Here is a 238,284-nt window from a genome sequence, read left to right on the forward strand (position 1 = left end):
CATTTTAATGGCATTGAGGTACTCTGCTGTTGTGGAAAACTTTTTTGCAAACAGAATCAGCTTATTAATGTTTCAATAAGACAGCTTACTGGTGTCACACTTAAAGGAAGTGGCTCAAAAGACTTGGGAGGCAAACAATTTTTCTATTGAGGTAAGCACATCATATGGCTGTGACAGCACATTTTCTGTACAATACAAGTTATCATGCAAGATTCAGTGCCTAGCACTGCTTTACTCTGCACTCCCCAGGTCATCTATTGCTGACTGTACACTGTGATTTTATATTCTTTGGAGAACTGCAGCTCCTCTACATCTCTCATATTTGACTGTTGATACATGCATGTGATCTGCCATATAAAACCAGTTGTGTAGCACAATGATTCACCTGCAAAGAGGTGTGCAGCATCATATACATTAACTGTACATCTCAAAGGTGTATGGCATCAAGGTGAATCATGGAAGAACACTTTACCCATTAATCAAATATAATTATTTAATGGATATCGAAGGCTTTCCCCCGGCTAGTATTAGTTTGGCATGAGGGAAAATAAAAACCAGTTAAAACAGTGGAGCACAAGTATACATTTCTGTGCTCAAAATAAAACATTTCACTGAACTGTAATAATAGGAGTAAAGTTCAGCAAGATCTTAAGCACTCAGTGCAGAAAGTATGTGAAGACAGTAAGAAAGTCAAAAAGCAGGCACTGGTGACCCCCTTTTGCCTGCCTGACAGGTTCAGTATTGCCAGGACAAGCAGTGAAGGCAGTCAGCATGCTTTGGCTTCCCCTGGGTACTGCAGTTTCAGGCCCTTCTTTGTCTGACCTGAGAGCGCTTGTGCTTTCTTATGAACTGATACGCTGGTGAGCCTGGAGACATCTCCAGTCAAAAGTGCCACATTTTAAAGGAACACACAAATATCAAATACAAGTCACATGAAACTATGCTCTGTGCTCTGGAGGAGGAGAGGTGCCACATACTTAGTCTCTTAAATGCTGTAACTAAAGTGTTTATCCTTCCTGTCAGAGGCAGTTGCCAATTAGTCAAATGATTTAAAAATCTGTTTGAATGTTAAATCACCTGTTTCACAGGCATTTTCCTTTAGCACATGTATTCAGAGGTCTCTTGCCTAGTGTGCTTTGTCTGGGCATTTTTTCCATGGCTGTTTCTCTGCAGAGCTGGGATTTACCATATGTGACTTTAGGCCCTGGTTGCAGGGCCTAAATAAACGATTCCAATAGCACATGAGAAATGAGGGGGTGGTTAATATTTCCTGCTTCAAGAGTAGGAGTGCAGAGTCTGCACCAGGCAATGTGTTAATGTGCCACTTGTTTAAATCACGTAATTGCACCTGCTCTAGTAGAGGACAAGTGAGAGAAAGCAGAGAAGTCTGCCCAAGGACTGTCCAATCCCAGTGCTACACTGCTGTGAAGCTGAAACTATTACAACAAGGTTTTAAGTGTGCATTTTGGGGCTGGTACTCTTTCTGCCTTCTGGTTAGTGAGACTGGATATTTTCAAGCTGTTTTTCCGTTGTCATGAAATTTAAATCAAAAATAGCTAGAAAAGATCAGAAACCAGCATAATGGCAGTTTCTTAAATGGTCATACTACCATATAGAACACTGAGTCAACACATGGTGGTATGTTTTCCCTAATTTCTGAGGTAGCAAACTCAGAGAACTCAAAAGTTACATATGGAGAGCTTAATCCTAATCTCAGGCTTCTTCAATTGATATGGGACAGGCAGAAAAGCTTCTTTTTTTGTTGGCTATTTAAAAGCTAATGAAAGTTATTGTAAAGCCACAACAATTGGCAAAGGATAAAGGCAGCTCGATTTTAGAGTTGAAAGGATTCATATGAATTGTCTCTTTACATCTCATCACAGGTTGTGTAATGACGTCTCACCATGTTTCAACATGGAAAATACAGTGTCATCCATATGTCCAGATGGTTTAAATCATCCTGCCTGCCAAAAGCGTAAGGCACAGCCCTGCCCTGCCTGTTGAGCCCTGTTCCTGCTGCTGCACTGCCCACCTCACCTTCTGGTAGCCTGGTGTTTGCATGGCTACACAGGGAACTGGGCCGTGCGGGAGAAGCTGCTGCAGAGAAAATGAATCGGTTTTCACTCAGAGCAGAATGCATGTCACCAGGCAATTGCACAAAGACTCGTGCCAGCACAAAGGCAGGAAAGGAGCAAGGGCTGATAAAAGCAGCTGAGAGGGGATGGAGCCTGGAAGTGCTTTTTTAGCAGTAGTGGTGGTTTATGCCAGCTTAAACTGTATGTGAAACTCTAGACACAGATAATTTGTAGGTGGACACCTGCTCCGTATTTTTCAATTCTCCTTCAAGACTGGCCCAGAGTTCATAGGCCCAGGCTTAATACGGAGGTTTCTTTGAAGCACGGCTGTTTCTTTGGTTGCTACGGCCTGCTCCCATTTCTAGCTTAAAAAATTGGCCAGAATACATGGTGGAAGTCATGCCTGGGATGTACTGGGAAGGTCGTACACACTGCTGTAGAAGATGTAGCACTAGTGTATGCTAGTGTTAATCTAGCTAGTTTGAGCAATGTTAGCTGTAACAACACGGTGGCACTAGGTTTATGCCATTTGTTCCATCAGGTTTGTGATCTGGAAGAGGTGGACAAATGGCTCACCTGAAAGCCCTCTCTATGTTATTTTTGCTTGCTTTCCAGACTGAAATACATGCAGGTATGTCTACACATGCTGTGATCACACACCTCTGCAGCTACACCCCAAAGCATAACTAGCAGGATTGGTTTCATGACTAAAAGACAACTTGTGTGGTACTGCTAGCCAAAATAAGCTGCCTTTTCTCTTTCTGGGTGACGGCAAGTGGAAAATCTAAGGAATTGTCTTTGGAATTGGCTCAGAGGCAATCTTGCCATTCCTGCTGTACATGAGGGGGTGAGTCTGCACCCAAAACCACCAGCCTGACGCTACATGCAGTCCCCATGCTCGCACAGCTGAGACTGTGATTCCTGTTTGCTTCAGCAGCCCAGTCTTTGGTGTCCTGTGGGAATTGGCTTCTTGACTTTCATGAGGAATGAAAGGAGAGCTTGTACCAACCATTGTCCATCTATGAGACCCATCTTTGTTGTTGTTTTCTTGTCTTTTTTTTTTTTTTTATTTTAAATAAGGATTTTGTGAAAGTGCCTATATGTTATACTTAACATGAAATTATAAATATATTATTAAATATTAATTACTTATAAAATTATTAAGTACAAAATTATTTAATACAGACCACAATGATTAAATACAGACATGTGACAGAATATGCTTGTGTGCAATGGGTGTGGATCAAATACCTGCTTTGTGCACAATGGTTTTCAGAACTGGCAGGTTACAGCTTGTACACTGTCTTTTGATCAGGCATGTGTGCATTGTAAAAGCACATGTAACTTCTACAAAAATGTCAGTATAATTAACAATGAGATGGCCATGAGGTGGCAAAATATTAACAAGAAATCCAATTCTTGATCGTTTTACAAGAATGGTTTTCTTATCTTTTTCTGGCACCACAGTTTTCAGCTGATCATTATACTCAGCTGTAATCCACTCACTAGTACTCTGTTCAGCTACCATTTCATTACATACTTTTAATTGTATATATATAGCTCATACTCCTTCTTATATTAAATTTTGTGGTCCAATGGACTTAATTTGTTGTTCTAATTTTGGCAGATTTTTTCTCTAAAATGTAATACAGCTTAACACTGTTTTCTTTGTTTTAGAGCTGTGCTGAATTTATTGCAGCTATGCCCATTTGTGTTTTCTAATCCACATTACTCTGAGCTCCACTGAAGCAACAGTCCCTTCATTGCTCTCTAAATTTTTTTCCAATAGATTGCTCGGTCACAGAGAGTTTGGGGAGAGGCAGACACAATTCTACCACCTCTGAGGACCACCAAGGGAAGATAACAACACAGAACTTTCAACAAATGATTTAAAGCATAATATATTTTCTTTATTAAAACCAATTATTACCAAACTATTTAGTACATTTACCTTTCTTCTAAAGTAAATGCAGGTACTGGAATCATGAAAATTTTGGCCACGATTGGCAGGGAATTGGTTTGAATTACAAAGAAAATATTAATCCTTTAAATGATGTACTGTATTATGAGTAGCTTACATTTTTTGCTACTTCTTTAATCCAGTGTACATTAATTAGAAACAAATCTGTCTGTTGGAGATCACATATTTTTTTCTCTTTGTATGTAGAGATTAAATAAAACTAGAAAATGTCCATAATGTTAGACTGCCTCAGAAAAGCTATTACTCTAGATAAATTTGTTTAGCTATATCATCTCAGTCCCTTTTCCTGGGATTCCAAAAAGAGGTGATCGACTCCCCCAAAACATGAGCACAATATTAACAGTGTCTAGTTATGACAGGAAGGAAACAAAAATCCCTGCAAACCTCTTACTAGTTTCTGGCAACAGTGCTAACTGATCAGGAGCACCACAAAGGAGTTACATGCCAGACAAGAGGAACAGGAGAAACACTAGGGCAGGAATTACAAATGGAAGGAAATGCTGGATTTCAAACAGACACTAGACAGCAACCTGCCAGTACTGCAGCCCTCAAGGGTCAGTCCTACAGAGAATGAGGACATCTAAAGAAAACCCAAGGCAAAACTGTCTCTCTGTTATCTGAGAACATCCACAATGCTGCCGACAGTACTCCTGTGCAGAAATAATGTACACCTGTGAAAAAACACAAAGAGTCGGCAAATACAGATAGCAGGTTCACTTGCTGGCTCGGACAGCATCTGAAGAAAGAACTATTTAAAAACACAAGAGGTGGTGTTATAATGAGGAAACCATGGAGAGCAGAAAGCTTATGATTATTGACAGAAGTTGATTAAGAAATGGATTATTGTCTGTTAGGATGTTGGAATATCTACTGTCACCTCTATCCTACGTATCTTTATGTAAATTTCCTTTAATTGAGGTATTCATTTACAATCATTATTTTCATTGGTAATGTGCTGTATTTGCATTTGAAAGCAAAAAGAGGAAAAAAATTAAACATGACTGACTGACCCCTACCATGTGAGAAAGGGTTCGCTTTTTGTCACTCTGACCCAAATGGATTAGGGCCAGGAAATAAAGGTCAAGCTCTTACCAGTACCCCCATGTGTCACGTTTTTATTACATGGAGTTTCCAAGAAAAATATTCCAATTTGCGTCAGTAATTATTCATTCTTTATGCATTATCATGTCAGTTTCTGAGTTTATTTTGAATTCAGAAATTACCTTTGAGTGCCAGGCCTATTAAAACGCAACCCTTTGTGAAATACCCTTCAGCAGTTAGATGTAAGTGATAGATTCTGTAGCTGTACACACTCTTTTCCCTTTTAAGAATCTCCCCTTCTACAGCAGTCCCCCCATCACTTGAGTCATAAACTGCCAAGACCGTGGTTGGATTATGCTCCTTTGTGGATTTGCAAGTTGCTGCCTTAGTTAGATGTCTGAGGGCTGTAATTGCTAAAGCAGTGCACAGGGCAGATGGGGTTGGAGCCAGTCTGTCCATGCTGTTGGACAGCGCGAGGTAAAAGAGTGCGGTAACGTACCCTGCGTGCTCCTCTAACACACTGACCACAGCGAGAAGCTTGAGACCAGCGACATCAGAGTCCCCTGTCCTGTGGGAATTGGTTTGGGGCAGTGCTGCACCTTTCCAAGAGAGGCAGAAAGGTGACGGTCCCCTCCAGCCACTGAGGCCACACATGTCATCACCCCAGCCCAGGGCTGCCCAGCCCCACCACAATGCCATGGGAGACATCTGAGGGTGCCAGGTGTTCCATGAGCACAGCTACAGCCCTGGACACAGGGCTCCAAAGATAAGCTCCTGAAGAAGTTTCTGGTTTTACAATTTTAATGATAACTTTTTAATCTGGTCATTATTTTCTTTGATTGCTAATACCTTGACCTCTGGTGACAGCTGCTGCTTATGCCTGCTAAACTTTAATGCAGGGTACAGTAAAGAACGTTATGATTATTTGAAAAGGCAGAGTGTAATGCATTTCAGATTAACAGTGAAAGAAAAGCTATTCAAGTTAGAGGTTCACTTTGCCATATCACTCTATGCTGCTTTCCTTATTATCAGTACAAAAAATGAAATGAGAATAGCACATCTTTTAATTTCCTTCTACTATTACCTCTTGATTTGCATTCAGAGCTCCCAGAAGAAATACTGCTGAATTCAGAAGTAGTCTATTTAAGCTGCGTGGTGTTTAAAAATCGCTGGAAGAGGCTAAGGTGCTCTATATTATGCAGTTGACCTTACTAAGAAGCTGTGTTAACAATTTAGATTTATAATTTTGTTAGAAATTTTTTTTCTCCAAGCAAAATTCATTATCTTTTTTCGTACCGCTGAAGGTTAAATCTTCTTCTCTCTGACTTATTTTGTAAGATTTCTAAATTATATTTAAACTTCTTGTACTTAAAAGGTGTTTTGCCAGCGTCTTTGAAAAGAAGGATTTTTTTTTTCTGTCTCTCTTTGTACCTCGTCTGAAGAGACTGTGTGCCCTCACAGCGTTTTACCTAGGAAGAAAGAACCCAATCCCTACATCTGCAGAGTCCTGCAAATACATTTGAACTCTTTTATCTTGCACTATCATATCTTTGTGGCCACTGGGTTTGAACAAGATGTCCATGGAAAATATTTTGGATCCTGCCTTTACCAAACAGTTGTAGCCTCCTGGTGCGCAGGATTCAAGCCTCCCTGGATTTAACCAGTCAGCACTGGGCCTGGTCATTGAGAAAAAGAACAAACCCTAACAAGTCAACAGTAGTGAAATGTGCCAGGGTTGGGAGAGCTGTACCTTGAGACCCCTTAGACTCTGCAGCCCTAAACAGAGGTGTTTGTGCTCTCTGTTGATGCCTGAGCAAAAAAATGTCAGTGGTGGAACCCTGTAATGCAGAACAATTTCCAAAATGCTCAAGGTGTCACCATGCTGGCTTAGTGGTCCCCTGCAGTGGATATTTATTATGGACACTGCTTCCTGGTCATCTCTCATCTGAAAACTTGTACTACAGTTATGACTCTGCCAGTAAATAAAACAGGGTAAGGAGCTCTGGGCCCTGAGGCCAAGCAGCGTGGACCAGCCATATCAGCACTGTATGGCCTGTGACCATCAGGCATAATCATCATTTAGAACAGACATATTTTTTCAGCCTGCAGTGTTGCAATGAGGAGGGGGCTGTGCTGCAGGGCTTATGCTGTTTGTGCAAGTGGGTGTGATGGTGGTACAGAGCACCTTGGGTCCCACTGGAGGACTGTGGGGGTGGGACGGAAAGGACAGACAGCTCTGTAGTCTCCCCTGGAAATGGCCCTGCTGCATGATCCCCCACAAGTAATGGCTGGACACTCTCCTGCAGGGATAGCTGGCATAGGCCACAAGCAGGCCAAGTGCTGCAACTAAAGCAGGATAGACCATGAGCAGAGCGGTGCTGAGGATTGCCCAGCTCCCTGAAGCCAGGCCTGCAGACTGGCCTGAGAGTCAGCAGTAAGGGGGTGTCTTCAGTGAAGCAGGGACAAGTTGTGACTTGCAGCTGTGAGCACAGGGGCAAGTCAGGATGGATGTTTTGACATTTCAGTGTTTCTTGAGTTCCTATTCATTCTCCACTCTATTGCAACAGTCACTCAGACTTCCTACAGCAAGAGCAATATATTGACAGCTGCCTTCCTGTTGTAAAGTCAACACAGGGAGCAAGGGAAGCCCAGGACAGATTCTAGAGCCAGAAGGTAGTTCTATCAATCTAATCTCTAGATATGTAGACAGTGATCAGCACCATAGCAACTATCTGAGCCACTTGAGTGAGTTAGATACAGAGATAGCAACACTTGTCATTTATACAGCACCCTTTATTGGAAAATTAAAAATGTCAGATACCAGTTTCATTGAGTAGGTAAACTGCATTCATTTGTTGATATGGAGGTGCCATAAAACCTCTCTTTTTATCACTGGGATATAACTACACGATAGAGACTGTTAGCAACAAATAAGTAAAACAGTTAGAGGTTTTAAAGAAAAAAAGAATAAACCAAAGGGATAAAAACATACTAAACGCATGAAGAATTGGTCTATACGCAGAGCCAAGCCAAAACTTGGCAGCTTTATAAACCAGCTAACACAGAAATAAATGAAAGTCCAAACAATAGGAACAAACCTGGAACAAATAATCATGAACTCAGAGATGTTACCAATTGATTGCAAAGATAAAAATGCCTTTTGAATTAATTGTGTCCCTGTAGTTTATTCTACTGCATACTTTGCTTCTGGGAAGATTCTGCATCTGAAAAAGCCATATGAAGTATATTCGTTGAACAGTACAAATGGAAATAAATTTTTCTCACTTGAAATAATAAGACACGAATTTGTCTCTATGTTATTAGCTGGTTTTCCTCTGAATCATCTTGAACTTCCAGTCAGACAGCTAAGTTAAAATAAATTATTTCATCATGCTGCAGAATATTTCTTAACTGTGTAATTCTTTCCCTTTCAGAATGCAGGTACCAAGCAGATTGTGGTTCTATGTGTCAGCATTTCCTCGGTGACTCTCAACTCTTGCAGAATTTATGTTTTGACTAAAAGAATGTAATTACTTTTATAGATAAAAAAAAAAAATCTGTATGTGCATACTGACTCCACACAGTTCTGCTCAATGCCAAAAAAAATATACTCTGCGTCCAAAGCAAAATGTAGACTATATCAATGGAGTCATCTCTGAAGCTTATGAGACAATAGTTGCAACTTCTAATTTCAGGCTTAAACAGTTTTATGACATCCAGCTTCACAGCACAGAGCAAGTGTGAATGCAGTAGGAAAGACTTCGGCCATTTGAACATTCCGTTGGCATGCACTTGGCTGCCATCTGGGCTTGCCCAGCAGTAGTACAGCCATCCCCAGAAGGATTTGGGAGGGGAAAGGGCACTGCCAGAGCACCTCTCCCCTCTGGCTGCAGGCCCTGAGAGACCTCCCTGTGGTGACTGAACCCAGAGGTCTCTCAAGTTAGCCAAGGTCTCGAGTTTGCTAACCTGAAGTAAAATCCTGCCCAAGATAAGATAACTTGTAGTGCTCACATTAGTGACTGAGAAGGACAAATTAGCCAGGATAGCTAAAACTATCTCCCTTCTTTATTTAAACCCTTCCAATTTAAATGTTTTCTCCTTAGAAACAAACCAGCTAACAAGACCACGGTGTTGCACCACTGCCAGACTGTCATGCCCTGTGGCAGGGATGGATTTGACTGGCTTTAAACTCATCATCCATCTCACACTGCATGAAGGCCAACTGCGGGTTTGAGGCCCAGCAAATGAGCAGCCAAGTTTGATATATCAGCCAATTAGTAGCATTGGTATTTATGCAGGAATGAAGCTGAAAGTGCAAATAAGGCCAGTGACTAAACCTTTCCAGCAATTACATTTAATAAGGTACTGCATGTTATTTACAGAAAAGATAGATCACACAACTCCTACATGTAAATGCACAGAGTGTGAAGACAAAAGCTGCACTCTCATAACATGCTAAACAAAATAAATAAAACGGAATTATTTTGGCACAATAACTATTACATAAATAAATATTCTAGAACGTAATGAATCAACATTTATTTACAGTCTATTGAAAGTGCAAACAATTGGCTGAAAATTAAGATATTTATAAATGTGTAAGATCAGAAAATGTGTTAACCAGCCACGATTAATTATAGCTGAAGTTTAAGGTTTTAATGTCCAGGAGAATATTCTCTTGAAATCCATTTGTGCATATTGTGCTCTTTTTGAACCAGTTCTTTGCTACCTTTAATGCTATTGATTTTGACAACCTTACTTTTTAATAGAATATTGTAAAAACCTGACTGGTAGTTTAGAAAAAAAAGAAAGAAACACTGATTAATCTATTTATCATTCAAAATATTTTCAGTCCTGTCAGTTTTCTGAAATGGCCACACTGCTTGTAGTAGTGGGCAGTATGATTAAGATTAGGAATTTTTCTTAGTATCTGTTGTATTTAAAATGGAAATATTTGCAAGTCTTCTCTAAATGGAACTATACCTTGGACCGCTCTTGAACTTACATTATTTCATCAGATGCTTACATACATCTTCTATTGAGGTCAACAGTAGCTGAGCAAGCTAAACTGATGATCAGTTTTGGTCCTGACCTGAAGAGTAAATCATAAAATACAGATTCTTAATTAGGGAGAAGAACCCACTACCTACCTTAGAACTGTTACAAGCTTTTTGTGCATTTCCCACGAACTATTCTATTTTATCTTTTGCCTTTTTTAAATCCATATGAGATATCACTTACTACACTGTAAGATGAATTAACAGTTCACAACATGGTCACCCATACACCTACAGTGCATATATTCTTCCTCAGCCAAAGTTCTCCAGCAGGCTGGTACATTGTGCGTTGCCTAAGACCTTAGAATATGTTTTTGCTTATTTTTGTAGTGGCAGTGCAGTAGCAGAGAAAGTGAAGTTCTTAACAAGTGACCTTGAGAGGATAAAAGATCATTTCTCATCATTGCTTCAAATGTTTATGCTCGGCGCGGTTCCAGTCGGTGAGACATCTGTGATAAAGTTCTCTGGTTGTCAATCACATTTAATTGCCGCACATAGCTCCGAACATCCTGATGGTTTTTATTAGTTAGGGCTGCATCAGGATCTGGTGAAAGAGAAATGATGTAGGATTGATACACGTAAATGGACAAATGCCTGAACAAAATGCACAACTCCTTACAAGCTGTCACAGGAAAGACTAGATCCTAGTGAGTTAAAAAGGAAGTATTTAGAAATTGCTCTCTTTGAAACCTTTCCTCCATATCTGACAGTCTTTCTGGTTACTACCCCCACAAATTAACTTTTCTGTTGGACATCCTTGGCTACATTTACTAAAATTGATGGCCCTTGGTTACAGTTTTACACATCACCTTACCAGTCATTAGCTATAAATTATATAGCTAACAAGTAGGATTTAAAACTGCTCATTTGCTTTTGAACCAGCAAATTCCACAGATTCAAAATTATATAATTGATTTAATCCTCCTTTCATGCAATATTCTCATTTCTAGCTCAGTATTAAGTATTTGTAACAATGTAGTGCTTAGTGGATGCCCCATTCAAGCCTCAGAATTTACTACCTGTTTACATTACTTAACTTAATAACCACATTATACCTATTCCAGCAACAGTTATGGAAGACTACTGAGTTAATTTCTGACAATCTTCAGCCTCACAGGGAACAGCTTACAGTGTAATGTAATAAGTGTTAGGTAACTTAAATAGAACTAAAAAATGATACTGAGGCATCTACAATACATTACACATACACACATAAAGCATGGAATTTAGATCAAATAGATCTATATACTGGCATTTTGTTGTATCATTTATAATGAAAATTCCATTTCTAAATATGGGAAGGTCTCACTCATGCTTAACGCATTAAAATTAAAGACACAAAGCCAGAAAAATCTGGACTGTGGGAGAAAAAAAAAAATCTCTTAATTTCTACAGTTCTACAGAAATTTCTACAGATCTTCTACAGTTAAGCTTTGACCCATATGGAAAGAAACTGTTTTTATAAAAATATAGTTTTATATTATTTATTCTGTTGTTTGAGAAAGAGGAAGGGTGCTGTGAGTCAAAACAGATGAAGTGCTGAGGAAATGCCCATGTGACTGAGACTGACAGTGCACCTGGATGGGATGAGACCCACAGAGAAGCCTGCTTTACCATACAGCTCTGTCATCTTACATGGCCTCAAGCAAGTTCTGGTAATTACACTGACAAACAGGTTTTAAATTCACCACCTTATGCAGTTATGTAATTTATAAAGGTCATGTCTCCAGACTGGTTTCATATTAAAACAGCATTTATCCAAGCAAGTATCTGTGCTGCTGCCTGCTAGAGTTATTTGAACCACTTCTGAACCCAATGGCTAATTTCAGCTGGCTCTAATTTGACAGATGGGTAGAGACCTCATAGATATTTAGCTCTTTCACATGCAAGGAAAACAGATTGAGGAGATAGGGTTTATTAGAGCTTCCTGGAGGACATTTCACCCTGTGAAACATCACAGGATCCAAACACAGAAAAATCACTGGAAAGCAGGCTTTTCAGTTCTGGTACACACAGAATTAGTTGTAATTACTGTAGCTACTGATGATAATGCTGACTGTACAGATGCTGTAATACACTTACTGAAAGATTGGCTTCGGCAGAATTTCACTGTCCTGACAGTGTTGGCAATCATGCGCTGGAAGGAAAAGATGGGATGCAATCAGAGAACAAGCACTGTATTTCATCATCATTTAAACGAAGCACCTAACTGTGCCTGAGTGTGAAGATATATGCCAATAAAAGCAGTCATATGAATGAAAATATAATTTTAATGCTGATACTTTCATATGTAGGGTGTGATTTGCATTTACACAGGCTTTAAATAAGCATAAGTATAATTTACATGCGCTCAGAGAACTCTTTCCCTTGCCTGAATGCTGTAAAAGGCCCTAACTAAGAATGAAAATCAGCCCCTTCAATGTGCATTTCTTTGATAACATCTTACCATATTAAAAAGTAAAAGGAATACCATGGAGTATTTACACGTTAATTTAAAGACCATCAGCTACTAACAGCAAGGCCATTTCTAGAATACAGTCAGCAATTAAAGAGCTTTCACCTTTACATAAACTTGAGTTTAAAATGCAGTCCTCCTGGAAAATGACAGTGTAAATGAGCATGTGAGAGTGTGTGTTCACGGATTCCACTGGCAGAATGCTCAGTTCACAGGTGAGAAGGCCACTGTCAGTACTGTGGCCCTGCAGCCAAATTTCATAAACAGACCTGCTAGACAGTGTTACCTTGCACAAGTGTATCTAACTCAACGTGAAAAGTGGATTCACTTTTGGTGGACCCTTCTACTGACAATTCACTAAAAAAAACAGAAGTCGCTTTGTCCTTCTTGACTGTACTTCCTCTTCAAGAAAAAAGACATCATTTCACCCAATTCAGTTTAAATCAATACACTTGGCTCTGATAAATCAGATATTATTTTACAATAGTTTTTAAGAACAGAAATTAAGGTAAGTCATAAAGCAAAACATTTAAGATTTAGTTCTGGACTGTAGAATTTTAACTGGCTTCTGTGATTGGTGATTAGCACCACACATGTAATACACCCACCAGTGTGGGGGTAGGATTAGTTGTTCTACATAATGCCAAATAAACTGAAACTTCAGCAGTTAGCTAGATAGTTTGATTCAATCACTGTTATAAGCACAACATTTGTTTCAGTTTCTTTTGCTTAGGTTAAGAAAAAGTAGAGGAGGGAAATGCCCTTCCCTATCAGAATGTCTGTGTTCCAACACAACTACATCGTCTAACACAGCACACTCTCACCAGGCTGCTTCATATGTTATGGAAATTTTGTGTGAGATTAACAAGCTACTTAGTCATAAACTCTCACAAAATGGAATGATATACCTCTTATTAGTGAGCAGTAAAGCCTAGGGTATATGCTCCTCTAAATTAATACACAATTATAATGTTAAATGAAAATGTTACAAATGAAATAAGTTTGTGAAATCTGTCATTCCAGAAGTGGGAAGCACCAATGTAAAACATTCCTTACACACACACTCATAATCTCAGACATTTTAATGTACTGTCAAGTATACAAAAATGGGTTGGTGGCTGGTGTAAGAAACACTGTTGATATATCATGAACTAAATGTTTATGGATTTCACCTTGTATTATCAAATGAAACGCAGCTATTCTGAAACTGATCTAAAATATGTTAATTCTAAAACACACTTTCCCAAAAGATCTAGAGAATCTGGATATGGATCTGCTTATGTTGTTTCTAAAGTCTTATGTATCTACATGTATAATTCAAGTAAGAGTAAATTTTATCTTAAGGTAATTTTCATACCTCTTCAAGCCATTATTACTATGAAGATTTTCTAAGGCACTTACCTTGCAAACACTCTCACAGGTGCTTAGCATTAAGCATGTGAATAAAATCCATTGACTTCAATGGAACCTCTTAAATACTCAAGATAATTGGACTGAGACAGAACACACTGCATGTTCAGTGTCAGTTTTCCAGTCTAACCAAATCCAACATAAATCAAAACAACAGAAGCATATAAACATGACTGTTTCACACATCTATGGCTTCATATTTGGCTCTGTTATGTGATGCTGCTATTTTGATTTATACCAGTTTAAAAAATACTCATCTACAATAACTGTTTCAAGGAGAGATCATAAAGTTGAACTGAACCAGCCAACATGATGAAGTTTCAAGACTGTCTAGCTTCAAGAGCAGCTTTGGTAAGGATACTTCATTTTTAGGAAGGTAGCTAGTTTTGCTGGATGTGCTTTCTAGACAGATTGTTAATACACACCCTAATTTTTCATACCTGTAAGTGTTTAGGTTTTGAAGCCTCATTTAATAATAATCTTTAGATCTATTATTATTAAGCTTCATGTGTGAAAATTTAGATTTATAAAAAAAAAAGTGTTCTTTGGAATAATTTTACTAGTTTTTCTCTTGTGGGGATTTTGTTCTCAAAAAAAGCAGAATATTCAGAATAAACACTGTGATGCAGTACTGTACTGAAAGACAAATTAAGTGTGTGTAGTGAAGGTTTTTAAAAAGGATTTTGCTATTTCCAAATTTGCCATTATGTGGGCTCTTCTAGGCAAGGAAACTGGAAGTGTCAACAGACTTGTCTGACTTCTGGTTAAAGGCTGAACTGCCTGGCTTCCTTCAGCTGGCTGAAAGACTTCATTTTAAGGGGTTCCTTTGCCTTTTCCTAAGGATAATGTGATCCAATCTGTGCATTCAGAAGTATCCTGGCAATGATGAAATACAAACAAATGAGGAAGTGGGTGTTACGGCTGAATAAATGGAGAAACTGTGGCCCAAAGACAGCATCACAAGCCAGTGGGGAGATTCTGAAGCCTTATGTATCTTTGAAGAGCTCTTTTCACATTACTCTTTTTCCAAGTGCTGTTCTACTGCCTCATAATGCCTAAACTCCTAACAGTTCCTCTTTGTAAGGTGTGAAGTGAACAGAAAAACAGCATATGAAACAAAAGTGAATTTCCCTTCCTGAATCTCATAGATAAGTTGGATTGTCTTCTTTTGATGCAAGAAAACTAGAAACATGTACAGAAAAAACGTTCAGATGGAAGTTTAATTGCCTGCTCCTTACAGTTTTTCTTCAAGTAGAGGATTACCTCTAGTCAATGCCTGCAAAGATTAACTTCTGTTCACTTACAGTGCTAAGTAAGACCACTATCAAAAAGCCATACACACCTAAATTTGGATATTTCTGAAATAGAACCAACTGCATAATATAACAAGTAATGGCTACTAGCGGCATGCTATGTATACACAACAATACCCTTTCAAGTTTTACAGTCTGGAATTGTGGCAGCAGGCCAGCATATTATCTCCTAATCCATTCCAAACCCAGGTTGCTAAATATTATAAATATTCATACATGCCATTGAAAACTACTAAGGGCTTTAGTCACACACTTTTTGCATAATCTTTATGTTCCAAAAATTAAAGAATGTTTGCCCTTTTTTTTGCATATGGATAAGAGTGTGAGTTCCCTTTTGTTCATCTCCACAAAACCTGAAAACAAATATGCACAAATTCTCTAATCCTCTTTTCACACCTGAAGGTGATGCAAAAGAGGAAGAGGGTTGACAAAAGGAAAAGGGTTGACAAAAATAAGCATCAGTGGTCAGCACCACGGCACTATCTTGTGCTGCCATGGCAGGTCAGCACTTTCAGAGATTTTTCCTAACTTCTGCTCCCTCTACAGGTGTTATTTCTGAGATAATGCTGGATGTCATATGGAGAAGGTGCCACAAAAACTAATCTTTGTTCAGGCTCTCTGATGATTTGAGAAATGGCACTGATAAAGTTCCCAAATAATTCCATCTTCCCTTTGTCTATGAATACAAAATTCTGTACTGGCAGTCAGAGTGCAGAATTATGCAGCTGAGGTTTGAAAAAAGGAAATCAGTAAGTGGTCAAGAGTATGAAATACTGCCTGTCCCTAAGGAGAGTCATGCTCAGTACTTCCCTCACTTCCCTCTCTCATCTTTCCCTGCAAAGACATAATTCTAGGAAAGCGCTTTTAAATTTTTTCTAAATATATAGCTATAAAAGCAGTGTCACTTAAATGGTGTATATTGCCATGTGCAGCAGGCTGTAGGTCGTCCTGCATCTGCTAAATCATAGAGTTTACAGGAACTATTACTACTGACAGCTTTGGGTGCTTGCCTTCACCTGAGAAGAGGGTCATTCTAGATCACAAACTAATTCTGTTTGCTGCCTACTGCTATCTTTGTATCTTTCACATACTTACTTACAGTTCTCAAAATGTTCCCTACCTGACAAACTAAAACTACAGCATTTAAAGAGCTTTACAAGTTTTGTTCCTCTGTAACAAATACGTATTCAGTTATTACATAGATGAGTCTTCTGAAGGCACACTTACAACTAACATCTACTGTCAGCTCACCAGTGGAGAAGAGATGCAGGTGGTTTGGTGTCATGGCATACATGCCAAACTAGAATGTACATATGAGCAACACCATGGTGGGAACAGCTTGCAACCTCTCCCCATCTGCTTCTTGCAGTGAGATAAGTAAAACACCTTCAACACTTCTCTAAAACCATGTCTTGTTTGCTATTGAAGACAAAGCCTTTTACTAAAGACTTAAACTACTAAGACCAGTAATTTAATTATTTGTCTACTTATTGACGAAAGTACAGATAAAAAATTTCCAGGCTGGATTTTAAGGCTTCATGCAATAAATGGCAGAGTAAAGAGCACAAATACAGTGCAAATACAAAGAGTAAGACCATACCTATTTCTGACACGTTCAGTACTGTTTGCCTGTCGGGGTCTCCTGCCCCCTGCCATGTAGCCCTGGGAGAGGGGCCCTGAGGGAGGCACGGGGTTTCCCTGCCCCTGGTCAGCCTCGTTCCCCATGGGTTGGTTTGTGTTCCCCTGCGTGGGCAAGGACCCTCGGGTCCCGTGATGGAGCAGTTCCTCGGCAGAGCCCCGGCCATGCGGCTGGGGAAATAAACATCTCTGAAACATCTATCAAGAATCGGTCCATATATATTTCTTTTCCACAGGACTCCTTGTTTGATATGCGTGTTACAGTATCCCCGCTGCAACACAATGGTGGATAATACGAGCAGAACGATCTCCGATCCCCACAGCGACTGATTTGTGAATAAATTCTAGAAACTGTGGATTCCTCTTCTTGTTTTGTTTTGCTATTCCATATCTAACCTATGGAGGAACCGTGGGAAGACTCTTGGCTCTCCGAGCCGCATATGGAAATTTATCTTAAACTTAAAAAGATTCTTGAACAATGATTTGTAAATTTTAGCTTAATTCAAGCTCAAAAAGAACTGAAACACTTCCTGGCATGGTTGTTTAAGAACTTTTTCTATGCTTCTTGGGATTTAATTCTTACCAAAGACTTTTGGAAGACTGTTTGGACACAGTTAATTTTTGAGTCAAAATATATGCTGATGGAAGAATATTTCCGTGAATATTATTTAATTACCCAGACTGTTGAGCAATGTCAGCTGTGTCCTGGCGAAGGGAAGCCTGGCTCAGGGAACGTGCGGCCTCGCCCACGTGGACCAAGCTCTCTCCAAGCAGCAGCGAGGCAATTCCCGCACATGGGCGGAGCGACTCCAGCTGCAGTGTCGGCAGCAGAGCGAGGCGCGGCGGGAGCGGAGCGACCCGGCGGTGCCCGCCTGGCCCTGCACAGAGCGTGGTGGAGCGAGCCCTGTGAACGCCCGACTGAGAGGGGCGGCCCATGGGCGGCAGCTGGTGGCAGTGGCGGTGGAGCGGAGCTGCACCCAGCCGAAACGTGCGCTGGAGCAGAGTGCAGGGGAGTCATTCCTCAGGGACCCGGCCGAGACGTGGCTGCAGGGCCTGGCATCGGCAGCGAAGCTGCGACCAGAGGAGGCAACGCACGGAGAACTGAGCGGCGCTGCCCGGCCCGGCCCCAAATGTGACCCCGGGAAGAGCGCACAGGCACGAGCAGCTCCAGCGGCCCTGGCAGCACGAGCAGCCCCGACAATTCCAACACGGGAGCGACCGAAAGAGAAAGCAAGAACGCAGCAAGACAGAAAACAGCAGCCACTCGGAAAAAGAAAAATATCACCGTAGCTAAGGTTTTAGGAATAGTAAAATGGTATAATGCTAAACAAAATTATGGTTTTATAACGAGATGTGACAACCAGCAAGACACATTCGTTCACAGAACTGCTATTAAAAAAGAATAACCCTGAAAAATACATTCCAAGCTTGGGAGATGGAGAAGTAGCGGAGTTCAAAATTGTGCAAGGTAGAAAAGGGTTACAAGCAGCAGAGGTCACTGGGCCTGATGGTGTTTCTGTAAAAGGCAGTATATATGCTAAAAATCGTAGTCATGTTAGACAATATCCGCATTATAAACAGTCCCTACAGTCTCTCTTTCCTAATCCCACCTTTCCCTTTTACCCTATATCCTATTACCCCCAGTGTATTCCCAATCTGTTTTTTCATCCATGGTTTCCCTTACAAAACCATGCCTTTGCCAAATGTTTCCCCAAAAATCCCTTTCCAATGCCAAGTGGGGGATGAAAAGGGGGAGGGAAGAAATTAAGCCCTCTCCTGCATCAGTTTCCCCACAACGCATGCCCAGAGAATCCTGTCTCCCTTCTGTCAGCCTTAAGATGTTCCACAGAATCTGTTTGGACATTTAAAGACTCAGGAGGGTGGCTTATTTTCTTTAAAAACTGTTCTTGTTATGTTTATCCAGTTGTTTTCAATGTTAAGTTTTAAATCTCTTTTTGTTAAAAATAAATGGGTGAAATGTCAGGGTCCCTTCCCCCCCGCCATGTGGCCCTGGGAGAGGGGCCCTGGGGGGGAGGCACGGGGTTTCCCTGCCCCTGCTCAGCCTCGTTCCCCGTTGGTTGTTTTGTGTTCCCCTGCGCGGGCAAGGACCCTCGGGTCCCGTGATTGAGCAGCTCCTCGGCAGCGCCCCGGCCATGTGGCTGGAGAAATAAACATCTCTGAAACATCTATCAAGAATCAGTCCATATATATTTCTTTTCCACGGCCTCCTTGTTTGGTGCATCATGTTACAGCATCCCCACTGTAACATTTGCCCACATCTTGTGCAAACCAAATGGGTCTGTTTACAAACCTCCCTCTTTACCCATAGCTGTGGCTTTGCCATTCTCATCCCTGGCTTATCTTCCCTAGGCTTCCATGTCCTCCCACTCCTCCCAGCCTCCTCCAGATAAGAGTTCTGGGAGGATCAGGAAATGGGGAAGGGGAAGAAAGAGCACGCAGTCACAAAGGCAGCAGCAGGTAAAGCTCAGCAATGCTCTGCAGCGTGACGTCCCCCTACTACTGCCAATACCACTGTTCTGTCATTCCAGCACTGAAAAGATCAATATATAGGAAAGCATAGCAGGAAAAAATTGACTCAGTCTTTTTCCTTTTTAGCTTGAGTTGCTAAAAAAGACTAGGCTAATGTGGTTTAACACCATCTGTCTGTTTTTCCCTTCTTCTCTAGATAATTTTGTTCAATTTGAAAAAAGAATCCAGAGTTTCCAAACACAAGAAAGCTCCTACCAATATGCTATGAAAACAGATGGCTGTGGACAAGACAAAGATTGTGTAAGTGCCCTCCTGTCTCCTTCAGGAAAAAGGCTGTAGTGCAAGTTCCTATGTTATGACAAAAGCCTATTCACATAGAATTCCCCAGCCATGAAGAAACGACACATGCCCCAGCCACGAGGAGAAATCTGAGCAGAGCTCAAGCAGCCATGAAACACAAATGTTTAGGAAACCAGGCCTTGCTGTTTCTGGCACTCAGGGAGCTCCTGGCTCAGACACTGCCTGACAGCTCCTGCATGTTTTAAGATGCATCATTTAATATAAATAATAACAGAAACATCACAAAACAGAGAAGATTTAGAGGAAGCTGTTTCAGCTGAAGAGATGCCACTAGGTCAAACTTCTACTTTTGGCTGCCAGATACAGGAATAAAGTTGTCAGCAGCACATCAGCTGTCGGGATCAGAGCTCTGTGGTGAGAATGCAGACACGATGCCAGAGGCTGTTCTCAGTTTCATCACTGTGCTTACATGAGAGTCAGAGGGACCCACCTCCTCCAGTGGTGAGTGGCACCACCAGTGGCAATTACCCAGATATTTTTATTCATAAACTTCAGCAAACATAAAAGGAAACAATTTTCCAAAGAACCAAGATGTTTCAGAAACATCAGTAAGGGTGGCTCCCAGTAATACTCTAAGGAATCTCCATCTGCTTATGACACAACATCCTGCAGCACAACAAACAGACCAAAACAACAAATGGCAAGACATGATTCCTGTGAGGAAATCTGGTTTCTGCTTTTCTCCTGAAAATGGAAGAGTAACATCACAGATACTCCTTGGGCTTATACTTATTTAAAAGTGAGGGGAATTTATCTGAGAGTTATCTGGCTGAGTGGTCTTGTCTTCACAGTTTAATATCTGGCAATTACGTGTGGATATGACAGTTTTAAGCTTAACGCAAGTAGGCAGCAGCGACTGAGGTTTAACAGTAGGCTTTTCTTCTTTGCTTGACCTCATGACACATGCAAAAAGCTAAAAACTGCCAGGTCCACAGTAGGATTTGAATGAATTATGTGGGTGGAATTTGAATACAGGTTGCTCGGAACAGCTATGGGTTGAGAGAGGCAGTAAAAGCACCATAGAAACATGAGAAGAGTTAGTGAAGAACAATAAAAATACAAAAGATATACTTGTAGTAAGGCATGGAGAAAAAGCAGAATGAGCTTTTAGGTACACTAACTGAAGAAATGCTTAGAATACTAAAAAAGGAGAATGTTTCCCTTTCTGGTGACTTGAGGAACATGAGACACAATATTGATTCCTTAAAAAATATGCAGCATCAAAAATACACTAATTGCACATTCCTCTCCTAAAGAAAATGATCAAAACTCAGACTACTGGTACTACATTCTTGCAGTATAAAATATTATTTAAAACCTTTGGGTGCTACTAGTAAACTCTTGTTCTGGGGGTAACATTCTTATGAAAATAAGACAATGAGCAGACTAGGGTAAGGAGAGCAGACCTGCAGCAATGTAAATATAGATCAGTTTAAGCTGCTGTAAAATTCCTTCCTGGCTTTGGGAGTGCCAAAATGTGGTATAGAGTGGAGCAGAACTACTTTTAAATGACAAGCCTGCATTGAACTTCTGTCTACAAGAAGTGCTTACAGGAGAGCTGCTGCCTCCTGTAATGGCTTTTACACAAAATCAGGCATAAAAAGCCTGAGGCACAGAGCTCTGAGGCCAGTGGATGTACCGGCTCTTCTGGCTCAGGAGGTGTAAACAGGCCAAGTGAGGTGGAGATGTTGGAGCCAGCCACAGCTGCCATTCCTTCTGGTTTGGAGGTGTTCCAACCAAGTCTGAGATCCCTCTGTGTTCCCCAAAGTATTTACTATCTATACTATTGTATCTATATCTATATCTAATTAGAACAGTCAGTCGAGAAAAAAAAGTCCTTTTCTGGAGGTAGAAGGCTCAAGGCCTTTGGAAGGAGATGGCAACACCGTCTGCATATGCAATTAGAGAAAGCTATTATTGCAAAGTGAGGTCAGGCCCTTACTCAGGCATTAGCACTGCCATTTACTCACAAAATGTCTCATCTTAGTAAAGAGGTATTTTCACCCAAGGACAGAGGCTGTCCTGGAGCGACAGATTAAAATCTAAGAGAATTCACTCAAAGTGATGATCACTTTTCTGTGAAGATTTTTAAAGAGCTAAAAGTCCTCCTTTTTTCCCCTCTGCAATTTTCAGTGCTCAGGGGGTCAGACAAATGCCTCCACAGTGCAGTGGAAATAACTGCAGTTATGTAACTCCAGTGGAATGGAGTGGTTCTGGTTACTGTACTACTAAGAACAAGGACACATAGGTGACAGAGGAAATATGCTCTAGCATGGCTGCTGAATGGCTGAGAGGAAATGGCCTCAAGTTGTGCCAGGGGAGGTTTAGATTGGATGTGAGAAAAAATTTCTTCACTTCAAGGGTGGTCAGGCATTGGAATAGGCTGCCCAGGAAAGTGGTGGAATCACCATGCCTGGAAGTGTTCAAAGAGTGTGTAGATGTGGCACTTGGGGACATGGTTTACTGGGGAACACTGTGGTACTGGGCTAACAGTTGGACTCAGGGATCTTGGAGGTCTTTTCCAACCTTAGTGATTCTGTGATTCTACTGTTTACTGCCAGAGTAGTAAGTCAGGTTTGGTTTTACTAGGCAGATGCCATAGCTGGGTTTGGCTAACGCAGGTTCTCACATACAGGTGTCATTAACCACATTAATTAGGAACACAGCCTTAGCAACCAAGAAAATGTCTTCTCACTGCCGAGAAACTCGAGTTTCAGTTCAGATTTCTGCAATGCAAAGTTGCCTGCCTGCAGTTTTTGACAATGGTATTTGAAATGATGACAACTTAGGTGCAGGACTTAAATCAAATTTGAGCATGGTCTAGCCTTTTATCATTGATTCTCCTTTCCAGTAGGAAAGCAATCAAGCCAAAGACATCTCCTTTCATCTGTCAAAGGAAAAAAGAAAATAAGATGTTGTGCAAGTTCTTTTCAATGCTTCTTTCATTCTCCAAGGAGCAATGCAGAACTATCCCAGCCTGAGGCAGTTCAGATGTGTTTGAAGGAACAGCAGTTAAAATCACAGGTTGGTCCCAAACTGGCTGTTAAAAAGTGTCTTTAACAGCTCTGCTTCCTGTCCCTGATGCTGCCTCTCCTAAGAAATATTTTGGCTGTGCATGGTTCAGTGGACAGTTTATTCTCCACCTCTGTGAGGTTTTCCAGAAACCCAGAGGTCCTAGGCTCTGTGTACAACACAGACTATTTTTGCCAGCTCTTGGTCCTGCCTTCATTTTCTCTAGCCCTGGAATTCATTGTTGCAAAGTTCACTCTTGAAGAGGTGAATAGGGAGGTCTTTTTAAGTTTTCTTTCAAATATGTCATACGTACCATTTTTTCGAAGTTTACTAGATTGTCAGTGAATGTCTTGTTTCCCTCATGAGTAAATGTCATGTCTGTATAGAAATAAGACACATAAAAGCCCATTACTGAATCATGGCCATATAAGACAGCAGAATGTTTTATCTATCCCTTACAAAAATCATAGCAGCTGGAAAATAAAACATTTAGGTTTTAATTTGCAGCATTTCTGAGACTAATAAAATTGAGGTATGATATTCAGATGTACAAAAGCAGTTGTTCTTGTCTCTGAGTCGTGCTTTTTATAATGGAAAAAGATTGCACCTCACACTGAGATTGATTTTTGCTTTTTCTTGCTGCTACTCTTATCCTTCAAATAGTTGACAAATAGCTTTCAAGTTAATAATTCTGGTAACATCCAAGCTTACCTTTTATAAGTAGAGGCATGAAAGGAATTATTGGAGGGTCCAATTTAGCTACAGTTAGTCTGTAGGCCCTATGGTTTCTTGATGGATCCTGACAAAAAAAGAGAAATTAAATAATTACTAAAATGTATTATTATATGTATCAAAACACTATATGCATTCATTTAGATGTCATGGCATTTATTAAAAACATTATTTTTTCCTGTGACTTTAAAAGTGCATCTGCAAATTCAGACACCTTTTATCATTCTCCTGGACTGGTTACACAATGAGAATGCAGCCACTAAACACAAACATTTTTTCATGCCAAATAGCGAGGTAAGATATGATTACAAAAACATTCTTCATAAAAGAAACCACCTATTTTTCCTCCCTCCTTACAGCTGCACATCCAGTTTTGCATATTTTTTCCAGCTGTAACACTAAAATGTATTGCCTGGAAAAATCCAGGTTGAAAAATAGAATTTCCCATATGTACTATTGGAAAACATGTGATAAAGCTTTTCTGAGTTCCCAGATTAACTTTGAGTGGTACATAAGTTCTCTCAGAGTAGGTTCCTAAGAGTATAATTTATTAGTCATACATACTTGTTTTAGCAGCTCTAAAATGGGATCATAAACTTCTTAAAGTCAAACAAGGACACATAAAATGTTCTGAATCAAGGAATTCAAATCAGAAACTGAATTATCTCAGATTGTGCATAGAATAAGGGATCTATTGCTATTCACCATTAAGCTTTCAAACTCCGCATAGATCTTCTTGAACTTGCTTGGGAGTTTCTGTTAATAAAAACAAAAATAGCAAACGTTAATTAAATCAGATCAGTGCAGTAATTTTACTGTAAATGCTAGTTCCTTCCACAACGCCCTAAGTCAGGAAAGTGCTCTTTTTTTGCCAGATATTTCTAACAATGTGCTAATCTAAAATACAACATGTTTCCTAGCAACCAGATTAAAAATAGAGACGGGACCAGCCATGAAACCTGGATCCTGATTTAAACCCCGACTTGAATTTAGTCCTTTGGGATGTTTAGATTCAGATTTTTGTTTGGCTCACATAGCAATCACTGAATTCAGAATGTAAGTGGAAATTCATGTGAATGCTTTCAGGACATTGCTGATTATAGCCTATCTGAAAATATAATTTACACACAGCTTGAGTGGGGGCAGATCAGCTTAATTATTCACACCTATGATGAACTGCCCTTGCAAACATTCATATCCATGCCTGGGCACTTCCAGGAGGGTTTTTTGCTCATGCTGATGATGCATCTATTGCTTAAATTCTTGACATGCTCAGCTGCAAAGGTCCTCTATCACTTTCTGGGGTACAAATTAAGGAATATTTTTTCAGTCCACAATTCCTACACAAATAAATCATGGTCAGTTGATCATGCAATGATTGAGATGAGATGGGCTTTCCTAAATACTTTCTTTTCCCCTCATGCATATTATGTTATACAGATTAAATAACTTTACTATAAAGACTATAAGGTATGTTACAAATTGGTTTTAAAGATCGCTGTAATTTTTTATGTACACTTAAGATATGTCACCTTTCTATTTTTCTTAAGAAATTTCTCTGTATTTGCTGAATTTTTCAGACTACTATTGGCAGTGGGTAACATTAAATAGAGACTTTATAGTGCAGAAATGATTTTTTGCAGTACTTTCTGCATTTGGAGTGCATACCCTAGCAAGCTATTTACACTGTGCCACAGCAAGGGCCTAATTTTTAATGATGTGTGTCAACAACTGTGTGCCTAGTTTGCATATGCATGCAGATTAGGTATTTGTGAAGTAAGTGGTATAATTGGACATTTGCACCTGCAAATATCTAATTTCTGCATGCAACTAATGTAAATGCATGATAATATAGAACAAATCAGGTCTCGGTATGTTTGTCTTAAAGTATTTTCTGTATATATCTGGCTAAAAATCAAATTGCAGAAATTCTCTTGATAAACCAACTGCTCTACAGAACCAGAGTGTGATAACATTTCCTTGATCTCAAGTTAATCCCCCACATGTACAAATGATCTGTGCCCCGCCCCCAGCTCAGACCTGGTGCCCATTTCAGAGTGCTGTATGTAGTATATACATTCAGCTTCTTCTTCTCTAGTCCTGTACTGTCTCAGCTCTCCCACCTCCTCTCAGCAGCCACAAATGAAGGGTCATTATTCTGTGAAACTGAAAATCGTTGCCTGTAGCACTGATTGTATATGACACATGTATTTTTGAAAAAGGGGCTGGTGTACTCTCAGACATGTCAGTCTGATCTCCTGTTTCAGAGCACATTTTTAAAGCTGTTCAAATTTTGGTCTCAGCTGCATCAATAACCTCAGTCATGCTAATTATTTTGAATTTCTAATGAACAAATACATGCACATTTAAATCTGTTTTGCTTTTGATAACCAGTATATTCTCAGTGGTTACACCGTGCTGGACACTGCACCCTTTTTATACCCTCATATACAAAAGAGCAAAGCCACAGAAAAAGGTGGAAGCTCTGAGAATGAAGACCAAACTGACAGTAAGCATGGAAATGCATGTCAGAGAGAAAACCAGAACTGGTTAGGACAAACCCACATTTTAACAGGGCAACAGAGTCCCTGTTGAGATCAGAAAATAGTATGTACAAATAGAGGATGAATTTTAGAGAATTATCAATGGAGTGATCTCACCGAACCACCAGTAAAGGCACACAGAGGATGTGGGCTGATCTAAGAGGTTAGCTGGCTAACTTGCTCATCCTGTTGGGCAGTTGAGCTCAGCAACAGAAGCTGCTGTTGTCACTCTTGTTAACTCCTGTGAGTATTCAGCACATCCATGGGTGTAGTATACTGCCTTACTAACAAACATTGTCACCCTTAGCTAAGGCTTATGGTCAGGAGCTGAATTAGTAGATCTAGCTTTATCAATAATAAAGGCCCAATTCATGTTTTTGCTAACTGAAAGTACAAGTCCCCATCAAGCTTCCTGGAACTGGATTTTAGCAAAGACTTACCTCCCACGTCAATGACAGACGGCTCACAGCAACATTACTCAGTCCCATAATAATAGCAAAAAAGGAATTCAGATTTTTGTATTCTTTACAGCTGAAACACAAAGGGCCAGGTTTTAAGTTGTATGTATCAGTCAGAGCAGTACATATGAAAACCTTAAGAGAGCCGAACTCAGGCATCTAGCTTACAAGTGACTGAATTTGGGCAGTCTGGGCCAGCATGCCTGCAGACATCTCTTCACCCAAGTGCTAGCACTTCACCACACTCTGAAGGCTTCTTTCCCTTATGACCTCCCTTCTACTTCACTGGGTGCAAGCTTCTGCAAGAACTCCTAGTCTTTGAAGCAATTCCTCACCCAGAAGCACAGTCCTGAAACTGGGCTCAGTTCAGTCCCAAGGGATACCAGAAACAGTGTAAACAACTGTTTATAACCTCATTTGCTGCAGAACTTGCTGACAGCTTCTTAAAAGCTAATGAATGCTTGAAGCTCTTCTCAGGCAATCTTCATGGCAGTTTACAGGGCCATGAGTCTTTTCAGAGGGAGAAGATCAGCTGTCTAGAGATGCCCCATGCCAGTGACCTCTCCTGCAGTATAGGATTTTTATTACTTATAGATTCTGGGACTTCTAGTTCAGGAAAAGAACTGCCATTTGTTACCAGCATCATTAAAGAGGTGCGGGGCAAAAGGAGCTCCAGGGCACACTTCATCTCTAACAAAGAAGGATTTTGCTATCAATCAGGGAAAACTGGAACATGTAATCGAGTACTATGGAAGATCCAATGTGCCATATGAAGGAGTAGATACAATCTGATGGGAAGAGTCAATGCAATTGCTCAGCTGGGTCTGCAGCAGGTGGCTCACTGACTCAATAGGAAGGGAGGAGATAGAACAAAGCCTGTGAAAAAAAGCCTCACAAATCTGGATCTCACTAGGTTTTTGCAAATAATCTCCTGTTTTTCTCGGCTGATGTGCCAACATCCAATTTCAGCACCTCAGTCTCCGTTTCTTCAGCTGTGAGTGGCTTTCCTTAGGAGTTGGTATTGAGACTGCTGGGGTTTAACATCTCTGTCAGTACCACGGACGGTGGGCTTGAGTGCACCCTCAGCAGGTTTGCTGATGACACCAAGCTGTGAGGTGCAGTTGATGTGCTGGAGAGAAGGGATGCCATCCAGAGGGACTTTGACAGGCTTGAGAGGTGGGACTGTGTGAACCTTATGAAGTTCAATGAGGCCAAGGGCAAGGTCCTGCACTTGAGTTGGGGCAATCCCAACCACAAACACAGGCTGGGTGAAGAATGGATTAAGAACAGCCTTAGGGAGAAGGACTTGGGTGTGCTGGTTGGCAAGAATCTCAATGTGAACCAGTAATGTGTGCTTGCAGCCCCAAAAGTCAACCATGTCCTGAGCAGCATCAAAAGCATTGTGGCCAGCAGGTCAAGGGACGTGACTCTCCCCGTCTGTTCTTGTGAGACCCCACCTGGAGAGCTGTGGCCAGCAGGTCAAGGGACGTGACTCTCCCTGTCTGTTCTTGTGAGACCCCACCTGGAGAGCTGTGTCCAGCTCTGAGATCCCAACATATGAAGGACATGGACCTGCTGGAGTGAGTACAAAGCAGGGCCATGAAGATGATCAGAGGACTGGAGCACCTCTGCTATGAGAGACCTGGGATTGTTCAGCCTGGAGAAAGCTCCAAGGGAGATCTCAGAGCACCTTCCAGTACCTAAAGGGGCCTACAAGAAAGCTGGAGAGGAACTTTGGACAAGGGCATGGAGGGACAGGACAAGGGGGAATGGCTTCAAACTGAAAGAGGGTAGGTTTAGGTATTAGGAAGAAATTCTTTACTGTGATATGGTGAGCCACTGAACAGGCTGCCCAGAGAAACTGTGGATGCCCCATTCCTGGAATGGCTCAAGACCAGGTTGGATGGGGCTTTACACGACCCGGTCTAGTGGAATGTGTCCCTACCCATGGCAAGGGGGTTGGAACTTGATGATCTTTATGGTCCCATCCAACCCAAACTATTCTATGACTCTGTGATTTACCAAAAAAATGTAACAAGATTAAATCTATGATTCTCAGATTTTTTTACTCATCCTTGAAGCTCTTAGCTCCTCTGAGGTATCCTTAGCTTCAGACAAAATTAGTACAATCATCTCATCCTACTGTCTGAGTCCAAAATTGCCACATCATCCTATTCTCCATCATCCACACCATTCTATTCTTTCTGTACCTCCATTTCACCAGACTTGGGTGTGTTGAGTGGGTGAGTCCTTTAGATCTTAGCCTCACTTGTGTCTGCACTGTGTGAACACTGAGCATGTGAATAAATGATCTTTCCCATATGCTGGTCTGTCTGTTGGGAGATTGCTGCCCTCTCAGATCTTCTGGCAGAGCTGCTCATGCAAATTCTCCCACATCAGATTAGTGACAGCGAGCAAGGGTAGAAAGGATAAACTGAAATGCTAAAGCTACACCAACTTATTCTGACTAGTGCAGGTCAGGGAGTGCCTCATTAGTGGATCTGAGGGGAGATAAAGATGAAAAGCAGACAGGATAGGCTGTCAGTGAACCTCTTCCCTAGGCACAAGTAAATCCATAAAGGGATATCTGTCCACAGCACATGACAGGATTAGGAATAAATTATGGCAGGGTAAAATAATTAGTAACACACAGCACTAGTGCTCAAACAAAGTAGGCAGCTGCAACTGTATCTGCAATATTTAATTTGAATCTATCTTCATATTAAAAGGGAATGTTTTGCCAAGTACCCTGTTAAGCAATACAATTTGACAAAGTCTCAGTTAAAATCCATCTAGATGTACAGATATTCTGTAAATTCTACAGAGTCTACAATAAATAATTCGGTTCCAGACAGAGGACCACTGTAAGGCAGCAGGAGCGGTGCTGCATGGCTCTACTGCATATATACTGCATGTAAAATGTCAAAAAGTGGATCCTCTAAAGCACCACAATGCACCACCTCAGAGCAGAGGTCCCTCTGCCTCACATAATGCACTCTACCAGAAAAATCTTCCTGTTAGGATGAATAGCAAACACACACACATACACACACATACACTGGTCTCCAAAACAAACATATACGTGGTTAAAATCTCTTGGTACTTACACAAGCATATTCATCTTGGCATTTTCTCTATAAACACACACTTCAAAAATTTCTCACAGGCTTCTTGGGCTTATAACATATGCATATGTATGGAAAGAATGATTTTCAGAAACTGAATGAAAGTGTCTGAGTACAGTGATACACAAGAAGGCTTCTAAATACCTGTGGATGTATCTGCAAAGAGGAAATATACACAAACTGGGTTTGCAGATAACCATAAGAGTATGTGCAAGCACATCCCAGAAGGCCTTTCTAATACAATTAATATAGGAAGAACTCACTGTTGGAAATATAGTTCACTTCTCCCCTTTGTTTGAAAGTTTATTCCTACAATAGCTGGAGAAAAGAGATGAACCTGGTAACCTCTACATTCTCTTCCAGCAGATGCTAAAGAGACGGTGGCTCCTGGAACTGGAAACAGATGTGCACAGCACTTGGAGCCAGCACTTGCCCTTGTGCTTGCCTGCACAGACTGGGAGCACACATCAAGGGTGCATGGGGTGGCAGACACAAAATGATGTGCCTTCTGCAATGGCATCTGCACCTCAAGCCACAGAACTGAAACAAGCTTCTCAGTAGCAGTTACCTTTGAAAATGGGTATGTGCAAGGCATCTTGTTACCACCAGTCATGCCTAAGATTAATAGTGCAGCACTGAGCTGTTCTCCCTCAACACTTTTCTAATGAGTCTAGTACTTCTAGGCAGGGTAAAGTTCTCATTAGGTCTCAAGGATCTTCACAGGCAAAACTTCCTCAAAGATATTGCTTCAAGGTCTGGGCTTTTTCTCCCCTCTAACTTCAGTGCACTTTGTGTTTGTTTTAGTGCATGTGTAGCAGCTGTTACCATGGCAGCACTGCACAGAGGGCAGCAGCCTGGCAAAACTTCCCAGCGCCTTTCCAGCGGCTGCAATTAAACCTGCCCTCTTGGTTTGTACAGAGGAAAATCTTGTGCTTCAGATTTCTCTGCTTTTAGGAGACAAAGAGGACTCAGCAGAGCAGACCGCTTTTAGCAATTTATTTTTAGCATTGTAGTGATACCAGAAACATGGAAGTAAACAGGAGGTTGTCAGGCTGTTGTAAATAGCACAAGATTAAACCCATGACTCCGAGAAACTCACAGGCTAGGGCAGTTTATTGAGGAGATATTTAACTGCAATTTTTAGGATACTTGATTTCAAGTGTTTATGGAAATTACTATTGTCTCTTAATGACCACATTTCAACATTTTCCCATTTCACGCCTGCGATTAGGAAAGACCCCGACGTCTGTGTGGGTGCCACTGCCCTCTCCTGGGCACAGCCCGCCAGGCCGGCAGCTGCTTCCCACTCCTGTGCTGTGCAGTGGGATAATGGAATATGCGGTGCATGTATTTTCAGAAACTAAAGAGGTAAATTCTGTCCTCTGTTCGAAACATAAAACTGATCCTGCATGCCCGCCACTAGGTTTTTAAAATCTTCAGCTTCGACCAACTGTAATCCAACCTCAGGGCTCGAAGTAGCTCCCAGAAGGAAGCTGGTACTTGCAGCGCAGGGTGTCCTGGAGGAAGGAGCCATGCAGATCCCCAGTTTTGATGTGAACACAGACTTCAGCTATGTGCCATTACTAACTGAGAGGAGGGCAGCATCACAGTTGCAGTAGTAATCTCTTCCTATGCACAACTCCATTTAATGATGCAAAAAATTTAAAACCTATGGTTTAACTGCAAGTAACATCTCTGTTGGTAGAACTGCCTAAAGGCTTCTAGTTACAATGCCTAGAGCTGTAGACAAACACTACATACCTCAGCAAACTGTTTATTCAGACAGCAATGAATGCAATAAACACACCATGAACTGGAAAGCGAGGGAGAGTGTAACAATGGTAAAAATCTCTATGTATGCAGGGCATGGATATATCCCTGCTCCCTCTGAAGTCAGCCACTGCCTGCTCTTGACTTCAGGGAGTTAAGGCTGACATCTCTGGCATGAAGGTTCCAAACAGTTTAAATCTGGATAGGAATAGAGGAAGACAGCAAGAATGCCTGCTATCCAACCTCAGACCCAGAAGTTAGTAACAAAAGATGACATTTCATATTTTGCATTTTAAAACAAAAGTATTAGAAAAAACCCACAGAATCATAGAATCATTAGGGTTGGAGGGGACCTCTGGAGATCATCCAGTCCTATCCCCCTTCCAAGGCAGGGACACCTGGACAGGTGACACAGGAATGTGTCCAGGTGGGTTTTGAATGTCTCTGTGGATAGGGAGACTCCATGAACTCCCCGGTCAGCCTGTTCCAGTGCTCTGCCACCCTCAACATAAAGTTATTCCTCATGTTGAGGTGAAACTCATTGTGTTTTAGTTTAAGGCCCTTGCTCCTCATCCTGCTGCTGGGCACCACTGAAAAGGGTCTGGAACTATTCTCTTGGCACCACCCTTCAAGATATTTGAATGTGTGGATGAGATCTCCTCTCAGTCTACTCTTCCCTACACTAAACGGGCTCAGCTCTTGCAGTCTCTCCTCCCATGAGAGATGCTCCAGACCCCTCATCATCTCTGTGGCTTCCACTGGACCCTCTCCAGTAGCTCCTTGTCTCTCTTGTACTGAGGAGCTCAGAATTGGATGTGGAACTCCGGATGTGGCCTCACCAGGGCTGAATAGGCTGGGAGGAACACCTCTCTTGATCTGCTGGCCACATTCTTCCTGATGCACCCAGGATCCCACTGGCCCTCCTGGCCTCAGGGCCCACTTCCAGCTCATGGTCACCTTGTCATCTACAAACAGCCTCAGTCCCTCTCTGCAGAGCTGTTCCATAGTAGGTCAGCCCCCAACCTGTGCTGTTGCCTGGGGTTACTCCTCCCCAGGTGCAGGACCCTACACTTCATATCATCGGCAAACTTGCTGCAAATCCCAAACAGAATAGCAGTAATATGAGTGTCATCATCTCCATGCTACATCTCTTTACTCTCCCCTCTTGATTTTCCCACTAGGCACAATTCTGAGAACAGTTCTCCTGAGCAGCACCAGAAATATTTCTATTCTCAGGAAAATGAGGCTCAATTTTGCTAATATTTACTAATTCATATACTAATATTTGCCAATGTATGGAAGGGTAAATGAAGGATTCTCCCAATAAACTGACATATATTTACTCATAAATTTGATGTGTAAACATGGCCCTAAGAGATCACAGATCAAGGAGCAATGGAGAGCAGCACATGAAGAAGAATATATATTAACAAGGTTCTATACAGCCCTAAAAGAAAATGGACAGCATGACCAAATACAGAATGTTTTAACCTCTACTCTGTGTGGCTGTCTGAAAGTAGAAAATAAAAACATACTGACTATACTGAACCTCACTTCCAGCTCCCATATGATTGTATACTTACTGGGCTGCTATCTTAATGTATTTCTTTAATAGCTGAACACGCTTGCTGAGTTGAGAGCAAAGACAAATCTCGGTGACCACCCAGAACTGAATTTCATTGAATCTTCTTAAAAACAAGTCCAGATTTGCTGTGGTCTTTTTAAAATTGTGCCTTCCAAAAGTGTGATAGATCAATTCCAGCTAGGAAAGAGAAAACAGTTTGGAATTTTTTTTGAGGTTGCGTTTCTTGGACAGAGGAAAGAGGCTAAGAATGACCAGGTAAGTATCTAGCCTGAAACTTACTCTGCAGTTTGCATTTATTGCTGTATAGATGACAAAGATTCAGGCTTCAAATCCAGTAGACAATAGCTGAGGCATGGCAAAAGCATAACTACAGATTATATATAAATAGCTTAATACCTTAAAACAAACAAAAGTAGTTCAACGAGCAGCACATGTCCAGAATAAGTTTATATTCCTATTTTGCCTATAAAATTAAGAATGTCTTATACTTTCGAAACTTGTAGGTGGCTTTATTGTCGAATTTTTGAAAATCAAGCTTAGAGAAGGTTTTGGAAATAATGTAGAAACCTACAATGTACAATTAAACACTTTCTAACAGGTTCTAACCTGCTGAATAGATAGATCCTCATACCTCATGCACGCAGTTGAAGAGCTCCCAGTCATAAACTGTCATCTGATGTGCTAAGTCTTTGGAACTCATCAGTTCAAACGTTCCTACTGTACCAGTAGATGGTCCTTCCTGTTCTGGTAATGGTGCCTACAAACAGAAAAATATTATAAAATATTTTAGACATGCTAAATCGTATGGTTGGTGCTTTCCTTCCATAATATTTCTAATTTTTTTTTTCAGTGTGATCACTTTGCTAATTATGTTACTAACAGTAAAACTGACATTTGCAGTAAAACTGAAATTTGCTTTTTACCACAGACAGGTATTAGGAAATAAGAAGCCCCGTGCAAAATCAGTATCCAGTATGCACAGGATAGTCAGGAAAATTCTGAAAGCCCTTCAGAGACACTGTAAGGAAAGAAACCAGACTGTTCTCAGTGTGTTATTTTTAACATTTTTCTAAAAATTGAATCTATAATACACGTTGTGCTAACTAAAGCACGTGTGTTTGTTTGGGAGCAAAGGTCTTTCAAAAAAACTTCTACGTTTCCTTTTTCACATACACAAATAACTAGGCCACCAAGGACAAGCCAAATACTTTTACATATTCCTGATTCTAATGATGAGAACTATTACATCTAGCATGCTTCAGAAATCTGCAGTGATTGCAAGATCTTCTGATAATTTATAAAATAAACCTCATACCTTATCTTTGACAGTACAGTGATGCACAATTCGTGATTGCAAATATTGCTAAAATACTTCCAACCAACCCCCTTGCAAACTGGAGGGTGAAACACCCGCAGAGCTGCCCGTGAACGCGCGGGTCACTTGTTTTGTTCCCAGGAGAGGGCAGCAGAGTTCACACACAAGTTTCCCAACTCACCGCCTTTGTTAAACACATAAGGATGGAGCACGGAATTGTCAACAGGCTCCTTTCTGAGTACAAACTCAGTGGAGTCTGCCAGATTAACAGACCATACTTAGATACTGCAGTATAAAAAATGAGCCTACTAAATGAATCCTCTTTTATGTAAGAATAATATATTAGCAATAGAAATAGGTCTGAGAAATAGGTCACTTTCTCTGTAACACATAATATGTAGGAGCTTTATTTCTCTATGAATTCTTCCTTTCTACTCTAGGCAAAACTTTCCTTTCAATTATCATCATAACACAAACTAATTAAAAATTACTAAACTAAATAATGAACATTATCACCTTAAAAGCTTCACCTATAATTAAAAAAAATACTAGAAATGTATTCTCTAAAAAAATCCAGGGCAGCCATTAATCTTATTAAAAACTGCAGATTGCTTTGAATTGGGATTTGCTCAGACACAAAAGTTCTTTAGTTTATGACAACACATGAAATAAAGGTACACCAGCTTTGTGTAGAAAATTCTAACTTGTGGAAATCTGTGGAAAGAGAATTGCCTACAGATTGAAAGATGTCTTTTTTCCCCCCATTTGGAGATGAACACAACACAGCTGTTACCATAACAAACACATATTTTCCAAGGCTAGGAGAGAAGCACTTAGATGCAAACTCACAGCATATTTGAAAATTCATCTACCCAGAACAATTTTCACATGGGAATTGCCAAATGTCATGTGGGTAAATGTTCATGAAAGGGCAGCAGCCAGAAACTGGAATGTGAAAGGATTAAACTGGGAGGCAGCTAAGGTTGCAACATTTTTTGATTTGTTTACACCTCTTTGAAAAAATGCAGCTGATAAGGGGATGTAATTTGTTATGCAGTGCTGAGGGCCATTTTTAAGGTGCTGAATGTACCTCCCTAATTCTTACTGAATTCAGTCTAGTTGATGAAACTAGCACACTGCAGCCCTGTATCTTAGAGCTTCCCTGCATCATTTTGAGTACTTGATCCACGGTAAATAGCACAGGTAAAAGGCACAGAAAGCCATGACAATTTGCTGCCAAAGCTATGTGTACACAGACAATGCAGAGCCATATATAAGTACCCAGCACAGCTGTACTGATGCAACACCCCTGCTTTACAGTAGCATGCCCCATGAGGGTATCTACTTGGCAGGATTAATTAACCTTAAGGGAACACCAGAATTTAATAAGCTGAACAAGAGGTATCTCTGCATGGAACTACATATGCTGGATGTGCATTCCCTGGTTACTAAATTGAAAGCAGCAGAAAAGCATAGATTTTACCATATCCATAAAAGAAATCAGGCATACATACTAAGTGGCTTGTTAAAAGCATACAGGAGTCTGAAACAAGGCTAGGAGTAATAGAGTTCATGCTGACATGACTTGGCAATGACATTTGTTTTTAATGAAATAAAAGGAACAAAAAGTACAGTCAAATCAAACTCTATAAAAGCAGACCCCATGGAGATCACTAGAATGACTGTATAAACTGTAAGTACTTATGAGCAATTCTACCTAAGAAAAAAACAGACTTTCTACCAGGAATATTTTCTGTGATTCTACTTAGAATTACCTCAGATTTTGACACAGTATTTTGTGAGGATGAGAAATAAAAGATTTTAAGGAATTTACTGCTGGAATCAAATCTCCCAAATGCTTTAATTTATAACACCTGTCTTAGAAAATATATCTCTATGCCTTTGAGGAGATAATTCTATAATGAGGAATTACTGCAAGTCTTGGTGACAATACTCAGCTCTTCCTAAATGCTTGACAGAGAGAGTACTGCCATCAAGTTCTGTTATGTGGATCAGATGGATGGATTTCTGGTCTAGTTTAGGGAATTAGAACACTAGCTGGTTTATTTTCAGGGCTCATCCTACTGCAGTGTGACAAGCCCTTTGTTGTAATGTTTCCACTAGTGTTTACCTACAGTGTGGATAATGCAAAAAGGGCCAAGTGTTCAAACAAACTGGAGCCCTGACGCTCCTGAGCACTGCACACGTACATACCAGTGAATCGAACTGATCCCGTGGGCAAGCAAACAGCCGGCCATTAACACTGAGAGTGGTGAACACTGAAACATCGTGAGGCTTGAGCACAACCTTTTCTGTAAAAATGAAACAAATTATTACTTATTATATAGAGAGAGAATATATCAGCAGGACTGATCCACCAGCTGCACAGATCATCCTCCTGGGAACAAGTTTTGCTCAGTAACCCAATGTCCAGGATACAGAATAGAAGACAACAAGATCCTCTTTACTGAATAAATGTGATAATCTCAGCCCAAACCAGTCGCCTACAGAACTAGAATCCCGGTTCCAAACTGTACAGACAGGTCAAGAAGCCTGTGGTGCTATCACTAGAAACTACCTACAAAAATTAAGCCTAATTAGAGAGTCCATTCATTCATTGCTGAGCTGTGAGCATTTGGAGAGCTGTTTTTAATAGAAATTGCTCTGGAAGGCCGTAACTGCTTAAGGAGGGGATGGAATGCATTACAACATTTCTAAAAGAGCATCACATCACAGGTTAAGAAAAGATAATGAAGTAACTTACAAAGCAGTTTCTTCCAGCATATGCTGGTGGTCAGCAAATCTGACAACAAAAAATTGCTTCATCTGCAAAATGTAAAGCTGTCTGGTGTCAGTTCTCAGGAAGTGAGCCATTTTTGGCAGGCACTACTGTTTGCAAAATTGCCTTCCAACATAGCTCGCATTACCTCTATGTGTCTCCACACAGTCATACTCAACCAAAGCACTTGAAAAACACCAGTTGTCCAGCAGAATTCACTCTCCAGTTACTCTCACATTTCCACAGCCTATAGGGGGGGCTTGATCCCTGACCCTCTGCAAACACTAGGTCAGTGGGTTTGGCACTAAGTTGCTCTGTAGGGGTTTGTATAGGAGAAAGGTTCACAAAGGATGTCTGGACTTCAGGCGTCTCTCTTGAAAGCTGTTTATTGCATAGGCGAAGTTACAGCATTTCGGGGAGTGGGTATCCAAAGCCAGCCCTACAGCTGCCAGCTCCAGCTGTAGGCATACCTGAAGCCCCTTTCTGTTCAAGTTACAAAGCATTTTATACTTTTCTTTGCAGAGTATCTTAATACATAACAACCAATAAGCACCATACACAATACCTTTACATTTGCCTATAGCCTATCATAACTATTACCATCACCATATTATAGTCATTATTATCCAATGACAAGAGTAAGTAAGTTACAATTTAAGCTTACAGTGGAAAATTCTCAGACCTCTTCTTCTTGCTACATTGACATTTCTTGTTTGCTTGCAATAGCTCTTTTTGGTAAAAACATGTTTTCTATTTACTTATGCTCTTCTTGAGACTTATTTACTTGGTGAAAAACATGTCTTTGTTTTTGGTTACATACCTTTGCCCTAATCATAAAAATTTCCTTCCAACTCATCTCCAACTTTTGCCTTCTCAGTTATTCAGTGACCAGTGTTTCAGCAAAACATCTTTTACTCTATATCAAAACTTGCTTTCATTTCTATCTCATCTTCAGTTTCTACATTCAGAGATCTTTCTGCCAAGCCTACATATCTGTGAAACTTTCTTACCAAACTTTCATCCTCTCCAACAGGTTTGCATGGACAGAGCAGCCAAAATGGTAGTGACCACTGCCAGAATGTTTGCATTGCAGCGTTTTCTGATGTTACAGATCCCTTAGTCTAGTACACATACATTTTATAGCACACACAATTTATCCATGCTTGCCTTCTATTTCTGGCGTTAAAAAACTCTTACAAGTCTAACAGGGAAGGAAAATTTCTCTTTAACATGCCAACACATAAGCTTCTCCATTTGTCCTATCTCCCATGTGAGCTGCAGTCTGTACCTGCAGTAGAGGAAGGACTTGCCTCTAAATTAGGGATTGTGTACTAGCTGAACATGCACACAGCTATAAAAGCGTGACTGAACTAGTCAAGGTTTTAATCCCTCCAAAAACTCTGCTTCACCATAACTGAGTGTTTAAGATGATGCAAGTACAGTACCTCCTCCTGAACTCATCTTCACTATGATGAGGCCTTCTCCAGAGCCCAGCTTGTCTGCTACTGCACTGATCACTTCCTTCACAGAAGAAGACACTGGCACCCGGATAGTGGTGTAGGTTTGGTCTATGCAGTACACCTTAAACAGAACTAAAGAAAAAACATCGCAGGGTTTATTCCACATGTAAAAATCACAGATTTACTCTACAAATTACTTTCACTTCAGTAACCACTCCTCACAAATGAAACAAAACAACAATAAATCTCTCTGTAGCTCCCCATTCCTCAGATGCTCTACAATTTCTAGTATAGAAATCCCTGATTTCCTAGAGTTTTGGATTTTGGATTTTCAGTGTTCAGTGAGCTGCCTGTCCTATGAATGAGAAAGGTGCAGCCATACGAAAGGAGCCATTACTGCCTGTGCAGATAGACACAAGAGCTAGCATTTCCCTGGCAGCTGGAACTGTTTTCCTCTTTGTAGGCCTAGAAGAAACACTGCTATGGACAACAGAAGCTGCATGCCTGGCAGGATGTCTGCTGTTCATATGAAGTTAGTTCCAGCTTTTGACGTGGTTCTTCTGTTGGTCTGATTTATGCCACCAGCTTTCTCAGCTACATGAACTTGCATTTTGTTGCCTTGTTTTTACTGTTGTTCATTAGCAAGAGCTGTCTTTTAATATCAAACATGTTGAAGAAGCAGCTGTTTTAGCTGATGAAGTTCCACAAAACAACCATTACGAGTACCTTATCAGTAATCTGAAAATGACATTCTGATATGCTGCTGTAAATTTTACCTTAATCTCTTCAGAGACTCAAACAACAGCAATAGGGCAAACCAGCAGATTCTGGTTTTTAGGCTGTGTGCCTAGGCTCTTGGATTCTAGATCCATGATCCATGGCATGATTATCTGCTCCACTCCCACCTTGCAAAGGAACAGTTGTACATGGTAGCTCAAACTACCTAGGGGAGACAGAGGCTCAAACATGACCTACAGCTCCCACTCTTCATTGCACTGCCATTACCTGCAGTACACTGTCTTATTGGTTCTTGCCTGTTTTGTTCATTCCTTATTTTAAAGGTTTTCACATCTTCCTCTGAGGAAGCAGTGTTTGATAGCACAAGTAACTAACGGAAAAAACCAGGAGCACCTCAAATCAATGATGGAGAATACTGGGCTAGCAAAAGCAAAGACAGTTTGCTTCAGGCCAGGCTTCAAAATTCTAGGTAGGTACTTTCATTTATTTTTAGACCCTTTTTTTGAGAAAGACAAATTTATGCAGATGTCAGTGGCTCAAGAAAACTCTGCAGAGAAGGAACTCACCTTCATCGCTGCCCCTGATAGGCTGGCGTTTCTGTGCTCTGTCATCACTTGTGTTGAACAGCTGCAGAAGAACTTTGTGCTGAAAATGAATCATTGAGATTCACGTTAATGCAAGAAGAAACATTATGAGGTATACATGAACTACAACAGATCTCTCATCAATGGCAGGAAAAAGAGTAGCAATGCAAAATTTGACAATGTTAAAAGCTACCTCTCAGTGTGGGTATTTAGTATATCCATGACTACTAAGGACAAGATGCTTATGAATTTGCTGTGCTTAAAATTTTACATTAGAAAATGGACAAATAAATTTTCTTACCTTCTTTTGTGATGCTTTAGGTTCTTCAGAACTACAAAAAGATAAAGCATAGAATATGTAATTAAATATTACCTGGAAGATTTTGTGTACAAAGTCACCTATAGAACATGGACCACTTGTCAAACTAGAATATGAATATAATCATATTTATATGTGAAAAGACTAGATGATACCACAGTTAATCTATGACCAAGGCAGAAAAAATATTATACAAAGTTCATGTAAGCATGAAATAAGCTTCTGTCAACCTCTCAGTGAGGGTATGGTGTTTGCAAGAATGATGTGGAAAAGAGGGCCATCGACATTAATTCCAATAAGCCTGCATGCAAACTTTCAGTTTCACATAACTGAGTGTCATTCACAGAATGGCTTTTTAATAGATATAACCAGTAAATTTTCTTTATCAATTTACTGAGAAAAAGGGCAGGGAGAGTAAAGAAGCAAAAACTGTGCTTACATTTGCTTTACAATTTTCTCTAGCTCTGGAAGTTGCTCCTTTAGTGCTGCAATCATTCTAGTATCATCTGATACAGATACATAAAATTCCTGTAAGTGATACAGAATAGCCTTTAAATAACTATAGAGGTAAATGAGCAGTACTCAGGAGAGAGGATTATGAGATGACATCTGATAGCTTAATGATTATAAAGAATGATAATCTGCATAGAGGAACACATGCTGGGCCCAACCCTCTATTACTTCTACTTGTTTATCTCCAGCTGATTTTAAAGCAAGAGTTATACATGCAGAAGGGAAGCCTGATGAGGCTCCTTAGCTCACTCTGTAACCACTGACTGCTTGTGTAAAACCTGCATTTTCAGACTGTCAAGGATAAAGCCTAAAAAATTCACAAATAATCTAGCATAACAGGTTTTTTAATTCTTTGCTGTTGTAGTCTGCAGTGCTTCAATTGCTCCTGAGTCACTGACTCTCAGCTGCTCTAATCTGCTACAGTATCATCCACTTTTCAACCCTACTCAAACCTCTTCCAGATCTATTCATATAAAACCATCACAAAGAAGGATCGATGTGCTTGCAACAAATGATTGCTCTTTAACTTCTGGACAAATGAAAGACTATGTCATCTCCAAAGCTTGAAAAGCTTTCCCATGGGGGCTTGTGGGGTGTCTACCATTCTTAAAGACCCCTTCTATTCCCCTCTGCTAGATCTTAGATTCAGTTTTAAGCTCTTTGGGACAAGAACTTTCATTCAGCCAGCAATGTAGGGGATTCTGTTCCATAAACACAACATATCATAAGAATGGCATGATCACTTGACATTGGCAGCGCATCTTATCTTAGAAATCCAAGGATATGGCAGCTACCACAAAGATTACAAGGCTTCTGGAGACAAAGATCTTAAGTTCCAATAGCTGGAGTACAGCTCTCATTCAGATGGAAAGGACTTTTGGTTTGGTAGAGTGGCAGCCCTCCAGCTCCTTTCTGGCACACCTCAGGCAGGTATAAACAGTGATCCAGTTCAACCTGTAGAGCCCCTGAACTACAATACTAGAAAAAGCAAATTCTGCTACTGCTATAACGCAATCTACCCATGAAGTGCTTCAAAAGGGATCTGCAATACTATTTTCAGAGGTCCAGAGGCTGGCAATGGTTCAAGCTCTGTTGTGATGCCTTCACTGTCTGCAGCCAAACCTGAGAAAACAGAGTTATGACTTTGTACTTTGAAATGACCTATCTCACTTCAGTTTGTGACAGAGTTCTAAAGACTGGGAACAGGCTTTTAGCTTATCTTGCCTTGTAGCTACTTTTCAGTACAGTGATACAGTGATTCCTTTATACCTCCAAAAAGGCCATTGCTGCTTCATCTTCTTGCAGTAAATCTCCATATAAAGCAGCCCACTGCAGAACCAGTCGAATGACTCGCCTTTTGTTGTTGAGGGCATAATCCATTTTCTCCTGCTCTGTACCCTGAGAAGGCTGGGCATGATAGGTGCCACAGTGTCAAGGAAAACATTCAGTGATTGAAAATATCAAACCCAGTATGAATTCACAATCAACTGACTTCCAACAAATCACTTTCAGGGTGCTCAAACATAACTCTCTAATACATATTTCCAAATTCTGATATCCACTAGCATAATGATTTGCAAACTTTTCATGTTCATACTGAAAAGTAAAAAGACAATGAATTTTCTGAAGAGCACAGGAATGACCACAGTTCCACTACAGAGATGCTTGCTGTAGGGGAACAGAACAGAAATGACGCTTGGAACAACAAAGAGGATTAACCACGGAGACTGAAGAAGGATATTTCTCCTTGTTCCTCTTTGGAAACAGTTGAAGAAAAAGAAAAATGTCACTTTGTGCTTAACAATTCAGATTTTCCATTTGTGAGGAAGACTACCAGAGTGAACCACCAGTGCTATTCCTTTCAATTTTACAAGTTACTGTAACTCAAGATGAGCCTCAGTTCCATTATGGGAGGGGAACTTTGACATTTACAGCCTCAACTGACTATAAAAACACAGGATAAAATAAATTTTGTAGCAGCTTCATTGTCATGAGGAAATCAGACATTTCCACTATGTCAAATAAAGTGTATTTAGGACACAATCCTTTGTGAAAGTTATTTTGTGACAAACAATAAGAAAAAACGGGAAACATTTCATTGACCTTTTAAAAGACAAAATGTCAACATTACAAAAATAGACAAATAGCTAAAAGGCCAAAAGTAACACTTAGTGAAAGAAGAAAACAAGAAAAGATGTAAAGGCACAATGGGCAATAAATTGAGATAATCTGAGCCTTTAACCTGTGTGAAAATGAAGTATCCCCAGAAAAAACAGGATATGACAATTTGTGTGTCTACTTCTCACTGAAAAAAAGGTTGGAAATATATATTTAAACTCTTTCCAATAAATTGATAGATGAATGGGATGTAAGCATGTAATGAGTGCAGTTACATCTTCAACTTTGCTTCCCAATTACCAGAACTCTGATTCTGGATTGTCATGAGTAATACTATTCCCAATTACATAGTAACATGTAACATCAAAGTACTGACACTCTCACTCATGGCCAAGTCCAGCATCCTTGCATCCTTTCAAGATGCACTATCAGTTGCTCTAACAAAATATTTTAAAATACTAATTAGAAAATAAAAATATTAATGAGGAATATAAATTATGTAAGATATTTATTTTAAGCTTCTTATTTAGAAGAATTTCTCTAACAATACTATTAAGAAAATGCAATGGGGAAAAGTACCTATTAAATTACACTTCGAAATGATCCTGCTGCCCAAAGCCCCTGCAGAGATTTGACATTCTACCAGTGTTACTGGGGTGCTCATTTGACTGACAAACTTCCAGAAATCTGCATTTTAATTTCGTTTGGAAAGGTTTAAAATGAGTAGAGAACTGAACATGACAGTACAATTAAGGAAGAAAGTAAGGCAGAAGGTCATAAGAAGTAAATAATTCATTGTAAGTTATGTGCTCTAATGTCTTGGGGAGCAAGTTTAATATACTATTGAGTCATTTTTGTCATGCCATATTTACCTTTCAAACAGTATAATTATTTAATGCATTTTTCCTTCCTTTTTAACTGACCCACCACAGGCACTGGTAATTTTTCTGTATTTTTACTGCTCATTTATATTGATTTCTCTTTTATTAACATTATCACAGAGAAAGTCAATGAAGGGTTCTCACATTTTTATGTGATCTTCAAGATGCAGCTTCACTACAGACTGCAATCAGAAATAAACTATGAAGAGTCAGATAATTGCAAAATATTTATCAACACCAATATGGTTAGAGCTCAATATATACATATATTTCTAATTTTCTCTAGCATATGCTAAGAAATGGAAGCAAGTCCGAAGTCTGTTCTTCCCTGCATAGGAGCACTCAGCTATAGCAGGAGCTGTGCAAGATCATTGCTACAACAGAATGCAAACTTTTTTGCTGGCACAATGGTAAAGGAGCTTAGCAAGACACTCATAGAGAAACATACTGAAAGAACTATCATCTACAGAGAGCAAAAGAAGGAGTTTATACTTCGTAAGTGTTTAGACAGTCGTTCTTTAAAGACGCACCCCTGCACACATGTTCACACACTTGCACTAACCCAAGTGCATTTTTGGAGTTGCTGCTCTATTTTAGGTTTTCTTTTGGGCCTTCTCCTGCCTCCCTCTGACAAACTGTAGCTCTGAGAATTTGTCCATTTCCACTCCGTGAACAAGAGTGAAACAGGAGCCTTGGTCCAACACACAGGACTTATATCCTGATTCAGGGAGCATATCCTTTGCTTCCCTATAAAACACAAGTCTGTGGTTTTTTTAATATTGCAGAATCCATATACTTTAATGACTGCAGAAGACTTGGTGTGCCAAAGGACAGCACAGCATTAGCTTGGAATCCACAGCAAGCCATAATGTTACTTAGACAAAATGGTGCACCTGTCCATTCCTTTCAGGATTGCAATAACTTACAAATGACTGCTATAAAAGAAGTGAAAACCCAAATAATTTATACCCTGTACTATGCTTGAAAGCACTTCAGTGGTCTAGCTCTACTCATACTTTCATGCTGCCAGCTAAAATAGTATCCTAAGTGGGTGTAGGAAAATAGACTTGTTTTGATTCAAAATTGGGAGCTGAAGCAAAAAGTCGCTGACTGAATCACCTTTCTTCTTTCTCTTTTTCTGTTTTAATTTCCTCATTGAGCATAACTAATCTCTCCTTAGTCTCACAGCACTGGTGAACACTTTTGTAGTGATTTTGCTCCAAAAAGATGAGCTTTGTTAGGAACCTTTCAACTCTAACAATAAATTTCAATGGTACAATCAACAAAGCACAGTTAGCTTTTCCATATTCAGAATGGACCAAATAAATAATAATTCAGCTCCAGGAACAGCTAACACTAAAGCAGTAGGATACCAGTTACTTCCAGCTCCTCTCTGAAAAGAATTAGCATGATGCTTGCCATGACCCACTTAAGACCATGGTCTTAGCATCCTCTCCAGAACAGATTTCATCACAAGTGGATATTTATCCTTAAGTGTGATTATCCTTAACTTTGATTATCAGAAAAGCTTTTCCCCTATAAACAATAAGGTACATTTTTCTTACAGGTCTGATTTTTCCAGTTACTGGATATCAGAGCTACTCAATTATAATTGAGGATAGAGAAGCCTGAATCCCAAATGGGCTGACTGAATAATACGAGCTAAATAAATCAGGACAAAACCCCCCAAACATTAGAAGTGCTGCCTTTTCTTCCCCTCTCAATGCTGTCAGCAACAGCATTTCAAAATACTTTTGATATCCAAAACAATGTGATTTTGGAAAATGTGTTTGTTTCAGGTGTGCGAACAATCTTCTACAGACCAGTTTCATGGGTCCAAAGGTTTTCAAAACAATTACTCTCCTCACTAGGAGTAACACAAATGGATTCTCAAGCTTGCCAGACAAGGCCACAATGCTCTGTTTTGTGGTTTCAGGAGGTGAGCTTTCCCAGATGTCACTCGCCCCACTGAGCTTGAAGGAAAGCACTTTCACACCATTGTGATTCTAAACAAATAAATAGGGAACTGAAGTTATTACACCCCTGTCAGAATTCTATAAAACCGAAAACATTATATGTTTATTTAATGTTCCCAGTCACTTGATAGCTTCAAGTCACTGTGCACAAGGAAAACTCAGTGTCCAACAGCTCCCCATACTAAATAACCTGCCAGTAATTGACAGATCGACATTTCACAGACTCCTGTACAACACGCAGAGTATGAGAATCACCCCCAGCTCTCAATGCTCTCCACTATTAAGATTTCATCTCCTAGTATTCACATCCAATTGAAGTTTTTGCAGTTTTTAGCATTTGCTATAGGCTATTATTATAGATTATTACTATTTTTTCATAACTGTTAGGACAGCACCTAGGAACTACTTACCCATTAGTCTACAAGTTCAGGCAGCCTTTTGCTTGAGGCAGTTTGCAGCCTCAAAAGTGGACCATTGAAATTACCAAGACATAACTATCCTGGTTAAAATGTAGATGCTGTAGTTCAGCAAAACTCAAGAAAGAAAGGAAGGATCCAGGAAGGGTAACCCCAACTTTTATGTAATTTCACGTATCTGGTGGAGGGACAGTACATTTACTTCCCTTGGAACAGTAACCAGCACAGGAAAGATACAGATTTCATAGTCTGTACTGTATCTCATCATGGGTTACACACTAACCATCTCAGAGTTCTGAGCTATGGACAGCTGCTAGTCAGACACTGAGAATCTACCCACAAGGCACAGCCTCCATGGAGTGTGAGGTACTCCTTGAGAGACGGAAGCTTCAGTTTCATCACTGACAGGTACAGAGGCTAAAGAGACTTAACTTTTCTCTTACAAAAGGATATTGTGCCATCAAGGCTGGGCAGAGCTGACTATTTGGCATAAAAACACAGTGCATCATAATAAAATCATTTAAAACAGAATCTGTGAAAAGAGAAGAAAGAAAACAGTCAATTAAGCCACTGCAAACAGCTTGGGGATCTCAAGGATGAGTTTTCTTTCACCTGAAATATCTTATTAGCCCTCTGCAGATAATAAAGTGGTCTTTTTGCACTTTCTTTGTAGGGATTAGGTACAAAAAAGGGTAATGAACAAATATGAGCTAAAATATTAAGCTTTTAGTCTTGTCTGAATGAATTTTATTGAACTTATGTTAACAGGCATTTGCCAGTGTCAAAGAGAAATCTGGCATAGCAAAAAGCCCCACATCTGGGCTGAAGTGAAATATTTGGATATACTTCTCTGCAAGTGTGGAGTCCATACAGAGGAAGAATTAGGCCTTTCACACCTGGGTACCTAAAAAGAGCTGGAACATTTGGCTTTAGGAGTTACAACACCAGGCAGCACATTTAGTATATCCTACGCAGGAGAAGGCAAATAATTTCATTCTTTGCTGATTTCCTAGCTGTGAGTAGAATGCCTAAAAGAGGTAAATGGACAGTCAAATTTCTGGGTTTATTTTGATCTGAAAGTATCACAGCTGCTACATTTACATTAAAACGTATATGAACAATATGACTGACATTTTCTCTGGCAAAACCCAGCAAGTTATTTCTTCTGTTAAAATGACCTGTGGTAGTGCTGGTGTAAATCCCAGTTTGCCTTATCTTTCTATTTCTGACAACAAGAAGGATTTATAAAGCCTGGCTGCAGAGGCCAGAATGAGTTTGGCAGGCTTATATGGAATCACTGAGAAACAGTGAACACAATACCCCAGGGTATAATTTCTACAGTACAACTTTAGAGATACCAGAAACATTTAAAAACATTGTAAGGGATGGCAGAAGAAATATGAAGATAACTGTGCAATATAATATTACATCACTGCTTCCACTTCTATAATTCCTATATGCAAGTATCTCTCTTGACAAAACTCACCTCTGGAAGGGTGGCACGTTTTTTTAATGTAATACCCAGAGCAAACTGTTTTTTAAATACTCTTAAATTAAAGGAATACATAAATGAAAAATTCAGTTTTCCAGCATTCTGTAATCCTATATCCTAAAAATAACCTTATGAATTGTGACACATTGTATTGTATTGGGATATAAGTACAATCTTGTCACTAGATGTTTCGACAAAAAGTTTTAAAACATTTTGAAAATAATTTGTTTTTGAAAAATATCTAATACATGCATACTGTGAATGGCAAACTTGTGATTATAGAGCTGCAAGACTGAAGAACAATATTCTGCTTGCAACCCTAGTAAACAGGTATCTATGAAAAGAATCCCTTTTTTTGTCTTTAAAGTAGTGAAAACATACACGTTAAAAGGATTTCTATAATTTTTCAATTATTCTACCATTTATGAACCACTATATGGGTTTCTCCTCTTACTATGAGGTCAATAACAGATTAACTGGATTTAAGAACACCTTTGAATATATACTTATCAGACACCTGCAATGCAAAAAGAACTTGTAAAAGCAATGTTAAGTAGTTTAATGTATGTCTATGCATTACTTTATCAGAATATGAGGATTTTTTGTCTGACTCTTTCCAAAAATTAAAATACTACTAAAAGTAAGTCAGCAAATTTCTATATCCCTTGATGTAAATTCTCTGTTCTCTTTACACTAATGACAAGCAGCCTATTAGGTGCAGATTCAGCAATCTGCATTCTTGGGACTCGGCCCATGGTGTGCTGAGTTTTTCTCCTTTGAGTAACAATTCTTCTTTCCCTGCACATGGGAAAGTATCACAAATGGGAAACGTAAATTGTGATACTTTAAGTGTGATATGAAGATTTGAGAATACTTACACTAGCACAATGTAATGACTGGAGGTATCAAGCTATTTCACAGTATTAAAGTGACCTCCAGAACAAGGAGTACCATTACTAATAGGGGGCTCTGTTCAGGCCTTATAGCTGTGCCTAATTAAAGTCATAACTGGTGGTCTGGCATCTTGGAGGATTTTGCTGTTCTACTATGACGTGGAAGTACAAATACAATAGAGCAGGCTTGGAGGAACGGATTGCTATTTTTAGTTCTGGATTTCCTTGGTTCTCTCGGGGTTGTTTCAGAGCAGTAGATAGTTCTTGTTCTGGGAAAAACTACCAATAGGTGCTTTTCAAAGCATCAAATGCAGTGTTACCCCAGAAAGTCCATCTTATGGGGTAATAATAAAACAGCTTCTGCCATGTAGATACCTGTTGCTTCACTTAAAGTTGCTTCAAGGCGCATAGTTTCTAGAAAGTGCTCTAAAATTTTCTCTGGGGTTCCTGACATCACAATGTACCTGAGGGAGGGAAAGGAGCAGTTAGCATCTCATAGCCAAAAGAGCTAATCAAGAAATAATTGTGTACCAGCAAGAAGATCAGGACTGCTGTGCTGCTGTGTGCCAGAGTACAAACATGTACTCTGACCAGAATCTCTGTGTGCTTAGGACAAAACCACTCACAGTCTTTGCTGGCTTCCCCATGTAAACCTAGGAGCAGTAACATCCTCCACCCCACCCAGGGATAAGAGACAGCCTCCTCCTCACACAAGTACTTCAGTATAACACCACCACAGTCACACCACAATCAGCAGAGCTGCACTGGTCCAAACTTGGAGAAGAACAAGCAGAAATGCTCCTCCACTGAGAATAAATATCTCAGTAACAATAGCAACTTGCAGTCATTAAACGGTTTTAACAGGCTTACTATGAGCCCCAAAGGTGTGTCAGTGTCAGAGCAAGGAAACAATTTCCTTCAGCATCACTGACAGAGGTTGGTCTGAGAAGGTGGGGGCAGATAATGAAATAGCACACTGTATCTTCAAATTTGTGCAATGCCTCACATAACTGAAGTAAGTAAGTTTCAAGTTGATAAACTGAGCATTGTACCATTTTCTGGAGTTAATTTAGTGAGGTGAGAGAACCAGTGCAACAGCCAGGTTTTTCTGCTTCATGCAAAAACACTGGTAAGATTTTAAGTACCAGCAGAATATCATATGATATTGGAAAACTTGTCCTGTCATCTTTTTTTTTTCTCTTTTCTTGCAGATCAGATTTTTTATATTTCCCTCCATTCTTTCAATCTTTGCATCTTTTTTTCCTCCTTTTTTTTTGGGGGGGGGGGGGAATTCAACTGATAAAGTACAAAACTTAAAAAAAAAAAAAGAAAAAAAAAGAAAGAAAAAGCCCTGAGAAGTGAAGATACTCTGCTCCTGCTGAGAAATAAGTGGTGGAGCTGAGCTCCTGGGAGCTCCTCCTCACTTTGAGCACTGACCGTCACAGTTCTTTTACCTGCCAACCCCTTTGGAAGAACTGTATTGATGTCCCAAGAACACAAACACTTGTTAAGCCAGTGCACATTCTCACAGAGATACTAACCAAGTATCTAAGTGAGTGAAGCAGAGAAATCACAGGTTGCTGTACTCTGAATATGAAAGTGAAAATGAACAGTGAAGTGACTTGCAGGGCTGCTGAATTCATCCTGCATGAGTGTGATCACCCATAAAGAGTTAGATCTTGGGAGTGATAACTTCAGAGCCAGTCCTCCGAAGCGAAACTGTCACTGTTTGAAAGCACAGCTTGGGGAGCTATGTAGGAGCTCTGTCTCCTCCGTAGAGGAGGCAGTGGAATCCGAACTGTAACTGAGGTGATCTGCTCCCAAAGTGAAGTTTTCCCTAAGGCCAAGAGGAGAAAATTAGTTTCTTCCTGAGAAGAGGTGCCTGTTAAGCTTCTCTTTTAGGCAGTCATTTTCAAAAGTACTGAGGATTCAACTAATGCATTCCAGTAACACATTCCGGAAATCAGGAAATATTGGTAATTTTGTTTTGGACTCTCAAACATAAATGTAGCCACTGTATTTACTAAGAAAAGAAACATCATCCTCAAACCCAGTGAACTCACTTTGAAGCTTTAAACATAAAGACACCGCCAACACAGTATCAACAAAGTAATCCAACTAGTGAAAAGCAGTGAACTTTCAAGGTAACGTCCTATTTTGGGTAACTTATGTCTATTTGTCATTGTTATCAGCAAAAACTTCCTTGTTGGCACATTTCTAGGACCCAAAACCTGACCAAATTAGTAAAATATTTACAGAAATGAAATTCTGAGCTTTACCTGAAAAAATTCCTGGAATGCAAGACCTAAAATACAGCCTAACTTAACCATTTACCATATATATCTCTGGCTATTTTTACCAAATTCTGAAAAAAAAAGTTAAATAATACAATTAATGCTGGTGCAAAGAGTTTGCAAGGGAGGCAGTGCTTCAAAATGTTCAAATGAAACTTTCACTTCTGGAAGCATGAAAAATGTCTCAGACCAAGAAAATGGATTTAAATCTATGACCAAGTTGCTGCACATTGCAGTTGCTGATGCAAATCCACTGGCTACAGTCAAGTTCCCCTCATCTAGACAATGAAAAACTTGTGTGAGAGTACACATTTTCCTGGTAGCACAGATTGTTTCTCTAGATTTTTTAATAGATCAAGTTAAAGAAGAAATAGTAGTTTCTGAAAAATGGGAAATGTGTATATAAAATGCAAGGAATGGTTTATTCACTCTTCACAGATCTTTATAAATCTTTGCATTCAGTTATGCAGATAAAATAAGTATATGAAATCCCAGATGAGATAAAAACTGTACCCAAAATATTGCACGATAAATTAGCTCTTTTTTGAGAGAAAGTGAGGTTCAGGGTAAAGGATTCAAAACTTGTTGAAATTGTATGAATGCTTCTGAAGAAAATTGTGCATCCATTTGCAAATAACACATTTACAAAGTCTTTAGGGGTTTTACCAACATTTGGAATGATAAGAGCCTGACTCTACTCTTATCACAGTAGTATCCAAACAGAATTGTACTATTTCCCTTTCAGTAAGAAAGGAAAATATAGTTAATATTGTTATTACAGTGTAAAACTATTCTGTAAGATAAACTCTGCAACTTTCATTGCATGACATCTTTGTTTTGTATATAAATTGTGCATAGCAAACTCTTATTAGCATCTAGACCTCAAAATACAAAATAAAAATATCTGTACTTAACAATAAGAATGTATTTTCCTCATGTCTTTCACATAGTAACTCAGATTAATAGGTTTTCATCGATCTCCATGCTTAGTCTATCTGGAAGCTATTACTTGAGGTAAGTATTTACACTGAGATCTTTAGGGAATTATTGTGTAAAGACATAAAGCTGCTGTGCTGCTAGAAAGGGATATATTATTGAGCATGGGGCATGTGCTGATGTCTAAAAAAAGAAAACTTTATATGCACTGCAGTCTTCCACCAAAAGGGAATATGTTATTGTTTGGATAATAGTACCATTTAGAAAGGTTAATAATTGTCTGACACTTGCACTACTGAATGAAAACATACTTGTGCTGCGGCTGTGAATTTCCTTGATTAGAAATTCTGTTTCCTGCTGGGATCTTCTCCAACACCAAGACATCCTGGTCATGTTCTTTCAGTCTTACTGTATTTGCTTCCACATCCTGCAAGACAAGTTACTTTTAATAATATGACTGCACCTGATTTGGCTGATTAGTTTCTCTAACAAGCTGCATGACTTTCAAACACAAAAGACTGGGGTTGGTTCTTTCCCCCTGTATTTATCTGTCTTTATTCTGTTTTCCTCACTGGCAGATTCAAGAAGGAAGCACTGGAACTGAGGCAAGAAGCAGAGAATTGTGGGAGAGACTGGAGCAAGAACTATGTTAAAAATCTCCATTTTATGGAGATGTCAAATTAAAACAAAGTTTGCTGAAAATCAGTCTCTCCACAACTTCTCATATGTAATGTAATCTATATCCCCACTTATATACAAACACTATTTTCTACAATCTGACTTTTCTCTAAAATAAAATAAAGTAAAATTTAAGAATAGGACGTTTTAGCTCAGTAAACTTCATTTTCTACTACCACCCCATAGTAGAAAAAGAAAAAAAAAATTAAGTATAATGTGCATTCAAAAAACACAGGTAAAAATTAATAAGACCATGGACTTGGATCTTCTTTGAAGTATTGACCAAAGCTTAATCAGTTGTAAGTCTCCACAGCCAATCCAACCTTACTCCCAAAGGGATCCTCATTCCCTTTTGTACAGTAACCACAAGTAATTTTTCTAGCGGAGTACCCTTTCTGAACTGGTTTTATTGCTGCAATACTGGGTATATATAGGTTCAAATACAGGATGATAGTAGTTTTGACTTCCTCTACTATGAACAACCACAAAACAGCCTGAATTTACAGAGTTACAGTTGGTGAATCACATTTACCCCAAAGTCAGTAACTGTAAAATTAGTCTGGGAATATCCTTCTAGAGTTCTCTGATAAAGACATCTGTAACTTACTCCATTTGCCACTTCATTCTGCCTTGAAACTCTTCAGTTTAAGGTACCTGACACTGACCTATGTGGGAGAAGGGGTGATCTTGTTTTTTTCTATATTTAGACAGAATATCACCCAGAATCCTGGGCAGTACAAGGAAAAACTGAGCAGGGCAAATGCTAGATCATAGAATGTGAGAGACAAAAGATACCATTTGGTCACATTTTCATGTCTGAGCTAGGAACAGAGAGAGAAAAGGTGATGAACATATTCTTTACTTGACCTTCTAAACTGTCACATTTCTGTTCCACCTAGAAACACTTACAAATGAGGTTATTAATAGCAGTATATTCATAGAAATAAGACAGACTTTAGAAAAACTTGCAAGTTCTGATACCACACGGTGAGGGCAGACCTGCCCACTCTTACCCTTAGGATCCTGTTGAAGTCCTCCTTATCTACTCTCAGGAAGTGGCAATTGTCTTCCCGCAGAACAATGGATGCTGCTCTGGGAGCATCATTCACAAGTGCTAACTTGCCAAAATCATCTCCTTCGTGTAGAGTACATACCACACCCTGCACAGAGCAAAACATTTACATGCAGAAACCCATCATTACCCTGGAATCTATTGAAAGTCCTTGTACAAACACTGGACTTCACAATCAAATACCAAAACAAATCTATTTGGCAGGAAATCAACAGCCAAAATAATGACTAGGAAACAATACTTGATAGCTGGTTATTACTATTACTAAAGAGAGGCAAGAACAGAAAAGAATCAGCTTGTTCTCTGAAATTACATTCAGCTTGAAGGACTCTTCTCATCCTGCTGAAGACAGAATTGTCAACTATTTTTATTTATAGAAGCCCTAAAAAATAAAATCGAGTTTGCAGAAATGACATAGAACACAACTCCAGCTGTTGTGCATCAGCAGTGCTCTGTTTCCTCCACTTTACAGTAAAAGAGGATCTGGCCCACCCAGTGGTGTAACAAACATGGCTAAATATGTGTTACTTAGGAACAGATTTAGCACTAGGGCCCCTGTGCTAGATTTTGGTGAAATGCTTTGTGTTCAAATGGAGAATTCTCAGTCACTGAATGAGGAATCAATAGAGAAGGTTTTTAAAGGCTCAAGGGATTCCTGTGTATCAAAATCTACTTTTTTTTGCCTTGAAAAATCTCACTCATAAATAGGAAATTTAATAAAGATGCTTTCTGGTCTATGGCTTAACTAAGATGAAGAGATGGCATAAATTTGGAAGAGGTTCATCCAACCTGAGAACCACGAGTCACAAAACAGTACTTTTGTCAGATATGCATGAGAACAGTGAGTCATCCAAATGCATGACAACACAGTAGTAAAGGGACGGGGCAAAACCCCCATGAGACAAAAGCCTGGCAAGTCACCAAATTCCAGCAAATAACTTTGTCCTAAAGATACTGATGGAACTCTGATGGATTATATTCAGAAACTATGTAATATATCCCAAAATTATAGAGCAATCAACTGGAAGTATAATCAGTGAAACCACTGGATCATTTCTTAATAAAATTACATTTTATTTGTTTTGTCAGACAAAGCAATTTTGCTCTAAATTAAACTGTATCCCTTCAAAGTTTACTCTTACAATTTCAGTAATAGCAATCACATAAAATAGCTTCTGAAAAAAATACCTTTCCATAAATGACTACGTTTACTGATCCCTTTAGGATAATGTACCAAGAAGTACCTTCTTCTCCCTGATTAAATACTAGAAGAGAGAGAAAAGATTTTGCAGTTAGAATATAGTTATTCAAAATATAAATGGGCCAGATTCTGCACCCAATAAAATTTAAGGTAACTCTACAGTCACATAAATGTCTACCTTATAAAAGGGCACACTAAGATTTTAAAAGCAATTGCCTCCAGAATTTAGAAAAACAATTCATACCCATATAGGAGTTATTTTATTACACTGATGTGAAAGTTGCTTTTCTTTTCTATGACAGTTCCAACAACTACTTTATCAATACATGTCAGGTTATCAATTACTAATTAGCACACAGATTAGATCCCACCAGTAGCACCATGTTCTAACCTAGTTCTCTAGTGACTGTGAATTTAATATTCATTTGCTAGAACTTCTCAGTATTAACACGTCTGAGTAATCTACCATTTTAAATCCTTTATTTTGTGCAGGAAGATTTTTTTAAATACAGAATTATACTAAAATACATTTTAAATAGAGATTGGTCGAACCAAAAATTCTAGATAAAAACACACCCAAAATGTAGGTGACACATACATTCAACCAAGGATACAGAATTAATTTTAGTCCTGTCCCTGCACTTGGCAACAGACTAAGCCAACACTTATTACCCTAGGTTTTAAGCACTAAGTGACAATCAAGTTTGAAGAATGCATCCAAGTTTTGCTCTTGTCATTTAAACATCAGGAATTCAAATGTTCATGGCACAGGTGAGAAAGAAGATCTGACAGGACTCCATTTACTTACAGACTGTTCCTGCTTTGGGATGTGACTCAAAAATGAGGACACCCGCTAATTCTCGTTTTACCTTAAAATAGAGAGAAATTAGAGTTGTTATATGTATCTCATTCCTCCTGGTGATGAGGTCACATATTATAGCCCAGTTGTACTTTCCTTCCCTCTGCATCATTGATCAATCATTGGCCTGCTTCACTTGATCTCCTAATTCCTATTGATTTGCTTTACAGAGCTACATTTCCTGGCTCCAAATGGCTCAGACAAGGGCATCTTTAATATAAGGGCCTCCACGTCTTTCTTTGTACACATACATGTGAAATGATCATAAACAGGACAGAAAGTTTTAAATGGTCATAGTTAATCTGTTACAGAAGATAGCTAGTGATTGTCACTTACTCCATGGAAGTATTCCTGTTCTTTCCTGAGAAATCAGTACCTTCCCCTTACTGGCATAAGTCTGTCTGCCTCTGCTGTGTCAAGCTGTGAGGCACAGCCACCTGGACCTGTTGAGTCCCCTCTCTGCCTGACAGCTTCCCAGGCAAAGCATCCAGCTCACTACCTCTTCTAGAAACCGGAGAACGTGACACTGCCCTTGGTGTCAGCCTGCTCCTCACTGGGTTTGTTTTGCCCTGGTGTGATTAGCTCTGACTGGGTGGGCAGTTGTCTCTAGTGAGACACTGCTCACAACCACTTTTTGTCACTGTAAACACTGTTACTGCCACAAAATAGCAGTAGCACTGCGAATCTCATATGATCCTGAGTTCTTCTGTGTGCTTTACATCTCTCTTCATACAACCGCAAGTCTCCACGGACTTGGAGGCCAATTTCAGCAGCGGGATTCATGTATTTGGAGAATGTCAGCTGGTGACAAGTCATTTTTCAGAGGTACTACCGTGTAACTTAACCATGCCAAATACAGATCAAAAGCTGCCTCCAACATGTATTTACTAGTACCATTTTCATACCACTGTCTTGGTTGTTTAAATTAAAAAAAAAATTTAGGCCACGAAGAAAGACTTGGGAAGGAACTCTTAAATTCTGGACATAGTCCAGATGAGAATCTGATGGCTTCCACCCATCTCCTAAAATGGGTGGAAAAATTTGGGTACTGATGTACTTAAAGGCACCCACCCAACCTGGGTGTTCAGGCACCAAGTACAAACATACCCCATCAGCCACCTCTCCTAAAACTCTTTCCAGGCAGCCTGGGGAAATCACTCCCTGTTTGCAGCCTGGAGAAGAAGAAAGATAAATAGAGGTGTTTGCACAGGTTTTTTAAAGTATACTGACCTGTGAACACACTCACAGGCCTGGGACTTCTATAACACTTGGCTCACCAAACTCCTTTATAACTTCTGCTCAAAGGCAATGACACTTTCATAAGGACAGGAAATACAACCCCATTAACACTGTTCTGCACATAGCAGAGAGCATTCCTATCCATTTATGTCCTCAGATGTCTTCTCAGTTCATTCAGTCATTGGCCTTTGCAGTGAATGAATTAGCTTGATGAAGCCCAAAGTTTGATTTGTTTTTAACACTGTATTATATAATTGTTTTTCATTCCTAGATTAACTTCACAGGCTTCTCTAGCAGCGATTAGTTCACTACCATGCAACTTGAGTTTTATCCATTTTACTATATGCTGCTTGTGGCATATCTAGAAAACTTACTATTTTAGGAATTATGCCTTACTTAAAATAAATTAAACATTCCATTTCCTTTCAAGTCGATTGACCATTAATCTTCTGGTTCATAGAAGCAATGCTGTCTGTTGTTCCTCTGAAGATTTCCTCCAAGCTAGTTATGGTTTCTGTCTTCTGCTTTAGTTCATGATGCACATAATAAGCTGGCATTTCCAGACTCTTACTAAAACCATGGAATCATCTGTACTTCAAAATGCCGAGTATTCTTTGCAGTTTGTATCATTTGCCATACTTGTTCCATATACTACTTGCTGTGGATTCTGACCTCAAGTCTGTTTTTCTTCTGAGCTGAAAATATTTTGTGTTTCAATTTTTTTTTGTTCTGGGTTATGTCTGTAGTACCGAGAATTTTCTCCACTTCCTCTCAATAGCTATCTTGGGTAGTTCTTTTGTTTAACTTTTAAAGGGCCATTTCTGGGTCTTACAGTAGTCTTTCTTTAAATACTTTTTTCTCTACATTCCAGGGGTTTTTAAGGATTTTGGATGGCTGTTCCCATGTTGAAGAATACATCTGCTGCAGGTAGCTCTGCAGGTACCTTGGTTTGCAAGCTGCAGTTAGTCTGCAGATTGAGCTCTGTGTGGGAGCCCAGAGAGTCAAGAGGCCATGAACTGCCAACCCTTTTCATAGCAAATGGCACAAGTGGCACCAGCCAGGTGCATGGACACTAGGAGACACAGCAGGAGCAGAGGACACGGGAAGAGTGAGACTTGCGCGTGCGGGGACTGCGAGGGGATAAAAGCCCAGCAGTTCCTTCATGGGGGCTCCCTCCTCGGAGGCACCAGCTCGAGCTGTTTCTGTGTTACTACACTGTGAATAAATTGCTTTATGGACCAAGACATAAAAGGCTCTGCTATGGGAAACTCGGGGTGGAAGCAGTAAGGAAACCTGGTCTGGCTGTGAGAGTGTAGGATGTGCAGGAATCCAGCAGGACCTGCCAGGTCACTGGAGCTGCCCACTGTGAAGGGGCTCCAGTCCTAGCACTGACAGTCTCTGGTGTTTTTTAAGTATACTGACCTGTGAACACACTCACAGGCCTGGGACTTCTATAACACTTGGCTCACCAAACTCCTTTATAACTTCTGCTCAAAGGCAATGACACTTTCATAAGGACAGGAAATACAACCCCATTAACACTGTTCTGCACATAGCAGAGGGCTGTGACTGCCAGAGTCTCACAAATAGTCAAACTGGGAGGTTTCCTTAACACCCATGCAATTCAGATACCAACTCTAAATGCCTATTTTTTTTTTGAAAAATACTGTTCAGGTTTTTATATATTTGCATGGAGTATTATCTTTCTGTAATGCAGCTTCATAATTAGCTGCATCTGTCCAAGTTAACTGGGAATGACTGAAAGTAACAAGAGATTCCAAAGAAGGTATTGTCAAATATGGATCTGCTTTCTGACTGGTTTCCTTTTCCTGAAAGCATCCACATCTTATTGCTACCAAGTAAAGTCCTATTTAGCTTGTTTCAGTTGTCTACAGTGTATCAATGATGGTGAGACTTTAAACAGATGCATTTTCCTGTCCATTCAATTTATTCTGGGTTCTCTGCACTGTTCTTGACCACTTCAGGGCGAAAGTGTCTGATGAGCTTTCTTTCACTCAATGACCAAACTCCAACCAGCAAGCACTGCACAGTGTAATTCCTCCTCCTAACTGGTTCAAGCCAAGATTCCTTACAGAAATCAATTCTGCAAAATTCAGTAGTACCAGTACCTTCACTTACACATAGATAAGGACCCAGGCAGAGGCACCTGTGCCAAGTGAGGGAGACAGGGGCTGTGCAGAAATACTTGAAGAGAATTTTATCTGATATCTAACAGACATCCTACACCTGCACAGTGCTGGGATGATTCTCACAGATGGAATAAATTCTTTGCATGGAGAATATAAACAAAAATGGTTACAGGCTCTCCAGCTTTAATAAAGCACCAGAAGTAAAAATTGAGCCTCCCTTTGGTGATGAGCTAAAATTTTAAAAATTACTTACTGTAGTAGAAAGATGAGATAAGGCCTTAATGTGGAGAAGTTCTTCATATATAAATTCTAAGTCATCTACAGTTCTCTGGCCAGGGCTATAGAGAGAAGATAAAAGGGATAGCTAAATGCAACAAATGCCCAAAATAAATACTTCAGAGAAGGACAGAACAACACAAAATGCTGTGGTACTGTGTAGTGAAGGGTACATCCTCACTAAACAGGCACTGAATGATGTTTCTGGCTGGAGGACTGAAACACACAAAGGATGGAAGCTCTGTGAATGCTACCTGAATGACACGGAGCAGCAGCCATGGCAACCACCTTAGAGAGATCCTGATTAGGCAGCTTTTCTTATTAAATCAAGTGTTCTGTATATGTATAGAATGGTCCCACAAATCAGAAATGGTACATAAAGATTTGTTCCTTTCAAAAGGACTCCTGAGTGTGGGGCATGTACTATTTTTCACACACAGCACTAATTAGTTGTAGCAAACAGGCAGTAGTAGTGGTTTGTAAAGGAGTGTGTGAATTTCTGCTGAACAAATTGGAGATGCAGCAGTGCATCTTGGAGGACAGCAAACAACTGCTCTACAGTTAATGCTGAGTGCTGCTGTTTAGCCACAAAGGTAAATAAGAACCACTCAGTAGTTTCAGCTTCTCTCTCTGAAAATTGCAAGAAATTCCCATTACCAAAAAGCATGCACTGATGAAGGAATAACTCTTCTCCAGCACAAGGAGCAAGGAGGCCGGGACTGTGGCTGACATAATTGCATTTCTGTAACCTACACAAAATTTTCTGATTGCTAAAGAATTTTCTGATTGCTACAAATACTGTAGGGACTGCAGTGTGTCAGAGATGCTTTGGAGGATCTAATGAACAGCACACAGGAGGAGTTGTAGGAGCTTTTGAGTAACCCCCAATCTTTTTCCCACTCACAAGATTCTCTTCAGTTACAGTATCTAATACAACATTATTTTCTAAAAGGACAAATTCTCCTGTCATATAATTTCAGACAGCACTTTGGAGTGACATATGGAAACACACAGGAAAAAAAATTCCTTTAAAGCATTATTCGAAGCTACTTTTACAGGACTAAGTCCTTCCAAACAATATGGTTTAGATTTGTGAAAAGCAGATTACAAGTATTTAATTCAATGGGCCAGGAACAGAAGAAAAGAGCAACAAAGACATAAATTTGGAGAGCGAGAGGATAAATTTAAGATGTGAGGCAATGGGATACAGGAGTCCAGTCTGGGAGCAGGAGTTCCAAATGAGGTTTACACGCTCCACCTTTACAACAAGCACAGTTCTAAACCCTGCTGTCTGCAATGTGTGGTGTCAAAGGAATTAACAGCACAGTTGAATCTTTGGACAGCCCTAAAAGAAAAATTACAATGTACCTTTCTGACAGTTTTCCTCTTAAAATACCAGTATTACAAGGGACTAGAGGATTAGGAAACCTGTATGAGGAAATACTGTGCTCTACAGGTTTTCTGCCTAGTCACCTCCTGATTCAACAGTCTGTCTACATCATGTGTGAGGCACAGGGAGTACCCAGCTGTGTCACTCTGGAGTTATATTGCATCTTTTTACAAAAGTAGCTTGATGGAGACTTCTTTTAGATGAAAGAAGGACTGAAGAAGTCACAGAAAGCATAAGGACAACTGATATGTCTGCTAAGCAAGCTTTACTTTTCTTCTGTTCTTCACCTACCAAGGACATGCATTTATTGTTTAACCAGATTAAAGACAAATTTAGAAAAAAAACCATTCTGGATGAAATTACTCTTTTCTCATACAGAATTGCATAAACTGTTAAGGGAAAAACAGAAATTAGTTTGGTACTGCTATGCCCTCTAGTGACTCAAAATACTCTATTATATCTAAATCTGGCTTGAAATTACAAGGCTGACACTCCTGGTGATTTATGCAGGGCAGCTTAATTAAGTACAGCATAAAACTAAGCCAGTACTAGCAAGAAAACAAAAGGTAAGGATTTTAACAAATAATAGGGAAGTGGCAACTTTAATTTTATTACATGCCTGCAAAACCAGCATGTCTTGGAAAACACAGTGTAACAAATTATCAAATTTCTACATTAAATCAAAACATAAAAGGATGATGTCTTACTACATCAGATAGGATACACTCTTCTTTCAGCATGTCCATTTGCTTCCTATGTTAGCACATTGGAAGGACTGACAATCTGTAGTGGATATCTGTACCTAGTCTTTACTTCTGCTCCTGCAGATGTCACGTGGAGAGATATTAGGCATCACTGTGTCTTTAAAACCTGTGTGGTGACCCACTGATGTTGATTTGTAGGATCCTGCTGTGTAAAGACCTAGTTTCTGCAGGGGACACATTCTAACAGCAATAGCTGGTTATAGAGCGGATAATAAATGGAATAGGTAGGGAACGAGGGTACACATTAATGGACAGAACTCAGGTGATATTAAGTGATCAATAAAAACTGTTCAGTGTTTGGAGAATTTACCAAGGTCAGACATACTGAGCTTCTCTGTGACTTGGATGTTGACAATAACATAGTACTTTGCAATTGATAAGCCAAGTATGTCCAAGCAATATAATTGATTATTTTTATTATACATCTAACCAGAAAATTCTCAGATAATAAGAAAAAGGGAAAAGATCAGAGACCTCAAACATTGTGATTAAGTGTCAAATGCTCTCTACTGAGAAAAAATGTGCTAAGTGAAGTCACCAAGAATATGTAACACAGATTTATTATTTCAGTAGCACTGCTAACTTACTTTAGCTAGGGCATTAAAAAAGAATGTAATCCATAACACCATCTGAGCTAAATACTGTTGTCTGATGAATATAACTCTTCCTTTAAACACTCCTGTTATTATTGTGTTGAGCTTTGTATTACAGCATCCTATTCAATTAGGGTTTACTATCAGGACATATTTTCATACTGAAGGGTGGAAACACTTAAGGAGGAGCTGTGTTAATTCTACAGTAATTTTTCCAGGGACTTGTGCAAGGTCTGCACCTGTGCTCCAGCCATTATAAGGAGCAGAGAGCTGTGTTTGCTACTTCACAAAAAGCTATTTTCACATTCAGTATATGTTTTTCCAAAGGAAAAAAAAAAAACACAATAGCAACAAGAGCCTGCCAAAAATTTCCCTGAGCTCTATTCTGTTTTTTAAACTATAGAACATTCTTTCACAGTTTGACAGTTAAAATGCTGCAGTTAATGTAATAAACAGAGAATTTTTTAAGTTGGCTGTCAAAACAAGTGACACTTTTTGTTAGAGATTTTCAGATTTTGAACAATAGAAAGTACCTTTCAAAGCAACAGCTTCATTATACAATCAAATTCTCAAAGTAATCTTCTCATCAAAGAATATTGTCTTATTTCTTTCAGGGTAATTATCTGAGTTCTGCAACCTCTCTGGAAATGGTTACTGTTATAAAATGCAGCTGTGTTGGTTTGAAAATTGTGGGTCCTGCTCAGGTCAGCTAGAGTCAGCATCTCTGAAGCCTTGACAATTCCTTTGAACTTTTGGCAGCTGTAACAGTGTCTAGTCAAAACTAGCAGGGCTCTGCGGATTCATGGAGATTTTAACAGCTTTGCTGCAGCTCAGCCCAGGGAGGATTTTCAACTAACAAAATCATTATGTATGTAAACTGAATACTAGAACTAGTTAATATGGTCCCTGGCAGTACAAGCTTACTTCAATGAGCAAAGAGCTACAAAAATAAGCACTTTCAGAGATAAGGAAAGATGCCAGATGAATATCAGTCTTGAGAAAAACTCTTTCTCCTCACTATATTCCATGAAAAATCTCCTATTAGTATTCTTTCAGGTGATGCTCTGCAGGTGATGACACAGAGAAGAGCAGTACTTCCCACACCATCTCTCCAGCCTTTCAGCTCTCTGTAAGCAGTCCAGATGATAATCAACATTTATCCTGCCAGAGTAAACTTACACTTGCTGTTCTGAAAGCCAAGACAGAAAGCAAATGTAGTAGGCAGCCAAAATGCACGATAACCTAAGGGGAAATTCTCCAAGGAATGACCTGCTCAGTTGGCCTGAGGCAAAGGAGAGAGTGCAGAGAAGCAGGGTCACAGCCCACATAGCATTGCTCAGTCTCCTAACGACTGGTGTCTGCTCAGGGGTTTTGCTCCTCAATGGAAAAGGCACAGGACACGTCTGCAAGGAAACAAGACCTCAATTCCACGACACCCTAAGGGTATATGGAAACACCACGCTCTCAGTCTGCCTTGTCCATGTATTTTTTGTGACAGAGAGCAAATGCTCCTTTGGTTGTGTTGACTAGATCTCTAATAAGCAGAAGAAAGAGAATGTATACTTCAAAACTATTGCTGCATGGCAGTGTTGCCTGTTTTTATAAGCACAGGTGTCTGATGGCACATTTTGAAATTCAGTGCTTTTAGTAAGCTTTTGGGGAAGTGCTGTCGAAATGAGCTTATGATCTAAACATAACACAGGGACAAGAATGGAGAAGGGAAAGGATACAGATGGAAACAGAACAGGATCAAGAACTTGTGTTAGGTGATTCAAAAATCTTTTACTACGAAAAATGTTCTCACACTCTCACTCTCTCACACAGGCAGGGTCCACACCTATCCCATAGTAAAGACAAACTTTGCCAATGGCCTCAAAGTAGCAGGATCCAGCCCTGTGTACTTGCCCGTCTTGGATGGACCCTTACAAGTAAATCTTCAGTGAGAGAGAGAGATAAAGTAATTCCTTATTCTCAGTGCACTTAACTAGCAGTAAAATATGTCTGCAGTGGCCACTAAACACTACCTGCTTAATGCTTGCCTTCAATGGAGGGTCAAACAGAGTTTATACTGGTTGCTTTGAAGTCACTCTAAGGCTGGCTGTAAAAAAGGCCTTTAGCAGTTTTCAGTGTGACCAGGGTGTATTGCTGAAAGGATGGTTAGCCAGCCGAGGAGAGGATGTCATCTGGTAGCTATCAGGTTAGGCAGACATCCTCTGTGGCCTAGGTACAGAAAGCTTTTTTTTCTCCCCCAAGTATTGATTCTATAACAATAGGAACTGAGAAAGAAACCCGCAGCCACATTTCACACTTTGCTAACAAACTACAACAGGCCAAGTCCAGCTTATCTTGATTCAGTGAAGTTCTACCAAGGCTGAATCCAATTAATGGCTGCCACTGACAACTGAAAGTACCTGCTGTGCTGCCATGCTACCACTCCAGTCAAAATAACCGAAAGCAGCGTAGCTAATTGAATGACACTTCTAAACACAAAGTTGTAACAGAGCAGGATCCTGCTATTACTAGCAACTTACTTTAGGGAAGATTCAGTAATGAAAAAAAAACTCGTAACGCAGCATTTTCTTGCAGGTGAGTATGATGGCATTCATGAACTTTGATGGGTATTCTCAATACACAGTTCAACTTGAAAGCATTAATGAGGACTGGAAATCACATAATGAGAATGTAAAAACTTCAGAGGTTGGACAAACTGCCACTGAAGTGAAATAACTGCCCAAAGGGCACCTGATAATAAATGTATGTTTCTCTTGTTTCCATGTCATAAGGAAGACCCATAATACTAGCTCATTATTCTGCTTACGGTTTCCTGAGAATCATCCTCATATGAGCATCTGGCCCAATCTGAGAGAGAAGCAGCATGGTATCCTGTAGCTCCTCATCACACTCCTTTTTCTCTTCCTCAGTTGGCAAAGGGGCATCTTCACGTTCATCATCCAAAAATCGATAAAATAAGTACTTGTCTTGAAAGTGGTGTTCTTGGTCCACTGAAAACAACATAACACATCAAATTTTCTTATTGTTTCAAACAATTTCATTTAATCAAACAAATCACACTGGGGAAAATGGTTACATTACAAATCTCTAAGAGGTATTCTCTAGCATGAACACTTTTCTCTACATGTTTAGACAGGCTGACAAAAGGTAGCAAAAGCAACTAAATTCCTTGTAATGTAGCAGAAATGTGTATCATCAAGGTACAATCACAGGGGCAAGTTCATTGACCTGTGTCCTGGTGGAGTAACTTAATGGAAGGACTACCAAGAGAAGACCTCAAAAGTAACATTATGATACTGCAAAGGACAAACACTCGGTCTTCCAAGCAAGTCAGAGTGACGTGTTGAGTTGGATACTCTGATGCAGCTTGCAATAGCTTGCCCTGAGAGTTCAGGGGAATATATGGCAGGAATTAAAGCTACAGCCCTTAGGGTAAGGGAGCAGTGGAAATGATCTGTCTTTCCAGTATGGAAATTTCTCCCTGGGATATGGGAAGCACAACAGACGATAAATGGGAGTTTACTGTAATAGAGAATTCTGAATTTAATAAAAATGTACGTGCAAAGCTTCAAATATGAGTATTGCTTTAGAAACCTACCCTTTTGAGGGCTGTAATATCCTGTTACCAACTAAATCCTGCCAAATGGAAACTGAAAGTCAATGTGAAATGCAATCGGAAAGCTAACATAAAATCCCAGATCTCTGCACTGGAATGTCTGGTGTGCTGAATTTGGGAACCCCTCCAAAACCAATGGAAGTCATTCCAGAATGATGGATCTGAGCAAACAGAAATATTCACATTCAGTTCTAAATACTGCAAATCTTTGATGAAGGTTAGTTTTATGTAAGGTAATACATCCCTTGGTTTTGGCCTGAGTGCTATCCAGCTCCTCTTACAATATAAACACAAGCCAGTGTACTCCTAAGAGTTATCATTATAAATTGTTCATTTATGATCCAATATGTTCGTAAGTTAAAAAAGCATACTGGTAGCAAGATTCAAATAATACTGAGATTCAAATAATACTGCCTGTGTGTTGCACTTGCACTTAAGAATGAACAGGCTGCTCTGTGGCACTTCTTTTGGGCTCATAATCCCTTTCTTTTTCATGGAAAAGAACTATAGAGGAATTGATGTCACACACTGCCCATATTTTAGTCAAGATACTGATTATCTTACCATGGTTAAGAACACCTTCTTCCAGTAGTACTTGCCACATGCCAACAGCCTGGGTTCGTAAATGGACACAAGGACTTTGCTGCATCATCCAGTCAACTAGTTCTGTCCCCACACAGCATTGCCTGAAGGACAGATAAACAGACAGGAATGAAAAGGAAGCTAGCCAAGAGAGAGACTGCACACAGTAACTGCCAAAGAAAGTGGTATCTTGAACTCTGTATAAACTTAGTCAAATTTCCCTACAGAAAACGCCATGTCACTGTCTACATGTACATGCTTGAAATACCAGTGAAGGTGTTCAGCTTTGAGAGGATCACCTTAGCAAAACAAGTGTTCTGGGAAATGCAGAGTTCAGAGGATCAAATTGAGCCTGTGACATCTGATACAAAACCTATAGCACCAGTGCAACGACCTCCCATCCAGTTTTCAAAAGAAACCTCTGTATGCCATGGGATACCAAAAGCTTCATGCTTTTCAGAATCCTGCATGTAAACAATAATTTAATACTGTAGAAGTTATGCCAATACAGCCTCTACAGGAAGAGTGAGTGCTATGAGGGTGTTCCTGCATCTGTAACCAAACTTCTGTCACACTGTATTTGGAGACATTGGTTTTGGTCGAGTGTTCCTGAGGCTCTCTCATGCTCGGTCTTGGGTACCTTGCACCTCCTGACTGACCCAGAGACAGACAATAGCAGGCCTCAAGTTCTGGAGAACACCCAAAGAGGGGTAAAAAAGCAAAAAGCCAAATGGTCACTTAGTAAAATTCTTTATCATAACACTCCCGAGCTCAGACAAACAGTAAGAGTTTTCCCAGTTACGTGTAAGAGAAAATGGTGCAGCTGTTGGGACCAGCACTGCTCTTCATTTATCATATATGCTCTTTTGTTCTTCTAGATCAATCAGCAATGTTATATTGTGACATATTCTTGAATCAACTCACAAGCTCCAAATACCTTTGTATATTAAATACATTTTGGGCTGAAATATGGAAAATCAATGCATTTATTTCAAATGAAGATCAGCAACATATTGCTTTACTATTTAGAAAAAGACAGAGATTTAAAAATAATTTTTACTTAAATACACTTTGAATAATGCACTAGATATTTGATTTAAACATTAGACATTACAACAAATTGATTGCTTCTTAAGCCAATAGTAGACAGATCCTGACACCTTGCAGGCAGATTTCTATTCTACAAGTGCCATTGTTATCCCACTTCAGCAAGACTATGCTGCCACCAGCAGGAAGATAAGAGAGCCTGGCAATACACTAAAAAAAAATTAAATGGAGCAGCAAATCTGTATCAGGAATGTTTCTCACAAGGTGAATTTTCAGAACTCCATAGTGTAGCAATCACTACAGGAACATAATATATTAATGAACTTTTCTGTTATCTCTTACTCATATACAAAGAGAACAGAATCTACATTTTAACTTGATATTACACAGAATATTCCAGCTAACTATGCTATTAAGTTTGGATGAGTTTTTGTATGTGAATGCTCTGTTCACAATCACGGACTCAATTTCCAGTCAAATTACTTCAGAAAGGATTTACCAGGCCCATTAAAGACTGCATAACATCCAACTCAAATAGCATCACAGAATAATTTCAGACCTTTTGAGACCTGCAAGTATGGTGAGGCATAAATGACGAATCAGAGAACGGCAGGCATAAAAATTCAGAGGCCTCTATACAATCAGCTCACACACCTGTAAGTCTTCAGATGGTATTTACGGTCTCTTATCATGTGAGGAGCTCGGGACAAAATTGTATTCCGCAAAATCTTTCCAGCTCTGAGGATCTTTTCTGAAGGAACCTTGGTGATCATGGAGAAAGAAAAAGACCAAGACACACAGATTTGAAACTTTCTGAAATCTCTGTACTGCCTTCTTCAAAATAAAACACAAATGCTCTTTTCCCTGAACTGTAAATCCTCTTGCACAGAGGCTTACTTTTGCAGAGCAATGTAGTATATATTTGGGATTTTAAGTTTCACATACTTATCACATCTAACAAAAAGCATCACTTCAGCTGATTCATATCACTGTTGGAAATAGTTATTTCCATTTGTCTAATGGCCTGGCTCTACAGCACATCTGTGTTCTATTACCTGTGTAATGGTTTTAGTAGGATGATGTGGGATGTGAGGATCAATAAGAGGTGTCTGAAAAATAAAATGAAATAATTTTTTAAAGGTTGAGCAGAAAAAAATAAAATAAAGGCTAAAGTAAAAAAATTAACAAAACCGGTGTAATAACAAAGAATCATCTGGCCAGGAGATATGAATAGAAAAAGCTTCTGAAGATATCCTAAAGATGAACTTGCTTATTGAGGATCAGCAAATTAAACAGTGACATGACAGGTGAAGATGAATAACAAATCTGTGCTAAACTTTGTAAAGTACTAATGACATGTGCAATGGCCAAACATCACACCAGATCTGAGCCTACACAGGCATAGTTAGTTCTTCCTCCTGCACAGCAGCATTCCCCCACACGTGTCTGCTTTGCCATTCAGCCCCCCACCATGGAAATTCTCTCCTCCTTCAGCACCTTTTTCTGTTCAGGTCTTTTCTCCCTTACAGCATATCACAAGAAACAGGAATGGAGACAGAGATCTTCTTTCACTATCTGTGTTTTCTAACTCATCACCAGGCTGAGCTGGCAACCCTTTTATAGCCACTCTCTGAAATGCAGAGGCATGCAGGCCACTTGCAGGGACCCAGGTAAGGACCTTCACAAAGGGGCTGGTGAAGAAAAAAGAAAAGAACAAAGCAAGTGGCTTGGTTCTGCAAAGGGAAGAGTGAAAGGGAAGACTATTGGGCTTTACAGGGGAGAAGGAGAGATCGGGATGAGAGAAATGGGGAAACAGGCACATAACAAACAGGAGAAAGAGGGAGCACACGGCACAACACAGAGGAAAAAGGAAAGTGGAAGGTTAAAGGACAGTAGAAATGGAGACAAAGGAGAACAAAACCAAACTTCAGCAGCCACCTCAGACCGATGGGAAAATATTTGGCTTTGTTGAGCCTGGTAGTGAACAGCATGGACCAAATTCACTTCAAGAGTGCAATGTCAGGAGGCACGACACAAGGGCTGACTTTGGAGGGCTTGCCGACAGCAGATCAGGCTGAGCACAGAGGTCTCCCACAAGGGCAACACTCTGCACCTTGGCCCATGGCAGCCACGGTTCCCTCATGCCCCCATGGCAAAGCCAAGATAGCCAAGACAGCCAAAGCAGAAGTATGGTGAAACATGAGCCAGGTACTTCTGGGTTGCCAGGTATTGGTTTCCCTGAACTGGGCATCTGTCCATTAGCTCCCACAGGATTTTAATGACATGACAAAGTCCTTGTAGTTATCAAATAGTGCTAAGAGCTAAGAATACACCAGGAAACTATGGGTCAGCTGGAAAGGGGAAAATGAGGGAAGCATATGACAGAAATCAATAATCTTAACATAGAGGCCTGTATATATGGAAACCAATACAAAGTTTTTTGTTTCTACCTTACAAGAAGTCTCTGAAAAGGCAAATCAATACAATTAAAATGGGATTCCTGATTTTTCTCATTTAACAAGTCAACATTTTTTCATAAACTCATTTAAGTTACAAACATTCCTGTCCAGCCAGAAGAGCAGTAGCACATCCCTCAATATTTCTTGGTTTCTGGAACTGTGTGGAGCCTGCTCTAGATAGTCTATATTTGCAGTTAACATATGCAAAGAATAGCAAAAATCTTTTGAAAGACGCCTCTAATGAAAACAAAACCACTGAATAACAATCTCACACAGGTACAATATACTCAATCCAGCTTCCAGATTTTAATTCTAGTTAGGAATATACTTAAAGGAGAGCTAAAATGTGTAAGACAAAAACCATAGATTTTTAGAGCACTGGACTAGCAAAAACAAATGCACTTTTTTGTTTTTCAGCATTTCAATTAAGTTTTAACAAAAATGCATAAACTAACAGGTGAAAAATTGAACATGGATGAAGATTTTTCAATAAATCTCCCAACCTAATCAAAGCAGAATATAAGACAGCATTTGGAAGAAATCTGATTCAACCCAAAAGTACAGAAAAAAACCAAGGTGAAAGCTAAGACACAGCACAAGAATCTGCAGAAAGCAGCAGGAAGGCTTGTTCACCTACATCCTGACCAATACAGAAGGATCAACTGCAAAGACAGAACATAAGTTGGGTGAAGGTGATCATGAAATGACCCAATGTCAGAACTTTACAGAAGGAAGAAAGATCATCAAAGCAGACACAATGGACTAGGAAGAAAAGTTTCCACAAAAACAGAATATTGATAGCTATATTCCTGGAGTGGGTCATGGGGGAATAAGTGTAAGGTAAAAGGAGTTAATGGGAGCTGGCAGTTACTTAAAGAAACAGTATTAACCATACATACAATACATACTAGCACAGAACTTAACTAGAAGCTGAAGTAAAGACTCAGCTAAAGAAAGAGCTCTTCACTGACACACAAGAAAATACACAGAAAGGAGAAAGGAGGGGGTCTAGAGAAGGCAAGTGTAGAACATGCATTGAATAACAAAGGACAGAATTAGAAAAGCAAAGGTACAAGATGAGACAGACCTGCCAAGAAACGTCAAGGGGTAAGAAAATATTGCACAGCTATATTAGTAGTAAAACAAAGAAAACAGTGTTGAGCTACTGTTTAACAGAGGGAAATCTATTTACAGACAGTTCAAGAAAGCCAGAAACTTTTGATTTATTTTTTATCTGTGTTCATTATAAAGATCAGTGGCAGAGAGATGGTTAATATTCTTAGTAGAGTGACAGGAGTAAAATCGCAACCTTGAAAAAAACCCCAAAACATAAATTAGCTATTTTCAGATTGGCTGGGTTTGTAGAATTTCATGCAGGAAACTTGAAGAGCTTGAAGAAAATGAAAGAGGACTGCATCCATCTTGGAACATCAGCAGCCACTCTTGGGGTCTATGGAGGCAGCTGAAGACAGAAATATGGGAAAAGGAGAAGCTGAAAAAATATAGATGTCAGCTTAATGTGTCTTCCTAGAAAAAGTCCATTTGTAAGCACCTGGAAAAGAACAGGGACATGAGTCACATGTGACATATATTAACCAAGAACAAGTCATGCCACACTGATCTAATTTCTTTTCATGATCAAGTAGCAACATTGGTAGATTAGAAAAGAAACAGTAGATTTTCAGCCTTTTAGTAAGGCTTTAGCACTTTCTCATCAATATTCTCTCTTCTGCAACAGGCAGATTAAATTCCTACAAAATAGGTGCAAAGTCAGTTGGAAAAGTGCATTTTGAAAAGCAATTACCAGTGAAGCAAAGTCAAACTGGCAGTCATACCAGAGGTCTGTTCTAAGCAGTGTTCAAGAATAGATCACTTCTGATAATATTAAATATTAACATGGGATGAAGCAGAATATACCTTTATTGGTTCTGCAGGAGACTTCAGGATGGAAGGCACCGCACATACATTGCAGAGTAATTTTACAATATGAAACAGCTTTAACATTGGTCTAAAAAATGATGCTTTTATGCAACACAGACAGTGATGACTACATTTCCGAAGCAGGCAGAATCAGCTAAATAAAGACAGGGTAGGGAACAAGTGTCTTAGTGCAGTACTACAGAAAAGGAAATAAGGTTTATAATGTTTAAAATATTTAAATATTAAACACAACTGAATAACCAATGCCATACTTGTGTGAAAGCAGCAAATACTGTGCTAGAATGTAGTACTATATAAGATACGCAATGGTGTTCTGCTTTAATCAGCCTAGATAAGACCTAATATAAAGCACTGCCTCTCATTTGCCCACTTTACTCCAAAAGCGTCGAAACCAGCTGGACAGAATTTTAGAGGAAAGCAACAAGAATAATCAGAAAGCACAACATAAATAATCAGAGTTGTTCAGCTAAGGAAAAGGCAAATCTTAGCAGAGGTGTGATAAAAAACTCTTCAGATTTAAAAGGCCTTTGAAAAGAAGAAAGAAGTGACCTAGTCCATCGTGCAGAGATCAGGAAATAATTTAAATTGCCATAAGAGAGATTCAGTCTAGGCATTGCTGAAGCTTTTCTCACAGTGCAGACAGTGAATACTGGCAGCCTGCCAGAGAGGTCTGGTTCCTCCATCTTTGGGAGGATACATAAGGAATCTGTCAGGAGCGACAGTGCTACAGTGAGCACGTGGCTCAGGGATGGACTCAATGCTTTCCTGAAGAAACTTTTAGCCTCACTACATGGTACTGTGCAATTTTTGAGGACAGCTTTACAAGTCTAAAAAGAGTTCAAACACAGGGTGGTGCTTAAAGAGGCAAACAGTAACAGAGCTCCTGGGGCAGCAAGCCCGAGACAGTCATTCCTACTGAGGGACAATGCCATCATCATCCAAAAGACATGCCCAGCAAAGAGTCCCCAAAGCTACAGCCTTTCATAGCTGCTGCAGTGAGCTCTGGCTGCACTAGTGATTAGCTGAAATGCAATAAATGGAAACACAGGGCTTGGACTGAGTTTGCTATAGAAAGGCAAGACATATTTCAAAGGCAGAGAAATGTAACATCAGTTAGTTAATAGGAGATAAAGGGCTCCAGCAACAACTTCTCATCAGAAAAAAAAATGTATTCTGTAAGGGATAGTCACAGCTTGGCTAAAGAACAAGAATTGTTTTGTGATTCTTTACAATCTTCGACCTTCCATTAAGGGTTGCTTAGAAAGCACTTAAAAAAAATAAAGTAGCTCTCCCTATAAAACAGCAGAGAGTGAGGAGAGTGTTTAATTGCCTTAACACATCCTGGTATCTTTGAAGAATTAATGAGACTAAAGTACATACGTGTGGCACAGAGGTCCTTGATGATCCCATTTCTCAAGACTTCTGAATAAGGGAAAAGTTATCATGCAAAGACCTCAGATAAGCAAGCCAATTACAATAGTTTACAAATAATTACTCATCTCCTGGCCTCAGGAGTGACCAGTGTACCTGCTCTTGGCTTCCCTTCAGTGTGAGATAAAGCAACACAGCAATACCATCTTGAACTTCAGCTACTCTATTCCCTTTTCCAGCTAGTGCACACTCAAACAGTTTGCTATGACCTGCTGATCTTCCCTGTAGGGGAGGAGGTCATAGGGGTCTGCAGGGTAGAGAAGGGAAAGCTGCTGGCGTTGGAAGGGGAAAGCAGAAAATTATTATGAGAAACTGTGGTAAAAAGGTTTTTAGCATTAACATTGACAAACTCCCTATCTGTACATTTATGGATTCACATTTGAGCCATTCAAACAAACCCTTCACAAAGCCAATCACAAACACCATATTTAAATTGGGGTGAAGCAGAGAAAGTAATAATTTTAGCCTCTATTCCTTTCAAGATTCAAATATTTATGCATGAGAGCAATACCACAGATTTAAATAGGATTATTCATGTGTATAATTTTATGCACACATTTAATCTGTGGAGAAATAGGCCTTAGATTTCAAACCACAGGGCAAGGCCTGTCTTTATTTTGGTGTTTCTTAAATCCCTGAGCAAGCCATATGCAAACAAATAAATAATAAAATGAACAACACTAATAGTTGCCATGAGATCTGTATTTGTCAACTTATTTGAATCTGCTAAATAAAATCCAAGAACATCTCTTATAAAAATAGATTTTTCTATTCCCCTTGTTAAATAGCTGTAAAGGGATGTTTCTGAGCCTTTACATATGAATGAATGCTTTAGATCTGCAGCGATTTGGATCTATAAAATCAAATGATGAAGGGGACTTAATTTATTACTCTCACATGCAAACGCAGGATATGTGTATTGCAAAGAACTAAGATGAAATAAAATAAAAGCCAATGAATCACTTTTTTCACATGACCTCAGTGTAGCTCATCTCAGAACAGAGAACAAGTTTCGGTATTGATTGGAGTTAACCACAGCATGTTACCAGGGTGATCAGATAAAATTGTGCACTACTGTTGATCCCTTTATTTTCAGCTGGGGAACAGAAAAGAATTGCAAGTGACATCTGTTTTCCTGCTGGCTGGCCGGGGGATCCAGAAGAAACAAAGGACAAAAGCCACACAAGTTGAAAGGTGTCAGCAGCAACAGCCACATCACAAGAGGTCTGTTTGTTTTACATCCTCAGTATTTACCACTATTGGGGATTTATAGTCTAATCCAAATCCCACTGGAATCACTGGGAAGTGCCTAATTGACTCAATGAGTTTTGAGTCAGGCTCATGGCATCTGTTTCTCCTGAGTGTATTTCAGGAAGCAGAGCTCTTACTAGTTCCAAATGACTCCTGACGCCTTCTGATTACTACCATTTTTGACTGACATGTTTGAATATCTTTGTATACATCTCCCAAAAGACTTCTAATGCCCTATCTGGTTTACATGGGATGAAATAAAATATACAAAAAAACCCATTCCCACAATATCAGCAAAATCATAGCCAGTCAGTAGGATACAGCTGACAACTAGTCGGAGTCCCCACAGCCCTCCCACACAACACCTCCCACTTCTACTCTTATCATTCTTTCTCAATTTTTTTGTAATGTCATCTATTTGAGATGTTTTGAACCAAAGGCAGAGATAAGAGTTCCAAAGATGATGCAGCGATGACTCTTTCCAAAACAAGCCATTATTTCCAGCACTACAGAATAACTATGTAACAGGGATAAAGCTGAACATACAGTATCACAGTTTTTGGAGGGCATTATCAGCTGGAAAGCAGTCTTAGAGTATCTTGAAGTTAACTCCATTGGTCCTATTTGCAGCTGCAGTGAAAGAGTGTCTATGCAGACTGCACCAACCTCTGCTAGGATACTACAGGGAAAACAATACAATTATTTAATGCAGATTGCTGAACATGAGAGAAACAAAGATTTTATCATAAAAAAGTCCTTTGGAACACATTTTTGTCAAAAATTGAAGGAAAATGTAGTCAATGTTATAGGAATTTCCCTGAGATTAGCTCAGTTGGTCAGATTATGGTGCTAATAACATCAACACTGCAGGTCCAATCCCCGTATGGGCCATTCATTTAGGAGTTGGACTTGATTATCCTTGTAGGTCTCTTCAAACACAGAATATTCTGTGATCTGTGATGATATTAATCTGTACTGGATCTCTGGATTAGCCCTATGTAGAACATACTGATATACTAATGCTTGTCATCACAAAACAGTCTACACGATGACCTCAACCCCAAAGGGTGCATAGTCCATAAGAAACCTTGGCACACACTTCCTGCCACAGGGACGTCTGACACTTGGGACGTGATACCAGGACTGAGCTCTGGGTCCAACCCAGAAAATCATATTTAATCACAGAGCTGATCACAGAATATTCTGAGTTGGAAGGGACCTACGAGGATCATCAAGTCCAACTCTTAGACGACTGGCCCGTACAGAGAGATTTACCACACCCCTTCAGAAGACAAAAAAAATGGAAATAGAAATGCAATCATCACTCCGATCATGCTGTAAACAATTCATTCTCCTCTTCACTCTCTCCACAAACATATGCAGCAGCTGGGAGAACCAGCCTGTGCTCTACAAGAGAGCACTGGCGGCCAAAAAGCAAAGTACCTGCTCACATCTCCTAACTGGAAAAGTCCAAAACCGACAATGACTGACCTCATACCATGCCTGTAGGGGACTTAGCAATTAACAAATACTTGGCAACTAAGACAGGACAAGTTACCCAAGAAGATCACTTGTTTTAAAAGGACCAGTCTAGACATTCTCAAATTGTACTACCAAAGGATCTTCAAGCCACCCATGCTCACATAATACAACCATTCTAGTTTCTTAACAAATATCTGTAAACAGCAAAATGGGGAGAACGGCAAGGTATGAACAGATGAACACACAGTCACAGCATGTTTGCAAAATTAGGGAAGAAAATAATCAAATTTTAAAAATCTTCTGAGTTTCATAAAGGTATAGCACCTGTAATCTAAAAACCCATAATCTAACTACAAACTATCTAAACAAAGCAAAATGGCCTAGTAGAAATTGTCAGGGCCAGTGCTTAAAGACAGCTCAGTTTTATTCTGTTTTTCTGACTGCATGACCTTACACAAATCACCTAATCACTGTGTGTTTCATTTTCCCCTTTTTGGAGAGAGGAATACTAATAATTTCCACCTTTGTAAAATGCTTTGAATACTGTCAGCAAATGGGCTACTATCAAAATATTCAGAGTAATGATGACTGGTTTAAAATCTATATTCTTTAAATGTAATACAATGTGAAGACTGCTGTATTTTAAAATACATTCTAAAATTGCTTTTCTTCAGTAATCTACATTTTTTAATAGCATAAACAGGAAAATGTGTTTCTTTAAATTCTCAGATATTCAGTGTAGCAAATTTATTTTAGAAAGTTAAATTGAACTACATTATTAACACTTCAACAATGTTTCCTTGAAAAACTATAAACATCCATTCTTTTAACACAAAATGATTCAGCCATTACCAAAAATGACACTTCACTGTGAATGTCAAAGGGAAAAAGAATATTGAAACAGACTATGACCAGTGCACAAAACCCCCCAGAACACGGCTAATGATGTCTTATTTTCCCGTCATTTTTCTACTTCCCCGCTACAATGAAACAGCTGCTATAACTACACTGCCTGCATTGAATAAAATGTCAGAAAATGCTAACTCTGCTGCGAGCATTCCCAATATTCTGGTAGAGGTGTGACTACAGTTATCATAATGAATCTCAAGCCAGTGTTGTCTGGGTTTCTCTGCTCCTGCATTTCTTTAACCTACGAAAGAACATAACTTTTTTTTTTGTCTCTCATGCAAACTACTGGTTTCTTAGTATTCACGGCTTTAAAAGTATGTTTACCTGAAATTACTTACTTCTTTAGAAACAAGCTATAATGGCAAAGACTTTAAAAGTTAGGCAGCAAGGTTACAAGTTCTTAAGGCTCCTCTCTCACACTCTAGGTACACAGCCTAATCAAAAGACAAACTGAAGGGATATTAAAGATTAATGAGCTTCACTTAATTAATTCACTTTTTTCTAGATACCTTTTTAACTTTGGTAAGCATCTCCTACCTCCAAGCCTCACAGAAGGTACCCAGTCTAGAAAACAGGATAGGATGGACTCTCCTAGGTTTCAGTTACATCCAGATGCCAGAACTGCCTTCTGAGGATGAGGCAGTGAAATTTTAGATTAAGTGATTTCATGTCAAACATAAGGGTGCCAAAACCTGGATGGAGTGTGAATTATGTGTGAAATTGTGAACCTATTAAAATTAGTGGTAAAATTCCTGAGTGTAGTCATCACACTACCCACGTGAGGCAAGAGGACCACTGCCTCCTGGGTGACAGCAGTTCATGTATTGTGTGATGCCCACTAGTCATTTCACCTCTGAGTGTTTCAACCTCTCCATGGTAAAATGGGGACACAGTGTCTACTCATAACTGCAACAAGTGATGAGAATAAGGAACTGAAAACACTGCTGAATGCTGCAACTGGAATCCTGGAAGTCTAGTGTCTACAAATTCATGCTGGGAACTTTATAATGCTTTTTAACACAGAAAGGAAAAGTCATCGAAGTGAGACAGGGCTAGAGGGCATTGAAGGTTACCTCCTGAATTCCCTGGGGAGGTCAGCAACAAGGTAAGGCCTTTAGCAAGTGGGCAAGAGAAGTTAATTTAAACCCATTTTATGCTTCTTCTGGTGATTTCATGTTTCTTATCCTCCAAGTTCAGGGCAATGCATTGTGTGAAAGCACATGAAATGAAGAAACATTGAAGGAGTGCAGCACATGAGCCTCAGAGTCCAGCTTCCCTATTTACTCCTCTTTCTTCCTCCTGTCATCCTTTTCAGAAATCAATTTTTACTAAAAATGAAGCTGAGAAGGAATAATCTAACAATATCCAGTTCAACACTTTCTGGTATCCTATTTCTCAGGAGATTTTAAATGATCTATATTGATGTTTTCCTTCTACATGAATATATTTCCTAAAAAGGTAAATGGTTGTTTCTGTAGTATATGAAAATAAACAGAGGAAAGAAATCCCAAACTGATGGCTAGATCAGAACACATTTTACAAAAAAGCACAAATATTTTCTTTCAGCCAAGTACTTCTCTACTTCAATGGTTTTAAGTCTCCTGTCACAAACATAAAAAAACCCTCAAGCACTTGTTTAATTTACATATTTGTGTGTCAGTGGAAAAGACATGCATTCTGCTCTTGACAAATATCCACAAAACAACCTTCTTATCTTCCTTAAAACTTCTATTTCTCTTGATGTCTACAAAAAGCTTGTCAAAGTGGAGGGTGCTGATGTGCTGAACCATGCTACCTATCCTATGTCACCCAAGTTTCTGAGGCTGTGTAGGATAAAGGCTTTTCTTTTTCTTTTATAGTAAAATCCAGTTGTGGTCTTACACATTTAACTAGCACAAAAATAAACCTTAACTGCTGTATTAGTTCATCAGTGCATTCAGTATTCTTTAGATACAGTGTCAGTAATTGTATTGATTAAAAACATACAAAGGCATTTGGAATCAAATTATTGATCTGAACAAGACAGATTGATACGCTGTTTTTCACATTAATTCCATAATGCATTGGGAATAATCAGTAAATAGAATACAAACATTGAGTTAATGTGCATCTGTGTGAACAGTAGATATTCTCCAATTAAACAGAGAAAGAGTAATACTTTTAATTCCTGCCAATTACAACAAAATACTATTTTAATTGGAAAATAGTAAATATTTCATATTTGCGAATTTGCTTCGTCTCTCCTTCTTACTTTCTACAGAGCTTGCTGCTGCCTAACTTGCTACTATTTAAACCAGGCCTGTTCACATTTTTTCTTATTGTTTTGAATTTAGCTCATCCTCCCTGATTAACCAGCAAGGGACAGACATTTCGAAACATACTATGAGATGTTTCTGTTGCTAAATGAATCCTTATTGCAACTTGAGAAAAAAATTGGCTCCACAAATACAAACAGAAGACTGCAATAATTAGCCCAAGACGGGTATGGAGAGACAAAATTACTCCACCTGACATTTTCCCTAGCTAACCACATTTCTTTGCAACCTAATTCACCATAGTATGTTTCTGAAAGAGATGACCTCTTTTTACCTCTCTCAGTATGTAGCCCAAGCTGTGTAAATTCTGTGATGTCTGGCTTTTAGGGGTATCACAGAACCAGCCCCGTCCTTGTGAAATGGAAGAGCACCTATTGTATTTTGTAATTTATCCCCTTTTTCCCATTCTCTTTAATGTTAGTATTGATTTTCGCATTATTGCTTGAAGTATTGTTTTGTCCAGCTGAAATTCTGTCCCTGCCAACTGTCAACCACTCACCCCCTTTTTAAACATAATCTCAAAATCTTATTTGGCTTAATTGACTCTTTAGTGGCTCTTAGTGTAAAGGATAATGACTGTTGCACCACGTTAAGCAAATCACAGTGTGAAAATGCTGTTCCAGAGAAATGTACTAACCGCAATCCAAACCAGTTTGCCCAGAAATACTCAACGTACATAGAGTATTCCCTGCTAACTTGTGTTAAAACAGTGCCATGGTTCTTCCTGGGCCCAAATGTGCTTTGCTCTCGGAGCTAATACTCCCACCATCTTCCTAATGCACAGCCACTCTCTCCTACCTCTGCTTCTGGTGTCACTGCTCAGGAGGCTCCAAGGTGGGCTGGGTCAGAAAATATGTTGGGGAGAAAAGTAACCACCTGAGCCATTCTGCAAAAGGCTACAAGAAAAGAATGGCATGAGAGAAGCGAAGGTGTTTCTTTAGGCTCCTCACATTCATAAATTTGGTCAGCTACTAAAAAGAGGGAGGATGGACCAAGCAGTACTGGAGGTTTACGAAGACATAATCATAATTCTCCTGGTAAGCTACTGGCTTTTTCTCCATCAAGCTCAAGGTTATTATATAAATTGTTTATACATAATTTCATTTCCTAAGATGAAAACAAGTGTGTCTGAGTAATCCTAATTAAAAGCAGTGTAGTAACCTGTATTGGAAATAAGTTGAGGTTTTTAAAATTTTATTTTGGAGCCTAAATTATGTATTCTTTTAATTTCTCTACTATTCAATTCAGCTACGTGCATCTGTGTTTCCTCACTAACTGCTATCTTTAAGACAGCTGCATCACTGATGATAAAGCATACAAAGATCAAACACATTCACAGTCTTGTGCCAAGCCTTCTTTCAGAAGGAAATTCACAAAAAGAATAAATAATGAAAGTCATAAATCATAAACCTCAACAGCACTTTCTCCTTAACCATCATGGGTGCTAACAGTCCTAAATATATTTTCAGCTCTGCTGTAGAGAGCTGACATTTTTGCCTCTGCAATTCTGACTCTGAATGGCTCTCAATGAGCCCCGCAAACTGGACGCTTGTGGTGCTATTTGTGTGCAGCCAGCACAACAGGCTTCTGCTCTTGACTAGCTAACACAAGAAAAAGAACAAAATCACTGGACAGCTTTTTCCCACTATTTATTAACCTCTCAAATTTTTCTCATCCATACACAAGCAAAAAAAGATGCTGCTAAATGATCAGATCAGACACACTGATTACTTCTTACCAACTCAGAACTATAACTGACTTTGTGGAATACCAATTTCCAGCATGCATGGCAGGACAGGCAGTCAAAATGCTCTGTGAGAGATTATATGAGTGACTAGAAAGAATCTGATTTTAAGATCCCTGATCTAATTTTTCTGCCAAACTTGAGAAAATAATTACAAGATTCAAAAAAATTCCTTTTGCTGTTTCAAATATAAGTGCCAAATGTGTTACTTGTATACGCTTGACTTGTCTGAAGACATGAACCTTGAAAGGGACTATCTTTTTTCTCAGTATAATTACCCACTCTTTCTGCCTTTCAACTGAAAGAGATAAATGGAGCATATGTGCATGTTTTTTAGGGGTTGGGACAGAATCTCACAGAAAACACAGTCAAGAAGCAAAAGTCATCAAATATGATTCCACAATATATATTATCAGACTGCCCTTGCCAGCACTGGCAGAGAAGGTAGTAGGCTGTGTCCTCAGAAAAGTGGAACTGAGAGTGATGCTCCTGTGGAAAGATGGTACCACACCTAATTCACAATACTGAGTACTTTACAAATTTTAGTATTTTCTAGGAATTTCGGAAGGTTTTTTCCATTCTTTAGGTTATTTATGTAAACTACAACAGCAACACTCATGCAGCTAGACAACAGGAGTCTGAAAGGCAAAATGTCTCTTTACCCAAATTGCCTTCCCTGTGCTACCCCAAGCACCTCCACAGCCCTTTTGTCAGGTTAGTCAGATGGGTTAGTACTCGATTACACTGCTACACTTAAAGATGTCAGCAGTGTGAGTTAGATGCCATCCAAATTACAGTTTTAACAAAGAAATATATATCACTTAGTTTTGCACTTTTCCATTGATTTCTGAACTTGTCATTCCACTTTCAGTGTCTCTTAGGATTATCACACCAAGGACTGATCCCAATAAGCTCCTGTAAGAAACCTCATTAAAAACACACAAACAACCATGAATCTCATGCCTTATGATGTTCTAAGTAAACCAGCATCTTTCTGTCTGACAGTCACTCTATTTTTTCTCTGACTGAAAGCTCTTTGTAGCAGAGGACTCCATCCCTACTTTGCATCACAGCACCCAAAACAAACAAGAATTGCAAGGCTTTAGAATGCACACAAATTGGAATAAAGTCTGAATAAAAATAAGAATAAAAATTAAAAGGCAACAGAAGTGGAGAGCATCAAAATAACAATGATAACAGTTTAAGGGGACTCTTCATTTAGACAAGTGGAGATCATATATATTAACATTCATATGTAAAAGTCATGAAACTAAAAACTCACATAGGTTAGCTCTAGCATTGACTTGAGTATATGGACTATTCTGCTGGTAACAGAGGAAGTCTCTCTCCTTCCCATACCACTCATTTTTCATCTTTTCACTCCCTCATAATAAAACCCACACTACCCTGACTTGAATCTTGCAGGTAGTTTCACTGATTCAGAAAGTCATTGCAGCTCTCAAAGCAGGATACAAATGCAGACAATTTTCCAAGCTCAGTGTTCCATTCCTGAGTCAAGGGCAGTAGCTGCTTCTGCAACACTTTACAGCTGTGACAGGAAAGGGAGGCTTCCTCTTTAGGTGCTGACAACTCAACTGCATTATGTTACTGGACACTAGTCACTATTTTTTCCCATTATACACCTTCTTTCAAGAGATAAATGTGGCAACTTGTTTATATTTTAAAACTGAAATACACCTACATATATTTAGTACTCTGATGTTACTGATCTTAGAAAACAAGGATAAAATTTAAAACAGAGTATTCCCTTAGGTCCTGTAGCTTGCAAAATTCTGCATTTGTTTATAAAAAGTGTAATGCATCCACGAAGAGAAGTCTTGCATCCATCTCTTACCACTCCCACTATCATCACAGACAGCTCTATTTATCATTAGAACCACGAATCACCACAACGAAAATTCCTCAAATAGACAGAAAGGCCTATTTTTTTCATCCAAATTCATGAAAGGGCTTCAGGGATCCTTGAAATGAATCAAGTATGCACTGAAGGGAACTAAGTTATCTTGACATGTACACAGGTAAATACACAGCAACCTGGACCAAGGACTCTTGGTCCACAGTGCAGTGCTACTCGTTCCTGTATAGTACCAGATCAAATGAGAATCACTCCCCACATCTGCAGGTCTCATACTGGGGCTACTCTGGCTAGTTCTGTATTGGTCTGCTCAATCATATGATTAGACACCACAGAAGAAACCATTTCCAGTAGAAATTGTCATTAGGACCTCCAGAATTCAGGGTATACAATGAAATCATGGATCACAGATATTTCATAAGTTATTGGGAGCTGATTGTGTAACAGAATATGGGGTGCTGCAAGCTTCCTCTGAGGTATTGCTGTTCACAAAGACATTCAGGAGGGAAGTCTACGGCTGTATATCATCTGCCTGGCTGAAACTGGAGATATCCAACCTTCCCTGGTGGTTCTGCAACAATTTAGTTTATGCAAAGTCTACTTATGAAACTCAGCAGACTTACTAACAATTTTGTTTACATTACTGCCAACATATCAAGACCTTCACATTTTTCATGCTTATGTTCCTTACTAACATACGAAAAATGTATTTTTCATAGGCTCCTACTCATCTCACACTCCTGTCTTTGTTATCTCCCCTGCCATAAGCTGTCATCATGTGACTCATTGCCAGAGACTATATGCAGAGCCTCTGCACTAGCCAAATTGTTACAGACTGTGATAATGATGAAACCCTAAGCACTTTCACTTAGAGCAAAATGAAGAACTTGAACAGACCTCTAGGCAAATTACTTTCATATATGTGAAATTGGTGCCAAAATATTAGAGCAGCCCCTAAAAATAATGGGTACAGTTAGGACTGCACAAAGATGTTATTAGAAATATTTTCATGTAGAGCTTTCACACTATCACTTCAAAAACAGAAAAGGGAATTATTTTTTAACCCTATGCAAATATTGTATAGGAGAACTGCCTGGTGCAGAGCCCAAGCAAGAAAATAAATCAGTACACATCTATCATTGGGCAGCTATACAGAAAGTAAGTTTTCCTCTAACACAGTTTTCATGTGTATGTTGGAGATGCTACAACTTTCAAACAAACACCTTGTAATTACACTTTGATAGAACACCGCCTGCTTTTCTCTTTTTTTTTTTTTTTTTGGCTCACAATTTCATGAGCATGTGAAACATTTCCCTTAGAATTCTGCTAATGCTCTATCAAATTCCACATTTGATAATATACTGAATATGTTAAACAATAAGCTTTCCTTTCGGTCATCTGGGAAAAGTAAATTGAAATATAGGGAAATTAGAAGTAAAATGATTGTGTTTATTGCTAGAGTAGCTAACATGGTGAGTGAACATGATTATTACTGGTGTCTTGTGTGGGTTTTTCAAGCTGAACCTTGTGAATTGCAATGTCATATTTACAAACAGTATACCTTCAAATGTCCAGAGCTACACGTAAGTGCTTGAAAATCGAAACAAGTGAATATTCATTTGCCTGGTAAATTGCAATATTTTGAGGATTAACTCTTGATTGTGCCCTGCTCTGTCCACTGAAAGATCTTTACAATATAATTGCATTAACGGCATTTAGATGATAAAAAGGAAAATAATGTTTTCACAATCAACCCAATTATTTAAATACATAAAAATCAACATGGTACCTATGCCTTTTTGAAAATTAAGTAAAGAAAAGGAATCTATATTTTACCACATTGAATTAGCAAGGAAAGAAGATAGATAAAAAGGTGACTTTCACAGAAGTATTGCAGCACATTCTATAGGAGCTTTGGCATACAAAATACCTTAAAATAAATCACTTCCAATAAGCTTCCAATCTAGAAGATGTGCAGACATTACTTGAAAAACATAAAGGGGATGTTTCAACCTGTAAGGTTCACAAACTCAATCTATGTGCTTTTCGAATATTACTTTGTGCACAAGGGGGAGCTCCTGCAACTCTTTATCACAATAAAACCCTGAAGATAATATAGGGAACATAATGGAAATACAGCATGAGAGATTTCAGAAAAGAACAGACATTCTTCACCCAATAGCACGAATTACTGTACGAATTTGCACAACTTAATCTGATTTTGTCTTCTGTGTTCAGCATGGATTCCTCAGATTCAAGGAGATGAAAAGCACTTTCCCCCTTACAGGATGTACACTCTCAATGAAGGAGCAAACTTATGTACATTTTAAAGTCACTGAGGCAAAGCTGTAAAAAAGGAAGGTAGCATGGTTTTTGAGGTAGGACGTTGTTTTAATGTAGTGTGTCACAGCAAAAATATATTTGAGCAGGTAATCAAAGTCTGTACCATAACAAACACAGATAAGAGGACTTCATTAACACTGCTCAGTCAGCCCCCATTCTTGAAACACTCTGCTTTTGAGCACTTAATTGTTTAGCCTTCTTCTCAAGCAGAATTTTGTGTGGCTTCTTGAGGATGTGGGGGTTCTTTCAGCAAACCACAATATGGAGATTCCATTATGGAAAAGAATATAAAATTTCAACTTGGATCATTAGCAGGGTTAGAATTTTTTTACTATCTACTACTTGAATAAATAACTTACAAATCACAAATTTCTCTTCTTTCTGTGTATCATTTCTATGCTTTAAGGCATCCACATGTGGTTTGCAAAGGAGTTTAAGACATTTGCTGATTGCAGAAAACAGCATTCAGCACCACAGTCCATAAGGGAGTGGAGATTCATGCTCTCAATGGGGCTGTCCTCTGTTCTTATTCCTTTGTCTCCACAACTCATTCCTCCAGTACCCTCTTCTTTCGAACTATCTTATATCTCACATTTCCAGAGCAGATGGGCTATTTCTTGTTCCTACCTGGGTACCTACCAGTAAAGGGTGTAAAAGAACAGGGGAGAGAACTCTGGCTTTCAGTCAGTGTCTGGCTTTATATTGTCAAAATAGTCCTCTAGCAACTAAAAGAAGCCCTTTAGAGAAACCCCACATGGTTAAACATTGAGACAGGAATGCCCAAGCAGCCTATGAGCAAAGACAGTGTGGGAATTCTGCACATAAAATGCTCACAGCCTGAGTGCACAGGTTTGTAGTGAAACTGCACCAAGCCTCTGGTGAGCCAGTTTCAGCTGACATTTTTCAATGTTTAACACTTCGGTTATTTTTTAGGGGCTCGCAAATGGTACACTCCTTACTGTATGAACAACCCCCAAAAGTCAAGCTTCTAGTCCAAAGGACAGTATTCCTAGTGTATAACTGGAAAAAGCCATTTAGTATGTGCTATGTATTTTCCTCCAGCTCAATGTCAGACAGGTTTGATCCATTTCAATTTAAAAATCAGCCACGAGCATACTCTCAGCATGGAGAATTCAGTGTAAACAGCGAAAAAGCGGCCAAACTGTAAGAAGAGTGTCCTGTAGTGGGAAGCATCATGCAACCCTGCTGCCAGCTCTGCTGGTAATATATGGAACCAGGACCACCACCTATTCTGTCTGCACGCTGGAACCTGACCTCCCCTGCGTTCTAAGTACTCTTCTGTATCTCTTCCAAAAATGTATTTGAAATTATTATTGATTTTGTAATTTTGGCTTTAGGGTTACATTCAACTCACATATGCAACTCTACCCCATGGGGAATTTTCAAAAACTAGAGTGAGAGAAACCAGTGCACAGATATATTGGTCTGTCCTAGTTTAAAAGACCAATGCTCTGTCATTTTCCCTTACATAAGACAGCATTAAATCGACTTTGTTTCCATTCCCCAAAATATAACTGAGAACAGTAGTATACTCTCTCTCAGTATTTTATGCTCAATTTAACTGCTATATTGCATTAAATGATGTGCAATAATGTAACCCCAAATGCAAATGAATTCACATTTGGTAAAAAGAATCTCTTTGTTGCCTTCTCCTAACAGAAATAATTTTTTGTAGATTTTAATGAACTAGAAAAACCAAACATCCCCATATGGTGAGAAAATTCCAAAGCATGTATTCAAAGAAAAATCTTATGTTACTCATCAAAAACTAATAGATGTGACAGGAAAAAAAATTAAGCTATGAAGATGAAACTCAAATAATTAGCAATTATGGAAGAACATCTATTACAGTACTTGTAAAAGACTCACCACACGCTAAAAAAGAAAAACATGCATTTCATATTTCCAGAATGGAATTTGAAGCAAATTACTTGCAGTTATAAACTTCCCTGGAAAATTAAAACAACACATACATACCTTGAAATGAATGTTTCATGATGACAACTACTGAAGATGTTATCTCTTTCTGTCTAAGAGTGTAATGCCTTCTTACCATATGAAAGATTTTGAGGAACTTCCTCCTAATCTCAGAAGGTTCCTCACTCATTTTTTTCCTGGACATTACAGAGTAGTCAGTGGGTCTCTTCAAGCTGTATTTGCTGCCTGCCTCACAGGTATTATTCTGGCCATCTAAAGTAGTCTAAAGATGTCCTGCTAACATTTCCCTTTCCCTGGATGAATGCCCTTCCCTGAAACACCTGCCATTTTGGGAGTCATGCATCACCCTAAAAATAAGCAAAATATGGAAAATCTAGAAATACAGTGCAGTTTTCTGATATCCTGATTTTTGGTTTTGAAAAGCTGGCAATAACTCTGGGAATCTGGCCCTGGAATTCCAGTAACTCCCTGACGGTTCAAACCAGACTGCAGGGCATGAAGGGCACCAGATATTTTGTGTAAGCACTGTAACAGTTGCACAGTTTGAAACTGCAGGAATGAAGTTTGCATGCAGTAAACAAAATACTTGGGTATTTATCTCTGCTGCATTTACCTTTCACTGAACATAATTAAAGACAGCTGTGGCCATATGGAGAAAACACAGAACTAGAATTCAAGGGCCATTTCTATGCTGTGTAGCTTCTTCTGCCACATTTGCCAGGGGACTGTCTGAGCTCCCCCAGGATGAAACAAGGTGACAAGTACATGTCATGTATTTACTCACTCAGCTTCTCTCCAGAGAAATGCGGACACTGTGGGAGGGAGAAGGGTGTCTGTTTTATACACATCTTGTATAGGAAGATAATATGGTTTGCAAAGGACTCTGTTCTTGTAAAAGTCACTAAACAGTTTGAGCCTGCCCTAGCCAAGTTAGGTCTCCTACCCAAGAAATTATTTTGTGCAGGAAGAGTTCTGTTGTGCTAGAAAAGCCCAGCTATTGGCAAATGTATTAATCATTAAATTTTACTCAGTTTCTAAAATACGTTGTACCTAAGAGTGTTTACCACCCTTAGCTGAGCATCACTTCCCATTACTATCTCACCTCCTATGGGAGACAGATATTTCTACCTTTTTACCTTTACCTGTTACTTCTATTTGCCTCAGAAAACACAAAAACATCCTTTAGTATGAATTCTGCACTTGGTGCTTTCCTTGAGAAACCAAGCAAGACCCCTGACCTGCCTTAACTCCAAGTGTGTCGCTGAAATGCCAATAACCTAAAGAAGCACTTAGACATAATTCCTAACTGTTATGTAAAATGCTTACAGAATCCAAGGTGCTATCTAAGTATCTAAGAATAATTACTCAGTGCATGGAAAAATGTTTATGTTCCTACAGGATAAGGTTGTGTCCGGAAGTAGTATAGCATTAGTGAATAAGACTCTAGGAATAGGAACTGCACACTGTTACATGTATACATTAAATAAAACCTGAATGTGACAATTAAGAAAGGTCAGTACCCTTGAGGAAGCAGGACAGACAGACAGGGAGAGGTGGAAGTAGTTATTTTTGCATTAAGGAAACACACTAAAATATTCCTTGTCTTTAGCTGCTGTCAAGATATGCTTTTAGTGCAACAAAAATACCTTTAACCTTTTAAAGCCATCACACAAATGCATCCAGTTAAACTCCTGTGTCCAGAAAAAAGGCATTGAAGCATCTGTTTATTCCTGTAACTTTTCTACTCATGCCATACAGAAATTCTAGAAGTTATCAATCTTTGCAGCAACGCCTGACACTATTCCTACCCACTATTATTCTATATATATACTATATCCCACTATTGAAACTGGCACAGAAATATTCATGAGTTCTTTCATGTGGGCCCTCATCTGGTGAGGCTGAAGGCACAGAACTATTTTACAAAGGAGAACTGGGATGTAAAGCTGCTCTCTGAACATAGGAGAAAATTCACCCTGAGCAAAGGGCCAGAACAATGCCTATGCATCAGTTCAGACTCAGTTAAGCCTTAAAATAGGATTTAATAATGAATTTTATGATCCACTGGTTATCCATTGGTCTTGTCATAGTGCTGCTTTTCTTCCTCACCCTCAGCACTCTTCCAACAAAGGCCAGGAAACCAGACTGTAACACAAACTTCGGCAGCAGTACACTTGGTAATAATCCTGAACCAGCTGCTTTCTTCAGTTAAATGATACGATGTCTAAGGCATTCTTATAATTTGTATACTGTACTCAAATGCATCAACCATTTGCACTCAGTTACTTTCAATTCAATGCTGCACTTTTGCATTTTTCATAACCTCCCCCTCCAGCAAAAAAAAAGCAAAACTGTGTGTGATTTACCTTATTACAATTTTTAGAAACTTGGCAAAGAGCACTGCTTGACATACTGTCTTTATCTGGCATTCCTAAAAAAAGAATACAGAAAATAAATACATACTGTACATTCTTTAAGTGACAGTGAAGATACTTATCAGTAGAATAGGGAATCTGAGGGTTCAGTACTTTGATAACACACATATTAATCTGCGATTTTTAAAGAGCAATACATTTACTCAGAAAGAAGTTTCCTTAGTGAACACAAAAAAGACAAGAAGTTAATTTGTGTCAATATTTTAAACAGCTTGCTAAGCACAGTACTTTTTCAAAACTTAATATCTGAAGCATATATACAGGAGTTATTGACACTTTTTCATTTAACATTACCTGTCTCTCAGTACATGGCAGTAAAATGTGACATCGAGTTTGCACTAATTAGCAATGCTATGCTATGCTATACCATTATCCTGCAAAGAAAACATACTGAACATGTAACATAGGGGACAAAATTTGCAGATGCAATTGCTAGCCATCAGATATTGCCGTGCTTGGCATCTAGATAATCCCTGGCAAATAAACAGAAGTGCTTTGATTTACGTAAGTGATGAATTCCAAAGGCTGCCCTTGGATTCATGTGTACAGCACTATCCCACAGCTTGACAGGTTCTCATGAGGCAGAGACATAACCAAAATTACTTAGCTATGTAACAAAGGTTAGAGAGCAGCATGTTTACTGCAAGCTCAAGCACTAACCTAGATTCTACAGCCAGTTGTGTAGCCCACCCTAACTAAAAAAATTGAGACAGTTTGTTATATCTATTTTACTAGCGGGACTCATGGCCATGTTCCATGGAATTCATGTAACACAAGCAGTAAAATGCTACATGACATCATCCACTATGTTTTAGCCAACAGGAAGATTTTTATACAGCTCTGTAAACACTAGTATACAGTTTGGAAGGTAGTTAGGCAGAAGGCAAAGTGTTTTCTACTACATGCAGTTATACTACTGCAGTTGTAATACCAAACTGAATTAAATTTTTAAAGTTCAACACCCAAACCCAGAGAATCTCCATCTCTCCCTCTTTCCTTTTCTTGTTTGCTTGCCCACCACCTGATATCTAATTTCTCATACTTACTGTCATTGTTGGAGCCAGTTTCCATAACACCATAAGGAGGAGTGAGAAGTCCAGACATATACTGTCGATATTTCTGAAAGACAGCGATGGCACATTTGGTCAGGTATGAATAAAGCCATTCAAGGGAATATGTGCTATTTACATTTGTGTGTCTCCAGCCTCGTGCTTCTCACGCACACATGAAATGTGAGTCAATCAAACATCTTGACTCTACAAGGTCTGTGTTCTTGACTGGAGCACACACTGCTTTTATTTCATCCAAAGTTGTGCTAAACCAGTTCCCTCTTTCCTCTTCCCCAAAGCATGACTTTGAGGGTACTAATAAATCAATATTTTACTTAGCTGTGTGATTTCCCACAAAGACTGTTTGAAAGCTCATTTGAAATTACACCACTCATCTGAACTCAAACTAGAAACCTACTTTATTATAGGAATGGAGGCAAGCTAAGGGATCATAAAAATCACATACAACAACAGTTTTGGTGTCAGATTTGAAATATACAGGATGTTTTGTGAAAACTCTGAACATTGAAATCCAAGATACTAATTTTGGTTTTCAGAAGCTACAAGGCTATGAAACACACAAACCAAACACCTCATATTATGTATATCCTCACACAAAAACTGTATTAGCAGATGAAACTTTGTAACTGTAAAAATAATGTCCCTTATACCACTATAAGCTACATAATTGTAACTGATGTCAGCAACTGGTATTTTTCTTCAGTGAATGCTGATGACACGAACAGTAAGGTTCAAAGCTCTGTCTAAGGCTTAAGAAATTCACAGAAGCTACAAAAATAACACCAAAGGAAAATAATTGTCCTTTTATCAAATACAAATCATTCAATGAATAAGAGACACATTTTTGTTTCCAATCACACTATATTACTGTCATGGTTAAGGATAAACAATTATAACTCCCTTTTGAAACTGCCAGAAAACAAGCTTGTGCAACAGGGATGCTGATGTTCAGCGTAAATAGAATGCGTCATACAGTCCTTCGGGTGTGCAGTGAGCTCAACGTGAACAATCAACCAGCTGAAATTCATGCAGGTTTCAACTAAGCACACATAATAATTGAGACAGAAAATGTCCCTTATAGTGCAATTTTAATTTAAAAGTTTTATCCTTTGCTCTATGGAGTTTGGGTGTACTCACTTTTAAAACGTTGCCTGCTGAATTTTAACAACGCTTGAATTATCCTTTATACATTTCTTTTTCTTGGAAATGAAAATATCATAAATTCTAGCACTAAAGACTGAATATCTTGCATTCTAAATAATAACAAAAGCTACAAAGATTACATTAATCTTAATAATCCAATCCTATTTTTAGAGAAGCTATTACATCGTAAAGCTTAGTAACATATTATTTAAATCTCACCCATAATCCAGCTGAATACTCGTAGAAGCAAATCTATGCTATATCCCTGGTCAGTCACACAAAACAAATGCTATTTCATTTGAGGATAAAACTCTCCTATTTTCTTTCCCAAACCATTCAGTTTCCTATATTCTGCATCCAGTCCCACGCCAGGAACTCAATGAGAGGAAGAACATAAGAAAGAATTATTTTCTCAGTTCAATTAGTAAATCACACATATAAACTGAGGGAAAAAGTCATTTTGGTTGGCCAAATGAAAAAAAAAAAAAGAAAGTGTGTCCCAAGGGGTTGAAATAACATTTTATTCAAACAGGAGATAAATGCTTTGTTCTACCTTCTACTGAGTTTGGTCTTGAAATGTGATTTTTAGATGGAAAATTGCAATGTTTCTTTTGGAACAAGATAAGACCCAATTGTATAGATGTTTTTCTCTTCTTCTTCATCATCATTTAGCTGATATTAATTTCTTCATTTTGTTTTTCCCAAAATAGCATTTTCCCAGAAATACTAGTCCACATTTAAGCCACTTTTATAAGGAACTTGAATTGTGGGAAGAGAGTAATTTTATCTTTTATTTCCTGTACCATGTCCACAGCCATCATATACTGCATGGCCTTTTTTTTCTGATTAATTCTCTAGTATTTTTCCTGATTACTATTCTCATGAGACAAAACATAGAACACAGCATACAATTTCCAATAGATATGAGGGCACAGCTTCAGAAAAAACCTACTCTGGCAGAGTAAGCCAAAATTAGATATAAAACTTTAGAGGAGGCATCTAATCCCATTCAGGCACACCTCATGCTCAGGACACCAAAGTTTACCAGGAACAAAAGCAGAGACTCCTGATAGATAACACAGGATTTCAGTACCACTCCCAAGGATGTCAACTCTGTCACGTTCTGCATGAAGGTCCCACTCTGCCCTGGGATAAGTGCACTTTTGAGTCTGATACAGGCAACCCTGTGAGCAGTGTTGCCTGTGAAGGAGTTCAAGCAGCATTACCAGAAGAGGAATTAATTCAAGGCATGCCCTCAGAAATCTCAGTTGTTCATACTCCTCCAGGGAACCTCTGCATAAATGAAACTTCCTTCTATATCTGGGTATCTGAAGGGAGGGCTGATACAACTGCCTACACATGGTCTCTCATGAGGATATCTCAGTGGGTGTGGGCTGACATAAAAGGTATAATTTATGCCTAAACTTGTGTCACCTCATCAGCCAAATTAAATGTCAAGGGAAACTTATTTCAAGGAGTCAGGGAAACACTGTTTGCTGGGAAACCTAAGCATGTGAAGACAGACCTAAGTAATTGCATAAAGATTTGCCAGTATCAGATGGAATAATGAAGTTCCAGGCATGAGATCTCTGAAAGCTCAGATAATGAGACCTATCTTGTTACCGTAATGTCTGTAAATGAAAATAAAATTCAGTAAGTTAAATTATACTCATAGGTGGCATTTAAAACCATCCTGAAGATTAACAGACTAGATATTTACAAAAGGCTTTTGCAAAGGTATTCCACAGGTGGTATGAAGTCTGGAAAGGCTTTCCTTATGAAAAACAGCAACAATTATCAAATCATCATATGCTTGTTCATTACCAGAAGTCTTCAAGTTTTGCAAATCCAACATGATAGCAGTTTTTAAAGCTACATTCAATGACCTATTCACTCTGTCTTCAGATTTCTACCAATTTATAAACTCTATCATGGAACAGCTTAAATAACAGACAATTCCTACATCTAATCTGGCAGCAAAAGTAATAAAGACAGTATTTTTTTTCCAGTTGCTGACTGCCTCATACTCATGCAGTGGTGAAAATTAACACGTTTTGACCTTTTCAGCTACTGCTATGGCCTAAAGCAAAGACAGCTACTGACAAGGAACAGTTGGGTAGAGGAGAAAAGGAAGAAACAGAATCACATGCTTGCCTTACTGGGAAGGTGTGGGGGAATGGTTTCTAAGGGCCACTCATTGTCAGGTTTTTCAGTGTGTTTCTTTGCATGCTCATATTAAGACTTTATTTGTAGTTAGCTGCAGTTTGTCTCATAGGTTTTCACGACTACAATAGGTTTTCTTCAACTCTGTGGACATAATTAGATATATTTTTATATGCTAGTGTTTAGAAAGGCAATTACTGTAATTCTGATGCAAGCTATCTCTAAATTCCTGAGAAATGCTTATAGCATAAACAAAGTATATAAAAGATGTCTTTGATCTTTGTGGTTAGTCCCTTCTCTTCTGCTGCAAGTAGTTAAGAGCTAATACCTCATTCCAGAATAAGCCAGATACACATAAAGAATATGGATGAGCCTTTGTTGTCCATGTTCATTGTATACCAAAACGTTAGCATTCTAATGGGAAAGACTCAGGACTGATGAAGGGAAGACACGTTGGGTATAAAGACTTGAACACAGGTTCCACACCAAATACTCCCCCAAGGGCAGCAGTTCTGCAGTTGGCCAATAAAGGCTGTGTAAGAAGGACCGAGGCAGTGATGGTTTGTAGCACTCGGGACTCAGGCTTCTGATGCTTCCCCATGCCACGGTGAATCTACAGATACTAGGAATCTGTGGCCAGAGCCCAGGAATTAAGTGTCTTGTAACACCAGAGAAAGTTTTATTGACCACAAAATGGGCTTGGTTCAATACATGATCTCTCTTTTCTCTTCTCTTTCTCCCCTACTCATAATCTCAATCACTGTCATTTTTCACCATTTCTGAGGCCTCCTGTTCTGCCTACCACTAACTAGCAGCAGAGAAGGTGACAAGGCAAAGCCCGCACTACTTGCAAACTTGGGAGTAATAATAATTAATTTCAGGTATAGAAGTCCTAAGCCAAACATCAAGGTGACCTTTCCACATGTATTTTTCAAAACCCTGTGTAACAATTTCATCAGATGCTCCTTTTGTGACTATTGCCTGAGTTCTGCAATACTTCTGTACTAGCTGTCAATACTTCTACAATGGTTTCTCTTGAGGAATATATGCTGTAGCTTGACAATGTGAGCCAGCTTCTCTATTTTCTTTTGACAATAAATAATTGATCACTGATGCTCTCAGTACAACTCTGTTCTTCCTCTAAGTTGGCAATGAACCACCTCCCTCGTGAGCATTACTCACAAGGGCACGCCACTCCCATGGTGCACTGTTTCTGCTCTTTTCTCCAGAACAATAAGAACAAAAGCCCCTGAAAGAAAGAGCCCATGAAGATTTTTGGACCCTCTTTTCACTCATCAAATCAAGTGGAGATTGCTGTCTCAAAATCCAGACTTTTGCCATTAGATGGGTAAAATCTCAGGTCATCTGCCTGCTATCCGTTTGTGTTTTCCAACAAAAAGTGCCTAATGTTCTTACAGATTTTCACAAAAAAAACCCACCCCAGACAAATTATCATATTGTTAGGGATTTTTTATCCCAATCTTGTTACAAAGGGGAAAACAAAGAGCACCCTTGCTTTTGCCCAGTAGTATGTTCTGAGACCCATAGCAGACTCGGCCTAATTCTGATTTCAGATACTGTCTTCCTAGAATGTTTACAAATTACCAAGTGTATTGCTTCTAAAAAAGCTCAATCAGAAAATTTCCATGCAATTCAGGTCAATGTCACAACTGGATATCACAAGAAGGACCTAACCCATGGCTGTTTAACACTAGATAAGAAATCATTGTTTGAAACTGGTGCTTCACTCTAGAACACCAAGTATCCTATTGCTAAATGTTTGCCTTTGTCATTAACAGAATAGAAACATTTGTTGTCACTGACAGTATAGGTAAGAGAACAGAACTGAGGTATTTCTGAAGGAAAGTATGAAGACATATTAGGAAAATGTAATGCTACAATAGCAAAAACATATTTTGTGGAAAAATAGAAAATAATCCATGTGAAGATCTTACCACAGAACAGAACAGAACAGAACAGAACAGAAACTTACTGAACAGAAACAGACTGGTTTGTATACGTCAGTCTATCAAGTCATTAAAATGTGACAGACAAGGTCTGAAAAAGCAGAAGTGAAGCACCATTGAGTCATATTCAGATAAAATAAATACAGGAAATGCCTGTACCAAAATTGATGAATCCTGATCCCAGAACAGGTACAGTTTATGTAACAGCAGATGAATCTGCATCTTTTTCATTTACTTACGTACTTACCATCTTCTGAATGTTTCTGCCTGGCTCTAATCAACTGTGCTTTAGACTTTACTCCATTTCTTTATTTTGGAGGCATATATTTTTCTGTCACATTCCCACTTAAACCAATTTATTGTGCTTGAAAAGCTCTGTGTGCAGAATCTGCTTTATCACAGAATCCCCTTGATATTTTGTCAAGAAGAAAAATGCACCAAACTCTCTGAAATCACACCAAATAGCAGACTTGGCTACCAGATAGAAAGCCAAAGACAAGACTGCACTGCAAAAAATCACATCCAAGGAAATTAGAGCATGGGCACTGATTAAGTAAATTACACAGCCTATTCTGCTCCTCCATCTAACTTAAATATAGAAATGCCATCATACAGTTCTCCAATTCTGTCTCCTAGAGAAATCCACTCAGGAAATGCACTTGGGTGGAGACAGGACTTGGCAAGGAGGGGTGGGAAAGATTGCATTTACTTTAAAGAGGACAAAGAAAACATATAAAGAAGAACAAACAATCCATTTGATTTATGTGTTTTCTTTTACTTCAATTGTGTAAACATAGAATAGATAATGCATTTACAGGAAAAAAATACTTAACTGCCTTAAACATGAAGTTTTGAGTTTTCAAAAGTGGCTGAAAAAGAGCATTATACATTTTCATATTTACTTTTTCACAGTGATATCTTTAAAATCAAATGATGATGTCATCAACAGTGCTTCAAACTCAATATAAGATCATAAAAGAAAGCTGTGCTCTCATTTCTTCCTCTTTCATTATCACATGTAGGAGAGAAGCAGCAAATCACACCTTAGCTGGAATGTTCTGAACAATGCAGTGACAGAACAGAACTCATTCTTCTTCAAACTGTTCTGCAACACTAACAGTTGTAAACCTGCATCTTTATTAGCAAAGCCAGCAGATACATCTCAAAAACAAAGAGCAGAACAACTAAGAAAAGCGTGCTATTTAAACACAATTTTTCTTCCCACTACAGCCAACCTTTAAACTTACATTAACAGGACTTAGACCAAGCCAAGTCTGGAATCATCTCTTGGGTCATGCACAAGAGGAAGAACAATTTCCTGAAGCTCAGGCACAAAATACTTCCTTTTACCTTCAGACAGTCATACCTCTTATTTTCACATACACTATTACAATGAGTGGATAAGCAAAGATGTGCTCTTTCAGATGATCTCAGTTTGCAAAACAGGCAATAGGAAACTGAGGCTGGCTTTGTTCAGTTCCTCACCTGGGCAGCTACAGGCTGCCTCCTACAGTATTTCTTCTATATTGTGCGCATCCCTGACTTTTTCCGGAGCAGAGCTTCAGCTGAGACAAAAGGTCATACAAGAGAGGTATTTGTGTTTGCAAAGTGTTTTGACAGAATGGTAAATTCTGTAATTGTGGCAACATAAGTGTCTTGTTTCTGAACACGTATCTTAGCCTGCAAAGCAAGCAAAAAACAAGGATTGTGTGTACTTGGTAAACTGGAAGTCAGCAAGAATCTCTAAACCAAGTTCCTGTTCCACCCTGAGATTGCCACCTTGTAAATACGGAAGGCCTGATACGTATGACCAAGGTATCTTTGCATGAGTGTTGTGAAACAGACTTCATCTGAAGAAATGGATGTTAAACTAGGTGTGTGCTGCTGTGATAGAGAAAAACTGGAAACCTCCTAGTGCAGGCTGTGCTCTGACAGTGGGCTGAAGTCATACTACTCTGTAGTAAAATTCTGTAAGGCCACCACAAGGTCTCTGCAGTAGTTAAGTCTTAAAAATAGGTTTTAAGTGCAACTTAAATGACACATTGGCCTTATTATGACACTGTGCACAGCAGTGGCTTTATTCATGGTTATAAACAGTTTCTTTTCTTCCCTCCCATTATATACATATTTAAAAATAGATTTGAAACAAATAAAGAAAAAGCAGACTGGTGAGCTGATCTATAACTCTGGTTTTCATATTTATAACCTCTGAACACAGGAGTATGTTCGTCCAGATATTTGTTTTCATCTGGAAGGAAATTCTGGGTTAAATATTAATTCCTCTACAATCAATACAAACCTCTTAAGTAGTTCACTGGGGTCAATCTAACACTGTTTTTGCTTCTCACAGAAACAAGCATACATCAACTTCCAATACTCATCTAATATCAAAGGCTTCCTTTTCATGGATAATTCTCCAAAGTGATTGTTTCTATTCAATTGCACATAACAATAACAAGGATATTTTAGAAGTGTAAATACATAAACATATGATTTCCCTTATAACATTAGCTTTTCATCAATGCTTTTAATATATTATTTTGATTACTGTGTGAGCTGCTTTAAAAGCAGTTTGTTCAGCTCACTCAGAAACACTGCTGAGAAATCAAAGCAAATACAGTACAAAATAAGAGGGGAAAATGTAAAGACAAAGTAAACAATTATATTTCAGCAAGTATGACTGAACAGTCTATTCCTTCCAGTGGATAGAAAAGAGTGTGTTCTGACAGAAAATCACTCACAATCAGACTGATATCACTTAACAGGACACCTGGGCCTCCAATTCACGCAGCAGTCCTTGCAATGACACCACTGGAATTACCTCATCAGCATAAACCTCTCATGGGTCAAAGCTGCTCAAATCTGGAGTCCCTTTCATGCACACTGTATTATAGTAAATGCTGCGTGTGGTACTTCCCCACAGGAGTTCACAATAATGTTTCAGCTATTTTGTAACACAGTGTTTAGTTACATGGTTTTACATCCACATTTACAGTCCAGCATCTCATGGCTCTCATGTCTGAAGTTCCATATAAAGACCTCTAAACAGTCTGTTAAACAAAATCTCTTTTTGTACAACAGCATCTTGTCTGAAGATTCCAAAATGTATTGGATGGGAATGATTGACTTTTATCAAACTGAAATGCAAACATTAGTAACAGTGATTCAGCTGTGCCATAACGTAAGGATTAGGTAAACTGCATTAACACTCTGCAATGCAACAGCCTTATTCAGATGGGGCAGTTTTCAAGGTTTTTCCTACAGACTGAAGTGCACATGCAAGTGACTTTCTCAAATCAAAGACAATTTATTTTGCTGCCAGTCCCTCCCCAAGACTGAAAAAGCCCGCACACAAATGCTGTTCTGCAGCTCTAACCCGGAGTCCTGCTGTGACTGCTTGTCATACAACCCTTTCCTTAGGTAAAAAAGTAAAGTAACAGTATTCATCTCAGCTTAGCCCTAGAAACATTTTCAAACCTCATGACAAGAGGGGATAGTGAGGAATGGAGGCACACAGGGGTGGGAAAGAAGGAAGAAAGTCCCACTGGAAGTTAAATGTTAGAAAAGAAAGAAAAAATAACAAAAAATAAGAAGGAAAGGAGTGGAAATATTTTAGGGAACAATGGGTGAAGGGCAGGAGGGGAGTGCAATACATAGCCTAAATCGACTCCTTCAATCCACTGGAGTTATCACTAGGAGTGAAGATACTTCAAGGGAGAGGGCACACTATAAAAATAAAGGACAAAAAAAGAATATGAAGCGGCTTATGGATATGTCTAATAAACAAAGTCCCTCCTCTCTCTTTTTGCCACTGAAGAAGCAGTTCACAGAGTGACAGAAACAACTAGGTTGGAAAAGACCTTTGAGATCATCAAGTCCAACCTATGACCTAACACCACCTTGTCAACCAGACCGCGGCACTAAGCACTACATCCAGTCTTTCCTTAAATACCTCCAGGGATGGTGACTCCATCACGTCTCTGGAGAGCCTGTTCCAATGCTCAAACACCTTTTTTGTGAACAATTTCCTCCTAATTTCCAGCCTAACCCTCCCCTGGTGCAGTTTAAGACTGTGTCCTCTTGTCCTATCTGTTGATGTCTTAGAAACAGGTATACAATTCCATGACAGGCAGAAGCTTGGCTCCTTAAATCTGGCTGGTGTTAAGACAGTTTAGGTTTAAAGACTATGCAGATTGAGATGAACAGCACATAATACAACAAGTCTGTGCAAATTATCCAGTCACAAGCTTAATCTCTATTTTCCATAGTGAGGCATGCTAAATGTTTGCAGTATTTTTCATTATGTGGCTCTGGGATGTAAATTATAAGAAAAATTAGAAGAAAATAGAGTATGTGAGTTTTTAAGGATTAAAACAGTATACACTAGGCAGAGTCCAAACTACTCTGTGATTCTGAAGAGTGACTTGGTTAAAGAAATGATGAAACATTTTCACAGATTAATTCAGTTGTGTAAAAAAAACCCCTCCAAATCCTTCTAGTTACCATTTAAAAATCACTCAAATTGTGGATTTTTTCCAATTGAGTTGAGCATCAAGTATATAGACTAGTTTTACTAGCTGACAGCTCAGTGTGGGGAGGAATTTAGTATTAAAAAGCTTTTGTTTTCTATTTATTTCATTTTCTGAATAGGCATTTCCTTCACAATATAATGTATTAACATAAAAAACTGTAAACTTGATTTTCATTCCTCATTATTAGTCTTCATTCTACCTACGATCTGTCATGTTATTTATCATTAAGATTAGAGCAGCATTTGAGATATGCAGTAGGGCACAGTAATGAAAATGCACCGTTGAGTTTCTTATGTGAAAAAAATAATAAAGGGATTTTAAGGCTGAACACATGACCAAAAGAGAAAAATGAAACAAAAAGAACATGAGAAAAATGAAGACACAACATAATGAAGGGTAAACTACAGAACTAAACTGAATAATAATCTTTCCAGAAAAAGAACAACGGTGAACAGAGGAGAGCATAACATCAGTCTGCTCCTTTGTCAAAAAGAGTCCTGAAATGGGGTCCACCTGTGCTAAGTACTACACACAAAATAAAAGGTCAGATCCTGTCTCTTCCTCCTTCCAAACAGAAACATCTGTAGTGCAGTTAGGGGCAGGATGCAAGCAGGCAAGTGACACAGCACAAAAGATGCAGAATGGCACGATTTCACTAAGCCTAAGATGAGAATGTTTCACCAGTGATTTTTCTCCACATAAAGCAAGTATGATTATATTGGAGCATGAGGTAATTGAGAACAAGAAGTTCACAGCTTTGGCATTCATTGTAGGACAGACCTCCAAAGGCTGAAACAAAAATGCCTTAGGAAACACTTTCCCATCTGAAAGAATGGTATTCACTACAACACTCTTGCAGTGAAGCTGTACCACCAAAAAGGGATGCAACTAATGAAAAAACGGAGCCAACCCTGTCCCAGACAGGGTTGTAACTAGATACAACCAGATTCCAAGAGACCCAGCTTTTAAGTTTATGTAGGACTACACAAATGATGATGATGATGATGATGATGATGATGATGATGATGAGGGAAGACTATAAACAATCAACTATAAGAGAAAGAGAAAGGGGGTTGCTGATGACTCTAACACACCATTGAACTTAGCCACATACTATGAATGTAACAACACAGCAGTTCTGTGAGGCAGCTTAGGAAGGATACTCCCCAACTTGAGAGGCAATGAGAAAAGCTGATTCTTGCACTAAGACAACTTCTGTCAAAGTGGCTAAAAGATGCACTCAGTGAAACATCTGTGGCATTTAGGCTGTCATTCTGAAAGACCTGACTTTTAAAAATATATTCTAAAACTTACATTTGGTTTTAAAAGTTATCTATTTGATAGACAATTCATTAGGAACTGAAATAATTTTCTGAACTTTTGTGTTTCCATTCCACTGCAGCAAACAGGCATTTCTTCTGGGTATCCCCTTACACATGGCTAAAAATAATTTCATTAGCATATTGAAATCTCAACCTAACCACTAGATGGATAGATTTCATTAAGTTAGGGCATGCAGTACCAGATCATCAATTTTGGAAGTAAAACATCTTTCTAGTCCACTGTTTTCAATAGCTCACTTTTTAGATACCTTTGTATTTCCTGCTCATACCTTACAGAATCATGTTTCATTTTTTTTTTATTTAAAGGATGAAAAAACAGTATTAAATACACCAGGCTGTGCTAGGGAGGCCCCACCACCTGCTTCGCATGAGCCCTGGCTGTTCTTGTTCTGAACCAATTGGAAATGATGTATTACAAGGAATAATATTTACACAAAGCAAACACCAGTACTATATAAATACACTGTTCTTACATGGAGAGCAAACTAAATTCGTTTCCAGTAAAGGAAGAAAAGTAACAGTGCGTGATATTACTGCACTGTGATTTTAAGTAATTTCTGTAGATTAGCATATGAAGACAAATGCAGATTTTGAAAATCCAACACAGGCAATACAAAACTCTTTGCAAAAAGCCTTGCTAGGAGAATGCAGTAAATAATTGTGAATCTGGCTATGCAGTGGCAGCTGAGAGGAGAAAGCATCTGGTCCACTCATCTTTCTGTCCATTTCTTTAACAGTGCAAAGTTCCTGGCAATTTTCCCAACCTTCTCATCAAAAGCATACCCAAACAAACTTTAATTGTTGTTTCTATTATAATTGTGGCCACCATGTGTCAGACCTCCTGTACTTCGTTCTGTTCCCCTGCTTTCCTAACAAAATGCAAACTTTGCCTAGCAGGCAATTCCTCCCTTTCCCCCCTTCTTCACAGACTCTTCTGATTTCAGTGGAAAAAAATTAACCAAATTTGAGATAGGGTTCAAATAGGGTCCTAGAAGCTAAACAGAAATTAGTGATAGGAGAGAGGTCCCAAATAAAGTGTTGCTACTAAGAGAAAAGAAAAGAGGGCAGCACTCTTGGACATGCCACTTCACTGGGTAACAGCCAGCTGGCTAATCTTCACAGGTATAACTCCAAACACCACATACATTGTCTTCCATCAAACAGATACATCAGGGAAGTTATGGCAGTATTCGTAGCAGGAAAGAGCAAAAATGAAAATGAAATAAGCTTTTTCACTTCTCCCTCTCACAGAAAAACTTTTTGATCATTTCCACTGGCTGTGATTATATTTATATTCCGACTTTATTTTGCAATTTCAATTCTTATAATTAGCAATTCTTCTAAGTGTTTTCATTAAGACCATGCACAGATGACCTAAAGTTGTAACTTTTCAGTTTTTTGTGGATACTGGTATTGAAAGTGCTGAGCACCTGAACCAGGCAGCTCTAGCTTGGAATGCACTGCTATCGCCTATTGTTGCAGAGGTGGAAAATATACATGAGCATTCTTATGCAGTCCTGATTTTAAAAAAAGCAGGTTTTATTGAGAAGTAATCTGATATACTTCATCCTTTTTCTGACAGCAAGAATGATTTTTGTAGCAAGTGTACTGCTATACTGGGATGAGACTTTCAGTCCCTCTAGAAGATGAGGTCACTGGTGATACTAGAGCTAGATGTCTTAATTGAAGAGCTACCTAATTTGCACCATCCTGCACTTCAATCTATTTTTGTAGGGCTCTTTCTCTGTTGTCAAGCAATACAGACAAAGCTTGTTATTGTCACTCCGATACTGTGTATCCACTCACCATTCAAAGAAAGTCTTTATATAGACTATACAGTAAAATAAGCGACAGCATGAGTCACACTGCAAGAGTCCATGGTTCTTGAGTATTACAAGGCACCAGAGGAATCAACTGACTTGCATACGAGAACAAGGCCACAAGTGTAACTATAGAACTGCCTTTAAGAAACGTTTTATTAACAGAGAGAAAAAGCTGCCTTCACATCTAGATCCACTTCACGTAATTCTTCCGGTATCTTAAAAATTTGGAACTACATTAGAGACAAGTTTTGCAAATCATATTGTAATAAAAATCAAACACATGGAAAATAAGGCAATAATTTTTTTTCCATTTAATAGAACTATTTTTTCATGTGCTAATTGCTGTTTATCTGATCTGTTTTCCTTTGGCAGTACTGAGGGGAATTCAGTGTCAAACAATGAGGAAACTGTACATACATGCCTAACATATTTAACTGGCTAGTTTCCAATTTACGAGTATTTCCCTACATACTGCTAGTTCCTTGTTTAAGGAACATCACAGAATGTAATTTTAGCATTATACTGTCTCTTCAGTTTTATGAACTTCAGATTTTTGTGAAAATCTTGGTATCTTTTAGATAAAACAGGCACTGTTATCTCTGTCTGTTGTACAAGATTATTCCTTGCATATCTCCTATGGAGTTGAAGTTCATGATATTCACCTGTGTCGGAATGGATGCCCAGCTGCTATCAATTAACAGTTTCACTGGCTTCAGCAAAGCTGATTTGCATTCGTTGATCTGTTCCAATAGCACTAATGATCATCCATGTTCAGATAAAAAAGACCCATTGTCCACTAGCTAGTACTGAAGACTAAATCTCATGACATCACTGCCATATTCCCAAGTATGCCATTCACTCACTATAATTGACATTTGAAACAAAACAGGTACAAACTGGGAAACGTGATGTCCGACTACACTGTAACCTTTAGGAGATTCCTTTTTAATTTCTGCAGTGGGAAATTTCATCTTTGGGAAGGGCTACTTGAATACAGCCTACATTCCAGCCGTGTCCTGGCCCTCTTCTATTCCCAGGCTCTGTTTCAGTGCCATACCCAGAGGGAACACGGATATGCACAGGACTTAAAAAGGCCCCCACCACATCCTTTGTGCTACAGAAGAATCACCTAGCAATTTCAGAAATTGTTTTCAACTCTAAACTTTAGGAAGTCACAGGTTCCAAAAGTAGTAAACAAAAACTCTATGAAATAGAAATGACATATTGTCTTGTCTTTCTCATGGCAAAATCATAAATCAAAAATTCACATCAGTGGCAACCCGTAAGTTTAGCAAACTTGACAGCTACTACAGATCTGACATGATCAGAAAAAGCAGCATGAACAGGCTTGCAGATCTACTGGATGACTACACCAGCCAGTAAGTGTCGTAGTGCTAGCTTCAGATAGAATCCTTCCTGCAAACAGAAACAGTGGGAAAATCCAGACAAGAAGAAAAAGTGCTAGTGCCTGAATACTTGACAGGGAATTATTTGTCAACAATAGCATGGATAAAATCTGGTCTCTTAAAAAGGAAAATTGCTGCAAGTGTTCAAAGGTGTCTTTATAATAAAGAAGTCAGCAAGAAAGAGCAGATGTAACCTAGATTGCAAGCAAGACCAATGCTGCCAGCACAGACCTGCTGATTTGCTCTGCCTCAAAACAGAAACTAAGGGTCTGATGCACCTGTGTTACTCCAACTTCAGGCCAGTGTGACTTCTTTTTCAAGAGGTGCAAAACTCAAATGATGCTCATATATCAGATTAGCTACAACAATAGAGATGTAATTCAGGAGACGTTTCCAGAGTATATACTAGTAGCAGAAGGATGATGGTGGCCAGTAAAGCTGTTTCAAGCTACCAGAAGATGAAAGCTGAAAGTGACAAGACTTTGTACTCAATTGACACTCTTTGTTGGAGCAGCAGTCCCAGCAGACAATTCCACTGCCTTTTCTCTAACTTTCACAGAGCTATTTTATCTAGTTCTCTTACTATAGCCCTAAACAGTAAAAGGAACAGTAACACCCATGCATACAAAGAACTCCTAAAGTGGCTTTGTCTATAATAGAAAATGCTACTAAGAGCCTGACCCAAATCATCTCTGAATTTATCAGTATGTTTTAGAAATTTCTGAAAGATAAAAGAGGCATCCTGTTAAAACTACAATTCTCAATGTCACATGTCAGGCTTTGCTTACTAATGAGAATTAGTATGTTTGATGTCTTCCTTTGCTGTTCTCTTCTGATGCCTTGCAGCAGAATGGTCAAACCTCTGCAGCTATGGCATCCAGAGACCAATTTTGTGGTGGCCCCTTGCCACACATCCCAGGCCATACTCTCTTCCTGCATGAACAGGTGGCAGAGTTCACTGTGCAGACACTGAAACAGCCTGATGGGCAGCACAAGATACTTGGCTATTAAGCAGCATAGTGGCCAACCAGCTGCTCCCCAGTACCTGACAGGAAAAAACTGTAGGCCAAATAAAAACAACCTGCAGTCTAGGCATGGCCAGATGGGCACTGGGGTTATCCATGACAGGCTCTTCAATTTGATCTCTGTATTTAGTGCATCACCATGCTTGTGAACATAGCCCAGCAGAATGCTACTGAATTAAGTGCTTAGTATTTGTAAAATGGTTCAAGATACACAGATTAAAGACCACATACACATAATATTGTTCTGGCATTGCATTCCTTCAGGAACAGACAAATACCACAGTACATAATTGGGCTGGTATCTCTTTAAATCCAGATCATTAGAGCTCTCCCAAGATCCCCATCAGTGTACAAAGAACGACTCATTTGATTATTTTACAATACAAAACCCCCTGCATATATCCACAATGATTATGTATTCAGTACAATCCCTTTAATGTCAGTACATCAAATGTGTTTCAGTTGAGATTTTGTATTCATAGTCACATTCAAATGAGTTTTGTCTTGCCTTCTCATCTCCTGTACTTGATCTCTCTCTTTAAATTTGGCATTTCTAGGAACGTCTCCCAGCTAGGTCTTAAAAGTAGATTCTTTTCTCTGCTCAATAAGCAAGAGAACAGTATATAATTTCCTACTTTATGTACAACATCTGGCACTGTAGAAAAAACCACTACAAATCTTACCAAGGCAGCAGAAAAAAATAGCTGAGAATCCTCCTGTATGGAAAACAACTCTGCAACACTATAGACTATAACACCTATTACATATTATATGAAAGGTTAGCAGATTTCCTGGCAGAGCATAGTAAAGATTGTGGGATTTGATTGCTGTATAGCAACAGAGCACTGAGAGAGAGAGAGGGCCTTTCATCAAACATTAGTACGAATCTCAATCTGCTTCTCCCTATATTAAATAAAAAATGTCAAGATAAATCTGGCAGGAGTATATGTTTCCATATGTCAATATTTTGGGTCATAGTCTACACAAAGCATCTGCAACAAAATAACTTTCCTTATTTAACCAGCAAGCAAGCTGAGGGTACAAAATTTCCCAAAGCACCAGAATGACTTAACCATGCTGCACTTAGAGCAGTAACTCAGGCATTTCAGAAACTACACAGCAATGACATTCAGTGAACCCAGAAACATAATTTAAAGATATTTAAGCATTCAGAAACAGTTACCTAAGTGCTGTGCCTCTTAAGAATCCCACTAGAGGCATATGAGAACTTGGGGCTACCATGTGAGGTTAAGATCTATCTTTACCAAGACTCCAACTCCAGTAAGAGGGTTATTAAATGAAGATGGCCCCCTATTCCAACGCAGTCTTAAAAAGTAGAACCATGATGGTGAAGTTCACCTTTGCAATGAGAGCACATGGTAAGGGCAAGCAAACGCCAGCTGAGACAGTGCCACAGGAGCGATCTTAGAGTAGCATTAGAAGCTTCATTTAGTTGTCCAAGGTATTTCACTCAGTTCTCCAAGCAGAAAGCAGATACTGGTTTATCATGGGCCCAGTGAGGCAAGAAGAAAACTTGTTTCCCTAATTATACACTGGTAGACAGCCCTTCCTCATGGACTGTGAAGAACAAAAGTAAGATCAGAAGGTATTCGTCTTCCAGTAATTTTTAACTGCTTAAACTTTTCCTGTTAACAAAGCAATGTTGCTTTCCAAACCTTTTCATAAAATTATAGCTCTTTAGTCATTTGTCAACACTCATCTGTCACATGCTCCTTGAAGATGCAAAGTCTTCAGGAGGAGTCTGGAAAGGAATTATCTGAGATATTGTCAGTGTATGAAGGCATAACTAATCAGAGCCTTGATAATTGTTAGGTTGTTTTACAGCCCATCTGCAAAAGCATTGCCTAAATAGGAATCAAATACCTACAAAAGCCTGTCCTATGTGTTTGTGGAAATAATAGCCAAAATTATCTTGGAATGTTGCCACGCACTTATATAAGGTCATGGCACAACGTGGTTACTTGTCGGTACTGATACTTATTCAAGTGGAATAAAGTGCTATTCATGAGCTAAAAGTCAACCCAATGTTTTATTTAGAATTAAAGTGCTCTTCCCAAAGAGGATGGCTTTTCCGAAGCAGTAAGTGCTGGGCCAGTTCTGTTTCGTTTAATGTCAGTGGCAGCTTCCAAAAGAGCAGCCATAATTTCAACCATTATGCTGGGCTGTTCAGGGCAACTCCAGTCTGGTGAGCCAGCACTGTCTCACCAGGACAGGAGTACAGCTAAGGGTGAGCAAGCTGGCACAAAAACAGGAACTTGGGTGCAGGGCTAACTAGAGATTGACAAGGCTCTCCTGACTATATGGGAAAACCATCAGAGAAAGACTGGTAGGAATTTTAATTACAATTGCATTATACCTAAAAAATTTCTTCTCCAGCAGCATCACAAGGACTGTATATTCATCACAGGCCTCCACTCTGTCCAAATCCAGGACAACATACCTGGAGTAGTAACCAGTAATACTTTGGTTAGACCAATAATTTAATCAACCATGTGCATTTAAAAAAAAAAAAAACATTTTTACTGAGCTATTGGTGTTGTTTCACAACATTACAATTTAAATTGGAAGGGTACATGATACATATAGCTGATATTGAGCACCAGTTGTTAATGTTAAAGAGGTACTATTGCATATGTCTCATTTCCAGGCCATATGACCGACCCTATAAACTTCCAGGCAGACCAGGCCTACAAAGACGATGACAACCAGCCCATTGTGTTTGGGGCATTGAAACAGTAAGGAGAGGCCAGATTCAAAACACTTCTGTGATGTTTCAAAATCTATCTTGAAAATCAAGGAAAAGCCCAGTCCCGGCCCTCCTGTGTCCATTTAAGAGGTGACAGAAATCCCCAATATTAGTAAAACCAAAGCTACTGCTTAAAATCAGGAAGTCCTTAGAGAGTAGAGAAATGAACACGCTGAGACTTTTATGTTAGCTAGAGAAGTCATTGCAGCTGCACCTTTTTCTAACCTTGCAAATAAATAAATAAAAGTTGAAACAAAACATTTCTTGAAATGTTTTTTCCCCCTAACACAGTAATTCCTACTTCAACAAACATCTCACATGCTAAGCTTTCATTAGGTACAACTCCATCTAATGTACTTTTCAAGGAGTTCAAGTCAGTAATGGATGTAGTTATTCAATACCACCCTCTTGTAACCCTCTTAGACCCTCTTTCCTCCCTCCTGTAGTCAATCTTCATCAGCATCTAATTACCTATATTCCCAGCTTTAAAACTTTGTAGCAGACACTGATGATATTGAGTGGCAACACAGGATGTTAGTCTGTTTACAGACCTCTTTTCTTAGAATTCCCTTTCTGAAGAAGCATTGGATTACATCCAAGCCCTTCACACCTTCCCATGCAGCCCATGGCTATTGGCCATAGTTCCACAATACAAAGCATTCAACACAACAGTGGCCTATGCCCTGCCAGCCACTGGCTCCCACTCCTGTGCCCAACATGTCACCTTCTTGGCCAGCTCTGTAAAGACTGGGAAGAGGGCCCTTCTGTGAACAGGGATCAGTGAACAGTTTTGGGTCTTTTAGAAACTGCCACACACCCAAGAAAGAACAGCCAGAAAGGGACAAGGTGAGTGTTGAGACAATACCTGTCTCATTTTGGTACCATGAAAAAATATCCACATTTTCCTGCAGTAGACCAGTTAGACATTTACAAAAGTAACCAAAGCATACTACAAACCTCTAAAAAGCAACACAGCACTCGGTTTTGATTTCTGGTGTTACATAAAGTTGTTTTTACATCTTAGAAATAAAATTTTAGCAGCCTTTCAATGGAAACGAAGATGCATATGTATATACATACTGCATATACTCTACTCCATACTGCATTTCAGAGTATCTCACTGAACTGATTTAATTAACATCAGCCAGAAAAGAAAAATATAACATGAAAGTGATTCAAGATCTGTATGATCTTTCATCTAATTAATGTCCTCTTTTCCACTGAAAGAAAAGCTCAAATGACAGTTGACTGCCGTCTGCCCTGAATTTGCAGGCAATGTCTCATTGTCTCCAACTGTATGAAGATGAATATCCAGATTAATCAATCATTCCCAATTGTCTGTCTTCCAGATCATGGAGCACATTGAAAAAAAAAAAATAAAATAAAAAAAAATCACTGACTGCAGTTGCAATCCATAGTCCTTTGCCTGTCAACATTGTTGGGAGAATCCAGGTACAAGAGGTTGCCCAGATATCTCACTTCTACCAAGTTTCCTAGTTTGAAAGAGAGTGCTTGGAAAAAACCAATTTCCCTTCAGTCTTTATTTTTTCATTTTAGAAATTTTTCTGCTGTTCTGTTTCTAATAAAAAGTCAGCAGGCAACTACTGAGAAAAGATAATTAGTCAAAGACCTTCGCAGGAGCCCCACACTGACACAAGAGACATAATCAGAGGCTGTTTCTGAAGCCCTTTTGTGAATTATCTTAATTCTCATGAGCTGTTACATTGGATTACACTACTTACAGATGCAAAGGTAGCAATATCAAACTCATACACATCAAATGGAACAGTGCCTTCTATTTACAAAGTGCTATCAAGACTTTCAAATTCCAAAGTAAAATTAAACAGATCCAAGCTGTGCTTCTTTCCTCTTCCTTATACCCTATTCCATGGTATTTTCTGCAGCAGACTGATAGAGTGTTAAATGTTCTTAATAGTGCTATCTAGGTAAGTGTACACTGAGTCTACCCATTATTTTCCCTCTCTGTACTGACTGTCCCAGAGTATTCCGTAGAGCACATAGTAATATCTAAATATTTGGTTGTCTTTCTGATCCATCGGAGTATAAAAATGGACAGGCATTGGGTCTCAAAACCTTTTTGAGAGCAGATTTTATCAGCAGCCATTCACTGGAACTCAAAAGACTGCAGCAGGCAGAGGCAGGCAAAAAGAACAGTGCAGCAGCTGCATGGGTCACAGGTACAGCTACCACTAAATGACCATAAATCCAGCCTCCTGGTTTTGATATGAGGTTGCCCAAGTGAGGATGTGGGGTTTTATTTCATGATTTAGAGCATTCTTTATTTCCAGAGAAGAAACTTAAACTGAATCTGTGGATGCATGTAGGGATTTAGTCATCTTCAGACTATCTCTAGGAATAAAAGTGGTAATGAATGTATCTAAAAATCATCTAACTCCTTGTCCTCCCCTGCAACTCCCCCTGAAGCACTAACTGAGTAATTTTCCAATTAAAAACTAGACAGTCCACAAGCTTGCCAGCCACTCATTTGTAAAAAGACACAGGGCACCCATTTTAATGCTGCAGTCACATTTTAATCAAATATTAATCTTTAGAGGTCTTTGAAGGGAGGAGATATGCTCTCTTTGACAAGCTGATTCTTAAAATAACTTTTTTTGCTTTAGCAGTTAACAGGTCAAACAAGAATGCAGCAGGCAAGTCATGGACTAAACAGCACTTTCAACAAAAAAGACTCAGCAACATCAAGCAAGTGTCAGAAAGCACAAGCTGAGGGGGATGGGACAGTAAGCAGGACATGCATTAACTTTCAAAGTTTGCCACTGTCCAATTGTTTTTGGATATTGTGCATGACAGCGCAGGTCATCCACTGGAGCAGGAACCTTCAGACTAGGGGCTGCAATAGCTCAATGCCTCCTTGAAGCCGAAGTTCCATGAGGAAATGTGACTTGATCTAATTTTGGAATCTGGAAAAAAGACAAACATCAGGAAGGAAGTTTAAAAAAAGTTTAAGTCCTTTCAAAGAAAAAGGAAACTCAAACCAGATAAATTCAAATAGCAGTAAGTCACCATCAAACTGCTGTGACGTCTCCTTGAGAACAGCACATAAGAATTGCTTGTACCTCTCTGAAATATTTGAGACAGGGAGCAGGAAGTCACTACAATCTGTGGATGGGTTTAGCCCAATGGTTTCCAGCTGTCTCTGTACATACTGGTAGTTCAGATCTTCATTTGTGTACAACACACACAGCTCTACTATGTTACGTGATCACAGAGCTCCACACTTTCCATTTCAGACTCTCCTATCTATAGAATAACCTTTGTAACTGAAGGCTGGAATACTCCAGACCCCACAGATGATTAAAGCTAACAGACAGGAGATCTGTCAAGAAAAAAAGAATTGTAACAGAGGAAACTACTTCCAGGTTTCTGGGATAAAGAGATGAACCACTAATTCCACATGAATTCTTCAGTAGTGTGCATGCACTGACAGTGAGAACAATTCTCTGTAGGTGTCTGCAGGATTGCTTTGGTCAATTGGGGGTACCCGGTACAGCCTGACCCGTAACTTCACTGAACAACAGGATCAGAGGATCAGTCAGTTCCTGTGATTCACCTGGTAAACACAAGTCTCTCAGGGACTTGTTTGCTGAACCAATTCTCATCTAACATGGTCAGTATTTAAAAATTATTGGGTCACAGAAGAATGAAATTAAGACTTTATTAGCCAAGTCCCAGCTGTAGGAGAGTAAATCCTCAATATGCTGTAAAATGGTCTAATTTATATTACAGGGTTTTTCATATGGGTGATGGATGCATGTTGACCTCATAATGACCCCAGAGGGCAAAGGTTTCCTCCCATTCTCACTTTGTTTGTCTCTCCTGTCTTCTTCCTCTTTCCCCTCATCTCTCTCTCTCCCTCCCACCTCTCTTTTTCTCTGAAAGCCCTGTAAACTGTACAGAATTTATTTTGAGCCGGTGAAAAGGGGGAAAATCGGCACAGCAAAGAGTGCTACTACCTCCTCCTTCCCTCATCTCTTCTCCTCCTGCACAGTGGCAAGCCAAACTGCAACAGCAAAGTCAGAGGAAGGAAAGGAACAACATAAAGCATTTTTAAAACACCCATTCTAAAATGTTAAAATTATCAAACATAACTGAATGGAAAAGAATTCCAGCTTGTCTTTTTAAAGTGGAAGAACACTGGCTTTAGACTCTACTCCCACCATGGGTATGAAATAGGCACAAGGGTCAATGAGATTTAACATATAAGTAGAGGGAAAAATGCCTAAAACAATCTTCTACCATACGGCCATTACTGAATTTTAAGTACAACTTCTCTGACAAATATCTTCTATAAACTTCAGACATTTTAGTATACCCAAAGACAGTCTATCCTCTTTTGCTTTAATATGCCCCAACACTCCTGTGATTAATATTGAATTCATAAAGTAAACAAGGTCCAGCTGGGTAAATAATGAGCACAAGCACACCTTAGCAAGTGGTTATTTATCCTAAATCAACCCTCAAACAACTTTATACCCTGTTTCTTGGAATCAGTGTAGTGCTGGAATTTCACATTTCAGCAATACAAATCCATGTCTTTACCACAAGTGCTAATTATAGAGTTCAGCTGCTGCTTCTTCTCTTTTAAAAGTAATTTACAGTTGTTCTCATACAGGCTATGAGTGTTGTCAACTCACCTATGTTTTCAGCTGAGTAAAGTATCTCACGCTTCCCGACTGGGGTGCTACGCAGTGCTGCTGTATGGCCCTTCAGGGAAAGCAGTAGTGAAGCTCATCAGTAGTCATATTTCTGCACTGCCAAAGTTCTGTGTAGCCATCAATCAGTCACTTAATTTTCCCTCTGACATGTGCATGTCAGTGCTAAATCTCTGCATCTGTAAAACACTTTGGGATCCCTGACAAAGAAGGACTTTATGTAAAGGTCAGATGAATAACTTTCTTCTTCAGCAAAAACATTTTAAGATAATTTAAACAGACATGCAAGTCTAGCAATCTGGAAATTCTCACAGTTGCTGTTTGCTACTTAAACTCTGCTGCTTAGAGTCATGTGTGTTCACATGATCTGCTAAGCTGGGAGCAGGGGGCTGTCTCTTGCTCTTGAACTTTTTCCTCCTCCACTTTACAATCAGTCCAGCAATGCTTTTATTGTGTAGTGCTGAATACATGAGCATGCATATAAAGGGCATATGATGGAAGTTGCTTCTAAATGGTTTATAACTATTCTGTCCTTTATTAGCATTTCTTTAAGAATTGAAATAAACTCATTACAATTTCAGGACTTTTTTCTTTTCAAAAACAACCCAAAAACTAGATCCTTAGTTTTTAGTCCTTAGAATTTAGACTGCACTTTGCCTTATATGGCAACCACAGAGTAAAGGAACCGTATGCTCGATTTCCATTTTCTCTAGATATGAAAATAGGTATACTGGTTATCTTTAGACAGTATTTATATCAATTTCACTTTCCCAGGATTCAATATACAGAGCATACCTCATACAGGCTATAGTGTTTTCAAGAGCTATTTAAAGGCTTCCTGTGAGTAACAAAGAAAACATTAACTCTCTGGAAAGACATGAAGCTTACAAACTGAAACTCTGATGAAAACTTCAGTAATGAGCATTGAGAAATATAATAATCATTATAAGAATAGCATAACCCATCAAAGTCCATAGGTCAGACAGCTTTCTAGTTCTGTGTTGTAACAGGAACAGTGGCATCAGCACAGGGCACTACAGGAGAATTAATGACTAGCTGTAATTAATGGCCCTGGGCTATGCCTGAGGCAGTCAGCTCCTCCCATCTACTCAGTAATCCCAGGAGATACTCTAGTCTCCTTTGGAACACTAACATCTAGTTTTTAGTAAAATTCTTTCTACACAGAATTTTTGTGCTTAGATTATTGGGAGGACTTTATGTACATACATGAATAAAAATACAGTCAATTAGGGAGAGCATATTGGAGTGAAAAGCACTATCAGTGCCTTCAAGACTGAGTTCAATGGGAACAAATGTTCTCAAATAATAAAGAATGCAAGTGGGCTTGTATTTTTGATCACATGCTCTCTATATTTGAGGTGAGACCTATACTGCATTAACAGCTTTCTGTCAGTCTTGCAGCGCTTGAGTTCCTTCAGAAAGTCTGTTCTTCACCCCTGCTCAACTGTCTTGTTCTGCAACATCTCACTTCACTACCACTGCTATGATCACTGCTGTAAAAATGTAAGAGAACTTTTTGGATAGGTGCTAGGCACTTCAAAAATTGGTTATAATGCATGTACAACAAAGATAATAATCATTTTAGTCACCATTGCCAAGAAGTTATCAGCACATTACAGATCTTAATTTGATGTTAAAAAAAAAAGTGGTCATACATCATACGTTGTTTTATTCCCTGCCACAGTCTCTCTTCAGTTACATTTTCTTATTCCTCACCCACAGACTCCCTTTGCAAACATTCACCGACTGCCTCTTGGCACAGATAGCAAACACATTACAGACTTTGAGCAAAGAAAAGAATCGACCATTCTTCTCAGGTGAGCTCTGTAATACTGCAATAGACCCTTCAAATCTGGAACCTGGATATTCTCTTCCCTAGAAAAGCCTTGCATGGAAGAATAATCCATTTGACTGAGATGCAACCTGGAATGCTGCCACACACTACAGAAGTAATTCTCAACATGACTAGCAACACATGAAACAGAGGTATCTCTGCTGAGCACTACACACCAAATCTCAGCAAGCTCAGCTCCACACTTACATTCAAATACTCTCTACTAACAGCCTACCAATAAATTAACAATCAGCAATACTCTCATCACATAGTATAAAAAATCTTATCTCATGTGTGTTTAAACTTACAGCTTGTTTGGTTGTCACACTTTTGGTCAAATTCCCCATCAAATGCATGCAAGGGCTTTCCCACTGAGGTCTGTGTGGTCTGTGCATATAATCTAATTGAAAAGGACAAAGTTCTGACTCCTGTAGCCAAATGATGAACATTCTCATTATTACATTTAATTTCTTAAACACATTGAAAAATCTAACCAGTGTTTGTGTGTTCTTTCAACGAGATAGGTCCAATACCAGAACATGGTACTGGCTGTAACAGTTTATTGATTATATACCAACACAGCAAAGTAGTAACAGGCATAGACCAGGAAGATTTGCTACCTTGTTTCAGAATTGTCCACAGATTACTTTAATATTAAAGCAGATCTGTACCACAGTCCTCTCCACGGTAGAATGGAGCTGACAATTTTATCACTGCTTATCATGGCCTGGGGAAAATTATGCATTTGTGTACAATTATCAGTTTTCCACAGCCTTTCACTATTTTTTGGTAGTGATGGTGATGCTACTGAGATGATTAACTAACTTCCCTTCAAAAACAGATAAAAACTGAAATGACAGAGTTTCTGGCAAGAGAATTTCTGGCAGAGGAATCAAAGTAGGAAATGCAGTTTCTGATATAAAACAGCCCACTCTGTCTCATCTGAGAGAAGGCTTGCTGCCTGGGTATTTCTCAAATGAAAAACTGCCAGGGTTTAAAACAACTGAAGCTTTCCTGCTATGAGAATTATGTGCTTTACAGATCATGATAATTCCTGACTAAAATATGAACGAGTCAGTCTTTCAAACTGTTCCCCTCCTTCAATGAGGTTACATTTACAGTTCAGTGAGTGGACTTGGATTACAGGGTCCTTTTTCACTTGAAGAGACTGAGAATATTTGTATATATTGCATAAGCAGGATTCAAGCAGTGAACAAAAAAATATGGGAAATGTCTCTCTGAAGAAATTACTCAGTCCCTCAAGAATTTTCCTTTTATTATCCCTCACACCTTTCTTTCTGCCTCCTTCCTTCCTCCCACCACTCATCATCTGTCCTAGGAAAATAATGCCAGGTTATTCAATGGCCTTGTTAACATAAGAAATTGTTATGGTACATCGGTATGCTGACAAATCGGGTTTGTACGGTTTGTGGTGAAAAGTGCAAGCTGATTCTCCATCCCTTCTGCTGGGAGTTCAGCTGGAGTCACTGAGGAAATACAAAACCGAGGAAGAAACCTGGACTTTTAAAATTAGCACTGGCAGGCCAATACTGATGACTGAAAACAAGGAATAACCACCCCATACTACTTTCCCTGCTGAAGCTGGAAAGCTAATTGGGACACAGCCCAAGAGCAGTATGAGAAGTCACATTATTACTTCTCCCATGGCCTTAATCTCTGTCACTGATGGTAAAGATAAATTCTACATTTTATTGCTCACTTTTCCTTTCAGTGATTGCTCTCTCCATCTCATAGTTATTTGTTTAGATTTTTAGTGCATAAAAATCCTGGCATTGCTACTATGGGCTCTGAGCCATCTGAGCAATCTTCTTTAAATACACTAACACATCATCCATATGGTTATCCAATATGTAACTATTTACCTTCCAGGATAATCACAGAGGTAATAAAACTGTCAAAAGCTTCACAAAACTTCACAAAAGACTGTCACCCTAATTAGGAGTCTATGATTTTCACTGAACAGCAGAGTTTTAGGCATCAGTCTGAATGATCCCCTTTTTGAACATACCTTCATTATTATATGTCTTCCTTAAAAAAGACTGAAAGATCAGATGAGTGGTTGTCCTTAGGAGCTACCTGTTTGAGATCACTGTTGTGTGTGCCCCAGTAGTCTGATACTATGCAGTTCACTATGTTCTGGAAGATATCCACTTCACAGACAACATTTAGCAAGGCTGTGAAGACTATCTGAAAACTAGAAGGAGACATACCGAGGAAACTCCTTTCCAAGTATGATCTTCCCCAGTAGCTTATAATTTTTTAATGGATTTCAGCAGAGGTTCCAAATTTGGTAGAGGGCCCGATCAAGGTATAAATAGTTTGTTTTTTATAAAAGCTGTAATTGGCACTATTTCCTTTAGAGTCAATTTAAAATTTTTTTGCCCCTTTCAGAGATTCCCTGTTTCCCTAGAAGACAATGATATTTGGATGAGAAATCACTTTTTTGAGACAGTTACAACATGTATTCTCTTACATCATGTGCAACACTGTCCGAGCTTATCACAATTTTCTACGTGTACTTCTGGCAGTAAATGATGCTGTTGATCGTGGCTACTTTATACACTGTAGCTTGTGAGCTAACATTTTATGCCAAAAGTTGGTTGTGAGTATTCCAGACACAATTCCGTAGATGGATTAGTGATTATTCAGCTTGTAGAAGAAATCAATGAGCTCTTAGGCCTGCATGCCTATAGTAAGATGGAAGCTTTTAAAGCATGCTTTAAGACCTACAGTACTTAGGTCTCTTGGGATACTTGCAAAATTGTGTCTCTTTTTATCAGGAGTGACTAAACCCAAAAAGGACTAGGCGGAGCAGGAGGATGGAAAGCCATGTCATTCCTTTTCCTGGCCAGCAGATTTCATAAGCTTTGGGATGGGGACACAATATACTCATTGCACCAATATAGAAGTTCAGTCCCTCTGCTATCATGGAACTTGAGAAGGCCTCTTCTTGGGGCAACAGAGTTTTCTTCTGCCACCAGTAGAGATAACAGGAGTCAGACTTTCAAGTGGAAGATGTATTGTTTTGTAGACAGAAAACTAGAAGAAATTATATTTAATCAACACAGTTTGAACCCCTATGACTGTATGTTTCTCAGGACAGCGTGTTGTTTGTGTGAGATGCCACCATAGGACTCATGCTGCTTTAAGGTTTCAGGCCCTGCCTTGGCAACTTTGGTTGGCAGGAGCTTTTCCATTGAAACTCAAATGTAACAAGAATATTTTTACGTTGTTTTCCTAAATATCGTAAGTAGAAGCAAACTCAGTATACTGAAATTGGCATCAGGAGCCCCCTGCAGCTCTAAAACTGCAGGTATTAGTGTCCATTAGCACATCTTAAAGCACAAGAAACTACTTTGCATAAATTTATTGACTAAAACTGAAGGTGAAAATGAAGACCATGCTGGAGTCCAGTGAAAAAGCTTTTCAGGTACCAGTGAAACAGTGTAACAGACTGATAAACACAGAATTTCACTCTGGGCGAGGAGGAGGAGCCTTTTTTTGACAAATAGAAAGTTCATCAAGACCATATTCAGCCCACAATAGACTTTTGTCTCTTCAACTACAAACAAAACTTTTAAAAAGCAGTTACCTAATTCCATTTTTGTCATATGCATTGCAATTAGTTTAGCAATGTAAGTGTGACTGCATTATGAAAACTTCACAGAAACACACTGAAGCAAATGTTTGTTTTAAGATCACAACATCAATATAACTATAGAGCATCTTAGCAGATACAGGACTTCTAGCTCTTCAGAATAACTTCAAGACAAGGAAAACTACTTGTTTCATTATCTTTGTAAATCCAAATAATCTTCTGCTGTTCCAATGAACACAGATCACAGGAAAAAAAAGGATGTCTTTATTTTACCAACAGAAGCCCAACTCCATTAAGAAGAGCCAGACTGGTTATATTACTCTGTCACATGTGCAAGGGGAGTATTTCACAGAACAAAACATAGGAATCTTTGCCACAGTGTTTATGACTTAAGGCCACATTGGGTACATTAGAACAGACATAACAAGATCAAAAAAATCACCATTCCTCTTTGCTTCCTGTTGCTGTACAGCCTTCTTCTCTTTTGTGTTTATTATTTTCTAAGTCAAACTGCTAAAGCTATGAGTTCCCAACAGGACCCCAGCTTCAGGGGCTAAGTACAACTGAGGGCCTGTGTGATCATCCATATGCACATTTTGTACAAAAATAAGCTCTCTACTTGGTCCATGTTTCATCTGCCAGTTGACAAGATTGGTTATTTATTCTGTTGGGAAGAATGAACACCCTTTTTGCAACAGAGCTTTACCTTCCCTCTTTCTCTATTTCCATCTATCAACCTTGTAGGAAAGTTGCAACTACTAACAGATAAACCTCAACTTTTGTTTTGGCTAAGACCTACAGAAAATACCCGTGTAACAAAATCTGAAACTGACCCATATTCTGAATATTTGAGGTCTGTGAAGGGGATAATAGACACACAACTATCCCTACATTTTTCAAGTGACACAAAAATAAACCATTTGTAGACACACTCATGCAGGCTACTTCTGTTTCTAAGCCTCCTGTTACTATATTTGGCCACAGTCACAACACTATAAAATAAATAGATGTTCTTCTGTATCTTTATACCTACTTTCTCAAGCTCCTATCACTGAAGCACCTTTCACACCTCCTTTTTCATATTTCATAAATTTGTTTGTTTAAAGCCACTATCTTTCCCTAGAAATACGTAAATAAATATAGAATTATTGGTGGGTTTTTATAAATGCTTCCAAATTTCCCTTGCTTTCATACTGCACAGCAAGACCTGCCTTGGGTTTCCCTGCCTTTTTGCCTAAAGCCATGAGAGACAGCCTGAGATTTCACATCAATAGCTTTTACTAAACATTTTTTTTCTCTTTGAACAAAGCATCACCTTAACATCTGAACAGTAAAATTCCATCTTTCCTTTTTATTTTTCCATGCATAATTTAAACATGCTGCTCTGAATTCTACAGTTAGAGTATTCCTGAGTAGTTACAATCAACAACATCTTTAAAGTCAGATACAGCAGGAAATGTGTGCTATCCAGGATAGTTTCACACATTTGTTTGCTGTATAGTAGCCTCAATTTAAATATGATAATCTAATTTAGTAAAAACTAACTGAAATCAGATTTACTGCAAAAACTTTTAAAATTTAATTTTCAGACTAGCAATCAATGCTTATTCAGTTTTCATCTTATCCCTGCCTCCCTTTTTGTAGATGTTTAAATGACACTGAATTAAACAATTGCACAAATTTTAAAAAATGTAGGAAAATTACCATCTGCACTAAATTCATGAATAAAAAGGTCCAGAGAAATCAGTCTTTATGAGCATTTGTCTTAACAGAAAAAATATATAAAAAGCAAAAATTCTCACAGTAGAAATAATTTTTTTTTTTTCTGGCATTCTGTCTTTCAAATCATTTTGAAACATAAATGACAGAAATTAAAAAGGGAACTCTCACTATCATCTCATTCAAAACCTTACTCAATTCCCGAAACATGACTTACAGGATTAAATATTAAAACATCTTCAAAGAAAGAACTCTGTTGAGACACACAGCAATAAGCCTATTACTATTCACAGATATAAACAGTATCTAAGTATTATCTGCTCAGTATTACACTCCATTACACTTCCCCTAAATCTCTGCAAAATAAAAATATACTCTTGTAAACAACAAGAATTGCAACAGAAGGAAACGAACAAAAAAGAAATCTTAAACTTACATTGATGTGTTATTATAGGTCGTGCACAGCAAGTAGCCCTAAGGATACATTTTAGGTTTTTTATCCATGCTCCGTTCTTGTTGCTGATGTGACCACTTAGGCACATGGTCAAGTTGCAATCAGCTTCCCTCTCAGTGATGTATGAGAGCTGTGCTGATTTATCTCGTCCTTCTGCAGCAGATTAGCACTAATGTTTCTGCTTCTGTATCCTACCTTTCTTCAGTGTAGACTCTGCATTATCATTGGCAATCCAAATTAAAGAGCCAGTGAATGTAGAACAGTTCTGGTTTTTTTTTTCTGAAACCATTGCAAAGCAGGTAGTCTCACACAAACAGAATCTTTTATCCACTGAGCCTCTTTTTTAACACTTTTGGCAAGAACAGTAGTCAGAGATACAGAAGAATGGTTCCAGTAAGTCTGCTATAGTCTTCTAGTGATTTATTCTGTTAAAGGAATATTCTCCTATGCAGATGGCTCTAGGCAAGAGTTGCCTGTAATGCAGCAACGTTTCAGCCAAAATAATGGGATTTTCACTTTGTAACACAAAGATATTGTGTTACACACAGTGAAACTGAAGTTTATCCCAAAGTGAACAATGTGAAATCAATTCATGCAAACAGGGTTTATGAGGAAAAAAAAGCAAGTTAAGTACCTTATACATTAAAGGTACTTAAAAACTGATAAAAACTGATCAGGTTAAAAATTATTTCAGTGCCTTACAGTGTATGCATTCATTACAAATTCTCTCTTTTTGCCTTAGGATTGACAGATTTTACACTATGGGACTGTCAAATTCAACTATCAAAAGTATTACAAAGAACCTGACTGAATCTTTTTGTTACTGTTTTCAGTTTGCAGTAAACATCTACTATTTTAGCAGTAAAATACAATTGTTAGTTCACAATCTCTCAATTCAAGACACCATGAGACACAGCCATTAAAATTTTCATTAGGACTTTGAAAAGTATTTAGGAAAAAATGGATGTCTGAGACCATCTAGTCTTGAAAATGTGAACATTCTGACAAGTTTGCTCACCGTCAAAATGACTCACATCACTGCTGTTCCTAGCTGCTACTCCTTCTGATCACAGAAGTACTTCTCTCTGTTTTTAAGAACCAAATGCCATACCTGAATATTAAACAAGAAATATATGCTGCTTAAACATTAGCAATATTTGAGCAGCTACTCATAAAGACCTATTCTGTGTCTATTATCAGCATTCATTTTTAAAAAATATTATATGGAGTGTCTTACCCTAACCAGGAAAGTAACAGTGAAATTGAATTAACTCATTACTTTGTAAAAAATGCTACAACAAGGGACTATCTTTGCTCTAATATGAAAGTCTAATGTGGTAACATCCATTTCAAAGTGCTTTCTGGATTATACATATACTGATTTTTACACCTGCACAGGAGCACACAACCTTGGGGACAGAATGTAAGAAAGACCTAAGCATGATCACTAGCAGAGAATTTATTCAAAGGCAGTTTTAGTTCTAGGCATGGGACTGCATGAGACTACTGCAATCCTCCGCAGGTTTCCTCCTCATTTTGTGTGCTGTTGATAAGGAATGAAATGTATGACTGAAGAAAGGCATCCAGAGAAAGTGACAATCTCCTGAGGGAAGGTGTGTGAAAAAAGAGCTTCAAGGTACCCCCAATACTGAGCTGACAGCACCTTCCGGCCTTCAGAGAGCAATTTGTAAATGCTGACTAAGCATCTTTTGGGTTTGAATTTGAGAAGTTTCTCTGTGTGAGAGATGCCAACTACCAGACGTTCAAAGAACTGAAAGTCTCTGTTTCAAGAAAGATGGAGGTTGGTGCTACACTCCTATCTGACTTTGAGTCCTCTTCAGGACTACACTCATCCAAAGAGCAGCAATTCTACATTCAGTTGTCTTCCCTGGGGAACAAGATAAAAATTCCCAACTGTTATGTCAGCACACTATCCTGAAGAAATAGCTCTATTCCATTAGCAGTTTTATAGTTAGGAATATTCCTCCTCTTCTGTGGAGAAACATCCTACAATACCAAAACACAAAGATTCACTGCATCAGAGAGGGCAGAACGATGTTGCCCTTCCTGACAAGGTACCACCAGCAAAACAGGGTGTGACACAGATGTTGCAAACAAAAGTGGAAAGTGCTGTCAGTTCTGAAGGCAATATCAATTGCAAGGACACTTTTTTTCTCTAAGACCTGAAACAAAATTTGGATCCCATGGTTTCATGCATGTCTTTGCTGTACTAAGATAAAGGTATGTAGCCAAAATAACAAAATCTTTAAATCTGGTGTACAAACAACATTGGAGCTGCTACTGCAGATACACATAGAATCACTCTCAAAAAAATCAACTCCACTTCAAACATTACCATTTATAATGTCCCCAAACTCCCATCAGATGTTTGTTTGGAACCTCACCACTCTGATGAGTGTTCTAATGTACACTCAAACACTCAAGCTGCATTAGTACCCATCTGCTCCTGAGCAGCACTATCCTTTAACAGTTTCTATCCCCTGAATGGTGGTCTTGTGTACTTACAGGCACCAACCATATTCCATATCAGCTTTCATATCAACCAGACTAAACCAGACACGCTCTTTTATAATATAACAGTCAGTCTATCTCTCTTACCACTGTAGTCTTTCTCGTCATCTATTTGAGTTCATCTCTTCTAAACCTGGGAGAGCAGAACCATACATACTATGTTCCACTTGGACTGAACACAAGAGTTTATTCTGGTAGACCAAACAAACTGTGGTTTTAATACATGGTGCAATAACATGTAAGCCTCCTACTACCTTATCTTCAGCAGCTAAATACTACATATTTATCTGTAATGAAATTCTGACATATATCAATTGGGATGTGTTAATATGTATTTTCTCTGCTATACTACATGAGATCATGAAGTTAGGAATTAACACCAATCAGCACTGACTTATGTCAAGTGCTTTTGGGTAACATTACTGCTGGCCCACTTGTGAACTCCAAGTTTTTTACTGACATGTTATATTGGCTTGATAACGTAATTTCCAGTTCTCTGAAGAAAGTTGTTTCCATAACTGTTCAGCAAGGAGGAGAAAGAACAGCCATTGTATCACTGTTTGCCACTAAAAAGCATCATCTGTCCTTTCTAAGCCCCAGTGGTTTCTTTAAGTGTTACACACAAGCTATGCAAACAACACACTAATACTCCAAACATGCAAATGGATTATATGTATTTCTACAGGAAATTACTCAAGGCAATTGAGAGTGTAAAGTCAAACAAATTATCATCTATAATTGACAACATGCAAGTAACTTTTAATTAAACATGACTCCTCTACTGAAAAAAAACACATTAAAACCCTACCAAAAGGGAATATAGCTAATGAAGAGGGGGAAGTGGGAGGGGAAGGAATGAACAAAACACTGTTTTGTGAAGAGGGTGTTGTTCACCAAAAAAAAAAAATTTACGAAGCAGACTTTTAAATGTATTTCTAACTAATTATTGATTCAAAGCCGACATCAATTTCAAGCAAAAACATACATGCAGGTAAAAAATGCAGGTTCTCACAACCACAAATAAGATACCAGAACGCTTATTTATGCAAGCAACTGATTTGTTTAAAATGTCAAATATGAGATTGAGACAGGCACGAAGAATTTTGGAGTTAAAATGATCAACATTATTATTAAAGAATAATATAGAGACACCTAAAACCTATTGAAAAATATACACAGAAAAACCCTAAGCCAATACCCAGAATTTTTAAGCCACAGCTGGATGCCCATCACAGAAAGGGCACCTAGCTGCTTGTGCTGAGGTCCCAAGAAAGCTTAGTAAAGGGAAATCTCTTCAGTTGAGAATGTGTGCTCAAGTAAGTGTTGCATATGATGCATCTAGACATTAAAGGCTTGTTCAACCATTCAACAATCATCAAAACACAAAAACCAAATGTATGCTGTCTTCTCACTTTGCATATGGAAAAAGCAAGATGGTGAAACTAAATGTCTTGACCAAAATTGCAATTAGATGACTTTCATAAGACAGGCTTATATGACTCGCCTTTTTGCAGCTATAAATCAAATAGCTGCATAGCAGAGCTGGCACATCTTTAGGCTTTCCACAGGGAAGAAAACAGGAATTTATTGGTAGTATATCTAATCACTGACAACCCATTCCTCCCGCTCTCATGACATGGAAAAAAATAAGGGAATATACAAGTTTCCAAAGGCCAACTCAGAGCTTGCCCTACATTTTAACCTCGGTCAGCAAATTATCCTAGGGATAATAGTATTTCTGCCAGCGAAAGCTCTTTTGCAACTATTCCTTGTACCAGTCCTTCATTAGGCTAACTCTGCTACACAAAACCCCCATTTTCTCAACCTAACCCTATGACATTTTCCCCACAACCCGGCCAGCAAAATTTTTAGTACAGACTATGGTTTTAGTGAGTAGAAGACCTAATAATGCTTAGGGAAAATAAATCAGTGGGGACACTTTAACCCCAGGTATCCAGTCTACATCTCAAGGCTCTTTCTGCAAGAACTAAAGGGACCTTTTTTCAGAATTAAAGTTGAGCTGGGATTTGAAATACAGAGATTCCTAAAAATCAGGGTAGTCTTCCAGCTGCAAACTGCACAGGCCACAATGTGGGCTATGTAAGCAGCAAGGACAAAGAACAAAACTGAAATGATTACATGCTGTCCCATGGGCTACAGAACCCACTTGCCAAACAAAACTTATCTAAGAACCGCTGGAAAAAGCTGAGTATACAGAAAGCACAAGCCTGTATCTTATCCTTCTGAATGCTTTTCCTTAGAACAGTGTTACAGTTTCTCACTTTTCTCAAAGTGGTCATCTAGGTCTGCTTGCATTTTAGTGTTGGTGTTGTGAAATGTCCCTTTCCCACTTCACATCAAAGCTGCAGACAAAATAACAGGTGACAGTTATAAACTATCTTACTGCGTGGCAATGTAATAGTGTAAGTGTTTTATTCCTTACTTTCCCTTAAAGAATCTCTGGCACACTGAATCTATCATTAAATGTATATTTAAAAACCAAGAGATATAAAATTAGCTTTACAGCCTTCAACCCCAGACAGATGAATTAGCTTCCTCATTTGATAATGGTGTATCTGCCCAGTGGACAGATATGGCCCCACAAAAAGATGTTTAGCTTCAGAGACCCCATGTGTAAAGGCCACTGTAAGACATGTTAGACATCACTTAAAAAATGTAAGAGGCCAAAATCCAACTAGGGTAAAGAGAACAGGGAAAAATAGTTTTAGCAAATGGAGACAGATACCCTAGGTAAAGAGGTAACATTTCATACACTGAATGTGGGATAGGTTTCTTATCCAGAGATCAATTGCCGTGAGTTGTACCTTAGGTATAATAACTTTCTTCACCTGCAACTAAGTTTGGAATAAGTAAATCCAGACATGACAGGTATACTGTTTCTTTCCAATGGGTATTCTTTCCACTTTTTTTTTTGTTTTTAACAACCGTGGATTTAATTGCAAGGCGTGATACTCAATGTTTTTTTTTCACTCTTTTACGCAGAAAAGTTTCTGTAAGTTTCAGGTTCCTACCAGCACCCTCTAATCTCAATCAGTAAGATTTGCATACGGCAGTTTTCTTCAAGAATTGTGCAGCAAAAGGAAAAATGGCAATCACACACTAGTAAGAAGTCAAGATTGTAAAGAGGAGATGGACACGGCACTAAAATGTTACTGAAAAGTAAGCTATGGTTGTTGAGTGTTACTGCATTTTGGAGATCAGACACTGTGAGAACATAAGTAACAGTCAGGAGGGCCAACAAGAATCAGGTTTGTTGACGGAAGGACACAGAATCAAGAGTTATTTGCTTCAGCCATGTCTCAGGGAGAAGCATAAGATTAATGATCCAACTTTTGATGAGCAATTTTATTCTGAAGACAAAATGAAGTTGTATACTTTCACTTCAATATTTACAGAAATTCTGCGCAGAAGGAGAGTGGAAATAATTTCTATTGGTCATTGAAATGAAATGCACATGCTTTGAATGTTGCAGCTTCTGTAGAATGCAGCGTATAATTACTATATTTGTGCTTTATTTTCCTGAACTTGATTGACTGCTGCTAAACAGCCAGCCAACTTTTGACTGGAAAACAAGATGTGACATGAAGCAAAAAGGTGAAGCTAGAGGTGAATTTTGGGTCACTCCTTCCCCCTCATGCTTTCTTCCAACATAGGCACAAAGGGATATTCCACAAACACCAAAACACATCTGCAACATGTGGAAATTTATACTTTATCAGAATGCAGTCATCAACAGTGTTCACTGAGACAAGAGATCATTCACAATTTATGGGTTTTATTTACTTAATGACGTACACATTGATAGAGGGGCAAATGTAGCAGAACAGTAATCATGCTAAGAGGTCATTGTGAGGCAGTGCCAAGAAAAACTTTAATTTTCATTAATTTAAGTATTAGTAGATGTGCCAAAGAACGGAAAACAGGTAAAACAGAAAAATAAATGGAATTATATATTCTTGCCAATACGTTATTTTCTAAAACACTTTTCCTTCTTTCATTTGAGAGTGACTTTTCCCAACTGATTCTGTAAACCTTTACAATACTAGAACTGCAGTAATTTTCCATTCTTTTCCATCCAATGCACATGGACGCCACTAACCACTTCAGATCAGGCTGTATATAGCACCATGTAGTAAGGTTCCTTAAAATTAACAAAAAACAAAAAATGCTTGGAAATTATTCTTCAAGACTGAAGCAGTAAATATCACTACTCTAAGATCAGACAGCCCTCACTTATAGTTAAGAGAAACAAATCTGCAAAGCAGAAAAATTGACTTAACCAAAGTTGGAGGCTTTAAATACGGTTATGTGGGTTGCTGTTGGTTTATTTTCTTTTAATCAATGAAGTAGACGAAGAAAGAAATGTAGTAGCTGTCACCTATCTGGGTATCAGTAAAATATTTAATAGTCATAGCTCCTTTGAAAATGCCTTGGGTAGAAGCAGTGTCATGAAAATTAACAATTAGCCAAATGACTGCAAACAAAAGATAATGAAACATGGCAACACATAAAAAGGTGGCATCTAAAGAAAGTGCGAAAGGGCTGGGTTCTGGTTTTCTTTTTCTTTTTATTCATAATCTCAAAGAGAGAACAAACAACTTGATAACATGAAAAACTGGAGAAGGAGAAGACAAAAAAATGGACAAAAAATAAATGTAATATGTAAGTCTCTAGGGAATAAGCAATGCTGAGGAAAAGATACATTTGGAAAAATTCAATGGAGACATCATTTGCATAGAGCTAGTGACTGAGCAAAGTCTAAGAAGCAATAATCCTGAACTTGGAGTATACAACAGTATGCCTTCCACTGTCATCATTTCTACTTCTGTACAGGTATCTATGTGAGCTTAACTAGTGACAGTTTTCCTACAATGGCAAAATGCTCTTTTCTCAACAATTATCAAATGCTAGCATGTAAAACTGATAGTAAACATCGGATTAGGTATGTTCCGGACACATACGAAAGACAGGGTCATAAAATTCTGTGTTCCAGAGAGCTCATACAAAGAAGCATGATGGCATTTCAGGTAATTTAAGAATAGTCAGGTGATTTTTTTTTTCTTTTAATTATGGCAAAACATAGACATGACCACAGTGTGCAAACGGGGATGGATATAAATATTGACAACAGAGAGAAATCATCCAAAGGACATGAAAGCGGTTCACAAAAGAACCAAAGAATGAACTCTGAAAACAAATTCTGGAGGGGAACTCAGAATAAATTTGTTAGTAGCATGTGATGCACTTGGCCGTGGAATGTCTCTCTAAAAGTGGCACCGATTCACAAGCCATTTGGCATGGATATTTAAAATGTGCAAAGACAAAACTTTACAGAGCATACAACACAGATCAATAGCTCTTCGGTGGAGTGATGGAGAGAGCAAATGAAATCAGAGAAATGGAAATAAAGATCTCTTTAAATAAAGACATCATTTCACTTCCAAAAGAAGGGACAGAACTAGTCCTACCCTTGAAGACTGATGGGGTTGAAGCATGAAGGGCTTTTATTTACACAGTACACAATACTGTCACCCTCCATTTTTACAGTACATAAACAGTTTGAAGGTTTTTCTACAGTATTGTCTGAAAAAGCAGGTACTGGTCATAGCAAGACACAGAAGACAAAGTACATGGAACATTTTGCCACAGGCACAGCAAATTCTACTGTCCATTATTGCAATGAAATTAGTGTAATTAGACTGGTTTCACTTAAAACAAAAGAGTAAACAACACTTACTGGAACCCTGCCATCCTGTTTTAAGTTTCCAAATACTTAATCCATGCTGCTGTTCTCTCACTGTGAAGAGAATCTAACAAAATAAGAATATCTTCCCCCCAGTTTTGTTATGCAGCAGTCTGTGAGTAATGCCTAATGTAAATAGACAAGCACTGCTGTGGCAGTAAAAATGACAAGATAAAGGACCTACTAAAGAAGGCGGCACATTCATGACCAGTAATGCAGCAGTTTGAAAATAAAAGTAGCAATATTAAGAAATGTTCTTTCTATAGTATCAAAACTTCGATATATGTTTCTATTTATTTTCATCACACTGAGCATATCAATCTTGGGGACAGTCACAAGGCATCTCTTTAGCAAATCCTACTCACGACAAACAAGCCATTCAAAAATGTTCATTTAAAAAGAACACATCTAATATAAAGATAGCATTCATTATTACTTTAACAACTTTCAAAGAAAGAATTCTTTCTTCCCTCTGTATTCTTTGGAATAATAATTTTCATTTATATATGTGGCAACAGCATTATCAGATAATGAAGATATGCATAGGTAGACTAAAGTAAGTGTTTTAGCAATAAAGATATACTTCAGGATACAGGAAAAATCAACAGAAACGTTAACTGGTGAAGACAGAATAAACGTGCTAATGCTTTGCTTTAGCTGGGGACAAGAAAGAATAAACAGTCAATCACAGTCAAGTATCTATTTCTTTCTAGACATTTGATATTGTATTTACACATACATACTACCATAGAAGGTGAGCTTTGCCATTATTCTGTCCCAGGGCAGCAGGCAAATATAAAGTACCTCTCCATCTCCCTGCAGCAGCTACTTGCTACAGAACAGTTTCACAGATTGGTTTTTGTGAGTTGTTTATTCCCACACTAAAAAGCAGAAACTTCATATGAGTAGTATGAATTATTTTGTTAAAGAAGAAGAGAAAATATAACTCGTGGTCTGCTTCAGGATACCACAACCATTCATTACATTTTATTCAATAAAAATTAACTCAATTCTTACTCAAAGACTTTGTCCATTTAATGGATGCCAGGAAAGGAAATTCACCTACCATTTTGTAATGATACTCGGATTAACAGTATGGATGACCAAGTAAAATCAATGTCTTATAGAATTCTTGTGGTAGGAAAATATGCATTCCTACCATTGCTAGAGCTTGAAGCATTTTCAGTACTTTCATTGCCTCACACCTTCCCACAACTTTAATGTGCAAAGTTGACAACAATCCACTCAAGCATCAATACTTATGGGCTGATTGGTAGCATGTATCAGCCTTTGAAGTCAAATACCAAGTAGATCTTCAGAAAGGTTAAAAGGCAGAAAAACCCACATTCTCTTGTTAAAATAGGAAAAGTCTGTCTCTTAGAATAAAATTATACCAAGTACTTTTTGTATATGAGGTCAGATGCAGGTAACACCCTCTATAAGGCAACTCCATCTGGCAGATGTATGTAAATACATCAGACAGAAACAAAAATGAAAGTTTTGATGTGAATTTCTATTGTAATCTCAAATCATATAATCTTTCAACCATACCACAGCAACAGCACAAGTAAATGCCCCAGCTATTATATGCTCAGATTAAAGTGTAGCTCTTCCTTGATAACTCATTATGTAAAATGGGTACAGTAATCAATTCTGCTACTGCATCAGTGTATTCAGATATATCTGCTTAATTGTCCACACTTTTACTACATTTCACTCCCTTAGCTCTGCAGAGCAATGTGCTAAGAAATACTAAGTGATGGCATAATTCTCACCACCTTCAACAGCACAAGAATTATTTCCTAACTTCTTCATGATTGATGGTTATCTAGTAAAATCTAAATGTCACAGATAAACCTAAGGAGAAATACACAATAAAACCTTAAGCGGAGATCAACAAAGGTTCCATTAAATGCTAGCAGGAACAGAAGTGACAAACGTATAAAGAGAAACCATATTAATCAATCTGTAGAAGAGACAGATACCAGAAAGCTGTCTGAGAAATGATGGCAGAAAGAAAAAAGGCATTTGAAAAATGTTTCATGCTTCTAGAGAGGATACAGGCGCTTGAAGGGTGTTGGCAGAAAGGAAGAAAAGAGAAAATAAGTCTGTACTGAGCTTTTAATCTTTCCTTAATTGTACTGAGAGTCTCCAGCATCATCCCCAGAGAGAATCAAGCATAAAAGACTAAGTTACTCAAACAAGTTCCTTTATAACAAGTCCTTTCAGAACAGCATGACTTCTTTGAAGGACTCAGTTTCTCAAAGACTAGGTCACACGAAAATCATATTGCAATGCATATTTTTTTATGCTAAAGCAAAACTACTATATTGGACCTGATTCCACAAACCTGCACTCAGGAATATGTAGATAAGGTTCTGTGGGAATTAACAGAATAGTTTGTCTATTTTGGTTAATACTTCAAGAAAATGGTTTGCACTGGTCATCAGAAAAGATATTTTCAAAGGTCAAGAGAGTGGTGGTATGCAAAATTAAACAGAAATTACTCAGGAAATGGTCAGAGGTTAAAATGTAAGCAAGCTGAACTGTATCAGTAAGTACTAAATGCAGGATGGCAAGGTTTCACTTTAAATGCTTATTATTTATCACCCTCAAACAACTGTTATATAAGCCTGGCTTAGAGCTATGTACAGCATCTAGAAAGAAAAGAGTGTTTTATCAATTTAATTTGAAATTAAGAGTAGTAAAGTTCATTCAGAAGATATTTAGGGTATAAACTTTTATTTGTGAGTTTCAGCTTTCTTTCAGTTTCTTCACTTGGGACTTAACTGAGAAAGTATTTTAAGCAGAGTTCAGAGGAAATACACACTAATGGTCTTATCTAATCAGGCATGGGATAAAGAATAAAGAAACTGAGCCTTAAGCACTACACCAGACTGATGGTATGAATCCATGTATTCTGCTAAACCACTGATTTCAACAACAGCCCATAACAGAAATACTAGATGAAAACTCAAATTTTGTGAACACCTAATTTATGACACAGTTCAGAAATACATGGAACACGTCTTAAAAGGCAGCACATCTTAGGTGGTGTTCTTGCGTATTTGTGGCATAAACAACCATTCACAAAAAGAAAAAATCTTATCCATAAGCAGACTTGCTTCCATAAATCCCCTTGAGATTTAAACATTTCTGAGGGTCAGCAGGCCCTTTCACATTGCTAGTGAACAGATTTCTAGGAATTTTGTAGCTCACTGAACTAATAGAATTTGAGCAATACTCACTAACTCTGAGAACTGTAACTGCAGAGTTTTACTACTCATTGAAATGAGGATTGGTTCAAGAGCAAGCACGTGGACTATTTGGGGGTTTTGAAACCTCCTTCTTTTCTTGATATCTGGGACTGGCCATAATCAGCACAGATGACAGGCTGAGCCCTGTAATTCTTATTCCCTGCCATAGGAGAGATACTCCACATTTAGGTCTTAGTTTTCTATATCTTCCTTTTTAGGCGTACCTCAGGGATGCCTAGAGTTCGTAAGGCTTTGATATGATTTGCCTCAGTACAATTATTGGGCTGACCATTTTGTTAAGCACCCCTGAACTACTTAGCCACAAAATAATTTGAGTGATTCCAGCCTCTTGCTCTCACATTGTATCAGCTGTGTCAGTGGGTAGAAACTGTTACAGAAGGGATAAAGCTAAAGAGAATTGAAACCTACTGCCACCAGCCTGTGCTGCTTATTATACAAGGAGAAAAAAGTAATTAGTAATTACCTGGGTTGAAATCTCACAATGCTCATAGATTTCAATATGGTAGTGTTTCACCATGGATGAAAAGTGAGGAGGAACCAGGCTAAGATTTCTAATAATCACTGAACTCTGATTATGACCAGGAAAAGATATCCATGAGAACTGTACTATCTAATGCAAGCAAAGAGCACTCTTCTTCTGAACCCATTTATTAATCCATATGCCTAAACAATTCATAATGTCTGAGGTTTAGCTTGTTTTAAGTTGCTGAATGCCCATTCAAGGGAGTACTTACTTAAGAAGAGAAGAATTTACATTCAACTATATAGGACTTGTATGTTTCATTATTCTTGCTACATGAAAGTGAACATTTTTACTGTATTTTTACAAAATATTTTGTAACTACACCAGACTCTGGGAATAAAAAGTAACAATACATATTACAATGCAACAGCCTAGATTTCAGCTTGCGTTAATCTGTTTAAGATCTTCCACTGCCACAGATCCCATTGTTAAAGATCTCTAAATTTTTTTAATGCTGGCAGGGTTAAGCTAATGGATTTTTAAAATGTCAATATTAAAACATATCCATTGATCCAAGAAATGGTACCATATCATTTGCCTCACCTATTATATTGTACAAACAGAAAGCACCCATTCAAATGCAGAATGCAAGCACGCACTCTCTACAGCAATGCCTTGGAGGAAAACACCACTGTATCAACTGCGGTAAAGCAACAAAAAACTCAAGCTTCTAAGGGCTTACTATTTTCTCAATAACCTGGAGACAGTAATAATAGATAAACCTCTTGTGTAACGAAAAAAAAGTACAACTCATCTGAAAGGAGACAAAGGACTGAGATGGTAACACCAACCAGAAGATCAGAAAGGGTCGACCTCTGAAATCACCCATTCAAATATGACCCCACAGTTAAGGATGGTCTGTGTTAAATCCAGAAGTTGAGAAGTGTAAGCAAAGCCCTATGCAGTTGATCACTTTGGTATCCACTTACGGCAGGGAAGGACACTGCCAATCACAAACGCAGCTAGAACCAAAGCTCCAGGCAATCTGACACAGTTGTTTGACAAGGCAAATCTAAATTTGCCTTGTAGCATATACACACACAATACATATTAGATAGATAGCAGATTATATATGCACACGTATCTGAAAAAACATAATTCTGTTAGGCTTTTTTTTCTCTCTGTGACAGAGAAGAATGAGAAACATATTTGATAGTAAAAAGTACATCTGGGGAAAAAGCCAGAATCTATTTTATAAGCTTCAAATGTTACGATTCTTCTGGAAGACATTTTTACTTAATAAAAATGAACTAATGAAAGACCAGAAGTTTGTGTCCTGAAATAATATTCATAAGCTCCCAGTTGTGTTTTGTAATATATGTTTTTGCCATTTAGCACATCATGCTTAGAGATACCACATTTAATAATACAATCTGCTGAGGATGAAAAGCACTTTCTTTGCTAATGAAAAAAGCTGGTTATAGAAAGTGCAAGTTTGGCAGTAAAGCTTCCAAGAAAAATTGCAGCCTGAAAAACATCTGCAGACTTTAAGTGTATACATTTCAGTTTGTCAGATGTTCTTCTATAATTTAAATATTTTAAGAATTAATCAAAATACTTTATTTTCTTGGAAATCGGATGAGTTTGTATTTTTCAACTTTACCTCTAACCATGATAAAATATGAGAAAACCAATAAAAGCATTACTTAACAGGGTGACTGACATACTTTCTGGATGTTTCCATACTTTTTTCTCCAAGAAGTGACCTCAAGTAAGTCAAGTTTCTGCAATACTATTTAAGACCTTTTGAAGTGCTAATGAACATATAAACATTTCTAGGGAGTATAAATAGGAATGACAATATATTTTTGCACAGTGCCTGGTATAACAGGATTCAACAGGGGGTTCAAGCTGATGGTCAATATTACAGTGATACAGAACAGCACCTAAGAGAAATTACATGGTAGGATGGTTTAAGAGAAATCACATCTACACAGTCCTATTCCACCTCTGCACAGTGATCAGTGACAGAGACACAAAATGTTGCTTTTGAAATAGATTCAGAATAAACCATGAGACTGACATGCAAATCAGATGTAGGGATGACACACGAGAACATGCACCAGGAAGGTCTGCTACAGAGAGACACAAGGAAGGATCAGGCCCTTTCAATCAGCCTGTTATTTTTCAGTATTTTCAGTTGCTTAAGGGCACTTCAGTCTGAAGTGCCACTGACTGTCACCTTAAACCAAGGATAGCAACAAAGAAAGGGACACTCAGAGTTAAAACTAACTGATCTTCTGCAAGAATTCTGCCTCACTGACAACATCAAATATCATAATAATGGCATAAATTATCTGAAATAGAGCAGACAACTATCGGTTATGAATTTTTCAGTCACAATGCCATTATCTAGCAAAGGATTTATCATAGCAAGACTCTACCAAAACACTTGTACACTTTCATCAGTACATATCACACAAAGACAAAAGCTGCATTACTGAAGTGAAGAATCTTGTTCCTAGATAAGCTTTTCCACTGCCAGTGGCCAGGAAGGTTTCCTTAGGAGACACACTGTCATAAACAGTGTTCACAAAATCTGCATCTGTTCTTAAAATATGAAGTGATTAATACAACCAAATGAAAGCAGCAGTCACCGTGTTGCTATGCTGACAAACATGGCTGGTTCTGATACATGTTTGGCTACTGAGGGTTAAATGCTGTTTCATGCTCATTTAAATCTTAATAGATTTAGACAGATTTTAAATATTAGACAGAGCATCACTCATTAAAATTAGAAATGTCTGACAAAGCAGAACAAGAGGAAGAAAAACTAAAAGCATATTAAAAAGATGATCAAAACCAATGTAACAGCAGCACTAAAGGCCAGAATCTGCTCCTATGGGGCTCCACGTGCATTAAATCAGTTGTGTTGTATTCACTTGAAATATGTTCAATTCATACCAGCAACACTGGGAGCGCTATCTGGCACTTCTTCTTGGTATAATAACAACTCTGGAATCTTTCCCTGCTACTCACTTGCATGCTTTCCTGGTATTAACACAGAAGGTATGATGGTGGGATGTTATCTATTTTCAAAGCTTTGCTCACATCTAGTCAATTCTGTGTTTACTGTCATATTCTAAAACTGGGCACAGGGATTTTTTTATATTCCTCCTCCTTCCATGTGTTCCTATAGGGAAAAAAAATTGCCTACCATCACTTCAGTTTTCAATGTCTCTCACACTAGCTCTGTGTCTTTGCATAAGAATTTGAATCGGTTATCAGCTGAAGATTTGCAGACAGCATAAGGCAACAGATTCCACACACTTGGGTCCTTCCACCTCTCCCTTCTGTGCTGTATTCTGTGTCTGATAACATGGAATAATGTTATTATTCTGACAAGATGGCTATTTGGGAGGTTGGTGAACACAGTATTCCAGCTACATTGAAAATGCAGGCTACCACAATTTGATCACTTTTACGTTTCTCAAATAAAATCCCATTAGAGAGACAAATCATCAAGGAATCATTTGAGCAGTCAATAGAGAGAGGGACATGAAGCGGGTAAAGACAGCCGCGTGTTCCATGACCATCTTTTTATACTTTTGTGAGTCTCCAAGCACTTCACTATTTTAAAACACATGATCACCCATCCTGCAAAGCTAAATATTCTGTATTTTATTAACTATAGTTTTATACCTCTACTATGTTTGCCTATGGGAAATCAGTAAATCAGAGCAGAGACTTCTGCAATTGATTACTGGGCAATAAATGGGCAGAGCAGTACACCATAAATCAAGCTGATAGTTTAGGGGCTGGACATGAATCTGATTTTTTCTTTGATTCCCCCCTTCCAATATTTCATTTCTCAGATCAAATTTAATCTCTCACTCAAATGAACTGGAAAGAATTTCTGGTATGGAATACTCATTGGTGAAAAGGTGTATTAGAAAGTACTGACATTTACGTGAGATTCCTAACACTCCTTAAACATGTTAAAGTGTTCAGGAGTCTACTAGAGAAAGAAGCAAAAACATTCTCAAGTAACAATGCAACATGTATTTTCCAGCAGCCTAAGACAAGGAAAAGGCTGCCTCTCTGAAATGCTGCCTACTGCATTACCCTGCAAAATACCACATGAGATGCAGTAACATCCTTTGATAAATAATGCACTTACAATATGACCAAATGGATAAAAACAAAGCAAAATCCTTCCATGTTTATTTTCATTAGTGTATTTTTACAGCGCCTTTGTAATTCCTACTGCCATAATCCCAGGGTATAAAATGAGGCATAAGATGATATTATACCTTGATATGAGAGGTGTGATTAGATACACCTTAAAGTGACAAACTGATATTCCATACAAATACAAGGAGAGCTGTAGTCCCAATTGTGATGAACTTAAGCCTTATTCAGAAACCCCACAGAACACTGCTACAGCACACCCTTTCATACATGTACTTCCCACAGGGCATTCCAATGAAACAGTGTGTAGAACTTCTGTTCTGACAAATCTAGCTTTAAACTAGCTCATTAAAACCTAGTGCTCACAGTGCTCAGAAAACAGAGGCAGTAAGAAAGCTGCTTCTCCCAAAGCTATCATTACAGAGCAGTTCAGTCTGCTGAGGGCTACTCATTAATGTCAAATGGATGAAAGCAGGAAGCAAATTACACTACAGTTTATCAGTTTACAAGATGTGTAAGTGCTGCTGAATATGAATTTAAGAAAAAATTCATTCTGACCTTACAGGGGCCAAGTCTCTCTTTCTCCAAAGTTACTGCATACAGAAGTAATAGCAGTTCTTCATTTACTCAAGTGTTTCTCAAGGCATGTTCAGTAACTTCTAACACAATCTTATTCCACACAAAAGGAAATTGGTTATTTGTATGTTATCCAAGGAAGGCTGAGTAATACACTGTGGTAGGAAAGACCTCTAAAAATAAGTCACCTCTCAGCAGATTCACTCCCTTCCTGTCTGCATTTGAATCAGTTTGCAACTGCATGAAAGGACAAAGCTTGAGGATGAACTATGGAGAACTTCTGGCATGATCACACTGCTCAAATGCATTCATTTCCCTCCCACTCTGTTTAAAAGAATCCAGTTATTAGGGGTGGAGCAAGGTAGTGACCCAAGAGGATGTGCGTGAACAGAGCTCCTCATGTGTAGCCTTTTGCTTTCATGTTTATTTTTGGATGTATTTTCCTTTGTGCTTTGAAATAGTTTTTTTGGGCAAGATAGCTAGCACCACAATCACACTTACACATGCTAAGGAAGGAAAGCAAGCTCTTATCAACACAAACAGTATTTTTTCCTATAGATTCACAGGGCACCTTGGAAGTCTACAGTGTTATAACAGTAATGAATTACTTTTTTCATGTTTGTTAGTGCTCCTCAGACACCAAAGCCAGGGACAATCAGTGCACAAAGGAACATCACCAGTGATTCCCACAACCTACTGGTCCTTCATCAGGGAACAGTATTCAGCTGTGCGAGAATCCAGTGTGAGATTTCATCATCTTTAATCCATTGCAACAGCGTTGATAGACAACGAGTCTCCAAGGATGAGTAAGCAGAGAAGATCAACAGATGTTCCCCAACAGGATGCTACTTCAACAGACATAGTCATTAGAGAAAAGACTGGCCCATTTTAACTGGTAATTGTTGTTATCAGGACAATGTCGTTTGTTTTGACCAGCATTCCCCAGCTGATAGAAATGAAGGTCATAGAAAATCCTTCTGTACTTAAGGGGGTGACTGAATATGAGGCTGCATGTATTAAAGAAGGCATCTTGAGCATTTTTGATAAAGAATATCCTATCTTTTCCTCAAAGAATATTTAAATTTATAAAACTGACAGATTAATACTGATAAAAAAAGGAAGAAGTCAGTTTAGTATCAGCTGTGTGTTTCGTTCAGGTATAGACCCAACTACAAGAGTATGCACAGAAATTAATACCTTTGCTGTATATTGTGCATTAAATACATCAATAAAATTTATCTAATCTGAGAATCATTCTACCAATACAATTGCTTCTTAGAGCAATACAGCTTGTACAGGGTAAGTTACTTTTCAATTTAAACAAAAATCAGAAAAGTCTGCAAATTCACAATATGAAGTTTCAGAGATTCTGAAAATTCTTTCTAAACTTAGAAATAATTAAAATGGATAATCTTTCTCTCTCCTAAAATCTAGTTCCAGGATATATACTGAAAGTTTCATAGCCAGCATAAACGGATATGTACCTGTCTTTCCAAGAACTGCACAGACTTGAGGTATAAAACTAAATGTGAACTTCATCAGTAGGTTTCAGTATTAACAAACTTTTACTGTTAAGAAAGATAGTTCATAGCTTTTAGTCCTAGCATTTCAGATTAGTTGCACAGTAAATTAAAGTCAATATTGAATCAATTTCTGTTGGTTCATTTTCCAAGATTACATTCACAATCTAAAAATAAGAAAAAATATTTAGAATTGCAGTATTGATTTTCTTTGCTCTGTAGGCCAAAAATCTTTATTTGGTTATTGGAGTTTTGACTTGTTCTTTCCCTCAAAACAAGGAAATAAAGTTAATTTCCCCAAAAATGAATTTCCTGGGGAAAAGCAAACAAATGAAAAAATAATATATAAAATGTATTTTTGCACTTGCATTATTAATCATAAAAATCCTACATACATAAAATCAGTAACCATTTTAAGAATTGTAACCCTACAATTTATTTAGGTTGTTCTTATAATACAGTATTGCATTATTTTGGAATTATTCAACATTTTCTTCTGAATAAATGACTTCTGTCATTAATTAAATTCTCATTATGTGGAGAGCTGAACTTGCATGCAGTAGATTTTAGCTTTTACAATATCTGGACTGTAATGAACTGACATTGTTGCCTTTCCCCATTTTTCCAGGGTACCATACACATGAAATATCTGTGATCTGTGTGGGTCTTCATTAAACACAATTAAAATCTGAATGGCATGTAACAGTAACAGTTTCCCCATACAGACTTTGTCACAGCAAAGATATATGAATCTCAGGATAAGGCAGAAAGAGCAACACAGCAACCAAAATATTTTAAAAGTCTCCCTTTAGAAAATTAATTACTTTTCTTCAGGTAACAATAATATTAATAACAATATACTACTGGTGCTGTTGCTAGTATATTTTGGCAAAATTTTCTTACATAATTTTCTGTCCATTCTAAACGTTCTCTGTTTATCACACAGCTGCAGGTTATGCAGAGTCTGTGATTAGCAGATTGCAAGGAAATAAATATTATCTTGAAAAAATGAACAACTTTATTATATCTGAGACCAACCAGCAAAGCTGTATTTCATGGAACAATTTTCCACTCACTGAGAGCACAGAGATAGCCTTCTTGAAAGAAAGCACACCAAAATATATCAAAAGTTCACTGTAAAAGGGCACAAAAGGCAAAGAACTGCCACAAATCTAAACTGTGGTGTGTGACTGACACTTGCAGCATTTGTGACCTGTTCTACAGCCCGATTTCATAAAAGCTGCAACACGCAAGATGTGTGCTAAAGCTGCCTCCAGTACTTCTAACACACGTGACCTTTCCCAAAAGCATCTCTCATCAAAAAACTCTGCAAAATCATCAAAAGTGCTAGAAACAAAGCTGTATTAGTGATTAAAGAGCAAATGTTGTTGAATTTTTTGTTTTAAAACAACTTTCAATATGTTATAAGGTTGAAAATTTTTAAAAGGAAACCTCCACACCCCCAATAATCCTGATAAGAGAACAACAATCTCTGAATGCTTAGCAGGAAATTCATATGCATGGCAGAAATGACTGTGCTTATACCAATTAAAAATGAATTTTTAAAAAAATGTTACCAGAAAACCTACAATTGGATTTATTCTCCCCATCATTATCTTATAAAGCACTGTCTACATTATCAAATTTCTGACTACTGGCAAGTGCTGCATATGTTAAAACAGATGAGACCACTGGCATATTTCATCTTTTAATGCCAAGGCTTAAAACTACAATGCAGCTGCTGCAGAGAAAAAAAAACTGTAAACTGCAAAAAAATATTGCCTTGTCAAATACTTCAAATTTTCTGCAAAACTTCAGTAGCATTTTATTTTAGTGTAGAACTTGCCAAAAAACAGTACAAATCATGGCTATGCAATTCAAAGAATGATATCTGATATTGTCAGAGCATTCAATGGCAAGCATCTTTCATTCACACAGTGGTCTCTCATGCCTTGGTCTCGCTGCACCATTAACTATGCTCAAGGTAACATATTTGTAAGCAGGTGATGGAAGTGCTGTTTCCTCCATCAGTGTAGATAGCTGTGGATTTGACTTTTTTTCTGATACTGACTTTAGAACTGCTTTAGGACAATTATTTGGAGTATAATACTGCTCTTTGTCAGGAAATGAGAAAGAAAAAAAAAACCAAAAACCATCTCTAGTTAGAAGCTGAACTAAAATGTTAGAACCAGCTCCTGTTTCTTAAATACAGTTAGTGTCCCTAGACCTGCAACTTTAGGACACCCACACCATCTGGCAGCTCTGCCCAACACCTACACATTTCAAGCCAGCTAGCAGTGCAAATTGGCAATGGTGTAGGCCAGGCCAACAAGATGCCTTCCAATTCCCACAACACTTTTCAAATCAAATGTAATGCTTGCAAAAATGCAGATTCAAGCTCAGTAACTTTGCACAGCAACATGTTAATGAAGTCTTCTCTGCATGGATGCCAAAGTACACAGATTACAGAATGAAGAACCTCAGCAGTATGTTCTCCACAAAGGAAAGTTTTAAGGGAATTCACATGTAATCAGTAAGTTAATTTTTAAGTGATCTTGATTCATCTGCAAATTCTAAACCTCTTAGAGCTGGTGATGAGACAGAAGTAAAGGAGAATAATTTAAAATTTCAGAGTATAATAAGAACAGACTTTCCTCATAAATGCTACCAATAAAAGCAAGTTTAAGGCTAAGAGAGCAACACCTGCAGTATACAAGTAAATTTTACCAGAAATTTCACCTAAGTTATTTTGTTACAAGAGGCCCACAAGAAAGAAATACAGGAGTATGTAAACATACATAATATGAAGCACTAAAGAGAAGTAAAAACTTTCTTTTTTTTCTGAACTAATTTAAAAAAATTATACTTTGCTTATAGTATAAATGTCTTCATGCTATATTACAAATACTTTCAAGGTTAAGTAATTTTTTTCTGCATTAACTGCAAATAAATCTGAACTTACCTCCCAAAGTGCTTTGAAGTCCTTCTGCTCAATTCGAAGGAGCTCACTATATTCCCTGGTAACAATGGTAGCATGGCGAGGAGTGTTATCCAGAATGGACTCTCCAAAAGCAGTTCCTATTCCAAGGGTGCATATTGTCACAGCATCCTTTGAATAAAAAAAAAAGGACACGTTAAAGATTTCAGGATGTTTTGAGAGTCTTTATGTCATATTTTCTAATAGCATGGCCTTAAGATTCTTCAGCAATCCACTTAAAAAGAAAATTAATTTGTCACCAACAACAAGGAGAAAAACCTATATGCTGATTAACAACACGGGAAGCTTTAATGTGGAAACAAGTGGGACTTCTGTTTTCTGTGACCATCAGTTGAAGTAGATATTTCTGTCTGCAAATCTGAGAACACAATAATCACTTTCACCTTTAGAAAAAACTACAATCTCTGTTCATCCATCTCTAAACACTGCTGTGATGATGAGATCTTTAGAAATCTCATGATGAGAAGGTAACTAGAATCAGAAATGCAGTCAGAATATAAATTTCTGTCCTACACAGCCTACCCTCATCAGAAAGAAAATTTGCCTGTTATGTTTTCTCAGTAAACATACATTTCTATTATAATATCCTCTTGTATTTATAATGCATTTCTCTACTGTACATGCAATGCACTTTTACAGTTGAACCAACTCTCAGCCCTTCAGCTGAAAATGCCAGCAAATCTTTCAGTTGTTAATAGATGCTTGCCAATTAACTACCAGACCAAAAAAAATTATTTTCACATAAACCAGGGATTTCAAGAAAACTATTAAAGTTCAAACAACCTGGAAAAGTTGTATCCATGTACAGGACATTAAGAAAGGTCCCAAACAAGCAGCAAAGTCCACTTCAAAGGAGTTTATATGAGCACATGCCTTTCTAAATGATGTCTAAATGAATCTCCCTTGGCCAGGAACTCCTCTGTAGTAGTTCCAAAAAAAATTATGAGCTATTGCAGACAAAAAATTAGACTACTAGCCATTAAACAACTTGCTGAATCAAGACCTTTAGATACATGTTCTATATTCAGCTTACAAGTTGCTTTGTTCCTGATCACAGGCTTGAAGCTGAACACCCACATTTTCTAAGGTGGACCTTATCTGACTGTCTGTTAAGTAATTAAAAAAAATTAGCAACAGCATAAAAAATTTAAAATCATACAAACTGCACTTAACAAAGGAAATCATATATGCACACAGACAATTACACATAAACATATAAAAACACATGCTAACTTGATACAACATGGGAAATATAGTTTAATTCTAAAATGTAGGATTCATGCAACATCTACAAAAATCAAAGCAGAAACTTTGGCTGTCCTTGTGGCTGATAATCCAGGAGAGATGCATGAGCATATTTCAGCATTATTTTGTGGTTTTAGAATTGCACTGCTTTCCTTTCATGCATCTAATAAGTCATTATAGGCAAATGTTATTAAAATCAAGTTAGTAGCTTTATAATTGCAATACAAAGACAAAAGTCCATAATAGTCCAATTCTCTGAACCATAGCAGATTGCTCTTACACAGATGTAACCACATAAAATTGTGGGTTCAGGAAAACAGAATCAATTATGTCTCAGAGAAGATCTAGGAAAAAATTACCAACTGTCAGAAATAAATTTTCCACAAAGGAAATAGGAACAGGTTTTGTTTAAAAGAAAGAATATTTGAGAATGATCACCTAGGCACCTAAATAGAAGTCTCTACAAACTATAATACAGGTTATACATTGAAATCTGCCTTCCCAAGCTTACATTTCAGAGCTGAACACTCTATGCATGCTACAATACTCACAACTGCACTCAAAGGAGCTACAAAGAAAATGTGCCTACTGCTCACACAAAATTTGATCTCCAGATATCTAATACATTATTCTCAATCCTATTCAGAAAGCTAAGATAAAAGAGCCCTGTTCAGGGCAGGACAACCAAACAGCCTGGCATAAAAGAAACTTTTCCTGTAGGTGAATCATAAACATTGTTTACATCTTCTAACTTCTTTCTCAGTCTCTCCCCTCCCTTCAAACAATAAAATAATTTTAAACATTTCACCTTCTCTGTTTACAACCCTAAAGAATAACCTCTAATGACAGAACAAACACGAGAAGAGAAAAGGACCAGTGTTGGTTAAGAAATTACTTTGTAAGATAAATTCTGATGAGGCAGCTGTTAAGCTTGAGAAATAAATTAATACTGTGGGGTGTTAGGCCAAGAGGCTGGAACGGTCCTATCTACATTCATTAAAGGGAAGTCCAGGCTTCCATCAAGTTCTCTTAGATTTTTTTTCCCAAGCCATCACTATTCTCCATAGAGATGCAGTTTCACAGCCAGCTGGGGTGCAGGCCTATACATCTTCTTCAAGGCTTCAGAGCCCCATTTCCTCGCTACCCCTTGTTTATACATCTCCAGCCTCCTAGGGAATCAGGTGTGTTTCCTATTATGCCTGTTAACCTTACACTCAAGAATCTCCTGCTGTTCAGTGGAGACTTCAGGAGGATTGCTGGCAGCTCAAAACTCAGTTTGCTGTTCCCCTCTGCAATCCCAGAAGCAGCAGGGGGTTCTAGTGGCTGGTAACCAGCTAACATTCACACGGCTATTTAAAAGGCAGTATTAGAGACTTATAAAGATGAGATTGCTTCCATTGCTACCTGCCCTCTGTACACAATATAAAACAGTAGTGTTCAAATCAGAGGCTGTTAGTGTATTCAGTTTCACTGACTCTTACTGCCACATGAGACACATGCAGGGAAGGCATTCTTAAACCTTTCCCTGATCCCCTCATCAATCTAAAACATTATTGAGTTTGTAAGACCATTTTATGGAACAGATGAGAATCAGAAACAAGGCTCTGATTTATTCCCTCCCCCACCATCACAAGGACCATCCCATATCCTCCTCCCTGACTTGCGACCCCTTCTGTTTTTCAACCTGGCAAACACAATTTTTGTACTGTGTGTAAATAAAATCAGGAAGAGAAATGAAGAAAATGGGGAAAAACATTGCTAGCGCTAGGCTCAAAGGGATTGGGGACATTTCCTTGAAATTTTAGTTTGTTCAACATTTTGAGTTTATAAGGGAGCTGATGTAGCTAGATTGTTTTTAATTTCATCATTTTCCCACGCCTTGCATCTTTATCTCACCTCTGCACCTGTGTCTCTCTAGGACCATACTATCTCTGCATTTAACTGGAGATTTGCAGAAGCTGGCATTTTGAGAAGTTTGCTTATTATTACTTTGACACAGTTCAGTTTGCCCCCAGCAAAAATTTCCTTTTATAACAGAGACACCAAGGATATACATGAAAGTAAACTATCTATGAAGTGATTTTTCTGTTCCATTACCTTCACTTGAGTGTTTCAGCCATTCAGACAACACATCCTTATCAAACTATTTCTAACAATAACATAGAAATACCTTCTGAACACACTAAAATTGCAGTTCGCAAACATATGTTAGGCCACCCTCTTTACACAAGACAAGGTTATTTGCTCAAAGGAGGCATTGTGCTTCTACAAAAGCTGTGAGCAGCTTCTCTTCTGGTACCTAATTAAAATATTTATGGTTCAGATTAACCGTACTGTAATACCACATTCATTATTTCCATACCTTTCTATCTGATCTTCTAAAAGCTATCTGCAATGTCTTGGACTTCTTCCTATGTCACCTGACAGAGAGAATTGAAATGATTTTTCTATATTAACTTCCAGTAAGCTAAGTTCAAAACCAAAATTAGCACAACCACAACACTGTGGAGCTCAGCACGAGCCAACATACTCTGCTTCTCAGCTCAGTATATTAGTTCAGCCAATCTCTGTGTTACAATGAGTACAGCAGTTCCCATGCTCAAACTAAAAAATTTAAAGCTAGTTTAGGCATATTTACACTACTAACTACAGTACAAACCTATGTCACAACTTCACATAGGTTATCTCCAAAATACTTAATGGTACTTACATCCTGAAAGCAGTATTGCAAGGACTACTACCCTGTTTAAATCCCTTTCCTTGATGCCACTTCATCTTACCACATACCTCCTTTGTCCTCAGTTTCAAAGAGCTGTGAAATTCTTCCGTTTCTTACATGAACATCTGAACCTCTTTCTTCACAGTCATTCTTCTCAGCAACCCCACTAACTCATTTGGCTTTTCATCCCCAGCCCTCTGCATCTTCTTACAGCTGACACTGCTGTACCATCCAAGCACTCACGGTTCCTCCTTTAAAGCTTTTCTAAAAAAGGGTAATTGTTTGTTAGGTCAATGCCCTATGTTCAGTTTGGTCTGTTTTTGAAAACTGACCTGCTTAAAATAAACTCAACCAAAACATAGGCAAGATAAGCTGGCAATAGGCCTCAGCACACACTATGATTCAGCTGGCAAAATACGGCAAAACTGCAGATCAAATTGCCATTTGGTCTTTGTCTTTCTTCTCTTCATTCCTTCATAGTTTACCAGAAAAATCTTTGGGGTTAAATGCCCTGAATCTAATTCAGAAAATCGCAGTGCTGCAGAATCTGGCACCAATGTAACACTGGTGCTTATGTCATAATGCATTTATTCCCAGCTTTATTCTGAGACATTGCCAACAGTCATCCTTAGACTGTTCATCTTCAAAACAGAGTCCAAAAATGAAACATACACAAGGCAGTCAGCCTTTTAAGACAGCACCAAACCAGGAGTATCTCTAAGAGGAATTTCTGTTACTAGATATCTCAACATTGGGTAGGCAACAGTGCCAAATAAAGATGAAATTCAGAATCTGATCATAACTGAGGGTAAAGACCTCTTTCTGATATATTCTACAGAGGCTGCATTTTCTGCTTATTTTGATGGTAACTAAACTATGTCTTTCTGTGATTTTTAAGTGCAATATTTATCAGGATATTTGTTACAAAGAAGTTCAGGCAAGACCAAAACAGTTCATTACAGTTACCTCTGGAATTCACAGTGGGACGTTTTCACCTTAGAAAAAGTCCTCTTCAGTCTCTTCTTGATTGTTGAATACCCAGAAAAATCCATAAATAGTTTGCACAGAAAGCAGACTCCACTCAGGATGTACTGGATGAGTAATCCTGTCAAATCTCTTTAGCCATTCCAATGGCAAATGAAATTACCAGCAGATTTTACCAGCTCAGTGGAACAAAACTAACAGTAACAGCGAAATTTTCCCTGGCCAAACTCCTTATAACAGGTGGGTACGGTAAATAGTCGAACACGATTTTCAAAGTGCCCATTTCAGTACCGAGCACTGCCTGCACTCGCGTTTGCTATGGTGTTCTAACACTGCCCCCTCGTGACAGAACACAGCTTTGCAAGCAGAAAGGATTTTTCCAAACCAGTATTAAAGCAAAGCTTTATGAGGTCCTAAATATCTGTGTCTGTCTCTATTAAAGCACTTAAATCAGCAGATGTAACAGTTCCTGTTATCCTAATACCAAATAATAGCTACTATCAATATTTCTGCTTATAAGAATTCTCAACTTGGTGCTAATCAGTATTACTAATATTTTCTGAGAGAAATCACAGGCATCTACATTAGTAAGCTGATGTGCAGCCAGAGTGTGTGTGAATTAACACCTCACTAGCTACACTGAAGTCTTGATCCATTAGTACATTAAGATACCATTTATAGTGCAAGACATGTTCCTACATGCCTCTGTAGGAACAAAGGCTATTAAGACCTTTTTAGTAGGGACCAAGTGTGCAATAACTTACTGCACTTCTAATGGGAGAAAGCTACCCAACACCAAAGGTGACTGCACACAGAGTTAGCACATGGTAGCTAACACAGAGTTACACAATGCATTAATTCCTAGCCTTGATGAAATTTAAGTTCCGCAGGCAGACAGATAAACACCTAGCAAAAGTGGGACTCGTATATTTTAATCAAGAGAATTTATTTTCCATATTTACATTAACACTGTAAGCATCAGCATATAATCATAGGATAATTCAAGCTGCAAGAAAACTCAGGAGGTCATCACCTCCTGTTTATCTGAAGTCTTAACAGTGTCACGATTGGTCATGTCTGAAGACATTTTAACCAATAGGAACCTAAATACAAAGTTAGCTTCTCTCTTACTAGCAAAGATGGAATAATCCTGTACTTTGACATGAGTCTACGAACTTCTAAACTCTGGTAACTGCCTCTCTTCTGCTCTGCTGGAAATATCTCATTAACATTAATGTCATTTATGGTATAACAGTAACAGCAGAGCAATTAGTCATTATTATGACTTTGCAAAGGAACCTTTTGCTCCTGGGTGATGTGACTGGAAAATGTGCTCCAAGGGTACATTACAAGCACCCCTACATCTTAAGCACTGGTCATCCATTCCCAGCTGGGAGCACAATGCTGCCAACTCAGTGTGCCAGGGCTGCTCTGACGGGAATACAACACCATATTTCCTCCATTGTCTGGGCTTGTAGCGAGCGCAGCAGGCAGGGAGTGCTAGCAAGTACTTCAAGTTCAAGCATGACCAGTACCATGCCAACAAGAAAGTACAGACATCCAGGAGCTACAGGCAGGAGAATGAGCAGGAGACCAAGAATGGACAAGGGGGGACATGGTATAAACACCAAGTTGGAGCAAAACCAGAGGAAATGTTGGGCTCAAATAGTATTCAAGAGTCCCCAAACATCAAAATTATCCAGACAGGAATGGTAAACATATGGGCTGCCATTCTTTTGGCAGTGAGGCTGTATTCTATGGCAACTAGGCAGTGGTAAAAATTCAGGTCGTTGTTCCTGTGAGAAGGAAACATGAGATAAGAAATAACTGCAAAATATAACTTCTAGAACTAGAATTACATGAATTGTAGTTCAATAGCTTCCTAATGGCAGGAAAATGAAGTTAACCTGAACAAGCAGAAAAAAATATTTACATTATATTCATTAAAAAACTGAAGTGTTCCATACTTATCTAATGGAACAAATCAACACTCCAAATTCTTAATTTAACATCCAGATTGTGCAGATGTATTCCTTTCTGAGTCAGTAAAGAGATTGATTCTTCACAACAGTTTAGTGCCATCTTTTGGCAAACACTGGAAAATCCTGATTGCTTTAGATCTGCACAGAAAAGGGTCTCATAAGAGCCCAGTACTGTTCCAAACTGTGACAATACCAATGACAGCCAGGCCATGCCAAGAATTGCTCAAATTAAGCTAATTATACTCTCAATCAATCTCTACTTAGTACAGTGAAGAGGTTGCTAAAAATAATGATATCAAAGAAGTTCCTTTCGCATCTACCATTCTACTGCAGGAAGTAGAAAGACCCAGTACTCACACACTGCCTTGACTTGCATTCTGACCCAATTTCATTGGTGATGCAATGCTCAACAAAGTGAAAAAAACTGCACTTTCTGCTATAAGCAAAAAACTTTCCTCAATCAGCCAAACTTTGGGCAAAGAATACACCACCACCATCCCCTATTCAATCACCACCCCATTCCATCCAGGTGGGGAAAATGGGTAGTGGTCTCTATCAGGTCCTGGGTAGCTATACCACTCATGTGAAGACACAATGAGCCCCATATCAGAGGCACAACCCCATGCTGAGCTACATCATGGGATAATCACAGATATCAAACATGGGAGCAGGGAACGAACAGGAGGCCTTCCCAGAAGACTAAGCTCAAGCAGCAAGGGCAAGACTTGCCAGCACGACTTTATAGACACCATGGACGGCAGACTCCGGGAGAAGTATCTCATCCTTTTGGATTTTTATTTACTCTAAATTTTATAAATCCAGGAGTACCAAGGTACTGAGAAACCACTTGAAATTCAGGGAGAATTTTACTTGTTCTTCTATTTCTTAACACTGAATAGGTATTACCTATAGGCTTCTTGTCCAACATGGCAGCAGTTCCAGTAGTCTGCTATTACTACAATACTTCCCCATTTCTGCAGTGGAGACTGCATAATGCTGTTATTAGACTGCACTGTTAGTGGGTTTGGTTTGAACTTTCTGAACAAGAATGGAATTAAAATACTTCTAGGGAATGAATTACCAACTCTGAGATCTTTAGCACAACTTCTACAGCACTTCTAGAAAAGATGGAAGAGTCTTGTTTCACATTAAAATGTAGACCATTTCCAGAGCACTACATTTCAGTTTCTTGAAATCAATGGCATGATTTTCCTTCCTTAGACTAAGGACAACTGAGACTAAAAGAGACTCAGAGAAACATATACATCCTTGTGATATGACAAAACATCTGTACATAATGTGTCGTTATCTACCTCATCATATAGAAAGTGATATTCTTTCTTTGTACTACTGACTGGATGATTTAAATTAAAAATCAGTTTTACCTGGTGGTTGCTTGTATCAGACACCTTCACATCCAGTGATCCTGTCAGGACAGCATACCAACTCGTCCCAATATCACCCTGACGGAATACTGGAAAGATGAAATCTTGTAAATCAGAGCTATCACTTTAAGTTTAGCAACAGTAACAAACATTTTCCCACATATTACTGTACTATTGCAGTCACTGATGGGACTATACAATTTGCCATATGAGATTACTTATTTACTATTACAGTAATATTTCCAATGACACTGGAAAGCATATATTTTAGTAAACTAGTCAATACACCATGGAAACAATGAAAGCACATAGAACTGCTTCACTCTTCTCCCCAGTTTGCTTCTTCTCTACTGTTCTCTTGGTTAATTAACCAACCAAAGAAACAAAACAAACAAGGAAAAAGGTTTTCTGAACAATGTCCCTTTGAAATTCATAATATTTCAATGCAGACACAGCTACCACTGAATTCAGTAAGAGTTCTGGCTGAACAGCAACTGCAAGACAATGATCAGGCCTTCCAACTGTGTGACTACAGAACATCAAAATCCCTGTTATTCTAAGCAAACCCCAGTGCTGGCATGCCAGATTTACCTGAGGTGTTTCTGAGACTTTACTAATACCACAGGTTTTCATCAGTTATTCCCCTGGTACACATTCCCATCACAGGACTACCACTTATTTCCATCTCAACTTCACAGAGCAAGCACAGGTGTCCACCTACATCTGGCCCACAGGCTGCCAGAGCAGGCACGGAGCTGTTGCACCCCACAGCAGTTTGCCTGTGGTTTGGCCTGTGCTAGCCAGGGTGCCTGGAAACCACACGCTATCAGCGATGTGCCTCGCTGATACCTTTGCCCCTGACAGCACAAAGCTCTGGCAAAAGCGATCAATAATACGTTTACAAGGGAAGATTGAGGCTTAAGTCCAATGACTGGCTTGTAATCTTCCAACAGAACAGTGGCAGTCTTACATCCAACTGTATGCCTTGTTACCATAGATTCACTACACACTGCACTTGTAGAGCAAGCAGCACTTCAGTCCTGCCCTGTGACTGTGACTGCAAATATTCCACTGATTCTGCTCTCATTGATATCTTAAAGACAACCACAGCCTAACCCCCAATTTTATCTACATAAAACAGATAATCATATGAAACTGTCTTACATGTGATTCCTTTTTCCAGATTTTCATAATATCCACAGAGACATATCTGCTGGAGAAGGTTTGGATGAAATTTCTCAAAAGCTTTCACTTCTTTCAGTCGTGTGAATATTATATCTACATCTTCACTAGACCGTTCCAAAGGCCTGCAAGAAAACAAAAAACAACATTCTCAAGGGCTTTATCAGAGAAACATCTCCACCTGCATGCACCGAACTTAAAAATGTTTGCATTAAATATCACACTATAATATAAACCAATTAAAATGCATTTCACAACTACATAATGAAGCCCTTCCAAGATATCCTAACTACCTCCATTTATCAACTTGAGCATGATTCTTATCATTTCAACACAGGCAGTGTCCAGAAGCCCATTTAGCACCGAAGTCCTGATGCAGCATCACTGTAAAAGTATTTATGATGATACAGTCCTTATCCTAAAGACCTTAGAATGATAATATAGTTTTAGGTTTGTAAGGGAACATTAACAAACAGATGTCCAAACACACAAGAGGTCTGTGGAATCAGTGACCAAAACAGATTTTCTCTATCTGGTTAAACAGAAAGCATTAGATACCAACAGTAACTTCTATATCCAAGTTTCTTTTCTGCATTTTACTGAGTATAAACTGACTTTCCTCTTCTCACTTGCAAGGAAGAAAGACAACTTTAATAAATATATTCTCTTCCATGAAGTTTCTGTCTCTTAGTGTTGGACAAATTAAATATGCAAGCAAGAATCTTAATTTTTCATTGGTAATAGTCAAGAGTTTTTATTCAAATGTTTAAAATAGCTAAAATATATGACAGCAACACCCTTTTAAAAAAAACAAGACTTCAAGAAAAATAAAACTGTAGAACTCTCTAGAACAAACTAGCATGTATACCAGCAGTTCAGCAGGTTCAGCATATTACTACATATTTATGAAACTAAAGTGAATTAGCTCTGTAACACACTTCAAATGTGATTATCAAACATTATGAATCAGCAGGTAAGCCAAACACTAGCTGACAGCATTAGAAAAAAATTTTTATAACAGATTAAAAAACCAGTCACTAAGGGCAGGAAGAAACTGAATTTTCCTAGGACATCATGCTGGATCAGATGCAGAAATCATTCATGTATAAAGGCATAACAAGAAGAGAGACAACTGTTAGTAATCATTAGACCTATCACTAACTCAAATGTGCTAGTTAATTTTACTGACAAAAATGTCCTTTCAACCAGTGGATGAACTTATAATGAACAGAAGTCAGGTAGCTACAATGAACAAAGACTAAATTCACAAATATGTATCTTTATTCACCTTATTGTTACACTCACAGCATAAGCACTCCTTCCAACAAGATTTTTTTAAAGATTCCTCTTTGAAATCAAAGGCTTTAAGGAATTCAAATCTTTGTCTCAGTGAAGAAAGCCAAATCCTACTTGCATTGAATCTCTGTATCTCTAATCTTTCTTACTAAATTATGTCTAGGAGGGATTAAATCTCTATCCTCATTTATACTCCAATTTACCCTTATTAACTACAGATGAGAATAATAATTCTCTGGTGTATGCAGTTGCTTCTACATCACAGTGACATCCTCTTACCACTTCAAACTACAATCAACTACAACAGCTCTCTTTTGAAATATTTCAAGCAAGATTTTCACCCATTTCTTTTTTCTTGACTGTGCACTAGCTGACAAGTACTAATAAGCATTAACTCCCTTGTCAAAATCCTTTTAAGAAGATTAGGAGGTGCAGCTTGCAAACAGATTTAAAATCTACTTATACAAGATCCCTACCCAACTACACTAACTCTTGAAACATTAACTATCTTAATTTATGGACTCTCAAAAATAACAGCAATACCCAACAAGTCCAAAAGGTGAGATCATTCTCAGAAAATCCCCTTTTTCTAGAGAAACTGCATCTGAGACTGTTTCATTCCTACAGCTGCTCATAACACTCGATTTGAGTCAGGATCTGAGTGTTCAGTGGTTTTAATAGTTTGATGCAGTCAGACATGGAAAAAGGAAACAGCATCAGAAAACAGTATGCATCAGGTTAATCAACACTGTTGTCCCAGTGGTCTTTCTGAAACATAAGTGCAGAAACCTTTTCCACTTCTGATTCTGTGTAAAGGACAAGTTTGGGGGAGATTTAATTCATAGGCTGTGTAACATTTTTTCCCGAGAGTTGTTCAAGGGATGGCATTTCTATCTAGTTCAGAAGAAGGTGAGGGCAGCGATGCCCTCCAGTGATGTGGCAAGGACTGTCCTGTGCCAGGCGGATGAAGTGCAGGAAAACCTCTTTCTTCTGACAAAACTCCATCAAGACCCCAGTAAGGTGAGTCACGATGGAAGGATGAGCATTCTCACAGATAGCTGAGCCATGCTTTTTAGTTTAAAACATCCGTGGGAAACCAAACTCACATAAATTGGAAAAGTCAAAGTTGTGTGCTCCTAGCAGCTTACTTTAGTAGACAACTGAGCTACAGCCCTTTGTATCAGCAGCAGTTACTTCCACTCAGAGTACACAAAGTGAGCTTTTGAAGACAGACACACAGACATGCTCTAAACCAGAAAAGGAAAACAAACTATTAAGTAACACACATAGTAGTAATCCCAAAATCGTTATATTCCTTATAATGCTTCTTAGTAGTTCTTTACGGCAAACCATTTGTTCCAACAACCTTTCTTCAAAACATGCTAGATTTAACATTACTGTATGCAAATATATTTCCACAAATATTTTTACTGGGAAGGGACCTGTTTTGATCCAGTACATTTGGAAACAAAGCTAGAATCTGGGAGAGGTTTTCAGGGAATAATTGAACCATTAATCAGTCTTAGAAAAGGTACATTCTCTTCCAGCTGTGTTTTTTTTTAAAAAAAAAAAAGGGCAGCAGCCACCAAGGAATCTTAACTGCACCCCAGAATAGCACCTTATTCATGTCTCTCAAATGAGATGCACAAACACCCAGTTCAAGATTTAGCTGTTTGGTTAAGATCATGATTTCTTATTCATAAAAAACTAACTAGGATTCAACTTGTTTGACAACAAGATGCCTTTTTTTCAGAGATCCTGGGAAATGTCTTCAATGTTTAGGAGTAAGGAATTAACAACAGGTGTCCCAAGCTGAGGTGGCCTTTGTCCTTAGGAGCACACGAAATTTTGCCTGTGTAAAATTTCAGACTGCAGTGTAACAGTGGTATCAGTAGCACTCAAACTCATTTCTACTAAGTGTTTATAATCTATAGCAATGAATCTGGGTTCAAAAGCCAAGTATTACTTAACTGAAAATAATGTACCACGGCATCAACTAACTGCTTTTTCACAGGCCTGCAAAACTCAGGCAAAGTTTGACCACTTTCTACAAAGCATCTTTTAATAAAATTATCATCATTATAACTTGTAATTATCATTAACATTAATTATCATTAACTTAATATTAATCTATTTATGATGCCAAATTTTGTTTTCTGTTTCCTAAGTACAAGCTGCCTAATCTGGAACATAAACAGGACAGGACAACATAAATTTATTTCTTCATCACAGCTATCTTACTGCAAACTTGTTTTTTGTAAAGCACAGTTTGGAGTAATACTGAAGCAGTGAATGTTATAATATAGTCCTTAGAACATTAATGATTCAATCTGTTAATAGAAAAGTACTACTAATGGCAGATGGAGAATTATTCAAGCTTTATTTTCACTGTAGTCACACTTAAAAAAGGCAATGGTATTAATCCAGAAAGGAACCATTCCCCAGAACAGGAAGACAGGCTGCAAAAGTCAATCCCAAGGAATATCCCTACACTCCCAATATGGCTCTAAAAGCCTCTGGAAAGACTTTTCCAGATACCTTATGAGAGTACCTAACATCACTTCTCTGTGATCACCACTCTTGTTCAGTCTCCCTGAGCTTAGTCCTCCCCTGCTAAACTACTGCTGGTGCTGATTTATTTCTGTTCTGTTCTGTCATATTAATGCTGATGCTACTGAAGTGCCCCTTCACTGCTGATGCTGCAGAGTTACAATTTCATATCCATGAGCAAACAAAGTCAAAAAACGCATTTCAGTGAGTCTTCAGCTACCACTGGATTTTCTGCTAAAGCTTCTGTCCTGTACCCATTCCTGAAATCTCAAGACCGACATATGGAATTAGGACCATAGGTTAATCTAAAAGTGTGAACAACTATATTAAATCAATTAAGATTCTTCAGCTCTCGTTTGGTAGATGTATGAGCTAGAGTAAAAGTGTTTTAAGGCAAGGCCACCCTTGTAGAAAGTCTATGACTCCATCCCAGTAAAGCACCTCCTCCCTAGACTACCCCACCCAATTTAAAATAACATTTAAGTCAAACTGTACCGACATCTCCTTTCACTGCAGCCAAAGCAAGGGGGGCACTTCGAGAGTTGCAAAGCAGGGCTACCAAATAAATTATTAGGAAGGGATGAAAAGCAAGAATAACTTATTTTCACTACCCTACAAGCCCTTCTGCTTTGTTTGACCCCAAAATGCCTTCTTACTTACATTACTAATTTTCCTCTTCAGAGCATAGTAAGTGATTACACTGGCAGTAACGTTTTCACACAAGACACTATTCTGCTTCTTCAATACAACATCGCAGCATACATATAAAAGTGACAGCATCAATGCTAGTTACACATTTCTACTCAATTATGTCAATAAGGCTTTTTAAAAAAATTATTTTATCAGTCTTTATCTGGATGTGAAGATTTCAGGAACATATTTTATAGAGATAAAACAATTTTCTTGACAATGTCTGCTCACCTATCTGTAAAAGGTGATTATAAAGAGAATCTGCCTGAAGTCTATCCTCATAAGGCTGTTCAGCTCAACGTGAGCTGGCAGTGCTGGCAGCCCCGAAAGCCAGCCACATCCTGGGCAGGATCAAAAGCAGGGTGGCCAGCAGGTCTGGGGAGATAATTCTCCCCTTCTACTCTGTTCTCATGAGACCTCATGTGGAGCACTGCATTCAGCTCTGAATTCCCAACATAATAAGGATGCGAACCTGCTGGAGCAAGTCCAGAGGAGGGACACGAAAGTGACAAGAGGGCTGGAGCTCCTCTCCTATGAGCACAGTCTAAGAGAGTTGTTGTTGTTCAGCCTGAAGAAGAGAAGGCTCTAAGAAGACTTAAGAGCACCTTCCAGTACCTAACAGGGCCTATAAGAAAGCTGGAGTGGGACAAGACATGTAGTGACAGGTCAAGGGGCAGTGGTTTTAAACTGCAAGAGTGTAGCTTGAAATTAGATATTAGGAATAAATTCTTAATTCTGAGGGTGCTGAGGCACAGGAACAGGTTGCCCAGAGACCACGTATGCTCCATCCCCAGCAGTGTTCAAGGCCAGGTTGGCTGGGACCCTGAGCAACCTGATCTAGTGGAAGGTGTCCCTGCCCATGGCCAGGGGGTTGGAATGAGGCGATCTTTAAGGCCCCTTCCATCCCAAGCCATTCTACTTTTGTATTCTCTTTTTTATTTTTAAATGCAAACTACTCAAGCTCAAAGTTCAAATACAGACAGAGGATAACTGTTCCAATTCTTCACGTACACAATAGGGGCAAGGTATTTCTGTTCATGTGCAGTATATATAGCTTTATAAAAGAACCTATTTTGATGCTTTTAAGTATTTGAATGTTTATGTAGTATGTTATGAAAGACTTGCTAACCTAGAAGAAAGGAACAAATTGGAGAGTTTTGGTTTGCTTTTATAAAGTTAATCCAATTATAAGCTATTACTTTCTCTGTTATCATATGTCCCTTTTTTTTAGGGTCTTTCTCATAGTGGGTTTGACAGCTGAGGAAGAAAAACCAGAATATGTGTGGTTTTACCTTCTTTGCCAAGATGCCACTAGAATTTTAAAATGTTTATTTCTACAAAATGTGTTCAAAAACCTGAATCCTGCTCCAACTGAATGAAAGCATTGAATTTCCTTCCCTTGATCTTTTTAACTTTTTAAAACAGCAGTATTTCAATTCAGACAGCAATGAACAGCCCACGAAAGATGAGCAGATGGATCTATTTCTTCCACTGGTGAGACTGTTTGTAGAAAACAGCTGAACACTAGAACAGACAAATAAAACGAGTTCATCGCTGGGTTAAAACTGAAGCATCAATGCAAAGATGCAAAGGCAAACTCTATGAGCTGCAAAGTACCAGTAACCACTACCATGAACCATTTAGTGAATTTAATAGTACTTGAAAACAGTGAAACATGAGCAAGGAGACAGCAGCAAGTAATGCCATTTAAACCAGATCATTTCTCTATGCTTCCTGTACTTTCTCCTGTCCTTTCCTGACATGCAGAAAAACAATGCTGTAGGATGCAGAAAAACACCAGTACCAATGTACCATCTTCCCTGAGTGAGAGCAGGACAATACTGAAGCTCTGCTCCAGGCAATGCTGCAAGGCTCTTTGACTTTTAATTTCTCTTTGAGAAAGGAAAGTTTAAGAGAGGAATAACAGTGATCTATCAAAGCATTTTAGACCTGTAGTGAGACACTTAAATGCTAAATATAAATGAAGTTAATTTTAATCTGAAGTTGTTTCCAGGTAAGGGTTTACTTCAACGGCAAGAGAAGGTAACTAACTCCCACCAAAAGGCACTTTTCACTTGTTACAGTAGTATCACCAAATCTGTTTTCAACACTCACATTTCAGATCGTCTTTCCCTTGTAAAGCCTCATCATGATTCTTTCAAACAATAATCAAATTACTATGATCTTCTCTTTATTGTAATTTTAAGAGACTTTGGGATTCCAGCTCTCATTTCCTCTGACAAAAAAAAAAAAAATTATTTAAACACCATTCCCTAGGACTCTTACACACCCAAATCATTCTGGTGTTTAAAAAAAAAAAAAAAAAAAAGCAACACAAGTAAAATTGCTGATGCTTAGTTTTCAATAAATTACTACTGTCACCTACACTCAGGATCCCTGTGATAATCTCTCAGGACCAGCTACATAAGGCACAAGAAATACTGTAGGTAACCCCGATCTACACAGGTACTGAATGACCAGCCAGTGAAATGCAGACTGACTGGTTGCCAGCTGCAGTCAGACAGAATTTGTTACAGTTCAGTTCTGTCTTCTTTAGTGAGGACCAAAAGAAGGCAAAGATGGGGGACTCTCCTTTATCTATCTCATTATCATATTACTCAATTAACTCAGTTTGATCAATGCACTGAAAAATTATTGGAGAGTTAAACAGAGCAATCAAGTATGCTTCATTTCTTTACATACCCTGATCTACAAATCATGCATCCTTCTAAAAGGTCAATTTTTAGATCTGTATATACAGTGGAATGGCAAAAGATATATTTATTAATTATATTCATAACGACTTATCTCAAGTTAAAAATACACTACCTGAGCAATATAGCTCTAGTAGGAAATAGAGTCTTTTTCACCTTCATTTGCTGTCTAAAAAGAGTATTTCAAGAGAAATAAAATTGCACAGTTATGTTCTTTCATTTATGAGCACTTTTACATATCATGCATGCTTTGCAACCAAGATGTGACTAAATCTTATTGAATGAAACCTCCAAATTTCATAAACATAAACTGGAGCTCAGGACAGTTAAAATTCCATTTGACAGAAGTAAATCCAGATGAAACTACATTAAATAGCATGTAGCTTCACAATAAACATTAAAAGCACTTTAATATGAAGACAGACTCTGTGATACACTGCAAATGAAATTTGTAATTGAACAATATGCACAAGTGATGATATCCCTTGATTCAAACTCTGGCCACTATTCACCAATAACACCATGCCAAATGCACCTTTCCTGATTTAGGATCTGCATTGTTACAGCTAATGAAAACTAAAAATTTACAGCAACAATGAAGTAAGTTTTACAGATTTACATTTGCACACATTTTGACAACTGATGAATTCAAAGATGAAAGGGAAAGTCAGTTCAGGAAACATTCACAGATATTGATAAAGCAGCAGAAAGTAATTGATCATGCCAAATACAGTACAGAAAATACAGCACAAAGGAAGTATTAAAATTACAAGCTTTATTAAATGCAGCAAATTGTAGGATGCAGACAAAAGCAAATGTCATGGTGGATAAGAAAAATACTTGCGCTTGGAAAATATTTGGTAAACACCTGACTTTGGGGGTACAATTTCAATTAGCTGGTTTGTAGTTTTTTTACTCCTCTGCTGGAATATGGAGTTTTGTTATAAAAAAAAATTTAATCTGCTCAGAGTATGGGATTTTAGAGATCAAATCCCAACAACATGTCAGAAAGAACTCAGGCAACGAGAGTTTAGACATGTTTCCAGTATGATCTGGTGAAGAGAAAACCTACAGTTGCACATGTATCATACCAATCATGCAGCCACTTGACAAGACTACCAACTGATTTTGGATATATCATGTTCTAACAGGCATATGCACATACTGCCTTGCTCTGGAAGGCTATGAGAGTGTTTATACATGCTGAGGTAATCACTTTCTCTTCCTCTTAATACCTGTCCATGGCATAAGTGTGTAACTTACTGCACTCACATGTAACAAATGGAAGCCAATACTGCAAATGCCTAAGCCAGAGAGCCGATAATAAAACAGCTTGAATTTGTTTAAAATACAACTCCTACTCCCGCTAGGATTTAATCTGAATTCACATATTTGATAAAATGCACAGATGTACAAACTTAAAAATTCTTTTGGTTTCTCTAAGAAAATATGGAAAGGAAAAGGGCTTTTTTATTATTCATCAAAGACTGCACCTTTGCACTGGACTAGAAAATGAGGTGCAGGATGTGGAAAGACAAATTTGTTATTCATCACTCGCAGAAGATTGCACCCTCACATGAGCGCTAGAAAGCACTTAGGCTATGTCTATACACCTCTGAGTTTCCACATCCACTGCAGTGCCTTCTGCTGCTATATCCCCACACAGACTTGATCCAAGCATATACCAGCTTAGTCACACACTACTCAGAGAGAAAACACGAAGCACTCAAGCCAACCGGAACTGCAGTGTATGTCCATGATTCTGTTCAGATCCAAACCACATGAAAATGGTCATATTCCTATGGATTTCTTACAAATAAAATGCAAGGGAGAAATTTATACAGAAGACAGTGTAAATTTTACCAAATGCACAAAAATATATTTAAAAATAAAATAGCATCATAAAGCAACTCTATTTATAATATTGCCTGATTATAAATTTATATCCCATTATCTTTGACATAATTAAAGGTTATAGAGGATGACAAGCATTTTCTCTACTTATTTTACAACAATTCTTTCAGAATATCAATTCTTTATTCAAGTCTATCTGTATGCTCAAAAGGGATCCCTTGTTCACTACTAAGCAAACAAAGCTTGCATCTCAAATACGTTACACTGAACCAGAAAACCAAATCCTGATTCAAATATGCTGCTGTTATGTTACATAGCGTCAACATGATTTTACATTCAAATCTGTGAGAGGAACAGGTCTGACATACTACCCTGTACGCATTATTTCCATTTTTTTAGACATACATAATGCAAGACTAACAAGGGTGACAAGGTTATAAAGGCTCAGTATGTACAATATGTCCTTGAAAAGTCCATTCCTACTTAAATAATTTATAAGTCATTAGGCAAAGATCGTAACATTCTCAGCACAACAGGCTAGTGAAGCTACATGCTTTGCCCTGTGATCTGCTCCTCCAGTCTGCTAAGGCACTGAAGGTTCCATTTAATTCAGAGAAAAACACAAGATACCATAGCCAGGTTTGAAATCCTGGGATCTCTAGCAGCTGTGCATGCTGTACATTCCTAAAAGTTTGTATCTGAAGCCAATTAAAACAATTAACTGAATTCATAAATGCAATCAGGTTTAGAGAAATAATAGTTATGTAAAAAATACTTCGTCCACTACTCATTAAAGACACATCACCATGTAAATTTCCTGGTTAGATGTTTTTTGGTGTGAAAGAACACATGAGACTAGAGAAGGCATTCTTCCAAAGTACACACATGCAAAAATCAGTGACCATTTTTTAATTATGTGCAGAGCAGACATACAGAAAAGTGCTAAGATTAGAGGGATACTTCTGCTCCCTAAGAAATCAGTGATAAGGCAACTATTACTTCAAATGTAAAAGGACCGGTTTCCTTAAGAGAAAAGTTATTTACTCCTCCAGGTATAACCAGAGTGTATAGTTGCTCACTGCTCATCCTCTTTCCTGCAAAAATAAAATATTCTTGATAGACCATAGTGTTCTGAAATTTTCCTTACCTTTACACTTGTAACTTTACATATAAATACTGTCCCACATATTTGATTTTTAAGTTTGGATCTTTGACTTTTGTGGCCAGTAACTACACATAAAACCTGCATGGACAAAGCACTGGTAGTCCCAGCCCACAGTAACCTACACAGTAATAACATTTCTCCTGTAACATTTTGGCAGTTCTTCATTTTCATATGTGCTCTAATTTTATATGTTAGTAGTTCCACTTTGGCACATGATTTGGGGAAAAACCTGAAGAACATATACAAAATACATAATTTCTATACATGATGTATTTTGCTATTTCCATTTTGAATTAAATTCTTTTTTTCCCCCACATAATTATATTGGATAATCCATATTACATGTTATTTTAATTGTCTTTGTTGAGGCTCACTTAACATTCTAAAGCATACCAGTTTTAGAACTGTCTTTCTCCTGGAAATATATTCATTGACTAAAACATACTAAAACTCTATTTATTATTCAGTAAAAACACATGGTACTCTATAAAGAATTGACTCATTAAGTGATCCCATATTCACAGAATTCACACCTAGGACAGAAAATGCTATACAATTTTTAAAAGGCTTAAAATACATAGAAATTGATAATAATTCAAATGAGTACACTGATAAGATTATCTATAGAAAATAAATACACTTTGGAAATGTGTGTAAGTTAATTAAAAACACTTTATCTAAATTTTTAGATGGAAAAACAGAATAAAATGCATAAGTGTACTTCCTATGATCACAAAGCAGAGCATAGCAGAGACCAGGAAAAAAACCCTAAAATCTTTCATGTATGGGTTTGTCCTACATATAGACTGCCTTCTGGGAAAAGGGTAAGGCATAATTCTTAAGAGCACTTGGAACTGATTCTTTCTACTCAATAAATTGGTGCTACTAGCTTACTCCAAATAACAAAAAGTGACAGAAAAGTTGCACCTTAATAGCTCTAATGAAATTTGTGTTACAGAAAGGGTCAGCATTAGTAATTTTCATACAAAATAATGACAGAGAGATTTCTAAATGAAATGCCTCACATATGTTTCCTAAATACATCATCTACTCCCCAAGGCTATGTACTTCATTAAGCCCTGAATTTTAGTTTACAATTTAGATCTCACAGTGTATTGCATTTAGGAAAACAGAAATGACAGGATCACCTATCTAAAATGCAACTCATACTCTCCTTCACATCCACTCAATGTCAGTTTACAGATAGGCCTCACTTTGGTTTTTAGATGGCTAGATTACCATCAACAGTTCTGTTTGTATTTACTTTAGGAGTGCTTTCAACATTTATACACATAAATAAATTTATCTGACCTGTAACAGGTTAATCTTCTCTTAAGATACATGTTGCAGAGGGGGATCAGTATCTGTGGTAGGTGTCTAGAGTGTCTAGACCAAAAGTTTCATTAACTTATGGTTTGCTACCTGGACTGTTATGGAAAAGCTAATCAGAAGTGCAGTTCTACAAGACTAGGAAGTTACCTGGAAAGGGGAGAAACTATGAGAAGGGGAAGGTTCCTTCTATGTGCACAAAGGGTTCTCTCCACAGCCCCAAATGGTACCACCTGTCAAAAGCTGGCTCACGATGCTCAGCAAACTGCCGTACACCACGTAAGGGAATTCTCCCTGATAGCTTTGTTTGGAGCCGTATAGGGTATCTATGGTCTACATTTTTGTTAATTATATTCCTAGACTAAAGGAGAGACACTGAGTGTTCAGACATCAAATGACTTCTGAACTAATCCAGGAATCGAAGGTATGAATACAGCAAAGGGCGTTCAAACCACCCACCACGCTACTCGACATTGCGAGACTTGGGGCTGCAGCACCCGAGACAAAGCATTCCTGAGAATATTTAGCTTGGTTTTTTTTAATAATAATTTGCCCGTATTTTTGGCAGCGCGCACACCACCTCTGAGCACACGTAGCCAGCCGTGCTTCCCACCCACGCGGTGCCGCCGCCCGCCTGCACCTGACCCGCAGCCAGGGAACAACCGCGGGCCCCGGGGCGCCGCAGCGGCGACGACAGGGACTCGTCCTTTCCCGCCCGCCTTGCAACGATGCTGGGCGGGGGCTGTGCAGCGGCTGAGGGAGGCGGGGGCGGTGTGCCAAGGGGAGGGGAGGAAGCGGCCGGTGCGCTGGGGCGCCGTGAGGGCAGGCGGAGGGCGGACGAGGGCAGACTGCAACGGGTCTGCCATGGCCCACATGGCAGGTCCCCGGCTGGCAGACCCAGGCCCCCTCCCCGCCCCGGAGCTTCCCCTCCTCCACCACGTGCAGTATCTTCCCGGCGAGGAGCAGCAATCCCCGCGGGGACTGCCCGTCCCCTCCGCTGCCCGGAGTATTTCCAAGCCCTCATCCTTGCCCGCCGCCGTGGCTTCCCCCAGGCGTTTTGCTTCCCACCTGCATGCTCCTTATGTAAGGCAGGATCTGATGGGGGGTGTCAGTGCGCGCACACACATACATGCATACACACTGCATCCCTCTGCAGCCGCTCCTGGGGAGATGCCAATACCTTTTATCCAGGCACGCGATCCATTCGCCGGAGGACGCAGAATGGGAGCCGTGAGCGGCGACCATGTTGGACCGGGATCAGGTTGCCGCGCACCCGGCTGGCGGCGGCTCCCCCTGCCCGCGCGCCGGTCGGTCCGTCCGTCCGTCCGTCCGCGCTCCCTCCCTGCGCGCACGGCGCGATGGGCTCGCCCAGGCCCCGCCGCAGCGGCGGAGCGGGTCCGCCCGCCGCCCTCACGCGTCCGCCGGCGCCCGGGCTGCGACCTGGGGCCGCCGAGATACCCCGGCCCTGCTTCAGATCAGCCGGCAGGGAGCGGCCCGGGGAGGGGGCGGAAAGAAGTCACTCCCCTTCTAAAAGGTGGTGTGCCCCTCCGGCTTTCGTGAGCTCCTCGCTGGCCACACTTGAACCCGGCTTACTGATCGCTGCCCTTGCTTCACCAGAGATGTCTGTGACTGGGTTTGAATTGGAGGGGCAATACAAGCGTTTCAATCGAAACAAGCAGCTCAGGAGTATTTTATCAGCACGCCAGAGCACTGTGTGTCTGTGTCGTCCCCCCCCACCCCCAGCAGTAAACGTACAGTAGGTGAGTGAAAGTATAGTCCACATTTCAGGATTTTTCCTGGAGCCTTCCTCCAGTCTGCTGTCCATCCTGTCATCCCCCATCAAACTGTGTGCTAAAGCGTCTCATTTTATGTAGGTGAAAAATGAGGTGGGCAGTAGCGCCTGTGAACAGGATTTGGCCCTTGGAAAAAACCCAACACATAGCATGAGAGAGGTGAGTCTAGTGTACAGTGAAACACACCCACACCCTTCTGTTGTGCTAGTGTGGCCTGCAAAGTGCAGGGTTTCTAGTGATACTAATGTATACATGATTTTAAAACTGATGAGCAAGAGGAAGGAAGCAGCAGCTCTCCCTGTTTTGCAAATCCTACGTTAAATATTTTCTATTAAATATTTTCTACTAATTGTTTCAGGTTCTAGACAGTATCCTCCCAAGTAATCAGTGTACGACCATAAGCTTCCACTTACAGTCAACACAAATTGCCTTGAGTGCCTTGCAAGAAGAGTAAGAAGTTATACAAATCTCAGCAAGATGTTTGGGGTTACATGTAGGTCATAGCAAAGTAAAACTGTGCCTTCCTTCAGGCTCATAACTCCTCTGCTCTACAGTGTGGGAACCAATGATTAATTCAAATCGTGATCATCTGCCAGTCCCTTTCAGACTTCATGGGCTATCTGCTCTGCCTTCTGTTGTAATTTCTTTGGTTGTACCAAGTAATTTTCTTAAATACATGTTCTACTTCACATTTCACATCTGCATTTTAGTTGTTTGCATTGGTGCCACAGCTTCTTTATCACTTTAAAAGAAATAACTGTTAACATTAGGATACTGAACAGTATGATGAAATATCTAAGGAACTGTATCTAAAGATCCCTTTTGCTAAATGAATACAGCTAAGAAACTGGCATAGCAGAGGAGAATGCTACAAAAGGCAATTCTTTCATTTTGCCTCAAAAAAAAAAAATTTAAAAAAATTGCATGCCAGAGGAATAGAAGAGGCTGCCAGTCAGTGAAATCAAAGCTGCAGCTCCTCCTTTGCTATCATCCATGAGGAAAAAATGAGAATTTTTTGCATCTAAGCAATCAATCTACTCGAGGAAAATCAATGCTATTCATTTGTCAATATGCAAGTGTTTGAGAGCCAATAGAACAAGAGCTTGAAAAGTAAGAAACTCTAAATTCTCAATCAAATTAATGATTTATAACACAGTATGTACATTACAGATTAATCAATAGAACTCGCTAATTTTGTACTCCCATTATAAAATATTCATGATGTTATTCCACGTTATTACGGTTTTCCTTCCAGAGCAATCCCTCAAGGCAGCCCTTACTGCCCTTTCCCCCGTCAACCAGTTTACGCTGCGGTAGATGCCCTTTCCTCGGGCCTGTTGTCAGGCCTGGGAAGGCCGCCAGCAGTGGCTCCTAGCTGAAGGCCGTTGTGCGTTCTCCCGGGCGGTTTGAGGCACAGCCCCACCGCACACGGCAGTGCGGGCGGGTTCGCGCGGGGCAGCGGCGGCCCGGGCCCGCAGAGCCGCCCCGCCCGCAGAGCCGCGCCCCGGCCCGGCCGCCAGAGGGCAGCCGAGGCCGCCGTGAGGGCGCCGCAGCGGCGCCGCCGTCGCAGGCGGGGGCTGGCAGGAAACGGCCTGAGCGAGGACGGGGGGGCCCTCTGGAGTGATTTCCAGTAATGGCACTTCTGAAAACCTATCTCAGTGCCATGAACCTACCCTTGACCAAACCACGGCCCTGCCCCGGGACAGTCCTCTGTAGTTACCAGTAATTCGGATTCCAAGGAACGCACTGCGTGTTGGCAGAAAGGGGACGTTGCACACAGTGCTTGGCTGTGGGCAGTCACCACTCAGAGCTGTGTATCTTTTTGTGCGGTAACCATTAAATGAGACTTTAACACTTTGTGGATTGTGTAAGCTAGACATGCCCAGACTGAGCTAGGAACCTTGGCTGCATCCATGCTTCATTCGGAAGTGTCCCAATTAGGGAGCAATTAGAGCAAGACAGCCAAAATTAACTCTGGCATTTGTATTATGAGCAATCATGTAGCTTTCTCATTAAGACATCAGTGAAACTTCTCAGAGAAACTTAGACAGCAAGGAATAAATACTTGAGTAGTTCAGGTATTAGCCTGTGTCAACCAAAGAGTCTCCAAATGTTACAGCAAGGATACTGCAACACGTGTATCAATCAACAAGGCTGGTGGAAAGAACATATATGGACCGATTCTTGGTAGATGTTTCAGAGATGTTTATTTCTCCAGCCCATGGCCGGGGCTCTGCCGAGGAACTGCTCCATCACGGGACCCGAGGGTCCTTGCCCGCGCAGGGGAACACAAACCAACCAATGGGGAACGAGGCTGAGCAGGGGCAGGGAAACCCCGTGCCTCCCTCAGGGCCCCTCTCCCAGGGCCACATGGCGGGGGAGGGAAGGGACCCTGACATTTCACCCATTTATTTTTAACAAAAAGAGATTTAAAACTTAACATTGAAAACAACTGGATAAACATAACAAGAGCAGTTTCAAAACAAAATAAGCTACCCTCCTGAGTCTTTAAATGTCCAGACAGATTCTCTGGAACATCTTAAGGCTGACAGAAGGGAGACAGGACTCTCTGGGCATGCTTTGTGGGGAAACTGAGGCAGGAGAGGGTTTCTTCCATTTGTACGTGTTGGAACTCTAAACAACAACAGTTAATTTCTTCCCTCCCCCTCTTTATCCCCCACTTGTCATTGGAAAGGGATTTTTGGGGAAACAATTGGCAAAGGCATGGTTTTGTGAGGGAACCCATGGGTGAAAAAACAGATTGGGAATACACTGGGGGTAATAGGATATAGGGTAAAAGGGAAAGGTGGGATTAGGAAAAGGAGACTGTAGGGACTGTTTATAATGTGGATATTGTCTAACATGACTACGATTTTTAGCATATATACTGCCTTTTACAGAAACACCATCAGGCCCAGTGACCTCTGCTGCTTGTAACCCTTTTCTACCTTGCAAAATTTTGAACTCTACTACTTCTCCATCTCCCAAGCTTGGAATGTATTTTTCAGGGTTATTCTTTTTTAATAGCAGTTCTCTGAATGAATATGTCTTGATGGTTGTCACATCTCATTATAAAACCATAATTTTGTTTAACATTATACCATTTTACTATTCCTAAAACCTTAGCTACAATGATTTTTTCTTCAAGTGGCTGCTGTTTTCTGTCTCGCTGTGTTCCTGGTTTCACTTTCGTTTTTGCTCGCTCCCGTGTTGGAGCTGCCACGGCTGCTGGGGCCGTCAGGGCTGCTCGTGCGTGCGCTCTCTTCCCGGGGTCACATTCGGGGCTGCGCGGGCCAGGCCGGGCCACACCGCTCAGCTCCCTGTGCGCCGCCGCCTCTGTTCTCAGCTGCGCTGCCCCTGCCTGGGGCTGCGCCCACGTCTCAGCCGGGCCCCCAAGCGACGACCCCCCTGAGCCCTGCTCCAGCGCGCGTTTCAGCAAGGCACGGCTCCGCTCTGCCTCCACTAGCCGCCACCACCGCCGCCCGTGCGCCGCTCCTCTCACAGGGCTTGCTCCACCACGCTCTGCGCGGGGACAGGCGGGCACCGCTGGGTCACGCCGCTCCCGCCGCGCCTCGCTCTGCTGCCAACACTGCAGCTGGAGTCGCTCCGCCCGCGCATGGGAACTGTCTCGCTGCTGCTTGGAGAGAGCTTGGTCCACGTGGGCGAGGCTGCACGGTCCCTGAGGCACGCTTCCCTTCACCAGGACACAGCTGACATTGCTCAACAGTCTCGGTAACTAAATAATATTCACAAAAATATTCTTCCATCAGCATATATTTTGACTCAGAAATTAACTGTGTCCAAACAGTCTTCCAAAAGTCTTTGGTAAGAATCAAATCCCAAGAAATGCAGAAAAAGTTCTTAAACAACTGTGCCAGGAAGTGTTTCAGTTCCTTTTGAGCTTGAATTAAGCTAAAATTTACAAATCGTTGCTCAAGAATCTTTTCAAGTTTAAGATAAATGTCCATATGCGGCTCGGAGAGCCAAGAGTCTTCCCACGGTTCCTCCATAGTTTAGAGATGGAATAGCAAAACAAAACAAGAAGAGGAATCCAGAGTTTACTCACAAATCAGTCGCTGTCCTTAGGGATCGGGGATCATTCTGCCCGCATTGCCACCATTTGTTACTACATTACAGTGAGGATACTGCAATGTGTATCAATCAATGAGGCCTGTGGAAAGAACATATATGGACTGATTCTTGATAGATGTTTCAGAGATGTTTATTTCTCCAGCTGCATGGCCGGGGCTCTGCCGAGGAGCTGCTCAATCACGGGACCCGAGGGTCCTTGCCCGCGCAGGGGAACACAAAACAACCAATGGGGAATGAGGCTGAGCAGGGGCAGGGAAACCCCGTGCCTCCCCTCAGGGCCCCTCTCCCAGGGCTACATGGCAGGGGGGAAGGGACCCTGACATCCAAACCGCACAGAAATGCCAGAGTTCCTGACTATTGAAATCGGAAATCCCAGGCCCCAGAACAGTCCATGTTCTCTTGAGATGAAAGGTACCAAATAAGCATTATATAGCTCACATGACAAGTCAAATAGCATGCAGATTATCCTGTGACTCTTAAGAATTCAGACCATAACAAGCCTAGGAAACATAATTTTAGACTACTGGCCTTATGTTAATGGGGTCAAGTGCCCATTCGCTTGTGAGAACATACACTAGAAGGAAAATGCTAAAGCACACTTCATTATTTTATACTCTGTACCTCCTCCTGCTGCCTCACAGTGCCCATTCTTCATTGCTTTTCTAAGCTATACACTTGTATGAAAAAAACAGATCACCAAAAAGATATTTGAGATTTAATTTCTCCTTATTGAACAGAAGGCTAATGGGACTTTTTAGAATCTGATTTATGAGATGTGATTATGCAGCCAAAGAATTAAGGTGGCAGCTGCTTTCAAAGGAGATTGCTGCTGGGAAATGAAGAATTGACACATGAGGTATGTGAAAGATCAACTGGCCTTTTAACTTCCCACAGTTTACAAAGGAGTGACAGGGCCATGCCCTTAAGAAGCCCTTAAATCACAGCAAACATGAAATCAGCCAGTCTTCAAGATATCCCATGCCTGTAAGAATAAGAGTTCAACTGTGTAGGGTCCAAACTGCTGTTTGCTTTATGGGACATAAGACAAATCATGTTGAATTTAGTACTTTGACTATTTCTTTGCTTTTTCTGACCCATACAAATACTCATTCACTCGCATTTACTCAATATTACAGCCAATGAGATCTTGCTAAAATTTTCCAGAAAAAAAATTATCTTCAAATAGAAACTTTCTGTGAAAAACTTGAACCAGAACACTAAATCATAGTTATTAGAGCTTTAAAAAATTATTTATTAGGTTTATTAAGATTACACAAAAATAGGGTACAAAGGAGAGCTACTGTGGAAAACTCTTTATCCCACTAATTATACCAAAAACTTCAAGAATTTTCAAGTAACTGCAGTAATAATTTCACTTAAGCTAATTTTAAGCATGTTGTGTATCGTTACAAGGAAGCCAATATAAAAAGTATAAGTCCAGAATGAGCACAGAAATTCTACCTCAAGCAATAGTTTAAATTCATGTATCACACAGAAGTCTTGAGAGCAAGATTGAGACTGTCAGAACTGTGATCCATGTTTAGAATACAGCAGTGCCACATTCATTGTGCTTAGGGTTGTAGGAACCAAAATGTGTTATCAGTTGTACACATACAACACCTACGGACTTCAAAGGAGTAATCAGCCTGTAGTGGAATAAAGACAGAGAAACCTGCATGTGAGTTCTCTTGGGATTCATATGCTGTGAGGGCTGCAAAAGATGTGATGATGTACATTATTTAAACCAGTGCCTGTATTAATAAAACTGTCCTGTAAAGCAAAGTATTGATTCTCCTCTTCAATGCTAATCAGTAAACTCAGCATACAATAACCTAGCATGAGAGTTGCAGAACAAGTAAGGACTTCCTTCCCTTTTTGCATCATTCTCTGTTCTGTCTTGTTCCTGTGCTCCTCACTAATTCAGGATAACTCTCCAGTTAGTCCACAGGAAAGTCTATTGAAATAAATAAACAAGTTCTAACTTAGTCACAAGAGTATCATCAAGATTAATTAGCAGATGAAGTATAGTTCTTTGAAGATGCAATGCTTTAACGCATTTAATAAATGTTAATTTATTATTGTTTAGATTTATGGACACATCAGGATACTGTGTTAAAACAAAGTTTTGTATGCAGAACCCAGGCCAACATAAGGAATTTCAAGTTGATAAATATCAGGGAAGTACTTTACAGTTGCCTAAGATACAAGGCAGGCTGGGACTCAGACTGTGCTATGTCCCTTTTCAGTACAATATTCGGGTGACAGTAGAACTTGGTGCCACACTAGACCCACACGGCCTGCTCCTTATTCTGGGAGTACAGAAGTACATCAGTGCTTCTTAACAGACCCAAATCAAACTGATCAGCAGGGGCTGAATCACAGACATGGTAAAGAAGGTCTGGCTTTGTGCCCAGTCATAGGAATAGGATGTGTGAAGTGCTAGGCTGGCTTTCCACATACCCACAAGAGCCTGACAGGTTATTTCAGCTCCTCACTGCCTGAAAGCAGCTGTGCTGCCTCTGGGCCTGACTCTGTAAGTGTTCATTTATAACACAAAGCATGCACTTGGAAACTCCAGTGTGCCTTATCCACACTGAATTGCCAGCTCAAATGTCTCACTTTCTCTGGAACATAGTTATAGCTAACGGAATTAATTATTAGATTGTAATTATCCACTTGTTCTTTCACCCAAAATACAAAAGCAGATGAAAGTTCTTATTGTCTATATGTCTAGTTTTGTACTCCTTTATCCTTCCCTGCCAGCTTTGCTGTATTTCAACAATCATAGATTTTCATCAAAGGCTGAAAGAAAAGGTGGTTTTGCTTAGCTGTAGAGCCAGATGAGCATATTTTGACTGTTCAGGCCAAGTTTCATCTTCACAACTTGGTGTCAGCTCTCTCTGCTGAATACAGATGGATATACTGGGCAGGAAGAGCACTGGTTCATGGTCTGCCCCTAAATTTGCTCCATATGCTATTGAAGCCATTTGATTATTATTATTTATTATTATGAAATACCTAGTTTTCATTATTTTACTATGTGGAGTCTGAGGGAAAGCCTGTGAATTTCTAGGAGCAAGGTACTCAATTAAATAACTTCATGGTTTCTATGTCCTCGCAGATGATACCTCAGCAAGAAAATTTGTGATGTGTATAAGGTGGTCTTCCTTAGGACCCTTATTTTCATAATATCAATAATTTCAGACTAAATTCCAATAGATACTATTTTCAACATTGCTTGATCACTATAGGAAATTCACTTTTCCTGGTCTGTTCCCCATTTCTGCTAGGAATCAGTTCCAGAAATCAAATATATCTATTTTTTTTTCTCTGTTGTGTTTTTGTATTGATGCATAGACACTTAAAAAACAAAGTTCTGATGCAATGTAGAGACTCTGATGCAGTGTTGAAGTTATTCTATTTATTTCTATATGTGTATTATTCACGAGATAGGGGCATAAAATCATTTGACTGCACTCTCCCAGAGCTCCTTCGTGATAATTCATGAAACAACTTCTCAGTAGTAGACACTTTTATTTGAGTACCACACCTCCCCTTAGAATTTGAGGTTTTCAAGGGCAAAAAGAATGTGGTACTTAGATTCCAGGCAAATAAAATTCCTGTCATGTGGGTCAAAGGTGAATTCAATAGCCTTTCTTCTCTAGCTTCCAATGCCTTAGCTGTCAGAGTGATTCCTTGTTTGCAAAATTGAGACCTGTAAAACATTATACATATAACAAAATGGGGCATGTAATTTAGTTAGACTTTATATGAAATAATGACTTGTGATCTGCAGTGAATAACGAAACAAGTCTTTTAATTATTTTCTGCAAATTCTTTCAGTCAAGAAGACACACTACTATGAGTGCAATTCAGATCAAATTCACAAATTACTCTAGTGCAAGCAATAATTTCAGAAATACATGCAGTGAAAGTCTAGGACTTTCAGTAAGTCTGTGACTGTCCCTTTTGCATAGGTATTCTTCACTACTCTAAGAACAGGACTGTAGTTGGCATCACAGAAGTCCTATAATGAAAGAGTTCAGAGCTTTATATTTACTTGTACAATGTGATATGGTCTGCTATAGATAAAGATCATACGTGGCACACATTTGCACTTGATAACACATTTACATAGTAATTCATTGTGCAGCTTCATATATATTCAATGCAGCTATTCTATTCATCACAATACAGGAAACAAGTTAATTCTTTCTGCAACATTTGGTTCAAAGATTCCAGATTTAATTTTTCTGAGAACCTGCTGGGGGCACCAACACATCCCCATAAAAATTGAATTATGAAATCAGGCAAATGAAAAAAAAAAATTAATAATTTCTTTATATGGTATAAATTACACAGTACACCTCAGGTTATATGCAATGTTTATAGTCTTCTTTTCACAGCTTTGAAAATACACCTACAATGAAATTTGCTTGCAGGCTTATACTCGCAAATAATTCACACCAAGAATGACCTGAATAAAGCAGGGGCATCTCTAATAATCTATTCTGGCTGAGAAAAAAAGGTGAACCAATTGGTAAGTGGGAAAAGAAACTGCCTTGACTGTGGGCTGGATCCTGGCTGGTACAGACAGGAGGCATTTGTTGGTTTAAAACCAGAGGGTTGAGTTGTGTAACAGGAAACCCGGCTACAGCAGTCACATAGCTAAATAGCAATTGTGAGGTGCTACCTTGTGCATGTAAAAACAACAGGAGAAGACCTGTATGGATTAAAAATATGTTAATGACACCACAGGAGCATAAACCAAATAATTACCTAGTTTGAAGAATGTTGGGTTTTTTCACATGGAAGTTATATTGGTTCTAGAGAAAAGTTACACAAATCTGAAAGCTTTAAGCAGAAACTGGACAACATACAGCAAATTTTTACAGAAATGCTCTGTTTTCTTTGGTGTTCTCTGATTTTCCTGATGGAAGAAAGACTCCACATTTCAGATTCTCCCTTGCCCCCTGAGAGTAGCAATGTTCAGCTGCTTAACAGCAGCAAATTATCTTGAAGTGCCTATTTTTCTAATGCTTCTTACATAGTGGAAGGATGGAAAGGATAGATAAACAAAAGCTAAGAAAAAAAGCAAATGAGAGGCCAGCACAAAAAGAGGATAAGAGTTGATCATCAGACTGGAAAGAGATTGTTGGGTGAGAAGTGCAAAAATTTTTACAGGATCTGAATTTCTTGAGGACTGTGGACAAGAATCTTACTGAGAAAATTCGATGCAGATAAAGAAGTGAAATGAAGTTATTGCCAGGAAAGTAACAGGAGACAAAGACCTCTTAGACACTAAGCAGAAAAAGCTGGGCTTCTAGGAGCAGCCAAGAAATGCAGCAAGGAAGCTGCTCCTCATTGATGTAATGGCTCATCAACTATCTGGTACTTGGAAGTGTTCCTGAAAAGAGAAAGAGAAGTGACAAAATATTGCACAATCGCCAGAAGTTTTTATTATCTTCACATAGCCACAAGTTGCTCCCGACAAGGCAGGGTTTCATTATTGCATTTCATTATTCAGTAATTGCATATTAACATTTTTTGATATTTTGATTTTTGTGCTCTTGTTCTACTTCTAGTCAATGTAACCTGTTACTTTATTCAATCACTTTTATAGTTTGTTTTTTTTTTCAAGTTCAAGTGGAATTCCCTGCATTTCAGTTTGTGCCTGTTGTCTCTCCTTCTGTGTCTGAACATGCCTGAGAGGAGTCTGGCTTCATCTTTAGCTCTAGCCTCTAAGCCCATCCTACTGGGTCCATATCAACAGTGATACCTCTGTATTTCCCAGCACTGTTGTGAAAATTCTTAATATTTTAAAAGCACCTTGATTCTACAGTGTTGATGGCAGAGAAAAATTCATAAAGATATAATTAACCTTGTGGTCACAATAGTTTCTGAACAGATTGCATTAAATGAAACAAAACACATAAGCAACACAGAGGAAAAAAGCTTCACTGGGGAAGTGTAGTCTGTTTGCTCAACTACATTGGAGAAGCATCCTCACAAAAAAAGAAAGGGAATCTTATAGTAAATAACAAGTTTGCTGTGGATAATTTTAATCCAGTCATTTCTAGATTTTAGACTTTGCAATTTTAGTATTGTTAGATACACATCATGTGTAACAAAAATACTGGCCAGCTTTCCCTACTGCATATGAATATTTCCTCTAGCAACCTAGTGGGTGCCTCAGAGGGCTGGCATGGAAGAGGATCTCTGGGGACTATGACAACATAAAGGCTGTTGGATATTCTGAATATCCAGTGAGGGCTGTAAGCATGCTAGGAAGGTCTTCTGAGGGCAATACTGCTGGGCTGCACTGAGAACTAGCCCATCCCCAACCCGCAGGGGAGTAAAAGGACCACAGGAAATCCTGGAGTGAACTGTCCCCATGATTATCACATGATTATGGGATACAGCCCCATCATGAGGGCTAAAACTGGTCAACCTGTGAGCTATTTGCTCATCAAAAATGTTGTCACCCCTAGATATTTTTTAGAAGGACATGCACCCATCCTTCTCCTTTTCCTCCTTAGCAGACCCCTGGAAAGAGGGATTCATAGAAGTACCTATGTTTGGTCTCGTTAGTAGTTTAGCCCCTTAAAATAGCAGCACTTTGTCAGCACACCTTTGCCAAAACAGTTTTTAAATAAAGTATTTAAAATGTTTGGAGAGCTTTTTTATGTTTATGCGTTTTACACAACCTAGTGAGTTTTCTGGGGTGAAATTGATGTGGATTGGGGATACGGATACTACAGGTCTTTCTGCATAGTTCTGGGAAAACACAAAAAAAAGCAAAGCACTGATTCACTTATATTGTCAATCTTTTTCAGGTTTACTTTACATAGGAAATTTTAGGTTTTCAGTTAAGGTTTTGGAGTTTTGAGTGATGTACACTGTATAAGCACACATTGTCTCTGACTAATCAATCTCATTTCACTTTGGCAAAGAGACTGATTTATTCTAGGCTTTCTTCTCCCTGGAAGAGATTATGTTACAAGATACTTCTATTGAGAAGATAGTACACAAATCCACCAAAAATACTTCAGTTAATATTTGCTAGCAGATAAACCAGGGAAATATGCAAATTGTACAAATTTCATTCTTTAAGGCATTTTCAGTTTTGCCTTCAATAAGCTGAGAAACACTATGTCATCTTACTATAGTCTTGTAGAACATTTAGATATTTGAAACTAACATAGCTCTGGGAAAGAAAACCATGAGGATAGCATGCCACTGTCCAGTTACAGCAAAATATCTACTGAAGTAAAAATATTTAAAGAGATGTTATAAAGATTCCATTTACATTGTGCAGCATAGGCACATCTGCTGTACTTTAAATACTTCTCATCTGTGCCAAAGAAATACTATGAAGAGAAAATGCCTTTTTTTGTGCTTTTCCTTTGAGTTTACCCTATGTGAATACAGAAAGAGCCTTTTCAATAGGAAAAAAGGCACTGATTGTGATCACATTTTGTCTTTGCCCTACAGCTGCCATTTGTGACTAGTATGGACATCAAGTCCTGGCTCTTGTTTTCTGGCCTCTTTTAAAAACCTTGAATATCACTAAAATAGTATTGGGCAGGAAGGAAAGGAGGGACAGCATTGTGCAAGACCAAACTAATGTAAAAATGCTGCAGTGCTACACTCACTTCCTTCCAAATAATTGTCAGGCATTAGCTTATTGGTGTTGTTCTTTACAAAGGAAATATTTGATGTCATAGTATTATCACCAGTGATGAAGTGCACCTACGCTGATGTTTATGATACAGCTTTCTTTTGGGGATATGCTTGAGTTTCAGTATTAAGGCCTTGTGCACATAAATTCCAGACTTAGACAGTAGTGGAATGGTGACTTTAGAGTAGTAACTTTAATTACTTATAAGGTAAGGCTCTTACATTTGCTCACTGGAGAGTCTGGAAGACTTAATACAGCTATATTTAGCAGCGACATTTAGTAAGAAGCATCCACTACTACTGACTATGTACTTTAATAATGCAATAGTCTCAGAATTACAGAAAACTCCAACAGGAAGGCAGTCTTCATTCCTTGGGCTGCTTCTGTTACAAACAGGTTACATATTCCCAGATGACACAGGTACCCAGTCTCTTATTTTGACTACATAAGTTTATCCATAAGATATTATTTAAAGCTAACAGATGCATGGGGCACCGGAAGAAGAAAACTTTGAAAGCTTCTGTTTTATATGGATTCTTCTGGGAAGCAAGCATGCAGCAGCAGTCTGACAGGGGATCTACAACAAGCTAGCAGCTCTACTTCTGTATGGTACAAAGAGCACAAGAAAAAGCTCTGAGGGACACAGAAGTTTTGCCATTAACTCGAGTCAGTTTGGAGTAAGAGTGGAATATAGAAGTTACACCAATGAAAGTTATGCAGAAATGGTCCTGTAGATCCTGTCAGCCATAAACGTGGGACATAGAGACAACATTACTAATCACTATGCCGCATGCAGTTTTGGAGAAAGCGGAATCAAATCTTCAATCCATCACCTTAAGGCTTTTGGGTACAAGACTTACAAACATTTGCTTTGTAGGTACAAAAAATGCCAGAATTTTGTTACTATTAACAAGCATTCCAAGAGTATTAATGTGCTTGGTGTAAATCATACTGTTGTGTGATGCTTTTGCACTTGCAACTGCTAGAATGTGAAATCAGATTTACTAATATTATGCTCTAAGGTACTTTGCATGTTCAATTATTTCAAAAGCACAGTTTATGAAAATTATGCTCATTTTATGGCAGAAGAATACTTTATGCCATAGCAGACACCTCAAATACAAGACACTCTACAAAAGGAATTTAAAAGTTATGGGTTTGTACTTCACTTATCAGCATTTGTAGTGCAAGAAGCTTATGAGATTTTTATCTCTTCTTATACTACTTTCCTTCTGCTTCCTTTAAATTATTACTGTGCCTTAATTTAGACTACTGCCTTATGGTCTTGCCATTTTTGTTTTTCTAATTCTAGTTTTAACCAAAATCACTGATCTCCTCATGGTGTAAAAAGTAGGATTTGTATGTAATCTTAACAACAGCTTTTTAGATTTCTCATAAATTAAATAAAAAAAGAACTGAATGTGAATTAATTTGGATGCGTGACCAAGTGGCCATCTCTGCAACGTGACCATTTGTAAAAAGATCATTATGTTATTCTCAATGGTTTTGCTGTTTAATATTCCACTGCAAGAAACAGAACTGTTCTCTCTGTTTCTATCAATGCAAAGTGATTACTTGCTACCTTCTTTAACATTGCCATAAAAATAATTTGCAAAGTGAATTGCATTCATCAGTATGCATGATGCTTTAATGCTTCTCTCTATTAATATAATTAAATTTAACTGGCAAGACAGTAGACAGGAATACTTATAAGTGAACTGCACAGGTATGTATCAAACTAGAAATGAAAAGACCAATGGACTGAGAAATGTGTTGAAGAGCTTAAGTTGAAAATTCCAGAAATCCTCTTCAAAACAAAGTATCTAAAAATAACTTCATTCATTTATGAAACTGGGCTTGTTCAATTCCTGATAAAACAGAAAATCTTCTTAGACTGTCAAACTTAGATAAATCTAAATCAGACTTTGTTTGAAAACGGATCCAACTATCAGCTCACAGGCTGCTGGACAAGAGCCTGTGGGAGGTAAGTGGGCCTTTGGCTGTCACCAGAAATGTTCCGCCTAAATCGTCATTAAAAAACCCCAAACAAACAAACAAAAATGTGCCAACCTTCTTTCCTGCCTCCAAAAGCAGGATTAGAAAGTCTTTCAGTACAAGACCACATTTTTGCAAATAATAGGGAAACAAGAAAAAAATCTGGAAAAATATAGATGGAGAAAATAAATGTCTGTGGCAATGTATGGGGTAATGGAAGGATATTCCTAGATTATTCTAAGCCAAATGCTCTTACTTTACTTATCATTCTAGCTACAAAATTGACAAAAAGAGGATATACAAATTATTTTTAACAGCAGGCAGAGAGTAATTAACATTCTGCATTCATTACTGAAGATATTTGCAGCATTAGATAATTTGAGAATTCGTTCGACTTCAGTGGTAGAGATGGTCAAATTTGTATATACTGAAGTCTTTATGTGATCAGGGGTGTTATTCAATTTTTTTTTTTTTTTGTAATTTCTTTTCAAGTTTTTATTGTTGTATCACTATAAAAGTGATGGTTTAAAAAGTAACAACAAGAAGTCTCTGACATTATTGTCCACTTTATTAGGGCCAAACATGAAAGATACTACAGACGGTAAATCTACTTATCGGTAATTGTAAGCATTTTAGGAATTGAAGTTATTTCATTTAATAAATAAATAATCTCTCACTGTAGAAAAAGAGTGATCTCTAACAATAGTCAAAGGCACCCATCCTGTGAAGATGGTATACAATGATTAGAGTTTCCCTCGTGGTAGATTCAAAGAAGTCAATGAGATGCACAAAGTTGACAACTATCAGACTAAGAAATGACAAAAGAATTGAACTAAACTTAAACTGCAGAACCATCATTAATTGTTACTAGTGTTTCCTATGCAATTTACTGGTCCTTTAGTGTTTTTTTTCTTTTTTAAACTAGTTATTCAGGATGTGAAAGAAGCATTATATTGATATTTCGGGGGGGGAAATGTCAGTGAGATTTCAGTCATCCTCTAGTGTGGGTATAAACACATGGCTTCAGGAGTACTGACACTTGGAATGAGTCAGTTTGTTTAAGGAGGAATCAGTGGTATTTTTAATTGATGTTTTTTAATATATCTGTCATAAGGATTCCTTGCAACAAATACCATAAGCATAAGGATCGTAACTAATTTTGCTGTGAAAGATTCTATCAGGCACTGATTAATATGCTGAATATGCTGTAAGCTATAGTACCTGTTCATTCTTCTTCTCTGGTTTTATGACATTCTGTAGTTGCAGTTTCTGAGCTTTCTCTGGATAAACTCATGTAAAAAAAAATAAAAAAGGAAAAATATTGAATTTACCATGGCTAAAACAGAACACAATTTTACCACGGAAAACTTCATGAAAGATGATCATGCTGCAAGAAAGTTAGAGAATGTTGTTTGTCTCAGACACAAGTTCACCAACTGTATATATTTAAGTAGTTCTCACTGTTTCCATTTGCAGATAAAAAATGTGATCATATGATCCTTTCAAGATAAGCTACCACTAATTTTAAACACTCTGATTAGTCTCTTTTTATTTTTGAAATAGTATCTCACAGGATTTTACTGTATTGAATGCAGCTCCTTGAGTTGTGAAATGCTTCCTGAGAACTATCAAATTCCAAAGATATTTTGGTCATAACAACATGCATGTGTGATATGTCATTCCACCACTCATGTTAATACATTTTTGTCTGTATGTTGTAAATAGCTCCATTTGCTCCTTTTACATTTTGTGGTTTTGCAGCTATCTGAACTGTGAAGTTGCATCAGCTCACAGTACAACCAAGTCTTTTGTAACTTTTTTGACTCCTAACTGCATTTAAATCACTTAAGCTTCAAATCTGAGGGTTGTCTTTAACTCTTAAGATTAATTCTTCCCAGAAAATTTAAGAATAGACATTTTTTTCTATTTTTTTCATGAAAATTTTGCAGCTTAAAATGAGCAAGACGGGAGTCACTGCCAGTCCTTACCTCCAAATATGTCCAGTGAGAAATGGAGGCGTTCTTACCATTTGAAGTTTCAGAGCAGATGGAGTTTGGCTATTCTGATTCAGGGTCACAAGGTTGCATATTTCCCTCCGCTCAAGCCTTGTAACACTTGCTAAGCATTAGTCAGATACCAGGCTTCCGTATGTTGCCCTTAGCAGTGTGGCTGAAAGGAAAAGTAGCTTTTTTGGTAAACTGGGAGAGTGAGCAGAGATTTGAAATTGGCATAAAGTCAGCATCAGTCTCCTGAGGCCATTTGTGCAGTCTGGCTTCTGCCAACTAGTCTAGCAAATTGTTCATGTTTGCTCTTGAACTTTGTTCTGCATATGTCAGGGTAGACTATTAGCAGCTGAAGAAATGGACCAACCAGTGAAAACTTTTTGTAAATTAGTTGAGTGTGAATGTGCTGTTCAGTGTTGACTTTGCAACTTGGCAATGCTATCCATTGCTCACATTTGAGGAGGTGTATTGGGCATCCACTTAACAGTATATGAGTTTATAAAATTACATGTGAACCGACGTTTGTAGCTGTCAGGAGCAGAAACTAAAATATTTTCAGTGAACACCATTGCCAACTAAACAGAAACAGTAACTAAGCAACACAGAAACATCACTTAGGTTGTTCATGATTCGGAAGCACAATTTACCAAATGTCTTCCTCCCCCTCAACCCCCAACTAAAACATCTGTATTTACTTGGAAGCTTTATTTCACTAATCTGCAAAGTGTAATATATCAAAATTTAAAAAGCCCATATGAAACTGAATCATCATTACCACAAAAGTCAGTGGAACAATTTGATAATGCTGAATCCAGGCACAACCTTTCCAAAAACATCGAATAGTTCCACATGATTATAAAGAGAACAAGATAAGGAATGAATTAAAGAAATGTTTTTCAATTACCTTTTTTTTTTTTAAACTGAAAGGGGCTTCTTACTTAGAAGGACCCTGTCACAGGCAATGGCAGTGCTACTATCCCAGTAATACAGCCTTAGGTGTCTGTGCCTAATGCCATAAACCATCACTTGAATCAGGTCAAAAAACCTTCTTCACAATATAGTAGCATTGGCACCGTGAAGTTCTGTGTCGTGTACTGTTACTTTAAGGCAGTATGTTATGCAAAATGTTTGTCCTGCTGTTTCTCCATCCCTGACGATCCTGTTCCTTCTCCCCTTTCTCTGGGTTTCACTGGATGAAGGAAGGTAGCAGAGCTACTGTTCAAATCTGTCCTGAGCTAGAAATTTTAGTAGAATATTCAGTATTATACAGGACACAACTTTTCTCAGAGGCAGGATGGTATTTTTCCTGGTTTATACCAATGAGCTGTATAGGCATTTACTGAGAAGACATATTTTCTACACCTCTCAACTATAAAGTTGAGATCTGGACAGTTGATATACACGTTCCATGAGAATACCATGCTAATTATCCCATGAGTCATTCCACATGAATTTATAAGTTTCTACAATCTGCACCAATATTTCAGCTTCTGTCTCCAGACAACTAAGCAAAAAAAGCTGTGAAAATTTATTTTCAAGCTATTAATCACCAGTGGCTTTAAGGAGTATTGTTAAGTTCACAACTCCACTGGAAAAAATGGGGGCTGCACCTGAAATGTACTCCTGAGTTCAGAATTTCAAGCAGAAATTAAGTCATCAACTTTGTGAATTGCTGCCTTGGGAGCTGTGAAAAGTTCAAGGTAAAAAACTTCATAATGCCAATATTATGGGAATTCTGCAAGGTTGTACCTGTTACATGTATTTCGTAATAGCACTTTAAATCTAAAAAGACCGGGAGATCCTTAAAACTACAAAAGAAGTGTGGTTTGCTTTCCACTGATGTCACATCAAATTAGCTCTAATGTGGAAAAATACATATATTCACTTATGAAAATGTGCAATGTACAGTTACTGCTTAATTGTTGAGGGATTCAGGTAGACATTTTTCATCTTTTTAAAATGGAAACAGGTGAGATGTTCAATTGAAAAATAAATATGCCTGCACACGTGGCTATATTACACCATCCTATTAAAATATGCTGGACACTTTGAAAGCAATGTCTCTGCCTTCAGCACCTTATTATGTAGGAAGAATACTGTATCTCTTTTCTCATATCATCAAGGTACAGAATGAGAGATACATTCAAAAAATGTTGAAGTAAATCCTTCATTTGCTTTTATAATTACTTCCTGGAGAAGTTGTGGAGTTTGGATTTTTATAACAGTTTTTACTACCATTTCAGATTTTTTAAAAAAATAACCAGTTTTTAAAAATATAAATTAAAAATATCCATTTTAGCCATCTCAAGAACTTGGTTTATGTTTTCATATTTTGACACAGACATTAAAAAGTCAGTATCTTGACTTTCACTATAAGGAAATAAATTTTTTATTTTTAAAAAATTCCATTTTAGCCAACTGTAGTAACTGTTTTAAACACTTCTTTAAGAGTCTGAACAACAGAATGAGATACCTGAGGTCCTGTGAGCAATCTCACAGCTTAAGTGCTGACCTACATGTATTTTGATTAGTTTAGGAGATCCCCAGCTGCACCCAGCTATTCTGTTTTCTGTTGGAGAATGCATGTTCCTCAGGCGTAGTAATTAACCTTACACAGGCCCTGCCCTTGTTATGTATTAATCACATTTGTATGGGCTACACACATCACATTACATCACTCTCAGATTTCCCACTTACAGCGTTTCCTTTCTGTGCTCTTTTTGTTCTTGTCATTGTACCTGTGTAAGACAGGTACTTAACGTGAAGGTTTCTAAAGAGATAAGATCTACCTTTATGAGCTAACATCCCCCTAAATGTTGTTATTATAGGCAAAAAGAACTTCAACCTAAACTTCAAACTAAATAGGCTGCTTTTTGGCTGAGATTATTAAGAGACTTGCCAACAAGACAAGGAACTCTCAGAATTGTAAACAGCACAAGTGAGAAATAAAAGAATTATAAGCCTAGTGTTCCACTCAGCCTGTCATCCTCCTCCTTGGTTGCAGTCCAGCAGCTTTTTGGAAGCCTGCTTTCAGGCTAATAAAAGTTCTCTTTCTCGTGTGTCAACCAAGAGCCACTTTTAGGTTAGAAATAATCCCATGAGCCAAAATGTTCTTTGTGTGTGTGCAACCTGTACCCATGTCATTCAACAACCTTGAAAAAAGTGGGTATCACTCTTATTAGGCTTGAAAACAGAAAAAACATGTTAGGTATGGCAGATTCCCTGATACAGCCCAGAAAATGGATACATGATATCCCAAGCCCATTTGAAAGAGAGCAAGGGAGATGCAGGAATATATTTTTCAGATTTTGTTGTCTATCAGACCAATCAATAATGAGTTTCAGAAGTTTCTACTTCTTTTCAAAAATCTAATTTTTAAAGTGAAATATCTTCTAGATGTTAGGCAGATTTGTTTGTTTGTTTGTTTCATTCTGGAGTTCTTACCGTGTAAGATCTGAAGACATATTTACAGCTTGTATATACCTGGCAAGTATAGACTGCAAAGTTTCACATGATCTGAATCCCCATCATCTGGATTTGAGACCTGTTTGGACCACTTAATGCTACTTTTTAACCCTCAAGCTAAGGGATTTCTGTTTGTGGAAGGTGGAGCTCTGGAGAGGAACACTGCTTGGGTCTCCCCCTGCTGAGCTGCATGAGGATGTAGTTACAATGCACACCTTGAGATCATGTGCAGTACCACAGTAATGACAGCTGTTCATTACCATACAAATCTCAGAGAATCCAAATCTGAATGGACAAAGGCAGCTCTTTATAGGACTTATCCTAAGTTCTTGAAGGATCCTTTTAAATGAACAGCAAAAAAAGACAAAATAAAAATGCCTCAATAGACTATATACATATTTAAACTTTCTTTCTTTGCAAATATGTGATTGGAGTAATCCCTGAGTTACAGCACCAGAACAAACCCCACCACATTTATAACAGCCCGCTCCAAGCTGTAGGAAACTCACTTGATCCCGGTTAGCCATAAAGAATATATTTCTCTCATGTGTCATGAGTTTCCTTCATTCAGAGTATTTCCCATGTCCCTGGCCCTATAGCCTGTTCCCATATCCTAGATTTCAAATAGCATTGCTACATAGTTCCAGTTCAAATCAGTCACTTTGCCCATTTTCTCTCTTTCAGGCTGTTGGGGCATCTATGTTCCTATGAGCATGGCTGAACCATTACATCATCTGGGACTTTGTGACCTTGCAAAGTGGGTAAGTGTCCTGAAATTGCCCCTGCCCATCCATTTATCTTCCAGCATGACTCTGAAATCCTGTGCATTAGAACAGTTTGCATATCAGAACAATATGCAGCCCTGAGTGCACTTAGAGTTGATCATGTGAAAGATGCTGTTAAACCATGTCAGGTGTTTTCTCATGCATTACTGTTCTTGGAAATGCCTTTAGAGAAGGAGGATAGTGGTTGTGTGTGTCATAAGGATTCGGAAATCTTTTGTTTTTCATCTCAGTCCACTGGCCAAAAAGAAATTAGTCACTTTGTTGTAAGTATCCTGTCTCCCATTGCTTTGTTTAGGTTTGCACCTACTTCCTGAACAGAAAAAAAAAAAAAAGATTAATCATACAAACATGCTGGTACATGTTTGGTACACATGGTACACAGATGATACAATGAGAAATTAAAACACTGTTCTCAGTTTGCTGTCTTTTACTACCTAAAGCACTGTGTACTGGGACTAATTCTTGGAAAGACTCTTCCCTCACTCAGAGAGTGGTCAGCCCAGGGATGGGAGAAGAGGGTTCTGAGCAGCACAGGGCTTCCTAAATTGCACTGATAGCATTTAAAATGCTAATTTGAACTTTCTAAAGAGTAAATTTAGTTTGGGAACACAAAGGAAATTTGGTAATTGATATCAGATAAAACTCTGATAAGAGACAGTATCCATAGAAGGACTCTCTAAGTCTTGTGTCCTTTCCTTACATATTCAGCAATATAGGGTAAGAGAATGATATTATTTGAAGTGTGCTTCTGTATTGTTTTCCAAAAGAAAATTAGAACTGCAACAGGGCGTCTTCATTTCTTTTGGGCAGGGCGCCAAGATGAAAAGCAAAAGGTAAAGTTCCAGGAGCTTACTGCCAACACCATGCTTTCATAAGTATAAATCAAAATTATGACAGGTCCTCCATAATAAGCACCTTCCCATGCTTATGTTCTTTAAATGAATATATGAACCAGACACTGTTGAGAAAGGGCATTCCTTGATGCACAGCTGTTCATCACTGTAAGTAGTATAGTACGTGACAGAATTTAATTGATTTTGGGGTTGAAAATAACCAGAAAAATATTAAAGTACGTTTGTTCTTACTTTTTTTTTTGGCTGAGATTAACCAAACAGTGAAGCAGTTAAAAGGCTGTGATCAGAGCAGAATGACAGTCAGTGACTCTTATTACTCAGATGGGTGTTTTGTGTAGAACACTTCTAAAATCCATGCTGAAGCTTTTAGTCAATGCTATTCATGCTCCGAAGCAGCGCTATTCTCTCCCACACTCTCTCAGGATTGCCTTGCCACCACTGTCTTAAAGTGCTCCCCTCCTACAGAGTATCTGGTCAGTGGTAGCAGCAGCTGCAGGAACAGCGCATTCAGCATGCCAGACTGAAATTCATGTTCCAGGAATGTCTCCTGGGGGGTTGAGCAATTCAGTCAGATTCATAGTTAAAAGCCTTTCACTGTAACACAATTACCCTGCAGTAGAGAAGAGGAATGGTTGGCATTTGTTTGTTACAAATGTGCCTTGCAAAACCCATTATTATGAAATCCTTGCTTGGGTGAAATTTCCACTGACAATGGGATGTACCTCTGCTAGAATGGTAGGCTTCTGTGTTGGAAATATGAGGGGAAAAATTGAGTGATCAAGAACATTTTATATGGGTTTCAACATCCATTTTCTCAAAAATATTAGGGCTTTTTCTGTCTGAAAAGAAGTAACCACAGCTGTCCAGCAGGACCCAAACAGTTCCAGAAAGTTGTGGTTTAGTGGCTGTTTAGAAAAGCATTTATTTTATTTTTTTCAGATTCTGGCTGATTCTTGTTATCATAAAAAACACAGAAAGTCATTGCAAAGAATATGTCATCTGCCTTAGGCAGGTGGGGCAGTCTTACTGGCCAAGTTACAGATTTAGTTGGCCTCTAGCCATTCAATTTGCAATTTCTATCACATATTCTGCACTTCTGGCTTAGTCTGAGTCATGGCCTGAAACAAGAGAGGAAACCGCCACTGTCTGGCCAAACTGTCTCATCCTGCAATAGGAATACTCTGTATTCCTCTGCCTTGTGATCCCCACCACTGAGTCCTATTCTTCCAGCCAGTGGGGAATAACAGCAAGGGTATCCAAACGTGGCTCTCCTTAGACCACTGTTCTGCCTCCTGGTAAGTGAAATCTTGCACCTAGCAATGGGGCAGAGAATTGAAGCACAATATGCTCATGAGAATTGTGTGATACAGGGAAAGAAGAAAAGAGTGAGAGAGAACTGGGATGCTTTACAGATTATTTGTGATAGAGTCAAAGATGGTGACAGTAACTAAAGCTTAAGAGGGGGCTTAGGGAGGAGATAGGCCCAGAAGAAAAGGGGAAGGGAAAGGGGAAGGGGAAGGGGAAGGGGAAGGGGAAGGGGAAGGGGAAGGGGAAGGGGAAGGGAAAGGGGAAGGGAAAGGGAAAGGGAAAGGGAAAGGGAAAGGGAAAGGGAAAGGGAAAGGGAAAGGGAAAGGGAAAGGGAAAGGGCTGAGTGGTGGCACAAGTAAAAAACTGGAGGGAAGAAACTGTGAGAGGTAATACAGGGAATACGAGAAAGCTGTCTGGAGATTGGTTCTCAAGAGGCTCAAGGTGCAGAAGGCAGTTTTGTATCTCAGGATACCACACAAAACTAAAATTTTAACACTTTGTGCATGTATTCTTCAGCCAGCTGTATGACAATGAAATAATTAGGCTTATTCACAGGTCTCCCAGTTGATTCTGACAGATTAGACATAAAGAAAGAGCTTGATGGGTCAAATCTTAACAAACTCTTTTGGGTTTGAAGGGATTCAATTCTAGTTCTTGGCCTGACATGAACTCCCTCATCATGTAATTTGAGCAGTGTGAAATACAGAAGTCAGTAATTCAGCTGAAGCATTGTATATTCCATATTACCTGAAGAAGCAGTCTCATGACAGCATAATTTGCCTCCTTTCCATACTTACATTTTTTGGAGTCCAGAACCAATATGCTTTCAAAAGTACTTGTAAGGATTATACAGACAAGGTGATCAGTGCACAGAAAAGAGACAATTCATAGATTTTCCAGACAAATCCATAACCCAGAAATAGAACACAAAGAGTCTGATATGATAGCAAGGTTGCTGGTCTGGACAGATGGAAAAGACAGAATATCTAAAATAGAAGGAAAAGAGACTCAATTTTCATAATATTAAATCTGAGCTGGTAGTCCAGGTGATAGTCACAGACACCATGTTCTTTTCTTCCAAGCTGATACAAGATTGTATTTGTATGGTTTAAGTTTAGTTCTTTATTAAAACAAATGCCTTCAATTTACAGTGCAAACACCTGCACTCACTCCGAAGGTCCATGTGAGACTGCAGTGATTTGAAATGCATGGGGCAGAGGTGATTTCAGGAAATACCTATCTACCGTTATATAAGGGAGAAACAAGAGAAACACAAGAAGTAGGAAAAAATCAGTAAGAAAACATGAAATTTAGCCTGGAATAGCTCTAGCAAAATGGTTGTTAGAAAAATGTCCATACATTTTGTGCTGAAACCTGGTGATGGTACAGGCAGAAGAATTTGTTTGTTGTTGTTTAGATCCTCCTACAAGCACAAAATGAGACCTTCAAACATTCTTCAATGAAGCTCTGTACAGAGATCCTCTGCTCTTATCATGAGCTTCTTTTCCAACAGAAACAGTTTGCAGGATCTCAAACTCAGGGCAACCACTTAGGCCAAGAAGCAATAACAATAATGAATAGCTTTTGTATCCTTCAAAATGAGTCATGTTGTTCAAAAGGTAAGAGGGATTTACTCATAATGGGCAGGCAGTGATGATTCAGCAATTATATTTTCAACAGACTGTCAGGCAAACTTCAATGAACTATAAGAATGCATCTGTACTGATCTCATGGAAATATACAAAGGGAGTTGTTTTTACATTATTAGAAGCAAACACATTACTCAGACCCAGAAGTATAAAAGGGAGACTGATGGGCAGCCAAGTCTCTCAGCAGACAAGCCAAATAGTTTTCTAAGCCCTCTTGAAGCTATCTTTGCATCCTTCCTCGAAGAACATTTTTAAAAGAAGTAATCCAGATTTCTTTTAAGTAATGGACTGCCATCATATAGATCCAGATCACTACTACTAAATGCCAAAACCACAGATACTCCATTCCATGCTTCCAGAAATACTTGAAAATGCATCAAAGGTTAAAAATGTTTGACATTGCAAAGTGCCACGTTGATTAGTTCATCACAAGTGAGTTTTGATCAATCAGAAAGTTAGCATATAAAGATTATTATGAAAACTGCTAAGATATATAATATCTTCCTTTGTAGTACCTAGTGAAGGCTAGCCTTTAGAGAGAGAGAGAGAGAGAGAGAGAGGGAGATTTGTAGTACCTATATGTGTAATATAGGTAAATCCCTGCTATGACAATCTTCTCCGAAGAAGTATGGTATTTTTCTGGAGTCCATTAGATTTCAAAGGGCCCATATAGATATTAAAGTCTACGTATGTAGGATAGAAGTTTAGAATTCTCTGTGTGGATACAGACACCTTTTTCCATCAACTTGAGGAAGAGCTGTGTAAGACTACACTGCCTGCAATGCAGTTCTCTTTGAGACTGAATCAACCTTTGAACCACCTTTAGCATGTTTTAGTCAGATGAAAATAATACATTTAAAAGTATTGATAACCTTACAAAACTTGAAAGTTTAGTTTTGTATAACCACAACTTTGTAATTTGAAATTCAGTAACAATTTAATATTTTTTAAACTAAGAAATACTTTTTCTTCTGAAATACAGGTGAAGGAAAACTTTAAAGGGCATATGATATAAAAATATTCTAAAACACATGGATGGAACCACATCCAAGTGACACTTAGTCAAGAATTTCTTAGAACCATCCAACTGTGAGGGGTTAGATTTCAAAGAAATTAAAATTCAAATTTATTTCTGACTGAACAAAATATGTAGTGCTGACTTCCTTCTTAAAGTAAAAGGCACTGAGCAGTCTCCACCAAAACAAATGGAAAATGGAGCCCAAGCAGGGTAGCATAAGATAGACCAGCTAAGCCCTGGCACTTTTGCATTTACTCTGCTTTTCCTATCCCATAGTATGGAATAACAAAAAAATGTGCTTGTGTGTGCAGAAGCCTATATGAAAGCATAAAAATATATGCCTGCACACAGTTTTCTTTGCAATAATTTAATTATAATACACTTTGTCCTACACTTTAACATTCAGGCTCTGTCTGCCAGATCAGAATATTCTGTGTGTTTGCATTGCTTGGAAAATGATCATAAAAAAGCAGCTGGAATCTCTGGCAAGTCATGTAGTGCTGCTCACAATAAGCATGTAGAAGGTTAAAATTAGAGTCAGAATTTGGTTTTGACATATTTTAAAAATAACTGACATTTGTCCTGGGAATGTACAACATCTAGTGTGCATTAGAAAAAAGATCTTTCTACATCTGAGCACACTGTAGCAAAACAAAAAAGGAAAGCTTTCAATAAACCGAAAAAGCAAACGAGCAACATGATCTTGAAATGCATAAGTAGGATAATAACATGCAGGGCAACAAGAAATAATCCCTCTGCTCTGCTGTGCATTGCTTAGGCCACAGCAAAAGCACCATATCCAATTTTGGGTATTTCAGAATGGTTTCAGTGTGAGAGGACTAGAGGCAACATGGTAACAGTGTTAAAGGATATAAAAGGACACTGTAAAGTAATAATGTAATAATGTATTCCCTGTCTGTATTTTTCAAAGGGCAAGAAATAATAAACTGGAAAAAAAAGGACTATTAGCTATTGGTAGGTGGGGGACGAAATTTAACCATAAATATACTCGAAGACTGGAATAGCTTGCCTGAAGAGATTGCAGGTTGTCTATTAGGAAATTTTTTAGGAAGAAATAAGGTAATGAAGAAATAAAGAATGAAAGGATAAATAAATAATAACTAATTAATAGAGAAATCAGGAATTATAGAACTGTCACTGATCTCATTACACTGCAGGAGGATGGGCTAGGTGACTTCTGAAGTTCCTACCAGATCTACGGGTCCATGACTTGTTGGGAGGAGTGACAGCATGCTAAGACATGAGCCTCCCTCAAAAGTCATGAAATTTCCTGAGTATGCAGTGTCTGAATGGACAGTTTCTGGTTCTGTTCACATTCAGTTTCTATTAATTTTTTTTCAGCACAAGTTCTTACACAGCTGAAGCTTCACTCTCTGATAACTGCATTTCATTTAATCGCTCAAATACAAGGTTTTCAAATGGACCTTTTGGTTTTGCCTTGGAGAAGCAATAGGTCACACTGAAATTCCTCTCTCAGACTATATTTATATAAAGTAGTTATAGATTATTATAACAAAGATTAAATAAATAACTTGGCAATTTAAAATTGGATCAGTGATTAAATTTATGGTTTAATGCCTCATATGTATTGTTTCCTACTGACTTCCCAGTACTTCACTCATTTACAACATGTGCACAGATTGAGAGCCACTAGGAGTTTCATGCTATCAGCATGGCCCATAGCAATTTCCCTTTTCTTTCCCTATTCTTTCTATTTGATCCATTCATCTAGGCTTTTCCCTCACCTTGAATAAGCTTGATTGATAAAGAGAATAACAACTAAAAAAATTCAAGAACACTACTCCCCCTCTGCCAAAATACGATTTAAAGTCAAACAGTGATAATATAGAACTGTTGGAACCAGAACGTAAAACAAGAAAACTGACTTTTCCTTGACCTCAGATTTGCTTTTAAAGTTGTGGAACATTTCCAGTAGTGTGGGTGTATAAAAGAAAGCAGGAACTCTAAATACTTACTACACCACTTTAACTTCTCTTCCTACTCACAAAACACCACTTACCTACATGCAGATAGAGTATCAAAATATTAATACTGGTCAGATCTTCATTCACATGTGTACTAAAGCTGAGGAAATTACTAACAAAAGATGTGTTTAAAATGCTTTATAACTTCAATTCCAAAATATTAACTATTTTTCTCTATGCTTATTGTGATAGCCACGTATCTGTACACATACCATGATATTCATTATCAGTAATAGCTCCCTTGATAATCAGTGATCTCCAAACACAGCATAAAGCATCCTTGTTTAAATACACCATGAGAAATGGCTACCTTTAGCATGTTCTTTTGTTATAGTCACACTAAAGGAGCTATTTTGCCAAAGGAAAGGTAATTTTTATAATTTCTAACCTAATTTTAAAATGCTTTACATATTCTTGGTGATTCAGCTCAGATGACACATATAAGCTACAGGAAAGCGGAAAAGAAACAAAGGTAAGACAATTCCTGTCTGAGCATGACAGCAGCACAATACTCCACACAAGTACCACACTGAACTATTTTGAAAGCCAGGTGTTTTCTGTTGTTCTTTACAAGAAGCATCAGTAAAAAAAATATTTCTACTCTCAACACAAACTATTTCCCAATTTCCCCATTAAAACCAGGATCTCACAGTAAGAATCAACACACCAGTAAATAAAAACAGGACTGCTGCCTTCCAGTTATATTCATATCTGGTTTGGTATGCATATATAATGTTGCACATTTAGCTCAACAGTCAGCAATGAGAACAGGATTTCTGTTCCTCCAGAATTTTGGGGATCTTAAACTTCAATCTGAGCTTACAGAGTCACATTAGGTTTTGGTCCAACAATTATAATGGGAAAGAATACTGCACAAGCATCATGGATTAAAAAAAAAGGTGCCATTATATGTATCATGCAATACCATCCAGAGTAGGCTTCATACTGAAAGAGCAATAAATCCAGACTGTTAATCTAGGGTTTGCAATTGCCCTATATGGATTAGAATAATTTAACTCCTTGAATAAGGATTAAGAATGGGAAGAATAATAAAAGGTCACATTATTTTTTTTCTGGTTTTTTTAATCTCTTGCCCTTGCTCAACATTATACACAATTTGCACAAATTTTCCATAAAAATAAGCCACTGGGTTTTTTATTGTGTGCAAGCAAGCAGCTATAAATGAATTTATTACAAGTGTCTGAGTGTCATAAAACAGTATTACATTTAGCTAAAAATGAAAATCCAAATGAGTTGCAAATCATATCATTATAGTGATTAAACCCATGGCTTACCTAAGTCTGTATTTCAAATGAAATATTTCTGAATTTATGGAAAAGACTATGAGCAGACTCTTTAACAAGAGTAAGCAAAAGATTAGCACAAAAAAAAAATGCTGCTACAGCAGCCTGTCACCCTTCAGCCAGCGGCTTTATCTTTCACTAAATTCTATAATGCTTTTTTTCCTTCATTCTAGATACACAGTTGTAGCAGCATATTTCACAGCAACACTGCATCTGCACTTTAAAGCATGAGTTCAAATTCAGTTTTTCAGAAGCTGAGCCAAATTTAACCTTATTTCCATATTTGTATACCCACTAGTGTAACTGAGATAAAGAAAATGAAACTATTTACTAGCAGAAAAGTATTTTTTCTCAACCACAAAAAGCAGTGAGGTATTATGCATGAATCTGCCAGTTCAACTACCTGTGCCATTTAGTTTAATTCATGCCAGCCACATGGACTGAACAGTCCCTCCAGACCAGGACATGTTCCTTGGGAATTGCTAGAAGGGTGTGCAATGTACCAGTGTGTCATGAAGCCAACACTAGTCTGGGTAGTAACCATTTTCACCTGCAGTCTATGAGATGGCTTATATGTGATGAAGAGAAATACACAATCAGTGCATTTCCTTCTAAGTTATTGAACACTAAGCAATAAGTAAAAAGAAATTTACTTAAAGGAATAATCTCTGTCAATAGTTTCAGAGGAAGATGACAAAATAGCATACAGGATTTAGCCTAGTTCTTCTGGAACAGAAGAAAAATACATTTGTCATCCTTAATCAAATGATTGCTTTATCCAACTCATCATTCAGCTGCTGACAGCAGCAAATACTAAGTATTTCAGAAAAAAATGCAAGTAAGCCCTATTGAGGACTATAATAAAGTACCTGATTCTAGATGTTTTCTCTTTCTGGTCCAATCACTAAATATTTTCAATGCCATTTATTTTTGTCCTGTCCAAAATATTTGTGACTGTTCTCAATATCCTCTGTTTAGTCCTGCTAACCTACTGGTTTTGCAAATGTCTTGTACTAGTGAATGATTACATTTATTTACATGTTGCATCTAAAATATAATTCATCAGCTTCAAAGTTAAGTTCTAAATCTGTGGTGCTTCTCTTTCATCTCTGCTCTAGTCTTGAACTGGGAGAAGTAATAACTGAAAGTAGTAGATCTGTCTTCCTATTTTTTATACCTCTACAATACATGTTTGCTGATCTTTATAAAGCTACAGTCACAGATTTTCAGCTCCTCTCATTTGGAAATCTAAGCAATTTGCTTCACATTTGATCTTTTTTCTTACTTCATCCAGCTTTTTTATAATACTTTCTAAATTTAAATGTTGTATTTCAGAGGGAAGCAAAATGTGAGGTCTTTGCACACACACATGAGCAGCTTATTGGAAGAGATTTGCTGAGCAAGCCCGTTCAGCTGCACGGCATACAAGCAGTGTTTGGGGTATGTTCACCATCCACTGGAAATGTCCCAGCACAGGGGCCCTTTTACGTCTTAGCCCAGAGTCTGATTTATGTCAGAAAGTCTGCACACACAGTTTCATTAGGGAGATGAGGTTTTTTCTGGTAAGTAACTGGATATGCATGACACTATTGTATGATGAGTAAATATTGACATATTGTATGATGATACAATTATATGATGACCAAAGTAGATTTGTAGAAGGTCATATCCTATTGTAGTTCCACTGTTGCTAGCAGGGAGATCCCAGTGTTACAGAGTATGTGGCTGGGCTAAAGGTTTTATAGTGGGTGTGATGTGCATGTTCTCAGAAGCACAGACATTTCTGTGAGCAAAAGGAACGTGCCCATACACTTTCTTTTCAGGCAGCTTACCTTCTAATATTCCATATACCCGTCACCAGTCTTGTTTGGACTTCTACAAAGTGTGTAGGGATTTTCTTACTGTGTCATCAGCAGTTACTATAAGGAGCAGAAGGCAGATGGATTTGAAGCTGGCTGCATGCTACAGAAACCAATAGGCCTTAACTGTGTTATCCCTATGGGCTGCCTAGATCTGAACAGCTCTTACTGAAGTTCATTTGAACTGACAGAGCTCATGCTTTGAAATGGGCATTAATAGATTAATGTATCTGTTTGTATTGCAAGTGAAGATAGTACAGGCCAAATTTGCCAGATCAACTGACTAAAGCAAGGCTGTTTTCATATACTTTATGGTATATCAATATTCCAGTGGTTGCAACACTTCTTGCTCAACTCAGGTTCCAAATTCATTTTTTTACAGAGTAATTAATGCCACTAGACCTAGAAAGATGTAATAAATATAGTAAGGCTGAGATATGTTTCATGTATTTAAACCCTTGGAAAAGATACCACACCATTTGGAGAGATTGTGCAAATTGTCTTTATGCCTTTCTCCTACCAAATGAAATATTAATATTGATAGCTTATTGGCAAAATGAATGAAAACCCTGTAAGGATGACAGGGATTCTGTGCAAAGCATTCAAAAGATTTTGCTTTACCTTCCAGACAACTCTTCAGCAACACACCTGAATCTCAATAATAAGAGACTAATAATCTGGAATTTATAAAAAATCCCCATTTAAATGTATATATTTATTTTGAAATATACATGAAAATGATAATGTCAGTTTAAGAATATGGTCTCAAGAGTTTTCACAATCACCTGAAAAGCGTCATACTGGGAAATGACTTATACTAAACATGGAATTCCTTCAACACAGTAATATACTTACAGTGCTTAAGAAAGAAGGATAGAGTGGGAACTTGTAGCCAAGGAAAAAATATTTTATACATCTTGTAGGCAATTTAAAGTAATCACATCAGGACTTGTTACGCTACTGTGAGCATATATGCTTCTTGTCTACAAGATACATGTTGTTATTTCTTAACTATCATTAGGTATAAAACTGTTTTTACATTTCTAAGCAGTCACATACAGCTGAAGACCCCAAAAGAAACAGAAAGTATCTCTAGTTACATATTCTGTATTTAAACATCAAAAAATAAAGAATCAACACTTCCCTAAAAATTCAACACTTGGTGTATTTCCAAGAAAATTTTTTTTCCAATTTAAAAAATTAAATTTCTCAGAAGAAAATGATATTTTAACTACAAATGGTGCTCATATCTAAAAAGAATTTTAAACAGTTCACAGAGTTGGCAAAAATGTCTGCTTTATAATTAACAAATTATTTTGGATAAATATTTTTCATCCTGAAAACAAGTCCATCAAGTCCATGCTACAAAGAACAGATTATAGTAACCATTCTGGGTTAAAACTGAAAACGAAACTACAACTGTTTTAACTGTCTTTCTTTTATCTAGTTTAATCCACCTCTAGCCAATTAATTTAAATAACAACAACTAGTTCTTAAATAATCTTCTGATGAAAAGCTAAAACCAGACTTACTGTCAGCGATGACATAAGATTTCAGTTTGCATATAAAATAATTCTTATATATCTGTGTAAATCACTTTGTACTGGTTTATTTAATAAGCGTGCAATTCATGTCAGTTTTGGGGGTCTAATTCCCTGAGATGGTAATGCTATTGCTGAAATACATACATACATACACACATACACACTCTTAGATTGTTTGATCTGGTTAAATTCCTGTAAACAGTGAAATATAAATTCTACATAGCCACTGATTTAGTTTATACACAAAACAAAATCATGGTTCACAGAATCCCAGAATCCTTGAGATTGGAATAGCCTCTGGAGATCATCTAATCCTTCTAAAGCACGTTCTAGAAAACTCATATCAAAATACCTCTAACTGATTCACAGTTCTACAAATTTTTACTTTTTTCACCTGTTACAATAAAGGCCTTAAATCACCTGCTCAAGATATTTCTGTATACTGAAGATAAGTGCATTGTAAATCTTCCACTAAGCAGGCATTTGGTTTCATTGGAACACATCATCTATCGAACAAACTAATCATATTCATTATTCTGAGCTGCTCATAACAAGAGATCTAACCAGAGTCAACTTTGCTAAGACATTATTTGTATCCTTCAGTCTACACAATTCATAATTTCTTATTTATGCTTTGATTTTGCTATGCAATCTTTGTATAAAAGCCACATACTTCCAAAACAAAGATCTACTAACACCTTAGTGCACTGAAGATATACACGCTAAACAGCAACACTACTGGACTGATACATCACTCTGAGTAATACAACAATAAATGTCCTTCACAGGGGACTGTAATATTCTTTATAATACTATAACAGGCAAATACCAGTCAACAAAGTAAGGTTCCAGTTTCCCAGCCTCAGATAATAAATAATGCTTCTGGTTTCTTGATTGTTATTTTTGAGGTTCCTTCCTCAGAGCTCAACACAGTGATGATGGGATACTTCCTCTGCACCAGAATGGCAGAAGGGAACATAGTTTTCATCTGTTGTACCACCCAGACTGAATTTTTTGCAATCACATGTCAATTACCTTTTATTGTAGTGGAATTCCTTAACTGAGCAAGATTAAAAGTGAACTGTCTATATAACAAAGAATACTGAAGCAGAAAGAGTGGGAGGAACAGCAGAAAAAATAGGGAGCATAGAGGAGGAGCAGAGAAATATCAAAAAGGGTTGTGGAGCACATTGTAGAAGAGGGCGAGAGATCATCAAATAGTCCTCTACAAATCTACTGTATTAACCAATTTCTAGGACAGAGGGTTAAGTGTTATTTCTAGTTCTATTTTGTTACTCAAAGAAGCTTCCTATATCATTAGTCTCCTTTAACTACAGTATAAAAACATCATTGCAAGGGTTTGCTGTGTTTGTTTTTAGAGAAATAAAGAACGGCTGTGAGACTTCAATACACATGACTATTTCCTAAGCAATGCAAAGAGCAATATTTCTCTAAATTTATGAAAAACTTTTATGGAAGCATCTAAACCACTAGATTTTGTATCTAGCCTTCTTTGGAAAGAAGGATGAACTGGCTTGGCTTCGCCAGTCTGTTAGACATATTTAAAAGAAAGTCAAGAAAAGGAAAGAGTCCGAATAGACGTCATGAAAACTAAGAAGATAAGAAAAGTTGAAGTTCTGAAAAGAACCCTTTCACCGAGCCTGCTAATAAAGACGGTCCATCTCTTCATTACCATGCTACTCATCCACCTCTGTTACTCTGCACAAAAGGGAAAAAAGCAGTCTTTATAGTTGTACATGATTATATTTTCCTTTTGTGTTGAGTTCAAAGTCTTTTCTAAAAAAGCAAGAGTAGATTGCTCACAATGTAATGGGCCATTCCCAGGAAACGAAAAAATGGCCTTAACGTTTTATATTAATACAATAGGTTATGTATAAAACAGGTTTTAAAAAGTTAATGCATATTAGCTTAGAACAGCCATATTTTAACACTGTGCGACTGAAAGTTCCAGTAGAGCAGATGAATGAAACTACAGAAGAAAAAAACTCGCTATGACAAAGAGATAAAGGTTTAACTAAAAGGACTCAAATCTATATTTCAGGTGCCTCTTTACCTTCTATCAGGAAACGAGTTATTAGGAGTAATGAAATCAGAGATAGAAAATACAAAAAGTTTTTAGATCCTTCTGTGCAAGGCGGCGACACTGGCCTTTACTTCTTCACTTTATAATGATTCCTTTGAGTTGTGGTTCTGAAAAAGCTGTGAAACATCTTCCTGTTATTTCTTTTTCATCTTTCCAAACACTGGCCAGGAATAACCCCATCCTATTCTTTTCTTGGATGTTTGAAACACATATTGACTGTAATGACTATAAATTACCTGGTTAATGTGTCGGATTTATAAAAGTGTTAGAGCTCCTCTACGCTGCTACCAGGTGTCTCTGAGAAGGTGCAAGGCACGAGAAGAATCTAACTTTTTCCATGCCTGCTTCTACTTTAGGCCACTGCAAATGTTAACTTCTGAAATTTTTTTAAGTTAACTGGATTTTAGGACAGTCTCACCACATCACTCCCCACCTGGCGAGTTGTTGGCTCTCTCTTCACCAGAAGGAGCTGTAGACTGCTAGCCAGCATCACCTCTGCCAAATACCTCCCTATAGCCACCGTCCTGATGGTCACCTTCTGGGTGATAATCTCCCTTAATTGGGGCCTTTAAGTTTCAGATTCAGATTTCTACTGAGCTCAGTTACAATGTGCATGTGTAAAAGAAGCAACTGTTCCATAGCTTTGGTCACTCTTGCTGCACTGCACCAACTACTCTAAAACCGCCATGAGCACCGAACCAGTAGTTTTCAAAACACATCATTACACACTGCAAAACACAGGAAGCCAAGTAATAAACCATGCAATATCTGCACCTTCAGCACTGATCTTTGGCTGCAGACCGAGGAATGTAATTGAATGTCTTAAGTGCTGCATGACCGAAATAAACAGGTACTACAGAGTTACATATCCTTTCCATTAACCTATTTAACCTCCTAAACCAACACTGGAACAAAATCAAGGTCTTGGGATGAAATGTCTTAAGAAAATTATTAGCACATCTTCTTACCTCAAAATTGTCTTCAGATCATTTTGATCTGAGCAGAGCCATGACTAACAGATTGTAAAAGGAAGCATTTCAGTGTCCAGAGAGAAGTTTCTAGTGGACAATTCCAGACTCTGGGTTTTCTCATCACAAAGATTAGCAGCAGTCATATTAGAAATGTTTTAAAGAACACTTCTGGTCAGCTCAACATCTGCTACATGTAGGAAACTTTCAAAACTTAAGCAAGTGTGCTCTTCCAACAGTTCCTCCCATCCCACTTAAAATGGAACTCAAAAAGTACAAATAATTTTTTTAAGTGCTGCCAGTAATATGTTATCAAGCATTGGCTGATCCTATCTGTTATGATGACCATTTCTTTGCTGATGGCCCCACTCAAATTACTTAGATACATAGTACTATTTAGGTTTTCTGACACTTGGCATTTGACTGGTTATTCCTGATAGAAAAGTGACCTGTATACTTGAATTGTGAGCCAAGTAAAGAAGCAGGTCTGCCTATGCTAGTGACTCAAGTAAAGGGTATTAAAAAACCACAGACTTAAGTATATATTTATCTACTATAGATCTAAAAAAAAATTAATGGTAAAAGACTTTCAGCATTTCTGCTCAATATCAGCAATTTTGTGGAGAAATTTTGACCTTCTTCATCTCTATAATCATAATTTCATTTATGCTATGATTCTTCCTTGTGGTCCTAGTTAGAATTGAGACCACTTTACATCAACACTATCTGGCTCTGTATGTACACTGTGGAAAGCCAACCACAAACTTGTGCAGTAAAAAGTTTAAAAATCAACAGTACTTGAAAATTGAATTTTGCTTCCTTGCAGACATACATTATCAGATTGTAAACATAGTACCAAAGTGAAAATGGCAGGAGACCTGATCTCTCCTTGACTTTTCTGAGTAGTTTCATGAATCCAATTTTTGCTTGCACAAATGGTGCACATGGAGACAATCCTTTTATTCCTATGAATGAAAGCATTTGTATGCAAATGTGAACATTCAAATGCAAATGAATGTATTTGCACAAGAAGCACTTGCCCACCTGCCACACAGCCTTGACTTTTTGACTTTCAGGCCCTGGGTGCTCAGAAGCAGAGAATGAATAGGAGAATAAGAATGCCAGCAATATTTCAAAAGGTGAATGGTCAGTCACTGTGAACAGCAAGTGGGAAGGATAAAACAATGGTGAAAAAATTAAGAAAAATAGAAATGCACGAAGATGATTCTTGCAACTGTTCACATAAGGCATGTACACAGACCATCACTACCCAAAGCTGAAGCAGTGGCAAACTGGAAGCAAGGAAAGAAGAGGAAGTACTCTAAGTGAAATCAAGGCTTTTGACAAATTCCTTTGTTTGCCTTTTTATTTAGCAGCTGTATAAATTACATCCAAGGATAAAATCTTCTCTGAGATAATGGAATCTTACCACACCAAGACCCCATTGATGAGACCTGGATAGATTCTTAAAATACCTGAAAAAAAGTTTTTTGCATTCACACATTTCCATTCTTTTTCCTATACAAATGATTAGCTCTTAAGAAACAAAAATCTTGTTGCTTTCTAGACTACCCTGTGCTCTCAGTATCACTGCTACGTTGACAGCATAAGGTGTGAATCTATTTCACCAGGCCAATTTGGATTTCTAGTAACAAAAGTTTAAAAGTCAGTATTGAAAAGATCTGAGAGCAGTTCATCATGCAGTTGAGGATCTGCATCCTTTCACTCCATGTTACCAGAAGCCACAAGACTATTCAGATAATTTCTTAACTGTTTCTCATTACCCTTTGTATGCAGCCAAGGAATTGCAGCATATATCCCAAAAGTCTATCCCAAAGACAAAAAACCACCACCAAAACCCATGGCTCCTGCAATGGCTCTTGAGGAGCTGGCTGTTGACATACACGCGCAGCAAGTGGACATTCAATGAAGCATATAAATCCTGTACAGAAGACTTAGGGAATAGGGTTTTTGGGAGCAGAGCAGCCTGCCAAAGTATGCCTGCTAGGTGACTGATTCATTGAATCTCACAGGAGCCCTCCTAGATCCAGCTGAAGATTTTGGGGCCGTACAGCCCCCAGAGATTTTTTTTCCTTTTTAATTTAAAATGTGTGATTACCCCTTACTTTCTGCCACCTGTTCTGCTTATAAACTTCTGCAGGGCCCCTCTCTCTGCTCTAATTTCCAACAAGCTGTCATGTTACCCTAACCCATGGGGCCACCTCCTCCCCTGGGCATTGAGATGACTCATGTGCATTCACGTATGCAGAGTGGCAGCTGGCCCTAAGGCCAACCAGGAATGTGACCCATATATCAGTTACTTGATTTTCTTGAAATTCTGAACTGTGCTAAAGTAGAGAACTCATGCACAGCTTCACTACTAGTAGTATTTCTGTCATTTCCATGTTTGTTACAATGGTTTCTGGAAAGCTACCATTCACAAAAAATGCATGGAAAAACTTGGAACTCCATTAAAATTTTTATCCTTTCAGACTCAAGACACCCTTACCTCTAGGAACTCCAGGTGCAAATTCAGGGAGACCCATCAGAACAAATTGGATTTATTCTCTCTGAAATCACAGTCAGCTAGCTACTACAGAGTAGCCATCCTTGCCCACACACTCCTCCTCCTCCTCTTTCTTCACTTTCCACCAGTTTGCCAGTCAACAATGCCTGTCTGATGTGTATCACTTAATTTTGTGTTACCAAACCCTCATAAATATAATTTCAACTAGTACAAAGCATAGTCTCAGTAAGGGTTGTTTCAGGGTGTTTTTGCAAATCATTGCAAAAGTCCACAAGGTCCTCTTGACCAGTAATGCTGCAAAAAAGAAACAATATGAACATATTCTAAATTAAAAGCAGGTCAATGCCACAAAGGCAATGAATTATTTGAAGAGAATTTTCCAATATGTCTTATTATGGAATTTAAATATAAGATTTATACTGTAAGAACAAGAACACCCCAGAAAATAGATATGATCAACACTTCGTAAGTTTTCCTGAATGCCCTTGGAATAGCTCAATGAAGGAAGATGTCCTGATATCTGCAGAACATTTAAATACTTGTGATATCTGATGAATGAAATGTAAAATTAGATTAACAAATACAGAAGTCTTAGTCTTTGATCTTCAGCTGTTTGCAGATGCAAACTTAAAAGCCAGCCAAAACCAGATATGCTAATTTATTGCTGAATAAGCTTATTTAATTTCTTCATAGTATTTCTGGGTGTCCATGTGTATACATCCCAGCCTGAAGCACAAGAAGGACTCAGAAGCTGAAACTGTGGTCCAAATTGTGTCACTGAAAATACACAGAGGTTTCTGGACACCTGGTTAGTTGGCTGATTAAAAAACAAACATTGAACCACATGACATTTCCCTGACAATCCCCTGGGATTTCAAAAACTAATTAGCCAATTGTAAATCTATAAATACCTTAAGGATTTTTTCATATAATTATATGGAATTACAAAACTATAATAAGATGAAGTTATCCTGATTCTGTAGGACCAGATACTCCACATCAACCACATGCAGTCGCTAAACTCCTTTGCAGGACCAATTTAAACAATGCTTAAATATTAGGTAACAACATAGACAAATTCAATGTAAGGTATGTTCTGTAACAGCAATGATTTTTTTTTCTGAAACAGAAAATTTCTAAGAGTGTATAATTTATGGGCACTTTACGTGTCCGGTGCATGGGTTAGAACAACGGTGCTACCCATTGTAGATGTAGGCAGCGAGGATGAGCTATCCCAAAAGATGGAAGGACCTGAGTCAGATGCTAAAAGAATGTAATCAAAATAGTCCCTTCAGTGCAAGCTTGATGAAGCTCAAGGAGAGACTTTTTTAATAACCTCAGTAAGGAAACTGTATATGCTTATAGTCATATACAGAGCACAGCAATTTGTCAGGAAGCCAAGGCAGGCAAAAACAACCATTCGCCTTATGTAAGGACTGCACACACCAAAAAAAAGAGAGATTATGCACACAAAAAAACCCATTATTGGCCAAAATTAACAGAAGTACATGGAATTATTGATTATATAATATATAATGTTCTTGATATTTATAGGAGAGTCAAAGGAAACAACCAGTACCATCACTGTCCCAGATAATCTCCAAAAAGAAGATGCAGTAATACAGAAGTAACTATGAAGTTGTTATTTAATTAATAGTATTTTTTAAAAAAAAGTTATTGTGTCCTGTATTCTAATAACGACTATTTTCTAGCCATACTTTAAATGCACATTCTTACATAAAATTACTAAGGGCGTATTGATCAAAGGGTACAAGAACCCTTCATCTTTCTGTGACTTGTTGAAATTCAGCCCAAGAAAACAGCCACCAATAGATATCCAGATGAAATGGAGTCCTGTATACTTTAGTCCTTTCTCTATATTTTCCTCAGAAAGAAGCATTTCCTAACGGTTTGATTATATTACACAAGCAAATTTCCTAATGGTTTGATTATATTACACTTTCAAAGTTGCATGGAAAAAAGGTTTGCTGGTATCACTCTGAATCTGTTCTTTTAACAACATTTTTAAAAACAAACATACACTAAAACCTTAAGAGGAACATGTTTGCAGGACACTATGAGCTTCCCATTGTAGCCACATGACATTTCCAACATGTTAGAAAAATCATTCCCAAGTAATGTTTGAAATTAGTTCAGGAGCATTTGGTGACTGGGCAGCTTTTGGTACATGCTTGGATTTTAGCCCATTATTTTGAAAACATTCCAGCTGACCCCAGGAATAGGGACTGCTGGGTAGCTGAGTTGAAGTGAGAAGGAAGCTGCATTATTCAGGATGGAGGCTCAGGCAGTGAAAGCTGTCCCATTGCATTGTATGAACTAATTTCTTACTGAAAATGTCAAAGTTTGATGGTTTTCTTTGTGAATGGAACAAATAAAAGCTTTTAGGGCATTCTGAGAACCTAGACGCCACAATATAAGCAACAAGTAAACCATGTGTGACACATTTCTCTCCTCCATTTCTAGCTCTGAATGGGAAATGAAGGGAAAAAACCTTGGAATATTTACTAGATGTTTTAGGACTTCTCTTTCCCTGAAATGATCAGTGCAGGATTTTACTCACTGCCTCTAGAAGTATGTTCACACAGGCTTTCCTTCTTCACACACATTGTGAATTTGAACAGTGCCTTGATTAAACACTTGATTTCTCTCTTCCTTCCCCTGAAGCTGATTTAGACATTGGTGCCTCCACAAAGTGCAATATTAATATATGTCATGCAGCCTGTATAAACCACAAGATTTTACCATGTCAGCTTTTGTAAAGATCTGGTTTTAAACATCTTATAACCTTAAGTCTTATAACCTCAGCATCTGTTAGAAGCATTGCCTGTTGCCTTCTGCTCTAAGCAGGGCTGAGAGTTTGTATGTCCTGTTGTCGTAGCCAGTGCTTATGCTGGCATGATCTGAACAGGTCCTGCTCAAATCCCAACTACAACATTTTATTAAACCATGCAGTTATCACCATAATCCCATATTAGGGCCTGAGGAACCTAGCTCTGATAGTAGGGTATATTTTCAGTTCAAAGCCTGCAGCAGGAGATTACTAAATCCCCCAGCTGTGAGAAAATTTTCCCATCCCAGAGTCAAACCAGTGAGAAAACACACAGGTCCCTCAGCCCACTCTTTAGTATAGAGTTGAATAATTTATTCCACATTTTCAGACTGGTAAAATTAACTCCCCTCAAACCTCTAAACCCACTACTGTGAGGTTTTGCCTCTTCCTCAAGTGCTGGGTTAAAGATACATGACTTGGGCATTTTACACTCTCTAAGCACTCTCTAAGCACTACAGGAAAGAAAAAATTTTTCACCCCATTTCAGAGTTTCCAAATTTCTTATGCCTGCCTGTCCATCCAGCTAGTAATGCTTTACCTTTGTGTAAGGGCATTTACACAGCACTTCTCTCCAGAATTTGCCACCCTCAAGGAATCATTTAATTCATATACAACTTTGACACTTAAGACAATTAAAAGAGCAGTCCCACAGACAAACAATGATGTTCTTGCACCAAAACAAGAACCAAGTACTGCAATAGCATGATAGTAATAAACAAGATTGCCATCCCACCCTATCAAAAAAATTTGCATTTATCAACAGCCTCACACAAAATGGGAACTAAACTCATGAGTACATTTCCAAAAATACATGCCTGGAGAGATGAGATAAACAGTAGCATCACAACAGGGAACTAGGTACACTTCCGGAGGTCCAGTGTCTCTTATCACACATACCACTGTGCCAACTTGTAAGTTAAGGGCTTGGAGAAAACGTCATTTCTCCTTGCAGAGGAATAAAGCCTGTGTAGACAGCACATAAAAAGTGAAATTCCAAGACTGTTGAGAACAGGAGGTTATAAAGCAATGCCTCTCTTCTTGCTAATTCCACAATGTGGTAATATTGATGAGCCAAGAAAATCCTTTCTACTCATTTTCAAATGTTCATTCATGTACTGCACTCTGTGCCAGATCCTTCAGCTACTTGCAGATTCAAAGTCTGCAAGGGAGACATGGTCACTTGGAACTACAAGCAAAGAAATAATGTAGTGCTTTAATCACAGCCCATCCCTAAATGGAAGCCATAAATTAAGGATCTATACCTATACTAAAGCCTTTCTTGAGAAATGTTATGGTTTTTTCCAAAGGATAATTTCAGTTCTAAGTAGACCATATCAGTATGTACAGGTGTTTCAATCATCTGTTTGTATATACTTATTGGTAGTTTGATGGAGCATGTTCTGCAGCATTAATAAAAACTCCTGAATTATTGCTCTTAAGTACCTTACCATTGGGTCATAAGTCCCTTTCAATTGGACTTATTAATGGGATTTTTAAATTTTTGTTATTTAATGCACTATGGCTATTCTATGCTAAATTTAGCTTTCACATGTGTGGCTCATAAACCAGAGACCAGAAAAAAGATTGATGATAAACTATGCCACCACAGGAAAATGTAAAAGAATATAAATTGGACATGCAGGCCTGTCAAATACTTAGATGCCTCTATTGAGTTTATTTTGTGGCTGTGCATCTAGAAATATTTGCTATAATTACATAGCTGGGGCAGCTGTATGCATCATATTCTGCTGGCTTGGGAATTGTGTGCTCTTTTGGACAAGGCAGACAGGCCTTTTGAATAAGTGGCTTTAGTGTCTTTCTTGGTAGACAGCAACAGTAGCTAAATGATGAAATGCGGGAGATGGCAAAAATAACAAGTCAGTACTAATTATGAAATTTTTATAGTGTCATAGAATAATGATGGGACACAGCTTTTGCAAGAGGAAATGATTCAGTTTTGCTATTCAATTCAGATGCCAAGCTCCAAATTTGCTTGTTTGATTGGGCTGGCATTCTTTCCTCAGAGACTAGAAAAAGCTTCCATTAGCTTTCATTGGCCTAAATCAGAAGCATCTGTTAAAAGCATGAAACACTCATTGGTTGAGATCAACAGTCAGAAACCTGCACAAGGGCAGAATCTTTCCCCTGACGTAAATGACAAGTCAGTCATATGCCATCATTACTCTGCATGTCAACTTATGCATGTATTTCATTGAATTGCTAACTCAGCTCAAGCCTGTGTCTTTCTTTAGCTCTCTTAGTGATATTCTAAAATAAAAAGTCAGCATCCTACCCATTTCTCTCTTCCTTCAAACTGGTGCTTTGTTAGTCTTCACAACAGCATACAAATGCATTAGAAGTTTCAGAAAGCTAAGGAAAAAACCAAACTCTTACAGTGCTTCAGAATAGCTGAAATACAGTGCAAACAAACTTAAACATTAATTTTTTCCATCTCATGCTCTTCTCTTTTAGATATAGAGGTTTGATTTAGAGCGTTCTGTGAAATCACTTCCAGCTGCTACAGACTTACCAGGTCCACATCAATTGCTGGGTTTGGGGAAAAAACAAGGCCCCATCTACAGGTATCAGCTATACTCCACTGAAAATAAGCACAACACAGAGGATTATTCAGCACGTAACTGTGAAGCCTCCATGTTAGGGTATGTTTGGCCGGCTGTGCTAATTGCATCCAAACCCCCATGACCACGCTCCTACTGGCACTGCTCCATCTCCACATTTACTATAGCTCTGCCTCTTTCCCTCTAATAGCTTCTGGCATATTCTCCAATCCCACTATTTCTAATCCTGACATCCCTTTGCCAAATTGTGGAGGCAGCTTGGGGAAAAGGAAAACCAAAACAAAGCAGCCATCATCTTCAGCTGAAACTCACTCGCCTGCGTGGCTGCCTTCCAACATGTCTGCCAATGCCTGGCTGCTACAGGAGCTACTGCAGGAGTTGGAAAATCTAGGGGAAGGAGGAAAAATACACAACAGGCACAGAAATTAATGTTAGTGGCTTTAAAAGCAACAGCCATCTGTTTTCCTTACTGCCTGGCAGTGTCAGGAGCATCCTGCAGTGAGGATGGAGATTTGGCAGGTTTCTGTAACCCTATTGAGCTTTTACTGTCCCTACCAGCATCCCCTGCTGCTTCTCTCCACACCCTCAGACCAATTATACTTTGACTTTTTATTGCAGCAGCAGTGCCCACACAACCTTATACTTACGGGCACTTTAATCACCAACACTTATCAAAACTGGCAAAGTTCAACTACTGCTTAAGCATGACATTTCTAAATTGGGAATTAATATGATTTTGCAGCCATGTTGCATCCAAATCATAGGAAAACTGGTTTTAAAATGTAGTTGAGGCAGAGTTTACACCTGAGAAAAAGAACTTGGTTTAGTTTTGTAATAGCATGATCTTACCTATATCACCAAGATGTCAAGAAAAATTGTGTTATATTTTCCTTCTGTGGCTGCCATTTGAGTTTTTATTTGCATAATGCTGCTTTCCCAAACAGAAGCTTGCCAAAAAGACAGAAACATTGTCACAGAAATGCAACAAAGAGAATTTGGAGGTTTTGTTTTCACATAGATCTAAACTGATTTCAGTGTATTTCATTGCCATAGAAATTAAAACAGAAATTTTCTCAGTGTATAAGGTTATTATTAATATTGCTCTTCATCATATGCCAAATTTAAGCAAAAACAGCAAGTAGCAAAAAAATATAACAGGTAAAATAATGTAAGAATATATATTAGGCACAGTAATAAAACCAGCTATCCACAACCACAATCTTCCCTTGAAGTAGCAGCTTTTTATTACAGTTCTTCAGGGCTGTTTCTGTTCTCAGTTATCACAGTTTTAATATAACTTAGAATCACTTCTTAGAGACTTAGTTATCCGGATTTTACAAAGCATTATCTGCTTTAGGAAAAACCAGAGAGCTGCATACAGTAATCTGTCATGCAAGAGCAAGAGCAGCTGGTGTAGCTTACATAAAGTGGCAAATAGCCCAGTGCACTAAAATATAAGCATGTTCATAGCAAGAGCAACTATTGGCATAGAACAGATGCTAAAATGTATTTCTATTTGGATCACAAATAAAATTATCTGTTTACTTTCTGTCATAATAAAGATAAAACAACAGGATACAATTTCCTGAAATTTGGGGGTGACAGATTATCTTCAAAATTTAGATTTTCTTTTTAAATTTTATTTTACATATATTTAGTGCTTCCAGTTACAGGATCTGAGTTATCACATAGATCTCAGCAAGTCAAAATCCAATTGGCTAGTTTATCTATCACCTCGTCACCTGAATTGTGGTTTTGAGTGGAGGGTTGTTTGTTTATTTTGGGGTGGGTTTTCTATTCTGCTCTGGGGGTTTTTTTACATAAAAGCAAACCATGGAATCGTGAGGGTTTTTTTCTAGTTTTGGTTAGGTTGTTTTGGTTTTTTTTAAAGGAAGGAGATTGTTCATTCAAGTATTTAGTACCTGTCTCAGACAATTTATTCTTTTTCTGGTAGTTGTACTGCAATGGCTTCAACCACCAGGTATTCTTGGATCACAGATTACTAAATGCTCTGGCCTTGTGTTACTGGAAGCACATTGGAAGAAGGCTGGAATTAGGCTGCATTCCAGCTGCAGACATACAGTAGTTGACTGTACAGCAAAGATTCCTGTGAGAGGGATGAGTGGCAAGACCTGCTTAAGACATCCGAAGCTATTGAAATGCAGACTAAAAAGAGTAGCAGTGATCTCCATCATATTGGGACCCACTCTGTTCATGGACTTAGCAGCAATTGAATTACTGACTGCAGAGGGTGCAGTTTGATGTGCTGCTTTCCATATACCTCCATAAGAAAGTTGATCTTATAAAAACTCTAGATGCCAAATAAGAGTTCAGTAGTGCCTCCTGTTATGAAGGCATTTACAAATTCCCTCTAAGGCTGCATTTTCTTTTTTCTCATGTAAAAGGATTGCTTGCTCAGTTTGGTTCTGCAAGAGTATCAGGTTTCCATTTTCTACTCAAAGGGCCTTGTCAGAAATGCTTAGTGTTTCAAAGAATTAGTCCCTTATAAGTCTTTGTTTCCTTGTCATTGAAAGCAACATGAATTATGGGCCCACAAATACAGTTTTCAGTCAACTCTGTCTAGAAGCCACTGATCAAGTTATATGCTGAGGAGTAAAATCCCTCCATGGGTCAATATTAACAGGTATGAGATAAAAGGAGGAGTTAGGGAAAGCAAAGTGGTTGCTTTGGTTAGGTTTTTCCATCTTTTTGTGGGCAAAATTGTAATGATACTAAAACTTAACATCCTGCCTTTTGCATAGTGGTAACAGCAGCAGCATGGCCTAACTATATGTGACAGCCACAATGACTCTTCATGTAGTATGTGTAATGATCTGTGTTTAATGAGAGCTGAGACACTTCCTGGACACTGTCCATAGCAGTCCTTCTCTGAGGCTATAGTCACACATTTAATGTGAGAAGAAACTCTAGAGGAAGTATTTGCTTGCTCTTTCTGCTGTGACCCAGCTTCCTAGCTATGATAGTTTTAACATTGCTATTAATAAAGCCTTTCTTTTTTCTTGTAGGGTCATATACCTTCCATGAATAAATTCCCATTTCAGTGTCACGAGTGAGTAGGATTTGGCATGTAATGCTTACCTCCTCCCATCTTCCTTCTCCAAAACTTCCTAGTCAAAAAGGTTCTAGTCCTAAGGAATCTTCAAGAACCTGTGAGTGGATTGAAACCCACCACAAAAAGGAGCAAATCAGTCCTACTGTTTGAATGTCCAGAGTGCCACCAAGTCACTGGGAAGAGAATAGTACTTAGAGGAAGAAACTCACTCTACAGATATCACAGTTGGGGGTTTTTTTAATTATCCCACAGGTGTAAGTTCTAGCAGGTTTGGGCCTCCTCCAGCTGTACATTGGAACACCTACAGAACACATCAGAGTCCTTCAGAGCCTATGAACAGAAAGTCATACTTTGCACTTTGATCTCTGTGAACAAAACAAAAGTGGAACAATTTAGCATGAGCATTATGGTCTAGATCATGCTTTAGAGGCTTAGCCCTTTCTGAGTTGACAGAAAGAATGAGTTGTTCCACTGGTGTTTTGGCATTTTAGCATAAATGCCTCCCAGGACCTTAAAAGCATTTCCTGGAGCAGCAACTACCTGGAGGGTTCAGTGGGTGCGGCTTGAACTTGGCACTCACTAGCAGAACTAGCACATCATGCTGCAAAGGAATGGGGCTTGGGACTTTATACCTGTCACCCTCAGCAGGCTCAGAGCTTTTCATGTTTCACTTTTCATGCCTCCTATGACATAGATCCAGTGTAAATTTGACCTTGCTTTGGAAGATTATCACTCCCAGCAGAGACTCTGGGGAGGAAACATTCCTTGAGCTCTCTCTCTATCCTGAAACATTAGAATTACTAATAGAGCTCCCAGCTGCTATTATAGTTTGCATAATATAAACACCTGCCTTCGACAATGACACAACCAAAGTAGTAGACATTTGTCCACTACATAGCTAGAAATTACTTTTCAGCACTACAGAACCAGGCCACAAACAAGTAAGCTATAGCTAAGAGAAAGGGTAATTGTATTCTGGTCTGGCAGCCATGCAGACCTCTGGATGCATATATGTTTTTTAAATGGTCACCTTAGCTCGGCATTAAAGTTGGTTTGAAGCCAATAGCTCATTGCCCTAAGAAACTGCATTCCTTATGGGTTAATATTTCACTCAACAGGAATCCTTTCTGGCCAGATATCAACTATTCAAACAGGTTTGTATCTCACTGTTTCCAGGAACAAGAGTTTTTCAAACCCTTTTCAAACACAGCTGAATCAAAATACATACTCCCCACTTCTCTTCCTTCTATTTAAATCCATAACTCCAGGTCTGCTTGCTTCTCTAAGGATAGCATGCTTCTTTATATTAGTTACATATTATTTAAGTTGGATACCATAAAAACATGGTTTTGGAGCTCACACATAAAAAGCCACTAGAATTATTTAGTTTCAAAAGACATTCAGTACAACACATCCCTCTCTTTTCTATTTGGGACTATCTGGGCTCACTGGGTCTAAGCTCATGTCAGGAAACGTGTCTTCCTGCTGCATCTACTATCATTATCTCCTCTAAGTAACAGCCAAGACAAAGATAACATACAACAGAAATATCACATTACCTAATCTTCTATTCCTATCCTAAAACAGGTTGGTCACTGACAAAGAGCTTGACCTTACTTGTAAAAGCTCATACATCAGTCGTTGCTCCTTATGTCTTACCTTACATATGGTGGGCAATGGAACAGTTTGGATTTTATGATCCTACTTCCATGTTTTTACTTTTGTCTCCCTGGAGTCTACTATGAGGAAGTGCACCAGAAATTTGGGAATTAAGCTGGAAATAGCAAGACTGGGGGGAAAATCCACAATTGAGTCAGAAAAGCTAGTAGGTGATTCGGGCAAAGAAGATGTATAAGGACAGTGAATCAATAACAGGGAAATTATAAACTGTATATTGACAGTGGAGTTTGCTTTTAATAATTTCATAAAATGCTTGCTTATTTTTGAGTGCTTTGAGTCTCCCAACAGCAAATCTTTAGTGGAAAACGTGTGTGGTAAAGATAAACAAGACTGCTTCAACATCCGTCTGGGTGAAATATACTTCACTTACAAAAATATCACTCCTACTCTTTATGCAGTATTGAAGATATCTTTAATAATATCTTTATTAGACATAAAGAGTCCAGCTTTTATGAGATACTGTTGTTCTTCGGCTTCCAAAATGTGCATCAGCCATTACCCAGCAGCAACTTCACTCAAAAGCTAGAACAGAACAGAATCATTTACATTGATCATAAATACTTCTGATACACAATAATAGATCAGAAAACCTTTCACATAATTATTTATAGGCCTAATCGCAGAACGCCTCTTCAAAGCACATTTCATTACCTGTCTTCTGCAATAAATCAGTGATGGAATTAAGAAAGGAGTCCTGAATCCTTACCCTCATAAATACAGGGAGAAGTTCCCAATTCACACTCCACCAGTGAAATCAATTCAAGATGCACCTTCTACCCATCTCAAAGGCAAGCAGGTGATAACTCAGACCATATTGCTTATTTCCTTATTTACCCCAGTCTCCTGAGGAAGTCACAGCCTTCTGTAGTATGATATGCATCAATCACATTATAAAAACCAGTCCTTCAGCCCCATTGCAAGGGCATGTTGGTTATGTTACAGGAATTTCAAAGTATTCTGGGTCACTCAAAAAGACTGCAATGTTTGCATGTCCTATCCTGGGCTTGGACCCAGCACATGACAGAGAATGTCTGGAATTTCATCAAATTCCAGGTATGTCTCATCTCATGATGAGAAGCTGTGTCCCATGATCCTCACATGCCTCTGTAGGAAGTTCTGTGGCTTTGTCTACCTAAATGTTTGGGCATCATTAAGGCTGTAGGGAGAAATGTCCTCATCTAGTCTCAACGTCAGGAAACAGAAGACTAGAACGGTTTAATTCCTGCTTCAGTTTAAACAGTTGGGCTTGCATCAGAGTGCACTTTCCTGAAATATCCATTCCTGATTTGATAATTCCTAATAATGGATGATCAATGATCACTGGAAATACTGGTAGCCACAGCCTTTGGTTACCAGCTCGTTAATCACTGTAACCATTAAAAACTTACTTTAATTTCCGCTCTAGCTACAATTTCCTATTTTGTATTGGAGCAGTTGCCTGAATATCCTTTTTCTAAAATTGCTGTCTAAAATCTGCTGTAATTTTTCTAGTAGATTGTGATATTTACCACATCTTTTAAGAGCTAAACAGACTGAACTTCATTAAAGTTTTGCTACTGTTTTTCAGCCCTTAAGTTACTCTTGTAATTTTTTATTTGAAAAGTACTCAAGTACTTCTTATCTGTACAACCTCCACTCTTGCAAGTCTCCAGGTCTTTTGATTGCCCTATTGCAAAGTGAATAAAGGAAGGCTATTGGAGAAAACCTGAGCATTTGGAAAAGCCTGATAATGACTGACAGCAGGCATATCACTGCTGCTGGGGCTCAGAGTAGGATGGAGGAGAGGTAAGAGGGGAAAGCCATTCTATCCCTTAATCTTTTTTCCTTTTGCAGTACCTTTATGCTCTGCTAACAGTGACATGCTAAAAATTATTATTGGAGCTGTTGTAGTCCATATGATGTTTGTCCTTTTGTTATTCTATTTTGTTAATCAAGTTGCCTTAAATCAAAAACTCTACAGAAAATCTATGCTTGTTATATTGATATTATGACAGAAGTTTGTAACCTTATCTAAAAACATTATGTTAATTTGACAGAACCTGAAGAGGAAGAGTTGAGGGGAGGTTGTTTTTTCAAATAGAAAACTGTTTTCATAATGAAGCACACATTGATTAGTTCTGTTTATTGCCTTTCTCTGCCCGGATCTTTTCTACTCTTCTACAGATTTTTTCTACCTTCCCATCTGAACTCACTAATTTAAAGTGTACACATGGATGTAAATAAGATGTCAGTGTTATCAATCCTCATTCTGCAATACCGGGTCTCCATTTATGAGCTTAAATTTTAGAAGCTATTTACCCCATTCTTGCAAGATTATTACCCAAGATTCTTGCAGACTAGGTCTTCATATTATTACTTGCTTTTTCTGTCAATAAGCATAATCTCAACATAATGTTTGGCATCTTAGAACATCAAAAAATGGGAAAAAATTGTCCAAACCCCCAAAACAATTCTGTAGTTGCCAACTTCCACATTATCACACAGGACCACATAACAAGGAAGCTGAGATGAATCTCTAGATCAATGCCTGCACTGTTCCAGCCAAGCCCTCCAGGTTAAGGTCTTTTCTTACTAGGGATAGAGCAGTCCTGGCTGAGTGTTTCTATGGATAGCAGAGCTTCAAGGTGAAGGAAACCTTGTTTCACTTGTCAAATTGAAAGTACTTTTGTAGTTGTGTGGCCTTCCTGTAGCATCAGGTGTTAGCAATTGAGTTAGACATAAATGTTATGATAATATTTATTTTTTCACTCTGAATATATATATTAGCTAGAACTGTTAATTTTGAGAAAGTCTGCCTAAGGAACTCTGTTTAACCTAACATGTGCAGAACTAAGTTTTGAATGCTGTCAAAATTCATTTCATCACCTAGATCTGTATAACACATGGAAACAAGAAACAAGAACTGATTAAAGATTTCATGAGAAACAAACCTGCCAAATCAGAATATATCAGTCATACAAACAGATTTTCTGTATAAAATTTTTATATATAAAACACTGAAATTGAAAAATGCATTTAAAATTATTACTATAATATATAGCTTCCAGGATAATGGGCTGAACATTTTCTTCCCTTGTTTATTTAATAAGAATACTTATATATATTTTTTTCCCCTAGTGATGCAATGTTGGGTTAATCTTTTAACTCCTACAGAGGACATGAGAGTAGTACAGTAATGGAATTGGTGGCCGGACATCATTCACCCATTACTATATCTCATTCTTCAATTATTGCAATGTAGTGATAGAACATCCATTAAAGTTAGAGATATTGCTGCAGACAAAGGTCAAAGGGAGATCATTTACAATCCAGCACTTAATTTGTTCCTTCTAATTATGAGGGGGGGAAAAATCCTCACCATTAACCTATTTTCTTGAGCAACAAGGAAGAAGCGCTAACAGACCTCAGCATATGTGGGGAACTTCTGCCTGTGTGTATAAATTAAAGCTTTACGACATGATCCAAAGCCAGATGAAACTACTTACTTAAGTTGATTTCAATCAATTTGGAATCAAAACTTAACTCAAAAGAGTTCTAAATAATTAGAATAACATTAGCTACTACCTCTTTTATTGCACTGGTACTGTCTTATGAAAAGTGTTCAGTCACTTAAACAATGGCATCACATTTACTCAAAACGAGGCTAAATGAGAGTTAGGTGCACTTTCTGTTCTGTATAAAATATATTCCCACAGTAATTAGTGCCCAAAGTGAGAGTAGTTGTAATAATATTTAAGATAAAAGTCCATCAAGACAGAAAATATAAATGGACAATAACCAGACTGAATCAAGACTTTCAGTTATTTAAAGTGTGTTGTACAAGTCCATAAGCTAGAACACCTTCATTTTACAGTCATCATCATCATCATCACTAAATATATGTACCTAAACACAAACTACTATGGGGTATGGCTATACTGATGCACACTCAAGGGCTTCCAAGCAAGCCACAGTGATCCTGTTGAGTGGCAGCTGGAGTGCACAAACAGGCTCAGTGCAGAATTGATTGAAGAGGTGCCATTCCACCTCAGAACTATTTTTGAAATTCTTGCATTCTGTTTCACTCAGTGTGGAGCAAGCCCAAACCCTTTCACATGTTCTCATTATAAGCAACCTTTCCCACACGTTTGTTCAAACAAAAGACAGGGACTTAAAATTCAGAAAAGGGTGCCAAGAGTGGAGGAACAGTTTCATAATTCCATAACAATTTTAACATTTCACTACTCTTTGAATTTCTGCAAATAAATTGGGCTACAGGAATAATTGTAGGAAAGAGCAATGCATTATATGCTAGATACCTTCTCAGGTGCTTGTATAAAAAGAGGGTATTTGAATAAAACTGCTTGGGTTTTATTAACTCTAGTGTTTTTAGTACATCTGCACAGAGTGCTCTAGCTGAAAACAAATGCAAATGAGCAGAGTGAAAACGTGTCTAATGTGAGCACTGGGGTGTTTATGCTATACCTCACACATACCAAACAAGCAAGTCTACCCACTTTTTTGTTTGGTGTTTACCCGTATGCAGTATGTACTCTACAACTGTCCTAACATGTATTGGCATGTCTGACCCCTATGTGAAAGACAAAGAGGATTCTTTGCTTCACTCCATGTATACTAGGCATTAGACCATGCAAAGCAAAGCACTAAATGAGACTTCTGATTTGGTTATACCCTCCTGACCTGATAGTGCTTCCTTTTCTACTTGTTTTATAACAGAAAAAAAATAACCCGAGAAAGCAACAATGAACAGCAATCTGTAAGTACATAGCTTTCCAGTTTTGTCTAGCTTGAAACAAAGGAGGGGTATTTTTATCTTTATGAATTAAGATATGAAGTACAGAACAAAGGACTATACAAATAAGATAGAAACAACAGTACTCGGTTTTCACCTGGCCTGACTTTCCAGAGCTGACAGTACCTTTCTTTTTTAAATTCCTGGTCATGTTGAAAAGGAAATTTTAGCTACAGTTGTTTTGTTTCATAGTGGCCAGTCTGAAACATCGGCCACACAGTTGACTGAAACATTCACAACTGGAATGAAATTAAATTTGTTCAAAAAAATATACTGCTACAGGGTGCTTTATCACTTGCGGAACAGGAGTCAGATCACAAAACTCACTGTTCACACAGTAACTCAAAAAGCAGCACTTGAATAATTCAGCTTTACAATCCTGATATACTTCTAAAATGGCTGCTTCTAAAATATATTTTCCCATTGGACTGATTCATTTGACCATTCTACAAAGCTTATTGACTTGGAACAGTGGGTGACTCCAAGTGGATACACCTGCATAGCCAATTAACCACACATGGCTGAGCCAGGCTTGGCACATGGAGGTGCACCTGGGATGGAAACACACAATTGCAAGAACTCAGGCATTACTGAAAGGAGGTGAAAACAGAGGTGGAGCTGAAACAAGTTTTTAAAAAATTGTTTAAGTGGATGAAAGGACAAAAATTAAAACCAGCAAGATTTTGTAGATTTTCAGGGTGGAGGAAAGCAAATGACAGGGTTTAAAACTGAAATTAAAATTTTTAATTTTACAAACAGAAGTTTATTACCTTGATTAAGTTGTAAAGGAGCTAATTTTAAAGATGTATATATGTAAAAATAGATTACTGGAAGATGTTTACTATTTGAGGTAGTCAAAGTTTGCTCAGTGACAGAGAGATGTATGAAGTCAGATTAACTTCATAAAAGGTGCTGTTTATTTATGAATCAAATTTAATTTGTTGGTTTTTTACTGAAGATTTTATGAAAACAAATATAAATAAATTGTCCTGGTTTATTAACATAATTTGAAAAACTAGATAAATGCTTTAATGAATATTTTAGAAGGTTGAAAAGCCAACCCAAAACTTTAAATATAAATTAACTCAGTTTAGAGGGAGATGTTGTTACAGTACCAGGAATTCAGCATGAGGAAGAAAAATAATTTTTGTATAGCCATGAAGAGAATTTTAGCTGCAGAAATGGTGCTTTTTATTTCCTTCTTTAAAAAGGAGAGAGAAACCTCTTTAGGAGCAAAAAAAACCCCAAACCCTGAAACCATAGTTAGTATTGTATATAGTCAAAAAAGCCAGGACAAGTCACCACAGCTGGGGTCTGTGCAGAAGAGTCAGCGCTGTCTGACCTGTTTTGTGCAGCTTCTGGTCCAGGCTGATGAGGTGCAAATCATCTGTTCTTCAGAAGTGTGCACCAGTGCTCTGCCTCAGCTATTATGCACTGACTAGAATACTTGGGGGGGGGTTGGTACTGTTATTCTTTTCATAAAAGTGGTGTATTAATCATGGAAGTGGTGCCTTCCTCTTCAGGTTTTGTCAAATTAACATAATGTTTTTAGATAAGGTTACAAACTTCTGTCACCAAACCTTCATCATTCAAGAAATTTACTATTTTAGGGAAGGGATGGTAGGTTTCATCTTTGTCCAGGAAGAGGCCTCTCCAGAGCCACAAGACTTCATTGCAGGGGCAGTGCTGATGGGCTACAGTCTTCTTAATCTCCCAATAAAGGCACTGCAGTCCAGGTGCATTTCTGGTCAATGTCATATCAGCAAGCAACAATAACTTTCTACCACCTCTTTTAGTGGCAGAGAGGACCAAGAGACAGTGAAAAAGTAAAATCATTCAGCAGGACTGTGTGGGCAAAGAGAATGGGCAGGTGCTAATGCTGATCACTTAGGAAACAGTACTGGTATAGGAGAGTACATTTCTGCTACAAAATATAAATTGAACTAAGATCAGATCATCCTACTGGTATCTGGAAAGGAATACCTGCTACAGTATTTAAAAAGTATTAAACAAGAACTTTAAAAACAAGATCTTTCACAGGGATAGGAGACACTCTTCTAGCCCTAACAAATGTCAATGGGTGGCATAGCAAGAGTTTTGATTGGTGGTTCCTTATCTCAGCGTAACTTGACATTGTAAGAAATTTTATATGTACTAATATGAAATTCTGACCCTTAAGGAAAGTAGCAGTGTCACCGTGAACTAAATTCATAATCTTAGAGGATTTTGTTATGTCTAATCCAGACTCTTCATAGAGATGGTGTCTTTGCTTCCCTTTTTACCTTCTGTCTAAAATCCTTTTCTGAAGTCCTTTTAGTAATGGACTGATTCACATATTTTTGTTTCTTTCTGAAGTATCTCAGATTTTGCTTCCAAAGGCAGGAGCTATGTTTGAATTGCATTTATTTCAGACTCTCCTTATTGACTCTTTTGTTTCTTTCAGCTTAACATTAAAGTTCTCTTTCCCCTCTCCAGAAGCCACATTAGTTCAGATCAACAGTTCACATTAGCCTATTATCCTGTCACTAGCAGGAAAGGCCTGGAGAAGAATTAAGCAGGCAAGACCTTAGTGATGCTTTCCAAGACTAACCTCTCATTAACCAAGAGTATTTTGAACATTAAACAATTTTCAATTCACCTACAATTTACTTGGTTCTTTTAATACTTGTGACTGGAAATATCTATTCTACCAAAAAGATTTCCAGGAGCAGAATTTAATTTGGTTTTCTTTCTTTTATTTCAGATGTTCTACTTGCATGAGGAAGATGCCATTAAATTCAAACCAAGATACTATAAGGTTAAGAGATAAGTGTTTGACAACTAATGCTTTTATCCTGTTAAACTGTGCTCTGAGATTAATGTTTAACGTCTTATAGTTCTATGATGCATGTTTGATTATGACTCAATAATGACATTTGAACTCTCCATACAGTGCAAACTTGAAGTCCACTGTAAAAGAGAAGTTAAATACAATGAAAATAGAAACAAATAAACAAAAAGCAACTCAGAGTGTCTTAGAGGTTCCCTTTTCATATTGTAATGTGCAGTAATAAAGAGAATGACACGGCAAGAAGACCAGTTGGTATTTTGGTTAGTTCCTGGTACAACTAAGGAAACCACAAAACCACATCAATCTCTAGTTTGCTCAACCAGCTACAACATAAAACATTTCTGATTTTGTTTCTAGTTTTCTTCTGGTTTACAAACCACAAGAATAAAGAAAGTTTAGCTTATGCTCAGCAATCAACCTAGATTGCTTTCAGAACCTCATTGACATTTAAAGTAAATGTCTCAGTGCAGTGCTTGGGTGTGACATGAAGCAAGCCACACAAGCACTGGTACTGTGTGTGCCTCAGGAACTGTGAAAATTTAATTCTGACTATTTTCTAAAATTACTTCTGATTCCTGCAATAATCAACATATCTTCTTGCCATATTTTATGTCGCACTACCAAGGGAAAGATGGTTATCAGTGCATTTAAATAATCAAGTTTTATTTTCCTGTATCAACCGCTTCACAAAATAGACAGTGAGCAATACAAGTTGGGGAAAAAAAATTGTTCTCTGTTCTTGGCAGTTCTTAAGTGACTCTGTATGCAGGACGGATGACTACTGATCTGGAGATAATGTTTTCTTCGCTTAAAAGCTGTACATTACCTCATGCCTCTGCTTCTTAGCCAGTGGCATGCAGCAGATACAGCCAAGCATGCATCTGTCCCACTGGTTTGGAATGCTCCTGAGACAAGGAGCCAGAATCTCAGCCAATCACCTGAGAGGTCTCAAATTCAGTGGTTATGTCCAGCCAAGCCTCTGAATGACAGCACTGACCCAGAAGGTGTCCTGAGAGTTTTCTTAGCAGCGTCCACAAAGCCATCTCAAAGCAGCAATGCAAGATGTTACAGGATTCTTTAGTATCCCTAGAGCAGGATGGATATGCTCCATATGTCACAATCATTGGAGGACTATGGACTGAAAGCAAGGCTGACCCATTTAGAAAGCTTGCCCCTCCCCTGTATGGATGACATAGACAATCCCTCCATGTTCAGCTATACTGGCTTCTGGATATGCAAGCTGTCTAACAGCTGCAGCACAATCAGAAATCCAGGAACATAGGAACATAGGAAACGTTTTCTGTGCCTAAAAAAGTCTGAACCTTGCAAGCATAATTAAATCTTTCTGTAAAGGGAAAGCCAAAGAATGGCATTTTGCTTTGGCGCAGATCATAGTCAAATAGTTTTTAGCTGTAAGTACAGCAGTACTTTAAATCAATCACTGCAGTCTTTAAACTGAAAGTAACCTAGAAACACTTCTGTGTTTGACATCTGTAACAAAATGAATGCCTGGTTAGCATTCTTCCTGCCACGAATTCCATTGGTTCTTCTTTTTCCATCTGGCTATGAAAGCAAAAGTTATGTACAAGTTAGCTCATAGGTTATTGCATAAAACCAGTAGTCTGTTGATCAAATACAAGTCGGGAACTGAATTTCTTTTCCATTTATGAATCTTCTAGTAACATAATGAGCAGATCAAATATATGTTCTAGATAACTATATTACAACTGGTGTTTTTTGTGGATTCATGGTCTGGTAAAGAGGAGTATGAGGAAAGTCACCATTATTTAGGATAGCCAAATCTGGGAAGACATCAAAGAATATCATAAAGATTTAATAATGGAAGATTACCAATTCTGAAATATCTAGGGCCTTCAACTTTTCCTATGGACCAGTAAGTAAATGATACAGCACAAAAAATCAGTTCTTAGGTTTGTGTGTTTACTTAGTAAGGGATTGTCTGAAATGCTGGCAATCTGAAGAATGTCTATGACCTGTTTAAAAATGTAGTCTGGGCTAATCCTCCATTTGGGTGTGATTCCTAGAGAAACAGATAGACCTCATAGGACAGTCCTGCCACCCTATCACACTCACCTCCTAAACTGTTTCATCTTCATTACTCATCTATGAGAAATATTTTTTGAAGTCTTCTATTAATTATCGTTAGATAAAAAAAGATCTTAATTTCTTCATTGTTCAAGAAAGCAAACACTTAAATCATTATGTCATATTACAAACTATCAAAATGTGTAATTCATCTTCTCATTCCTTACAGAAGCATTCAGATTGTCTTCTATTGGCAAAACAATATTTTTCAAAGAAAAAAGATAATTTTGGAAGAGTAAAGCTTTCCTAGTCTAAGTGTCTAACTGTAAAATATAATTGAGTACTACATGATAAGTCAAAAAGTAAAATAAAATTACTCTTCTATTTTCTGAGCAATTTCCTGGGAGCTCACTTTATAATATGTTCTAATTGAGTCATAAGGTCTACCATATAGATTGTAATCTGTGGAATTGTTTTGGCCCATTAACCTTAGACTTCTAACATTAATGGATAAGTCCTTAACTATTAACTTTAATATCAGTATATTATCTAAAATTAAATATAAAAAACACCAAGGAGAAAACTTAATACTATTAAATGCCCCAAATGTATTTTAAAATCTACTTCTTGAAATATTGAGCTTCACAAAACTGAAATTAGGTTTACTTCCAAGGACTTTATATTTTGATTTTGAAGAGCTTATGCAGTATTTTTATGAACTAAAATAAACCCATTTGATGTCACAAATATAGGTTTTTGAGGAGTTTTTGGCTTGCTTTGTTTTTTTTTTACTCAAGCAGAATTGATGATTTAATAAGCATATGGGCCTATTTCTGTGCTTTCTTGTTAGTTCTGGAACTCTGTGACGAGGGGTGTTATTCAAGAAACACATGACAGGCATTTAGCTTTCTAAAATGTGCAGCATGGGAGATGAACCAAGGCACAGTAATTGCAATGCTTCCCAGGCCTTTTCATTTGAAGACTTCCAATGCCTGTTGTGGCAAATCTCAGCTTGGCAATTTTCCACTTCTGCAGTAACTGCCTCATCTTTCTTCACTGACATGCTTCCTTCCCTTTATTTCTACTGTAAGCCTAGCTCTGAAGCTCCTCAGATTTACTTTCTTTACCTTGTTGCTTATGCTATTTATATTCACAAGTCCATGCCCTTTATGTCCTTAGGTCTCTGTTCTTAGGTCTCTATACATCTAGGATGTATATTTCTTAAAGGGGAAAAATATGCCTTAGGAAACGGAGACTTTTATTTTAGCATGTCTTTGCTTTTATCTGCTTGATACCAGACTTCTAGATGGCTCTTCTAGGATGGGAAGGTGCTCAACTGCAAATTTACCAGTGCCTTTGTCCCTCTCCATGGGGAAGTACCTGCTGGCAGAGGCACCCTGGGCTGTTGCACCTGGCTCTTGGCATGGCAAGAGCTTCCATTGGTCTCAGAGGACTCTACTGCCCTGTCATGCTTCCTGCAGCTCTATTGCTACTTCTTTATAGAAAGGGAACCACTGAGGGTAACTGACCCATGGTTACAGGATGTACATACTCTCCTTTCCTCGGGATACCAGCAAGCATAGGTTTTCCAGATATCTGTCTCTTTACAAGCTCTTCTTTCAGTTTCCTTATGATATGATATGATATGATATGATATGATATGATATGATATGATATGATATGATATGATATGATAGCAGCAATATTTGTGCAGATGCCAGAAAATCTAGCTGGTACAGCCAGCATGCAGACTTCTGTGATGAAATAACTGAAAACATATTCTAAATTTCCACATTCCCATTTTGTTGCCACTCTTGAGCATTTTTTTTTAGTTTGAGCTCTTCTTCCTGCATGTGCCTTTCTTGCCTAATTAGAGACTTTTTTGGCATCTACAATTATTGCTGTTCTTCTCTCTCATATAAATTACTGATGTCCCCTGATTCACCTAAAATGGTGGGTGACACTTCCTTCCATAATCTCTAATTGTGTTTGAAAGCTGACTCTCAACATCTTCATCAGGTGATCCTTTGTCTTCTGAGTCCACTTGTTAAAATCAGTTTCTTTGACAGAGCTATTTATTTCGCATATCCATTTTAGTGTTCAGATAAGTCTCATTCCTTCCACGACCCAGCTCAGACAGGCACTGTGTATTTTTCAATGCCAATGTGTGTCTCAAAACAATTAACCTACTGACTTAAGATAATATGAAATTAAATTACTAACTTGGTTACTCTTCACATTCTATAAAAAGAATGCAGAAATATATCTTTCCTGCTCAGGTTCCTTGCATCCCATCAGCGCTATTCAGCATCTCAGAGCTGTTTGGAAAAGAGATTGTGCCTGTTCCCTTCTACCCAGATATTTAATTGAATTCAAAAAGAAATAAAGATATTTAATTTAATTCAATCTCCCTCATCAAATATCAGCTGTACTAAAAATTTTTGTATGTCTGTGCATTGCATAATGCTTAGGAAGCTTCTTGTACAGCTTAAAAGAGTTATCACATGGCCATGGAATTAGTTGGAATTATATTTCTCATCTCCTGGGCCAATTTCTTGCATTATCTGGGAGAGTTTCTAATCTCAGTTATGCTAGAACCAATTATATCACTCTGGGTATTTGCCGGGACAAGATCAGATTTTGACTCATTCTTTTGTGTTTTGTGCTTTTTTATTCCTCATTTCCTTTTCATTACAAAACTTTGTGACATAGTCAAAAATTAGTTATAAAATTAGATCTCTAGCTAATGTGTTTAGAAAATTCTATTCAAAGCAAAGTTAGTTCTTAAATAAGTGGGCATGCATACTTTTATTCTATGTGCTTTGAATACCCACATTGTTAGCCACAAAAGTCTGGCTAAATATATGTTAAATTGTAGACAGCTTAAATTCCTTTTAGTTACTAACACAAATAATTGATTTCCTCTATGCCATAAGCAGCATTCTATAACAAGTTACTTTGGTTTGGGGTGTGTGGATTTTACACAACCCCCCTCCTTTTTTGTGTGCTATGCATGACTTACCAGTGGAAAAAAACCACACAAATGATTGCTTTTCCAACAACATTTAGAAAATATTTTTTAATATACATATAAGCACGTCTATTGTGCAACTTAATGCTTGATTAATAACATCAATTTTACTTTCTCCCAAAAAGTGGGATAACTTGACTTAAGTCCGTAAGGGTGTAAGCCTTGTGAGAACCATTTTGAACATTTTGGTCAATATATCCAGTTTCCAGGCATTATGATGCTCTTGAAAACCCTTCCTTCCCAAGGTACTCACTAGGCCTTCCTATTAGTTAAGTCCATTCAGTCTTTACTTTGAAAGTTTGCTTGTCATTTAATAAGGAAATAGACTTTTAAATAAGATTTCTGAACAGGGTTCATTTTCCTTTGTCAGTTAGGAACAGAAGTAGGAATTAGAATTAGCTTGGTTGTAAGATTACACGTTTCTCTTTAACCAGCCTTTTCAAAGCAGATGCTACCACTGGCAATCTGATTAATGGAATATATGGAATACTTCCCCTTCACCTCCCAGTTTCCAAGAATTGTTTGGATTTGGATTTTGTTTTCCAAAATAAAAAGTAGCTGCAGCAATTCACACTCTTGTTCATTTCCACACACAGAGAAGCCAGAAAACAAGCTAAATAAAACCTTCCTAAATTGGACCAATATTATTCCCATTTACACCCTGAAAATCAACATGAATGAAGCAGGAAGCAGAAAATAAGCTACCAAGGGTAATAATTCTAAGTGACTAATCTGTTTGCTTTAGTTTTCTATATCCACCCATTTTCCTTATTTTTTCATTTGCTTCCACCTTGTATCCAATTTATGGCATGAACACACACCAATCTACCTATTACATCCAGGCTTCAACTGATCTACAGCATCGACAGATCTTCCCAGTACTTGTCATGCAGAACAGCACAAAACATCTAGAACAGACTGTTAGTTGCACCTGCAATTCACTTTTAACCCATGATATGTCTTGCTAAGTCAGTGAGCAGTTGTGAAATTATATTTTTGCACGGGAGAGGGTACTTTGCAAAGATAGTAGGGATGACAGATGAGTGATATTTTTCAAGAGATAAACATAGGTCTCCCAAATGATAAAAGAATGATGTTACCCTAGGTGAAATAATCTTACAGTGCTTTGTTTAGTGAAATAGATATTTCTAGAGTTTTTTGTGGAATGTATTATTTTACTGCTACAATACTTAAGTTAGGGAGCAAAATCACAATTCTTCTTTCTTAGAAATGAAAAACCAAATAGCAACCATTTCAGTGAAATGATGCAATGTTCAAAATGTTCAATCTAGCTACTCAAAGAGCCCCAGGGACTCTGCACCTTGGGGAGTGGTAGGGTCAGGCCCCCAGGCTTGAGTGGGAATCTGTGATTCTTGTCTACACTACTGGGCAAAGTGGAAAGGAGTAGCAATATGTTTTGAAAATAGAAATAGTTTCCCTAGAAAAGCAGGGTCCTTGTTCAGGCTGGTCAAATACTTGCTATCAAAGCAAATGTTCTTCAATGGCAGACTATTCTCATAAACTGGTTGTTTGTTTTCTTTCGGTTTTTTCTCTAAAATTTCTGTCTTATCCTTGGAAAACTGAATTTTCATTATTTACAAAAAAAAAAACCCAAACAAGCTTACAAGCATAGGAGGTTTGAAGTAAAAACTGAAAACCATCAAAAATTTTCCCTGTGAAAATAAAGGTGTTTTTTGTTCATGTCTATTCCTTGCCTCTTTTACCACTCCATGGCCAGCTTTAGAGTTAATAACAAATAGAAACCTTTGTTAAAAAATTAGTTCTGGTTGAAAATTTGTCTGCCTACAGGCAGAGACTATCTAATAAATATTTTCCTTCTAATTTTTTATTCTTCTAACAATTTGCAATGAAGTTCTCCTTTACTGAGAAAACAGTGAAAATATTGAGCAACTGTTGAATAAATATGTTTTTTTACTTGAATACTAAGATAATAAGCTTTACCTCTTTAGCATAAGAGTGTATAAATGTGCTTCCTTGAAAATTAATCAGTTACATGATGGAGACCAGAATCCACTCAATCACAGTCTTCATTGAAAGACTATAATTTTAGGGAGGGTCTAGGACCCTAGGCCTGAGAATAGATAGCAAATGTCTGAAAGCCACAGGTTGGGAGAATGACCCTTGCTGCAGCTTTCTGAACATACAGAATGGGGGAAACTACATTTGTTGAAGCTGTAGAAGAGGATTTGGCAGTGCTTGGAAAGTGAGATAATCAGACCTGATCAGTGAGTTTTAGCAATGAGTTTAGAGTATCTTAGACTTGTTTGTAAAAAGAGTGTACTGCAGCAGCACTGGCTTTGCTTCACCGGCCTGGTGAAATCAGACACATGAATGTCTTGCATGACAGGAATGCTACAAAACAGCCAAAGCAGACCTTCTGTTTTTCAGCTTGGGTATATATTTTACAGAAAGGAAATATTTATTCAACATTTGAGAAATGAACAGAGCAAAACTTTAAAGAGAGATTAAATACATAGCTGTGGGGGGAGATTGAATGTATGGGTTGTTCTACTACCAAAGGAGTGAAAAATCTAGAAAGGGTGGGGTTTGGAGTTTTGTTGGTTTTTTCCCCCAGGTAAATGTCCTGTGTATGTCAGTAAGACTTTTAGAGTAAAATTGAGCCCATGTTACACTGTAAAACTGTAATTATGCAATTGGTTCTGTCATAGCACTCAAGTAGGTTTAATGTAGTGTAATTTGGGAAGGAAGGAATACAAAAGAGTTATCTCTATATATTTGTAAGCATGAAGCAAATTAAATTTGTATAGAAATGTTCATCATATTGGATTGATAGCGAGGGTATTTCTACATCCTCCATCTATGTGAATGTTTTCAACATCTGACTTAAGAGAAAATGTTCTAATAGCTACTGCCCTTAGTAAAACTATATTTAATGCTTTTAAATATTGCCAGTAATACAATTAACTGAAAATAAAAGACACGTTTGTGTACAGGTATGCATACATGTAGTATGTAAATTAGTTTTGAAACATTTATTTCAAGACTTACAGTAAAATATTTTAAGGTACCACTGTATGAATTAGAATGTATTTTAAATGTAGACTTTTCAGTGTGATGTCTTTAAACCAACCCTGCTTTTTTAACTCATGTTCTGTAAAAAAAAAAGTTTTTATCTTTCTGGAAAGCATTGTATAATTTTATTGTGAGGTATCAAAGTGTATTCTATCTTGAAAAACATTTATAAAGAGTAAGAAATATGGTCAGCAAAAATAAAGGACCAGACTAAAATATAACAGTGAAAAAATTCTGTATTATGTGTGAAATAAGGAGCTATGCTAATGCATACTAACGTAACGTGAGTTTGGTCAGGCCTTCCTTTAACCAGTTTGAAAATACTTATCACTATATGTAAGTTCATGTAATGTCCATATGCAAATTCTTGTATAATAAAGGCTCAATTCTCCAATCTGTAATTGGCTCTGGCTGCCAAACAATATGCTAACAATGAATTTCATCTGCTTTTACAGCACATCTGTTAGTAGTGGATGACAGTCAATTGGCAGAACTGATTTTCCAAGCACTGGCACAAAATCAACTTTTTTCCCTCCTTGATTTCATTTATTTCCTGCTGGTTGAACATCCCAGCCTCCCAAAAATGGTATCAGTTCATACTGGCCTTCACAACAGAGTGACATGACTTTAGGTTAAGAAGATGAATGTATTTTGAAGTGAACTAATAGGATTTGTTTGAAAAGGAATGAACAGATTACTTACTATAGTCTGGAAGTTTTCAGGTCTTTAAATGAGGATATATCTGCTGATGTGCAACACTACTCAATTCAAATGCAAAACCTGAATGAAGAAAATATTTTTCAGGGACAGGGTGGAGAGGTTAATGTATATTTCCACCCCTGAGAAAACACATGAAAAGCACATCAAAAATAAGGAGGCTTCACTAAGGGCAAGTTGTGACTGACTGATTTGGTGACATTCTATATGGGTTTACAGCAGTGGTGGGATGAGGGAAGATAGACTGACATCATCTACCTGTCAAAAAGCACTCGACACTGTCCTGCACAACATCCTTGTCTCTTCAGAGGTGTGGATTTGATAGATGGACCACTCAGTGGATAAGGAATTGCGTGGATGGTCATACTCAAAGAGTTGTGCTCAGTGGCTCAATGTCAAAGTGGAGTCAGTAATGACTGGCATTCTTTAGGGGTTGGTATTGGGGCAAAATTATAATATTTAAGAAAACACAGATTAAAAAAATCCTGAGTACCTAACTCTTATCTATGCAAATATCTAGCAGTATTTAAATTTTCTTTCCTTTCTTTGCTTTCTTTGCAGACAAGGTTGGAAGCAGCTTTTTCAACATTCAGGTAAAAACTTACTAAGTTTTGCTGGGTTTTTTTATTTAAGAGAATATGGTTTATATGAGGGATGTCAAACTAAACGCATTTGTATAGCAAAAATATGGAAGTAAATAAAGCCTAGGTTTTCTTGGAAATAAGCAGATCACATAGCTATCAAAAAAGATTGCAAAGTGCTTACTTCAAAAACTTCATAAGAAATTGAACACATGCTGTATCTTGTGCTACTCATTATTTCTCCTTGTTTTAAAAATATGTAATGCTGATTTAAAAGTATGTAATACAAAGAACAATGCAAAGAAACCCCAAACAATCAAAAAACCCCAAACAAACAAGAAACAAAAGCTACTGCTCTTTTTTATTTTAAAACTGTCAAAAAAGAAAGGGTTTTACTTCAAAAGGTTTTTTATTTCTCTGTAGAACAAGGTGTTAATCACCTTCTTGGACTCTAAGCTGGCTTAAAGAAACAGTATATTTCTTCTGCAATGCATGCATGTAAACAATTGTTTCTGGCATGGAAGTTCATTGGAAGGTAAGTCAAAATAAGTTCACTATCAACATTTGGTTTGTTTCTGTTAACATCAAACTAAACAAGTTTGCAAGCTTTATCTTTGATGAATCTGCATGCCCTGAAACACTGGAGCCACAGATTGAGGGGTCACACTCCCATCTTCACAAAACACCACTAAGTGGTGCCTTCCCTTCCCCATCATCTGATCAAGATTGTGGCCTTGTATGCAAGGCCTTAGACAATGTCAAACAATATTAAAATCTAATATTTTCTTCTGACGTGGGTCTTCAGATAAATGGCATTTTTTCCACATTTGTTCCAGTGCTATAAATGAAATAATTCCATGCCACATAAATATGTTGACTTTTGTGAGAATTCAGATATTCATATGAAAATATTTCAAGACTAGCTTGAAGTCGCTTCTAAATTCTTCTATAATAAACCTATGCTAGAATAATAGCTGTATCATCTGTAAATAGTAAATCTACTACTAATAGATCATAGAACCTGTACTATGCTTGGGAAGCCTGACTTACCCTCATTTTTGAGCATGTTCTAATAACATTTGAGCTGAACTGAGTTGCAGACACACTAACCCAAACAAGTTTAACAGATGGTACAATGATGACCTCACACTGTGGTCTAGACAGGCTAACACAATGACTGCATAACAGAAAGAAGCCTCCAGAGCAGGATAAAATAGTCTTCGGTGAAGATGAACAGCAGAACTCTGGGGTATATTATAAATTTATACATTAAATTTAAGTCTGTTTAATAGAATAATAGTTTTTATTGAGACGTGATGAGACCACATCGATGGCTGCACCGGTTGGATAAAACAGAGGTCTGAGATTTTCAAACTTACGACCTACACAAACTGTGGATCTCCTCCATAGTCCTTAAGTCCAGCAAAGACAAGCCAGATACCCCTACTGACTTTAAATCTACTCTTAAGTGCTTTCCTTTGCAAGGATATTTTCCAAAACTGTTTTTTCCCTAAGCAGCAAAATCAGGGATAGAAATGACTGGCATGAAACATGGTGATTTTTTTCTTTTGATGATTATTTTTTTTTTAAGAACTTTTATTTTAACGGTTAATCATCAAAATATTAATCTAACTCTGAATGGAAAGTTTCTTATTTTGTACCTTTAATTCAATTGATTTTGAAGTAAGAAGAAAAGTATTTTTCTCTTGTTTTCTGGTGCCTAGCTCAGGGCTTGACAGGCAACCCAAACAGAGGTGCAGTTAGTGGGCAGAAGATGTAGAAAAGGCCATGGCTGTGATTGATGACAGGTTTTTTTCACATGAACACCATCATGACAAATGGAAGAATATGTATTTTTGCACTAATTTAAGGAGCTTTGAGTCACAGTCTTATTTTAAAGACAAAGTGGCTCAAAGAATTCCTCTTTTTTATGTGTATGTATATAAGTACAGAAGGAACTTTGTGATGCAGCACAATAAGAACTTTTTTATGACTACAAGCTTTTACTAGGAATAAGCTAAGGAGAGCAATGAACAAGCTGTGTAGCTCTCACCTAGTGACATCTAATAAAATCTTTAAATATCACCACAATGACACTCAAACAAGTTTAAAGAGAACACTTTACTCTTGCACTCCCATCCTATACTTTTTCTAAATTTCCCTATAACCAGAAAGGGTCAAATTTCACAGTAGTGTCTATGAGTGTGGTTCCAGTGTTGGCAGAGCTGTGCTCATTCCCATCACCTGAAATGGGTGTGACGGAAACTACACCAAGCATAACCAGCTCAACACTTCTGCCTCAGTTTGTGGAAAGTGAACTAAGGCTTTGTGGCACACAGGGGAGCAGTACTACACAGTGAGGCCAAATACCCAGAGTCTGATTCCAGCAGAGTAAACTTGGTCATATTTTGAACATCTGTGAAGTCTAATGTGAATTGAATGTTAAGTAAATCAACTTATTTTATTAGTAGAGCACGGCATATTGCCATTTATTTCAACTCAACTTCTTTTCCACATCACATGCCTTTTGTGTATTTCATACATGCCTGAAAGATGCTATTTCTGGAATAATTTCCAAGGGTTTTGCTATGTTTATGGAACTGATTCTAGTATTCTTCCAGAAAATCTGGGTAGTTAGACCATGTGCATAAAGCTTTTGCAGCAGAGAAAAAAAGATCAAATCAGGAGAGTGAAACAACCCAAAAATGACCCTGCTCAAGTTTAAAATTCCTACTTTAGGCTGTACTGGGGAGTCTTTTGGTTTGGAAAACAAATGCTGAAAAATAACAGTAAAAGTCAAACAATTAAAGCACAAATAGGCAAGTTATTGAGCATTTGTTACTGCAGAGCTGAATGTTGCCTAGTCTGGATCTCAGAAATAATTTTGGGAAGAAACTTAGGAGCTAAGGAGCAAGAAATATTTTGACTATTAATGATGTTAAGAAATGGGCAGCTGCTTAAAAATGCTCAGTGGCTTGGAATGTCAGCCCAAGCACTGGTGAAAGACTTGATGGAATGGTTTGCAGCCAAAATCACCCAGTGCACATCCATGCTTCCAAAACAGACTTCCAAAGGCACACTAGGTTATTGTGTGACCTGTAAATAGGACACATTAGCACACAAAAGGACTTGGGTTTCTGCTGGCAGTCTAAGTCTCCTTAGACCTAAGTCTTCCAAAGTCTCATTAGGACACCAATCTTTGGAAGGATCACAAACACACCACAATTTACACTACCAGCACACTTTACCACAGGGCTATGATCTCCACCTAGAGCTATAGGGACAATAAATATATCAGAGCTAGATTGTGCCTCAAGGCAAATCCTCTGTTGATTCTACTGTCCTTCCTGTTATGTCTTGTGACGTTTTGCTGTACTCATCTACTCATCCCATAAGACATCCATGTGAGCAGCTCTGTGGTTTTATTTTCATGTTTAAATCCAGTTGCTATAATCAGCTTTTTTGTAACTCAACTGCAGTTGTTGTGACCATATTAAAGTACAGCTTTTCAGGCTCAGCCTGTAACTCTGCTATTAGAGGTTCAAACCTCAGAGTAGAGAAAGTCTATAATGAAAGTGAAGCTCTCTTTCATTTCCTATGATTCAGCATAGCTGTACTTGAGAATTACCTGGTTTTGCTTCCCATGCTGTGACATTTGAGACCTGCCCTCCAAGAGCCGGTGGAAGGCTGTGGACTTGCCAGCTCGACATTTTAGATGGTATCACAGTCATATCATCACCTCTGCCTTAGTGCTGGCTTGGAGGCAAAGACATACCAAGTGAGTATGTGGAGTGGCTGTTAAGGGCTCTGCTCACAAACCTCATCAAAAGCACATTAATTTCAGAGGATTTTATAATTATTTCACTGCACTTTAGATTAATTGAAAAGGCATTCTTCTTGTTTAAAGTCTTAACAAAAATATTAAGGATCATGGTGTAAGGAGATACTAAATGCAGACACAGAATCTTTTGAAAGCAATAACTTGATTTCTGGCCACTAGTTGTACTACATTACTACTTCAATGAAGACACAGAAATAAGTGTTTTATCCCTCAAATGAGTACATCCACAGTGACTTTTCCTGTAAGAATAACACTAAGAATGATATAGGAGTGATCTTTTAAACAGTTTGTTTCTAAAGGATGTTTAGTTGAAGGTCCCTCAGTTTAGTAGTTATCTCTCAATGGTATTTCCTGTGAATAGCCTTTCATCTTTCTGTTCCAAAAATAATAAGTGCAAAATAAGCTGGTGCTGAAGTCAGAAAACCTAGGAACCAAATTCTGAAATAGCTCTAGCTGTGCCGCCTAGGAAATCAGCCAGTCTGGTTCCAACCCCTGTGAAAATAGAAACTTTGGCCCGCCAATAAAAAAAACAAGAACTCATTTATCTTCCTCGAGAGTCCTGATATGCATCTCGTATATGTCTAATTGCATCAATACACTGCCAAAATGAATCCCTTTGTAGTAGTCTCCGAAACAGTGACAACCCACCAGTTGCTAATGACGTTTTCAAAACTCTTCTAGAAGTGACAAGGCAAATGTCTGATAGCAATTTTTAAATCAGATCAGATTTTTGAACAGGTGGTTGTCAGGTCTTTTTCCAATGTAGATGCAATTAATGCCTTCTATTCATCATGTACTATTCTTTTAGTCATCTTAGAATAGCATGAAGATAGGTGATTGTTTCTCATAGATCACTTGTTTGCTGGGATTTGGGGAATTCAAGTTTCTTTTCTCCACTTGCTTTAGACCTTAGAGTAGGAAAGACTTCAGTCATAAGTTTGCTATTTCTTGGTGCATCTGGAAAATGTATTATTGAATTCAAAATCTAAATTAAAAATAAGGGGGTGGGGGAAACATTCAGTTCAAGTGAAATGCAAATTTTTGTATTTAAAAGAAAAATAAAATCAGTTCCTGTTAATGCAAAATATTTTCTTTAGTCTAAATGTTTCACTTTATACAAATTTTGTCCTGTAAAATATTTTTAAATGATAAATTTATTTTCAAATAAAAACTGAATTGTTTTATTTGGAAATGTCAAAATAAGCTCTAAATTTGACTAAAAATTATTTTCTCTTTGTGGTATAATTTATAACCTATATCTAAATCCTATGGCCTGTTTTATCTCATTCTTTTGTTTTCACTTTATTTGATACAATTATCATTCAGACTTACCTATACAAGAAATTACTGAATTTTTGAAGCTCAATTTATTTCATGTAATGTTTCTTAACACTGGTTACTTTTTTCTATGTATATTCTAAATCTAGATGGTGTCAAGCAATATTGGGACTGACCGAATTTCAAAATACTGCCTTATTTATTTGAAAGTATTAATAATTGAAGGAAATAGCTCACCTATATGTAAGATCATGCTTCTCCTTTTTGCTTTTTCTAATATAACTAATACTTCAGTATGAAAGATTTGCATTTACAATGCTTCGGATTTGCTTTTAAACTGCATTGGTTAGGTTTTAGATGGCAGTCTAAACTCTAGGCTCTGTATACTTGTCTCTTTGCTTATATATAGCTATGTTTTAAAAAATACTAGGGAATCCAAATATTAAAAATAAAATCCCTTATTTGGATTTAATTTCAAAGGATTTAACGTCATCTTGTATCTGAAAAATATATTAAGTATGTTATGCATACATAAAGAGGTATAACAAACACTGTGTTTCGTATAAAACTGCTTGGTCACACAGAAACTAGCATATCAGAGTAAAAGATTGTGCTCTGAACTCTAGTGTTAAAGTAGCCAGTTACCCTCCCAATGTGTGTCTCTTGGCTGACTGATTTTGGTTTTAAAAAAGATGCAACTTCAAAATAAGGCTTTTCTTGTGACTAATACATGCATCAGGTTTCAGTCTTGTGTGGCTTATACAGGATTATCTAGAGGCTTATAAGGAGTGATCTCTTGCTGTAACCTTTCCTTTGATTGATCTTGCAAGGTTTTTCTTTCTCCTCTCTCCCTCCAGTTGTCTATTTTTAAGAAACTGGTAGGAACATAACTATTGTTGAAAACTCTCAGCCTGTGTCAAATCTGCTTGAAGCAGTTGGCCCATTTTCACAAGTCCTTGCAGAGCAGGAGACACTCAGATGCAAACAGAGACTGTACAACAGCATAATGTTTCTTGCACCAGAAATCAGTTAAATCAACAATAGCCAGAAACTTTATTTCTTAAAATTCTGTAAATTCTACAAAGCTGTGCCAACAGTACTGCGGTTGTGAGGCTGAAAAATGCACTCACAGACTTTTGTTTTCCAACAGCTTTCAGGGGGATGCTGTTATTGAGACTCCTGCCTCCTTGTCAGGCTGACATCTGCTTTTTGTGCTTGAGAAACCCAGCATGGTCTTGAACCACCATTTCACACAATTCTACAGTGTGTTCATTTCTTTCCTCTCTTGTTCTTTTTCACTCATGAATTTGACAATGTAGCAAGTAAGTCTGATGGTTTGGGCACTTCAGGAATGGGGCTTGTAAAGTGAGGAAACTGTTCAGCCTTCCTGGCAATAAATAATTGTCTTTCTTTTTTTAAATGCCACTTCAAAATTCAACTGAAATTCAATTTTACTTTGAGGCTTAGGAGATTCTTGAGACTTGAGAGATTCTCCTAAGTTTATCTCCAATATGTCTTGGAGCTGTAACATAAGTTTCCTCAGTTTGTAAAAACCATTAGTAACGTGCTGAGAGGCCAGCTGTGCTCAATGCAGGTTTCAGTGATGTTCCACCAACCTTCATTTAACATTCGTGGTTCTGTGGCCAGAAGATGTGGTCAGGGTATTAACTCAGAACACTTCTGGGGGACAGCATCCTGGGTGGGCTGTAGAAGGCTGTAATAGAACTAATAATTAATTAAATTCACCTTTCTGCAGAGAGCCTTATCCTTGAAGGACCTATTGCTGAGTGAACAAGCAACAAAGAAAATATGCATTCATTAAATTTAATCCAGCAAGGTAGACACTGATGTATAATTTAGGTAAAGGGTTCGGGTTCACCAGAATGGCCCCTCCCTGGAGCTTTGTATGACAGATATGTTGGGGAAACAACTGAAATAAACACTATACCTCAGTGGTGGTTTGAACAACTGGGTTTATAGAAGTGCCCTCAATTTAATTTTTTCCTTGAAAACTTTTTCCTATTTATCTGTCTTCATTAGATTCATGAGTTCATACACAGCAACACTTTTTTCCCCAAGAAGATTTTGTGCTGCCAAGATCCCCCTTGAAACTCCTATGTTTTTTCCTAAGCTTAGGTAACAAAGTGTAGATGCTTCTTGTTCAGTGCATACCATTTGCCTACTCACTGTTGTTTCATCACCTTTCAAGGAAAGCACCACAAACTGAATGTGTAAGATTCTCTTCCCAGGTTTTATTGCAGTTATTCACCATGATGAAATCATAAACTACGTCACCTTCCCAGACTTCTTGCTTAAAATCCAGAAGTCTTTATCTTGAATCCTTCCCATCTTTTTAATCATTGTCTCTGTAAACAAATCTATCATTTCTTTCACACTCACATTGCACTCACCTAGAATGCAATTCAGAGTCTTTCTCACTAGAAAACCTAGAAAATTGACCTAGATAAATATTGTCCTTCCTAAGCAGCATAGCTAGGCAAAATAACCTGTATATTTTCCTAGTTAGGATGAGAAATTGTAAAGAAATAAGAGTCCTTTGATGCAATTAAATCTGTTTTCAGGATCTGTAATTACAATTCCTGCTTTCTCATTTATGGGAGAGTTCAAAACACGAGAGTATCTTCCTGCTCCAGCCTCTTTAAGCCAGCACCCAGTACAAAGGCCACTGGCTTTCCTGAGCACAGCTTAGAGCTGCTTTGGGCTTTGTTTTTATGTTGTTCCTGAACTCTTGCCTTTTTTTCTGTGAACAGTCTCCTATATACTGCCAGGTTCCCTGAGCAGAATGCAGAATGTTCTCTGCCCATAGTGCTCAAACTGCTGAGCAACCTTTGGTTTGTGAAAAAAGCATTAGTAGCTTCTTGTGGATTATTTATTGAAAGATGGTGGTTAAGCCTTGCAATTTCAACCCAATCTACACATGCTATATGAAGGACCACATCCATACTATGGATGAGGAGAAAGATCACCTCTATGTGTTCTAAATAAGGCCTACATACAAAATAAGAAACATTTCTTGCTCTTACTACCTGTGAAACTACCTGTATTAAAATTTTATTCAAAGTGGTATTACCAAGTGTACGTAAGACTGCTAATGGCAGATCTCAGTGAAATTCCACTGGCCCTGCAATGTTTGAAAACACAGAAGAAGGTCTCGACAATGTTGTCCTCTGTTTTAGAAAAACATATAAATAATAAGATTTAATTTTATTGCAAAATCATGGTTAAGGCTAATTTCAAACAGTATCATAGATTTTAGAACATGCTGTGAAATATTCCAGGCATTGTGACTCAAAGTTAAGCCAAAGTCTATTGGGATGTCTGGGAGAATGTATAAATTTCCCCATAGACTTGAGTAATTAACCAGTGAAGCTATTCTTTTCAAGGAGTTAAGTACTTAGACTTCTAAATAATTGTTACACAATCTGGTGCCAGGTGCCAACGACATTTGCCAGGTAATTGGTAGCTACCAGTTCTCTTCTGTGCTCTTCTAATTATTTTGTGTGAAGGAAGCAACGGCAATGGAAACAAAACATTCATCCAAATCCTCTCTTTAACTGATAAAAAGGTTGAAGCCA

General features: G+C 38.3%; 1 protein-coding gene across 1 annotated transcript; it reads right to left on the bottom strand.

Annotated features, from left to right (window-relative positions):
• Positions 1-7,969: 7,969 nt before the first annotated feature.
• On the bottom strand, positions 7,970-164,673 carry RAPGEF4 (Rap guanine nucleotide exchange factor 4). The gene is made up of 31 exons (XM_069020648.1): positions 164,561-164,673; positions 151,765-151,907; positions 150,601-150,689; positions 142,250-142,396; positions 90,430-90,502; positions 89,315-89,379; positions 68,294-68,347; positions 67,893-67,999; positions 66,174-66,295; positions 64,800-64,983; positions 59,212-59,296; positions 55,519-55,579; positions 54,698-54,774; positions 53,451-53,597; positions 52,071-52,186; positions 48,905-48,993; positions 46,598-46,676; positions 42,023-42,173; positions 40,680-40,768; positions 40,223-40,253; positions 39,904-39,982; positions 38,585-38,731; positions 36,575-36,672; positions 33,677-33,802; positions 33,044-33,222; positions 26,548-26,638; positions 24,270-24,320; positions 23,544-23,631; positions 23,146-23,210; positions 12,237-12,291; positions 7,970-10,698 (listed from the first exon to the last, which is right to left on the bottom strand). Exons 1-31 carry the CDS (start codon positions 164,623-164,625, stop codon positions 10,571-10,573), a joined length of 3,081 nt encoding a protein of 1,026 aa, XP_068876749.1. The 5' UTR covers positions 164,626-164,673; the 3' UTR covers positions 7,970-10,570.
• Positions 164,674-238,284: the final 73,611 nt, after the last annotated feature.

This window comes from Aphelocoma coerulescens, chromosome 7, assembly GCF_041296385.1.
Source record: "Aphelocoma coerulescens isolate FSJ_1873_10779 chromosome 7, UR_Acoe_1.0, whole genome shotgun sequence".
Lineage (NCBI taxonomy): Eukaryota > Metazoa > Chordata > Aves > Passeriformes > Corvidae > Aphelocoma > Aphelocoma coerulescens.

What these genes read in the sequence shown, in the direction of transcription:
- RAPGEF4 (XM_069020648.1), bottom strand. Translation starts at nt 164,625, where the DNA reads ATGGTCGCCGCTCACGGCTCCCATTCTGCGTCCTCCGGCGAATGGATC. An exon ending in AGGATGATTCTCAGGAAACC is followed by an intron (nt 59,297 to 64,799) that starts GTAAGCAGAATA and finishes TTCTCTCTATAG; the next exon opens with CCCTGGCCAGAGAACTGTAG. An exon ending in TCTTCAACTGCGTGCATGAG is followed by an intron (nt 33,223 to 33,676) that starts GTATGAGGATCT and finishes TCTCTTTCCTAG; the next exon opens with CTGGAATTGATCTATCACAC.